The sequence below is a fragment of the Ptychodera flava genome, unplaced genomic scaffold, assembly GCF_041260155.1.
Source record: "Ptychodera flava strain L36383 unplaced genomic scaffold, AS_Pfla_20210202 Scaffold_33__1_contigs__length_2856901_pilon, whole genome shotgun sequence".
Classification (NCBI taxonomy): domain Eukaryota; kingdom Metazoa; phylum Hemichordata; class Enteropneusta; family Ptychoderidae; genus Ptychodera; species Ptychodera flava.
Genome location: NW_027248355.1, coordinates 2,422,687 through 2,670,185, shown reverse-complemented (window position 1 = coordinate 2,670,185; position 247,499 = coordinate 2,422,687). Strand labels below are relative to the sequence as shown.

The following is a 247,499-nucleotide window of genomic DNA, read 5'->3' as shown; positions in this document are numbered from 1 at the left end:
TTCAAATCTCGGTTACCTGCATAATCTAAGCACCAGAAGCAACACATGGGAGATGCTTAAACTTGGCAACTATACAATGACGTGCCCTGTTTATCATGGCTTCATGTCAAAGGCATTTGTTGTACACAAACTGATTCTAGCACTCGCTCCTATGTTGGATGTTTCTAGAACTGCTTTTTTCAATTTCGAACAACTTTAATCACAAGATTTGCGATGCAATATGACGAGGGTTAGGCGAAGGACAATGTCGTCGGTGTGATTGCCAAAGTCTTATCGAATAAGGCAAGTCTGAGACGAGTTCTTGTATACTGATCTGATGTCAATTCTGGTTGTTCTGCTGTCAAACACTGAGTTGTACATTGACGATTGTACCACTGAACGTGATGTCTACAAGTACAAGAAATATGTTAAAACCTTGGCCCGTAAAAACTGGAATACAATACGAACATACAATGTTTCACAATCGTACTAATTAAAGTATAATCACAAAGCAAGCAACAATGATTCAGTAATCTGATTTGCAGACGAAATAACTTGATCCTCACAAGGACGAAAGATCGAACAGCTTAAATGCATAGATCATAGATAAAGTCAGTGTACTTGTCTTGCCAACTCATGGCGAAGCCATGACTGAAAGGGGTAAATTCTGAGCGGAAATACCCTACAGGCAAATTCTATTAATGATCAGTGCAACATGAAATGTATATTTACCTCCCTGGCGACCTGTAAGGCATTGGATTCAGAAAAAATTATGATACTAGAACAAAGATTGACGAGTACGAAGTGTTTCTAGCTTTCGGCTGTCCCATGACGGCAAAGCGTAGGAATACAGTACATATCTGAGTGAACCAAGTATATCATCTTTTGACACGGATCGAGTTACGAAGTACAACAACCTGTTCCTCAAAATTCTTATTCAAATTCAAGCATCAATCTCTGTGTAAAAATGTGAATCTAACACATTAAAATTCACATGGAAAACAGAACTAATTTATGAGAGGCGGCTTTGTCCGCGAGGAAAGGTTGGTGAAATTATGCTTGCCTGTGCAACGCCCTCAAAATGACTGCAGTATATACTTTGTTTTTATGTCATGTAAACGCTAACTTTCCATGGTACTTCGAATTTTGTACATTACCACGCTGGAATTTACATTTTGCTGGTACAAGTCGAAATCTTCCGTACAAAAACTACCACAAGTTTCAAGATGTCGAGAAACTTCTAAAGGCTTTAAGGATGATCCATGATTGATTGGCCGAATTTGGGCGAACTTTAAGTATTGACTCCGATTTCCCCGGTAATTACACGATATCCGTTTTCTTGGTAGATCTATCTTTACCAGACAACGGGACATGGTATTGTTGATTTATCCACAACCCAAGTGTATTAGATAGCGCTTTAGTGTTACTGGGTTTCAAAATATGGGTGGGCCCAGGATACAGCATTCCTTTTCTTGGATTTGCAGGTTTATTAATGAGATTTGTCCGTCAGTGAAGACTTTAAAGGTATACTGTCACTTGTTCCAATTTTGCCACAGTTACCAAAGAAACAGAAAATCTAACCAATCGCAGATTTTAAGCGGGTGGCCGCTTTTCAAGACAGCGCTCTCACATGGGCATTTTGAATACGAAGGAACGCCCCTTTAACCATATAGGCCTATGGGCATATTTAGATTACAGGTGACTGTATACCTTCAAACTATTCCCTTGGAATCTGATTCTGAGATCATTCTGTTCTTGGTATCAATAGACAGAATTTCTACTGTGAATCTTGTAGGTTGAGTATCGTACTTATCATTTGGGTAATTTTCATTTAATTTCCAAGTAGCTTCAAGATCATTCAGCTGTTTCAGATCTGTTGTTTTGTCGTATATGTTCTTTGCTGACCGCATGTCTTTTGTTATACTTCCATAAGTCATTTTTATTTTACAGTGAGAATGTGAAAATTTAGAAAATGAAGCATGGTGACCCACATTTTTTTCTTTAATATTTGATTATTCGCACATGCCAGATTTCAAAAATCCCTGATAACTTTCAAGTCTCCTGGTCTTCCATATGCTGCTTTCTGGCCTGAGCTTGTGAACAAGCTCTAAGTATATTTCATTGTGATGAGCGTCACATGACCGAACTCTTCTTCAGCTCAGTACTTCATATCATACAGTCATAGCTATCCTTGTCAATGCCGGTATGCAGTAACAGTGACACCACCCGTAGGCAGTAGCAGGGCAAGAGGTGTATTACCTTTGATAATTTTGACAATAATTTTGTTCAGTTTATACAGGTGCTTTCTTGTTCTACTTCCTTCAGCGTGTTGAACTGTAAAGTATTCAGCTTCCCCGACACAGCCTGTGCATACGTATCCCGCTTTTGTATCTTTGACTTTCAGTCTGGATTCTAATTCAATTATCACCCAATATTTCTATATGCAGGCCTTTGTCGACAAAGTGAATATTGTGTGTTTAGTCAGCATGCTGTATGGAGAAAGCAAGAAACTGTATTTGACGTACTGCACAAAAATATTGAAAAAATATCAAATTACAGCTTCTGCCCAATACTAGGCCTACTTGTTTGTATTTTTACGAAAATTCATACATTCTTAGAATTTGTAGAGAAAAAAAGTAATGAAATGTGACAAAATGGTTGTAAATTTTGTTTAATTATTACTTACATTAAAACAATTGAATGATATTAAAATGTCATTAAATTTCATTGAATTACCTATGAAACCTTGAATTCGTAAAAGAAGGAAGCAAAAACTTTTCAGTTCCCCTGTAGGCAGAGCAAAACTTCCAAGTCCCCCTGTACTATCCCAAAAAAATTTCCAATCCCCCTGAATTCCTCCAGCCCCCCTACTATTTATTTCTGAACGCAGCCTTACTGTAGGTACATTCCGTCTAAGATTTCAGCTTTGAGCCACCGCTTTCTATCACTGTAGGTATGTTATAAAGGCGCACGGTCAACAAGTCAAGTTGTTTGACACAGCAAGTATTATTTTTGTCACGGACCTGCGTCAGTGTGTTTCGGCTCACGACTCTAACAATATAGCACACAGCAAAGAGGTAAAATTCCGTCATGGCACATACGAATTCGGTTGTCACATAAATATGTATTGATATCATAGCTAGATACAACAAAATTACCATAAAAAGTGTACATTACCTCGCAGTCTGTTCAAATTTGCATGAAATAATCACATATGATATGTGACTGTCCGAGCTCGTTTGAACGACCAGCTTGCTCGCACGACGCGACCTGACTCAGCCATATTGCTTGTTTACATTCAGAACGAGGCTCTGTCGCCTTTTTGAGTGATGCAAATTTGGGTACCCATTCTTTCTGGCTGTAAAGAGGATATCTGTGGAATATACAATTCCATATATGAGGATATTGAAGCGTTGTTTTACCAGAGGTTGTAGAGTGACTAAACGGTCATATATGAGTACATGTAAGTATACATTGAAACGAACAGTTTCGTATGTGTAATCGTAGACATTTCTCCGGTTTCAACAGTGACTGTAGGTTATTTTAAAATCACCATTTTCTGTCAAGACATCTTAAATTTATCAACGCAATCGATTTAGCGTCATTTCAATCCTCAAATACAAGTAAATTATAGTCCTCTGCTACTTAATGATTAAGAATTTACTTACGTTTACACTTCAAGCGAGTGTTATTTGTTGTAAGCTAATCGACATGGAGAGTACATTTTCTGTCACTTCCAGTATTGCATGCTTTCTTTATGGCCGTCACGTTAACAGGTATAGACGTGTGTAAAGGGCAACATTAGTATATAGTCAAGGTTATCTTAACCAGTAACAAGTTACAAATTCATGTTAAAAGAAATATCAGGCAGAGAAGACTCGAGAAAAAAACGAGGGTCTATGGTTAAGCGGACAATGAAAAATTATCCTTATCTGCATACAGCAGTCCTTTTGTTCACTGTCTTTCGTTCACAGCCCCGGGCATTCTGCAGCTGGATGCGCTGTGCTCACGGACTGAAAGGGGACCGAAATATAATAGAGCATGCAGTGCAAAGCGTCATACGAAACGGCTGGCTCGAAATGACTGCGATTACAGTCTGTGCTTGGGGAAAGGGCCGGACCGCTCTTTTTAAGTAAGAATAGCAGAGATAGCGGTAGAGATGCAGCAGGAGTTAGACTACAAACCATTGTAATCGTTCTTTGATATGCGTTAGTCAAGGTTAAGGTCGCCTCGCAATCTATGTGTATTCATTACTTGCGGCCAAAAGCGAGGACAAGAATATCAGTGCACACAGGTCACTATAGGCATGATAGGAGTAGGTTACTTACAGTAGGGATCTGATGGGAAATCAATAGGGAAATGAAACGAAATTGGGAAATGGAAGCCATTAAGAAAAGAAATAGGATTCACACTCCACACGTGTTTATCTCTAGTCTCTATGCTTCGTTGCGTAAATATATACGGTAGTATGCGCCTCGAGAGTAAAAGACTTAACATTTTGCTCAAAATTTGCTCATCAAGGAATGCCAACCGTTCTCCTTCAAAATCAAGAATAAAATCAGGGGGCACCGTGCAAATTTTGGTACTAGAGAAACAAATTACCCAAGATACCAGTATTTGAAATTCAAAATGGCCGCGATCCTTGTGGTGACTATATGAAAAAGAAATTCAAAGAAACTGAGACTGTGAAAGTGTTTTTTATTCAGAGGGCTTCAAAATGAGTCCAAACAAGTAGTAGATCAGAAAATATTTGGAAAAGTTTGAGGGTCAAATTATCCGTCCCCCAGTATTCATATTTGCTGACGACATCGATTTGGTAAACAGGTGGTTGTAGTTATAATGGATTTGCCATGGCTCTAAGTTATTGATACTGAAGGCATACAAGTTCAAAAGGGAATTCATCTTCAGGCCAGTCGAGTCACCGAACACAAATCATATAGTCTACCTGGACGTTGAGTTTGTTCCATCGCCCTGTTTCTATTTAAATTGAGTATGCTGAACTTGTGCGTTTGAAGTGAATTAGTCTAACGCAGGTTTTTCAAGATTGACACCAGCATTGTGTGTAAATACTATCAGTCGGTTTTTATACTCAGTTTCTCTGACTATTAAAATATATGTGTCCGTATATTCTTGTTTAAATATTTTATTTTAATTTTGTTTCATTGCCATCACTTATTACAGGTACAAATTTATCGAAGTTTATCTATTCACCATGTCTCTCTACCAGTACCTGATGATTTCAGTATCTATAAACATGCATTCAAACTAGACCCCGAGCAACTTTCCGAGATATTGCAAAAGTTGCCATCTTATTTTACAATAGACCTTTTTCCGGTCGTCCCACAGTGCTGTGGCTAGTATCAAATACCGTATACACACCAAAAAACAACAAAAACCTGCTGATATTATGTTGTACAATTGATTGTTTTTACAAAAACTACCCAAATTTGCAATGCCTAAAATACCTCGTGTATTTTGTATTCATCGGCTACGAAAATATGGATCATGATGTAAACTGCAACATTGTACATAATGTACACTTTGTATTCCCTAGCGCGCACTGCATCATAGAACCGGTAAACGAACTATTATATTATATCATGCTACCGTGCGCCATTCTGATTGGACGAGAGCTCATTCCACCGATGCTAAAATACTGTTTTAGCACAGAAAGCAGTGGTAAAATGGCCCCCTAAACCAGCATTTTCGAAAATTTTCCACTCGCTGCATTTGAACGTACCCATCTAAACCATAGACCCTAGCAAAAAACCGAAACAGTCCGCTTTGTTTCAAAGAAAGAATACCGAATTTTGATACACAGATAAAGTGTGGGTCTGTAACTCACCTCATGGTGAAATAAGTTGGGATCGATGATAAAATACATCTCTGAAGCAGCACATTGAGTGTGATGTAGACGAATTATTGCATTGAGGCGACAGCGCACCGTGCACTTTTCTTGATATTGCGGGAATCGAGACGTGATATATCCTACCGCTCTTTAAAATGAAGCTAGTATTCCGGTTCACACACTAATAAATTGACACTTCCTCACAGCATGGAGGTTATAGGAGCTCCTACTACCTCCATGCTCACAGTAACGGTATGTCAGATATTCTTTACCAAAGTTTGGGCTGCAACAAACCAGGGTGTCGTAACTATGTAGACCAAGAAGTTCAAAATTAAAGCTGCAAGCAGCATTGGCGGGGCCCAAGCGGATAACATGGTTTAAACTTTTTGCACTGATGATATTATGTGCAAAATTTGAGCTAGGAAAAGAAGGATTTTGAACATCATCTCATAGTTACTGTATGTTTCACTGGCAATTGCATATTGTACGCAAAATCCAAGATGGCGGCCAAACCACGTGACTGATCGAAATGCCTTTTGCAAACTTGAAAGAGATTACACTTAAGATGATATTTGTTAACTTTCAGTTCAATCGGTGTGTTGGTTCTGGAGGAGAAGATTTTTAAAGATTAAATTGCAATTTTTGCAAAATCCAAGATGGCCGCCAAACCACGTGACCAATCAAAATGTTTTTCCCAAACGTGAAAGAGATCATACTTAAGATGATAAGAGTAAAATTTCAGTTCAATCCGTGCAGTGGTTCTGGAGAAGAAGATTTTTAAAGATTATATTGCGATTTTTGCATAATCCAAGATGGCGGCCAAATCACGTGACCGATCACAATGGCGTTTACAAACTTGAGAGAGATCACGCTAAGGATGACATGAGTAAAAAATCACCTCAATCTGTGTGTTAGTTCTGAAGAAGAAGATTTTTGAAGATTAAATTGGTATTTTTCGAAAATCCAATATGGCGGCCAAATCACGTGACCAATCCAAATGTTTTTGTAAACTTGAAAGAGATCACTCTAAGGATGACATGAGTAAAATTTCAGCGCAATTGGTGAGTTACTTCTGGAGGAGAAGATTTCTGAAGTTTAAATTGGTATTTTTCGAAAATCCAATATGGCTGCCAAATCACGTAACTGATCCAAATGTATTTTGTAAACTTGAAAGAAATCACTCTAAGGATGACATGAGCAAAATTTCAGCTCAATCGGTGTTTTGGTTCTGGAGAAGAAGATTTTTAAAGATTAAATGGGTATTTTTCGAAAAATCCAATATGGCGGCCAAATCACGTGACCGATCCAAATGTTTTTTGCAAACTTGAAAGAGATCACTCTAAGGATGACATGAGTAAAATTTCAGCTCAATCGGTGTTTTGGTTCTGGAGAAGAAGATTTTTGAAGATTAAATTGCGATTTTTGCAAAATCCAAGATGGCGGCCAAACCACGCGACCGATCCAAATGTCTTTCGCAAACTTGAAAGAGATCACACTAAGGATGACATGAGTAAAATTTCAGCTCAATGGGTGTTTTGGTTCTTGAGAAGAAGATTTTTGAAGATTAAATTGCGACTTTTGCAAAATCTAAGATAGCGGCCAAACCACGCGACCGATCAAAATGTGTTTCGCAAACTTGAAAGAGATCACCCTAAGGCTGACATGAGTAAAATTTCAGCTCAATGGGTGTTTTGGTTCTTGAGAAGAAGATTTTTGAAGATTAAATTGCGATTTTTGCAAAATCTAAGATAGCGGCCAAACCACGCGACCGATCAAAATGTGTTTCGCAAACTTAAAAGAGATCACCCTAAGGATGACATGAGTAAAATTTCAGCTCAATGGGTGTTTTGGTTCTGGATAAGAGGATTTTTAAAGACTAAATGGGTATTTTTCAAAAAATCCAATATGGCGGCTAAATCACGTGACCAATCCAAATGTCTTTTGCAAACTTGAAAGAGATCACTCTAAGGATGACATGAGTAAAATTTCAGCTCAATCGGTGTTTTGGTTCTGGAGAAGAGATTAAATTGCGATTTTAGCAAAATCCAAGATGGCGGCCAAACCACGCGACCGATCAAAATGTCTTTCGCAAAAGACTCGATGTGCGGCGTTAGATGTTTGTTGTCTGCTCGCAAAGTGATTCTTTTTCACCCTGGAGTGCGGCGACAAAACGTTATGGGACGCCACACTGTTTGATTGACAATCTTGTGAGATGAAAGTTGCAATTTGTGAACCACTCACAGACCTTGTTGTTGATGAACTTCCCCCCACGTGGTATAAAATTGAGACAAAATTCGGAAAGGGCCAATCATGGCGCAAGTTTTAGAGAAGACAATCAACCCGAGGGATATGGGAGGGCTTTATTTTTAAAATATCATCCAATGATAGTTTGTAAGTTTGGACTTCTTTTATAGACATCCTGAAGGAAAGTCATTCATTGATGCCAAGTCACAACTTTGAACAAAGCGAGAGCCCGGGGATGTTTGAGTACGATCACCCGGCCTCGACAATATTTACCCCAGAGACCGGCGTTGGCGTTGATAGATCATACCATGTAAAGTTTTCTTACTACTATCTCGCATTACTTTTTAGCGGATATTTTGTAAATCACACATTTCCAATCGCGTAAATAATAAGCTTATGCTCCATGCACTGAAAATAAACCAAGGGACGGACTACGTCGCATAAGAACATTTTCACGTCCTTTCGTGTGATGATCGACCTTCACCACTCCATCCCCGTGTCAGCCCCGGCCGTACTGGATGTGTTTAATCACTGCAATTTGACAGCAATACTTGAAAAGAAATACACTACATCCTACTCATTGTAAAACTTTATCTTTCTGACATTATTATCCAAACATCCTTTCACAAACTCCTCACTTTGCGCGATATGAACAAGTTTTCCCAGGCCAGGAGATATGGCGCGCCTTTTATCGGCTTGAAAAATACATAGGAGTTCGTTGACCTTATTGTACGTCTGGGCGACGGACTGGGCGACGCGCGCGAAATCGAAATATCGTTTAAAACTTGGAAGTTTTGAATAGTTCATGTTGTTTAAAGGTTATAATTTTTAAAATTTCATGGCTCCTATGATATTCCTATCTATTGATCTAAATCTACGCCTCTTCTACGAGCGTATACCGTTTCGGTCACAGGTTCATGTTTGTCTGCACAGGCGAAACATCGTCGGGGGGTGCACTCCGCGGCTTGTCCGGAGTGTTCGTTTGATGCCGCTTATTCACATTAAATCAAACCCATTCACAATTTTAAAGACGGTAGGAGTAAACAAGGTATGGCTGGAGTAAAGTAACATGTTTTGGGGCATTATACGCGTAAAAATACTTGAAATTAGCGTTTTTCGTTTATGCTGAATTTGTTCCGATAGACATAGGGGTAAGCGACGGGGGTCACGTATAGCGGTCGGGCGCACTTACAAAATAAAAAGTCGGTCGCGAGCCCCCCACCGGAGACGGGATATTATAATTATTAATCGCAAACACGGAGATAATTTAAGCAAACAAATTAAACCAGGTGAATGTCAGAATAATCCTCAAGAAACATACCAAAATGTACCTCATTAAATGCGATTGTGTTTGTTTATATTTGCCTTTATTATAATTTCTCGCGCGGGGGCACCGTCAATTGTTAGGGTAAGCGAGGGTACACGGGATTTTGCGAGAGATTTTGAAAAATCGCTTTTTTTATCAAAATAATGAATTTTTTTCAACATATTTCTGTACCACCGTGTTCCTGAATGAGAAGAGAATCTGTGGCTCCAAACAGGTTCTCTTTACGATATGTGCTTGGAGTACGGGGTGAAAAAAAGATCCGGGCGTAAATAGGTCAACCTGAATTCTTTTTACTATATAGTGGTAATAATAGCAATAACCCCCTTCGCAGTCGGGTATACACTCGATTTTGGTACAATTCGCTCCATATAGCACTCGCCTATCGGCTCGTGCTATATGTCGCGCATTGTACCAAAATCTCGTGTAGGCCTATACCCTCCTGCGGCGGGGGTTATTGCTTATTTCATAACAGAATATTTCGTTTCAGATAACGATCACTGTCACTCAGCTTCCTTCTTCTGTCTCCCCTTCTGAACAATTGGCCCGTCCCTCAAATTTAATACAACATTAGAACTCAGATTTCAGTGAGCTACGACTGACACAGGACTTTACCCTACGAAAATGAAAATAATCAACAAACCCACCCAGATTAAATTGGTCGGTCCCTTACACCCTCTATTTCACGACCCTGGGGTCGCTCAGACTGCAGAGCTTATGAAGAAACGTATCCAATTTTCCCATGCAATGAATCCTTTTCTATGGCGTTTTTTCGATATAAATTATACAGATCAGCTTCTGTTACGCATTCAAGTCTGTCATCATTTTCAAAATGACTTTTATTTTCATTTTGATTTCAAGTTTCGAATCAAATTCGTTTTCGTTGGGATTATGATTTTCGTTTTCATTCTTTGACCCTTAACCTTTAGATTGTAACATGATATCTTCGGACCAATGACAAGTGGTTTGTATCCGCGTACATATAAATGATCGAGAATAGCTGAGCTCGGGACTGGGATGGCTGTGTACTATCCCGATGCAGAGACACATGAACGTGATGAAGAGCTGTTTGTCGGTAAACCCGACCGGGTAGCTACGGAAACCGGCCAGGATATCATTCACGCCACCCCCTAACTCCCCGGGTGTTCCTATCCAAATCAATGATTTGCACTCAAATCGAGGTATGTAATGGTAGCGGGTTCCCGCTCATTTCTGTGGCTTTACCGCTTAATTTGCCCACGAGCTAACACGAGTTTAATAGAGTGAGGAGGGCGCTATACGTTTCCCCAAAGCAAGGTTTGGTTGTCCAGGTTGTCTACATTGTGTACCGGGATGCTTGCTATAGCGCCCACCAGTTCCCGGGAATATAATACATGGCCGTCGCTGAGCTCAAGGCTTCCCGTTAAAAATAATTTGCGAACCTACGAGTTCTAACATCCCACGCTAGATTGTTATTACATTACTGCAGCTTGCTAGGACAGCAGTGAAGGGTTTCATCTAGTCAGAACAAGTTATCATCTCCGTAACCTTCAAAATAAACACCAAATCAACAATAAAAATTTTGAGGTCAGCGACATGCTGGCAATCACATGGGCAGATAGGCCTAAGTGATAGGGTTGAAGACTGGCATTGAATTACATTTCAACATGCAAACGAGCGACTGTGAATCACTATGTTTGAAATCGAAACGAAAATCAAAATGAACATCAAAAATGAAAATGATGGCTTCGTTGAATTGTCAGCGAGAGGTCATCGGGATACAGAAACAGAGTAGCGGCTCAAAATCCTCAAAGATAACACCTATTATTTCTTATATAAAGATGTTACATACTGCCAGGTATTGTCACTTCTCTTAAGGTAGTATGCACCTCGAAAGTGAAAGACTTACACTTTCGCTCTAACTTTCCTCAAGGAATCTTTCAATCATTCTCTTCAAAAATCAAAAATCAAAACAGGGGGTCACCATGCAAATTTTGGTACTAGAGAAACAAATTATCCAAGTTTTACCGATATTAGAAATTCAAAATGGCCGCCATCCCTGTGTTAACTCTATAGAGAAAAATAAAAATTTTCGAATTTCGAAAAACTAAGCCGGTGAAAAATTTCTTTCACCAAGAGCTTTAAAATGAACCCCCACATGAGTATATCTACGGTGGCCCCTAGACGCAACAAGAATTATCTTTTTCGGAGTGATATGAACTTTTATTTTTCAAGACAATATCTGTAATATTTATGAGATATTATTTCCCCTAAACAAACTTAAATTGTGTTGGATGCAAATGTAGTTATGAGGGACAAAACTCTATTTTTGACGGACTAAACTTTCTAATTTTGTCAATACAACTTTAATTTTAGTGAGTACAAATCTTATTACGGGAACGAAACTAACTCTGGTAGACGCAACTCTAATTTTGGTATACATGACTCTCTAACTTTTGGCGGTACAACTCTACATACTTTGCCTAATTTTATTTTCAAGTAAAGCAGTTTTAATTCTTAAAAAAAATAACTTGTATTCTTTTGTGAGTAAACTTTTATATTTTGTAGGAATTTTATGCTTTACAGTGATTAATACTTAAAGTAAATCCTTCCTTCTTTCATTTTACTTTAAATGTAAACTCAATTTTTACTTAAATATATCTTTAACATTTGTAACGGATTTTATTTCTTCAGAGCAAATTTTTAATTCTGTACGGGAAGCTATATTTTAGTGTAAACTCTTTTAAAACTTTTAACAAACACAAAATTAAATTTTAACCAAATGAGCTTAATTTCAACTTCTCAAAAGTATTTTTAATTACTAAAACACATAAAAATTGTTCAAGAGTGCCGACTCAACTAATAACTCTTTTAGAATTTTCTTCTGAGCACGAACTGTATTTCTTAAATGGATGATATAACATTTATTGTTATGTAGGTCATTTCCCCCACACTCATCATGACCTGAGTTCAATTAGTCTAGAACATTCTCAAGGTCACTGCCCTTGATGACCTCACAACCTTGAATTCAATTAGTCATGTTTGGAATGTTCTGGAAAGTTGATTAGTTGTGTAAGGGAGATAATTTTAGAACAGTAATTAGCATGTCAATAAAAGTTCTAGATTGTTCTTATATGCCTTTATAAAAGGGACGTGCACAGCTTCCAGTCAGACTTTTGGGATCGTGTCTCTTGTGTGTTACTAAACTCCAGCAGTAGTCATTCTCAAGACTTTTCAAGACCTTCACTGTCAACGCTGGATTTATACTGTGGACTTTGTACAGCTTCAAGCCTGCAAGCCAAAGGACTGTTCATTCATCCGACTGACTGTTACAACTCTGAGACTGGAGCTTTGCCGTCCCAGCTGAGATAAGTAGTCTGTACACTTTAAAGCTTGTATTCTATCCCTAACTTAGCAATTAGTTTTATTTTCGTAATAAATTTTGTTTAAACGTTAACTGCTGAGTTCACCCTTTTGTTCGTTTTCTCTGCACGTAACAAATTGGGGCTTGTCCGGGATACGAACATTTTGAGCCGTTTGACAACATTTTGCCAGCCTTTTTAAAACTACTGTATACTGTGAACTCAGCGAAATTTAATCATGGCGGAATTTAAACCAGAGGAAATGGATGACCTTGATCAGGACACATTTGATTCCCTCAGAAAAGACGACCTCATAACACTGGCCAATTTCCTTAAAGTAGAAGTCAAAAGATCTATGCGCAAGAGGGAAATACAGTACCGTATTGCCAAACATCTAGTTGATTTAGGCCAATTTGAGGAATCCACCCTGAAAGATTATGAGCCCGAGTCTACCTCTGAACTCAGAAAATTAGAATTAGAAATGCAGACAAATTTGGAGATCAAGAAACTAGAATTACAAATAGAAAAAGAAAAAATACAAATGCAGTTAGAAATGGAAGAAAGACAGAGAGAGAAAGATAGGCAGGAAAGATTAGAAATGAAACGTTTAGAGCTTGGACAGTCAGGAAAATCCTTCCCTTCACACGGTTTTGACATCACTAAGCATTTCAGGTTAGTCCCCCCTTTCCAAGAAAAGGATGTTGATAAATATTTCCTTCATTTTGAGAAAATTGCTCAGAGTCTGAATTGGCCTAAGGAGTCCTGGTCTATGCTTTTGCAGAGTGCTTTGGTGGGTAAAGCCAGAGAAATTTACATCAGTTGTCAGTAGAGCAGGCTTCAAATTATGATTCTGTGAAGGAATTAATTCTCAAGGGTTATGAGTTGGTGCCTGAAGCTTACCGTCAGAAATTTAGGGATTGTGAGAAGGTGAAAGATCAAACTTACGTTGAATTTGCTCGAACGAAAGAACAACTGTTTGATCGTTGGTGCTCTTCTGAAAAGGTCAGTCAGAATTATGACAAATTACGACAACTTGTTTTGATTGAGGAATTTAAAAGGTGCATTCGGAGTGACATCAAGACGTTTATCAATGAACAAAAGGCAGATACATTAGAGGTTGCTGCACGTTTGGCCGATGATTACTCATTGACTCACAAATCTTCATTTCTCAGCAAACCATCCCAGTCCTTTTCATACAGAAACAATGCAGGTAAATTTAACTCCTCCTTTTCATCCAAGAATTTTTCAAAGGAGAGTAGGAAATCAAATGACAACAGTTCACAAAATTCAAGTAACACTTCCACATCATCAAATCCCAAGTCTCAATCTCCTTCTGACAAACAGTTCGGTACACTTTCTTGTAATTATTGCAAGAAAGACGGCCATTTAATGTCAGATTGTTTCAAATTGAAAAGAAAACATGAAGGTAAATGTGGTCAAAGTGGATCTAAGCCCACCGGCTTTATTTCTTCATCATCTCAATTAGAGTCTTATAATGTGTGCAACATATTTTCTGAGGTTAAACTCCTCTTATCCCCAATTAATGAGGTCAAGGTCCATTCTTCTCAAGATAGCATTATGGGTGTTTTCGAACCATTTATTCATGATGGTTTTATATCACTTTCTAGTGATTTTTCTTCCGCTACCCCTGTCAAAATTCTAAGAGATACCGGGGCGTCCCAGTCTCTTTTGTTGGCAGATACCCTGCCGTTTTCTGAAAAGTCATTTTCAGGTTCTAAAGTTCTTATTAAGGGGGTAGATTGTAATGACTACATTCCTGTTCCTCTCCATAATGTCTATTTGTCTTCGGACTTTGTTTCTGGACCTGTGCTTTAGGTATTAGGCCTTTTTTTGCCTTTTGAAGGGATTCACCTTCTTCTCGGAAACGACCTTGCTGGGGACAAGGTCATTACTAATCCACTTGTGACTGATAATCCTAGTTTAGATCAGGATCCAGAGCCAATTGAACAAGAGATACCCGATTTATTTCCTTCATGTGCTATTACTCGAGCCATGTCAAAGAAAACTTCTGAGAATCAAAATACTCTCAAAATAATGTCACAGATGTTGACTTAAATGACACCTTTCTCAGTCAGGTGTTTGACACGGATCATTCCGTTATCCCTCGTGGATTTGAAACTTCCAGTAAAACTTCTGCTGACCAAAGTCAGACATTTTCTAGATCAAATCTCATTGCAGAACAACACAAAGACCCAGATATTTTGTCTTTGTTTGACAGGGTAGATGATGAAGGTAAAACTTCAGATAGCTCTGTTTCCTATTATACAAAATCTGGTATTCTCATGCGTAAATGGAGACCTCCAGATGTTTTGGTTGATGACGATTGGGCTATAAAACATCAAATTGTGGTTCCAAAGCCCTACCGTGCTGAAATATGCGCCTGGCCCATGAAACGCCCTGGGCTGGTCACTTAGGAGTCAGGAAAACTTATCATAAAATTCTCAGTCACTTTTATTGGCCTAATCTCAGGCAGGATGTAGCACATTTCTGTAAAACTTGTCACACATGTCAAATGGTAGGAAAGCCAAATCAGACCATTCCAAAGGCCCCTTTACAGCCAATTCCTGCATTTCAAGAACCATTTAGTAGGATACTAATAGACTGTGTTGGGCCCCTACCAAAAACAAGATCAGGAAATGAGTACATGCTGACAATAATGTGTACATCAACTCGGTTCCCCGAAGCCATACCACTGAGAAATATAAAGACAAAGACTATAGTGAGAGCTTTAGTCAAATTTTTCACTTTATTTGGCCTCCCTAAATGTGTCCAGTCCGATCAAGGCTCCAACTTTATGTCTGGTATTTTTCAACAAGTAATGGATCAGCTAGGCATTAAACAGTATAGGTCATCCGCCTATCATCCAGAAAGTCAGGGTGCTCTTGAGCGATTTCATCAAACTTTGAAAAACATGATTAGGACCTACTGTTTTGACACAGAGAAGCAGTGGGATGAAGGAATTCATTTTCTGCTCTTTGCTGTTAGAGAGTCAATTCAAGAGTCTCTTGGTTTTAGCCCATTTGAGCTTGTATTTGGACATACAGTCCGTGGCCCACTTAAGCTAGTTAAAGAGAAATTCCTATCAGACGATGATGATTGTCTGAATATTTTGCAATATGTGTCAGATTTTCGTACGAAGCTCTCTAAAGCATGTGAATTAGCCAGAGAAAATCTTGAGTCATCTCAGCAGTCAATGAAAACCAAATATGATAAAAACACCTCAAAACGGAAGTTTGAACCAGGTCAAAAAGTTCTTGTTCTACTTCCGATTCCTGGCAAACCACTCCATGCTCGTTACTTTGGGCCATACCTAATTGATAAGAAATTGAGTGATTTAAATTACATCATAATAACACCTGACAGGCGAAAACAAAAACAGCTATGTCACATAAATATGCTTAAGCCATATTTGGATAGGGATAATCCTACTATAACTCAGCCTGTCAGTGCAGTCAGTTCAAACCATTATGAAGATAGTGATACTGAAACTGACTTGAGTGAAAATACTCTAAACTCAAAGCTGGGCTCGGTCAAGCTTCAGAACTCAGAAATCCTGGAGAAGCTGGAGTCTACAAAGTTGGCACACCTCCAGCCAGAACAACAACAACAGGTGAAAGAACTGCTCCATGAATATAAACACCTGTTTCAAGATGTTCCAACGAGGACAAACGTCATCTATCACGACGTTGATGTTGGGGACAGTAAGCCTGTAAAACAACATCCATACAGACTGAATCCAACAAAAGTGAAATATCTCCAGGAAGAAGTCAAATACCTGCTGGACAATGACTTTATTGAACCCAGTAAAAGTAACTGGAGTTCGCCGTGCATACTTGTTCCCAAATCAGACCACAGTTATCGTATGTGCACGGACTTTAGGAAGGTCAACACTTTAACAAAGACAGACACTTTCCCAATCCCGAGGATTGATGACTGCATCGACCGAGTGGGAAAAGCCAAGTATGTGACGAAATTTGACCTACTGAAGGGATTTTGGCAAGTCCCTCTGACGGATCGTGCTCGTGAAATATCCGCCTTTGTTACACCAGACAGATTGTTCCAGTACAAGGTGATGCCATTCGGAATGAAGAACTCTCCGGCAACGTTCCAACGGATGATCAACGACGTCATATCCGGGCTAGACGGGTGTGCAGCTTACGTTGACGACGTCATCCTGTATAGTGACACCTGGGAGGAACACATCAAGCTCATGCGGAAGTTCTTTGAGAGACTGAGCAAAGCAATGTTGACTGTCAACCTTGCCAAATCTGAGTTTGGTTGGGCAAGGGTAACTTACCTCGGACATACTGTAGGACAGGGTGAGGTAAAACCTGTTGATGCCAAAATCAGTGCCATTTCAAGTTTTCCCATACCAAACTGCAAACGACAACTGATGCGCTTTCTCGGTATGGCTGGTTACTACAGAAAATTCTGTCCAAATTTCTCCACAATTACTGAGCCTTTGACTAACTTACTTAAAAAGAAAGTAAAGTTTGTTTGGTCAGAGCAATGCCAACAGGCATTTGATACACTTAAAGCCATACTGCAAAGTGCCCCAGTGTTGTCTGCACCAGATTTCACTTTGCCATTCAAATTAGCTGTAGATGCTAGTGATACGGCTGCTGGTGCTGTTTTATTGCAAGAGGATAGTCATGGTATAGATCATCCTGTTTGCTATTTTTCACGCAAATTTAACAAATCCCAGAGAAACTACTCTACAATTGAAAAAGAGTGTTTATCTTTGATATTAGCTTTACAGCATTTTGAAGTTTATGTTACTTCTTCAAATCAGCCAATAGTGGTTTATATTGATCACAACCCTCTTGTTTTTCTGCAGAAATTCAAAGGCAAAAATCAGAGATTGCTAAGATGGAGTTTAATGTTACAGGAGTTTAATCTTGACTTAGACATATCAAAGGCAGAGACAATTTAATTGCAGACTGTCTCTCTCGTATTTAGAACTTATTGTTGTTCACACTTTTAAGATTACATTTGTAAAAGAAAGATTTTTCATTGAAAAATTTTCTTTTTTGAAGAGGGGGTGTGTTATGTAGGTCATTTCCCCCACACTCATCATGACCTGAGTTCAATTAGTCTAGAACATTCTCAAGGTCACTGCCCTTGATGACCTCACAACCTTGAATTCAATTAGTCATGTTTGGAATGTTCTGGAAAGTTGATTAGTTGTGTAAGGGAGATAATTTTAGAACAGTAATTAGCATGTCAATAAAAGTTCTAGATTGTTCTTATATGCCTTTATAAAAGGGACGTGCACAGCTTCCAGTCAGACTTTTGGGATCGTGTCTCTTGTGTGTTACTAAACTCCAGCAGTAGTCATTCTCAAGACTTTTCAAGACCTTCACTGTCAACGCTGGATTTATACTGTGGACTTTGTACAGCTTCAAGCCTGCAAGCCAAAGGACTGTTCATTCATCCGACTGACTGTTACAACTCTGAGACTGGAGCTTTGCCGTCCCAGCTGAGATAAGTAGTCTGTACACTTTAAAGCTTGTATTCTATCCCTAACTTAGCAATTAGTTTTATTTTCGTAATAAATTTTGTTTAAACGTTAACTGCTGAGTTCACCCTTTTGTTCGTTTTCTCTGCACGTAACATTATGTTCTGAGCAGCAAACTTAAATTCTTTAAAGAAAAGTTTTATTTTCCTAGCGATTTAGATTTTCTCGGGGCAAATTGAAATACATTGAAAATAAGTTTTATGTTTTTAATGGAGCCTACTTATTTATTGAAGACAACCAAATAAATTCCTGTAGGGAATAGTTTCTACATTTGAGTATGATTTAAGTATGAACGCTCTGTAAAAATATGAAAACGAAAGGAAACGAAAGAACAAAGCAGTCACAATTACTTTTCTTGAGGGCGCAATTTAGTTTCACGGAGCAATATTAATTGTGTGAGGGCGCAATATTTCTTATTGCACTGCAAACTCTTTCAAGCGCGACACAAAAACATTTTTGGGAGAGTAAATTATATTTTCGACAAGTGCAAAACTTTATTTTAACGGCGGCGGAACTTAGAGTATCCCACAATGCAACATCAAACTTTACCTCCGAAAGTGGCGGGCATTGATGAGCCAGTGTCTCTGAGACAACCATGCCAGACTTCATCGTTGTTACGGACTCAAAAACTGGTCAAAACATTGAGTTGCCACTCGAGCAGGATGACACCGTCCTGCTCACTACTGTCCAAGCTCAGTTTTCTGGTGCATGCGGTCTAAGGTACCAAACTGTGGTCGATGGATGTACCAAAATTCGTGGTCTCAGGTGCGTGGGTGGTGTTATTTACCCACCAAAAAGTGGATGGGTTCATGGTGTTCAAGGTCGACTTGAGGTGGTATACAGCAATACCAGTAGTAATACCAACTCCACTGCCACCGGAAAAGGAGCTGATGTCGGTGATGATGGAAAAGTTACTGCCGGTAAGTCACGTATTCTGATTTGTAAAATCTGTAAGATTTGAATTTATTCCAGATTTACTGCAGTTTCCTTCCTGCCAATTACATATTTGATCTAGCCGGCCCTGCGTACAGGTCTGCATGTTCCCGGCGTTACAGTTTACACGGTCTCCGTATACGGGCTCCACCATGCACTACAGCCCTGCAACGGTCTATGATGGAGATACATGTACAATGTAACTGTAGCTGCAAAATACAACGCTTACAGGCAAGCCTTGCCACTTCGATGCCTGGTATGCATGTTTTTTTTACACACACTAAACGTGTCCATATCATTAACAGGAAGGAACTTAAAGGTATACTGTCACCTGTTCCAATTTTTCCACAGTTACCATTTAAGCGGGTGGCCGCTTTCTAAAAACAACGCCCTCACATGGGAATTTTGAATACCAAGGAAAGCCCCTTTGACCATATATATTGGCATATTTAGATTACAGGTGACTGTATACCTTTATCTGGTCGTAAAGACATTAATTTGCACCCCAGACTGGTGATAGTAATCTGTCTCAAGGCTTACATGTCAGACATATTTCAGTGTCAGTTTTCTGTTGTTTATCCTGTACAAACAATCCAGTCATTAGGTTCCTTCCTGTTAATGACATGAAACGTTTAGTGCGTGTAAAAAAACATGCATACCAGGCCTCGAAGTGGCAAGGCTTGCCTGTAAGTGCTGCAGTAGCGCTACGGTGAGGCGGTCAGTGATTTTTGGTTTTTGCGACTTCGCTCACCAGTAGCTACAATGCCGATGGCCCTGGGGAGTATAAAATAAAGCATCCCACTAGACTAGGCATGTTGATGCGAAATGCTACATATTTACTGCATTTGGTAGTACTGATTTATTACTTCTGAAGGCTAAACACTATACTACATATAACCTTGTCGTTTATGGGGTTTACAATTTGTTCAAACACGTCGATCGCGTTCCATAAACATTGAGCGTGGGGCATCTGTGTTTCTGGGAGCTGCCATTACCAGAAGTTGGTAATGGCAGCTTCCAGAAATGTTTTTGCAGCTACATGTAACTGGGTTCTTGCAGTGAGATTCAAAATGGCGATCTCCATAGGTAAACAACTTGTCGAGAACTTTTTGTTTCAGAAAACAAGCGGTTTTAGACGTTGAGAGAAGTTAATTGCATCTTTTCTGGGGTCTGTTAGGAGGTAAAGGTAGGCAGGGAAAGGAGTTTGCTCCGATAGAGCAGAATTTCAGCCCAAAAGACCATTTTTTGTTGCGGTCCAGATCTTGACCGCAGAGACCCCAGTTATCTCCATAGACTGTTGCAGGGCTGTGATGGAGGCCGTATAACGCCGGGAACACACAGACCTGTACGCAGGGCTAGCACTGATCTTGTTCCATAGGATAAACATGGCAGCATTAAATTCACATCTGGTTATTATAGTTTCATTTTATTGTGTTAATTTTCAGTTTCAACATATGCAGAAAAGATGTTTGGTCGAGTAAAGTCATTCAGTGCATTTAAAGAAGAAAAGACTTCAGTTCATAAATTCACACCAAAAGGGAGCAGAAAGAAAGGATTGAGAAAAACAAGGAATGAAGAAGATGTTCAAATCACAATAGGTTTCATGTATTTTGATGAGAAGTTACAACAGCTGAAGCCACACTGGGGAAAACGCCTACCCATCCACTAGGACCAAACAAATGCAACTTGTGCAAGTGTTATAGACAGGACTTCAAAACTGGAAGTCATTCAATAAGAATTTAATCGATGAACAACGAAATTAAATTCTTTAGTATGAAAATGGATCTCAAGCTCTTTTCATCCCAGGATCAGAGTAGAAAGATTTTTTTCGTTATCTCGATAAAAAGATGAACTAGGCGTTGATTATAAAAGAATAAGGCTTTACCTTTGTCCCGAACGTGATTTAATATATCTATGACCCACTGTCAAACCAAGAAGACAGCTATAACTGTGAGGTAATTGATGACCACAGTTGTCCAGACATACAGACAGCAAATGCAAGATTGCACAAAAAAGAGAGGAAAAATAGAAAAGTCAACAAAGAAGAACTTCATGATGTTGGAAATGAGAACACTCCTGGGAAGCATGCATGCACAACGGCAGCACCTATGGCCACAACATCAAAAGGGATTGAAGATCAGGGGACAACTAAGAAAATGAGATTGGAGACTGATGAAGTGTATGCAACTCTATTTACTGATGAAAATGACATTGTATACATATCAGATTCTGGTGAAGATATACAGCAAGTGCCTACAAATTTCACCACTAGTATACCACTTGCAGAGATTTTGGCCAACCTTGCTGAACAGATTGATCGTAGCAAGACATCACTATTCAATATTTCCAGAAATCATCTGTTTGATGGTGTCAAGAGAGGCCTCAAACGCAAGTCATTCCATCCAAAGAATAAGATTTCTGTGAAATTCACAGATGATGATGGCTCGTCAGAAGGAGCTGTGGATGCAGGAGGCCCTATGAGGGAGCTCTTAACATTAACTATGAAGTACATCACCAATAGTGAGCTCTTGATGGTGAACTCAATCAGAAGTACATGTCATGTGTTAGTAGATGCATAGATGAAAATGAGTATTACATGGCAGGTCAGCTAATTGCCATGTCTCTAGTCCATGGAGGTCCTGCTCCTCACTGCTTTGCAGACCATTTCTATCAAGCTATTGTGCAAGGGTGTGACTCAATCAAGCCTACTATTGATGATCTCCCTCAGAATAACCCAGTGAAAGCTGACCTTACTGCGTTGCAAAATGCACCTATTGATGAAGCCAACCAAGTGCTGACTGAAAAGTTAGAAAATATCACTGAAATTGCTGGTACATGGAGAATCATGCGTACTGAAATTGACAAGGCAGCAGTTATTGGGTCAACAGTGAAATGGTACCTGTATGGCAGAAACAGAGAAGCCCTTAACCAGTTTACTGATGGATTGTCTACACTTGGTGTACTGGAGGCTATGAAGCAATACCCCACAAGCTTCAAGCCTGTCTTCTGTGAGCCTGCTCCACTGACTACTGATATGTTTTTATCTGATGTAACACGCAGTGTGGAAGGATCCAATCTGTTTAATGCTGAGAGCCTTATCTTGTCACACTGGGCAGATTTCTTACAAGACGTCCAAGATTAAGAAATCAACAACTTAACACTAGCAGAGGTATTAATGTTTGCAACAGGTTGTACAGAGCTCATTCATGGACTGAGTCCAAGAATTGCCTTCCTTCATGGCAGTGAAGGTCAATGTAAATTCCCAAAAGCCAACACTTGTGGTGGTGTGCTCCACCTTCCAGTGATACACAAACATATGATGAATTTAAACATGCAATGGCTTTTGCCATAACCAATTCCAAGGGTTTTGGATATGCATGATGAGTATGGTGTAAACAGGGTTGTATGGTAACTGCAAACTTACAAAGGATTGGTAACTCTTGAAGTAGAGAAGAATGGACATATGTGAATGTGGGATTGAGTGATCATTGTACCTATTCATATTGTAAATTTTTTCAAATAATCATGCAATATGACCATCAGAGAGTTGTCTATGGAATTCTTATTATGATTCACAAAGGACAGGTGAACAATTCAGCAAAAGTAAAGGTAGTCCTATAATAATAATTATAAACATTGATATATTAAAATGTTTTGTTGTAAACCAATTTATTCTGATCTAACAAGTCTTTTTTGCAGCAATAATCCATGGTTGTGAAAAGGACAGGTATTGCATGTACAGGTTTGTATCACACTGAGGCAGTCAGTTGGTACACACAAATATGCATTGCAAAAACTATGTGATTATTACTCCTTAAACAGTTGAAAAGTGTGCAAAGGAATATTTAACCTGTGTGCAAAACTCTTTGAAAAGATTTTTAGCCAATTAAAGGTCAATTGTTTAAGTATAAATGTTGGTTTCTAATCCATTATAAGACGGCAAAATGTAAGCCTGTTTCAGTATACTGTACTAGCAGTTGAAAAGGAGTGGTACGAATCACAGGTTATCATCAAAATTGAAATTTAAGAGTCATAAAATTATAGTGTTTTACAATCTGGTACTTTGTTTAATTTTGAATTATCATGGTGATAGCATGGATAAGCTACCATCTAAATGCCTGTTTTGTTGTGTCCAGTGGATAGAATTTACCAAGTAAGGAATTTAGTAACCAAGGTAAAGTAAATGGATCAGTCTGGGCATTGTAATTGAAGTTTTCCAGTGTGAGTAAATCAGTCAAAAACATGGATCAACAGAAGGAGTCTTTGAAATATTACTTTTGTTGAGATCATCAATATATTTCATACAAGATGACATGATGCAAGAATGAGGTTATTTGTCAAATTGAAAAAAAGTTATGGTCAATTTTTTTGGTCCTAAATGTGTTACTAAAATAGTTAAATTTTCATATTAGTGTAGTAGAAAAAATGTTCATAAGAAGTTCAGTTTGTATGTTTTAATACATGTCTTCATAATTTGACTGCTTCCAATATAAAGCATATCAATGGCTTATTTGAAAATGCTTTTTTCTACTACTTTTCCTACATAATTACTTGAAAAATCATTAGTAGTGCTACAGTGGCTATTGACTCTATTTTTTAACTTTTCAATAAGTTTACATTTGTTGCTTAGTACCATGGCCAGTTCTACATGTTTACTGATTTTGTAGAATTATTACCACCAATGTCTGACCAAAATACAAAATGGTTTATACAGTGTAGACTGAAAGATTCCGTCGCGTGCGGGCGCTCCGGCGCACTGCGACCTACGACCCTTAAAAGTGGGTCGTAGGTCGCAGTGCGCCTGAGCGCCCGCACGCGACGGAATCTTTCAGTCTATATACAGTGCTGACAATACAAATGTGTCCACACAGGGGATTATTGTCTGACCAGGTATCATGGCTGCACATACTCGCCACCGTCCACCCCCACTGAGAAAAAAAAACAGTTGTCCTGACAATACCCAGAGAACACAGTTGACACCTGTTTGTTTTCGGCTATGTGCCAGACGATGTCTAGACAATTTGGTTTGACCTTTGAAAACAACAACCTATTGTTCAGTGTGAGGGTGATAACATTGTTTTAAATTAATGTACTGTTGTTAAAGGGAAATATAACACAAAAAAGAATGGTATCATCAATATTGTCATAAAAAGTGTTATTAGATTCACTAATGGCAATGACGTTGCATACATTGATAATTGACAAATGGATCCAGTTTACTTGTCAATGTACTTTGGCAATGGGAATTGTAGCTTGTGTTTAAGAGTTTTATGTGAGTTTTAACAGTGATGTCTCACTGAAGTTGCATTGTATACTGTCATCTCTCCGCATTAAATGTTTTTGATTTCAATATTTTGTATGCCTTTTTTTAAGAACTATACAGCCTCAAAGACTTGTATGGCTGTCGTATGTGTGGACTGATGGATGTGTTGAATGATGTATGTAGTCATGATGTATGTCATACTCTAAGCAGGCACTTTCACTGCCATGTCAGTGAGAATGACAGTGAAAGCACTGCCGCAGTTTGGAGTGTGGATGTATGTGTGTAATATATGCATATAGTTATGTGAGCTTGTATGTGTGTAACAGTGTGTAGATAGGTAATAATATCTATGCATGTGTGCATTTTTATTATGGATATAAACTTTGTTACAGCTGTACTAGTAATTTGATGTTACCATACAGCTGATATTGGTTAATTGCTAGAATTGGTCACTAGGCAAATTTGTTCCTAAATTTACCCTGCTTGTTGCAAACCTGATTATGTCACCAGTGAATGTTTTATTTGCTTAGAAGGCTGATGCTTTCAATACATCTTACTGCTTGATTTGTAGTCCCCACAGACACCGTTCAAACACACAAACCTATTCAAGTATTAAACCAATATACAGCTGTATATAAACATCAACTATGGGAACTGTTACCCAGTCAGGTTATTGTTTGCAAACTGTTGACTGATAACATACTTGTTGTGAGTATCAGCACATAAATTAGGCATCATACATAACCTCATTCAACCAGGTATAGCACAGTTAACAGACCAAGTGTGTTATAATTTTCATGACCTCTATATGACCTTTCATCCTTGTACTTTTGTTGGCATTGGGTTGTCAAAATTCAACATTTTAGTACAAGAAACATGCAAAATATTGCTAGAAATGGAGTCGCTATGGTTATTCAGTACATAAATTCATTGACTGCAGCTGCAAATAAAGTTGATTTTTTTAACCAAACTGATGGATACATTATTCATATCAACAAAAGTATAAGGATATAAGGCCATGTAGGGGTCATGAAAATAGCCTTAATGTGAGGCACCCTGCTGTGGCAATGTCACAGAGATTAAGACAATCATGAATAAAGACTTCTTTGCAAGTACCAAACACATAACACTTCATCTACACATATATACATTATGGTACATATACACACACAATAACATGATAATATCATCCAGGATGGCATCAACAGGGGGGTTGTCCCGTTTAAAAGATGAGGGGATTCCACTCAGTTTTCATGTTCTGTCAACCATTGACAAAATGCTGAGGTGCCAAAATGTCAAGAGGTGAATCCCCTGATACCCCTCTCTAGATGAAAAAATTGAAATACATAAATACATACATACATATACACACATACATATACATACATATACATACACATACACATTAATACATACAAACACATACACATATAAATACATATATACATACACACATATACACACACATATACACACATGCAACATACAAATACATGTACATAAATACATATACATACACACACATACATTCATACACACATATACATACATACATAAATACATACATATACATGTACACATATACACACACATACATACCACCAAAACACATATACACATACACATGTACATACATACATGCACACTCATATACACACACATACATATACACACACATATACACGCACAGACACTTGCAAAAAACCCTCACTTTATACAGCCAATAACTTACTGGCACATAAAGAACTGTATGAGTGGTCATTTGTAGTGTTTCAGACTAACAAATATATTTATTTCATTTCAGTATGTCAATATTTCACAGAGGTGGTACATGCTATGTTGCCAATGTACACACAAGGATAAAAGATTGTATATTTGCTAAATGTCTGTCCAGAGATGGGATTTTGGTATTGGACTTGGATTAACCATACCATTCCAATATGGCTAGTGGCTCACATAAAAGAGAGTGAAAAGATATCGTACACATTGTGAATTGAAATTTCTGAATTCATAAAATGTTGAATACTGATTTATTCTTCTGCCACCTGTATTAACCCTTCATATAGTTGTAGTGCATCTCTCCAGTTGTGTGGTTTGCTTATAGCACATGTTTGCAAAACATACTGGAAATATTGTTGATAGTCATTATCACTGTCTCTATCAATGAGCTCATGATATACATAATTCACTTCATCCTGTGCAACTGGCTGGATTAAGTTGTCTACACCTCCATGCAGTTCTGGGAGATAATACAGTGAGTCTGGTCTGCCTGGAACTGTATCGTGTCTTGACTGCCTGATGTAATGAGTGTTCCAATGTTCACGTGCACGAACATGATCAAGGTCGTTCTGTAGTAAACACGCAAAACAAAACCACAGGCATTCCTTCTGCAAAACACTAGTCGAATCAAAAATGCCTTGTGCTTCAATATCCTTGAAGAAATTAATCCACCACGTAGAGCGATTTTTTCTCAGGAAAGACCACCAAGCTTCAATTCTCTGATTCCGCTGAGATGCTACATATCTATGTGCATCACTGTCATTCCTGAAAAATGCCTGTATTGCAGCAATAGTGCCATTCTCTGTACCAAGATCAGAGTTTAGCTCAATGGGACATCCATCAAATCTGTTCACTGCTTCAAGATAATATGATGCAATGTTATCTGGGAGATTATTTGACTTTGTTACATAAAGCCACAATATCTTCCTACTGTATCCATCGATGGCTCCATGTATGGGGAATCCAAACGGTTTCAGTTTATCATAACCGTCAACATGCCATGCAAAATTTGGTCCAGGATTCAAGTATAACCTCTGCTTGAGTCGATGTGCTCTTCTCAAAGAACTACCCTCCGGGTCCAATTCTTTCAATAATTGTTGAAAAACAATTCTTGGTACACTCATACCTTCCATTTTGAGACTGTGCCATACTGTCCGATATCCGCCTATGCACCCGGGCCCATCCAGCATTTCCTTAATTTTGTCTCTAACCGTATCGATGTCGTACTCTATGCGTCTTCTTTTCAAACCATACAAGTTAATACGACGATTCAGTGTTCGTTTACTCATATGAATATTATGGTACTTCCTTAAGAAAAGCAGGATTTCGTCATACATGAATCCTCTAAAGAAAAAAGATCGTATCAAACCCTCTTCGTCGTCACAATACACCGCCCCGTCATCAGTATCCATATCAGAATCTGAAGAATTTATAGAATGGTGGGATGATGAAAGCTGCTGATGAGATGGTGACCCCATTATTGTCCCTCGCACATATAGCCCATGAATCATAAACTGGGGGTCCGCAAAAGGGGTCCCGATCGTCTCGTCACGGGACGGGTTTTCCGCTTTACATGCCAGGTAATACGATCCCTCCACTCGGTGAACTGGAACCTGCTCAGTGCAGCACACATCTTATCTGTTTGTTTGAGTTTGTGTACTCCTACAACGTTCTCTTATATGGGAATTGTGGGATAACTTCACTTCCGCCGCGAAGAAAAAAGTATTTTGCTGTCTCGAAATATATTTTGTCATCTCAAAAGAAAGTTTGCACGTTGAAAACTGAAACTGCGCCCTCCCAAAAAGAGTTGGTCAGTACAAGAGAAAAGGCGCCCTCACAGGAGTTGTGCGACTCTAGAAAATTAAAATTCACTTGTGTAAAAAGAAAAAAATTCACTTAGGAAAATATATTGTTCCTTTCAGAAAATTAAACAATCCCTTGAGAAAGTAAAACATTTCTTTTTTGAAAACAAAAGACTTCCAAATATATATTTGTCTCGAAACCAACAGATTTCTTCAGAATATTAAAAAATTTATTTCAGAAAGTGAAAGATGCGTGCTAAATATTGAAATTTTAGTCTTGAAAAAATACAGTTGGCTTTTGAAAATTAACTTTTTTTCTTTAAAATGAATATTTTCAAGGTATTAGGAATGTGCTCTGATTAAATCACACAATCATTAATATAGCTATGAAAAGTTTACTCTTCAAAAAACAAAATAAAATCTCGACATGTGTTAAATGTTCAGCCTTCAGAAATAATTTTTTTTGAGTATTTACAACTTACTAATGTAAAATGAAGAATTACTTTCAATATTAAATATTAGTCGTTGTAAAGCTTAAGTTCTTACAAAATACTAAAAGTTTACTCTCAGAAGAAAAGAAGTTGATTGTTTTTTGAAGAATTAAAACCGGCAAAGAATATTAAAGTTGTACCCGCAAAAATTAAAAAGTCGTGTATACCAAAATTAGAGTTGCGTCTACAAATATCAGTTTTGTTCTCGTAACAAGAAGTTGTGTCCACTAAAATTAAATTTGTACTGTCAAATATAGAAAGTTTCGTCCGTGAAAAAAAAAGTTTTGCCCCTAATAATTACAGTTGCATCCAACAAAATTTTAAGTTTGTTTTGGGGAAATAAATTTCATAATTACTTAAAATAATTTCTAGAAAATTAAGAGTTTATATCACTCAGAAAGAAAATTCTATGTGGCGTCTAGGGGCCACCGTATATATCAGAAGATAATTGTAAAAGTTTGAGAGTCTGAATGTCTGTCCCCGAGGTGCGTTCTACCTTAAGTCATGTGCGTGTGTTGGTAAAGACACATCCTGTATACAATCTGTCCAGTGATTATTTACATACAACTATCATCTCATCATTTGTGTCCCTCCTTGGTGATGGCGTGTAGAGGCCAAGGTTCATATCCATGGCTAACACTATTAACACCAGAATTTATTTGTTTTTTTTCTCTATAATTGACCGTTATGCAGAATCGACTTAAAAGTGCATAAACTCTGTAACATCATGAGTTTTGGAAAAAAGTAAATCGAAAATAAAAATTATGATCTGAACAAAAGTCAAAATTAAATACAAATCAATTTAGTTTTAGAAAGTCAAAATTGAAATTAACAGCAATATCTCAATTAAATTAAAACAGATGACTTTTCAAACAAAATAAATTAAAAAAAAATATAAATCAGAATACAAATCAAAAAGAAAATATGAAAGAGCATTATTACATTTTAAAAAAATAAAATGAATTTAGCTTTGAAAACGAAAATAAAATAGGGAAAGGAATCTGAAGTCAAAATCGCCATTAGAATTAAACTTAGTTATAAAATGACAAATAAGTTATAGTGGAAATGCATTTTAATATTAAAATGGATATGAAAGCTAAAAAAACCCACCTTTTTTCAACTTGAGTAATTACTTACAAAAATGTTGTGATAAGCCTCCTTAGGCAAGGATACAACTCTTACATTGGCCGGTAAAATGTCCCTCTTATTTTATTTTACCATGTTTTATGCACAATATACGTTTTAGTTTTTAATTTTTCTGTGAAAAAATCAAAAATGAATCTTGCACGCATTCAGGTATTTTCTTTTGTCGTAGCTTTCTTGATAGTAGGTGTGAATATGGTTTTGCATGGATGAGTCTATATATACCTTGAAACAAAATCACATTCACGTTGGCATAATTGTGTGTTTGTTTTCTTTTTTGACCATTTTGTTTCTTGTTGTTTTCAGTGACGCCATGTCTTTCAATATTACAATAACGGGACGTAGACAGGTTTTATTCCTGGCTCTGGCACTTTTTGCCAGCTTTGTCATGGGGTACATGCTAGCTCAACTCGAAGGGCGAGACAACCACGTCGCCATGCTGTCCCAGGGTAACATCAATGCTCGCATCTGTCTTGAGAAGTGGAGAAAGGCTGAGATCCACAAAAGGTGGGTGATATATATCTAAAGCATTTTTGTGACACTTTACGATATATGCAATGATCTTAGGTACCCAATATGAAAAGAGTATAGCCTGGACCAATCGACCTGAACACCGATTTGAGAACAAACCAAGTCCCACATCTGGAAGACTTCATACAACGCTGAGTGCGTTAACTTGAATCATGGGATTCCCGAGGTACGTCAGTCATACTTAGATGAAATTATACAGACGGCGTGCGTAATGCAGCAACAAATCAGGTAATCTCTCCTGGGGATTTTTTCCAGCTTAAATTATAGAAGCACCATAATTTTTTTTCGTGACATCTGATTTTCGAACAGACAAGAAGTTGGCTGAGCATTTAACACTTTACTGCAACACACGTAATGCATCGTGTTCTACAATTTTAAGTAAAATATAGTCATTTCAGCACGTAATAACGCGTTAATATTAATTTTTATGTAAAACGCTGTAACTAAAATGACTGTAATACGATCCTACGCCATTTTCGCGCATGTCTGAGGTGAACAAGCCGGTTAGCGCATTTGCGCATGCATGGAGTAACTGTATGACGTTCCGGGCCTATCTTCATGCAAATATTATGACCTATACATGTACACACTATGGAAGATAACCCAGGCCTATCCACAATACAAATACATGTACACACTATGGAAGATAACCCAGGCCTATCCACAATACAAATACATGTACACACTATGGAAGATAACCCCTGCCTATCCACAATACAAATACATGTACACACTATGGAAGATAACCCAGGCCTATCCACAATACAAATACATGTACACACTATGGAAGATGACCCAGGCCTATCCTCAATACAAATATATGTATAAACTATGGAAGATGACCCAGGCCTATCCTCAATACAAATATATGTATAAACTATGGAAGATGACCCAGGCCTATCCTCAATACAAATATATGTATAAACTATGGAAGATGACCCAGGCCTATCCACAATACAAATACATGTACACACTAGGGAAGATAACCCAGGCCTATCCACAATACAGATACATGTACACCTATGGAAGATAACCCAGGCCTATCCACAATACAGATACATGTACACACTATGGAAGATAACCCAGGCCTATCCACAATACAAATACATGTACACACTATGGAAGATAACCCAGGCCTATCCACAATACAAATACATGTACACACTATGGAAGATAACCCAGGCCTATCCACAATACAAATACATGTACACACTATGGAAGATAACCCAGGCCTATCCACAATACAAATACATGTACACACTATGGAAGATAACCCAGGCCTATCCACAATACAAATACATGTACACACTATGGAAGATACCCAGGCCTATCCACAATACAAGTACACTAAGAACACAGTATTGAAGATGATCTATGCCTATCTTCAATACCAATACATGTCGGTATGGAAGATGACCCAGACCTATCATCAATACAAATAGTGTGTACATGTGTTTGCATTTAGGATAGGCCAGGCAAGGTGGCCCCCTGATTTTTATTCTTGATTTCGAAAAGATATAGTCTAAAGTTCCCTTACGAAAGTTCGAGCAAAAGTGCAAGTCTTTCATTTTGAGGCGTGCCACCTTAATTGCAGCACAGTCAGGGCCCTCCTACATTCTTTATATTTCCAAACAAAGTTAAACTAACTCCATGAGCTGTCTTCCAGTATTCCATATCTCACTGTAGAGGATTGTGACGTGAGTTTCACAGAATTACATATCTAGTCAATAGTACAATTTCGCTTTTTAAAGATTACCGTCAGCTCCCTCATGAAAGGAGTGGTCGGCGCACGACATTTTAATGAATGAAGTAAATGATCATTGTTAATTTTTTCTTCTCATTGTTCCATCAGATTTGAAGAAGAAGCGAATGTTAAACAGCCATTAAAGAAAGTAACGGGGTAAGGATATGTTGACCATGAATAAATACATTGCATGCGAAACTGACAATCTACTCTCAGAAACACATTTTGCAGAAGGGTTTTACAAAGACTCCAAATCTTGAATATGGTATCAAACCGTTAGACTCTACCTAAAACTGTTGACGGCAATTAATATGATCTACATAAGATCTGATGTACGGTATGTCTTTGCTCAAAATTTACAATAAATATTTACAGAACTAAAGAAAGGATTTAAATTCACACTGAAAATATAGTTGCATGGGAACCTGTGGTGAAAGAAATAATCTGGCAACAAAACTAATACCCTTGATTGATATGAAGTGATGTAATCCTGGCTTATGTTCTGCTTCCATATTTAGGAAATTAAAAAGGCAAAACAATGGAACCTCAGGACAATCCTAGGCTAACTGCAGCGTAAAATTAAATGTACAAAAATTCTTTAAGCATAATATTAAGCGCTGACGTTCGCATGGAAATGACATGTTGTATTTATTCCACCAGAAAATTATTGTGACATTTTTATTGATAAACAATGCGTATAACCTCTCTCTCTCTCTCTCTCTCTCTCTCTCTCTCTCTCTCTCTCTCTCTCTCTCTCTCTTATGGATGAAGACCAAGGAAAATATTACTAGACTGCGGTGCCAACGTAGCTTCAACAGTCAATCTTTTCAGGGAAACATACCCGGATGCAAAAGATTATATCATTCACTCATTTGAGATTGATGCAGGACTGAGACCATATTTTGCATATTATAAGGACAAAGGTCACACACTCCACTGCCCTGTCGGTGTTGCTGACAAGGACGGTAAGGCTTCTTTCGTTGATTGGTTAATTGCAACACATTGTAATCTACGGAACGTTAAGACAGAGCTGCTTGGCATGCAGTTTTCTAAGAACAAAGCACCATTAAACGACATAATTGTCTTTTATAATAATAATAATAATAATAATATTGGGTCCACAAGTACATGCGATCAAGGCGCTTTACAATTATTACAGGGGCGTAGGAAGCAATTCACGCTTGGGGGGGGGGGCAAAGGTAACCTATATTCTGGTGATGAATGAATTACGATCTAAAATTTGCATATATGAATAAATTAAAATATTAAATCATACACGAATAAATTAAAATAATTAAAACAGGCCAAAATCAATCTTAATAGTAAAAAATGTAATTAAAGCACTACTACTTTCACATACGGCAATGTCTCAATATTTGTGTTTTTATGTATTAGGCCGTGTAAAGAAAATTCTTTGTTTGCCGTCCTTGGATTTTTGAAAAACCTACCAGCCAGCGAGCAAAAAAAAATACAAAACAAACACACAACATAGATCAATCGCATAAACTTTAACTTTGTATAAGTACAACAAGCATACTTAGAGTTAGGTGACTGTGAGTCTGAACAAAAATTCCATAATAAACAATGGCAATAAACACTATACCAGTACATAGGCCCTAGTGTACCACATGTACAGTGTGATAGTAATCAACTGGTTGTGTTACGCAGATCTATAGTTTGTCTCTGACGGAGGTTTATGCACTAGGTAGTCATAGACAAGAGTAAAACTATTAAAAATAACAAGTTCTCAATTATGAATAAAAAGCATATTTGCGACAAATGTAAAAGATGCAAATTACGTATTACGACGATGTTTACGAAGTTTTGAAGAAAACGAAATATATTTGAATCAACACCTAATGAAGGAACATAAGAACTTCACCGTTTACGCAATGGCTTCAATTTTGCAACGTGTCTAAGTGACATTTGTATATTAATTATGACATGTACATTTAAGATCGAGATCTGATTTGATGTTTACGATTGGACGTATATTTCCATCTTTAATTCATATCTATCATATGATCAAAACCAAGCCTTAAACATAACGTTTAAAATCCCATTCTAAAATAATACGGGAAAGGGAATACAAAGGACAAGAGAGAAAAATACAACAGACAGGGCAGGAGGACAGACAATTGGAGAAGCGTATCTTGGGCGATGGCAGCTGTCAAGCTTGTCTACCGAGAAATAAAGTCTATGTAGTACCAACGAACTCTGAACATCTCGTGTAGTCAATCGAAGATTACCAGCACCTCTCAGCAAGCTAAGACGAGTCCATGAGTAAAAGCAGGCCAAGATGAGGTAATGAGATGATAGGAGAAAAACGAGTAGTAACAGCTGTTTTGACAAATGTACACTATGTATTTCAACATGTTGGGCTAAGCTTATAACAAAAAGGTGTTCTTGCAAAACCTGAAAATTCCAAATATAAAACTGCAAAATTTACTGAGTATAACAAAGTATGTATAGTTGTCACTCAGAAAACAAATGTTAAACATCTTGGTAAAAGGTGAAACTACTATCTCTTCCATACAATTACAATTTTTACAGTAAGAAGAGTGGGTAGCTGAACAAATCATAACAGCCTCGAGTACAAATCCTCCTTTTTAAGTGTCAAATAAATACTAGTCCTGATCACTGTTTCTGTTGAGTTAAATGCTCCATTAGCTGTAACTTTAAAGGCTATTTATTCTGAATTTTGTGTATCAACTATTTTTTAGCCGAATTCCAATAGCGCTGATCGCGATGTCAGGTTTGTTACTAAATATAGCTGCACGCGCGACTTCAGACACCGCTGCCTGAAATTCGGACAAATCTTTTCATGCGCGGTCGTTGTTGCAGCTCAGTTGTAGTCTGAGCCGGAGACCAAAAAGATTTTACGCACTTCCGCCGATTTGAAAACTTTGAGGGAGATATCAACTTGTGAAACGGTCGATTGATCTTCACTTACGGTACACTGCAGTCCACTACAACAGGAGGTGCACATGTACACTTTACGTACAGCGGTTGATGTACCCCTTTAAGATAGGTAATCTGATTTGTATGGAAACGATCGTACGACATTTGCGTTTTTGCGACATTAAAGTAAATTACTGCGACATCGCGAACAAAGGAGAGCACATCCCGCCGTATTTTCGATCATACGATCTGTGTTTGTTTTTCAGATTTCGTCCAAAAACCTACCCGCACGCGGACGGCAAACAAAGAATTTATTTTACGGCGCCTTAACTCCAGTTGTTTAACTCCCTACATCAGCAATAGTTGGGACAGCTAGCCGTAGTCAATGTGTATTTGTAAAAGTTGGGGGGGGGGGGGGGGGCAAAAGTATACCTTTGCCCCCCCCCCAACTTCAGCATTGGGGGGGCGGCCGCCCCCCCCCCCCCCCCCCGGTTCCTACGCCTATGATTATTATTACCCCTGGTCACTGGACCTAATATGATACCACTCAACTCCCTGGGGAGCAAACAACAGCTCACATGTGCAGCCAATAAGCGCAGCAGAGCTAAACGCACACATTACAACCACTGTCCTACCAGGTACCCATCACTCCTGGGTGGGGAGAAACAATGAGGAATAAAGTGCCTTGCTCAAGGATACAACACCACAGCCATGCCGGAGCTCGAACTCGCCATCCTTTGAACGTGAGTCCACTGCTCTAGCCACTGGCCCATGATTCCTCCTCTTTGTCAAAGCTTTCATTCTTTCTCTTTATTTGTCAGATTAATACGCAGATGTTCTTGGCCTGATTTCTGTACACATGTCTAATGGGATTAAATTTCACAAATGTGCAAGCTAAACAATGAAATCAATGGTTACTTAGCATTTTCACCGGTGTTAATTATGCTATCTACGTCCCAGCGAAATCAACCAAATTTAAAGTCTAGAGACGAAATAATGCGTTGACATTAGTCCCCACTGACGAAGTTCGAGGAGGTACTTTGAATATAACTCTGCGTGCATTAAAGTCGTGTCGATTTCGATCATTTCTTATCGAAACATGCAATCCAAAAAGCATTCTGTTAATAACGATTTGCCGAAATAATGCTATGAAATTTATAATAGGTATTCATAGTGAGCTATAATAAACGATGTTGACTTGCGTTTATTCATACTATGTTTACACGATTGAAGATTTACTGAAGATCCTGCAGGAAATGCTTATAGGTCACCGCCTACGTCACTGTAGTGACGTGCTGCAGGGATCCTCGACCAGCAGTTTTACGCCAGCAAAATGGCGGTCTCCGTGTAGTCATGTCTGGCAAACCTAGAAAAAAGGCGATATTTCGGTGAATTTTGAGCGGACTTCTGGTTTGGTGAGTCCCTAATAACCAAGCTGTCGATGAGTGTTGGCAAATTGTAATTTGGATGGAAAATTTTTCGAAATATCGTCGAACAAACTTGCGCAAAGGGTGCTTGCGGCGGAACATGGACGCTAGTCTATTCAATATCCCACAGCTGTGGTGGCGGGGTTAAAATCGTAAAAGTCAAAACCAGCCCGTAAAAGACAGGAATCCCGTCTGAAAACACCACAGCTGTAGACCCACAGCTAAGGGCGCTAGTATGGACTAAGGCGAAGCCGACGAGGGGCTGTGAGAGAGCCTATAATCTTAGCGTGCTTTTGGCCTCGAATCAAAACTTCGATACTTGTCATTGAACTTCACCCTTTTATGACAAAAACTATTTAGTGAACTGGTACGTCACAGCTATGTGTAACACATGGATGTCGAACCACATTTTCAAAAGCATCATTCCTGTATTAATCTTGAAGGTCAATTGGCGATTTAAAGCGCAGTGGTCGTCGCGCTGCGCGTGCGCGATTTTTTTGTTGATAAACATGAATTTTTGTAAACATAGTCTTCTGAACTTCAATCTGAGTAAGATGGGAGCGGTCCCACACTTTGTTAACGCCTATGTAAGACTCAACATCATGCAATAGTAAAATATTAAGATTGGAAACGAACTTCTATGGTGTATTTCTATTTATAAACTAATGTAAGGCTACGAACATTGAGACACTACACTCGGCACACTATGTCGCTGAGTTTAGTGCATGCAGTCACGGTGAACAAATGGGTATGATCGCGCGCGGTCACGCTGGTTGTACACAATGCTCTGTATAGTACAGTAAAAATACATCACTAAAATGATCAACATTGTATATATATGTAGACTAGCAACAAGCACAACGTCTAACACAAAAAATACACTCAAGAGCGTGATCGGCAAGCCAGAGCAGGGCACGGGAGATGTTGTTGCTTCGATAAGGGAGACGGTCACCGCGTTGACGTACACGGGGGAATCCTGTCCCACAACCTACTGGCCCCACGACGACTTGGCCCACGACCCACTGTTGATCACCATTTCTTGCTGCTTCTAGTAATACGTGGCAAGAAATAGTCAAATGACAAGAAACAATAGACAAAACGAGCGAGAGATCCTGTGCATGGTCATGGCAGAGATCCAACGGCTAGCTAGTGTAGCAGGTGTTGGCCTACCGGTGCTACGGAAACTTCGTTGTTGTACCTCCTGATTGCCGGGTAGGTCTGAATCCCCTTTCAAATGAGATAACCCCCACATAGCAAGAAGAACTATGAAAGGTCATTCGCTTGACTTGATACCTGTGCTCGAAATCTCATTTGCATCCCCCAACGGGGTAAACTTCGTAATGGAGTTGGATTCTCCACAGCCGAGTGTAGCGCGCTGTATACCCGGTTCTCTTGACACGGACGTTCATGTAGACCACGGAACATATGCTTTTTGCTGCCGCGGGCATTGCTCTGACAGCTGTAGATTTCTGTAACTTGCGTTTTTGTCAATTGTACTCCTGTTGGGCCTCTTGAAATGAAAGCTCTCGTTCTTGCTAGCGATGTCGTAGACTACAGCCCGGTCATTGATAGTCTGTTTGCATATACATGTACACGCGTACAGGTAAGTGTTTAGCTCTATGGCTCTAGCGATAACAATACATCCGAGCCCCATTCAACTGATTCAAGAAAATCATGATCAAATGTGATCTCAATCCAGCGTGTAATTACTAGATTTGGTAAGTTGGTATGCTTGTGACAGATCAGCCGCCATTTTAACAAGCGGCAATATCGCAAACATTATTATCAACCCGTAACGTATAGTGCGGCATTCTTGGATATGTTGACAACAGGGGGGGGGGGGGGGGGGGGGGGACCCCTCAGGAGCATGCGCAGCGCGACGACCACTGCGCTTTAAGTATAGTTAAATTTTATAATGTAGCGCTATTCTGAGTGCAGAGACTTATTTACTTTGTTACAAGGATACAGATATGATATACTGAGGTGTTGGCACTAGGATTATTACCAATTCTCGAAATCATGAAGACCTGTATTTCAATCGCAACTAGATTTCGGCAATCCAAGAGCATATAGAAAAATAAAATAGTTTCAATTTCGTCTTTTAGTACTTGTTACTTACACATATGACAATTTTTAAGGCTTACTAAATCAGTGAAATTTCATTCGAAGTGAAAACAAAACATATATTGTATTAATTTTAAAGATTTTTGCCAAGTAGGACCAAAGAGAGGATTGGTCAGATTTAAACCTTCTATCTAGGATACAATATTGTAGAGAAATTGACATCTTACACATCATATCAAAAACTGAGTAAATAAAGTATTACAATATAAAGGAAGTGTATCCACACCTATCATACAAATACGAAGTTTACGAGGCAAGAACATTTGGTATGAAGGGCGCACCCTTTTCTGAAATTGACAATAACCCCTAGCATCTTCAGAATCACATTAGCTCATCTCGTGATAGAAAACTAAAGTAAATCTAACAACACGTTTTCTTTTGGTAAAAGATTACCTCTTCGTGCCTTTAAATGAATTTACTGTTTATTTCATGGCAGGTAATATGACTGCTTTTAACGAGGGAGTGTGGTTTCCAGGGAAAGTAAACAACGGACAGGATATGCAGTGGGGAGGTGGAAGCCTATTTGTCAGTAGAAAAGAAGGCGTTGATAAACAAGATGGCGGCAAGAGGAAATTGTCTCGGCATGATGTCATCCCTACCGTTGACCTATCACAGTGGATACAACGAAATGTCAACAAAGAAGACTATGTCATCTTTAAATTGGACGTAGAGGGCGCAGAGTATGGGATCTTGAGGAAAATGTTACAAGATGGTACATTTGAATGGATTGACAAGTAAGTATTGCAGTATCAATTGGCAGTATCTTTTGCCTCGCTCTAGCCGGTCCCTTTCCCCATACTTTTCAAACATACTCTCTCTCTCTCTCTCTCTCTCTCTCTCTCTCTCTCTCTCTCTCGTTTACAGCAAACATTGCCATTTCAACGGTACTCCAGATTTCTAGCAAAATTTGCTTTCTTGGTTTTAGCTGATTAAATCACAGACAAATAGTATAGACAGACTAGAAACGCTGCATGCCTTTTGTTCCATGGTCGTCTCGGTAGACTATTGTCTTTATATATTAAAATGAGCTTCAAAGGTGTTAAACTTTTTGGAGACTTTGTTTGTGGTTGATAATTACACGAGATTATGCGAAAAATACGACGAAATGGCATCGTACTGCCAGTCGCGTAGCAACCATAGTTACTTTGTGAGCTCTCAGGCCAGAAACACTGCTTCACGCCAATCAAAACATAACACGTCAGCAGTTTCATATACATGTCCTTCCTTGACGCACGTGTAAAACACGTTATGACTGACCGTAAACCATTGAGTAAAACCAGACAGTATCGATAAAAGACTTTCAAATTTGGTTCAAGCGCACTCATTATATATTCATAAAAATATGAGAGGAATTTTTAAAACGGTAAAACTCACTTTCCTGAAGCTCAAAACACTCCCTTTTTCGCATGCACGTCAATTCCGCTCAGCACCACACGACAACAACAACACAAACTTTGCCGAACATACTTTCGCTTAACAATATGCGAAAATCCGAAAATTACCGAAGGATACATGGTCGGCACTCTTCGGAAAAGAGAGGCGAGAGCAACCTGAGGCGAGGCGAACATGGATGGGTTACGTAACCGCTTAAACAACGCCTTAAACAATACCCGTTGCGACTCTGTCTATGTTTCTCTGTGATTAAATGTAGTTATTTGATGAAACTTTGTAAGATATGTCAAATGTACATGGCATGACACTAAAAATAATGATATTTGTTGACTAATTGTGGATACTGCAACGCTTTTATGCAGTAACATTGTTTTTTAAAGCTAATAATTTTTCTTTTCAGGTTTATTTGGATTCGATAATGATGCTGTGAATGCTAATAATCTAAAACTTTGTAGATATGAGTTAGGTCCAGGATATTGGCCTGTTTAAATTATGATTAGGCAGAATTTGTAACTTTCTGTGCATTTTCCGGTTGCCTTTCCGACGAGTCAGTGCAAACATTTTGGTCGATAATACCTTGGTAATACCTTCAAGGTCAGGAATATTGTCTTAGCGGAGTCATTTTAGCTCATGCTTCACAAAAATCTTCGTCCACTGTACGTGTTTTCATTTACAACGTATAGTAAAAGGAAAATCCTACGTTTTGATACTCCTTGAAAAGCTGACTGGTTTGAACCGGTTTTGACCTGTTTTAACCAATCCCTGCACCGGACACATGGCAGTTGATTCATTTTTCCGTTACAACACGTGTTAATATATGCTACTTTGTCTTATGGACGTTCGAGATATTTATTTGAATATTGTGTTCACCAATTGCAACGTGTCAAGATATTACCAATGTAGTGTAGCATCATCAGAATCTTTCATATTCATGTGCAATATCGGTTGATCGTAATTGTGCAACTTAGATTTTTTAAAGCAAAATAGCATGGACTAAACAAACAAATGATAGCATATTTAACAGGTGTATGTTTTCAGCAAACAGCAATAGAAGAAATGTGGGTAAATTCATTATAGGCCATAAAACAATCCTTCATCTATATGACTTTTCATCTTGATATAGAAAATTCCAAAATTTGAAACTTAGATGAAGTGATAATACACAGTATAATTCAGAGAACTGGTAAGGCTTTTATCATTTAACTTGTTTGTTCCCATCAGTGAAAATACAAGGATTTCATGACGTGGTCGTCACACTGGCTTTGTTGCCGAAAATATATATTGTGTATAATTAAGTATGGAGTCAGTATTCTGACATTACTTGACCGATTTCAATCAAACTTGGCAAAAGGACGTAGTCAGGCGCACGGCAATCTATCTCGCGATACAACTCAAAATGGCAATCTGGCGGCCATATTGCTGTTCCAAGGCAATTTCTGGGACCGATTTCATTCAAACTCCGCATTAGAACATAGTACTGTGACATACATCTGCACGTTTCTTGATACAATCGAGTATGCATGCCATGATCCAATCTTTTCTTAATTTCTATCGGTCTCAAGCAGTGCCCAGACATGTGAAGACAGATCATATCTTACGCTTGTAAGTTTGGAAATGCAAGCTGAGTTATCAGTCTCGATACTTATGCTTTCAATAACTTAACAGACACAAGTTGTCGGTTGTTAGCATTACTTTACATCTTTTTTACAATATGGCAGTGTCTTAATGTTCCAGATCTCGATTTTTACTCTACCCTTATTCGAAGACATACCCTATGCACATCAAGTTGGTTTTCGATGTGATCAAATATGGCCATCTTGTCTTGCGGTCATTTTGACTTGGCATAAGGGCGTGATACCATGAAGTACAAATGCATGTCAATTGTTTCATGTGATATTATCCAATATAGCTGCCTGAAGAACACTTCGTTTTAATTTTTTAGGCTGAAGCCATAACTCAGACTTAGCACGACAAATTTCATTTAAACTTGACTCAAAGACAAGGTGCTATGGCGTATAACTATGACTATATATATGTTCTTTTATATCGCACTTTGTACTTTGTGCATTATTGTGACTTCTATTCAATGACATTGGATCAACTCACATAAATTACAAGTGGAGACTGTGTCATTTATATTGACTGGTTGTTACTACAACAACAACAACAACAACAACAACAACAACAAACAACAACAACAACAACAACACCTACTACATCTACTACTTCTTCTACTACTACTACTACTACTACTACTACTACTACTACTACTACTACTACTACTACTACTACAATTTCTTTCGATGATGTTATTATGTTCACATCTTCGTCTTCTTCAAGGTTTTATGGGGAATATCACCCGAAGCAACCAACAGGCGAAACAGAAGAAGAAAAGAAAAGAATCACTGATGCAGTAGAGAAGGAACTAACAAATATTATCACGTGGGCAGCAGAGACAAAAACTTTCGAAGACTTTGACGAAGTTAACTCACCAACAGTAAGAAGTTGACGTTCTTGCCTTTCGAAGTATTGCATCATATCAACATAGTTCTCAAATTGAAAGTATACGAACAGTTTGGCTGTACTATTATGCCAGTGTTAGGCAATACCAGCCTATATCGAAAATTATATCATACCAGTATATTGATGGCGGTAATGCTGCGATCTGATTGGTCGAGACGCGATAACAACCATGGTATATTGGCGATATACCATGGCAGGCATGCGCGCGAGCTCTCAGCTTGAGTAAAAGTCCGTTTTTGACGTTCCACGCCAGAATTTCAATATACTGTTATGATATAATAGCAATAAATCACACCCAGCGACGGTATACCACTCGATTTTGACCAGTTCACTTCATATATGCAATCGCTATCGCTCGTGCATATATGTCGTGAACTGGTCAAAATCTCGTGGTATACCATCGCTGGGTGTGCTTTATTGCTTAAATAATGAATGCAGATTTAGAGATTTATGTATGCATTACATGCATGCATTATATGCATTAATCTCAATAGATGTTGCCATTTGGTTGGATTTCATCGTATTTCATTTGTTGGCCTGCTAACCGCGCTGCATATCAACATGGCTAACCTTCTTTAGTGATTCAACCTGCGGCAGTGGTTGTGCATGCCTGTAAGGTCCTGACACATCGACTTTCAAAACATCAGTCATTATTAAATTCAAACCGCTGTGTAAACAGCGCCACCATAAGCACGTCGTTACCACAGAGCAGCTTCCGACAACGATAAACTTCAGAGCATTATTAATGAATGAATACCAGTGTTTTATATATATATATTATATATATATATATATATATATATATATATATATATATATATATATATATATATATATATATATATGGACACGGATATCTTTACAACTTTTACGAACTTTCTATTGACAGCCATGTTATGGGAATGCTACATTACTCTCACTAGTTAAGGGAAATTACAAGCAGCCATTAAAAACACACCTCTGTCAGATAGTACAAAAACGATAATAAGACCTCAGTTTCCAACTCTTGAAAAATATGAAGGTAGTGCTGCCCATTAAAGTAATACATTGAGAATTTACAGTTATTGCATTTTAATCTACAGTAGATTAAGTCCTACGCCCTGCCTTTTGTGTTTTAATAGATTCTAGCTGACACTCCAGGTTCAGAACGACAGACGCTGGACAGTTGTGGGAGAGGTGATGATATAACCACCGTATCAGTTGTCATAGAAGTCGGAATGAATGCTAAAAGAGCGCGAAACCTAATCACTACAATAGAAGCATACCCCATTGATGTGCCCTTGACCTTGTTTGTCTACGGCGACTTTGCAGAAGAACACCCGGATCTAGTTAAAGAGTGGAGTACAAAGTATGAAATTGGAATTCGATGTGACGGACCGATGTCCTCTGATCACTGGGAATTACAGTACTCAAATGCCATAAGACTGTCAATCGTCAGCGCCGAGAGGAGATTGTCTGACATTGGTCTCCAAGCTCGCTATATTCTTCCGCCCGGTGTCAACAAAGTGGTTTCTGACGTTGTTACGAAGAGGAAATTGCGACTGATACAACCCAGGACTACATTCCCGCCAAAAGGTACATTTTGATCATAAAATCTTAAGTTTGTTCGATCCAAATAACATTCTGCTTTAACATTACTGCTTGAATATGACGCCGACTGTAAAAATGTAAATTAACTTTATTACTTATTTCTTGATCGTGATTTCTTTGCGACATATCGTTACGTGTAATGATGTTTGCCTTATTAAACAATGACTCTCTAGGTATCTCAATACAACTATCAATACCTTACCCAAATCTGACTCAGAAGCGACCAATCTTCTCTTACATTATCTCAACTACTTTGTAATCCGTTTTAATCCATTCAACTATGCATGGGATGTGTCTGTTTGACGAGTAAACGTAACAATATCCGCCTCTTAAGTTTCATGCAATATTTTAATCCTCGGACAATGAATTGTTAGATACGTGAAAAAAAAAATACTATTTAAATAATGTCCAAACTTTCCGAAGCGAGGCATATGCTAGCACAGATTATCAAATTATGTCTAGTACTTGAAATGTATTGAAATCTAAGGTCAAACCATTCAAAATATCATTATATATATATATATATATATATATATATATATATATATATATATATATATATATATATATATATATATATGTAATTAATTGCCCAATATATGTGGTAGACATGTATTAGTGTGTGTGTGTGTTTCTCCGAAAGTTGTAATTTTACCGAGGCCCTTTAATCATACGACACTCACATCCAAATTTTGACGTATTTCAGATAAACACCTTACATATGGAAACTACCGCAAGTTCCGAGATGTGGAGAAAGTTCCCAAGGCTTTGAAAATGATCCACTACAGATTGGCCAAGTCTGGAGGAATTTTAAGTCTGGACTCTGATTTCCCCGATAATAATATGATATCAGTTTTCTTGCTGGACTATCTTTACCAGACATCAGGACATGAGGTCGTCAAGTTAGAATGCGCGTCGGGGACACATGTTCGGCCCTTCACTTTGCTAATATTCTGTTTGTATGGACTTATTCTCGCACTTGTAGAGTAAATGTACTAGTACTACATTTCACTGTCTTGTCTTGGTGAAAGTTGACAATTATGTTTTGTTAAAAGTTAAAGCCCCTGTAGCTGTAACTCTTGAAATTGTCGACCTGAAAAAGGCTTTCTATTTTCTCTGGTTTTCTTTAAATTCTACAGATTTAAAGGATATAGTCTTTTACCACTGGAAAATTGGACGAGTAAATTTAAATTTTAACCGTTATTTTGATTTCCCGCCATTTTTTTAAAATTGGTTATATTACAATGAAAACATAGCATATGGTGTCTAAGTGGAAACATTCAGCACTATGCATTATGATGGACTACTCTGTTGTTTCTGTGAAGATTCCAATGCATATATGCACTGCCCACTGTGTTTTTGCTTTGTCTGCATGAGGGCGCCATTTTATGTTTTGGCAAACATTTATATTTATCTTGCTCAAAATTGCACATGTTGCCCAGTGGACAGTTTATTCTACCTGTATAAACACCCCTAAATGAGTACATTCCCATGAACTTGTTTTAGTTTGGAAGTAAAATCACTAAAAAATAATGCTAAAAGATAAAGCTATCGGGCCTTTAACTTACGGAAAGTGGCCAAGCTTAAATATCTGTCATGTGTTGTTCCTGGTGCTTAAATTATGCAGGTGACTGAAATTTGATACCCCCGCAAAGCCAGTCTTGCAGATTGTGTCATATCCAGACCCGTCCATCCAATGCAAAAGGTACTCGTGTGTCCTTGACCGATTTCATTCAAACTTGGCATAAGGATAATGTGTTTGCGTCAGCCTAGGCATGTCAGTTCATTTGTACCAAACCATGACTGGTTTTGTAAATTCGCCTCATTTTGTACTTATTTTAGCTTCGTCAGAGACACGGAGCTCATCGGGTAGGCTTTTTTGGACTTTTTGTCGGAAATCGTACGCGTTCATCTTCCGAATGTGTGGAAACTTTTTATGTAGGTTCCGAGGGATGATGTTAGTGAAATTTGTTCAATTTGTGGCTAACAGTAATATTCTTTTTTTCCCCAAAAAAAGAATATCCTTCCCAGAATCCCGCTTGTCAGTTTGCTTCGAAATTTTCTTAACAATTACTTAAGGTTATTAGTGTCAGTCAGATTTGTTACATCTGTGACGAAATATGCAATTGTGTATTTCGATACAGGTTATTTCAATTTTTTGGCGAAATCCTCCTGGTGACTTTGAAATATGGCAATACATGGTTAATGAGGATGAAATTGGTGCGATTTTTAATTTTTTTATTGTAGATACAATCCTCTGCAATCCTCTAATTTTGTAGCTCAAAAGCAAATGACAGAATTTTATTAATACGTAGTTCAAAATATCACTGACTCTGCCGCAAATTTAAGGGATGGACCGTTTGATATTCTGGGGTTCGGGAGATTCATGAGGTAGCATTATTTTTGTACCTGATCCTTGTACGTAATATTTTTCCCACTATCCCACCTTTTTTTGCCAAGACATTCCTGGCTGCATGTTTTTTATTGATATTTGCTGGGATTTTTGCCCGAAAATCTTCCAAAACCCCGATATCACATGATCCACCCCTAAAGGGCAAAGTCGTTCTTGTTGTAACTTTTTTTAGTCCCCCCGGACGAAGTCCAGGGGAACTTATGGTTTGGGTTCTGTCCGTCCGTCCGTCGGTCCGTCCGTCCGTCCATGCAGATATCTCGGACATGTCTGAGCAATTCCTTTCAAACTAGGTACAAGGACGATGCACTCTGGCATACATATGCAAGTCAATTGTTTTGGAGTGTGGCACCAATAATTAGCGCTTATTTGCATAAATAGTGATTTTTGAAAACGAGCTCTGTTTCTTAAGAGACTGCACCAAGTTTGATGAAATTTTGTACACATGTTGGTCTCACACAGCTCTAACAGCACATACGGACATTTGTCAGTATTGTGTTTGTGATCTTCAAATTTGCTAATTTGCATAAATTATGGATTTTCGTAATTCAACTAATATTTCGATAAATGCTGACTCAAATTTAATGAAACTTCTTACAGATGTATACGTACAAGAGCTGAAGCTTTGTGCAAAGGCATCTGGCAGGATCATGTCAATTAACAGCTAATTTGCATATTGATGAATTTTTGTAATTAGGGTGCTATGTCAAGAAATACCCACTCAAATTTGATGAAATATGGTACAGATGCTGATATACCAGAGCTATAACGGTATGCACAGACAACTTGCAGGATCATGTCATTTAATTGCTAATTTGCATATTTTTATGAAGGAAATATGTCTAGTAATACGACTGCAAATTTGAAGAAACTTGGTTTAGATGTTGATCTCAAAGTGTTGTATTAGCGAACAAAGACATTCAGCAGTATCTTGTCAATTAATTGCTAATTTATGAATTTAATGAACTTTCCTAATTAGTGTGCTATGTCCAGAAATATTGCACCAAATTTCATGAAACTCGGTACAGATGTTGCTCTCAAAGTGTGGTAGTAGCATGCAAAGACATTAATCATATCATGTCAATTAATTGCGTATTTGCAAATTTAATGAATAGTCATAATTAGGTTGATACGTCAAGTAATACTTCAGATTTGTTGAAACTTGGTATAGATGTTGAGCTCATCTTGCTTTAACTGTGTATAAGGACGTTTATCAGTATCATGTTAATTAATTTCTTATTTGCATATTGAATGACTTTTCCTTACTATGTAAGTGTGATACGTCCAGAATTCCAGTATCAAATTATATGAAACATGGTACAGATATTGATCTTCCAGTAGTGTAAAACTGAAAACTGACATCCTGTTGGTAAATTATTGGTTGACTTATTTAATGACCTTTGTGATTAGGGTAGCAGCCCAGATTGACTGAATAGAGAAACAGTGTTTGTAATGAGAGATCTATATTCTGAATGACTGCACTAAATCTGATGACACTTGCTGCAGATGTTGATTATACAAAGATTTACCAGTCAAGAAAGACGTTTCAATTTTAGCAGTATCAATAGCTAATTATAGGAAGTCTCTTCTGTAGTGAACATGAGGACATTTTTTGTTCACATCTGGCGTTCTGACTTTTTTATGTCGAGAGCCATTACTCAGACAAGCCTGGACCAGTTTCTTGCATATAATTTGAATTTTGACATTTGAAAAGCCAGGGCATGACATACCGAATTCTGTCAAACTTGGTAAAAGGACATAACCCTATGCCACTACTTGTTTACAATCCAATCCAGTAAGGGCATCAGTCTCAGACAGGGCTTTAGTACCCGCATTCCTTGTTTCATGTGCATCACATCGGCTTCCATTTTTAGTCACTTCCAGTGACAAATTCCCAATTACAATGGGGGGGACTATGTCATTGTCAATGACTTGTTTCGAAAATTTTGCTTGATTATAAAAGTAATTTGTGTTGTATTACTTCCTGAAACGTGTTGAAATACTGGTAACTTTGAACAACCTTAACTGCTCTTGCAGCTAAACAATATTAAACATTATGCTAAAAACTCACCGATCTGCTCCATCTATGAAGTTCGAAAATCGAAGCGTACACCATGCATGGCTAAACATACATTGTTACATACAGTTTGGACCTTTGCGAGGTTTTCTGATTGAATCTTAAGCAGCGGTGCCTTTCATATACGTAAGGATAGCAGCTATCCCTAACAGTGTAGAATATTTTTTTTAATTTTCGTAGGATAGTAAAAAGAAAAATCCATTTTGTGTACATTTCATAAACGAAATCATTCGTTGTACATTCAGCAACGGGTTGATTTTAGACACTTTTGCAGTTATGTGTTACCGTCATCTTGTAAACAGTGACATAATGCAAGTATTCCATGCTTTCTTGATATGAAAATCAGCAAAAAGACAACTTTATCCCTTTAAGAGAGTAAGTCAATAAGTCTTTGTCAATGCACTTCTTTTATAAGTCAGGGTTAAATATGTCTTGACATTCATCACAAGTTGTATGATCTGAGGCAGTGTATGGAATATTTATATAGAAGCGATCGTTCGTTTGGTTGTGTTTTAAGCATTTGTATAAATATTAATAAACATTTATAAAATCTTATATTAATAACATTTTATATCAACCTGCTTACGTAACCAAATTTACACCACTCTACACTATGTATGCAAACACAACTATCTGATAAAACACTTCATCGCTTTATCACATAGAATTATCACTTGAAGAGGAATTCAGTATGTATAAGGAGGCTTAAATACTCATGAACGGTAATGAAATTACATGAGAGTCGTTAAAGACGTTAAAATTCAGAAGTTAATTTTTTTCTAATAAAGACTCACTTTCTCAACGTTTTTACTTCAGTATTCGATGTTGGCATTTTTATGTAAATTTAAGCTTTGGTGGCACAATAAAGGATACACGAGTTCAATTGATCATAATGTCTTCCTGTACTAGTTTTGTCTCCCTGCCTTTGAAAATATTCAAGACTGACAGTACTCCTAGCTCCCTTATTCATGCTTGCAGGCGAACGTCGTACTGATGCCTCTCAGGCCTTTTAAGTTTGAATGCTCCTCGAAAACAGATACTCTGACACTCAAGATTTTACAATATTGTTTTGGTCTACCACCTGGATTTAACTCATTTTGATGGAGTGAATAAACTTTTCACTAACTTAGTTTTGTGAATTTCATAAATTTTATTTCCCCAAGACAGATAACACAGGAATTTCGGCCATTTTGAATTTCAAATACAGCAAAGATTTGGTTGTTTTTTTCTCCGGTACCAAAATTTGTACGATGACCCCTGGTTTTTTATTCTAGATCTTGAAAGAGAATGGTTGGAAATTTTGATTGAGGAAAGTGCTAGCAAATTTCAAGCTGTCAAGCAAGATATACTTTACTTTACCTGCCTTTGAACAGACAAATGTTCCATGAACGTAGCTCTACTTCCACTTAGAAATGTTCGTGATTATAACACGCGTGCAGCCTTAGCATTGGACTTGCGTCTTTGGAAGTTTCGTACTGCAAGTTGGCAGAGAACGTTACCGGACATTATAAAACGTAGCCCTAATCTCAATCTTTTAAAAGCCATTTGAAAACTGTTATTGACGCTTAAGTGTAATTGTAAACGTCACAGTTGTAATATTTATAGATCATACAAATTTGTACAATTTACTTTTATATTATTTCTCTTATTGTTTAGAGGACCGCTTTGACGATTAAAGCCTTATCGGGTCATTTGACCCGACTTGTGATTGTAATAAGCAATCCTTCATTGTAAATAAATAAATAAACAAAAATAAATAATAAATAAGTAGGCCAAAATGAATAAATAAATAAATAAAACTCCCTCCTTTCAGATCGTATCATTTAACGTTATTTCTATATGTACTCAATTACGTTTTATATCGTCATCCTGTGGCTATACCACTTCTTGAATATTGATGAAAGGGAGTCGATAGTTGCACTACTACACAAACCTGTTTAACAGCAGCTCGTACTACTTGTTCAGAGGTTATGCCTTCTCTCAATGGTGCAATATACCCCTGGATACGGTTGCAGACGGATGCCCTCTATGGGTTATGTGAAAATCCACGTAGATGACAAGTTGTGACTAAGTCATCGAAATGGAGTACCTTTAACCATAATGGTCATCAACTCGTCACCGAATCGTGTTACTGCCAAGTTGGTAGAGAACAATAGTAGTTCCAAAAATCTTGAGTTGTTGCCAATAATTATGATCAACCAATAAGATACAGCCTTCCGAGAAGCTAAACGTTGCCAGTTTTTCTCCTATGCTATATTTTCGCAATGAAGGGTAAAACAACTATTGAATTTCAAAATTTAATACGAGCGTGAAAACTGTATTGACTCCATACATGAGCGTCAAAATGATTCTTCACAAGTGGTAGACCAAAACAGTATTGTAAAAGTTTAGGATTAATTCTGTCTCCGATGCGCATTCTAATTCGTGACCAACTCTTGATAACTTGCAAGTGACATGTTATAACGTATTGTCTTGGCTACAGACCGAGTAACGAAATGATACCTTATCCCACTTAAAGGCGAGATTATTGCAACAACAAAACAAGCCGATTGCAATGAGAGTTTAGACCTCCAAACCACTTATTTATTTATTTATTTATTTATTTATTTATTTATTTATTTATTTATTTATTTATTTATTTATTTATTTATCTATTTCAAGGGAGACCAACAGGAACAAGTCCCATCTACAGGCTCCACAAAATGTAAATTAAAAAATGCATAAAGTACAATAAAACGAAAACGATAAGCAACACGCGGACAACAAAATGTACAAAACCATTAAAAACATATACACTGTTGAGACTGGCATTCTGACAAGGCGTCTGAAACTTCGATAAGATGAACTGATACCAATGGCAGGATGGGAAATGTACAATTCATTTAAAGTAGCCAAACATCTTTGAAGAGCTGAGTATTTAAAAACATTGAGTTTACTGGCTACAAACAGTTCTTGTAGTTCTGTGGGGAACATTAAAATTAATACGACAAATAATTTGGGGACAATCATACATGTTATTGATACATTTGTATAAAAATAAAGTATCTAAAATTGCCTCCGATGATAAAGAGGGGAAAGGCTAAAACTCTGGCACAATTCTTCATAATTATTACGGTTGTAAGAATGTTTTGTTTTGAAACAGGAATTAGATAAATTTCAATTGCATTTTTCTCTATTTTGTCCTGTTGTTGTTTTTGCCAAGGTGACCACACTACTGATGCATATTCTAAAATACTTCTTATATAAGTTATGTACAGTGAATTGAGGGAGTTGATGTTGGAAAAAGTATTACAACTCCGCTTTATAAGACTAAGCATGCGAAACTCGTTACTAATAATAAACGACACACGCGCAGAAAAACTCAAATCGCAAGAAAAGATTACCTCAGATCATTAATTTTATCAACTCTTCCTAGGTGGGTATTATTTAATGAGTAGTGAAAGGTAATAGAGTTTTTCTTTCTAGTAAACGAGATGATTGAACATTTTGTGTTATTTAAAGTTTTTTTCCACGTGAAACACCACTCATTTAGTCGTGTAATATCCTCTTGTAACACATGCAGTCATCTCTTGAATTAATTATTTTGTACATTTTGACATCATCAGTATACATAGAGCACAAAGAATGTCTACACACAGAATCCATCTCATTCATAGAAATCACAAAGAGCAAGGGACCTAGTAGTGACCCCTGGGGAACACCAGAAGTTACCGGGCTCCATGACGACGAACATCCATCCACAAGAACCCGTTGAAATCTATTGGTTAACTAAGAGTTAAACCACTTCAAAACTGTGCCACTCACACCGTAAAGTTTCAATTTATAAATCAGAAGCTTATATCCGACTTTATCAAAAGATTTGCTAAAATCCGTATAAAAAGCATCAACCTGGCCCCTAGTATTGTTGCGCTCGTAGTTAGGGGAATTACGAGTTGAGAGGTACCAGTCTGGATCGTAATGCTTTCAGTAACTGAAGCACAACGATGTAGATTGTAACACAACCTCGTACTTTATTGCAAGATGGCGACCGTGTCGTTCACTGTCAACGGTCTGATCCCAAGTCTTAGTCTAAACTCTCTACAAAGTTAAATACATCTTCAAACTTACATAATTACAAAAGTTATCACGTGGTAATTTTCCCGCCAGTCTTTGATTGTTTCTTAAGATTAAATAAGATCACACCATGGAATATCCCATTCTCGATTGTTCTCATTGAAATCTTAACCAATAATTATCACACTATCTCTTATCTGCTTCTCGTACGATCTGAGTCAATAACCTTTACACGCCTTGGCCACGTGAGGGACGCTTCAAGATATAATCTCTACAGGGAGGGGCGTTACAGTATTTAAAGGTGGAGGAATCGATTCAAGGGATCGAGTTTGTTCTAGTCTGTAAGAGGATTATGAAGGTGCCATAGCCTTTTCTTTTCCATTGAAATTGGAATCTAGTAAGTAAATTTCCTGGCAAGACAATCTGACGCCTGAACCATGCCTTTAATACCCTGGCAATAAAATAGGAATGGCAAACAAGGTTAGTTTGTGTTGATCTGTTTTTCATGAACCCATGGTGGGAGTCACACAGGCCTTGCTTAAAGGAAGGGGACCCGATCCTAGGGATTGAGTGTGTTCTAGTCGGTATAAGGATTATGAAGGTGTCATACCCTTTTGCTTTCCATTGAAATTGTAATCTAGTAAGTAAATTTCCTGGCAAGACAATCAGACGCTTGAACCATGCCTTTAACATGACCATAAAGTTTTAGATTCATAATCTTTTCGAACAATTTACTTATTAGTGGAAGGCGAAAAAAGGGTCTATAATTTGTAACTGAAAATCCAGGGCTAATGTGCAGCATCGAAGAAGCTGTTATCCAATTGGGTAGCTGAATTTTACCAATATAATTAAAAAAACACAAATAGACTCCCTAAGTCGCTGTGAATAGTGACAATGGACCAATCAGAGATCACCTAATTAGCATGCTGCACATCAGCAGAAAATTCACGATGAGTAGCCTGGTATCTTTTGAATTTTCTGTAAACCGCGTCTTTTTCTTTTAAGATGAAAATAACGTCAGCATCGAATCAAAGTGGAAATTAACGTTTGCAGGTGTTCAGCTTTGGAGCGAAATCATCAATGATGGAAAGCAACAAATCGTAAAAAGAGGTCAACTGGCTCGTCAAGTGTGGAGCAGTTATCTAACATTGACCATGACAATGAGGAAATAAGCCTTTCATATGAATGAAATCGGCCTTGTGATAATTTTTGTATACCACACGGCCGGGTGTGAATAGTTTCTTTGCAGGAGAGTCGATGGAAAGTTCACAAAGGATGGCTTGCGTACAGAAGATACAATTGGATCTACACATGTGGCTTTAATGTTTGTGTTGTTACAGAAAATCAAATCTACTATATGATTGTTACAAATATTTTCAGTATTTACTCGGAAAAGGCCATGTTCATGAATAAAAAACGTTAGTAAACAGTTCCGACTTTGACGAATTCAAAGACCATCTTTCTAGATCAGGTCGTCTCAGCGATGGAAATTCACTCTTGATAGCGATAAGAACTCCACTCCATCTCGTTTCGTGAACAGAGGCGCTTCACGGACTTTTCGCTGCACAGTATAGCGGTCATTCAAAACTTCACTTATGTGAACGACGCCAGATTGTACACACTGTAGGCCTCGGCCGATAATCGACAACCTAAATTGATCGTTTGTGTTCATGCATTTTTGAATTGAGCAGTAACATTTTTTAGCGCATTTTCCTGTATTCCCTTAGTTTAGAGGTCGAATGTTCGCTATTTTAATCATACATTTACATCACAAGATTTGACGAGGCGACATGGGGGTGGGGGTTTGGATTGGAGTTTCGAGTTCGCTGCAGGGCCCAAGTTGTTAGGGACCAAACTGATAATAGGATAGTGTTTGTATGAAACCAGTCCCTCTCTACTCTCTCAACCAAAAAGGTGAAAGGTCATTACGGTACCGTTCTATTATTATTCGAGTGCTAAAGCTGCCCTGAATAAATACTTCTGTAAAGGTGTGAACATGCAGAAAATTTCTATTGTTTTTTGTCAGTTTAAAATGGACCATGATTTACTCGATCGGCGCGGCGATCAGCCGTTCGCGTATCATGTGACGCCGCGACACCGATGCGAGGCTGTTTGGGCATGTCATGGGCACTTTAACCAGCATAACATTTCGTACAGCGACTACGGGGTTCGACTTATTGATCGATCTATTATTTGACAGCAGCATGGCGTGGGTATAATAATGGACGTTAAGTCCATGGTAGAACCCTTGTTACGCTTCTTCAAGTCATTTGCCAAATTTACGGTACAGTTTTTTTTACTTCTAATCTGGTCGTGTGAATATCATTTCACAAAGTGTATGCTTAGTTGTTATGGAGCGATTTTGAGCTTTGATGAAAAATGTTAGCAAAGAAAAAAATCGGTGAAACAAAATTGCACGTTCGACATGCAGATGAGCACACATCGTGATACTTTGCTTTGCAAAGCATTCATGGAAACAAAGAAAACCAATTTTACTATAGTAGGTTCTTAGAAACAGTTTTACATCACCCGGTAAAGGGTCACGCGTAAGCTTGGTATTTCCATGGCATTTTTAGCCTATGAGGAGACTTGAAACTGAATATTGTGTAAGTAGGTCATGTATAAGCGTCAATGCAAATAAGCAAGTTGAGTTTGGCTGAAGCGAAATCGGAAACCTGCAGTGAAACGTCGTTTTTGCATTATTTCGGTGTGGTTAAAAACTATTCTCAAGTCATATTCCGCGTTAAGGACGCCAAGAATTCGGTTTTAATGCGTTATGTTTTGATGTGAAATGCGACTCTGGTACAGGGCACGTGCCTTCCAAGTGATACAGATTTTGGCAAACATTCATCAGTTTATCTCATGGCTTATATCTGCTTGTACCCTAGGATTTTATCGATATATGGTCCTGTATAACTCGAAGCAATTGATTTTGGCAACAATTATTTAAACATTTTAGGACACCATATCCATTTGGACGTATTCATTAATAATGCGAATGGCCCACACCCACATGTTGAATAGTGCCACGGCTTTGGGCCGTGGGGTAGAGGCAAAATAGTACTTTATTATTACACAGACAACGTCTTTTTGTCTATTTTGTCTATTTGATTATTATCACCAGTTCGAAGTTGAACAAAGCATCTCATTGTCGCTAAAAAGCAACAACTTTCTTCAGAATTTAGCTTTATACAGTTGTCTAAGACCAGGTACTTAAGTAAAGGAAATCATTTCCTGAACTGCATAAAACCATAGTGCCGTTTCTATTCCAATAATTTGTTACGCTGTACCGTGAAGTGTGCACTGATATGAACTTGGTCACAGGTTGGCCCCACTTTCACTGCTTTTGGGGGAAAACGCATTCGATAATGCATCACCCGATTATCTGTATAAATATTCGTCAACCAAAACACAGTTACCTATGACCAAACTATCATTGAAAGTCAGCAGTGAAGTTAGGAATAGTCGTTGACTGTATACGATACTAGTGACCTCTTATGCATATTGTAAACTGTTGTGAGCTCACACATGTTTAACCGAGTCACACTTGACGGAGAGAATAGCTTATAGATGTACCACGAAAAACCATGGTTGGCGAGAATGTCAAATTGGCACACATTAACCACTCCGAATTTGAAAATGATCAATGCAACTTCTTGGCTTTCCGGTTTTGTGGTGGAGACAACAATTTAAGCGAGATACGACTTACGAAGTGACCGTATTTCAATACATTTTACTGTTTTGATTGTAAAAGCTAAGACAACAGTTTAACATTGACTTTCTCTTGTGAAGTGGAGTAAACAGGGTTTTGTTGTAGCTTGATATAAGATGTTTTAAATAGTAAGTTTATGAATTATTCATAGACTTTGTCGTTACACAGATTCGACAAAAAATAAATATAGTGAGGAGAAAAATGTTTTCAGATAATGTCATTGTTTACAGCAGTTTGATGTCTCGTTTGCGTAAAAATTCGTTGAAACCAATATTTTAGACACTTTTCCTTAATAACGCTTGTCTCAGCAAATTTGTTTATTTTACTGGTTTCTACACATGTTCAGTAGACAATCTATGCAATGTTGGGATCATTTGAAAACACACACAAAATACTCCACGTTATTGCCAAACGTTTGGAATGTGACTATCACATATATGTGCCAATGTAGACATTTAGATAATGAAGATTTATAGATCTGTGCTTGGCAAAAATGATACTAAAAAACCACTATACATTACGTTCGTGATTTGCTTTGATCAAGCAATAGTGCAGAAAGCGATTATAAATCCATAACCGAAAAATGGTTTTAATTAGATTCACTCCAAAGAATGCATTGTCACGGTATACAATAAGCAATCTATTGAATATTCACGAGCAGCTATTGTAATTGTGGTGGAATTAGAATCCAGCAATTTTAGGTTTCATTCATAAACTCCCACAATATGTGTTTTGCTCTTACGTGCTCAGAGAATTAAATACATATATCTTTGATTACTTTCATTAAACCGACGTCTTCTATTTTATACTTTCCTCTCATTATACAATATAATAGATTATTTGAGATGTTTTTTTTCCAAATTTATCAAAAGTAATATCATTTTAACGTGGTTATTCGGAAAATAAGGGATGCTTATTGTGGTGAATCAGAAAGTGTATTGTAAAAGAAAATGGGGTGGCACTTTTGGCCTATGGAGGGTTTTCCTCTTGTCTTGAAAACTAAACAATGCTATTGGACTAGATATGTGCTCATACTGCTTCTAGTGTTTTGTGAGGCATACCTAGATGAACGTAAGTGAATTTTAACTCTGATATATGAACAGGATGCAAATGTAAGCAATACATTAACATGTTTATTTAAAAAGATGACAACATAATGATTTCCTTGCCAAAGTTAAATTATTTTGACGCAAAGCCAATAATCGTTCTTCAGCTAACTAAATAAATGTATAGACCTGGCTGGTAAGAATGTCATTTACTCAGGTTAAAACGTGCATTAAAACCATATGTCGTTCCAAGTGCATTGCCAAGGTCGGCGATCGATGGTTCCAGGTCACAGCTACCCAACATCAATATTCATTATTGTAGTTATCTGACCCTGAACAGGTTACACAACATGAAATAAATAACAAGGTTGCCATTCCAGTTTTATTTGTTCTTATCAAGAAAATTGTTGTTGCTTTCTGTATGTCATGACGAGGCCTATTGTTAGCCGATGACGTACTCATTAACAGAGTTTGAATTACGAGAAAGTCATCGATCGTACATGAATTTTTTCTTCCATATTTCAAATAATCTGTTTGTTGTTGGATCATATTAACTTTTAATTTTATTGATTATCGTTCCAAGACGCAATTGATTAAGTTTTATCAACAACTCATTTGGTTCATCAACAGACTCTGCATGGATGACAGGCCTTCCGAATCAAGAAAAACACTGTTAATCACACATTCTTATTTCTACTTGCAAGGAAAAAGTAATTATCGTAATAATATATATCAATACCAATCCATACAAAACTTTGAAGTAAAGCTCAAAGCCATTATGGAATCATTGTCAATTTTCCATCTCAAAAGCAGCGACGCATTAAGTTTTTCAACCTATTAAGGCAGCATCATTTCTTTCTGCCAAATATTGAGAATTATTTGTCATTATTTCTCACATATAAGTTTGCATGGTTTTAGCAGCTGTGCCAAGTGCACACAGCACCAGGACGGTAAAAAATAATCAATGATTAAGAAACGGTCGAAAGAAACTAATGAACAGTCCAGAAAGTCGCAGTGTCACTAGAAAATCAGATTTACCCATCAGGTGTTTGAAATTTCCAGTGAGAACAAAAGACTTCATAGTGTTAATGACCATACACTCCACATATCGATCTTACGATAGCCTTTTGAAATTACCGGTATATTGTTTTCTGTGTAAAAGATCATTTTCTTTGTAACATTAATGAACGCTAGAATGGGATAATGAGATTGTGAATGGGCATGTACATTCCGATCTTTACTTTATGACAATGGACGAAGATTACTTTTAACGGGACGTGTCAAATGGAGTTCGTGAAACATCAAATGGAGATGCAAATTCCGACATTGTATTGAAGACAATGGACACATAAAGATTCCTGTTATTCTGTCAAATGGAATTAACAAAAAAGCTGGTAGTAAAAAATAAGTAATTGTTCATGAAATGCATAAATGTGCCCCTAATGTGCTTGCTAGTCCACTCGTTGAGGTGCACTCTTCACAAACTTTAGTCGGGCGTCAATCCCTAGTTTTTCTTGTTCCGTTCTGCCGCCTTAGAAACGAGAAAGAAGTAAACGATGGTGAGTATTTTTCAATCCCTTGAACATTGGAAAGAGCCATGCTGTACTCAAATAATTGAAGAGACAGTTTTTAACGTCAACCTCAGATTCAACCTGTATTCTTTTATACGTTCGTTTTTCTCTTTCACGGCATCGTAAGGTGTCAGTGGATTATATCATTCGGCTCCTGGGAGCTGTTGACCATATTGTCATGAAATACTGGACACAAAATCGCCCTTGGAGCCCGTTGGTGCGGATGGGTCCCTACTTTGAATTTGCAGGTGGTTGAGAAAATAGGCAATATCCCTGATTTTCAGATGGGGCGTTCCCGTGTATGTCAGTCACCAAATTAGGGGCGGGGTTTTAGTCACATGTCCATGGTAACCATAGGCAACCCATCCTCCGGCTGGGACACTCTGGAGGTAGCCGTCCTGCAGTGAGCAGTGCATGTCTGTGCTCTCCTGATCTAACCTCTTGGCTACCTCTATTTCCTTCTATTTTGCGTTAAATCATACTTCTTGCTACTCTTAGTAAGCCTCCGTGAGGCTGAGGTGCCAGATTTACAGGTATACCAAGTTAGTTTTCTCAGGTTCTCTTTTTGTTGTTGGTTTCGCCTGAGTCAAGGCGTGCGTTCAGTCGCCTCTCTAGACCCAGTTTTATACGTGCGTGTTCTGTCCACGCACAAGTCGAACACCTCAGTGCCGGACGTCATTCAGAAGCCCGTTCACGTTACCACACTACAGATTTCTGAGAGTATTGTCCTCACGTATTCTGGTAATTAAGAGGATTTCGTTACAACTGGTGGCAGCTTTTGCGGGATATAAAATTGGGTCATTGGCGTTGATTTCTGCTCGTGTTCGTGTTCGAAAAATCGATAATACATTGTATATCGTGTTGGTATCAAGTTTGCAACTTTTTATGATCAAACAATAGTTCTATTGTTGTACTTTTCAGAGCTGTGTTCGCAGGTGTTCTTAATAGTCTTTTACTGAGATGGAAAGTTTTGTGGACAGTGAGATTTCATTTCCTCGCGGTCAGCCCGCAGGTAAAATGGAATTACTGGCATCAAATGCGAATCAAACTCAGTTGACTAATATTCGTTCCGAACGAAAGACTGAGGGAGACAAAGATTTGTCGCCTCTTATGTCACCTGATGGAGTAGTCATCAAGCCTCGTGTACAGCACACAGAGCAGGCTATTCCATTCTCCCTTGGGGGTGATATGCATAGTGTTGACAGTGGTTTCAACACGGCGTCTACTAATCGCAGCGGCAATTTCACGTCTACGGTTCAGAAAAGTGTTTCTCCGTGCGGTCAGGGTGAAGCAGGAGACGTGGGTGCTACTCCCGCTAAATCTAGCCTCGCTAGCCCTTATTACCGTCTTGGCGTGAGAGACGCAAGGAGAGAATATTTGCCTATCGGTAGAGGGAGAAGTTTATTGCGTAGCAACGAGAGTTGCCAGACAAGGGGAGCGGACATGACTCCTATTGTTGCTACACGCGACAGTCCAGACATGTGCTCTCCTGGGCAAAGCTTTCCTACGGCTGGCAAAGACAGTGCCAAGGTAGATAACTTTACTGGCGAATCAGACTTTGCCAATTATCGGGTTCACTTTGATATTTGTGCGAAAGTCAATCATTGGAATTCAGAACAACGGTACAACATGTTGTTGACTAAACTGAGGGGCCGTGCTTTACAATTTGCAGCTCATTGTGGGCAAGACATAGATACCTATGACGGTTTATGTAAGTTGCTTCTAAAACGGTTCTCACTTAGTGGGTTTGCAGATGATATGATTTCCGTCTGCAGGTCAAAACTATTGTGCGAAAGAAAGATCAGTCATTACAAGATTTGGCCCAGGAAATTAGAGAAATGATGATCAAAGCATATCCGAGTGCTACTGGTGAATGTCTGGATCGCCTCTGTATTGATAGCTTGATGATGGCTGTGAAAGATGTAGCTATTCAACATAAAATAAGTGAAGCGGGTAGAAAAAAAGATGCTACCCTAGAAAGTGTTGTTCATGAAGCGCAATGCGAGGAAAGTTTCCAGAAATTTTGTCAAGGTAAAGGAAAGTCTGCTAACATTCGGGCCACAAGTGTCGGTGATGATGTTGAACGTAAAGTGCAAGCGAAAGTTACTGATGACGTGTTATTACAAATACTCGATCGTTTGGAACGGTTAGAAGCTGCACAGTCAGCAAAATCGGGAAACCGAAAGAAACTTGTATGCTGGATTTGTGGAGTTGAAGGACATCGAAAAGTTCAATGTCCTCAATACAAAGCCAGTCAGTCTGATGTGAAAGGGCAGTCGTCAAACTCCAAAGGGTTGGGAGAGCCGGCCGGCTTCCAACCCGAATAAAACAGTCACACAGTAAAACTGTAGAAAGGGCCGGAATAGATCGAGCTAGTAAGAAACCGACGAACAGTTCTAATTCTGTCATAAAACCTCATATCACTGTACCTGCTGAAAGTAAAAGTAAGAAAGTCGGTAAAAGCCGACAGCCCAAGCAATACAGTGCTACACCTCTTTTCCCGAAAACTAATACCGTAACAAAGAACTCTTCTTCTCAAACAGAAATTGTCACCGCTGATACTACGCATTTTTCGTCTGAACCTGGAGACAGTTCTCCAGTCAAAGGTCACGAACCTGTAGTCGCACTGGGTCATTCACATCTTGGTAATAATGAACAGTCTATAAGCATGTTACTGGTTGATGTCACTTTTCAGGGAGTAACACAAAAGTGTCTTGTCGACACTGGTTCAACACACAGCGTAATATCTAAAGATTTTTTCGAACTTATTCCAAAGAATGAACGCCCTCAGGTGACAGATTCTGGTACATGTTTAATACAGGTGGACGGGTCCAGGGTATCTCTATGGGGTGAAGCTTTAATCAAAGCAGAAATAGGGGGCAGGCAAGGTGTCGTACCCATCTTAATAGCCGAATCTTTGAATGGATCTGCGGGCATTCTGGGTATGAATCTTTTAAGGGAATTTGATTGTTGTTTAGACCTCCAAAACGGTACAGTAATGGTAGGAAACAAACTTGTGGAAACTGTTCACGAAGATGTAAAACCTTTCTGTTGTCGGTTGCAAGCAAACTGGGCTGAATCTGTTCCGGCCGGGCATGAAGCCATTATCATGTCTCGTATGAGTAGAACCCCTCGCGTCGCTGAATTTGGTTACAACTTGTATGGGGGTCGACAGTTTTGTAAAAGTGAAAAATCAGGTGGTACGTTAGGTTATGATATCGAGAATAACTTCTCGGAAATAACAGCTTTGGTGACACCAGTGCAGTTGAATAAAGTAGGACTAATGGGGGCAGGGTCCCTCAGTCAAGTGGGAAGTAAATTACACGCCGTGCGGGTTATAAATCTCAGTAACCAAGACATCGAGGTTAAAAAAGGACAGTGTTTGGGTTTGTTAAGAATGGACAAAACTGTTAATTTTGATATCGAGTCCTCCCCTGCTTTGGGTAAACATAGTGAGCACACAATACCTCCGTCAGTCAATAAAATAACTGCTGGCCAAAGTGGCATAATGCCTGACTATCAAAGGGATCTATATGAATGCAGTGTCCAACACTTAACTTCAGATAAACAAAGGCAGTCAGTATTTGATTTGTTGGTTAAGAATGCTGATGTCTTCAGCAAAGACCCGACAGATTTGGGGAAGACACATGTAGTGGAACATCATATCCCGACGACAACTGAGAAACCCATAAAATCACTTCCATATCGTGCTCCATTTTGGAAGAAAGCAGAGATTGATAAGCAGATACAAACATTTGTTGACAAGGGGCTGTTGGTAGAAAGTGATTCCCCATGGAGCAGCCCATGTCTACTTGTAGCTAAGAAAGATTCCTCATTTCGTCTGGTTTGTGATTTCCGTCGTCTGAATGCAGTAACCCTTGTAAACGCTTATCCTTTGCCCCGTATACAAGACAATTTGGAAAGTCTGGGTGGAGCACGCTTTTTCAGTTGCCTTGACCTTTGTAGCGGCTTTTATCAGGTTGCTCTGGATGAGGCAAGCAGAAAGAAATGGCAATCATGACGCCATCTGGTAGACTTCTGAAATGGACAGTTATGCCCATGGGTATCGGCACATTTCAAAAATTAATGGAGAAGGTATTTTACGATTTGTAATGGGAAATTTGTTTATTGTATCTGGATGACTTGATTGCTTTTGCTAGTTCATTTGAGGAAGAGCTAAACCGACTGCAGTTGGTGTTTGATAAACTGAAGGGAGCTGGGTTGTAATTGAAAGCAAAGAAATGTGTGCTTTTTGCCGAGCAGGTCGAGTTTTTGGGCCACAGATTTTCAAAAGAGGGCGTTTCCATTGACCCCAAGAAAATTGCATCTATTTGCAACTGGCCGGTGCCAACCACCGTATCAGAGGTGCGCAGTTTTTACGGATTGGCATCTTACTACAGACGGTTCATAAAAGACTTTGCTTCTATAGCAAAACCACTCAATGAGCTGACCAAGAAAAATGCTCATTTTATCTGGTCATCTGAATGCCAAGACGCTTTTGATCGACTCAAGCAAATATTAACAACCTCGCCAGTATTGGCCTTCCCGTCTGCAGAAGGAGATTTCATCCTAGATACGGATGCTAGCAAAGTCGGTATAGGTGCTGTACTGAGTCAAATGCATGAGGGGGTAGAACGACCCATCTGTTATGCGAGCAAGGTCCTAGGTAAAACCGAAAGAAATTATTGCGTAACACGAAAAGAACTGTTAGCGGATGTGGAATACGTGAAATATTTTAGACACTACTTGCTCGGTAGAGAGTTTACAATTCGGACAGATCATGCCTCGTTGGTCTGGTTATTGCGGTTTAAGAACCCTGAGGGGCAATTAGCCCGCTGGATAGAACTTTTAGGTCAGTACAAATTTAAGATAGAACATAGGCCTGGTAAGAAGCATCTGAATGCAGATGCTCTGAGTCGTGTACCAGTCGAGTACTGTAAGCAATGTGGTAGAGAGCATCACAAAGACACACACATTAACGCAAGGGTAACTAATCGGTCAGAGTTTGAGTCATGCGAAACAGCACAGCAAGACTCTTCTACTGCCAAGATTGCTGAGAACAGCAAAAAGTCTTCCAAGGTGGAGAAAAATCCCAATCACTCGATTGATGGGTGGCCTAGGATGGAGGGACGCCTCCATCCACATAGGTGTGATGTACATAAGGTAACCACGAAGTCCCCTGTTGCTCAGCCCGAGCAACAGGAGGCGGAACTTAGCTTAGATAGCGAAAGAAACATTGAGCATGAGGTATTGTGGTCAATGGCTGAGTTAAGGGAGCAACAATTGGAAGACTCAAATATAGGTTTGATAATGAGGATGGTGGAGAGTGGTGAAACTCGACCAGCGTGGGAGGACATTTCCCATAGATCACCAGCCCTCAAAACCTATTGGTCCCAATACTCCCAACTCAGGGTACATAATGGAATACTATATAAGCTTTGGGAAGCAGCTGACGGAAGAATGGTAAGGTGGCAGATCATCTTGCCAAAGGCCTTCATACCCCTTGTGTTAGAGACATTTCATGATAGCAAGTTTGGAGGCCATGCAGGTATTGGCCGAACCCTCGCGAAAATCAGGCTCAAGTACTTTTGGTTTGGGATGTCTGTGGACGTGCGGAGTCATATTCGAAAATGTGATGTATGTGCTAAAAATAAACTAATCACAGGGAAAAGGAGGGCGCCACTAAAGACCTACGTTGTCGGAGCACCCCTTGAACGTATAGCAATTGATGTAGTGGGACCCTTTCCCGAGAGTAGCAGGGGTAATAAAAAGATTTTGGTACTTGGTGATTACTTCACCAAGTGGATGGAAGCTTACCCCATTCCCAATGAGGAGGCTCCTACGGTTGCAAAGGTGTTGCTTGGCAACTTTCTCAGTCGGTTTGGTATGCCTCTCGAATGTCACAGTGACCTTGGCCGGAACTTCGTTTCCAATGTATTCAAAGAAGTGTGTGATTTGCTTGGGGTTAACAAGACATTTACCACGCCACGCCACCTGCAGAGTGACGGGCAGGTGGAGCGTTTTAACCACACAGTTGTACGCTATATTAGAGCTTATATGGACCCCTTGCAACACCAAACTGACTGGGACGAGAACATCAGTTTAGCCACCTTTGCATACCGCAGTAGTGTACACCCATCTACAGGAGAAACTCCTAACATGATGATGTTAGGGAGAGAGTTGCACTACCCATTGGATATGGCATTGGTACCTGTAGACATACCTGAAGGGGAGGTTAGCTCTGAGTATGTGGCCAATTTAAGGGATAAATTAGAACAAGCACATGCACATGCAAGAGAGCAATTGAAAGTCACTGCTCGCCAACAGAAACGTCTGTACGATCGTTTTGCGACTACTTATAACTATAAGGTGGGAGAATTCGTTTGGTTAAAAGATGAGAGGAGGAGGAAAGGCTATGCTCCCAAATTACAGTTGGCCTATTAGGGGCCGTATCTGGTCATCGGTAAAGTGTCTGACCTTGTGTACGGATACAACTCAGCCCAAGAAGGAAAGCTAAGATAGTACATCAAGAAAAATTGAAACGGTATTAGGGGAAAGCTCTGGATCCTTGGTTGGACAGAGTGAAATCTATACCCGTGGACGAGCGTATACAGGTTGGCAAACCTAAAAATGCTGCTCATGCTAAAGCAGGAGAAGATAGTGAAAGTCAGGTTTTCAAACCTTTGATTGAGGATAAATTTGATGATGTCTTGGATTACGTAAATGATCAGTCAATTGACGGCAACCTTGGGTCAGATATTCCGACTGATACTGGTAAATTAGAAGGGAACGACCTGAAAAATGACCATAATGAAAATAAGAGTACAAATGATATAGATAAAGGAAAAAGTTTTAATAATCTGCAAGGTGATAAGGAAGTTGGTCAAAAATGTGATAATGAAATGCCCATGGAAAATCCTCATAACCTTAATGATTACAAGTCTGAGGAGCTAAACAGTAGCAATAGGTACCCAAGAAGAAACAGAAAAGCAGTGGATCACTATGGTTTTAGTAGACTGTCAAGGGCCGTAAAACAAGCATGGAGAGGGTTGACAAACGAGAGCTCCATTGGTGGTGTGCAAGTTATATAGCCACACATGTATATTCAGTATAGTTCACAGTTTCACACAGTCACGTGATTCCAAAAGTAGTGGTATGGGATCACCGTGACTAGTTGATGAGAGATCATCGTTTATCATTTTTCTTCCCGACAATCGACAAATATTGATTGACAGTGAATTATACCCTTAATGAAAATTAACGAAAACAAACATAAAAAAAATGAAAAAAAATTTAAAAAAGAAAAAAAAATAATGGGGACAGATTACATTAGAAAATTAATTGTTTTGAGCTGTGGGTTTGCAGTGGGCTAAGGTTTTAGTGATTGTTGTCGGGTTGTATACGGCATAGGGAAAGGCTATGTCAAGCGGACCCAGACGCAAGTCAAAAGTGTTGCCGGATAACGCCCATGCAGCAAATGCTTAATTTACTTTCTCCTTGAATGCTTAGGGTAGCAAGTAATCATTGATTAAAAGACATGCAAAGACCAATGATAACTCTTATTTCAGTTCAAGGGGGTACTCCTTGTGTTTGCATTTCCATTGTGATATGGCTGTTTTTTATTGAATGACAATGTCGACTGACTGGACTACGAGCTCTCTACCTACAGAAGTATGTGGTATCCACAGTTATGTTCTGTAACGTTATTGACAAGACATATTCTTCAGATTTAATTTTTGACACGACAGGAGGGTTAAATACTCTTGATAGCCTTGCGGTTGGATCAGTAAGGGAAAATGACAAGATCTTCTTTAACAACCATTGTGCATGAGGACATGCACAGGTCTAGGCGGGGGGAGTTGTCATGAAATACTGGACACAAAATCGCCCTTGGAGCCCGTTGGTGCGGATGGGTCCCTACTTTGAATTTGCAGGTGGTTGAGAAAATAGGCAATATCCCTGATTTTCAGATGGGGCGTTCCCGTGTATGTCAGTCACCAAATTAGGGGCGGGGTTTTAGTCACATGTCCATGGTAACCATAGGCAACCCATCCCCCGGCTGGGACACTCTGGAGGTAGCCGTCCTGCAGTGAGCAGTGCATGTCTGTGCTGTCCTGATCTAACCTCTTGGCTACCTCTATTTCCTTCTATTTTGCGTTAAATCATACTTCTTGCTACTCTTAGTAAGCCTCCGTGAGGCTAAGGTGCCAGATTTACAGGTATACCAAGTTAGTTTTCTCAGGTTCTCTTTGTTGTTGGTTTCGCCTGAGTCAAGGCGTGCGTTCAGTCGCCTCTCTAGACCCAGTTTTATACGTGCGTGTTCTGTCCACGCACAAGTCGAACATCTCAGTGCCGGACGTCATTCAGAAGCCCGTTCACGTTACCACACTACAGATTTCTGAGAGAATTGTCCTCACGTATTTTATCAGGTGTTGACTTTCATGGTATTTCTGGTAATTCAGAGGATTTCGTTACAATATATTAGAGAGTTTCTTATTTTCTTATTGCAGGGCTTCTTCAATGATTTTGTGGTGAGGATGACCGGTACAGGCCCTGGTTTATGATTTCCATGTTTGTCTGTTTTGCTACTTAAAGCTGGTTGGCGTGACATCAACTTTTGTCGGTTTACGGTTTCCTTCATAAAGGAAATAAGACGGAGCTTCTTGAAACTCCATACTTTACAAAAAGATCTGAAGTCGATCTTTAGTTGCAAGGGATATTGAACATGCAAAAAACAGCTTTTTTGCTTTGCGACCCTTGACAATTTTTGGATTGGTTTAGGAACGGCTAGGAGTGGGGCGGGGTCTACCTTCTTTCTTTTCAGAATGCCACACCCTTTTCAATAGGTCGTCAGCTAAATTGTTAATGTTATTGAAAGAATGGCAATATTGCACGTTTTCGGCAATTTTTACGTTAATAGCAATGGTTATTAACGTGATGTTTGTCTGTGGTTCTACATTGAAAGTTGTGTGAAGTTAATCCATTTGTATAGAGATAAATCTAATTATAAAACCCAGCCCTTTATCGCCTGCCAAAGATCTACTGACTATTGATAATATTCTCGTTTTATTATTTTGTAGGCTGATAAACTGCCTAAACCATACCTTAAATGTAAGTACACACCACTGACGTCAATATCGTGTCATTTATGATTATCCATACTTCACACTCAGACATTCCTAACTCCCAGATGGATTTACTTTGCAAGAGTATCAGACTGCAACTTGTTAAGCAAAGAAATTAGCTGCGAATCGTTTTCCACCTTTTTGTCACTCTTTCTAAAATATAATCGATCTCTAGCTACTACTGTAACAACGTTCTTTGATAGTTCGCTTAGTCTTCTCTGAATGCTAAACGAGACAGGAAAACCCCTGATGCCCTCACACTGGGCACGGAATCCAATATATATCTGAGCTGAGAATTCCACTCATGGCCCATAAACAAATAAACAGCCATTGTGAAATTTTGAAACAAAGTTTATTAAGACCAGTTAGGTAAGAATATTTGACCACTGAGATTTGAATCAAATAAATGTATCTTCATCCGGTTATCTGGAAACGATGTAAAACATAAAATGTAAAGAAGTTTGCAGTAATGTTCATTGTAACTGAAAAGGCGTAGCTCTACTTGAAAGATGTGCAGCGAGAGAGAGAGAGAGAGAGAGAGAGAGAGAGAGAGAGAGAGAGAGAGAGAGAGAGAGAGAGAGAGAGAGAGAGAGAGAGACAGACAGACAGACAGACAGACAGACAGACAGAGAAAGAGAGAGATATCTAAACAGCTACGTTATTGATTTGTCAAACATGTTTTATTTCAGATATCAAGTCAACGTTCGATTCATACGACAAGGATGGGAACGGAAAAATCACGTTTACGGAAATGGAAACTATTATGAAGGAATGGAGACCAAGTTTGACAGAAGACGAAATTAAGGCAATGATTGCCAACCAGGATGCCGATGGTGAGTTTTTGATAACGAACGTTGTCGGATTACTTTGGAAAGGTTCTCCCTCGTCTTTCATACATACACTTTGTTATAGAGTAGAGAGACTGTAATTGGTATTTGTCATTAACTGCAACTTCAAGGTGGCGTCGAATGCAACACATCGTGTTTGCGCAAAATCGCTTTTTTGCAAACATTCGTTCAGTTTTAATTATTTCTTAATCAAAGATTAAAATACAGGTTTAGTTCATATATCATCATCACAAGCAGTCGAAAGTTGGCTGAGAAAGAAGTGTAAACTTACGCAAAGGCATACGTATCACCCGATGGCTTCTTATTTCTTCCTCTTTCAATATTTCAATAAAATTGACTTTCACGCTGGCTCGATCAAATTTTGTGAAATTCTCACAATACATTTTTACAACCCCTGTCATTTAGTATGAGAACAGGTAAATGCAAATTTCTACATATAATTTCTATTTACTTTAAATTTTGGAGAGTAGGAATATTAAGTTTGACTTAATTTTGATCATTGATACTAAAATTGGGGTTTTCTATCCCGTGTGTGTACCCCTTTTAATTTTCTAGTAAACTATTGCCACAGTACTAAACTTAAGATTCTTTGGATTTTAAAAATTAGTATGAGGGGGTTTTCATGTCATCTCCGATTGGAAATGTTGCCTTATAAAGATGTAGGCTGCATATAGATACATTTTCATTTTCTGTTCCGCTGTGAAAAACAGCTTCTTATCACGTCTAAATATCACGTCCGTTCGTCGAACAGTCTGAGACTACAATGAATGTCGACAACTAAAGTATCTTGTCAAATCGGAAATCTGGCATATCAACATGGTTTTAGGGAGTTGGAAAAAATTATTCTTTTGTTTTATTGGCATAGGCAGTGGGACCATCGAATTCCCGGAATATCTCACCAGAGCAGCGCTATTCTTTAGTGGCAGTAAAACCGAAGGGTACCTCGCAGCTTTCAATGTATTCGACAAAGACGGAAACGGTTTCATCACCGCCTCCGAGTTGCGTGAAGTGTTGGCTGGTTTCGATCTGAAGATGACGGACGAAGAAGTCGAAGAAATGATCAAAAAGTATGATATCGATAAAGACGGACAAGTTAAATTCGACGGTATGGTACTTTTCTCTGTTAACAATTAAATTATGTGTTTAATTTGACGGTACTTTTCCCAGGGATTAATTAAATATAAAATTACATTTACGTTTGTTTTTAGTTTATATCGGATGGTAACCATTCAACAGACATAATTTAGTTCAGAAAAATGCAACTTAAAGACGAACATTTATAATCAAGGGCACTCAATCTGAATGCATGTACACTGTTTACCGAAGTGGACAGTTTACAGGATGTGTTGTTTGAAAACTCTTGAGTAGCAGTTACGTTGACTTTTGTTAAAAATTACAAGCCAAACATTCAGAGAAATCTGTCCCTTTCAAAAAAACGGTAATTTTCTTGTAGTGGCTTTATTACCTATGTTAGTAGTACACATTCATATACAGAGGATAATTGGTATATGATGTCAAGTCAGATATAGGAAGCACCACAGTCAATTAATTCCCCTCTTTGGAGAGCCTTTTTTCTTCGTACAAATTTCTCCCAACAACACCCTTTTCAGAGAGTAGTCTGATGTAAACATCTTTGAATGTTCACTGCGTACATATATTTGTTCCACATCCACATTGAACATGTCCTGGTTCATTCCAATCAAATTTCACCAGCCTGGGAAGGCTACATAATTTTCTGCCACACCAATTGCATCTTTTCTTCACGCGTTGAAACACTGCAAAATTAATATTTCTTGTTTACTCCCCAGAATTCGCCAAGATGATGTCGAACATAAAGCCGTAGAATTGTGATGAGTTACTGAGTGTCCTGTGATGATGAAGAGCACATGCTTGATACTTTTATACATGGGAGGTTTCTGAATTGAATAAGTATGTTGATGTTTGATCGGGAAGTACAATTATTATGTTTCATTTTGATATATCTCTATTCAGCACAAAAATTCACTCATGCCAACAACAATTTTTTTCAAAATTTGGAGAATTTCGTCACATCATTGAACTGCTAAATATTGGAATGTTCGAAGTTGACTAAGATGCTGCATCTTCTAAACATATGAATAAATCTTCTGTTATCAACAAAGTAAATGGTTTGTTTTGTTTTTATTTAATCTAGATTTAAGACTCTTGGCTTGTATTCCTTCAAAACGGTGATATTTAAAATATGGGAGTTAAGGTGAAGTACTACGAATTACGTCAAAATTAGGTTGTGGTGTCATTTTCTTGAAACATTGCACAGTCAAATATTCTTGGAAGTTGTGCAAGTGCAAAAATGAAATAAAAAATGGGAGTCACCACGCTCGTTTCCATGGAAACGGACGTTAAAATGGCGTCGTTGAAATAAGTAAAAATGATATAATTCACATAAACTAAAGAAAGCAATCATAATACGCTTAGCAAATGAATTAATTTTAATCAATACCAAGAATTAAGATCCATATCTATCGAATGTATAGTTTTCATGATGTTTGTAAAGAAATTTTAACATAAGTATCGATTACAAACTGACGACATCGAAATTATATCACTACATAATTTTCGAACTTACTTCCTTTCGCTTTGAATGGTGTCATTTTGACCAAACTTGGCGAATAAAATCCTAACATAATACCATTTAGTTTACACCTTTAATAAAAGGGTGTCACCAAGCTACTTTTTACAATATCTCCAGGTGAATGGGTAATATGCGCCATGTAAATGGGAGAGAAATGTTAATTTTGCGCTCATATGAATAAAAACCAGCTTCCTAGGGGATCAAAATATGACAAGGTTAAAGGTCACATGTATTTCTAAGAGACTGGGTCAAAAAATTAGGTAAAAGTGCAATTTCAACATTGACAGGTGATGTTAAATACATGCGCAACAAAATAACCCATTTGCGGCAGGCCTGAGTTAAATCTACGCAGAAACGTTCTAAAGCGTGTGCGCGTCCGAATTAGTCGCCCTTTACCTTAAACGCACTTTATGCTAAATTTTAATTAAATGACACTGAATAAAATCAGCTGATTGTAAGAAACAAGAGCAATACTAAATGAACACTCCTCATAGAACACGCCTTAGTATTTAGTAACTTGCAGCGGTAAATTTGGCTTTTATTGTTTTTTTTTATTGCTCATTTTCAGAAGTATATATTCTTATAAATCTACAGCGCTGAAAAACAAGATAGTTGGAAGTCACACTTATATGAAATAATGACGTTCTAGAATGTAATTCACACCACAAATGTTTCAGATTAAGTCACATACTAAGTTCTTGAATGATCTACTTTGGTTTAACTAGTCTGAAAATTAATCATCCATTACTTTATAAGTATCATATTTTCGCTAAAACATTTTTGATCACTTGGCGGGCTTGCATACTATTGTCATCACTTGACTGAAACTGACCTGGAACTGTTTTTCACCTTGACAAATCCGGTTTAAAAATGGTTGGATAACGCAATTTGTCGTGAAAGTTGTAGAAAATTCCACGTTTAAAAAATTATGCAGGAAAATTGATAAACCACACAGCAGTGATATCGATGCCAGCATATTCATTAGCTGATGAAGTGTCTTTTGTCTCGTCATTAGTATATCGTGAAATGTTGACCGACTGATTTAATCCTTTGATGAGGTCACCACGCCGATTAGTCCACCAGTCACTATTCATAAACCCCAATCACAGAGTGGTCAAGTGATCAAGGTAGCTGTCCCAGTCCATTGACCTAGCCGACTTCATACTATATTTATTAGCGGTAGTAATTAAGAAACGGATTATCTATCTATCTATCTATCTATCTATCTATCTATCTATCTATCCATCTATCTACAGTGTTCGCGGTGACTTTTTTCTCCTCGCGTACGGCATACGCATTAGTCTGCTAAAATTGCGTAATGGCTGGATTTGAGTGCGTAATTTCACTTCCGCACTCGATTGATGAAAAAACTGACTGCAAAATACAATGTGCCGTTGAATAAACCTACACTACATATTCGGATTGTACGATGTAACATTATTTTAATGAAAACAGTTTAACGAACAACTTGAACAATGTTGAAACGTAACAGTGAAGGTTATACATGCGACCGTCAAAACACATTGGGCAACCCAAAAGTTAGAGTTATGGCAGCTTATCTAGACGGTGTCTGGACGTTTCGGCACCAAGTCGTTTCGGCCCAAGACGTTTCGGCCTTTGAATTTCAGGCCCCAAGTCCGACGTTTCGGCACCGCAACCCAAGACGTTTCGGCACCGCTGAAGGCTACCTGTGGGAACTAGTGCTGGAGCGTAATGTTACAAATCAAAGTACTAAAAAGTATAGTGTCAACTAACATTCACGTACATGCTTAATCTTTGTGAGAACATGGGAAGAGACCGTAAGAAAAAACTTCATATCATTTTCAAATCTGTGACACAAGTTTATCGATATCAATAGCCGCCTACACGGCAAAAGTTTGAAAGCGGTGACGAAACAGCACGGCAAAATTCACACAAAATGCACATAAAGGACTGGTCAGAACGCAAAGGTCACGCTTACAAATATGACGGATCAGTCAATTACTGAATAGTTTGAAAAAAAAAATCGAAAAACAGATGCCGAAACGTCTTGGGTTGCAGTGCCGAAGTGACTTTGGCCGGAAATTGAGAGGCCGAAACGACTTGGGCCGAAACAACTTGGTGCCTGAACGACCAGTTACCATCCAGACACTTCTGCAGTGTTCAAAATTTATCGGGATTCCGACGAGCTCTACCGATGAATCATTTTTTTCACGGACTCGTAGAGCAAAGTTGAAAGAAAACAGATTTGTCTGCTTCGACGCCATGCTGCATGTGTGCTTGATCAAAATTTGGGAATAGCGAGACGCGATGATCGTGCACGGTCGGCATTTATATAATTTGTCGCAACATTTCTGTCAATCACTCACTTTCAGAAACTATCGCTCGCCTGAAAATTAGCAACGTAATTCATAGGCACAGCTGACATGATAACATGCCTAACGTGATAACGTGTGGACTACGATGCCGATTTTTCAGACAACGCCCAGAGAATCCGAAACTTTCCACACAACATGAGTGATTGACAGAAATGTGTTGCCACAAATTTCGTCTGGATGTCGCCTAAGCTCAGTCGTGGGGAGTGCTTTCGGTGTTATCCTTTGCGTATAGAAAACGCATAACGATGAAAAAATGCGTAGAGAGTCAATTTCAATGCGTAAATACGCACGATTTTTGCGTAAACGCGAACTCTGTATCTATCTATCTATCTATCTATCTATCTATCTATCTACCTGTCAAAAACAAAGACATTTCTTATTAAAGCTGCGTTCAGAAAACACAGTCAGGGGGTGGCGGAATTCAGGGGTTCGAAAATTGTGGGGGTAGTAGATGGGGGAGGGGGTAGAGGGGGCTTGCAAGGTTTACTCAACCGCCGTTGTCGATAAGTGGGGTTTGATGTACATGCCTTTAAATTTTGTTCAAACTTTCTGTGAGGAAACTTAAAACCTCTCCCTTTTGAAATCAAGAACAATAAAAATCAGGTGTCATCAGGCAAATTTGTACCAGAAAAACAAACACAACCCATCTTTTACCAATATATGGAATTCAAAATGGCCGCCATCTCTTTGTAAATAGCTCTATGGGGGAAAAGTAAAAGTCTGGAATTTACAAACATACGCCAGGACTGAAGAGCCCTTGATTGACATATTGCAGAATCAAAAATCATCTTTGTTAATGATTTTAACATTTTTTCATGTCCAAACAGTATTGCTTATGCTTCTTATTCTTCGCTTGATATCATTGTTTTATTTGGGGAAAAAAAGTAGTGAAACAAGCATAAAAAAACAAAATCTAAAAACCAGTTACGTGGGAAAAATTGCACTGTATAGTCACACCAATGAATGAAATGACCAATAAATGTATACATTTTAAATGTATCTTTGGCTAAAAAGTGCAAACAATGGACATCAGAGAGTCGAGCAATAAAACGAACCTAAAAAGAAATCACAATCTCTCTATTTGAAGGAATGGAATTGTCTGAACTGCGCTCAAAGGTAGTATGGGACCCACACGACTAATGTAAACACTGTATCCAAGGTACGTTCATGATTAATGAAGGTTAAAAGACATGCTTGTCATTTGCCATTGTGTACATCACAAAGTTTAAATGTTGCAGCCACGTTGACGTACCATTTACATTGTTTGCGAACAAAGAAGTCTCATAACCACAGTTCCAACGAGCACCTTCCTGAAAGAAGAATCCGAGGCTCTTTCGAATTGCAATTTTTCAGAGGCCCACTGCAATCTCTACACACAGATTGTATTGGCGTGGATAATTCTAACCTAGCCAGAGAGAGTCACCGGGTCATTTACTGGGCGGGTACGGCCATCGTTCAAACTCCCTAGCTAGGTTATGATTGTCCTCGCCTCGCTCCAATCTCTGCGCGGAGATTGGGCCCGACTGCTTTCTATCGATATTGTCCGTGTAGCAGGCTGATATCAGCTTAAGCTACTTGTATGAACAGATCTGCAGATTATAAAATGGTGACCATAGAGGACATGTTGTCGGATAAAGAACAAACAAAAGCTGTCTTACGTTCGGCGTACGAGTTGATGTCTTCGGAGAAATATCAGAACTTGTACCTTACAACTGGTGATCCAACCAAGCCTGACTACTTTGCAAATACCAGCAGGATTACTATGAGTGCGTACGCAGAGGCACTGAAACGTTTTAGGGTCTAGGAAAGAGACATACCTTATAAATTTAATTTTTTGGGGGCTTGCTTACAAAAAATACCAAAACGATCCCGAGGTAATGACAACATTTGTATTTCGAAAATTTATATTCGTTATGCAAATATTCGTTATGCAAATATGGGATGAAAATCTTACTTGTCCGTCTCCATGAAATTTATTTTAATAAGTATTTACATAGAGAGTGCCACCAGTACTCATTCTGTTCTCATGTACAAAACAGAAATGCAAGCACTGCGGTCAATTTCATCACAGAAATCATCGTTTTCATCAACGTTGTCACCATGATCATGATCATCATCATCATCAGCAGCAGCAGCAGCCTCATAGTCATTGTATTTGCAATTGTTATCACTATCATCCGGGGCCAGTGTTAACGTCATTAACAATGCCACTTCTACCATCAATATCAACTAGAAGACTGGCAGATAAAAATAGTTAAATTGTTTAACTCCGATAGTTGGTACAACATCTGCCGAAGACAGCGAGGAGGAACATGTCTCGTTTCTATGGTGGCCTAGACACATGTGTTAATGAGGGCGATACTAAACTCTCTAAGATTTATTCCTGATATTACGAGAATTTTGTCAAAATACAACCTTCTGTGTTTTTTGATGAATTTTGTGCAACAGGGTATTTTCCTCCAAAAGCAATATGGAAAACTATTGTAAAGGAAGCTATTAATGAAAAAGAGTATACTGTTTGGAGACAAAGGCTTGAAGGAAGAGAAGAATTATCTCTTTTTTCTCAACTACACAACAATTTCAAACCTCTTTATTTATATACTGTATTACGTAACCGCCCGCATCACGAGTTTACTATTTATAGAATTGTAGCAGCTCTTGCATTACCAGCAGACCTTCTATGTACGAAATGTCAGTGTGCTATAGAAAATTATTTAACCCACTTGCTCACTTCCTGTATCGACACTACTGAATTGAGAGATGCTTTTTGGACAACAGTATTTGATAAGGTTAATGTACATTTTGCTGTTACTTTATTTAACGATATTGGGTTTGTTTCTTGTATTTTACAAGATAACAACCAGCCTAACAACCTAAATATTCCAAGAACTTGCCTTTGATTTTATAAGTGCGTGCTTGGATGCTTGATAAGCGTCCGATGTGGTAAATCAAATACATCGCAAAGGATAACTTATCAATATCTTTTTGATGTAAACGAGCTTTAGATGTTTGAACATTTTAGCTTATGTTCAGCTGAAATAATGATCTCAAATGTAATGAGTTTATTTGTGTGTTGTAACTCTTCTCTTTCTTGAGGAGGAATAAAGAAACAACAACAACAACAACAACAACAACAACAACAACAACTCACTCACTGACACACACACACACACACTCTCTCTCTCTCTCTCTCTCTCTCTCTCTCTCTCTCTCTCTCTCTCTCTCTCTCAGATTTGGACATATACTTATGCTGTGTTTATTTTACAATAACTATGCATACACGCTAAAGCCCAAAGTTCACAGCCATCTTCTTAGTGAAGGAAATCGCCCTAATTATTGCTATAGAAATACAGTCTTGCGCTATTTGAGAGCGATGCTATTTTCACAACAATCGTCAACGAATTACAAATACAAGGTAATTTACATATGAATGCCATAAATACATAACAAATACATACAAATTACTCATAGAAACAGGTGTCTATCAAACTAAAAAAGAAAAGCAGATGAGGTTTCACTTACAAATTATATTGACGTTACTTCACCATTCAATCATCCCAAATTAGTTTCAATCGTGTTATAAGTAGTTTTGTGTCAGTGAAAAGTATGTGTTCAGGAGAAGGGAAACAGTATTGATCAATCTCAGATAACATATTGTCAGAATGTCGAGGCAAATATTCCTCATCTAAATCTACATTTTAAAATCTGGTGGCATTAACTGACGAGTCTTGTTTTGACTTTTGGTGACGCCGTTAATTAACGTCCCTGGCCTATGATCATGTTACGTGTACAAACCAATCAACAATTTATTTTTGTATCTAAATCCTTTACGATCACTCACATCTGTCATCAGTTTGTGTACATCATGCTCTGCGTTATTTTCTGTATGTGTGTCAGAACGGGATAACACCGACTTTTGGACAGCGTACGTTACAGTAACGGTCATGAAAGCGGCGGTCCTCAATCCATGGTTTTTGCATCAGTGTTTGTTGACATAGACAAATTATCCTATCTTCTATATTGAAATTTGTGCCTTGTTAATCAGTTAGTGTAGAGATAAAGCTGATATCATGCCCGCTCCTTTAAGGTAGTATGCGTCTCGAAAGTGAAAGACCTCAACCATTTGTCGTTCCATGTGCATTGCCTTGGTCGGCGTTCCGACGGTTCCAGGTTACAGCTACCCAACATCAATATTCATTTTTGTAGTTATCTGACCCTGTACTTACTCGACATGAAATAAATAACATGGTTGTCATTCCAGTTTTTATTTTAGAAAGGGATAATGGGTTTGTGAATGGGCATGCACATTCCGTTCTTTACTTTATGACAATGGACGCAGATTACTTTTAACGTGTCAAATGGAATTCACGAAACATCAAATTGATATGCAAATTCCGACATTTTATTAAATTGAATAGACACATTAGGATTTCTGTTATTCTGTCAAATGAAATTAACAATAAAGCAGGTCGTAAAATAAGTAATTATTCATACAGTGCATAAATATGCCCCTAATTTGCTTGTGCACTCTTTACAAACTTCAGTCGGACGTCCTTCCCTAACTTCTCATTACCGGTTTTTCCGCCTTTGCGGACTTGATTATTTGTTGTTTTGAAACGACGAAGAAGCAAACGATGGTGAGTACTTTTCCATGCCTTAATCATTTACGCATTGGAAAATGCTATACTTTATTCAAATTATTAGGGGGACAGCGGTGTATCTCATACAATAATGGACCATCGAGAGTATACGCAATTCAACCTGCGGCGGTCCTTAACCCTTGTGTTCTCGTATGAGAACTTGATGGCATTGGCATCATGATGTTAGTCCATGGTTCTGCTTTGAAAGTTGTGTGAAGGTAATCCATTTGTGTTGAGATAAAGAGAATGAAAACCCGCCCCTTTACCGCCCGCCCAAAGATCTCATGATCGTTGACAATATTCGCTTCTTAATTTTTTTGTAGGCTGATAAACTAGCCGACGAAGACGTTGAACGTAAGTAGGCCTACTCACCATTACAGTCAATGTCGTGTCACTTAAGGTTATCGATAACTTCACTCTCAGAAATCACCGTATTCACATGCATTAAGGCTGAATCAAGGATGGCGGTAGCCACCTGGGATACCGACACAATCGTTTGCCTCGAACTTTTGCTCGACAAATATTTGCGGAATGTGAATGGCTTCCGTACTTACTTTTAAATCTCCAAAAAGTCGTCCTTTTCCTAACGCTCAAAAGGGTTTACTTTGCAAGTGTATCAGGCTGCAATTTATTTTTCAGCAAAAGACATAGCTGCGAATCTCTTTCCACCTTGTTGTCACTCCTAACATATGACGATCGATCTCTAACTACTACTGTAACAACGTTCTTTGATATTGTTATGCTGAGTGTTCTTTGAGAATAAGGGAAATTCCTAACGCCCTCACACTGGGCACGGAATCCAATATATAATTAAGCTGAACATGTCACTCATGACTCATAAACAAATTAACAGCCATTGTGAAATACTGAACAAATTTTATGACCAGACAAGTAAGAATATTTGACCTCTGACATTTGAATCAAATACATTTCCGTCATCCGTTCATCTGGAAATGACTTACAAACATAAAATATAAAGAAGTTGATGGTATTCAATTGTCCATTTTAATTGAAAAGGGATAGCTATACTTGAGAGATGTAAATGTGGAGAGAGAGAGAGAGAGAGAGAGAGAGAGAGAGAGAGAGAGAGAGAGAGAGAGAGAGAGATGTCTATATAGCTACGTTATTGATTTGTCAAAACATGTTTTATGTCAGGTATCAAGAAATCGTTCGCCCACTACGACAAGGATGGGGATGGGAAAATCACGGTTACAGAAATGTGGGCTGTACTGAAGGATATGGGACCAGATTTGACAGAAGACGATATAAAGGCAATGATTGGCGATATGGATGCCGATGGTGAGTTTTTGACAACGAACGTTGTCGGATCACTTTGGCAAATGTTCTCCAACGTCTTTTATACATACACATTGTTTAGAGAAACTGTAATTGATAATCGCCATTAACTGTAACTTTAAGGTGGCGTCGAACGCAACACAGCGTATTTTGCACGAAATCACTTTTTTGCAAAGATTCGTTAAGTGTTAATAAATTTGTTAATCCAAGATTAAAATATAAGTTAAGTTCATATATTATCATGACAAGCAGTTGCAAGCTGACTGAGAAAGAAGTGTAAACATAAGTTAAGGTATATCACCCAATCACCTGGCTTCTTATTTCTTCCTTTTTCAACATCTCAATAAAATTGGATTCCACGGTGGCTAGATAAAATTTTGAAAATCCCAAAATACATTTTTACAACCGCTGTCATATAAGATGCGACATTAGACTAAGTTCAAGTCGTTGAATTTCTATAAAATAAAATCATCTGTACAAGTTTTTCTCTTGTGTCTCTCCTATTTCATACAAACCTAATTGGACTTTGGCAGCCCAGGCCAGTGTTTCCTAGCGACTGAACGCGTTACCTTTGAGTCTGCGCAGTAGTGGGTTAGTTTCTGCCAGTTTCACCGCGATTCCGGGAGAAACTCCCATGTATAGCGTTCACCCCACATATGTATTAGCATATGTCTCTGCCTATTTGACTGATTCCTATCACCCCAATCACGCGTTTCAAATAAAAACAAAACACAAATCATCGCATTCACCCTACTCAAACATTTACAAATCACAGAGTTGAACCAAGTCTTGATGAGAGTGGGTGATGCGAAACAAAAATACCTTAATTCTATATATAGTATAGTTTCAAATGATACATTGAATTTCAAGATATTGACTGAATTCTGATTATTTATACCAAAATTGAGGTTTTCCATCCCGTGTATGTACCCTTTCATTTTTCAAGTAAACTATTGCCACCCCACGAAATTCTCTGGTTTTTGAAAACTTTAGTAATAGGTGGCTTTCATGACATCTTCGATAAGCCGGAAATGCTGCCTTATAAAGATGAGGGTTGCACATAGATACATTTTCATTTTCCTCTTCCGCTGTGAAAAACAGCTTCCTATTCTACTCAAAATCACGTCCATTCGTCAAACAGTCTGAGACTACAATGAATATTGACAATTAAAGTATCTCGTCAATTTGGAAATCTGGCATTTCAATATGATTTTATGGAGTTTAAAAAGAATTATTCTTGTGTTTCATTGGCACAGGCAGCGGGACCGTCGAATTCCCGGAGTTTCTCACCAGAGCTGCGCTTAGCTTTAGTGGCTGCAAAGACGAAGCCTACCGCAAAGTCTTCAACGTATTCGACAAAGACGGCAACGGTTTCATCACCGCCTCCGAGATGAGCCAAGCAATGGCTGAACTTGGTTTTAAGATGACGGACGAAGAAGTCCAAGAAATGATTAACAGGTCTGATATCGATAAAGACGGACAAGTAACATTGGAAGGTATGTGCTGCTTTGTTAACTCTGTTGACAATTAAACTATGTGTTTAATACGACAGTGCTTTCCTTAGGGATGAATTTAATATAAAATGATATTATCGAGGTTTTCTAAGAGATTAGCAAGCTCACTGTCTTTAGTTAATATAAGATGATAATCATGAAACAGACATAATTTGTTCAGAAAGACACAACTAAAAGATAAACATTTATAATCGAGAGCTCTCAGTGTGAATGCATGTATACTGTTTAGCAAAGAGTACAGTTTGCAGGATGCGTTGTTTGAAAACTCTTGCGTAGCAGTTGTGCTGCCCTTTCGTCAAAACGTACTAGCCAAACATTCAGAGAACCCTATCCCCTTGAAAAAAGGGTAATTTTCTTGGAGTGGCGTCGCCACCTACGTGAGTAATATATATCCGCAAACAGAGAATGATTGGTATATGATGTCACGTGATATATAGCGCTACAATCAGAGAGTTCACCTCTTTAGAGAAGCATTTTCCCATGTTAGAAATCTCTCCCAACAACACCCTTTATACAAAATAGTCTGGTGTAAACATCTTTGAATGTTCACGCTCGTACATATTTGTGTAACATCTACTTTGAACATGTCCTGGTTCATTCCAATATTTCCCGAGCCTGGGAGGCCTTAATTATCTTCTGCCATGCCCATTGAATATTTATTTCAAGCGTTGAAACACAGTACAATATTTCTTGTTTACTCTCCAGAATTCGCCAAGATGATGTCGAACATAAAGATGTAGAATTGAGATGAGCATCTCAGTGCCCTATGATGATGAAAAAGACATACTTCATACTTTTATACATGGAAGGTACCAGAATAATTATGCTGATCGGGAAGAAAAATAATGTTTCATTTTGATACCTCTATTCGGCACGAATATACACTTATGCAAGTTACAATTTTTCCGCCTTAGATTGTAGAGAATTTCATCACATCAGGTAACTGCGAAGTTCCGAATTTTCAAAGTTGACTAAGATATTGCATCTTCTAAACATATGAATAAATCTTCTGTTACCGACAAAGTAAATGTTTTGCTGTTTTTCTTAATCTAGCGTAGCGTTACTACTCTTGACTGGCGAGCGGCGAATCCACAAAAAGAGCCTTATTTTAGGAGTTTAATGTACCCACCTTACATACGGCCACATCATACATCATTTGAAAGCTTATTATCTCTACTTTAAGAAAATTGACGATGTGGAGCTGCCAAGTAGGGCCATAACCTCCTAATTTGCATAATTAACAAGGGTACCCAATTTGCATAAATGCGATATAATATTTGAAATTTATTGTTAACTTCTCTAACGATACGTTTAAACTATCGAGTGATATATCATATGAAAGGTCTTTCCATGTAAAATACAAAATGGATATTCAAAGAGATATTGAAATTAATTATACTGAAATATTTTCATGTTTATATGGAAAACAATATTTTCCGGTATTGAATAACAATATTTTAAAATTTGAACACATACAGCAACAACACACAGCCACACCATACGTCATTTGAAAGCTTATTATCTCTACTTCACGAAAATTGACAATTTGGAGCTACGAAATCGGGCCATAACCCCCTAATTTGCATAATAAACACGCATACCCAATTTGCATAAATGCGATATAGTATTATAAATTTATAGTTAACTTTTCTAAACATACGTTTAAACTATTGAGTGATATATCAAATGAAAGGTAGTTACATGTAGAATACAAAATGAATATTCAAAGAGATATTGAAATGGATTTCACTGAAATATTTTCATATTTATATGGAAAAAATATTTTCCCCTTTAGAATAACAATATTTTGAAAATGTTAACACATAGAGTCCTATCATACAGCCACATCATAAGTCATTGAAAGCTTATTATCTCTACTTAAAGAAAATTGACAATGTGGAGCTATTAAGGAAGGCCATACCCCTTTATGTCCATAAATTACACTGGTAAGCAATGTGCAGAAATGAGATATGAAATTAGAAAATTCATTGTTAACTATTCTAAACACACTTTTACACTATCGAGTGATATATGGTCTGTGGTGATGGTAATTGCATGTAAAACACAAAATTTATATCAAAAGTGATATTTGAATTAATTTACGGAAATATTTTCATATTTCTGTCGAAATAAATATTTCCTCTTTTTAATAATGGTATTTAAAAAAATTAATTTAAGTATCAATGCAACAAAAAGATCCACACGAAAGACACTAAGTTGTTGAAATGTAGCTTTGTAGCTGAAACAATGTGTCAGAGTAAGCTACAGTCAAAGTAATGGCATGATTTATGATCCAAATCATTCATGTCATTTCCAGTAAATCTAGTAATTGTAGGAATTCATCATCCTCTTCTTCACCAGCATTGTCATGAGTAAAAGGGTTGCCACAGTTATCGCTGCCTTGGCAGGAACAAAGGTCTGTGCAGGGAAGATTAATTCGACAGCAGACACAATTGGTGACATGTAATAAGAGAAAGCAGCTCCGCAAATCGTTCATATCTTAGTTGTTTGAATTTTGTGTACGGTACATGTGTATATTGTAAGTGTATATTATGTTATGTTTGGCCGTTTTATGTATAGTGTTGATTTGCCATGGCGAGACGCAACCCTAATCTACGTGTTTCTGCCCTATGGGATAGCATGACTAATGTGACACTGCGATATCCTTTGATGCTACCTTTCGAGAGTACTGAGTTGTCTTCATCAGTCCTTCATTTTCTTTTGGTGAAACATGTGCACTGATTGAATGATTGTAGGTGTTACCAATCGAGTTGTTCCACTGAAAGTTCAGTTTGTTCAAGTACGGAAGCTAGGATGTCTACTGTTCGTTCAGGCTGTATTTGTGTAAGCTCATTTGAATCGGAGATCGGACTGTTGTAGGTTTTGTGAAGTTTGGCATCATCGTAACGCTTATATTACCGTTTCTTATGTATGTGATTAGGCTACGCTCACAAATAACGGTGAGAGGCAGAGGAATTCGGGTTGGAATCGAAAATTTTGGGAGATTGTAGAGGGGTACTTGGAGATTTTGATCAGCATATAGGGGACCTGAAAATGTTTTGGTTCCCTTTTACTATTTACGATTCCAAGGAAATTTGAAATTAATTTAATGAAAATTTAATAACATTTAAATGTCATCCGATTGTCCAAAGTTAGTAATAATTTAACAAGATTTAGAATCGTTTGATCGCATTTCATTACTTTTATCTCGAAAATATCTTGTATTCTCTATTGCCTTGTTGTTGCATGATTGTTCTAATGTATCGTAATGTTTCGCGTTTAACAAGGCCCTTGAATGTTGCCGTTTGGTTTCGTGAACCGCAATGTATCTGTTGGTTTTGTGTGTGTTTTGCAGTCGAGAATGTCCTCTTTGTTCCACCGATGACCTTTATAGATAATGAGGTCTAACGATATGATTTCTTGAGAAGAGCTTTCGAAAATTTGAAAGTATGATGCATTTTTTTCATGTTTGATATGAATTCATTAAGCTCGTGTTGAGTTCCAATGAGAATCATACATCGTTTCTGAATCTCAGTCAGAGCGATATTTGTTCAGTGTGTTGCTGAATTATTCTCATTTTGTCTTGTGAAATGTAATGTCGGGAATTTCTGGTGAAACTGGAGATCTCGTACCGCACCCAAATACATGACGGTAAAATTCACTGTTGACCTTAAAGTGTTGTTTTTCAAGATTATTTTCAGCATAGCTATCATGTATTTTGTTGTTGGTTGTTTGATTATGCAATCATTTGATGATCTTTCCTGATTTAATGCTCTGTCGACTGATTCCATTGGTTCATTGTGCGTTGTATTAGTGTAAATTGAAACAATGTCTAGTGTTACCAATGTCGCATTGGCCGGAACTTTTATTGTCTCAATTTTCCGTGTAAAATCAGTCGTATCTTTGATGTATGTTGTTTATTTCTTCACGATTTATTTGAGAAAATAGTCAATGAATTTTGATCTGTGAAAGGTTGGACTGCATCATCAACTTATAATTGGGCGGCCGACGAACTTTCCTCGTGGGCGTCATTTTGTTCACTTGTATTTTTAGCATAAGGTACCAACTTGTAAGTGGTGCTAGTGTTTTACTCTCGACTAGAATAATCGCCATGGCTAATTAACACTTTATATAAAACAGCCAAACATAATATACACTTACAATATACACAATATCATACACAAAATGCAAACAACGAAGATATGAACGGTGTGTTGAGTTGCTTTTCCTTCATTATATGACAATAAATACGATAAATGAAATATGGTGCCTTCCGTCTACATATTCCACAGAACTGAACTGAAAATACAGATGTAACACAGATGTAGTAACCAATGATGTCTCCATCAAACAAGATTTCTAGAGAAATTGAAACAAAAATGACATCAATAATACAAAAGGGTCATTCAACACACAGCTATTTATAACAAGATTGGAACTAATTTGGGATAATTGGATGGTGAAGTAATGTCGGTTTAATTTGCAAATTTAAGCTCATCTGCTTTTCTTTTTACTTGTAATGTTTTTAAGAGTAACTTGTTATATTTCAACACTCAACTATTGAGCACAAAACACGCTTTAGAAAATTTGCAAAATATGAAGACCCAATTATCCCAAATTAGTTCCAATTGGTTTTATGTATTCTTGTTGTTCAGCTATATGGGAATTAGACAGGAAAATGTTCCAGTTTTCGTATCCTTAATAAACAAAAAATCAATTGCAAAACAAATTCAGATATTTATCCCCAAAACTTTAGCATTATTCGTTATTAGTACACAATATTTTGAATATTATAAACTAGTCAAAACGTTTACGATTTAATTGAAAATATTCAAAAAATATTTTGAATACACGTTTGGAGTTCATGATTCTATTCTACATGCAAATACCTATCATTTGATATATCACTTGATAGTTGAAAAGTAAGTTTAGAGTACTTTACAATTGATTTTTGTAATTTTATATTGTATTCATGAAAATTAGGTACACGTTTGCATTATGTAAATTAAATCATTACAGCCCTATTTGTCAGCTGCATATCGTCTTTTTTCATGAAGCAAAGATAATAGGCTTTCAAATAACGTTTGATGTGGTTGTGTGATGCGGTTCTATGTGTTAAAATTATTATAATATCGTTATTAAAAAGGGGAAAGTATATTGTTCTACATTAGTACGAAAAAATTTTAGTAAAATCATTTTAATATCTCTTTGAATATCCATTTTGTATTCTCCGTGCAAATACCTTTCATTTGATATATCACTCGATAGTTTAAAGTATGTTTATAGTAGTTAATAAATTTCTAATTTTATATTGCATTTATGCAAATAGGGTGCAATAGGTACCCATGTAAATTATGCAAATTAAGGGCCACGTCCGTACCTGACAGCTCCACATTGTCAATTTTCTTGAAGTAGAGATAGTAAGCTTTTAAATAACGTATGATGATGATGTAAGATTTGGCTTTTTGTATTAATTTTTTTTAAATATTGTTATTGAAAAGGGGAAAATATCTTTTCAATATAAATATGACATATTTCAGTAAAATGAATTTAAATATATTTTTGGATGTCTTTTTAGTATTCTACATGCAAATACCTTTCATTTGATATATCACTCGATAGTTTAAAAGTATTTTTCGAGTAGTGAATAATAAATATCTAATATTAATCGCATTTATGCAAATTGGGTACCCGTGGGACTTATGCAAATTAGGGGTTACGGCCGTACTTGACAACTAAATGTTGTCTATTTTCTTAAAGTAGAGATAGTAAGCTTTCAAATGATGTATAATGTGGCTGTATGATGTGGCTGAATGTGTTCAAATATTTAAGATATTGTTATTCAAAAGGGTTCAATATTTTTTTCAGTATTAATATGAAAATATTTCAGTAAAACCATTTTAAATATCTTTTTGGATATCAATTTTGTATTCTACATGCAAATACCTTTCATTTGATATATCACTCAATAGTTTAAAAGTATGTTTAGAGTAGTTAACAATGAATTTCCTAATTTTATATCACATTTATGCAAATTGGGTACCCATGTGAATTATGCAAATTAGGGGGTTATGGCCCTACTTGGCAGCTCCACATCGTCAATTTTCTTAAAGTAGAGATAATAAGCTTTCAAATGATGTATGATGTGGCCGTATGTAAGGTGGGTACATTAAGTGTGAAAAATGGGTGTGTCTGCCGCTCGCCTATAACTGGTATTCCTTCGAAACAGTGACATTTCAAAATATGGACGTAAACGCACTTTATGCTAAATTTGAATTAAATAGTACCGAATTGATTTTGGAAAACACGATCAAAACTAAATGGACACTCCTCATAGAACACGCTTTAGTTTTCAGTCACTTGCTGCGATAAATTTAGTTTTTCATTGCTGTTTTTATTGCTTTTTTCAGAGGTTTATATTCTTATAAATCTACAGCACTGAAAAACACGAAGTCACTCTTCTATGAAATAATGACGTCTCAGAGTTAGAATTTGTATCACAAATGCTTCAGATTAAGCCACAAACCAAATTCTTGAATGATCTTCTGTAGTTTTACTTGTCTGTAAGTAATTTTTACTGTCGTCTATTAGTTGTTAAGTATCCATTAGGGGACGTTTCCATCTAAAAAACAATGCGTATTTAATGCTCATTCACCCATTGAAATAGGGGTTTCAAGGGTATGGAGCTCCTAATTAAAGTTATTTGCCATCTCGTAAGCTGTTTGCAATATGTGATTAGAGATAGCGATTAAGTGGGTGTACAGGGAAGACATCTCTGCCTTACACACTTCACTCATACAGATACTCGTTCGCTTGAGGCTTCTTTGAACTTTGTAACCTAATTTTCACAGAATAGGACCTATAAATATACTACAAGCCATATGTTAGTTCAAATTAATAAAAGTAGGAACAAATTCCGATGTCCTGAAATGATAATACTGTTGTCAAGGTTTACACGAGACTGAGTTTGTGCCGCTTCACTGTACAATACCTTGGCATAAAGTAGTACCGGCCAAGCTGTTGGTATCTGAAGTTGTTGACTAAGCGTTATGTAATGTCTGATTATATCTGATATAACTACTTTAGATTGCACATTATCAGTGCAGAAAGAGCCAAAAAAAGTGCACTGTTTTTTAGATGCAAGCATCCCGTCATGTTAAGTATCATATTTTCGCACAAACATTTTTGATGACTTCGCAGGCTGCATACTATTGGACATCACTTGACTGAAACTGACCTGGAACTACTTTCACCTTGACAAATCGGATTTAAAAATGATTGGATATCACAATTTTTCGTGAAAGATGTGGAGAATTCCACGTTTACAAAATTATGCAGGAAAATTGATAAACCGCACAACAGTGATATCGATGCCAGCATAGTCATTCGCTGATGACGTGTCTTTCGTGACGTCATTAGTATATCATGAGATGTTGACCGACTGATTTAATCCTTTGATGAAGTCACCACGCCGATTAGCTCACCATTCACTATTTATAGACCCCAATTACAGAGTGGTCAAGTGATCAAGGTCGCAGTCCCAGTCCATTAAACTAGCCTAGTTCGTACTATATTTATTAGCTGTAATAATTTAATAGAACCTCGGATTTTGCAATAGATGTGGCTCCGCTAAAAAACGGTCGTATACGATCACGTCAAACAGAGAAAAATTTCAAGGGATTATATATAAATATTACTAATCATTAATAAATACTGTGCATCTTCAGACAGAAAAAAATTTCTAATCTTAACTTCTTGAGCGGGCCTTATGTGGTAATCGGTAAACATGTGCAAAGTTCAATCCAGTGTTGTAAAATATTTAATCATGGAGGTTACCTCCACAGTTTAAGGTATAATAGTTACTTATTATTATAAACGAATTAATGTATTGCTCGCTATGCCCCGTACCGTAATTGAACTTTTATGCGGCCAGGTCAGTTGTTTATGAAAATATAGGTGGAGTTTATATCATAGAACACATGCTACAGAACAGAACGTTGGAGCGTAGCACAAACTACACTTTGAAAACTACCCACTCCACATAACGCCTGTGTGCTGTACTGCCCTGGTACACGCCAAACAGTATAGCAAGATATTTTGCGGTACATAAAAACGTGTAGCGAGATGTTGCGATATGAAAACTTGTAGCGCGATTTTTGCGCACGGTAATCAAAATGCAGCCAAGTCCCTTCCGCCCCTAAACACGGGAGTTTCGTTTACCGTGCGCGTGTTTTAATTATCAACGGCCCCTAAATGTTGCAGCCGTGTTCACGTGGCATATACATATTGTTTGCAATTAAAGTCTCATAGGCAAAGTTCCAACAAGAATCCGAGGGTCTTTCAAATTGCAATTTTCCCGGGTCCTACTACAATCACCACACAGAGATATGTAGTGGCGTGGATAATTCTAATCTTGCTAGAGCGTCCCTTACGTCATCGCCTACTGTGCGGGTACAGCCATCGTTCAGACTTCCTAGCTAGGTTATTATTGTCCACGCCTCGCTTTGATCTCTGCACGGAGATTAGGTCCGACTGCAGGCTATCGTAATTGTCGGTATAGCAGGCTTATATCTGCTTAAGCTACTTGTATGAACAGATCTGCAGATTATAAAATGGTGACCATAGAGGACATATTGTCGGATAAAGAACAAACAAAAGCTGTCTTACGTTCGGCGTATGAGTTGATGTCCTCGGAGAAATATCAGAACTTGTACTTTACAACTGGTGATCCAACCAAGCCTGACTGCTTTGCAAATACCAGCAGGATTACTATGAGCGCATACAGAGAGGCACTGCAACGTTTTGGGGTCCAGGAAAAAGACATCCCTTATCAATCTATTTTTTTTGGGCTTGCCTACAAGAAATACCCAAATGATCCCGAGGTAAGGAGGACATATGTCTTTCGAAAATGAATATTGGTTATTGAAATATTAGCTAAAATTTTACTCTTCCGTCTCTGCGAAATTGACTTTAATCATTATTTACATAGAGAGTGCCACCGGTACTTATGCTGTTCTCATGTACAAAACATGAATGCAAACACTGTTGTGATTTTCATATCATCATCATCATCATCATCATCATCATCATCATCATCAATATCATCATAATCGTCGTTGTTGTCGTCGTTATCATCATCATCATCATCATCATCATCATCATCATCATCGTCGTCGTCGTCGTCGTCCTCGTCGTTGTCTTTGCAATGGTTACTGGTATCACTAACATTTGTGGCCACTGTATACTTTACAAACGCTACCACTACTACCACCACCACCACCACCACCACAATCATCATAATCTGTAGACTGGCAGATAAAAAATAGTTCAATTATGTAACTTCGATTTCAGCTGGTAAATCACCTGCCGAAGACAGCAAGGCGGAACATGTCACGTTTCTATGGCAGCCTAGACAAGTGTGTTATTGAGGGCGATACTATACCAGAAGTCAAAATTGTTGCCATGAAAACAGGACAACTTGTGCGGTTCACTGATCTGATTCGCCGCAAAAACGCACCATTATGCATCTTATCTTCCTCGGCTAGCTGACCCACGTTAAGAGTAAGTTAGATCATCATCGCAATTATCATGATCCCCCCTCTCTCTCTCTCTCTCTCTCTCTCTCTCTCTCTCTCTCAGATATATACTGATGGTGCGTTTATTTTACATTAGCTATACATACAGGCTAAACCTTACAGCTCACATCCATCTTCTTAGTGAAGGAATCTCCTAATAATTAACATATCACTATAAAAATACAGTCTTGCATCTTTGGAGAACAATGCTATTTTCACAATAATCGTCAAAGAATTACAAACGTCAAGATCATTTTTATAACACGTCTTGAAAGAGTGTTTCAAGCTTTATAATGTAAGATTTGTATGATGGGCATATTCTATAAGTAGTCTTGAACGTGTTCGGGAGATACGAAACAGTATTGACCAATCTCAGATGAGATACGGTCATAATGATGAGACCAATATTCCTCTTCTGAATCTTCATTTTAAAATCTGGTTATATTGACTGACGACTCTTGTTTTGACCAATAGTGACGCCATTAAAATTAACGTCCCGGGCTTATAATCATGTTACGTACGCGTGTACAAACCAATCAACGGTTTTTTTTGTATCTAGATCCTTAACGATCACTCCAACCTGTTTATCAATTTGTATACATCTAGACTCTACGGTATTTTCTGCATGTATGTCAATACGGGATAACAACAACTATTGCACAGCGAACGTTACAGTACGAAACGATCATTAAAGCGGCGGTCCTCAATCCACAGTTTTTGCATCAGTGTTTGTTAACATAGACTAATTATGTGGTGTCAGTCCTTTATTTTCTGTTGAAATTTGTGCCCTGTTAATTAGTTTGTTTAGAGATAAAGCTGACGATCCAAAACAGGCGATATTTCGGTCTTATAGGTTGTTGTTGAAGGCGGCGGTCTGGGGAAACTTTTCACCGATTACAAAGACAAGGCTGACTTCGTAATCGTTTACATACGAGAGGCTCATCCGTCCGACGGCATGAAAGTTGGAATGAGATTCAGCAGTCAACCGGATCCAAAGACACTGGAGGAGAGAATTCAACGAGCAAGGTAAGGCTGTGTTCACGATAAAGAGTTAGGGGAGGGGGCTGGAGAAATTCAAGGGGGTTGCAAAATATTGGGATAAGTAGCGAGGGGGGATTGAAAGTTTTGCTGTGGCTATAGGGGGACCTGAAAATTGTTTGGTTTCATTTTTACGATTTTATAATACAAGGTTTCATGGGTAATCCAATCAAATTTAATAACATTAAAATGTCATCCAATTGTTTTAATGTTAGTGATAACAAGATCCAGAACCATTTTGTTGCAATTTATTACTTTTATCTCGAAAAAAATCTTAAAATGTATGAATGTTCGTAAAAACTTAAACAAGTAGGCCTGTTATTTGGGCAGAAGCTGCAACTGTTGATAGTTGTTTTTAATATGTCTGTGCAGTACATCCGATACAGTTTCTTGCTGTCTGCGTAGAGCATGCTCAAATACACAATATTCAGTTTGTTGACAAAAGTCTGCATATATGAATATAAGGTGATGATAGGTCAAACCCGGAATTCGAATGAACCACGGTAAAAACAAACCCACGTGTGTAAACGCGCATAGGCGAACGTGTATTTCCACACGCGCTAGTACACATGTGGGTTTGTTTGTACCGCAATCACGTGATCTCTTAGGCGTACTGAGTCTGTAAAACGCATCATGTCCTTTTTATTCCGGAGTAGAACCAATGAATTACAGTCCGGAGTGAAAGTATTTGTCAATGATACAAATGCGGAATACGTATTCACAGGCTGTGTTCGCAAGCTGAACACTGGACAGTTCAACACGATGTAGGAAAACTGAACAAAATTATTGTGAAAATTATCAAAGTTTGTACAGCTACTGTCCTGCTACTGCCTACGCGCAGTGTTACTGCTACGTTGACCTATTGGCTTAGTAAAGACCTGTTTTATAAAAAGAAACAAACAATATTTAATATTCATTTACATCATGCAGAGACTTGGTTGAGCTGAATCCAAATCTGATGACAGCTGATCACAACGATTTCAGCAAAGTTCGTGTATTGGTTGACGACATGGATGATAGCTTCGACAATGCATTTATGGCACACCCTGACAAAGTCTTTATCATTGAAGATGGCCGACTGGTGTATTCTGGGAGGAATTTAATGAGTCAAGTGATGTCTCCATTACATCTGATGACGGACGAAATCAGAGAATGGCTGGAGAAGAGACAGACATAGAAACCTGACCTGACGTTGATCAATGTGATAATGAATTGTTAACTGTTGACTGGTCAGAACACACGCTATTCAAAAGCTGGTCGATTAAGAATAGTCGATTATAAAACAGGGGGGAAAAGCCAACATCCATTTTGCTCAGTTTACTCGCATAAATACAGGTTATTCGACAGTCAGCATTTTTCAACACAAAGTGTACCAATTTTGCGACATTTCAATACATTTATAAAGAAGTCAATAATTCTTAACATTTTTTTCAAAATCAGAACAACGCTATAATCGCTCACGAGACAAAAATGATACTTGTTAAACTGTGGGACAGATATGTGACGACTGACTGGTCAATATTAATAGCTCGGCAGTCTGATAGATTATTCTGACAACTGTTTCAACGGTATCATTTGTGATCACTCTTCTGTGATTTCAATAAAGATTGGTTTTGTACCTTTCGAAATTCATGAACAGCATTCAGCGATATTGAGAGAGAGAGAGAGAGAGAGAGAGAGAGAGGAGAGAGAGAGAGAGAGAGAGAGGAGAGAGAGAGAGAGAGAGAGAGAGAGAGAGAGAGAGAGAGAGAGAGAGAGAATCACACTGACAAACAAAGATAAACAGAAAGACTGACAAAAAAAAGAAATCTGAGGCTTTGATTGACTTATTTGTCTATCATTTATAGCCGGAAATCATGGAGACATAACTTTTGTCACTATCTATTTTCTCAAATGAAATGTTCTGTTACCAAATGTATCTATGAAACTTTTTTGAATATACGGTTTACACATCTTAATGCTCCTTGACTATAGAGTTGTTGCAGCGAGGGAAAAATTTAAGTAAAAGTGTTTTATCGGGTTTATTTCTGTAGTTAGTGCGAAGGTGTAACATACATACATACATACATACATACATACATACAGACAGACAGACAGACAGACAGACAGACAGACAGACAGACATACATACATACATACATACATACATACATACATACATACATACTGAAAGAAAGAAAGAAAGAAAGAAAGAAAGAAAGAAGAAAGAAAGAGACATTTAACCTGCTGTGTAAATCCAAAGAAGTGTGTATTTTGCAGCAGTGCTAATCGATGCCTTGATAAACAGACCTTATCTCTTTTTGTAATGTTGTTTGTTTCTGTTTCGGTCTTTGTCCATTTCTGGGTTATCAGTTTTCAATGGCATCTACACATGAGGTCATAACAAGTTGACGGAGATAGCGAACGAGGTGTCAGCTCGGTTAAAATTCATTTCTATGGCAGGTGTTCTACACACATATAGATCGGCATACATGGCGGGCAAGAAGGCACAGATTCCCTGACTGAGTTGGGAATCTTGCCTCTTGCTATTTATAATCAAAATTTTCAATACAATAGAGGGTATCACACCTCAACCGAACTCAAGATTCTCTTGTAAAAGTTTCACTGAAATAAGGAGCATTCACTCAGCCCCTCTAGCTCCGTGAAATTTTTCAAAAAGACAGACTTTAACTTCCTGGCGATTTTTAAAATTTCACGAAGTTACGGGATCGCATACCCAGGGAATAGCTTTTGCCTTCTATCCTTTTGTGCCTTGTCCTACGTTTTCACCAGGCTAGGGACCAACACTTCCTGCCAATTTCATGACTTAAAATCAGCTGTAAAATCTGGGCAGCCTACCTCTTCACACCATTTTTCCTAAAATTTTACTATGTGCTTACTTCAGGAGGATCTGGCATCTCCCGCCAAATCCTGATCCCTGTCCCCTGAATTGTTAAAAGAGGTAATTGAGGGGATACGAAACCTCGAGAAATTTCTAATAAAATTTCAATTTTTAATCAGCTGGGGATCAGTTGACCCTGCTAAATTCCTAATCACAAAGCCTAGGGAATCTGTGTCTACTATGATTAATGCCATTTTAAAAATGTTTGCCAAGGTAAGGGGTCGCAACGGTCTGGCAAAGGTACTTATTACCGCCAAGCTAGAGGTTCTTTCACCGCCCCTGGGCTGATTGTAAGATCTGAGGGTACAGTGTATCAGCACCAACCTTAACTCATCAGCACACAGCCATCGTTGAACGGTTCATATAGCAGACACAGTGCATAGTTGGTGGGTGTTTGGTCTCGTTCCCAGCGACAATGGATTCTTGGTTGCAGGACAAGGACTTGGTGCGTCATGTCCTCAAGACTTTCCGCGAAATCATGTTCTCTGAGGAAAACTTGAAGAAATCAGAGCAAAGGCTTGACCCGAAGAAGGCTGACCTAGTTTTCCAGATGTACAACTTATGGTGGGAGTGTGGCAAACGAGCATTAGAGGAAAACGGTGTTGATCCTGGTGTCCTGCCGGAGAATATTTTCCTACCGACTGTCGTTGTCGATAAATGGGGTTTTGATCCTGATGTACGTAAGATGTTTTTTTTTCGGCATAAGGTAGTACATGCCTCGAAAATGAAACACTTACTTTTGTCCAAACTTTCCTTAAGGAAACATAACCAATTGAAAGCCAAAGTCAATTTTTGCCGCCTTTATAAAATGTAACTCAGACAATTTTTTCATATTTTTCCAAGATTTTGTCCAAAAACTGTAGCCAATAAAGAGTAGTGGTCATTTGGCCCAAAATTGTCAAAAAAATTACAAAAAAAATAATAAAAAATTGGTAAACTTTTGCACAAAAATTTTGGCGGGAAAATTTAAGGGCGTTTCCTTTCGAAATAAGGAACACAAATAAGGGGTCACCCATACAACCCAAGTTTTACCCGACATAAGGAATTAAAATGGCTGTCATCTGTGTTGACTCTATGGGGAAAAATAAAATTCTCGAACTTCAAAAACATAAGCCACTGAACAATTTATTTTCTCAATAACCTTCAAAATGAGTCCCCAGCGAGTGGTAGGCCACAGAAACATAGTAAACGTTTGAGCGTCACAATGTCTGTACTGAGGAAACAGTCTACCTTAAATGTAATCTTAGTTTGCCACGGGCAACAAAACTACACGCAACACAATTGTAACTAACTTGGAGTAATTGGATATCGTAGTAATGTTGGTCTAATCATCAAATTTAAGCTCCATATACTTTTTTTCGAAATTCCCTTATTTTTATGGGTAATTTGTAATATTGCAACTTTCAGCTACAGGGCACCAAACACGTTCGATAAATTCGACCAATTCAAAGATCCTATTCATCAAATGCAAATTAGTCCAAAACGTGATACGTACGCCCGTATATTTTTTTCTTACCAGCATGTTTTTACCAATATACACCCGTCGGTTACTCGTTACACTGATTTTAATATTACGCCAGTAAGTATCATCAACCTCTGGTGGCATTGCTTGTTTCTACGGAAGTATTAAGTTATACGTTATAACCCCTCATGATTCTACGCCCTAATTACCTAGTTTACTTACCTGTAAACCCAGTTTACTTCTATTTATGCCGCGCTTTCCATAGGTTATCGCGTGACACGTAAGATAATTGATAATACAAGTACTTCTCTTTGCCCAGTTGATGCATAGTCTTTGACGTGCACAAGTTGTAAACACTGATATTCATGTACCTTGCCCCGCCTTCTTGAGACAGGGTCATAACATATTTAGGTCACTCAATGATTTTGACACCACGACTAACCTCTTGATATGTACGAGGGTCTCCATATGTATCGTATAGGTGTGTTCACATTTGCTTTGGCTGATGAAGGTCGAAAGCACCTCGGGAACAGATATTGCGACTCTCAAACTTATACAATTCTTTTCTGATCTACCACTTATGGGAGTTAATTTTTAATGCGCTTGGTATACAGGTATAAGAAACATTTTTACCGGCTTAATTTTTCAAAACTCGAAAATTTTATTTTTCCCCACATAGTTACCACAGGGATGGCGGCCATTTCGAATGTCAAATACAGGGAAATCTTGGGTAATTTGTTTCTCTAGCACCAATATGTCTACGGGTGACCCCTAATTTTTATTCTAGCTTTTAAAAGAGAGTGGATGAAATACGCCGTGAGGAAATTTGAGCAAAGTTTAAGTCTTTTGACTTTCGAGGCGCATAAATCAAAATGGCCACTCTATCAAAGACCAGGCAAAGGTTCAAACTTTACAAGGGGATGTACGTTTGTACCCTTAAATCTCCATTTGCCGTATCTTGTTGAAACGCAATCAAAATCTTCGGAGAGATTTTGTTGTCATTTTGTTGAGCCACCTTGTCTTTGAAAATACAAGAATTTTAATCCTTTGTGATAGATTTGGGCAATAAAATTCTGGCACTTACGTGTATATTTGCTACGGCCATAATTAAAAACCAGCTCGAAAATTATTTCGTTCTTGAAATTTAAGTTGCCTGTGCCTTGAAGGCTGTCATTTCATCGCCTATATGTGAGAAACGTTCTATGGTTACACCTTGTAATCGCTCTTTCACAAGTTACTTTTGATTTTAAACCATCTCACACAAAAATTAAAAAAACAAAACAAAACAAAAAACGATACAGCTAATGGGGTTTAATAATACGTCAATGATATCAGGCTTGTTACTACAAATCTTATCAATATTCTTTCCCGTTCGGTTGGTCATTTCAGTTTATGGAATATTTTGATTACTTGAGAACGAAAGGGCGACCTCTAGAGGATTGGCTGTCCGTGGGAAGCAAGCGACCTGATGTCGAGTTGGTTTCCATAGAGACAAAGGAACGCGTACTGTTGTCACGGTTACATCTTGATGATAAAAAGTTGTTGGTGATATTTTCAACCTCGCTTAGCTGACCCGGGGGTCGGGTGAGTATGGCACTACAAAATAAATTGTGAAATCGGTTATGGCGCTAGTCAAGTTAAAAGACGAGATAGCTTTAATATCTCTCTCTCTCTCTCTCTCTCTCTCTCTCTCTCTCTCTCTCTCTCTCTCTCTCTCTATATATATATATATATATATACACACAAATTACTTTAAGCAAAAAGTATTATATATATATATATATATATATATATATATATATATATATTTATATGTATTTATATGTATGTATGTATGTGTGTCTGTGTGTGTGTGGAAATATCCATGGTTATATCTACTTATGGAACGTTAGCAGTTAAATATTAATGATGAAGGAAATTGTACATCACTTTGCAAGGATAGGTGACAAAGCACCTTAACAGTATCCGATTTTGATGGCCGTATTCCACCATTACTTGTAGGTCATAGTCGACTGTGGCGCCCTGCACAGACTACAAACTGACTATGGCAACCTGGCTGAGTTTCTTTTCATCTACATCCGAGAGGCTCACGAGAAAGAAGTATTCGATATCGGCAGCGTCTTGAGCTGCCTTGCTCAGCACAATGATATTGATGAACGGATACAAGCTGCAAGGTAAGTGGACGCATTTGACTTGTCTGTGCTGGAGATAACAGAAATTAACATTACCACCCCAGCTATTTTGTTGTGTAGGGATTTTCTCTTAGAGTAAGGCAATTGGTTGGAGGAGATCAGAGTGTCAATAAGTATGCATAATGACAGCTAATGAAGCTTCACTGCAAAAGATGTATGTGTCAGGCTGTGTGGAATATGACCAGGTATGAGAACGCCGTCTGGAAACGAAGTCGTCTAATGCAATAGAACACGATTTGAACTAATTTGGGATAATTGGATCTTCATATTTTTCATATTTCTCAAAAGTGTTAGGTGCCACATAGCTGAATGTTGTAATATTACAAATTACTTATAAAACAAGTGTGTAACAAAGAAAAACAGATGAGCTTACATTTGCAGGTTAAAACGATCTTACTTTATCATCCAATTATCCCAAATTAGTTCCAATCGTGTTTTAAATTACTACATTATCACTATACCGATAATAAATACACTGGCCACAAAGCATAACGCTTCTTGCATCATCCGCTCGCATGGGTCCTATACTTCCCACTCACTACGTATGTAGATCAGTCATTTAAAGATATACTGTCATCACCTGTTCCAATTTTGCCACAGTTACCATGGAAAGAGAAAATGTAACCAATCACAGATTTTAAGCGGGCGGCGGCTTTTCAAAATCAGCGCCCTCAAATGGGCATTTGTAATACCGAGGAACGCCTCTTCGACCATATATGGGCATAGCTAGATTACGGGTGACTGTATATGCACGATGTAAATAGACTCTCATTAATTTTCCTCGTGGCAGGATGCTGATCGAATTCGATTCCGAAAATCAGACTTTCACAACCGATATCACGGACCACAAACGAGTGCGCATGCTCGTCGACGACATGAAGAACACCTTCATCACTGCCTATCCAGGATACCCTGTGAGGGCGTTCATCTGCGAGAAAACTGATATCAGGTTTATTGGTTCGACTATGTTAGACCAGATGACGAACCCAATGAAGATAGTCACCGATGAAGTACGAGAGTGGTTTGAAGGGAACGGGTATGGTGCACGGCTGAAGGAGCACTAGATATTCTAAAGAACAGTTACACGATGAACACATGGCAGTGAGAGCAGCTCAATTTGTCCGATATCTTGCATATGCGCACTTTTACAGGGTTTAATGACGATGACATTTTAAATTGTGAAAAGATGGCGTCTGACAGAAACCCCAGAAGTACACACATGCAATCTTGTTCTGACAAATTTAGATTATAATTAAAATAGATTATACATAAACACAACTTTTCAACAAAATCCTTTTCGTTTCATATTTGCCATGCAGCTTTGAATATTTGATTTGTTATATCAATTTTAAAATAGAATATGCAATAATATCTATGTCTATCTCTTAACTATAACCTTAGAAGGGAAGAGGTGGACACGTGATATGTATGAGAAACATATTTCACTGAAATAAGCAAGGTGATAGGAAGATATCCTGCTGTGAACATGCTTGATCGTAATCACCGGTCTGTCAATTTGAAACATTGTGAACTATGACTTACATTACGACATAAAGCTGAATCCTGGCAAATTTCGGAAGTAAAATCCTCCTCAGCAAAAAAGTTAGGTTCGCCAATTTTTTTCAAGTTAATACAAAGGAATGGCTCGTACTTTCGCATTTGAGTGAACAGCTCACTAGCTTTATTTGGATGATTCAAGAGTAGATGAAACTGACGGACGTTGAAATGAATACGGTTTTTCTATAGGACTGGAATAATAGAACAAAATATCAGGCAATGGACGAATATGTTATAACTTCTTGCCGTTCATGCGGTTAGTTAATAAAGCTACTTTATGGATGTATTCAGCGTGTTTGGTTTTGAGAATGCTAAAATGTTGGGTGTACGTCACTGTTTTGAAAAACGGAAAGGGTAGTTTTTGTGAAGAAATATCCTAACATTTGAATCCGTTGGCGTAATGACTTTTCTTCAAGGCTAGCACTTGTTCGGATCTTGACTTCCGATCAAGTGCTACGTCCGTGTGCAAAAGTATTTTATTTATGCAAATGACCTTTGAGTGTATCGTATGATGTACATTTACCTGATTAAGTTTACACGCCAATGTAGAAGATAAGGTCCTAGCAATGGACATATAAATCTCAGTAAATGATGGGTTCGTGGTACAAACAACACGCCCTTGAACGAACCACATGATGACAGGTTCGAGGTATGTGTCACTATTAACCAATCACAACACAAACAAACAAACCAAGATTTCTCGAGAAATAATTTCCGACAGCTAGCGACTACTAACTATCCGCGCACACGAACAGCAAAGAATCTGCAAAGGAAAGGTCGCCAAATCTACATATTAATTTATTCAGACTGATCGAAGTCTTGGAATGTTATATAAAAATATCTATTATAAGCAACATCATTACACTATTATACAACCTTCACCAACGTCCTCAAATATATAAAATTTAATACCAATCTGTAACTGATTAGTCATGTCAGGCGCCTGTTATAAATTTTTATCTTTGTATAAATCTGGGCCAGAAAGGTTGTATTTGCAACGAGGAAAATTAACATGTTACCATGGAAATGACAGCAAATTGATAATATACTTAGATTGGGGTATCTTCTACATTACTCTACATATTTTATCGGTCAGTTCTCGATCACAAATGGATATCAACGTGACTCTTCCGTTTGAAGAAAAAAATATTGCAGTATTTCCCACTACCGTCAGCAGGTAGCGTGGCCGAGCGGTCTAAGGCGCTGGTTTTAGGCACCAGTCATTTCGATGGCGTGGGTTCGAATCCCACCGCTGCCAAGGATATTTTTTATCAAACATTTTCATAGTCTTTCAAATTTTTAATATTACTTTAACTATCATAAGTCTTGTAAGGCTGGAAAAGGCAGTTTCTGGTCACAGCGTGCGTCATTAAGAACCTGTGCGTGATGTCTTTTTATTTTATTGGGGGGGGGGGAGGAGTTACATTGTTTCCTAATACTTATAAGTAGAGCTATACTTGATATTCATGTTTGCATGTCCAAAAATGCTAAAAAGAAAACGGAAGTATTATCAGCCAGTGATAAAAGGAATAACTGTTGCATCAATAGTGCCAAACCAGCATTGATGGAAATAAAAAATGAAAGGAAAAACAGAAGGGAAAAAAGAAAAAAGAAAGAAAAGAAAACTGCCTGGCTGCATCACTTTTGCTGAATGTCAAGGACCAGAAACAATTTTGGGGCCTACGGTTTCCCTTTTTAAAACTTCTAAAATTAATGAATTTAAACCACTAAAAGGCTTTCACATTTCAACCAGTTCTTTGGCAGGTCCTTTCTACTTTGTACTGTCCTAAAGCCAGGGACGAAAAGTGTTATACTCGGAATTCTCAGCCACAAACAGGTTTCTTTATCAAATTGGTAATTTTACTTTGAGATGAAGCTGATAAATGACCTGCCCCTTTAACCCTTTCACCCCCAGTTCCCTGTGTACAGGTCCAACTTTACCATAGAAAACAATAGATTTGGGACAAACCATGGTGGTGAAAGGGTTAAACAAAACAAATTGGGAGACATTGGAAGTATGCAGACAATGACATTTAATACAATAAAACTCAAACTTTATACATTACTATATGAATATTGTAAATATACTGTGTCAATCCAAATATAAGATTTGATTGAAACTATGAAAATAATAGGATAACACAGAAACAAAAAAGCCCCATCTTTCCTCAGATTTACTGACCATAAATAATGTATTTTATTCTGTGATTCTTTACTTAATATATTTCAGTGTTTAAAATGACTCAAGCTTTCTGAATTGCCAATGGAAACTTAAATTTGGATTGACATAGTCACCTGTAAATTTTAATGAACATAACATACAGTAAAACTATCAATGGGGACACCTGATTCCTTGCAACAAAATTATGTAAATGTTCCATTGCCGGAAGTCCATTAAAAGCAACTTTGTCACAAACGAAATCAACAACCTACTTAAGGTGACACAGTTGCTTTAATCTTTTCACCTTTAGACTTTGGAATGTCCCCATTGTTTTCTCTATGTTGGGTGAATCTATATACAAGGAAATGGGGGTAGGAAGGCTAAGGTAAATGTTGAAGACAGGACACATAGCTGTCTTTATGACAGATGGCGATCCTGTCTTGATAACAAGTTATTGAATTGACATGACATTTTCATATGAAAATACTGACATTTTTCTAGTACAGTATCAGAAGATGGAAAACATGAAACAAAATATTGCCAGAGTAAAACGTATCTGAATTGAACTACGAAAATAAAGAAAACTGCAAAAAATACTTAAAAATTCTTTCAAGCACATCCGATTACTACTTTGTAGTTGGTACGTATGGTGTTTACATCTACTGACTTGAATATTGATTAGTAAGGTGAAAATATACAAATTACACAACCACATAAACTCTACATGCAAAAATAACCCATTAATCAAGCATCTACCCGTTAATAGGAACACACACACAAGCATACTATCATATGCACATACATTCATCCATACACATCCATCCATACATACATACTACACACATAACACACTCATTGCTCTGCACAGAAAGCAGCCAACACTCTAGCTGCCACAATACGACAATCTCACATACACGCTGGCTCCAACAATAAATGCAATCACTCAGGGAAATACAACCTGTTTTGAGAACATTATTGCCGTTGCTTCACTCAGATGTTGGTATCCAAGTCTTATTTTACCAAAAGGTTTACTTCACCAGTTGGAAAGATGCTTGTTTAAATTCAATCCAATGGGCGTTAGCCCAATTACAGGATAAGGTACCCATAACCCACTACCAAATGGAGCAATGTGCACCTTGCTCAAGGACACAACACTGTGCTGGAGTCTCAAACTCACCATCCTCTGACAGTGAGTTCATTACTCTGGACCTACTGGGTCTCGAACTCGCCATCCTCCGACATTGAGTCCGGTACCCTAACACCACTGCCCCATGGTGCCACAACCTTTAACATGATTTTGTTAAAATTTCAATCATTCATTATCACTTTTCCTTGAGTCACTTATCATTCACCTCTTTTTAATCAATAACATATAAAATATCTGTCTCCTTTAATCATCATCATCATCATCATCATCACCATCATCATCATCATCACCACCATAATCATCATCATCATCACCATCACATCATCATCACTATAATCATCATCTTCATTGATGTCACCATCATCGAATTATTACCTTATACAACCCTTTTCAGAATTAGAGCGCGAAGCCACTGCAGTGAACTGCAATAAAACTGCTCACACTAATTAGTTTCAGCTGTAGCCAGCTGGCAAAGTCGACAACATTGTATGTCCCATGCAGACAGTTTGTCTGGGGAAGTTGAAATAAAAAAGATTTGTACATGGACCAGTGCATGGTAATGTTACATTGTATCTTAATCTTGAACACAGGGTGCCAATCGTAAACTCTCATTTACAACTCGAGCCTCAGACAGAGCTAGTTTTGCCTTTGTACAAGCAGACTTTTTGGTCTTTATCAAGTAGCCTTGTTCAACACCAAAGTGGCCATGGCTACAGCTGAAACTAATTAGTGTAAGCAGTTTTATTGCAGTTCACTGCAGTGGCTTTGCGCTCTATTACTGCAAATGGTTGTATTTTGTAACAAATGTATTTTGTAACAAAAAGTACAATGCTTGCATACCACAAGCATTAGTAAGTCTCTACATGACACCTATTTAACAAATGTGACTCAAATGACTTGGTATTGTTATCTCATCCATAACAGTGATTAACATTGATCTGGTTTTTATGTCACTTTGATATCATATTCATGAATTCACATTAATATCACATCAATTAACATTGATCTCACATTTATGAGCTTTTCATTTCATAGGGAATAAACAAAACCTAAATTATTACAATTGATTATACAGTATTACTGAAACAACTCCAGCTGGCTTCACTCTTAAATTCAGCAAAGTAGATTCAAACCTGTGAATTTCCACTATTGAAATAAAAACTGTTTTACATACTGTGACAGTCAAAGGACTAACAGTAAATGGAACACAACTTTCAAATAGTCCATTTTCAATCAACGTTCCAAAAGTTTTGGGTGTCCAAAATAACCCTTCAATTTGCGACTCCTTCAACAAGTAAAGTTCTGTAAAATTTTCCTCATATATATGTTCTAGTGTATTTTTCATAAAGATACTGAAAACTTTTTAAAAAGTGCAGTATCTGAGCTACATGTGAACTAAAGATTGGTAAGAAGTCAAAACCATTAATTTGCATACATCAATAGAATTCATCAATACGGTTTGCATAAATTAATATTATTATGCTAATATGTACTTGATGCCTTATACATGTAAATGCTGGTGAATTTTGCACACTTTGTGTCATTGAAAAGAGACTGAATAGTCCTATTTGTTTCAAATGACATGAGAAAATAGTTGATATCAATCTATCTGTACATCTTGAAATATAGTAACATTGGTGTTCATAATTTGAGATTTCTCTCAGAACCATTTCAAATACCAGTAAGCTACGTATCTACTAAATCTAAAATCATTAAATTGTATATATGTATAAATAACTCGCACATGGAATAAACTTCTACTTAAATACATCAATGGTGGAAAAGTTTCTAAATCTTAATTTTCCCATTAAGCTTATCGTCACTCAAGTAAATCTTACTGTTTTCAATAATGTAATTAATACTATTTACAGACATACAAGAACTATACACTGAAAGATCTGTCACTTGAGGGCGCTGTCTACACTCCCCTCTCTTAGAGGCATAGAGAATGCCCTCGAGCAACTGATCTTTCAGTCTAACAAGAACCACAGCTTTGAAAACAAACACTAGAAACAAAACAAATATCTTCTCCTCTGACATTACAAATCAAATATATATAAACTTCTTAATCTAACTGCAACTCATTAAGTACAATTTTTGGCATTTACAAAGATTTCTTGGAAATTCTCAGATTTTCAAAAAAGTGCTTGATGAATTTCCATGAAAATGAAAAAAACATTTTGTCAAATTTAACTTTATCCACACATCTGAAACACATAATCAATTGAAAGTCTCTAAATATGTACTGGGAAGTTTGTCCTGCATATATCTCTTGTTGTTTGAAGACATTAACAAGCAATCAGTGAATTTATGACTGCCATTTCAAGAAATACAGGTTGCCTAGAGTGTCCCCACATAAGAAGTTATTATCAGCAAGCTGAGGAGACTTGGCTATACCAGTAACGGGTGACTGACAGAAGAACTGACCAATCTGTGGAGAGATAAAACAAATGATACATGTAATCCGCAATAGAGCTGTCATGGGAGAATTGCTGTTCTTCGTTCAATATATATTTAGAATGTATGCTAAAATGATAATCATAAAAATCTCATGAATTTCCTTTTGTCTATTTTGAGTCTTGATTTTGAATCGTTATTAAACTTACACATTCTATCTGCAAACATGCCTCTGCGGCAGACACAATGAAAGGAAGAAGACTTTGAGTTCAGAACTGATATCTTACACTCTAAAAAGGCTTTACATTGAGATTTTTAGGAATTTCATTCCCCTTGGTATTTGCTTGCTTGTATTATGCCTTTGTATAAGAATTATTTTTAAGACAAGTCATTGTCAATGACAGAGTCCCCAACTGATTAATAAACTTGGAGACCATTACTGAAAATGATGGTCACACACAGACATGACCAAATCTATAAGTCCCACCAGACTTTCTCTATGGGGACTAAAAAGTACAGCTGTATATCAAGTAACTGCAATTTGCAGTCTTATTTGTAGAATGCAATGGCAAAACTGAATGATACTGGACCCAAGCTAGACAGCCATACAATTTTACATTATCTTAGGGAGTATGTGTATACTTCTTGAACATGACAGGTACCATACAATTTTACATTATCTTAGGGAGTATGTGTATACTTCTTGAACATGACAGGTACCCTCGGACAAGTAATTATTACTACTCAGCAGATGTGGTCGGATGTTCTTGATGTGTGCAAAAACCATTGCAGTGCCAGAATGATGTGAAACCAAGTCAAATAATCAAATGAATAAATACTAACAAAGTTACTAGGTTCTAGATAAAGAATCATGATATTTATAAAGTAAGACTGGACCATCTTGACCAACAACTGTAACACATGGTGGTACAAGGCGATTTTGGAAAAATAAGCATCATTATGAAAGATACATTTTACACTCTGCACTTATACGCCAGGGATGAAAGTTGTCAGAATATTAAATGGATTACATCATTCCACTCTTCCACCCCTACTTTTACCATAATTTAGTATAGCCCATTTTTAACTCTGCTATACTTGGCTAAAATACATGGACGGTGGAGGGTAAGGGGTGTTAAAGGTTATTCAGGCTTACCTGTGTGAAATCACTGCTTCTCCAAACTTTCAGAGTCCTGTCATGTGACGCTGTCAGGATAACCCCATTGGCTACTTTGATATCTGTGATGTGGTCACCATGGATCTGAAAAAGGAAAGTGCCCATTATGAAAATTATGAAAAAAAAAGACGATATGTTGACAATTTTAGTATTCCAATCATGTATAAAAAAACAGCAGTGTTCACATTTGTTATTATTTTATTCCAGGTCTATTTACCTTGTGATTCTAGTAAATTGTTTGTGACCAATGAAACCTTCACATTCTGTCTGTTTTTCAATGTAACAGTTGAATCTCACACAGGCACTTGACATAGAAAGTCTATTTGATGTAAATGTGTGACTAAAATACGGTACAGAGCCATACAGAAAAAAAGTGGATAGACATACTGCTTAAAAGTTTGGATGACATATTCTAATCCAAAACACTGCCCAATAATCCAAGTTCTTTTCTTTGTACTGAAGATAGTACAGTTTCCATGAAAAAGAATGAGCAAAATGTATTTAAGGTGTGCATACTACCTATAATATGAATACGATACAATGATTCTGTGTTTTTTATTTAAGACAATATGGTTCAACCAGACACAAATGCAATGCAATGCTGTCAATAAAATACATGTCTCTGAGATAAACTATTAGAGATACACACTTCTATTAAAATCAATAATATGTAGTATATTTTAATGCAATAGAAGTAAAAATATCACAGTCTGATAATATATAAATTAAATTTGATTGACAAGATAATAATACATAGAACATACCTTCTTGTGATAACATATTTTATTTTGTTCAACATGATATACACTGATGCATCCATTGGAGTCACCAATGATAATAGCTGTACCATATTCAGCCTGACAGATGTCTCGCAGCTCACCATTGGTCAGTGAGAGGTACTCAATGCTGTGCAACCAGCTTGGTTTCTCAGTGTCTGCAGTCTTGTCCATCCTGACGCTGAAATTACCCGCTTTCTGTAAACATAGAGCATGAAAATCATATTGACAAGAAACTCTGGAAATTTTGTCACGCTGTCATTGAACAACTTGTATTGGGGTGAGAGGTTCAATTCAAGAAAATCTGAACTTTTGTATTTTGGAATATGTAGACACATTCTGATGGTTAGGCATCCTTTTAATTAGGTCAAAACGGCCTGTGACAAAACTTCAAAATAGAGAAAATAGTCACTCAGAGTCAGATGTACAAATATTTGAAATTAAAGATGGCTACCATTGCCGTTTATTAATTCAACAGAGAAAAATAAATTGGTTTTAACTAGCTCTCTTATTTTCCATATTAGATCATGCATGAGGGTTGTTGTATTGGTATACAGTGTTTTACCCAGGGATTTCTGATTACATAGACACTATTTTGCATAACAATATCATTAATTGTAATGTTGAATAATTTACTACAATTAAAGAGTAATAGCCACTGTGCTTCAATTACTGTGGGGAGAACATGTGGTGTAGACAAACAATGAATACCATTGTTAGAAAATTCATACCTCGGATTAATTTCATCATAAGTGAAAGAAGAAATTTCTTTACCTGGAATAATTCCATGGTACCATTGGTTCCCGTGGCAACTAAAGTTGAGAAGTTTGATACATACTTCACCTTGACAACCCAGTCTGGCAAATTGCTGAAATACGAAAAAGATTGTAAAGTTAATTTCAAAATTTCAAAATCTCTCAATGAAAATCTATAGCATGTCTTTTTGTGAAAACACAGAAAGAATTTAATAATTTGCACTAAGTAGTATCTTGGTTTGGAATAATGTTTCACAAAGATGGCATTTTTAAATATTGATAGGTGGTTAAGGTGATGGGGCAGTTCTCTAAGTGTACGTGCTCCTTCACAACAATGAACAGGATGATCAGAATAAAGTAATGAAAGTTGGTGTAGACACAGTGATGAATTTTTTCATAAGCTGTTCTACAATCAATAGCCAAAGGTTAAATCTGGAATTCACAGCACCAAAGTACAAACAAGCCCAGGTACACTAAGTAAACATGGGTTTGTTTGCACCACCATCATGTGATCATTTTAGCGTACTGAGTCTGAAGAACACATCACATACTTTTTATTCCAGAGTAGAACCATGGATGTAATTGCAAATCTGAAGATGCCTGGGCCCACAATGAATGATGTTACTCATCAATATGATCCTAAGGGGTCCAGTTGCTTTACAAAGGTATGCAAAGGCTCCCTAAGAAAACCCGATTGTTTCATTAGGCAAACTCTACCCTGTGTTTTTGAGGGTTCCATTTTAATTTTTCAAAATTATACGAATAGTGACAGTATATATAAAGCGGTTGTATACACAGCAGACAGTAGATTAATAAGACTCATTACCTCTTATAGTCACGTATGTGTTTCCCATTGACAGTGCTGTAGGTAGATACAATTGGACTCCATCTAGCAATGGCTAGTTCATTTCTGTAGGAATTCACTGCAATACTCAGTATAGGATCTTGCACAGCAATTTTGCTGACTTCCCTGTTAAAAAGAGCAGAAGACAATCAATAAATGTTGTGCATTTACTGTGCGAGAAAATCACTTAAAGTTTGTCTGTAGAAATAGTGCACCATGATTTGCATCAAAGCATCTGTTTTGTGCTGTTTTGTGTCAATGTTTACAACTATTGTCTTACAAATTCTGACCTAGTGTTATTGGATTATGGATTGGTATGATTGCGATTATTTTTCAAAGAAACAATGAAGAATTCAAGAGAAAAAAGGTGATAAAGTTTACTTCATAATGGTAAAGTAGTAAAATAATTATTGACACCAAAACAGCATGGAATAAAAGCTATGTAAATGATCAACAATATCTTTATCAATGGTGATGTTATGTTTGCAGTAGTTGCTCAAATAGATCACATCAGATTTTTACCAGTCAGCCATATTGTTTACATTATGTATTCGAACACATTATGAGACCACTTCACACCAATCAGAAGTATAGTGTCAGCATTCACGTGCTTTAAAGGTTGTGAGAACATGGTAAAAAACCGTAAGAAAAGAGATTCATTCATTTTCAATAGCAATAGCCGCCGACACTGTCAAAGTTTGAAAAGCGGCGCCTAAATGGCACTGTAAAAGTCATACTGGTCAGAACGCAAAGGTCACGCTTATGAATATGACTGGTCTGTCAGTTACTTATAAGTTTGAAGGGAAAAAATAATCGTAAACGGGGGTGTCGTAATGTCTTTGGGCCAAAAGAAGCTGAAACTTCGGCCGAAAGAGGCTGAATGTTGCTTGAATGTTGCAGATGTGAAGGGTGTCTGTTGCGGTATTCAAGTGTTCCCGCTGCACTAGGGCCGCCAGTGGAACGTACCATTTATGTATACGGGACAGCCTCTTCAAAGATGTTTAAGGTAGAACGCGCCTCGGGGACAGATATTCGGACTCTCAAACTTTTTCAATTCTTTTCTGATCTACCACTTATGCGGGTTCGTTTTAAAGCTCTTGGTGTAAGAAAACTTTTTACCAGCTTAGTTTTTTGAAAATCGAAAATTTTATTTTTTCTCCATAGTGTTAACATAGGGATGGCGGCCACTTGGAATTTCAAATATCAGTAGATCTCGAGTAATTTGTTTCTCTTGTTCCAAAATTTGCACAGTGACCCCCGATTATTATTCTTGATTTTGAAAGAGAATGGTTGAAACATTCTTTGAGGAAAGTTTGAGCAAAAGTTAAAGTCTTTCGCTGTCGAGGTGCATACTACCTTAAGGTATTAAGACATTAAAATAAAATTTATCAAGGCATACAATTTCATTATCAATGATAGTTATCTTCAGGAATATACCTTATCATTCTTTGTTTCATCTTCTTTTAATGAGCTTTTACAAACTGGCTTTACTTACCTGATGTGACACACTGCCTGTCCCGCATTATCCGACTTCTCAATCTGCCATGTTGTTACAGCGCCCTCATCTCCACCAGTGACAAATTTGGATGGTGTCAGGAAATTCACACTGTTGATAGACTTATCTGAAATCTAAAATTTGAAAAAAATGTATCATGCAGCTTGAATCTGTTCACCCATATTATCATGAACATAGGCCACTCTAACCATTGAAAACACAAGGTTGTAGCCAAATTTCATTTCACTGGAAGCTAATTGGCGGCCATCTTGGAAAATGGCTGCCATATTGGATTTTTGCACGGTGAACATTTTTTTCTTAAACAGTAACCTAAAAGGAAGCTACATGCCAATTTTCATGATAGTATCATCATTTTAAATATTTCTTCACTTATCTTCTCCACTATTGTTTTTGTAATGGGTAAAAATGAATAAAAATAAACTGCTCCATTTGTTCATCTAACATGTCAATTTGACATATCACAGACAGAAACACCAAACATCTACAAATTCATAAACCTGTGATCTAAAGTTAGATACAACTTACAGACCACACTTGACATCACACTGCAATTTAACCGTTACTGTTCAATCTGAAGTTGCTTAGATAACATCTGATAGTTTCTATGCATGAAGAAATTTCTCACATATACCTGAATAAAACTGACAATGACTTAGATTAATCTAGAAAGGAAAATATCAAGTCTGTGAGAATAAAATTATCTAACATGTTAAACAGAGACAGTAATAAAACTCTTACTTTCTGTGAAATCATTTTAACTGGAACATCTGTGGTTCCAGTTTCTGTCTTTGAAAACTGCCAGATTACTAGTTGACCATCTCTGAAATAAAAAAATAACCACTCATGCTCTAATAATTTTTGCACAACACTACATTTTTATGTACACTGCATTTCACTGCACTGTATTAACATAGTGGGTCAAAAAAAGAGAACACTTTTCTAAATTGTAGCACACTGTATGAAATTTCAAATCATTACGAGTCAATACTCCCCAGATTACTTCAAACATTACCGCATACAGCTGACCTACAGTGTACTTGAGGAAAAACATGCCTCCGGGATAGCGTTTCAGTAAATCTATTCATTACTTTAATGGTTTGCTGACTATATTGGCTCATTTTGTAGCTTATGGAGAAAATAAAATTTTCATTCTTTTGTTTTTTGTGAATTGAAAATGTATTTTTTTCCAATTGAGTTAAGACCGGGATAGTAGACAATTTTGAACTTCAAATATTAGTACTAAAGTTAAGGTTATTTGTTTCTCTGGTATTAAATTTTGCATTGAGACTTTTGATTTTTGTTGTCAATTTAAATTTTATTCTTGATTTAATCGAGAAAGAAACTGATTTTAATTTTTGGTGGGGGAAGTTTGAGCTAAAGCTAAAAACTTTCAGTTTTGAGGTGTGTAATAACTGCAACAAAAGACATTGAACGACAAAGTAACATTTATTCACATAATGCACTATCTCTTACCTGCTGGTAGATGCAACCATTTTGCCATCTGGAGAATATGCCATACTTGTTACTTCAGCATTGTGACTTGCAAATATACTGGATGTCTTCAACTACCATATAAACATGGCATAAATGTAAGAAAAATTGCATTCAATATTCAGAATGCTTCAAAAATTCAAAAACTGGTTGGTGAGATGTTGCAAGCCAAACAAACTGAACTTTGTGAAAACTAGAAATGAACTAAATGAATTAATATAACATCTGGAATTTCAGTCTCAAGTGATAGTTTTGCCAGTAGAATAGATGGCAAGTCTTTGACTTACGTTTGGTGACCAGAGTTTGATGCTTTTATCCATTGATGTGGTGATGATTTGGTTACCATCTGTTGTCATGGCAACACCCAGCACCCTGTCAGAATGACCTGTTAAAGATGTTATTTCATTACCCTGTGAAAACAGAAATAATAAGTAAATTGAGATACATCTGAAATTTACACCGTTTACATGTATACCTGATTTCAATTTCATCAGAGCTGAATTTTCTCTCAAAATCACATGGCTTTCTTGCGATTTCTCCCTATGACCTTATGGTTCACAAAATTATGTCCTTGTTGTGGTTATGAAAAATCAATTTATTCAAGAATATAACTGAAACGTTGACTCACAACTAATGGTTTCCATATCTTCACTGTTCCATCATCACTTGCTGTTGCCACGACAACATCATCCAGATTGACATTCTTTCTTCCTTTGTCTTCATCTGTTTTCTGTTCTTCCTCTTCAACAACAGCAGCCCAGCTATCATCTTCTGCATTGTCTGTCACTGTGTACAGATGTCATAATGACAAATTTGTCAGTTTGTCAAAATTGTGTTGAATGTCTGTGATATGTGTATTTGGCAGGCAATTTGAAAGGCCTATATCAGGCGTCAGATTGTCTTGCCAGGAAATATACTTATTAGATTACAATTTTCAATGGAAAGCGAAAGGCTATGACACCTCCATAATTCTCAGACTGACTACAGCAAACTTGATCCCTGGGATCTAGTCACCGGCCTTTAATTGCCCTCCACAGTGTTTCGTAAGGTAATGTGTCTTTATTGAGATAAAATACATCACAAAATGTTTTATTGTCTTGAGAATTTGACCCTGTGGTCATTCTTTAATGTCAAATACACTTCAAAGACAGTTTTTCAAATTCGTTTTTACACCACCTTTCAAGTCAGTGCGTGTATTGACTCACTCTGAAAACTTGTTGAGCAAATGATGTTTTCGACTTCTTTTTTGCAAAAAAAGTCAAAATTTGATATTTTTCCCCAAAGGGTTAACATAGGAATACCTAGCAGTTGAATTTTAAATGTCAGTAAATTTTAGCTTATGTGTTTCTCTGACACCAATATTTGCTCAGTGGCACCTAATTTGTATTGTAATTGAGACGAACTCAGTAGAAGAGGGCCAGTAAAGTCTTGCACACTATGTGTTTACATGGTGTAGAGTAGAACCAGCAAGACTCTGACTCAGCTTTGTCCTAACTGTAGGAAACAAGTAACCAACACCAGAGGCAACAAACAGTTATTTAACTTAGTGTTCATGAAGAGAGCGAATCACAACAGCAATGCTTACCTTTGTTTTCTTGTGTTGTGACAAATATATCACAGCCGTTGACTCTGTCTTTGTGTCCGGACAGTGTGGTGATCTCAGCTCCTTTGTGAGACCACACTTTAGCTGTACCGTCATAACAGGCCGATACTATACAACCATGCTGTACAGAATGAAATAAAACGCTACATAATGTACCACTCATCACTAAATTCTTTATTTTCTGTCATCAGGCAGCCAGGAGCCGAAGTACACAACAAGGTATATCCGTGGCTCCTGGGTTATATAGATACAATGATGATTGAAGTGCCTTCATCAGGTGCACAGTGCCATCAGTCATATTTGCGTATCCCGGTCGAACACAAGTCTCATATAAGTTTCTTGCAATCTAGACTCAAGGTACTTTTCTCATGTACAGGTCTCAGACTAACCATTCTCAAATTGTGGGTCTCAATGCATGTCAAAATTCACTAATAACATTTGTATACCAGGCCTTCACAAATCTACAGTCTGTTATGTTAAAAATTCCCAAGCTCCTTTGAAACTTTCCATAACCAAACGAAATTTGGTACGTTCCAATATCTTGAATAGCGTGGATGAAACTACATATTAAGAAATGGGGGTGCAAGAACTGAGGTGAAACCTTACCTTAAAGGCTACTGAGTTGATAGCACTGGTGTGTCCAACTAGTTTTAGTTTTTCCTTTCCACTGACCATGTCCCACACTTTCAAGGTGAAGTCATTAGAGGCAGTCACCTATCAGATAATCACAAAGACCAAATCATCAATGTCACAAAATCTTGCCTCCTGCCTGTCAGTAAATCAACATCTAACACCGGGACAATCATTACTGGTAGTTTATGTCAATATGTTTTATTCAACATCATCAAAGCACACTTGCTGAACAGTAAAGTTATTATAATAGCTGTCACCCATAGAGTTTACACAATACTGAAGTTGACTGACTTTTTACAGTAAGATGATCTGAAAATTGTGGGTTACAGCTTTGCATTGATATGTTGTATATTTTAATAATAATTAACATGTAGAATTATGTAAAACATCAGCAAGTATTCATAAAACATCCTTTCATTTCACATTTGACATTCATCAACTTACACTGACAATTCAACAAATGATCATCATGGTTTTTTACATTTCAATTTCCACACTTTCCATTCATTGAATGACATTGAAAGACATCCACATCACTATATGGAAAGACATTACACAACACTATCACTCCGCCTCACCTCCTACACAGACCACATAGTCATTGAATGGCATTGGATAACATTAACTTACCACCACATCTCCTATATCAGACCATGCACAGTCATTGATCCAATCTTGATGACATGCATGGAGTGTCCTGGCTGGTGCAATCTCAGACTGGCCTTCTAGATCACTGTACGACACGTTCCATACCATCATCATCTGATACACCAAATGATACAAATCAATGACAACACTGAAATGATGACAGCAAATCTTGTATTGCTCAACATTTTTCATTTCAGGGAAAGGGCAATTTATTTTAAATTTTAGAAAGTACTCAAGGCCATTTTCTTTTATACTGTATTAGTGTTTCAAATTATAATTATTTTTCTTCACTTTGAAATCATACACACAAGCGAAAGGAATAAATGACACAACTTTCCTCTTTGTGAAAAATCCAACAACTTACACTCAAAATTTGATGCCATTCTAAGTGTATATACAGCACTAGCCTAAATAGGCAAAGGCTTAATTATCAGAAAAAATTGAGGAATCTGTATTTTTCACAACTTTGAATTAAACTGAAAGCAAAATACTGAGAAATGAAAAATAGCGTCAATGACACTGTAGCTCCCATCCTGGACTATTTAGTGTTTGTTCTCTGGTCAGATATTTGAACATGTGTGAAAGGGATAAAGTGCATGAAGTGAAAATACTTAAATGTAATGTACTGGAGACAGTGAAATATGTTTAATGTATTTATTCAGAATATAACATGGAAAAAATACAGAATTAGAAATATCGTATACTGTGATACAACCATTAACTAAACAAGTCATTGACAATGACAGTCCCCACTTGTAATAGGAGTATTAGTCTTGATGGGGCAGGGAAATGTGGTCATTAAGAAGTATCACTGGAGTGTATATGTTGAGATCTATGGGCAAATAGGTCTATGTCGTTGTTCCCAATTTGAAACACATGAGGCATGTTAAGTTATGGTTCTAAATCGGGAAAAAAAGATCAGACCTCTAGCAGTATTGGCACGCCAAGAAATACATATGCGCATAATAAATGAGGTACAAGATGTGACATATTAAGGTCTAATATCGTATCAAAATTGAAGGGTATAGAACTTGTGATTACTGAGATATGCATATATATGTATAATCAAGGTCAAAGGTCATTGAGGTTACATGACATTTTGAAAAAAAAATTATATTGCTAATTAATCCCTATATGCCAAAAAATCAGACCTCTAGCTCTATTCACTTGCCCAGAATTAGATGTGTGCAAAATTAATGAGGTAAAGCATGTGTTGTCATAAGGTCTCCCATCCTACTAAATACAAAGGACATAGCACTTGTAGTTACTTATTTATTGACATAAACATATATTTTAGGTAAAAGGTCATCAAGGTCACATGACATTTGGTCAAAAAATTTCTCTTCTATAGTTATCCCTATATACCAAAAATCAGACATCCAGCTCTATTGGCTTGCTCAGAATGAGATATGTGCATAATTAATGAGCTACAATATGTGGCATCATAAGGTGTCCAATCATACCAGATATGAAGGGTGTAGCACTTGTGGTTACTGAGTTATGGACAAATATGTATATTTGAGGTCAAAGGTCACCGAGGTCACATTACATTTGTCAAAAAAAATTCTCTCCTATAGTTATCCCTATATATCAAACATAGGGCCAAAGTCCCTGAAGCTACTATAGACATGGATACAAAATTAAGTATTTCCTTACTGTATGAAATTATCTCACTAAGGTCATCCTAGGGACATGTAAACCAAATATTAAAGCTGTCTGACCAGCGGTTTTGAAAGAACAAGCAACTCAACAGTTGACAGAGCTCTGTTGAGTTATGTAGAGAATAACCTTTTGTGACACATGTATTGATGAAGAAGGTGGATATCTTTGATTAACATTGTGAGTTCTGTGAGACTGTACATACTCAGAGAAAGCACACTGAAGAGACAAAGGTTTGAAACTTAAGAAGTTCAAGGTCATCAAAAGCATTATAAGGAATCATGTTACACTTTCATTGCACTGTTTACACAGATTGCATAATTGCTATAAATAGCACATGAGGAATCTTTATACAGCCCAGCTTTACCATAAAAACCCTATCACTTTGACCACTCTTTTAATTGACCACTCTATTTTTTTCCTCAAAAAGTAATTTTATTTTATCCTTACCAAGTCAACCATAAATGGAAATTAGAACTTTCTCTATCTCTATCTCTATCTCTATTGACTATTTTGAGCAATTTCTTTTAGATAACATACAGGGCACAATAAATGACGGTTCAGAATATGTCAAAGTTGGGATTCAGGAAAGTTGCCTTTACATGTTTTAATCCTCCAAGATGGTAAGCATTTCACTATGAACTGTCAAAAAAAGTTGAACTTTCTGATAATTCTACACTAAAATTATTTTGGCTTTGATGATTTCCTAATTAATTCAATTATTTAAAATCATATTAATTATTTTTTTCTGGGTGAATTGATAGGGTTTACACAGTACAAGAATTACATACAATGTAAGTCAAATTTTGACCAAAAATGACAAAAAAATTCCTTAAAAATACAGATTTGCATATTTCATCACAATTTGAACAAGTCTAAGTTGGGTTACCCCTAGGGACCTGTATACCAAATAACAAAGCTGTCTGACCAGCGGTTATGAAGAAGATTTTTTACCAAAAACACTTTTTTTGGCATTAATTTGCCTATTTTCAACAATATCAAAAAATTAAAAAAAATAGTTTCTCAAAATCGTATTTTTCATCTACACAACAAATATCAAATCAGTAAGTACTGCGGTTCTCAAGATATTTGAGTGGACGGACGCCTCACAAACGGACATACATACATACATACATACATACATACATACATACATACATACATACAGACTGACGACGGACGCCGGACGGATACCCATCCCAATAGCTTCTATAGACTATAGTCTATAGTAGCTAAAAATCAGACCTCTGGCTCTATTGGCTTGCTCAAAATTAGATATGCACATAATTAATGAGGTACAATATGTGGCATCATAAGGTGTCCCATCATACTATACATGAAGGGTGTAGCACTTGTGGTTACTGAGTTATGGACAAATATGTATATTTGAGGTCAAAGGTCACCGAAGTCATGTCACATTTTGTCAAAAAAATTGTATTGCTAGGTTATCCCTATATACCAAATATATTATCAAAACAAACCACCAATTGTATGAAACATGGGCCTAAATACAGACAGACTGACATTCACAGACTGGCACAGAGTGATGACATTGACCCCAAGTGTGCCTTGGCCCATGGAGAGTGATAAAGATATAACAAAAAGCTGAATGTAATGATAAAATAGTTAAGTATAGGCCTACAGACACTGAGGGTGAACATGTTACAGCAATTTGATTAGTTTCTTTTCATTTTCTACTTCTGTGATAATTTTTAAGACAATCAAACTGCAAGGCAGTTTTTAATATTTAATTGACATAATTTAATTTAATATTTAATATTTAATTATTTTATATAATTTAATTGACATACATGTTATCTTTTACAAGCACACAGCAAACTGTTCTTGATTTTTCATTTACAATATTTGACATAGACTGAAATACATAACATGCAACCAATATTTACATTTTGCCCATGCACCAGATACATGGAGAGATTTCAACATGCAATCATTAACACAGAAACCCTATAGGGAAAAGTAAACATTGTTTTCTTCCAGAACAGCTGGTATATCCACATCTGGAGCAACTTACAAACTTAACCAATACACAAGGATGATGACACAAGAGATAAAGTTAAACTGTGGTGAACTTGACTATTCCTTTCAAATCCTTACCTAACTTGATTGACATCTTAAACTAAAATACACTGCATGTTTAATGGCACACAAAAATACATCAGGGGTGTACCATTTGATAAAAGGGGGTTGTCTGGAAGATTGATGAGGAACATCTTTTTTATCCGATACACTGTACATTCTTTTTTTCCCACTATCCCACCTTTTCTTTTTGACAAACCTTCTGTGGCTGATTTTTTTATTGACATTTGTTTGGATTTTTTTCAAAATCTGCCAGGACCCCCCCCCCCTCCATCACTCTTTAACATTGAAAAAACTTTGAATATATTTGTTGGAAACCAAACCTGCTAAAATCACCTCAGCTATGTTTTCTCATTATTTTTTACCGCATTTCAACACCAAATACAGTTTACCATTTCAAATGCTTACTGAATCACAACATTATCTTAAACATAGGGCCAATGTCCCTGAAGCTACTATAGACATGGATACAAAATTAAGTATTTCCTGACTGTATGAAATCATCTCACTAAGGTCATCCTAGGGACCTGTTAACCAAATATTAAAGCTGTCTGACCAGCAGTTTGGAAAAAACAAGCGACCCAATAGTCGACAGAGCTCTGCTGTGTTATGTAGAGAGCAACTTTTTGTGACATATGTATTGATGAAGATGGTTGAGATCTTGATAGCTCATTTCAGGATGGCGTGACCTAAAATGGCAACATTAGCTGCAAATATACAAAATTGATGATTTCATCATAATTATGTATAAAAATGTTACAAAATATCAAAGCTATCACATGAGTAACTTTTGAGAAACAAATATTTTGACCAAAAATGGCAAAAATTGACCCAAAAATACAAAAATTGAAGATTTCATCAAATTTCACTATATCACACTAGGAGAACCCCCAGGAACCTGTATACCAAATATCAAAGGCATCAGACAAGTAGTTTTTGAGAAACACATTTTTTGACCAAAAATGTCAAAAATTGCACCAAAAATACAAAATTGCAGATTTCATCATATATTCTATATATCATATTAAGTTTATCTGTAGGAACCTGTATACCAAATATCAAAACTGTCAGACGAGCGGTTTTGATGAAATAAATTTTTGACCAAAAATGACAAAAAATTCCTTAAAAATACAGATTTGCATATTTCATCACAATTTGAACAAATCCAAATTGGGTTATCCCTAGGGACCTGTATACCAAATATCAAAGCTGTCAGACGAGCGGTTTTGATGAAATAAATTTTTGACCAAAAATGACAAAAAATTTCCTTAAAAATATAGATTTGCATATTTCATCACAATTTGAACAAATCCAATTTGGGTTATCCCTAGGGACCTGTATACCAAATATCAAAGCTGTCTGACCAGCGGTTCATGAAGAAGAAGATTTTTTACCAAAACGCCTTTTTTGGCACTAATTTGTATATTTCAACAATATCAAAAAATCAAAAAAAGCACAATTATTTCAGGTCAGCCCAAAGTACTTACATGCTAATTTTTATGTAATCTGCTCAGTGGTTATTGAGATTTTCAATTTTGACTGTTTTTACATTTTTTCACTTAATTTGCATATTTTTTGCAATGACAACTTCATTTGAACAAAATCTCATCTACAGCCCATCATCCATGTACACACCAAATATCAAGATGAAATGTGCAGCGGTTTTGGAGTTTTTGATGTTGACGGACAGACATACAGACATACAGACATACAGACATACAGACATACAGACGTACAGACATACAGACATACAGACATACATACATACAGACATTTCCCTAGCCTATAAGAATAGCTTCCATTGCCATATATACATATGGCTATGGGAGCTAAAAAAGGTGGAATGGATGGCAAGAATTATTCCATGTATCTGTAACCATGGATACTTACAGCATCCCTGGTTGCTGTCACCAGTTTGGTGCCATCAGCATTAAACGAACAGCAACTAACAGAGCCACTGTTCCTACCAACCAATGAAACTGCTGGTGTTAAACTGTTGGATAAAAAAATACAGAAAATGCAAACAATATATTTTCAATATTCTCCCTTATACTTTCACAAGCCTCATGCACAGTGAAGTCCAAATTGAAACACTTTCAAATCAAGGTAGGTAAGACTTAAGATCACAGGGCCTTTGTTTACCCTTTGCACCCTGACCCCCTGGTACTCTATGATGTCATCGGACTTTTATGTCCGAGCCGGGTTCAAAGGGTTAAGCTACAGTGCAATTCAACACCATCTTAGGGGTACATTTGTCTTTATTCATTACGCTGGGCACCCTCTGACAGGTGCTAATTAATACCATAGAAGAGCTGCACCCAGTGTGCTTGAAAAGGTTTGCTGATACACATTGCACTTCTTTGCAGAAAAAAATAACAAATATCACATGATCATCACATGGTGTCAACATGGTTGACATGATGAAATCACATGATCATCACATGACTACTCACAGGGTGCTGTCCTCTTTGTCTGAAGCATCAAATAATGGCAAAGGCATCCTCCACAAATACACTATTGTATCTTCTGAGGTGGCGGCGATGAGCCTTGTGTTGTTGTTGTAGCTGACACTCATTACTGGCTTTCTGTAGCCAACCAGCGTGTGTCGGAGGTCGCCATTCTCTGCTGACAGAACCTGAAATTAAATATTTACAAACAAGTGCTGTGAACCACTTCTTGATTTCTTACATTGCCTAAAATTTGATGTTCACAAAATCTCTATATGTGCATATTACTTCTTAAGGTTAATATACAATTGTTGAGACGACTGTAATATGGGTATCTTGTAAGTGTTCTGTTTTTTTTGATACATGTAGGTGTTGTGTTTTTACTTGCCAATTGTGTGTGTTTTTAATCTCTGTGATTACTGAGTGTTTTTATTCATGTTTAATCTCTCTTTACAATCTCTCTTTACAAGGTTATGTAGACCTGTGTGTGTGTGTGCATTTTCTTCTGTCTATTGCATTGAGGAAGAATACATCTCAGGAAAGATACTACTGGTATCTGAGAACAAATTACCTATTTCCAATACTCTTTTGTCTTGTTAGTGCTCATTTTGAGACTTCTGGGGTGAAAAAATGTTTTAACCACATGACCTTAGTTTTGTGAAAATCAGGAATTTCATTTTCTCCCACATTGATAACACAGGGATGGCCTGGTGATTTCCCCCTCACCTTTTATTCTTGATTTTGATAGAGAAAGGTTGAAAGTTTCTGTGATGAAAGTTTGAGCAAAAGTTTAATTCTTTCAGTTTTGAGCCACATAATACCTCAATGTAGAATAAAGCAATATGGAGATTAAAGAAGTCAGAACAGTATAAATAATAATTGCAAGGAGGAAACTGACAGAATTTTGATTTTAGAAAAAGTAAAGCAAGTAAAAGTTAAAATACCTTTAATTACAGATAGAAGAAAAATGTATACCTTTAAAGTATTGTCTTCTGATCCAGTTATTATTTTGGATTCTTCCTTGTTATCAGATGAACACCAGAGGGCGCACCTCACTCTCATGGAATGATGTTTGACTGCCCATTTCTCTACTCCACTCATTACATTGAACATTCTGGTCCACTCATCCTGGTAACCGATGACGACGTGAGAACCGTCCGGGCTGATAGCCACACAGTTTGCACTGGTGAAGTCATCACTGCCAATACACTGTATTGACCGACCAAGATGTCCTGACCAGATCTAAGAAAGACAAATGTTGATGGTAAGACTGCCAGCACTGACACTCAGCTACTATGATGATTATCCCTTATTTAACTTTTGAACTCGGAACCAGGTGACCTATAAAATGGAGTGGGGATTTGCTCTCAGATAGCATCATAGTTTCTATGAATAAGTTTCTTTCACAATCGTGACCCTTCAGTCTTAATGACTGATGACAAGGCTTCTTGTTTATTTAAATCTTTATGTCATTGATTATGCTGATTGTGTAGTTAATTACCATAATATCATTTGTTACAAGCACATCACATGATTTACCAAAAATTGATCTGATTGGCCAAAATGAGTCATGTGGTTGACTGGGTGATTTGTATTACTGCAGCTGACTGATATTGTTGAATCATTACTGTACAAAGATTTAGGCTACTTGATTTAACTCTCAAATAGCTGCAACTCATGCCCATTAATTTGACCTTTGACACAGTAATAATTACATCTTAAAGGGAGGGGGGGTTGTAAGAACTATACCTGTGTGACTTTCTTGTTTACAAACAATGTATATCATGCTATGATATCTAGATGTCTCACGTCAACATAGTCACAACATTTAAATTTTATGATGTACCGGTACATCTTGACAAACATGACCTTGAGAACATTTCCCACGAGCCCAGCCCTTTCAATATTAAAACTTTGACCTTGTGACACAACTGACATTAAAATACCTTGACTTTATGGTCATCACTGACTGTAATCAGTTGGTCTCCAGTTGGTGAAAATGTCAGTCTGTTTATTGGTAAGGAATGTCCACTGATACTGCCAACCTAAAAAAAATATTAAGTGTCGGTCAAAAAAATTATAATGTACAAATGAGCTAGAAAGGATAGGTCTTTGACAATACTAAATAATAAATCTATGCACCGTTTGACCAGAGATCGACAATATGGTTTGTGTGATTGGCTGGAACAAAAAGATGATTTTATGTTAATTCGCACGAAGTGAACAGATCTCTGATTGGCTGAGAATAATACAACACCCGCAGCTTACGCATCATGAATTACCAATAACTCCAATAAAATTGGCCAAAGACTACAAGTATAGCATGAGATGACACTGCATCACATAACACTCTGAACTACTGATAAACATGTACACAAGTGAGCAGCCCACTTTGAGACATACTATAACCCTTTTCAGAATTAGAGCGCGAAGCCACTGCAGTGAACTGCAATAAAACTGCTTACACTAATTAGTTTCAGCTGTAGCCATGGCCACTTTGGTGTTGAACAAGGCTACTTGATAAAGACCAAAAAGTCTGCTTGTACAAAGGCAAAACTAGCTCTGTCTGAGGCTCAAGTTGTAAATGAGAGTTTTCGATTGGCACCCTGTGTTCAAGATTAAGATACAATGTAACATTACCATGCACTGGTCCATGTACAAATCTTTTTTATTTCAACTTCCCCAGACAAACTGTCTGCATGGGACATACAATGTTGTCGACTTTGCCAGCTGGCTACAGCTGAAACTAATTAGTGTGAGCAGTTTTATTGCAGTTCACTGCAGTGGCTTCGCGCTCTAATTCTGAAAAGGGTTGTATACATTTCATGATAGATAGGGTGTAAAATAGATGCCACCTTTGTGTGTGTTGATACAAAGCAACTCTGATTAGTTCTAACAACTGTTCCCAGTTGAATTAAATGCCAGCTTGTCTCTTGCAACATCTCTTGTCTCTGGCCAATTTTATTGTTGGTGTTCTTTATCAGTCAATCATACAGCTTTGGCTGCAAACATTGTAAAAGCGCAGCAGATTTTACTTCAGAGTACATCTGATTGGTTGAGAGCTACTTTACCTGTGAACCAGTCTGAGCAGACCATAGTTTAACATCACCGTCCAGTGACGCCGAGGCAATATGTCGTCCACTGGGTGAGTAGGCTACGTCTCTCACAGCTGTCTTATGGCCTCGTAGTACCTGTAAGATTACACACCAAATGTTTTACCCTTTTGCTCATCCTGTGTGGAATCTCTTTGCTTTCAAAGCTGTATTAAAGTGTGTGAAAGGAACAGTGTTGTTGTTGATAACTGCATTTCTGTATTTACCAAATTCAAATAGATGAAAGGTTTTTCTATCGTGATTTGACTTTGCAAATAATTGGGACGCTGGGCTGCCCTGATTAAGACTGCCTAACTTTGTTGAATTTGAGTAACAATTCATTAGATAGTTTGTTCAGGTACAGGTTTTTGTCCACAGCAAAATTTGCACAGTCACCTGTGATTTTTTGTCCTTTATTTTGGAAAAAAACCATTGTTTAAAATTCCTGGAAGAAAATTTGAGCAAAAGCTTAAATCTTTTCTGTTTCCTGGTGTGAACTGCCTTAATCAAAGCGTGAATATAACAAGAACAGTTAAGCATACATTCCAAATAAAAAACAAAAATTTGGAAATAAAATATCATATCAGCAGATAGTACTTACTGCCAATCTTTTCTTGTTGTAAGTGTCCCAGATTTTCATCGTTGAGTCCCAACTACCAGTCACTATCTTCTGGCCATCTGGGTGGAAGGAGACACAGTTGACTGGTCTCTTGTCGCCACGGATATCGGTGATTAGATTGCCATCATTAGCATTCCATATCTTCACAACGCAATCCCATGATGCCGAGACGATTGTCGTACCCTGTGAGTTGGCAGAACAGGAGTTGACCCGCCGAGTGTGACCTTTCATGACAGCAATTCTGTGGAGGAAACAAATCAAACAAACATATTAGGTCTCCACAATCATGGCTCCTAATACTGTCAGGACAAATATGATTTTTTAAGATCAACTCTTACCACATTCTGGTATTATTTAAGCTAAAAAGATTTATTTATACTACTCTAACTTTGATTTTAGAAACAAATACACTTGTTATATAATTTAAATTGCAGACCGCTTTCAAAAAAGTTTTAACCTTACACAGATTTTGGCATTTTGTAGCTGTGAAGTAGAATTATTGGCGTCCCCTAGACTCTTTCATTGGCTTATGTAATGATTCATATTGTACTGGTGCCCTGAACAATGTAGATTTATGAAAGCAAGGCTACAAACTGGCCTACTGATATGCTAGCTTCGCTTTGCTTGACTGTGCTGTCGAGGGCGCAAATATAAAAGGCTCATTATGTAGGACGGTGAAGACTGTTAGTAGATAGAAAGTATGGTGTCCCCACATATTGGATACAGTATATTCAATTTCTGACCTAGGTATCTGCCAAATGCAACTTACCAGTGGATTCTAAAGAGTGTCAAAAAACTCAGTACTAACAGAATGGGAATGTTTTTTTATGACAGTATGAGAAAGATTACTTCAAAACTGACCTGTGTCCATCTTTAACACTCCACAAACTCAGAGTACCATCCCATGATGCACTGCACAGATTATTTTTGCCAGCAAAGCAGCAGTCTGAAATTGACCCTGAATGACCTGTGAATGACATCACTTCCTGTGGGAAAGACAGAAATGTCAGTGATTACCAGAACTAGAAACATTCAAACAAAAGGATAAGCACATTTAAGTTTACTTATACAATACACCTGAGCTGATACGATGCTGCAAATATTCCACAGTTTATACAATATGCAACTTTACGAGTGCAAAAATATTTATGGACACATTCCAAGACAGATTTTTTATTCAATTTATACATAAGCTTCTTGTAAAAAATGTGGTATTAGCCATTGATAATTTCAATTTAAACCATAAAATGTACTGAGTCCATTTTTTGAAGAAGTGCAAGTGTCAGTTAATATTTTCTCACCTTGCCAGTAATGAGGTCATACAATTTCAATACACAGTCCTGAGTTCCAACTGCAAAGACAGTGTTATCAGCAGACACTGAGACACATGTGACAGTCTGTATGCAACAAAAGATACAATCAATTAATTCTTTTTTCTATGGTTGTACTATACTTTTAGACACTATGATGGGATTTTTAAATTACAGAAGACGTTCAACAATGTTCAATATCAAAAACGACTGTGACACATTTATTGACATATTGATATTCTTCCTTGCATGTGGTTTTTTATTCAGTGGCAACAAAAGCTCTCTCATAGCTAAGTTTGGGACAGTTGCTCATAAAAGCTGACGCATGAGAAATGCATTTTACACGTTTTAGTGCCGACCACATACCTCATCCCTCAAAACAAAACTCCTTACTACAAAAGAGCTCTAGGGTTTGGAACAATCATACAGTATTTTGATCACGAAGGAAACAAGAATACAGAATACGGAATACTCACATCTGATTGGCCACTGAGTGTCATCACGCATGGATCCTCTTCTTCGTGCTTATTGGACCACACCACCATCTTCTGATTGACAGCTGTAGACCCGTCAATCACGTCAGCGGCCATCTTGGCTGGTATGGTGTCCGACGGCTCATTCATGGCCTGCTGTAACGTCAGGGCTGGGTAATGGGACAGGATGTGCAAATTTCTGGACACAAAGGATCTGAAAGCCTGAAACAATAAAAAACAACAAAATAACTGCTACTGAATATTCTTACTACAGCAGTAACAAGGTAAAACTTACCATATAATTTTTTGATGACAACTACCTTGAAGTGACCTGAGTAAAACTTTATTTGAGAGATAATTGCATGATAAATAGTGTACATGACAAAAAAGTATTTTATTTAATTATTATCATATAATGGTGATTCCTTACAATTGGCCACAGACCCCAACCTACAAACAGAAATAGAGCGCTGGAAAAATAGCAATATTTGTTTATTAGTGTATGTTGATTTAGTACTGTAGGCCACAGACCCCTATGTGCATAAAATTCAATTTAAATTTCAAAAGGTTTAATACAGTTACTTGAGAGTTCATTCACTTTCAAACTGACAATCTGTGTCATAATGTTTAGAATTAAAAGTTTACCTTTGTATTGGCTTTGGAGAGGAATTTCTCTTGTTCTCTCTGCACCATCTTTGATACATTGTTGCCCTGACCAATGAAATCCTCCATCAGCAGCCCGGCCATTCCCAACATGCACTTCGATTTGATGAAATGCAAATTGCACAGTATAGTTTCCAGCTGCCCATAGGCTCCAGCACACGCTAGATGGTACGGCAGTTCACTGAATGGCCGTGGCTTTTTACCGGACCATGATGCATTTCTCCTTGGATCAGCTTCTGTTTGGAAATAACCTGTAATACATAAAAGGTAACCATTGTGAAATGTTTATCATAACTTAGAGGGCAGTTTTTTTCCATTTTCCCATCTAACTCAGAACTTTGAGAAACAGGAATGTTTGACAGGATGCTACAGAGACTGAAAGAAAGTACTGGTAAATGGACTGGGTAAGATAAGAGGGGATATGTGGGAGATGATTGAGAAAGACAGGAAGACAGAGTGAGGGGAGAGGGGAAGGAATGAAGAGGAGGAGAGAGAGAGAGAGAGAGAGAGAGAGAGAGAGAGAGAGAGAGAGAGAGAGAGAGAAATTGAAATAGGTTCATCAATGGAGGAAAACTGTGAACATAAAAAATACAATTCATTTGAGGGTTTAATGAGTAAATCTTACCTGCAATGAGTCTGTGCAGATTGGTTTCATAATCAATACCTGCTGTCTTCATGTATCTCTGTCTGATAGACTTCTCAATCTCACTGTGAGCCAGACTTAACCTGCCAGAACTGCCACAGGGCAAAATGTGTTATCAGTCACTGGTCATTACATGGATGCAAATCTCTGCATCAAAAACTTTCAATGTAAGTTTGGATGAGACAGAAAAGACATGGTAGATGCGCCTTGAAAGTGAAAGACTTTTCCTCAAACTTTCTTCAATGAAACTTTTAACCATTCTTTTACCAAAATCAGGAATAAAAGCCTGGGGTCATTGTGCAAAGTTTGGTACCAGAGAAAACAAATTACCTAACATTTACCGATATTTGATATTCAAAATACCCACCATCCCCTGCGTTAACTCTATGGGGAAAAATAAAACTTGATTTTCAAAAAACTAAGATGGTTAAAATTTTTCTCACTGCGAGAGGTTTAAAATAATCAGCCCCGCAGTGGCAGAACAGACTGATATTAACAACGAATTTAGAGTCTGAATATCTGTCTCCAAGGGGCATTCGATCTCAACATTGACAACATACGATGTACATAATGAACAGGAGAGGCTAGACTTTGGTAATGTTGAATTAATTATGATATATACAGTGTACACACTCCCCACCATTGAAGGGATCAAAATTGTCAGAGTTGAAATAACAAAGTACCATACCTATCATGTATGCACGTGTGTGTGAGCATGCGTGTGTTACGTGCATGCGTGCATGATTCAGTAATATATCAAATGAGAACTTTAAGTCAAGTTTCACTATTTAAAAGGTACAGGGTATATAGTTATCAGCATTTATACTGTGTAAGTTTTGCTGTAACTCAGAGATGACTGCCAGGGGAATTTGGGAAATTTGAGGGTGTTCTTCAAACAATAATGCACCCTCCATGGTAATGTAGAAATGCAGAGTTGATAGATTAAATTTTTACCTGTGCTCTCCGAGTGGTCTTAGAAAACTCTGCAGCCCTCTCATTAGCCTTGCAAAGTTTGCATGAGGCAGATATTGATCTGTGGATAGCTGTACATTCAGGATGTCTTCATATTGGTACCTACCATCACCCATCACTTCAGACAGACTCAGCATTACGTGTAATTCATCTTCTAATAAACCTGCGCAAGATAAAAAAGATTTGTCATATAGAACATTTTCTCTTGCTCTCTAATTACTCAGTTTCTTTTTATTTCATCTTTCATCAACCGATCTTGGATAATTTGTTTCTCTAGTACCATAATTTGCACGGTGACCCCGGATTATTATTCATGGTTATGAAAGGGAATGGTTAAGCATCCCTCGAGGAAAGTTTGCACAAAAATAACAGTCTTTTACTTTCGAGGTGCATACTATCTTCATGTGTTTCATTCAAGATGGTGGTGTACTTACACAAATGTAACACAGACATTCTCTGTTTTATTATGAACCTTTTTATTTTTTTTTTTTGCAGTAACAAAATGCCTGGCAAACTAGCTTGCTACTACTTATTACTAAGGACAGTACGTGTGAAAAGTTTCCTGATGACATTTAGATCACATCATGTTCATCTAATAAAATGTTATAAATTTTTCTTAAAGTTTTCACAACAAGGTTAGAAATTATGTTTTAATCAGGGGGGTGAACAGTCTGTTGATATTTTCAGTGAAAATCATTAAAATACCACATGAAAAAGAGTTTTGAAGCTGTACTTATGCAGATTAAATTGCTGAAGACAAACTATATTATGTACTGGGTAAAAGCTTTTGCTGCAGAGTGATAAAAACACATATTTACATGCAACTTTTCATCAACACAAATTTTCTATTTCGTTCTTTCATCTTGAGTGAGCAATGAATGGTAACATACCATCTCTGACACAGACCAGCAGAGACAATGCCGTTGCCACCAGTCTCTTCCCATGATCCTCTTCCAGTCTCATCATGACTTCCTGTAGCAATGATGTCACTGTCTGTGCCATGGATTTGATTCTCTGAGAAACCTGCAAAATTCAACAATTCTTTGAAAGTCAAGTAATCTTCCAGGTCATTGTCAAGATCAGATACAATACTACTCTGTCCTGCATGATGTCATTGGACCATACCACTGCATAAAAGGGGTGAAAACTTACACAATGTGAAATAATTCAGAATTCTTCTTTACGATTAATTCTTTACACTTTGACAACTTTTGCCATCACTCCTGTGGAAGACTGCACAAACCAGGCCTTCATAAATTTCCTTAAGAAATATCATGGTCTGTCTTATGAAAAATTAAGAAACAACCCCTGTTGCAGGTGTTTTAACACTAAATTTAGCTGCAAGACAAGGCATAAATTGCATGCACAAGTCATTATGTGAATGCCATTTGCAACAAATTTCACTCATAAATATTTGATGATAAGTCATAAAAGTATCAAACATACTGAAGAACAGTACTACTTTTGTGCAAATATTTCAACCTGTCAAGAATAAGGACTTACTTTTTCAAATACACCAAAGACTCGGAGTTCTTCACAAGCTAAGTTCAAGTAGAGTGGTATGCCGGCCTCTCTCTTGGATAGTAACAGTTTCATCTGTCAAAAGAACAAATTCAAATGGTTGTTAACAAATTCCAATAGTTAGTGACAAATGGTTGTAACAAATTCCAACGGATAGTAAAAACGAATTTATCTCCGTAAGATTTGATAACTTGTATTGGAAAGCCAGTTTCAGTTCCTTTGAGCCGTACACTCCTATTTCCTGTGAATGGAATCTCTAAACAAATTCAAAACAATGGGATCATACAAAGCAAAGCAGTAAAAAGGTTTGGCACAATGCTGCTGTATAAGATGGCAAAAGCTAAGCTTTAAAGAAACAAATCATCTGAAATCATGGGCAAATTCCAGTAAAAATATTGAATACACTTTCATACCTGGTTATTGAATGGGGATTCATCCAATGTTTTCCGATGTGCAGCCAGCGACTTCCGGACCATGTCAGCCTTATCCCACATATCCAGTCCACCAACAGCTACTCCCAAAACATTCCGTCTTAGCAAGGCCTTATGGCATGGTCCATCCTCAACACAACTCATAATTATTTTCACTCCCTGTCAAATAAATTACAATACATACATGGTACAATACTGTAACAATACATTGCACAATAACTTTAACTCTTAATTGGCCAAAACTGTTTTGTGTGCAACACATTTGACAATATAGAGCTACATAACATGCAACTAGGTGATTGGCTCATTCAGAAATATGTCACTCAGATGATTGGTATATATACAGATTTTCTGTGAAGCAAAGTGATTGGTTAATTAAGGAAAAAAAGTCAGATGATTGGCTAATTCAAATTCTTAAATTTTTTACCTCAGGCAGTAATGGTGGCAGCCAGTCCATGTTCCTTGCTTGGTGAACATCTTCCAGCAGATCTAACCCATCTATGCAAAGAACTATGGGTAAATTCCCAGCATACATTACTGCTTCCTTTAGAATGTCCGAAAACTGTGTGGTTAGATTCCTAAAGAAAATGGATATCATGATATTAGAATTCACACTTGCAAGGACAAAGGTCTCAAACAAATATTTTGCTTGTGAGAAAATGATCATGGGTTTACCAGAAAAGAATGTGATAAGTTTTAATATTTATTCAAATGGATGGCAAAATGTAACTAATTCATGGCCTGGAAAGGCAGTTGAAAACTGAAGTTGCTTCCCTTAACAAGATAAATTTTGGAAGGGAAAAGAGCCAGCAAATATTGGTGAACAGTTGGTCAATTTGTCAAAAACGCACAATGAATCAAGTTACCATAAAATTTCTGATTAAAGCCATGGCATTATTTCCCATACCTCACTACAGTCTCACTAAAGTCTCATTGTCCCAGCTAGCTGGCTATTGTTATGCAAAATGTGGTCTTGGCATGTTGACACTGACTCACAAACATGCTACTTTTCCTCAACTTACTGGCTGAAATTGACTTCATATGGTTAACTTTGGAATTGGCTAATAAAAACAAATATCGGTCATACATAAATATAATGTCCTCCTGTTATAAGTAAGTTGGACTATGCCATCACATGGTTGTAATGTAGGAATTAGAAACGTTGTACGGAAGAAACGTGAATGAATGACGTGTTTGATGGGGATAGAAGGGAGGTACGCCAGTGCTTAATTGACAACCAATTTCAATTTATTATTCGATAACACACAACACCAATAATATTGACAAAATATGACACACAAAAATCAAAAATAAGAACAATGGATAAAACTAATGCAAACAGAGAAAATAAAGTCCCGATAGAGTTCATATGTGCAGGCTGATTGTCTGTGCTGTCAGTTATCACAAAGATTTTGTGTCAATGTTGATATGATTCATGAAGTTCAGCCCAGCTTAATTATGTGATGAAATCCAACTCATTTAGCAAAACCATCGCATGCTTTTGCAATTTATCAGTATGTCTCTATCCATTTTCATTCTCAGCCTTGTGATGGATCAAAAAATCTCCATCACTTGAGTTTGACAAAAAATGAAGTATGGACTACACCCACACAATGCTGGTACATATAAATTGAAATACACAGACACTGATAACATAATGCATGCAACACTGAATTACATCATTCAGCTTGAAGTACAATGTGCCTTTGGGGACACATATTCCGACTCTAAAACGTGTCCAATACTTTTTGATCTACTGCTTGTTGGGGCTAATTTTAAAGCTCTTGGACTAAGAAAAACTTTCACTGTCTTAATTTCTTCGAAAATCGCCAATTTCATTTTTACCAATAGAGTGAACACAGAAAATGGTGCCATTTAGAATTTCAAATATAGGTAAATTTTACTGAATAGGGTATTTGTTTCTCTGGTACAAGACTTTGCACAGTGACCCCTGGTTTTTATCTTGCTTGGTAAATAGTTGAAAGCTTCAGCAAGGAAAGTGTAAGCAAAAGTTTAAATCTTGTTTCTTGCAAAATATACAATCATAAACTGATAAAAATCAGCCCCTTTAACCCTTTCACCCCCAGTTCCCTGTATACAGGTCCAACTTTACCATAGAAAACAATGGATTTGGGACAAACCATGGTGGTGAAAGGGTTAAACCTGGAAAAATCAAAGTTTCAATACTTTTTTATGACATCAAATTGGTATTTGTTTTAATTAGTAAATATTCTGTATCTTCCCTTTGCTGTGTAAATTATACATTTGCATGGCAAGAGAAGGTGAATCACCTTATAATCTAGTCTGAAGTACAATTTGTCCATATTCACAACATGCATGTACATTTACATGTATTATTTGTAATCTTAGCAGTGTCTCTTTGTCCCCTGATTTGACTGATACTCATTAAGAAAACACAGTCTGGTACAATTAGTTGTTATGTTATCACTGTACAAACACTTTGATGTAGTGGTTGTTGTAATCAGCTACAACCACCCTGCAAGGTACATCATCTGTCAGTGCTATACCAGCAGGGTGGTTCAGCCCATCCCTATCATTATCAATACGACAAACAAACTTACCACTACTCTCAAACTTCAGTACACTATGAGGGTATTCAGCAGTAACATAGACATATTTATCATTTTCTATTGCTATTCCTATGGGACGTCTCATCTTACCATCCCTACTGTGACAATCAAAGGAATACAAATACTGGTCATCTGCATTAAATACCTGGATAAGCTGGTTATGGTGGTCTGCTACAAATACCATTCCAGTAGTTGTTATCACTACACCCCAAGGACAATTGAATTGCCTTTGACCTTTACCTTCTGAACCAAATGATCTAAGGTATTTGCCTTGTTGTGTATAAACCCTGACACAATGCACATCCCTATCTGTCACATAGACATTGCCATCTACAGGACTAATCCCAATACCACGTGGATTTTTCAACTCATTTTGTCCAAAGCATCTGATGACATGTCCATTCTCATCACTGACAACTACTTGCCTATTGTTGTTATTTAAACTATAATGTGTATTATCACTTGATATGACAATATCAAGTGGTTTGAAAGGATATTCAAATTGTTTGAATTCCAAAAATTTCTTAAATGTTCCCTTTCTGTTTGTTATCTGCAACCTATTATTATTCATATCTGCAGTGACAATGTCTCTGTCTTTGTTTATGGCCACACTCCTGGGATAGATGTACTGTCGCTCAGCACTTCCTTTACTGCCAATGGTCTTCAGCAATCCTTTGATGACAGGTATGATGACAGGACAGCCTGGTATTGGTTGATCTCCTATTGCCATGGAAACATGATATTTTCCATCCAATTTTCCAGCCACTGTAACTTTGTGTGTACCATCTCTGTTATCAGCTACATTGATGTCTTCCCATGATGCATCAGGTTTTCTTACCTTGGCTTTCACTTGTTGTTTTGGGATGACTTGTTTTCCAGTGGAATCTCTGGTTGTGATCAGTAGGTCTTCAGAGTCACCTTTCAGGAGTTGTTTTGGAATGTTTTCAACTGTACACTTTGACAGACACACATCAGATTTCAGGATCCCCAGAATTCCATGCCTACTGTACTGATCATGTGGTGTGAATGTTAAGTCTTCGTGTTCAGTGTTGGCCACAGTTTCCATGGTTATCAGTTGCTTTATACGAGTGCCCACATCACCCTTTGTGGACAGAAGTTGAGCAGCATTTCCATGATGCATCAGTGTCTTTACGTAACTGCATGCACTCTTAATGTTACCATGTTTTAATTCCATCTCATCAATATCAACAGCTGCTCTTTTAATTTTCATTTTGTAATTGTTTTTCAGTTCATCTATCAGTCTCTGCTCTTCTCTCTTTATTTTCTTGATGATTTCTTCTGCTTTCATTCTCACCTTCCTTTCTTCTCTGCTGCACTGCTCTGTAAGATCAGTGTGTATCTGCTTGGCCAGGGTTTTGTTCTTTTCAGCTTCCTGTTCTTTCACTTTCAGTTTGTCAACCATGGCTTTCAATTCTGTAAGATACTCATCTGCTGCATCTTTCAAGTCTCTGTGTACATGTTCTGGTATGCGGTGTTCGACTATGGTGCAATTTGAACATACAGGTACCTGACAGGTTTCACAGTAGAATTCAATTTCATTCTTTCTATGGAGACGGCAATATTCCACTGCTTGTAGTGTTACCAGACTGGTTGACTTTGCTGTTTCATATTCTCCAATGGTCATCAGTTGATGTGTCTGCGTAAATGGTAGATTTTGATGTACCTTAACACAGTTGTTACAAAGATACTGTCTGCAGTCCATACACCTGTGAGTGGCTGTGTTCTCTTTGCAACCTGCACACCTGATCTCAGTTCCCTGCATAGACTCCAGTCGTTGCTTGAATATCTCAATCAGACTGCTCATAAAGAAGTTGCCTTTTATCGCTGGCACTCCTCCAACAGGAAGCTGACATTGCTGTCGACATTCTGGACAGTTCAGAGATCCAGTCTTCTCAACCAGTGTGACTAAACACTGCTCACAGAATGTATGCAGACATGGTAGAATTTTAGGAGACTTGAACTGCTCCAGACAGATGGTACAACACAGAAATCTTCACTTATTTCTTCTAAAGCTTTACGTTCAGGAGCGGCAGCCATTGTGCAGAGGTGTGTCAGTGAACCAACTGAAACAGGCACAGAGCTGATAGCAGATTGGGCACCTCAGCATGATATTGCAGACGCAGTAAATGTTGTCATGTGACTTATGAATTGTTGATGCTCTGAAGCTATGCAAATTCTACATTATCAATATTCACTAAGTTATGGAGCTCTGGATGACCTACTTCTTGATCATCAGGCGATCCATTATATTGAATGTCATGTGACTAAGTCTGAGGTAACATTGAAGAGAATGCTGTTGAAGATATGTGTATGTATAGTTTTCCTGGGGCCTTTATTACATTACAGCTCTTGTATACAATCCTATAGTAGGGTGAATTTTATACAGAACCCTAGCAGTGGTATGGCGTATACAAGATTGGCAACCGAGGGATGTAATGGCTACCCAGGGATTTAAGAACTTGCCTTGTTTACAGAAGCATTTATGACATCTCATAGACTTGCAATTACAGAGGTATAGAGGTGATTGAAAGAAATTTCTACAAATTTTTAAAATGAGTAGCTGTCAGTGAATTTATGTGAAATTTTGTGAGTCAGATACAACACTGACAGAGACAAGTAATTTCTCATAATGAAAATCTCTGAAAAAAAACCCTTCATATCGGTATGTGGTGCTTTATTTTTTATTCCATTAATTTCCCTGTACTTCAATGCTGTCTCCATCATGGCAATCTGCTTTGATTCAAATTTGTTTCACCCAATTAGTATTTTCTCATATTTAAACTCTAAAACCACCCACTACTTCTCTGTGTTTAACTTATCATTTGATAATGTCCATGTACCGGTACTTCAATGCTGTCTACTATAGCAATCAGCAATGTCATTGTCACCAATAGCTTTAACAGTTGATTTTGTTTTACCAATCAAGAAATAGTGGAAAAGTTGCATGAAAATGACATTTAGTACATGTAGCTGTACTTTATACTAAATTGTCGATTGGGACTGCACATGACAGAGTTTGTGGATCCCAGCCAGCCAATATAATTACCACAATGGTGCTGTCTTACATAAATCAATTTGAACTGACAGACTTTGAAATTCAAAACAATGTATTCCTGCCCATTTCTTTCAATGCAGATACTGGTATGTACATAAAACAAATTCCAAAGGTTAGGGTCACTTGGATGACAGTTTTGTCCAAACTAATAAATCACCAAGGTTATTTGCTAGTAACTATAATTTATCATTCAAAAGTCGCCACCATTTTTACAAGAATGAGCAATATATCTACTACAGTAACTATTTACCAGTAGTAAACCAAATTCTTCCTTGTCTTTCTGAAGTGAAGTAATTTCTGTTCGCAGACTGCAGTGTTTTTGCTAATTTTGGGGAATAATGGTAAATGATTTGGGAACCCTGGTGACATTTCTGCCTTCACCTATTCTGATATTGCATCGTATACAAACGGGAACCCCAGTAACATTTACCGGGGTACCGGCCTTAACAAAACCACAGGACTGGTAAACTTTTGGAAAATACTCATATCCATCCCTGACACCATGTTAAATTGGACATACTGGCATAAAATGAAATGTTTCTTAGTGTATATCATGAAGGCCATGGTCTGGTATAATTGCTGCAAAGCATTGACTAATAGAGTGGAAGCATTGCTTAAGTTTAAGAGTCCTTGACTTATTGATTAATCTAATATCTACTGATGAAATTTAACAAATGGACACCAATAATCAAGCAGTCAGACTGTTGATCAATCTGTCTGTCAAGTGATTAATTAAATTTGTCTGACTGATGAAAGAATTTTACTCGGTTGCTAAAAACATATTTTTTCTTGAATCTGACCAACAGGTGTAGCAGGAGACTCTATCCATAAATATGACTGATACACCAGGTACACTAATATTCATATTTGTAGTGATTGAGTGCCATGACTCATGAAATGGTAGGATAATATTTGTGGAAACTGAACAGAAAATAAATGAAGCATCCTGAGACTGGCCCTCATTGCGTTGATTTCTTCCAAGGGTAAAATTCCTCTCATCGGTTGTCTAATTTAAATTTCAAAGTTTTGAAAAAACGCTTTGAAGTTGTTTGTGAGGAATAGCAGCTATCAACAAGTCATCAAGTCATGTATTTCAAATGGCTTATCCACACAGAGACATATACAAACATACATATACTGGTGTGCGTGTGTGTGTGTGTGTGTGTGTGTGTGTGTGTGTGTGTGTATATGGTCAAATCCTTTCCTACTTCTTCCCAACTTTTTTTCTCCAAAATGTTATCTTATGGTTAATAATGGAAATTTATACCTATAAGAACCAACATCCTTAATACGTCTATAATCTCCTTCGCTACCATAAGTACTGGTTTTTGACTAAGCTGTTTTATTGTTGTAATTGTAGAAACTAGAAATTTGGATACCGTGCATGACTGAGGTAGAAGGGAGGTATTAACCCTTTTACCACCGTGGTTTGGCCCAGTCCCATTGTAATCAATGGTGGTAGTGGACCTGATGTTTACAGGGAATTTGGGTTGAAAAGGTTAAAGAAGGATGTTCTTTGACAACTTATTGAAATAATTACTATATTAACAATATTGACAAAACCTGATAAACAAAAATGAAATATGTGGACAAAGAATATAAATAGTGAAAATAGAGACAGTAAGGTTGCATTTGAGTTCACAAGTGAAGACACAGTATAAGCTGATTGTTCATCCAGTAAGTCACCAATGAGCTGTTGTTAAGGTGGAGCTGCATGTTGCCAACAGTTTTTTTCAGAGCAATATTTCTCATCAAAGATGACAAGGAAACCCCCTCGTACTACATATTTTCAACCAGAAAAACAAGTGAATGAAAGTAATAAGGTCTGAACTTTAGGTACTGGAGGCCAACTTTAGCAACATGCATAGCAGAAAGGCAGCTAGCCCCTCTTAGTTTGACCATCTAGACGGTCTTCCTTCCCTCTACTGTCTATGGTTTGAGCTGGTCTGTTAATATGTAACAGTTCATAAACAATGACAGGAAATGACTCAAGTCAGTGGAGTTTGCCTGTTTCAAGTCACTGGCATCCCACCACTCCTGCACATTTGCAGGATTTCCCTTTTTTTTACCTCATTTGCACATTTTTGACACTGACGTGTTCATTTGAACAAATTCACATCTCAACCAATGCATCTACCTGTACATCAAATACTGAGATGGTAGCTTTGGCGGTATGGGAGCCTTTGCGTGTGACGGACATACATCCGCACATACATACCCACAAATATACAGACATACAGACACCACCGACTCATCATATAAGCTCTTTTTGGTATTATATTCATACCAAATATGAGCTAAAGATTGTAAGCAGAGACTCTAAAGTTTAGTATGGTAGCAGTAGTTGACTCGAAAGATGAAGTGGGTGTATATGTGGGTAAAAAACCTCAATTTTGGTATTAATGATAAAAATTAATCTAAGTCTAAAAACTTGACACTATTATCTGAAATGTAATATTTCACTTAAAAGAAGCGTATATGTAGAAAAAAAACGACTATTTTATTTTGCATGATCTATCCTCATTCAAAAATGGCAAGGGTTAAAAAAAACTGACATTCAAAAAAAGTAATTAAAATCATGATTAGTAAAATTCAAATGCCTCTTATTTATTGGGAGGAAAAAGAAGCCAGGAAATTGGGTGATTTGTATTCATTTGCATAAATTAACACTTCTTTATCACGAAACTTATGACTGCTTGACAAGCTAAAAGGTGAACCCCACCAACATTTTGATCTTGGGTTAACATACCGGTGTATGAATATTTGCAATAACATGATTTTTGAGCAAATATGTGTGTTGGGTGCAGCACCCCCCTTAAGTACACTCAATGCCAAAGTACTGTTGATATGATCCATAATGTTCAACCTTGCTTGAATGCAATGATCATTGGTGAACTTCAACTTTATGACTTTATGATGTTGGGTTTACATAAAATCAAATCCCTAACACTAGCAAAACCTTTGCATAATTTTGCCATTCATCAGTTTGTCTCAATCAATTTTCACTCTCAGTGTTGTAATTGGTCACAGACCTTTTAAACAGTGATGGATATTTTACCAATCAGTTTGCCTTCACTTGAAACAGGAACTTCCTCCATAAAAGCTGGATTATTATAAATCTATGCAAATGTCAAAAAGCCACACTACTGATCAGACGTGCCGTGTTTGATCCCAGAATCCCATAATTTTGAAATGTTTCAGGTGTTCACTGTAATTGAATCTTGATGTCTGTGAATATATAGCGACTAAACTTGAGTTAAAATAAACTGAAACAATGTTCCGTATTTTGTCAGAGAAAGCATATGTTTCCAAATGTGTTCCTGTACGACCATTTGTCCTCTCTTTTCATATGTTACGAAAATGCCCATCATGATTACTAAAATTGGTTAAAAAGATATAGTACTCTATATCTTCCCTTTGCTGTTGTAAATTATAGATGTGCATGGCAAGAAAAGCTGAATCACCTTATATTTCACAGAAAGAACATTTTTTCTTTATTCTGCAACACGCATGTGCATTTATTTACATGTGTTATTTCTATTAATCTTATCAGTGGCTCTTTGTCCTGCAATCTGACTGGTACCAATCAACAAAACACAATCTGACAGAACTTATTGTGATGTTATCACTGTACAAACACTTTGATGCAGTGGTTGCCCCAGTCTGCTACAACCACCCTGCAAGGTACATCATCTGTCAGTGCTATACCAGTGGGGTGGTTCAGCTTATCCCCATCACTATCAATACGACAAACAAACTTACCACTACTCTCAAACTTCAGTACACTACTAGGGATCTCAGTAGTAACATAGACATATTTCTCATTTTCAATTGCTATTCCCCTGGGATATCTCATCTGACCATCCCCACTCTGACAATCAAAGGAATACAAATACTGGTCATGTGCATTGAAAACCTGCCCTTACGAAAATTAAAGCCTTGCGGCGAACAGTTCTGGTAAAGTCTTCATAATTGCCTGGTAAGCTTACGTATAGCTTGAGATTTTCGCATGTTGATGGATTTTGCGGCGCACATATTGTGGTATGCTTACCACGACACTCATGCATGTCCTGGTATGTTTGCCACAAAATTTAGGCTTTGCAGAATGTTTTTGTGGTATACTTGCCACAAACAGGATTTACGGTATACATGCCGCTATTGAACCTGACCCAATGGGTAGCCCCACCCCCAGTAGCATACCCCTACCCTTCACACTTTGCCACGACCACTCACACTGTAGCTACTCATTCTTGTGCTCATGTAAGTTTTCAGAATGTAGCCACAGGTACAAACACTCACACACATTCACAAACAAAAGAAAATCTTACCAGGTTTTTCATTGAATTCCTACCTTACATTTTTGCAGATGGAAATGCTAACAAATGACTCAAAACAAAAGAAATCACAAGTTCATCAACAGTTCTTTCACAGGATATCTCCCTTAATCCATGGCATCTTCATAACAAAGTGTTGGCATATCCAACGATATAGTGGGAACAGTTACTTTTGATCCAGTTGATTGTTCAGTGTCTTGGTTTACTTTCCGTAGACTACAGAAAGGGCTAAACAAAAAAAAAGAAAAAAAAGAAACATTAATGCAATCACATATACTAGCACAGTACAGTAGACAAAATGCCAAGAGAACAATCTGCCAATTAGTATGTAATTGCAACTGCCTTGACATACCTTTCACAATGAGTCTTGCAAATATCATGAAATGGAATCCAGGTCACTAAATTGTAAAGATATTTCAAACGGTACTTACACTTATATATTTGCCTTGGCAAGCTTGGTTACTCTTTTGGACCAATGTGGGTTTATGAGATTGGTGATGTAAAGTTGTCATCAGCATTGCTTTTTCTCAGCATCCGTTGCCACAAAGACATGTCGTCACTTCCAGCTACAAATAAGAAAATGCAATGGAATAAAAAGGAATGTAAAGGAAAAAGTCCCAGCGATTATGTTTGGTGATTTTGACTACATGTGACATGAAAACTAGTTTACTACTATATCTGTGAATCTAAATTACTTTTAGATGGGGGGGGGGGACAACGCTACCAGTGATCCACAGCTACAGAAAGATAACTGAAAATATTGTATGCATGTTTTGTGTTGTAAGATTTCATGTAGAACTTCAATGAAATATTGTAAATCAATCATTGATTTGGATTTCGCCTTACAATATGCCAGCAAAATATTTACGGGTAACGTTGAACAAATGTCAAAATACATTAATGAAGATTTCAAAAGAAACTTAAGTGTCAAAGACAGAGACGTCCAGCATCGTCCAGCATGATCTTATATTAAAAATAGACGTATACCAAATTTCATGACATGAAACACGTGTACAAACGATACTAGGTCAGAGTTTAAGAACTTAATTCTTACCTAACTATTCCTAAATGTATTGTTTTTTCATTGTTTTATATCGTACATCGAGGGAAATTTGTATACACATATAAGCAAAAGTTTCCCCCTGGGTACAGTCCCCGAGGGACTGTGCCTTCGCCAAAGTGTCGAAGTATGTATTCCCCAGACATAGACACTATCAATACATCGGTATGAACAGATAAAGGCCACTCCTTTCACACTGTTCACTCAACGTTCAACCTCGGGAGTTTTTCAGACAATTGGACAGTGTTACTCGAGAATTGCACAGAACAAAAACAGATAAAATTCGTCGTTACGTTGCAGAGAAGGATACTCAAAAATTTACTTACCGAAATTCAAACGATCGCCTTGATCCTCAGCTCGGCCAGCTCAGGGTGTTATCATGGTTATAAGAATGGTGACTATTGTTCACAAGCCGATCTCCACACGCCGATCGTGACGACGATGACATGAAAATTAACGCGTCTTGAACATTGCCTATAGGTTGTACATTCATAGCTAGGGTATACGAAGCTGTCAAGGTGATGTCCAACGGCAAATTTCAGTGAAATTTTGTCAAAAGTCGAGTGAAAAAACAGCGACAATGCATTCAGCAATTCAAAAGGGTCGTAACTGCCTTTCTGATATCAGATTTGCCGCTGAGATTTGACCTGTGACACGCCAATCTGACCAATCACAACGAAGTCTTCACATGATCTATGATGTCATCAGGCGTGATACTATTACTTCGGATACAATGTCCTTGCAATCGCGATCGCTGTACACGTACGTAACATAGCATGAATCGTAGTGGAAGTTTTGTTAGAAGTAATTCATTCAAAAGTAATTCACTGAAAACTTACAGCTTTCGATGGACAATATCCAAGCAAAAGGGTATTGACAGCACCAGTGGCTATGACCCGACACTAAGCCCCACACTATGTAGGCCCTATTACATAGCAGTTAGCACAGCAGTGCCAGTGGCGCCTCGATCGCGGGGCTAACCGTGCAAACCCTTCATAGGCACTATACTAGCACTATTTTATAGTGTGCCTTCCCTGAGATACGGGAATTCAATTTCGATAAAAACTGTGTTCTATACGACAGGCGTGAGATACAAAAAATCCAACATACCAGTTCAACAATTTCTTAGATTTTTGTTCGGGCGCGTTTCTCTGGAGACACGTACGTACGTGTCCACGGCAGGTTGAGTGAGATGTCAATCATTTGTACAGTGGATGGCAATACGACTAATAATTCCCTTGTCTTTCTAAGTCGGCGATATAGTAACTTATACCATACCTACCTCCATGCTTATACTGATCATATGATGGCTTCGGAAAATAATTGTCGAAAGACACGTACATAGAATGAGTGTTTTCTCCGACCGCGGTGACTGATATGCTCTGTCCGCTTATTATTACCCAAACTGCGGCAAAGTTCTTTTCCTTCATGGATTACGGCCGATTTTCGAGAGATTTTCGTTGCTGCCATGAAATTGATGAATTTAACATTGAATTATCGTGCAGATCATTGGCTCAAAAAGTTTCCCGATGGACAGGGAAAAATGGTTTCATGGGATTTTTTGTGGCTGCCTACAGTGTAGGCCTAAGTATGAAACAACATTGTTATCAACAGAATAGCCCTGCATACGATGCTGTGTGTTCCGCTACAGCTAATCGCCCCGCTCACCACACTCATTGTGGTGAGCGGGGCGATTAGCTGTAGCGGAACACACAGCATCGTACGCAGGGCTATCAACAGAATAGCCGTCTTATTATATCAACTTCGTCACTTTTCTCGCCTCGATCACACCATAGGGCCTATAGCTGCTAAATCGCTCAAATTAAGCTATTTTGGCAATCCAGCGATCCCGCACCTTTACATATGTGCTATTGTTGATGTAATCTGGATTCGTAAAATCTTGTCACTGTGTATAGAAGTATCATTTGGAGAGTCAGGTACTTTTGTATGTGAATTTCCTAATTTCTTGGAAACTGACTAAGATTTGTCCTACAATATGTATTCACGTTTTATTAACATCCCCATTTTGAAAAATCAACAAATATACTATTTTGCTATTAAATTTAGATTGCAAACATGTATATTCTTTATTCATGCATATTGTCATGTAGGTCATTTACCCCACACTCATCATGACCTGAGTTCAATTAGTCTAGAACATTCTCAAGGTCACTGCCCTTAATGACCTCACAACCTTGAATTCAATTAGTCATGTTTGGAATGTTCTGGAAAGTTGATTAGTTGTGTAAGAGAGATAATTTAGAACAGTAATTAGCATGTCAATAAAAGTTCTAGATTGTTCTTATATGCCTTTATAAAAGGGACGTGCTCAGCTTCCAGTCAGACTTTTGGGATCGTGTCTCTTGTGTGTTACTAAACTCCAGCAGTAGTCATTCTCAAGACTTTTCAAGACCTTCACTGTCAACGCTGGATTTATACTGTGGACTTTGTGCAGCTTCAAGCCTGCAAGCCAAAGGACTGTTCATTCATCCGACTGACTGTTACAACTCTGAGACTGGAGCTTTGCCGTCCCAGCTGAGATAAGTAGTCTGTACACTTTTAAAGCTTGTACTCTGTCCCTGACTTAGCAATTAGTTTTGTTTTCGTAATAAATTTTGTTTAAACGTAAACTGCTGAGTTCACCCTTTTGTTCGTTTTCTCTGCACGTAACAAATTGGGGGCTTGTCCGGGATACGAATATTTTGAGCCGTTTGACAACATTTTGCCTACCTTTTCAAAACTACTGTATACTGTGAACTCAGCAAAATTCAATCATGGCGGAATTCAAGCCAGACGAATTTATGGATGACCTTGATCAGGACACATTTAATTCCCTCAGAAAAGACAACCTCATAGCACTGGCCAATTTCCTTAAAGTAGATGTCAAAAGATCTATGCGCAAGCGAGAAATGCAGTTCAAGATTGCAAAACATTTAGTTAATTCTGGCCATTTTGAGGAGTCTGCCTTAAAAGATTATGAGCCTGAGTCTTCCTTCGAACTCAAAAATTGGAATTAGAAATACAGGCAGATTTCGAGCTAAAAAAATTGGCATTAGAAAAAGAAAAAGAATTACAAATGAAAGAAAAGAATTACAAATGGAAAAGGAGAGACAGGCATTAGAAAAAGAAAAAATACAAATGCAGTTAGAAATGGAAGAAAGACAGAAAGAGAGGGAATTGGAAATGAAAGAAAAAGAATTGCAAATGGAAGAAAGACAAAGGAGAAAGAAAGAGAGGAAAAAGAAAAGGCAAGAGAATTAGCAGAACACCGACTGCAGTTAGAAATAAAACGTTTAGAGCTTGGACAGTCAGGAAAATTCTTCCCTTCAGACAAGTTTGACATCACTAAGCATTTCAGGTTAGTTCCCCCTTTCCAAGAAAAGGATGTCGATAAATATTTCCTTCATTTTGAGAAAATTGCTCAGAGTCTGAACTGGCCTAAGGAGTCCTGGTCTATGCTTTTGCAGAGTGCTTTGGTGGGTAAAGCCAGAGAAATTTACATTCAGTTGTCAGTAGAGCAGGCTTCAAATTATGATTCTGTAAAGGAATTAATTCTCAAGGGCTATGAATTGGTGCCTGAAGCTTACCGTCAGAAATTTAGGGATTGTGAGAGGGTGAAGGATCAAACTTATGTTGAATTTGCTCGAACAAAAGAACAACTGTTTGATCGTTGGTGTTCTTCGGAAAAGGTCAGTCAGAATTATGACAAATTACGACAACTTGTTTTGATTGAGGAATTTAAAAGGTGCATTCGGAGTGACATCAAGACATTTATCAATGAACAAAAGGCAGATACATTAGAGGTTGCTGCACGTTTGGCCGATGATTATTCATTGACCCACAAATCTTCATTTCTCAGCAAACCATCCCAGTCCTTTTCATACAGAAACAATGCAGGTAAATTTAACTCGTCCTTTTCATCCAAGAATTTTTCAAAGGAGAGTAGGAAATCAAATGACAACAGTTTACAAAATTCAAGTAACACTTCCACATCATCAGATCCCAAGTCTCAATCTCCTTCTGACAAACAGTTCGGTACACTTTCTTGTAATTATTGTAAGAAAGACGGCCATTTAATGTCAGATTGTTTCAAATTGAAAAGAAAACGTGAAGGTCAAAGTGGTCAAAGTGGATCTAAGCCCACCGGCTTTATTTCTTCATCAACTCAATTAGAGTCTAATAATGTGTGCAACACATTTTCTGAGGTTAAACCCCTCTCATCCCCAATTAATGAGGTCAAGGTCAATTCTTCTCAAGATAGCATTATGGGTATTTTCGAACCATTTATTCATGATGGTTTTATATCACTTTCTAGTGATTTTTCTTCCGCTACCCCTGTCAAAAGTTTAAGAGATACCGGGGCTTCCCAGTCTCTTTTGTTGGCAGATACCCTGCCGTTTTCTGAAAAGTCATTTCAGGTTCTAAAGTTGTTATTAAGGGGGTAGATTGCAATGACTTTATTCCTGTTCCTCTCCATAATGTCTATTTGTCTTCGGACTTTGTTTCTGGACCTGTGGCTTTAGGTATTAGGCCTTTTTTGCCTTTTGAAGAGGATTCACCTTCTTCTTGGAAACGACCTTGCTGGGGACAAGGTCATTACTAATCCACTTGTGACTGATAATCCTAGTTTAGATCAGGATCCAGAGCCAATTGAACAAGAGATACCCGATTTATTTCCTTCATGTGCCATTACTCGAGCCATGTCAAAGAAAACTTCCGAGAATCAAAATACTCTCAAAATAATGTCACAGATGTTGACTTAAATGACACCTTTCTCAGTCAGGTGTTTGACACGGATCATTCCGTTATCCCTCGTGGATTTGAAACTTCCAGTAAAACTTCTGCTGACCAAAGTCAGACATTTTCTAGATCAAATCTCATTGCAGAACAACACAAAGACCCAGATATTTTGTCTTTGTTTGACAGGGTAGATGATGAAGATAAAACTTCAGATAGCTCTGTTTCCTATTATACAAAATCTGGTATTCTCATGCGTAAATGGAGACCTCCAGATGTTTTGGTTGATGACGATTGGGCTATAAAACATCAATTGTGGTTCCAAAGCCCTACCGTGCTGAAATATTGCGCCTGGCCCATGAAACTCCCTGGGCTGGTCACTTAGGAGTCAGGAAAACTTATCATAAAATTCTCAGTCACTTTTATTGGCCTAATCTCAGGCAGGATGTAGCACATTTCTGTAAAACTTGTCACACATGTCAAATGGTAGGAAAGCCAAATCAGACCATTCCAAAGGCCCTTTACAGCCAATTCCTGCATTTCAAGAACCATTTAGTAGGATACTAATAGACTGTGTTGGGCCCCTACCAAAAACAAGATCAGGAAATGAGTACATGTTGACAATAATGTGTACATCAACTCGGTTCCCAGAAGCCATACCACTGAGAAATATAAAGACAAAGACTATAGTGAGAGCTTTAGTCAAATTTTTCACTTTATTTGGCCTCCCTAAATGTGTCCAGTCCGATCAAGGCTCCAACTTTATGTCTGGTATTTTTCAACAAGTAATGGATCAGCTAGGCATTAAACAGTACAGGTCATCCGCCTATCATCCAGAAAGTCAGGGTGCTCTTGAGCGATTTCATCAAACTTTGAAAAACATGATTAGGACCTACTGTTTTGACACAGAGAAGCAGTGGGATGAAGGAATTCATTTCCTGCTCTTTGCTGTTAGAGAGTCAATTCAAGAGTCTCTTGGTTTTAGCCCATTTGAGCTTGTATTTGGACATACAGTCCGTGGCCCACTTAAGCTCGTTAAAGAGAAATTCCTATCAGACGATGATGATTGTCTGAATATTTTGCAATATGTGTCAGATTTTTGTACGAAACTCTCTAAAGCATGTGAATTAGCCAGAGAAAATCTTGAGTCATCTCAGCAGTCAATGAAAACCAAATATGATAAAAGCACCTCAAAACGGAAGTTTGAACCAGGTCAAAAGGTTCTTGTTCTACTTCCAATTCCTGGCAAACCACTCCATGCTCGTTACTTTGGGCCATATCTAATTGATAAGAAATTGAGTGATTTAAATTACATCATAATAACACCTGACAGGCGAAAACAAAAACAGCTATGTCACATAAATATGCTTAAGCCATATTTGGATAGGGATAATCCTACTATAACTCAGCCTGTCAGTGCAGTCAGTTCAAACCATTATGAAGATAGTGATACTGAAACTGACTTGAGTGAAAATACTCTAAACTCAAAGCTGGGCTCGGTCAAGCTTCAGAACTCAGAAATCCTGGAGAAGCTGGAGTCTACAAAGTTGGCAACACCTCCAGCCAGAACAACAACAACAGGTGAAAGAACTGCTCCATGAATATAAACACCTGTTTCAAGATGTTCCAACGAGGACAAACGTCATCTATCACGACGTTGATGTTGGGGACAGTAAGCCTGTAAAACAACATCCATACAGACTGAATCCAACAAAAGCGAAATATCTCCAGGAAGAAGTCAAATACCTGCTGGACAATGACTTTATTGAACCCAGTAAAAGTAACTGGAGTTCGCCGTGCATACTTGTTCCCAAATCAGATCACAGTTATCGTATGTGCACGGACTTTAGGAAGGTCAACACTTTAACAAAGACAGACACTTTCCCTATCCCGAGGATTGATGACTGCATCGACCGAGTGGGAAAAGCCAAGTATGTGACGAAATTGACCTACTGAAGGGATTTTGGCAAGTCCCTTTGACGGATCGTGCTCGTGAAATATCCGCCTTTGTTACACCAGACGGATTGTTCCAGTACAAGGTGATGCCATTCGGAATGAAGAACTCTCCGGCAACGTTCCAACGGATGATCAACGACGTCATATCCGGGCTAGACGGATGTGCAGCTTACGTTGACGACGTCGTCCTGTATAGTGACACCTGGGAGGAACACATCAAGCTCATGCGGAAGTCTTCGAGAGACTGAGCAAAGCAATGTTGACTGTCAACCTTGCCAAATCTGAGTTTGGTTGGGGTAGGGTAACTTACCTCGGACATACTGTAGGACAGGGTGAGGTAAAAACCTGTTGATGCCAAAATCAGTGCCATTTCAAGTTTTCCCATACCAAACTGCAAACGACAACTGATGCGCTTTCTCGGTATGGCTGGTTACTACAGAAAATTCTGTCCAAATTTTTCCACAATTACTGAGCCTTTGACTAACTTACTTAAAAAGAAAGTAAAGTTTGTTTGGTCAGAGCAATGCCAACAGGCATTTGATACACTTAAAGCCATACTGCAAAGTACCCCAGTGTTGTCTGCACCAGATTTCACTTTGCCATTCAAATTAGCTGTGGATGCTAGTGATACGGCTGCTGTGCCGTTTTATTGCAAGAGGATAGTCATGGGGTAGATCATCCTGTTTGCTATTTTTCACGCAAATTTAACAAATCCCAGAGAAACTACTCTACAATTGAAAAAGAGTGTTTATCTTTGATATTAGCTTTACAGCATTTTGAAGTTTATGTTACTTCTTCAAATCAGCCAATAGTGGTTATATTGATCACAACCCTCTTGTTTTTCTGCAGAAATTTAAAGGCAAAAATCAGAGATTGCTAAGATGGGTTTAATGTTACAGGAGTTTAATCTTGATATTAGACATATCAAAGGCAGAGACAATTTAATTGCAGACTGTCTCTCTCGTATTTAGAGTTTATTGTTGTTCACTTTCAAGAAATTTTACTTTAGAGTAAAAAAATTTTGAGTACTTACATCTTTTTCAAGATTACATTTGTAAAAGAAAGATTTTTCTTTGAAAAATTTTCTTTTTTTGAAGAGGGGGTGTGTCATGTAGGTCATTTACCCCACACTCATCATGACCTGAGTTCAATTAGTCTAGAACATTCTCAAGGTCACTGCCCTTAATGACCTCACAACCTTGAATTCAATTAGTCATGTTTGGAATGTTCTGGAAAGTTGATTAGTTGTGTAAGAGAGATAATTTTAGAACAGTAATTAGCATGTCAATAAAAGTTCTAGATTGTTCTTATATGCCTTTATAAAAGGGACGTGCTCAGCTTCCAGTCAGACTTTTGGGATCGTGTCTCTTGTGTGTTACTAAACTCCAGCAGTAGTCATTCTCAAGACTTTTCAAGACCTTCACTGTCAACGCTGGATTTATACTGTGGACTTTGTGCAGCTTCAAGCCTGCAAGCCAAAGGACTGTTCATTCATCCGACTGACTGTTACAACTCTGAGACTGGAGCTTTGCCGTCCCAGCTGAGATAAGTAGTCTGTACACTTTAAAGCTTGTACTCTGTCCCTGACTTAGCAATTAGTTTTGTTTTCGTAATAAATTTTGTTTAAACGTAAACTGCTGAGTTCACCCTTTTGTTCGTTTTCTCTGCACGTAACAATATGATATACGGTACATCTACAGAAGCCAGCTGGGCACACACGTCATTTGGCTGCCCTGTAACCGTGCAGCCTTGAATTCTTACACATGATTCTGTAAAGTCTGTGCTGTGTGACCATTGTATTTACGTAAGCCTTCAATGGCAAACATACCACAAAGCAATCTGCAACTTTGTTTACTTCAGTCTTGTGGTAGACATACCAAGAGAAAGATTGCTAATCACCACAAGTGCACCACTAGTGGTGACTATCGGCGCAGGAGGATAGAGTGTTGTGGCACACAAAAGTATGCGTGGTATGTTTACCCAGAGCTTGCAGCATGTTTACCACAAAAATCTGTTTCGTACGGGTGGATACGATGGTTATAGTGGTCTGCTACAAATACCATTCCTGGACCAGTACTTGAAATGACTACACCCCAGGGACGATTGAATTGCCCTTGACCTATACCTTCTGACCCAAATGACTTAAGATATTTGCCATGTTGTGTATAAATCCTGACACAATTCTCTCCCTCATCTGTCACATAGACATTGCCATCTACAGGACTAATCCCAATACCCCATGGATCTTTCAACTCATTTTGTCCAAAGCATCTGATGACATGTCCATTCTCATCACTGACAACTACTTGCTTATTGTTGTCCTCTAAACTATAATAGGTATTATCCCTTGATATAGCTATATCACATGGTATGAAAGGCTTTTCAAACTGTTTGAATTTCAAGATTTTCTTGAATTTTCCCTCTCTGGTGCTTACATGTATCTGCAACCTATTATTGCTTGTATCTGCAGTGACAGTGTCTCTGTCCTTGTTTATGGCCACACTCAAGGGATTACTGTATTGTCCCTCAGCACTTCCTTGGCACCCAATGGTCTTCACCAATCCTTTGATGACAGGTATGATGACAGGACAGCCTGGTATTGGTTGATCTCCTATTGCCATGGAAACATGATATTTTCCATCCAATTGTCCAGCCACTGTAACTCTGTGTGTACCATCTCTGTTATCAGATACATTGATGTCTTCCCATGATGCATTAGGTTTTCTTACCTTGGCTTTCACTTGTTGTTTTGGGATGACTTGTTTTCCAGTGGAATCTCTGGTTGTGATCAGTAGGTCTGCAGATTCACCTCTCCATAGTTGTTTTGGAATGTTTTCAACTGTACACTTTGACATACACACATCAGATTTCAGTATTCCAAATATCCCACGCTCAGAGAATTCATCATGTGGTGCGAATATGAAGTCATCATGTTCAAGATTTGCGGTAGTTTCCATGGTAATCAGTTGCTTTATACGAGTGCCAACATCATCCTTTGTTGACAGAAGTTCAGCAGCATTCCCATGATGCATCAGTGTCTCTATATAACTGCATGCACTCTTAATGTTACCATGTTTTAATTCCATCTCATCAATATCAACAGCTGCCTTTTTAATTTTTATTTTGTAATTGTCTTTCAGTTCATCTATCAGTCTCTGCTCTTCTCTCTTTATTTTCTTGATGATTTCTTCTGCTTTCATTCTCACCTTCCTTTCTTCTCTGCTGCACTGCTCGGTAAGATCACTTTGTACCTGCTTGGCTAGGGTTTTGTTTTTTTCAGCTTCCTGTTCTTTCACTTTCAGTTTGTCAACCATGGTTTTCAGTTCAGAGAGATACTCATCTGCTGCATCTTTCAAGTTTCTGTGTACATGTTCTGGGATGCGGTGATCGACTATGGTGCAGTTTGAACATACAGGTACCTGACAGGTTTCACAATAGAATTCAATTTCATTCTTTCTATGGAGACGGCAATATTCCACTGCTTGTAGTGTTACTGGATTGGTTGACTTTGCTGTTTCATATTCTCCAATGGTCATGAGTTGATGTGTCTGTGTGATTGGCAGATTTCTATGAGCCTTGACACAGCTGTTACAAATATAATGTCTGCATTCTATACACATATGAGTGGCTGTGTTCTCTTTGCAACCTGCACACCTGATCTCAGTTCCCTGCATAGACTCCAGTCGTTGCTTGAATATCTCAATCAGATTGCTCATAAAGAAGTTGCCTTTTATTGCTGGCACTCCTCCAACAGGAAGCTGATATTGCTGTCGACAGTCTGGACAGTTTAGAGATCCAGTATTCTCAACCAGTTTGACTAAACACTGCTCACAGAATGTATGCAGACATGGTAGAATTTTAGGAGACTTGAACTGCTCCAGACAGATGGTACAACACAGGAAATCTTCACTGATTTCTTCTAAAGCTTTACGTTCAGGAGCAGCAGCCATTGTGCACAGGTGTGTCAGCGAACCAACATGAGGCAGATACAGAGCTGATAGCAGATCAGGCACCTCAGCATGATATTGCAGACACGGTAAATGTTGTCATGTGTCTTATGATTGGTTAAAGTTCTGAAACTATGCAAATTCTATATTAAAAATATTCACTTACTTATAGAGCCCTTGATGACCTACTTTCTGATCAGATGATCCATTCTATTGAATACTGTCATGTGACTGAGGACAAAGGTCATTTTGTTAAGAATATTGTCAATACTGTCAAGGACCTGATAGTGTATGGATTTCCTAGGGCTCTTAAATGATAGCATTACAGCTGTTGTATAGAACCCTAAGCTGAATTTTTATACAGAACCTTACAAGCAGTATGCTGTAAACAAGATTGACTCTCCAGCGATTTTAGAATTTCAAAGTGCCTTGCGCTTTGATACTATTTCTATTCATTAGGTTGCATTAACTTGCATGGTACCTGAAACCCGAGTCCTTGCCTGACCAACTCAGGTGACAAACAGAAGACTTTTAATCCCCCAAGGTGTGAATTTTCCATTGTTATGTTTATCTAATCCAGCTGGTGCCATTGTAGTGCCATTGTAGGAAAGGCAGGTCTGTGAAATTGATCCTCTAGGGAAGTTGGGTATTCCTAAGTTAATGGAGCTTTCCCGCAATGTGAATCTTGCTAAAAATGTTATCATGATAGATTCTATGGGTAAACATGACTGTTATGTCTGGTGGCTATACAGGTAGGCATCTTTGTAGTGACTGAGCAACAATACGCCATGACTCATAAGAAACAATACAACATGCCACATGCTAATTCTGTGTCCGATTTGCTAGAATACGTCATGACGAGAAAAATAGATAAGTCTAGTGCCCACTGAATCGACAAAAGTGACCTCAGAGGGTGTTTTTGAAAAGCTACAACATGAGCGTGTGGTGTGTTATAAAACACCTATAACCTGGTCTTTATTCGGGCTATAGTCCCCATTTATTACCCCTCCTGGCCGTGTGTTACCAGAAACATATCGCTATACCCCTCTGCCTACGGCCTCAGGGAATAGCGATGTGTTTCTGGTAACACATGACCCATTGGGGTAATAAACGAGCCATATAGCTCTCATGATCAGGTGTTTACTAAAGATAATATTTTGTGGAAATTGTAATGGACAGAACAGGAAGCATCCTTAGACAGGCTATCCTTCCGGTTGATTTTCACTGATGGTAAAATTCCTCTTAGCGATTTGTCTCATTTCAATTTCAAAATTTCGAAAAAAAGTTTTTATAGTAGTTACTGCAGAAAAGGAGCTTGATTTTCTTTAAAAATCATACTAAACTAATGCAGGATGCAAGTAGGTATAGGCAAGTCATGTGTTCCATTATAGCTTATTCACACAGGCACGCACACACACTTATATGGCAGTTTCATTTATTCAGTGTCATGATTCAGAAGACATGAAAGGTGGTCCAAAGTACTTGTTGTTGTTTCTGAGAGATAAATGCATGCAAATCATCTACTTCAATGAATAGCGTCTGCTAATAATGAAGAACTTTGTAACTATGATGTGCATATCATATCATTGAAATTTATAAAAATAAAAAAGATTCAAGTCAAAAAATTTTAGTTCGCTTACTTGAAATCATTTGGTATCTCCACTGATAAATTGAATCTGCGTTGCAGTTCATGGCATAACCTTCTAAACATAGCCACAACGTTGGTAGAACCAGGCACGGCACCTATGAAGTGCGCCATCACATGGTGTGAGTCGGAAAACTTCTCTGCACATTGCCTGGCCAAAGCAGCCTGAAAATAAAAGTGAATAAATTTTATGAATAGCCTTTGGAGGATTTGTGACTCATGGCTTCAAAGCAGAAATACCAACAGCAAGAAGCCTGTTACAAGGTGTTCTACATGCTGGGGACACTTACAGTCATCATATCTCTGTGAAAATGCCGTACTTGAAAATTCTGTACTTAGCAAGAGGCAACAGAAAAACTTCACAATTACAGCCACAATGTATAATATTGAAAATATGTTTTTATCAATATTCAGTAATAACAGCTGTAGGCACACTTTTCACTTTTCATATTTGAGTTTTAGCCTGTGTATATATGTAGTCATTTGAGGTGACTTTCGGAGTGAGATTTTAACCAAAATGTCGGTCACAGCGCTACCTCATTGACACTGACTAGTTACCGCAAACGAGAACAAAGAAAATCAACAGCTGACAAAAGAGGTGTTACCGCGAAGCTACCGCACCAGCAGTTACCGCAACTGCGCGGCAAAAGCTACAAGTTATGTGATTCTGGTATTGTACATGTTCAGTCAAGGTGTTTTAGGCCAACTACATGAGTCCAAGAAGTGTAAATATGGTACAAGCCAAAAGTTCATGAATGTGAGTTCAAACACAAATAACTATGCATCAATTTTCATTTCAGTTCCCCAACTCTGTTTGTGAGACAGACACATTGTATGTACTTTTATAAATGATTAGCTTGGGTATCACCACACATTTCAAAGTAACTGACTAGTGGATTAGTTACAGTAAACCAGCACGGGGCAACTCTGTCTTGATCCAATCGCTGAACAGTCGATCTCAGTACAGTGTAGCTGTATTTAGTAACAGTTACAGCTGAAAGGTATTAGTAATAATAATAAAGAACATTTATAATGCGCTTTATATTAAATCGCAGCTCTGGGTGCAGGACAAAAAAAAACTATTCTCTAAAAAGTAGGTTGGCATAGCTTAACACTTTCAGGGCTGTAATTTCCCACCAAAATTTTAGTGCAACATTTTACCAAATTTTAAGAATTTTTCTGTATTTGTTTTGATAATTTTGGACCAAATGGAAATCACATTTCCTTGGCTACATTTCTCTATCAAAATTTTGGCAAAAATTTGAAAAAATTTGACTGAGGTATATTCTGTATAAAGGCAACAAAAATTGACTTTGGTTGGTGCTCAAAGGGTTAACAGGCAGACAATTCCGAGTTTCAGTCCTGAGTGGAAAAAGATCTTTCACCAAAGGATTTTGAGGCAACACATGGTACTCTAAAAACTTTCGCTGATGCTAAAACTCTCAGACACACAGAGTTGTGGCACTGGTTTGAAACCCACTGTAGGGGGTTTTAACGACCGGTGGCTTTTCAGGAGAAATACCACTTTAAATACATGAAAGCAAAATTGTACATTTGGCATACATTAGCTGACTCATTCTCTCATGCACAATCACTGTATACCCCGCTTGCACTGTTGCTTGGCGAAAACATGGTCACACCTCTGGAGCGACTGAGGCAAAAACTAGCAGCACACCACGGCAACTGTTCATTTGGAAACAAATCAGTCGTGAAATGTCTTTACAAAACTTATACAGTCACAAGCGGATTATGTCATGATGATGCAGATATACAGGACTTTGTCTCCTGATGAAATCCGCAGTGAGTGCGTCAGGTGTCCGTGGATTAAATTTAATTCCTACTTTTTCATTTTTTCATATGACCTATACTTGATTGCATGATTAAAAACTCATTGTAATTACCTTCAAATATATTTTTTATCAGTGAAATTTCCTCTTATATTATACACCTACAGGCAAACTTCAACCAAGCTATAACAATCTCCACACAGATGACGATGATGTGGGCCTACATGTGTAAACTTGCTGAGGGTGTCAACTGGGACTGGGGTCGACGTAACAAGCCAATTTGCGTCAGCCCATATTTTGTATCGGCCCTGAACCCGCTTCTTACCAGAACCAAACTATGTCAGCCCAAGGCCAGCGCAGCTTGTCCACATTGGTTATTTTACGTCGGCCCAGGCCCAGCACCGGTGCTTCACCGACAAAAAATTGGCCGGTCTGAACAGCATAACTGTTCTTCTTATCAGTTTATCGATACACTAAAATGCATTTGGTTGTAAACTGGTATTATGCTCGTTTGGGGGTTGGTTTTACATGTCACCGAGGTCTTTGTTTTCTGCCTCAACTGCTCCGGTGAGATACAAAAGAAAAGCACTTGTACAATCTAATAAACATTAAATGTGTGTTCCTAAACACACTTTATCGGTAGTGAGTAAATGTAAGTAAATTACAGTCATCATATCTCTGTGAAAATGCCGTACTTGAAAATTCTGTACTTAGCAAGAGGCAACAGAAAAACTTCACAATTACAGCCACAATGTATAATATTGAAAATATGTTTTTATCAATATTCAGTAATAACAGCTGTAGGCACACTTTTCACTTTTCATATTTGAGTTTTAGCCTGTGTATATATGTAGTCATTTGAGGTGACTTTCGGAGTGAGATTTTAACCAAAATGTCGGTCACAGCGCTACCTCATTGACACTGACTAGTTACCGCAAACGAGAACAAAGAAAATCAACAGCTGACAAAAGAGGTGTTACCGCGAAGCTACCGCACCAGCAGTTACCGCAACTGCGCGGCAAAAGCTACAAGTTATGTGATTCTGGTATTGTACATGTTCAGTCAAGGTGTTTTAGGCCAACTACATGAGTCCAAGAAGTGTAAATATGGTACAAGCCAAAAGTTCATGAATGTGAGTTCAAACACAAATAACTATGCATTAATTTTCATTTTAGTTCCCCAACTCTGTTTGTGAGACAGACACATTGTATGTACACTTATAAATGATTAGCTTGGGTATCACCACACATTTCAAAGTAACCGACTAGTGGATTAGTTACAGTAAACCAGCACGGGGCAATTCTGTCTTGATCCAATCGCTGAACAGTCGATCTCAGTACAGTGTACCGGTAGCTGTATTTAGTAACAGTTACAGCTGAAAGGTATTAGTAATAATAATAATAAAGAATATTTATAATGCGCTTAATATTAAATCGCAGCTCTAGGTGCAGGACAAAAAAAGACTATTCTCTAAAAAGTACATTCCCTTGGCATAGGTTAACACTTTCAGGGGTGTAATTTTTCCCACCAAAATTTTAGTGCAACATTTTACCAAATTTTCAGAATTTTTCTGTATTTGTTTTGATAATTTTGGACCAAATGGAAATCACATTTCCTTGGCTACATTTCTTTATCAAAATTTTGGCAAAAATCTGAAAAAATTTGACTGAGATATATTCTGTATAAAGGCAACAAAAATTGACTTTGGTTGGTGCTCAAAGGGTTAACAGGCAGACTGCTCCGAGTTTTCAGTCCTGAGTGGGAAAAAGATCTTTCACCAAAGGATTTTGAGGCAACACATGGTACTCTAAAAACTTTCGCTGATGCTAAAACTCTCAGACACACAGAGTTGTGGCACTGGTTTGAAACCCACTGTAGGGGGTTTTAACGACCGGTGGCTTTTCAAGAGAAATACCACTTTAAATACATGAAAGCAAAATTGTACATTTGGCATACATTAACTGGCTCATTCTCTCATGCACAATCACTGTATACCCCGCTTGCACTGTTGCTTGGCGAAAACATGGTCACACCTCTGGAGCGACTGAGGCAAAAACTAGCAGCACACCATGGCAACTGTTCATTAGGAAACAAATCAGTCGTGAAATGTCTTTACAAAACTTACACAGTCACAAGCGGATTATGTCATGATGATGCAGATATACAGGACTTTGTCTCCTGATGAAATCCGCGGTGAGTGCGTCAGCTGTCCGTGGATTAAATTTAATTCCTACTTTTTCATTTTTTCATATGACCTATACTTGATTGCCTGATTAAAACTCATTGTAATTACCTTCAAATATATTTTTTATCAGTGAAATTTCCTCTTATATTATACACCTACAGGCAAACTTCAACCATGCTATAACAATCTCCACACAGATGACAATGATGTGGGCCTACATGTGTAAACTTGCTGAGGGTGTCAACTGGGACTGGGGTCGACGTAACAAGCCAATTTGCGTCAGCCCATATTTTGTATCGGCCCTGAACCCGCTTCTTACCAGAACCAAACTATGTCAGCCCAAGGCCAGCGCAGCTTGTCCACATTGGTTATTTTACGTCGGCCCAGGCCCAGCACCGGTGCTTCACCGACAAAAAATTGGCCGGTCTGAACAGCATAACTGTTGTTCTTATCAGTTTATTGATACACTAAAATGCATTTGGTTGTAAACTGGTATCATGCTCGTTTGGGGGTTGGTTTTACATGTCACCAAGGTCTTTGTTTTCTGCCTCAACTGCTCCGCTGAGATACAAAAGAAAAGCACTTGTACAATCTTATAAACATTAAATGCGTGTTCCTAAACACACTTTAACGGTAGGGAGTAAACGTTATCAATAAATTTGACAAAAAGCGCACCATATTGTTAAATATTGAAAATTTACTTCAGTGTTTTTATCACATGACATACACCTGGGGGGTCACTTGAATTCCATTACTTGCCAATACAGTACATACACATGTATGTGTCACTGGGGGAGGGGGGTCACTATGTGGTCTAAATTATGGTGGTATACATTTAGTGCGACCAAGGTATAAAATGGGTTATGAAACATACATGTATGTTCTTGCACTAAATTTTTAGATTTTCCCCATATTTTTAAAATGTTTTAATACAAAAATTTTTTAGTTTATTCCGTTTCAGCAAATTAAATCATGACTTAGCCTGGGACATCAGATTTGCTTTGCTTGTGCCATCCTGCCAGAGGTAAGTTTTACTTTTGCCCCACAATGCTTTGTGAATTTTTCTGTGCAATAGGTTTTTACGAGGGTCAAAGGTTATATAGGTCTCATATTGAGTCTGAAGAAAACCAAGATTTTTGGTCTAAAATGCAATATGGGGTTTTATGTGTGGCTGCATACCCCTACCACTTCTCCCTACAGACACCATCCCCGAGACGTATGTACATTGTACATTACAACTAGCTGTACCTGCATGCTGCCTATATCTATTTTTTACATTCAAAACCTTGGATATTTGCTCAGTAACATGTGGTTCTAACATGCAGCATTGTTGTAATGGGCATTGTGTAATATCCGACATAATTGCTGGTAATTTTCCCTGCATGAAAGCCATCCATCCATCGTTGAGGATAATGCAAATATTGTAGTCATCCAGAATACATGTAAGTGTGTCACAATTTTGTAAATATTGATCCAATGTTGATTGAATATTTATGGTCGACAGTCTCTCGTGTATGAGCCTTTTTTAATTTTCTAACCCCATGCTCACCAGACCATAATATCTCCACACAATGATATTTAATAATTACTTTTTTCAGTACAAGGAGGCATCATGGCCCAATTGCTCGAGCAGTGGACACATGATCACAGGATAGTGAGTTTGAGCTCCGGCATGGCTATGGTGTTGTGTCCTTGAGCAAGGCACTTTATTCCTCATTGCTTCTCCCCACCCAGGAGTGATGGGTACCTGGTAGGACAGTGGTTGTAATGTGTGCGTTATTGGCTGCACATGTGAGCTGTTGTTTGCTCCCCTGTGAGTTGAGTGGCATCATACCACCGTAGGTCCAGTGACCAGTGGTAATAATAATTGTAAAGCACCCTGAGCTCATGAACTTGTGGATGTGTGCGCTATATAAGAACCCATTATTATTATTATTATTATTATTATTATTATTATTACAATGGATCTTTACAAGTAATGAGATTCCAGTCCTCCACAGTTCATTGTATAATGATGGTCTCCACCAAGGATGGTATGACACAGATATGAACATGACACAGGAACATGTTGACACAGGGCTTACACTACCTGATTGCCGGTTTCAGTTACAAAAAAATATGAAATTGGTACTACACGTTTAATTTGACAATCAAACTGGCAAACAAGGGCATTATAAGTACCCTCAAGATTACAACTAATAGCACTATACAGTGTATCATTGTTTGTTTTATGTACAAGAGACACCATTCATTCAGACAATCTATTAATTCCATTATGAAATGTCTTTTTAGATGGAAAGGCCCATCCAATTTTAATCGAACAAGTCATCGTTGATAACACAGTCCCCGCTGGATTATTGTGTCTGAATTAGGGTGATTGAATTACATGCTTGGTAGCTTGGTAGATTTCCCCCCACCAGACTGCGTCAGCAGGGACTAAAAACAACCTTCATAGTGTGTATTTTCATGAGCATAACACATTAAACTGGTCATCAACAACATACTGCATACCTCACACGTCTGCATGTAATTATAGTGTTACTCTACGATAAATTCCCCCAGGCCCCATTTTGATGAATTTACTAATGGTTGCTTAGACTTGCTAAAAGTTTGAGTATTTGGCTGACTGAATGGCTGACAATATTCCTACATTGTGGTTAGCCTTGAGACATGACATATAACATACAGTCTAGATTAATGATCCTGGCAATACTTTTGTTTATTATGGGTACTTTTTGAGTGACATACACCTCTTGCACTCAAGTTTTTATGACAAAACTTAGCAGTAATGTACAGTCACTTATGTCATGTGACTGTGTGATTTCTAATTAAGTGTTTTACCGTCACATACTGTACTGAAAAGTGTATCATACAACAGTACTATTAAATTATAACAATGAATTTTTTTCAGATTTCAGACACACCTGGTAGTCCTAGTAATGGTTTATATCATTGTAGCTAAACTAAGAATGAAAAGGAAAAGATGTTATAATGCATTACAAACATTAACCTACCATAAGTGCCGATTTTCCAGAGCCTGCTTTCCCATGGATAACAAGCATTCCCTGCTTGCAAGCCTGGATTGATTCCATGCATTGCTTCAAGATGGCCTTCCTGCCAACAAACGTCTCCAGGTAGTTTTCAAGGCAGGCCTCATGGAGCAAGGCTTCATGGGAAATTTCATCTTCGACCACCTCCTGCATTGAATGAGATAATAACTGAGTCAGTTTCATCTGTTACTGTTGCTGATATGTTTTTTAGTTGGAATCATCAAGCTATGCTTGCTAAGAGTGTATTGGTGAGAAATCAAGTCAATGAATGTGTTTTAACAGAACATGGTAGAGGCAGTCGAATGTTGTTGATATAGTACAGTGATTTACAGGAATCTAACCTAGTCATAGTCTAAGGTACAATATAATTATTTGACTTGTAGCATTCACATATCCATGGTTGTAGTTCTTACACTACTTGTAGTATTAGACAGTGTACCCTGCAACTTTAACCTGTTCACCCCCAATTCCCTGTAAACAGGTCCACATTCACCATTGATAACAATGGGTTCGGGCAAAACCATCTTGGTGAAAGGGTTAAAGATTTCTTAATCCTCTAAGTCAGTTTCTTAGAGTCTTCTCTGAGTCAGCTTTACATAAAAGTACCGCACTTTGAAAGTGAAAGACTAAAACTTTTGCTCAAATTTTCCTCAACCGTTCTCTTACCATTATCAAGAATCAAAATCTGGCGTCACAGTGCAAATTTTGGTACTAGAGAAAAAATAAAAAGCCAAGATTTGCGAATATTTGAAATTCAAAATGGCCGCCATCCCTGTTTTTACTCTACGGAGAAAAATACAATTTTCGATTTCAAAAAAACTAGGACAATGAAATTTTTTTTTACTCCACAAGCTTTTAAATGAGCCCCCACAAGTGGTAGACCAAAAAGCATTTAGGACAATTTGAGAGTCCGAATATCTATCCCTGAGGCGCATATAAATGAAATTTCTTTGTGCCACTCTTATGGAGATAGAGATGTGACAGTTTATCAAAGAAATGCTACAAAGTATTTAGAACTGATACAAGATGAACAAAGTGTATGACATAATGGATACAATGTAAAGTATGTAAATTGTACTGTATGTACATTGTATTCAAAATACAGATTCAATGGCACTGACAAATAATTAATAAAATCAGTACAGGTAACATATTTTCTTGCACCACAAAGAGCTACCTAATATGCCAGTGTCTTGTCAGTGTATTGTATGTTTTCACTTACAGGAAACTTGTACTGGGTAGGTATCTTAATACCGTAAGTGGACATAAACTAGCTGGTAAACGATATCAGAATACAAAAGACTGCATGTACAGCAATGGTACTGAATCTGTATAATTCTGCGTATATGCCACACACACACACAACACGTACCTCATCAGGGTATTTCTTCAGAATGGCATTCCACAGGTTATTGAGAACTCGGGTTCCAAACTGTTCCAGTCCACCAAGTACAGGTACGCCATCCACAATCTTTCCGGAAAATTCACAGGGATAGCTGCAAAGGGAAAATAAACAGGAAGTTATCTTTGTACTTCTTTGCTGTTAAATGGGGTATGCTACAGCTTGCTGCAATTTAATGTATACATGGTGTATACATTATGACATCATAGTGTCTGCTTTGTATCTCATTTGTAGATTCTTTGTAAACTTTGACGTGAACCCCCTCCTGTACACACCTATTGCAAATCCATAATGTATACTCTGCATATCATTTGTAGATATTATGGTATGTTTCCACAACTTTGCATAGAGTGTCCCTTAATTTGAACAATATTTTGCTGCAGCGTAAATCTTCTGCATTGTACAAAAAGTGACAAAAAAGGACTGTTTTTGTGAGTGCACTTATATTGAATATAATGTGTCTCTTTCAATGTCTTTTTCTAATTATTTGTCTGTGCATCGTATCTGTACTGTCAATACACTGTACGTACACTATATCCATATTAATAATAATAATCAATAAAATATACATGAATCCATATTAATTATGAATAAAATGTACATAAAGTACAGTCTGTATCCATATTAATTCTGAATAAAATGTACATAAATCCATATCAATTATGAGTACACAGTACATAAAGTACAGTCTGGATCCATAATAGTTATGAATAGAATGTACATAAATCTCTATGTAAATTTGAATACAATGTACATAAAGTACAGTCTGTATTCATATTAATTCTGAATAAAATGTACATGAATCCATATTAATTATGAATACAATTTCATAAAGTACAGCCTGTATCCATATTAATTCTGAATAAAATATACATGAATCCATATTAATTATGAATACATTTTACATAAAGTACAGCCTGTATCCATATTAATTCTGAATAAAATATACATGAATCCATATTAATTATGAATACAATTTACATAAAGTACAGCCTGTATCCATATTAATTTTGAACAAAATGTACATAAATCCATATTAATTATGAATACAATGTACATAAAGTACAGTCTGTATTCATATTAATTCTGAATAAATGTACATGAATCCATATTAATTATGAATACATGTACATAAAGTACAGTCTGTATCCATATTAATTCTGAATAAAATGTACATGAATCCATATTAATTATGAATACAATGTACATAAAGTACAGCCTGTATCCATATTAATTCTGAATAAAATGTACATGAATCCATATTAATTATGAATACAATGTACATAAAGTACAGTCTGTATTCATATTAATTCTGAATAAAATGTACATGAATCCATATTAATTATGAATACATGTACATAAAGTACAGTCTGTATTCATATTAATTCTGAATAAAATGTACATGAATCCATATTAATTATGAATACAATGTACATAAAGTACAGTCTGTATTCATATTAATTCTGAATAAAATGTACATGAATCCATATTAATTATGAATACAATGTACATAAAGTACAGCCTGTATCCATATTAATTCTGAATAAATGTACATGAATCCATATTAATTATGAATACAATGTACATAAAGTACAGTCTGTATCCATATTAATTCTGAATAAAATGTACATGAATCCATATTAATTATGAATACAATGTACATAAAGTACAGCCTGTATCCATATTAATTCTGAATAAAATATACATGAATCCATATTAATTATGAATAAAATGTACATAAAGTACAGTCTGTATCCATATTAATTCTGAATAAAATGTACATAAATCCATATCAATTATGAGTACACAGTACATAAAGTACAGTCTGGATCCATAATAGTTATGAATAGAATGTACATAAATCTCTATGTAAATTTGAATACAATGTACCTAAAGTACATTGTATCCATATCAGCAAGCAGCTAATTCAAAGTGTTTTTCAGTACACTGTATTCCATATTAATTGTAAATACATTCTACATACAATACACAGTAGCCATATTTATTGTGAATACAGTGCACACATGAAACACTGTATCCAAATTAATTGTAAATACAATTTTCATATTGTAACTTACAAGTATCAATATTAATTTTGAATATGATGTACACATGGGGCATTGTATTCATATGGTGAATATTGCATCATTTCTAAATACTATTTAGCCTTTCTGTGATAAACTCAAATCTCCATCCAACAACAACTGCAATCCAAACTTACCCATCAAATACTTCCAAACCACTCTTTCGTAATCTCTCTTTCAAGTTGTTGATCTTGTCTCTGGAAGAACTTGATTCGGTCAGCAGATCTGCTCTATGTTTTGCTGGTACTGACCTAATAAACAGAGTTATCAATAATACATTGAGATCACTACTAGTAATATAACAAACACAGACTTGTAACTAAATCACATGTTCCTAAATCTTTGACAGATTATACTATAATCATAATGGTGTATTTCTTAAACAAATAATAAATCATCTTGACTGCCTGAAAAGCAAAAACACTCCTCTATAAATTAACACAGTCAGAGAGAGAGAGAGAGAGAGAGAGAGAGAGAGAGAGAGAGAGACTGGTTCATCAGACATTCTCTCTCTTTCCTATGATCTGTCTGTCAGTCTCTGCTATGTTTAAGTTTGTGAGTATACCTGACGCATATGAACTCTCTCTCTCTCTGCATACAAAATATCAATATCTCTCTCTCTCTCTCTCTCTCTCTCTCTCTCTCTCTCTCCCCCCCCCACCCACCCTTAATGTCAACCTGGCTTCTGTTTATGTTTTTCATCATTTTACTATTCATTTCAACAATTCTATCTCATCAAACTTTCCACACATGTTAAGAAAGACATGGACAACAGGAAAATAAAACAAATGAAGCCATTTACCATGTAAACTCATCATCTCTCAGATAAAAAAATGCCTTGTCTGCAGCGTTCACAGGATCACACAGCCCGGCATGTTGCATCTCAAGTTCTGTGATGGATCGACCAGACGGATAGTCCTTCAGCCAGTCAAAGTCATCCGTGTCCGGTGCCACGTAACGTTCTGGAATCCATCCGTACCTCTCACCGAGGATGCCGATGAAGAAATCGCATCTGGCAACTTCACTCAGACAGATTTCAAGTGATCTTTTCAAAGAAACAAGCAAGATTTACACAGTTATGATCCACTTGCAGTGATATATAGCTTTTCTCTAAAAAACATAAAATCCCTGAACTCATACCAAAACACGCACTACAAAACATTTGCCGACAATAAAAGAAACTAACGCTCCCTCCAACCTTTCATTCATGCATTCATTCATCCATTTATGATATGTCTATTTCCATCAATCCATCTCTTATGTTTCATTCTTTCTTTCTTTCATTTTTCTTTTAAGTGAGTCGTTTCTTTGTCAAAGGCAAGCACCTGAAAAAAATTCAAATCTTTTATTCAGTTTTCACATATTTATTCAGCCTTAAAGGTCTGGTGAAATGCCCATGTTGCAAAATCACAGAAATACAGTTGATGGTCTGTAAAACAGTTGCATTCATTTCTTTTTTCGTTTAGCGCGCGTGATTATGAAATATGGCAAAAGAAAAATGCAATGTGGGCGTGTCCCCCGAGCCTCTCCAGTCGACTTTTTTCGGCTTTCCGAAGTTTGCCCGACGCCGTATCTCAATAACGGGAAGTAAAGTATTTCACACCTCCGTAAGCTCCCCACGGGGGGTAACTTCTAGGGTTTCCGCTTACATGGTCAGGACAGTGTCCTCCTTCACTATGGAAAGACGTTGTTCTTTTGGTGGCTGTGACAGCGGCAAGAACATGAACGGCTCAACTGTAAACTTTTTCAAGTTCCCGTCAAGTGTTGAGTGTTTGAACCATAATGTGCTTGTCTCGGCTGGTTCGTACGATCGGCCACGGTCCCTCGGCTGAGCCTGCCTCGCTACTCGCTACACAGAAGCATGGAGGTAGTAGGAGGTTGGGACCGCAATGCAAGTCAACTGCATGAACACCAACAATGAACGTTGTGACTGCCATTAAAATGCACTAGTCTACAACACGGAACGTCGGGACCGCAATGCAAATCGACAGTAGCTTAAAACGTAAATGGGACCGTGATTAAAATGCACTACAACTACAACACGGAACGTTGGCCGGGACCACGATGCAAATCAGCTGCATGAACAGCAACACTGAACGTTGAGACTACCATTAAAACGAACAACAACACGGAACGTAGAGATCGCGATACAAATCATGGAGGTAGAGTCCTCCATGATACAAATCGACAGCAACACGGAACGCGTCGTTGGGACGGCAATTAAATTGAAGAACAACGGGGAATACCGGACCACGATGCAAATCGACCACAACATGGAATGTTTAAGACCGTGATTAAAATGCACAACACAGAACATCTAGACCGCAATGTAAATCAACTATAACACCGAACCTTGTTGCCTCGATTAAATGCGTATGTCTGCTATGTATAGCAAAAGTTAAAATCGCGAGCGAGCGTTCCTATGCCCGCTGTACACTGGGCAAAATGACGTCAAATTTATCGCAAGGGCTCGATAGCGTGTGTCTTAGTTTCAATTCTCGCGAGAGCCATTTATGCATGCTGTACACTAGACTAAATGACGTCAAATCTCTCGCGAGACTTGGCTCGATTGCAAATACGTACGACGGAAAGAACGCAATAATACGGAAGTAGACACAGTTTTTGCGAATCGCCAAGAGAGAAGCGCAGATTAAACAAAAGACTAAAAAACCCACGTTTTTCCTTTATTTTACCATATTTTTTAAACAAAAATCAGTTTCGCCACTGTGGCGAATTAGGATCGATTTTTTTTCGCCACTTCGGATTTCGATTCGGATTGGCGAACGTGGCGAACTGGCAGCGCGAACACTGGAGCCTCAGCCTGTTTTGTTAGCGGATACCGGGCAGAGATAAGGCGGTGTTGGACCGCTATTCGATGTAAATGAACACACCTGTGACGTCACAGACGGCCAACCTTGACTCCCGCTGAGGGCGTGACCTGAGTGTCGCAAAATGACCCCATGAAAGCCGCGCATAGAAATATCAAAAAAATCAACACTTGCGCGTACTTTTAGGTTGCAATTCTGTTGCGAGTGTAATAGTATTGACCTCCTGGAAGATATTCAGTCACACGAACGGGACCATTTCACCAGACCTTTAACTCTACACCTCTGAAATGTACTAACCAACCTATCGTAAAAAGCTCTTTTGCATCATAAACATGAAGTCTTTCCAATCATCTGAGTGTAGAATATTGCATTGAGGGGCAGTACTAAGCTGCTAACCCCTATTCCATGCAAACAGCTGCAAAATCACAACTGATAACACTGGGTTTGGGCCAAACCATTACCGTAAAGGTGAGTGGGTTGACCAAATAGAAATGTGTACCTACTTGTTACTTCTAGCTTCTTCCTCTGTCACACCCCATCTCAGATCAACTTCGTAGACGTTGATGAAATGTTTCTTGGCTCGGGCACGGAGTTCAGGAAACACAAACCGTGTCAGCAAGTCTCTCTCACTGTGCATGTCACGGAATGTGGATGATATGAACACCTTAGCAGTCCTCCATCTGTAAGAATCATTTCATTAATTTTGTTTACAATTATTCTGTGAAAAATATCAATTATTCAAAAGAAACTGTCATCTGGTCAAAAAAAATTGGTGACAAAACACAATAAATGTGTAGGCACCATTGGGCAGTGGATAGGCTACCAGTCTCACTATAAGACGATGGTGAGTTCGAGATCCGGGAGGTCCAGAATAACAGACTCACTATCAGAGGATGGTGAGTTTGAGACTGCAGCACGGTGTTGTACCCTTGAGCAAGGCACTTTACTCATTGCTCCATTGGGTAGTGGGTTATGGGTACCTCATCCTGTATTCTGGCAATGCCTGTTGGATGATGGATCAAATAAAATATGAGTGTCCTTTGTACCTTGGAGTGGTCTTTGTCACAGACAATGGCTTCTCTGGTGAGACGTTACCTTCAGGAGATGCAGTCAGTGGGGCAACACCTTTTCCAACCGCTGCAGTCTGAAATAAAACAAGTTAATTTTTATCATAAATTGATTTGTTTACCTTCGTTTGTTCAGATCCAACAGGCCAAATGACCACTGACAAGTCTGACAATATAAGCATGATAAAAAATATCTGACACGTACCGTACACTTAAAACACACACACACACGTTGACTGTACCACATATCTTGGACTATCTGACCCAATAGTGGAAATGTTGAGAGAACTGTACTTGTACACTAGATAATTATAACATTGAACAAATCTGAATGAAAACATCGAGCATCCCTAAAAAATCTGCTATCTTGACAAAAAAATCACTTTATTGCCTTGATGTTCAAGACTTACTTCAGAAGTAATCTTTATCCTATGATAGATAGATATTACCCTGTGTAATCATGCTATCCTCTTTTTTGTATCTTATTTTTTTCACGAGAAGCCTATGTCATTTTATTTGTTTACAAAATATATTTGCGAAAAAGTTTTTCTCATATGACAAGAAGAAATAATTCTTGTGGAGCTTTGTATTGGGTGTAAGTTGAATTATCAGAGAAACTTCTTCATTTTTGATTTTTCACTTTCCCTGAGGTTTTAACTTTTTTGGTATAACACGAAGAGTTTCAGAGTCCACATAAATGACTTCACCACACATCTGATGTTGTATGTTCCTACCTGCATTGGTCTCAGTTGGTAGGCTTTATCGATGGCCTCTACGTGCGCTAACTGCCCTGTGTCACCTCTCTGTGCGATAAAACTCAGAATCTGATCACTGTAACCAGCGATGTAGACGTCATTGGGGTGGCTACTGTCGTGGCTTTCACTGAATCTGTGAAGAGAATTCGGACAATTTCTGGTTGTAATGGCACGGAGAAATTGCAAAAAGATTTCAAAATAATTTTGGTGCGGCAACTCTTTTTACCAAATGACTACCTGTGAAGACCTTGTTGAGCCTGTACTGAGAAAACTAAGCATTGTGTGCTCCTTTTAACTCAGGGCTCATTAACCCTTTGAGCGCCAAAGTCAATTTTTGTTGCCTTTATAAAATATACCAAAGTCAAATTTTAGATTTTGCCAAAATTTTGATAAAAAACTGTAGCCAATCAAATGTGATATCTATTTGATCCAAAATTATCAAAAATTACAGAAAAATTCATAAAGAATTGGTGAAATGTTGCACTGAAATTTTTGTGGGAAAAATTACAGCACTCAAAGGGTTATCTTGAGTGGCACATCTGGTGATGCCAATATTCAAATTACAAAATGATAGAGATGATTGATTGGATGATAACAATAACTCTTTCCTCTGCTTTTACTTACCCTGTCTTTGTTCCACTGAGGTCAACATTGACGAAAAGTAAGTTTGGATTGACAAGATGACGATATTTCTCCAAGAAATCTAAGACAGCTTCGCCTTCCTTATCCCCTGTCATTCTCATTCCATCAGACAGAATTATTAAGTTGTCAATCTACAAAAATAATCATGGACGATATAAATAAAGTCACTTCTGTACACTGACCCATAGTGAAGATAACAAGGCCATCATATTTTGACAATGTGTTGTGAGAAGCAATGTTCTTGAACTTGCTCATATACATGTAATGATATTGTTGACATTAGCTGTTAAAACATCTTTGTGTACTTAAGGTAGAATGTGCTTTAGGGATAGTTGTTTGGGCTTCCTACAATTATTTTCTGATCTACCACTTGAAAGCTCTGGGTGTAAGAATACTTTTCGCCTTAGTTTTTCAAATATCGAAACTTTCGTATTTCCCCACAGAGTTAACACAGGGATGGCGGCCATTTGGAATTTCAAAAATCAGAAAACATTTGGTAATTTATTCTCTAGTACCAAAATTTGCATGGTGACTCCCGATTTTTATTCCTGATTTTGAAAATGAAGAGTTTTAAGATTCATTGAGGAAAGCTTGAGCAAAAGTTTAAGCCTTTCAATTTTGAGGCGCATACAACAAAAACTATATCATTAAAGCATTCAAAATCTGTCACAGTATGCCTCACATACATTCAGAATTTCTGAAAATGATTGAATTGTTTCAAGAAAATTCTGAAATATTCCAGACTCAGCCCTTTATTGCTGGAGCTTCTACAATGGGTTAGAAAGCCGCCATCACCAGACAATGAGATTGTGTGGATGCTATCAGAGTCAAGACAGAATGAGTTCAGCTTAATAACTTTCAAAGATAAGTTATTTACCTGTGTCCTGTCTCTCAGTATATCCTTCAACATGTCGATGGGAAGAGACCCCCTGCTTGCCATCAATTCAAATTCCTGAAGTGGATAAAAAAATTGGGATTAGTTGAGAGTCAACACAAGTGCTTGGCATTGTAATGTTGAGTTCACCTGTTGTAATCAACATTTTCCATCGATTTACAACCATTCAATATTGTCATTCAGATAAATTTTGACATGAATGATGTGATAAATAGACTGAAGAGAAGTTGAGTAATAATAATTTAAAACCATGGAGGAATTTGATTACACGACCATTTTACAAGTTAAAAGTCCTCTACAGAATAGCCACCTGTCTAATGTAGTCAGTGGCCGCACATTATTGTTCAAAATTAGGTACAAAACCTGTCTTTCATGGCCCTGTCAACATGAATGATTCCAAATAACATCTGTTAAACATGAGGAAATTCCAACCCTAACCTCTATAGAAATACCACCTTCATAAAGTGGTCAGTTTTTCTTGGGCCCCTGTGTGACCACTATATACCTAGGTTTGACCGTATACAGAAGTTAACTTGTGGACAGTTTAGCCTACCCTACACAGAGTAGATTGCAATTATCTCACTTTTCCCATGAACCAGGGGATCATGCAATTATTCTTTACCCCTCAATACAGAAATAATTCACCATGCATTTCAAAAAAAAATGCCTTCTCATATTTCAAGTGAAAATGATGGATTGACAAAAAGATCATATTAAATATTAAATTGCAATTAAGAATATTGCAATTAGCCCTGAACAGATAATGTTTCACTGAATATATGAAAACATATTACAAACAAACAAAGATTTGATATCTGTACAGAAGAAGATGAATGGCAATTGCACCTCCTGTTAAATCCAAGTGACTAATTGATAATGAAAAGTCAGGTGACCATTCTTGACCAATCATCACATAGATGATTTCTAGACTAATTACAAAAATACACGACCTCATTATCACGCATATTTTTTTATTTGAAGTGTTAAGAAAACACTGCAACCACATGACAATCAGCCTTAAATAAAAGTTTCACTGAATTCCATTGTGGCAACTGAGAAGAATCATGAGCTTATACCACACCAACACTGTCAACTGAATCTTATCACCCCCATTTCTTTGTAAATAGATACCATCTTCTTAAGGTAGAACGCACCTCGGGGACAGATATTCGGACTCTCAAACTTTTACAATTCACTTCTGATATACCACATGTGGGGGTTCATTTTAAAGCGCTTGGTGAAAGAAAACTTTTTACCGGCTTAGTTTTTCGAAATTCGAAAATCTTTATTTTTCTCCATAGAGTTAACACATGGATGGCGACCATTTTGAATTTCGAATATCGGTAAATCTTGAGTAATTTGTTTCTCTAGTACCAAAATTTGCATGGTGACTCCCTATTTTTATTCTTGATTTTGAAAGAGAATGATTGAAAGATTCCTTGAGGAAAGTTAGAGCAAAAGTTTAAGTCTTTCACCTTCGGGGTGCATATTACCTTAAAGGAAATCAATGTGCTTGGACCAAACCATAGTGCAAGGGTTAATATACCCACATAGCAGGAGACCCTTGGCTTTCCTTAATTGCATCATTGATTATACACAATGAAATTAATTTTATCAAATGTGATTTAGCTTCTCAGAATTAACACACAAGGCCTACTTGGTATAATTTTGATAAACTTGATGAAAATTTATTTTCATTTTATGTAGTTTGTTGTTGACCTCAAAATGTTCCACCTTATGAAGACATGTCAATTCAGTTTGTGATATGATCAAATATGGCTGCCCGGCACCTATCGTGTATCAATATTTTACATTCTAGAGGCATAATTTCTAATACAAATCATTTAAACAGACACTCACAAATTGCTTGTGTGTCAGTTAGCCATTTTCATGACCCCTAATGCAAACTTACTCACTCACTGGCAAGGTCATCTGTTCTGAGAATGGTACCCACCTTTGCATATTCCAGAACTTTCTGCATGTTGTCCAGGATTGTCCCTTTTTCTAACTCCACCGCTTTGTGATTGTTTCCGGGACCGCACGCAATCATCTGACACTCCTCACAGGAATACTTACACATCAAACCAAGCAGGGAACCAACTTCCAAGACCTTGACACATTGGAAAATTTAGAATAAATAATTAAAGGAATACTGTCACCTGTTCCAATTTTGCCAGAGTTACCATGGAAACAAAAAAAATCTAACCAATCACAGATTTTAAGTGGGTGGCCACTTTTTATAAACAGCGCCCCCACATGGGCATTTTGAATACCAAGGAACGCCACTTTGACCATATATGGGCATATTTAAATTACAAGTGACTGTATACCTTTAAGGTAGAATGCATCTCGGGGACAGATATCAGACTCTCAAATTTCTGATCTACCACTTATTGGGGCTCATTTTGATGCCCTTGGACTGACAAAATTTTCACTGTCTTAGTTTTTTGAAAATCGATGGAATGGCAGCCATTTTGGTCTACAAACATTGGTTAATAATGTTAGGTAATTTTGCTTCTGTTATACCAAACTTTACATGGTAACCCCTGATTTTTATTCTTAATTTGTTGAGCAAATGGTTGATAGTTTCCCTGGCACCATCATTTGCATGGTGACCCCATATTTTTCTTGTTGATATTTTAAGAGAATGACTGAACATTTGTTTGAGGAAAGTTTCAAATGTTTTAGGGCTTTCATTGTTGAATGGAAAACAAGAGTGTGCAAAGTGTGGATTGTAGAAGTACAAACACAAAACAATAAGTGCACCATGTCAAGGAAATGCACCCATTTTAACACTGTCACCCCATTTTCCCAAACTGTAGGGAATAATAGGGATGTGTCAATATTCAGAGTTGAACAGATTTAGTGAGGAGACAACTTACTGTCTTAGGCTTTCCAAGTCCTTTGGCAGATGTACATGGTCTATTCATGTTACTGCCCACGTTACAGAAGAGCAGCGTTGTTCCTGAAATTGGTTTGACGTTGTAGCAAGTGGCAATTTTCACCGCAGTGTCCAAGGCCTTGCGATATTTTCCCAAAAGATGCCTGGAGTATTTCAACTCACCACTGAAACAGGGCATGCAAAGTTTGTCAATTAACTAAGTCTATCTACTCAACAATAAAACGTTGCATTCTGAATACCACAACATTCAATGGACAACGTATGCTGAAGAGGTCACCCTGTGCGGTACAAACAGATACACGTGGATAAACATATGCAAAGAATTGCACAAACTTCTATGTGACTTTATGCCAGGGTTACTCCACAAGGGAATGTTTAGCAGTTGGCTAACCCTGTATTTTTATGAAATAATCTATCGTATATGATAATAATTGTACAAAAGAATACATTTAAGAGACAAAAATGTATGCAAATTAAGCTTTGCTATGTAAATTGGCCACCCCTCTTTTTTTCTAAGCTGTATGTAGAGAACACTGCGTGGTTTAGTTGTACTGTGGTCCATTAGAATTCTAGATTTCACATGTCAGCTGGTCATATTTCATGAAGCATGTCCACAACTATGTCAGAAGACAAGAACATTGGCATTTCTCTGTACATATTATACAGCAAAGTCATGACGTCAATCATGTAGGATTAGTCTTGCCTTCTCTGTAGAGTTTTATGGTTGAGGTACTATGGGAAAATTTTTCAAAGTGTACACAGCAGCCATTATGAATATTCATTACCAAAAACTGTAACGATTGAAATAAATGAATTTCTGCCACATGGATGACTTTGTAATCATTGATAACATTTTTGTCATGTTTATCTTATTTCAGTTGACAATACATCACAACCTCAACACACATTTGTCTACTTTATGTATTGTGTATTGTCAATCTGTATTCTGTACTGTTAGGGTAGTCTATGGTTTTAATGCATCTGTATCAGCTACCCTTTACAGGCTCAACGACTTCTCTTTGCTTTGAAAGATTACAGATTTTGTGGATTTTGTGGCCTGACCACAGAAATTCCTTAAATATGCATTTGAGCTAATGATCATTATGCCATGCTAATCAGCCTTCAAGCAAGCAATCAAACTTAGAACATAAGGATTCCCTACATTCCAGTCAATTTTAAAATATTTGGAATTCTTTTAGTCAGCAAAATTTTCACAATTCGAAAGTACTTACAAGGGTCAGTATTGCATCATATTAACCCTCTGAGTGCTGTAATTTTTCCCACCAAAATTTTAGTGCAACATTTTACTAATTTTTATGAATTTTTCTGTATTTATTTTGATATTTTTGGAGCAAATGGTCATCACATTTAAAGATCCATTAGCTGTAACTTTGGTCATTTTGAAAATTTTGTTTGTTCTGTGTATCATCTGCAGTTTCTGGTTTGAATCCTTGAACCAAGGAGAAATTCCTAATATTTAGCTCATAAATATACGCTATATTAGTATAATCTGCTTGTTATTGTTTAAATTTTGTATTCAGGTCTGGACTAGAATACATTTATCAACAATAACAATGGTCATTTCACATATACAGGCCGTGTTCGCAAGCAGGACACCGGGCATTGGTCATGATGATCGGATTATAGTAAAATTCTGTAGTTGATACATTGAAACAGAGTTAGTAGTGAAAACTTAGTCAAAAGTTACAGCTAATGTCCCTTTAATTAACTACATTTTTTTTTGCAAAATTTTGGAAAACATCTGAAAAAATTTTGCTGTGGTATATTTTGTAAAGGTGACAAAAATTGACTTGGGCGCTAAAAGGGTTTAAGTTATAGAGCAGACGATTGACCTGACAGAGGTTATTTGTGTGTGAGTGGCAAAAATTTGTATCAGAGCAGACGGTACTTTAATCTGATACATTTGATTTGAATGATGTGACATTATGAAGCTTTAATCCAGTCAGTCCAGACTGCACAATATTGAACAAAATATCAAGTAATGATACACTTACGGCTGCTTTGTCTTTTTTGAATATCCTCTTCCAAATGCTGCTGCCCCTCTGCCGCGACCGCGATCCCGACCACGACCCCGTCCACGTCCCCGTCCTCGTCCTCTTCCACCTCCCCAGTCATAGCTGTTTCCACTCCCAAACGTATCAACATCATCTGGACTTGATTCTGTACCGGTACCGTAGAATGGTTTAAAATGACAATGACTTTGAATAGAAGCTGATAAGCAGAATTTACTGATATAGCACATAATTATGATTTGCATTTCATTGAAACTTATGAGGGACAATTTACCTTATAGAACAAGTCATCGTTGATGACACAGTCCCCACTTGTTAATGGGTACTTGATTACATGTCCTCAGAGAGGATAGAGTCATCTTCATTAATTAGGTCTGTGATAAAAATACTGCGATACAGATGGTGCTCAATGGCCAAGAATGAGTTCCATGGTGATGAAATCATAAAACCAATGTAGGCAACCATCCTAAAGTTCATAAAATGAGTCAACTAGGAATTAATCAACAGGATGTTGTAAAACACTTTTGCATACAATCCTAACACTTAACAGATTATCACTGTTACCATATTTCTTGATGCAGTATTTACAACACTATGAGATCAACATCTGTATCAAGGTTCATCAAATTTGACGTTGTATTAATTTGTGGCTATATCACTCTAATTAGGAAAGTTCATTACTTATGCAATTAAAAATTAATGAAAATGACACTGATAAATGTCTTTTTCAATGTTAAAGCAATGTGAGCTTAACATCTGTACAAAATTTCATGAATTTGATGCAGTATTTCTTGACATATCAGCCTACTTACGAAACTTCAATAATTGACATGTTACTGCTACATGACGTGAAACAAATTGACGAGCATATGTATGAAATAGGTCAATGTCCTTGTACCAACTTTGAATGATACTGGTGGAAATATGTCTGAGTTATGGCTCTGTACATTCGAAAATTGTAACAAAATCACAGCCATGCAGCGATATTTGATCTTACTGTTTAAAAAATCAACACGTATATGTATAACATAAGTCAAAGTCCATGTACCAACTTCGAATAAGATCAGTTGAGACTTGCCAGAGTTATGGCTCTCGACATGAAACAACCATAACAAAATTGCTACCATGTGGCCATATTGGACCATCTCGTGAAACAAATCGACATACATATGTATAAATAAGTCAATGTCCTTGTACCAACTTTGAATAAATTTGCTTGATACAAGTCTGAGTTATGGTTCCGGACATGAAAAATTCAGAAAAAAAATGGCACCACTGCGGCCATATTGGATTGTATCACAAAACAAATCAATGTGCATATGTATGACATAGGTCAATGTCCTTGTACTATGTTTCAATGAAATCCGTGAATAAAATCAGTTGAGATGTGCCCAAGTTTTGGCTAAGGACATGAAAAAATTGTAACAAAATGGCTGCCATGCAGCCATATTGGATCATATCTGAAGCAAATTGACGTACATATGTATGACATAGGTTAATATCCTTGTACCAACTTTGAATAAAATCGGTTGAGATATACCTGAGAATTATGGCTCTGTACATGAAAAAATTGTAACAAAATGGCCGCACGGCAGCCATATTGGATCGTATCACATAACAAATTGACATGCATATGTATGACATTAGTCAATCTCCTTGTACCAACTTTGAATAAATTCGCTTGATACATGTCTGAGTATTATGGCTCTGTACATGAAAACATCGTAATAAAATGGCTGCCTGGCAGCCATATTGGATCGTATCACAAAACGAATCGATGTACATATGTATGACATGGGTCAACGTCCTTGTACCAACTTTGAATAAAATGGGTTGAGATATGCCTGAGTTATGGCTCCTTACATGAAAAAATCGTAATAAATTGGCCGCCTGGCGGCCATATTGGATCGTATCACCAAAACAATCAACGTGCCTATCTATGACATTGGTCAATGTCCTTGTACCAACTTTGAATAAAATCGGTCGAAACATGTCTGAGTTACGGCTCTGTACATGAAAAAATTGTAATAATATGGCCACCTGGCGGCCATATTGGATCGTATCACAAAACAAATCGATGTACATATGTATGACATGGGTCAATGTCCTTGTACCAACTTTGAATAAAATGGTTTGAGATATGCCTGAGTTATGGCTCCTTACATGAAAAAATCGTAATAAAATGGCCGCCTGGCGGCCATATTGGATCATATCACAAAACAAATCAATGTACATATCTATGACATTGGTCAATGTCCTTGTACCAATTTTGAATAAAATCGGTTGAAACATGTCTGAGTTATGGCTCTATACATGAAAAAATCGTAATAAAATGGCTGCCTGGCGGCCATATTGGATCGTATCACAAAAAAAAATCAATGTACATATCTATGACATTGGTCGATGTCCTTGTACCAACTTTGAATAAAATCGGTCGAAACATGTCTGAGTTATGGCTCTTTACATGAAAAAATCGTAATAAAATGGCTGCCTGGCGGCCATATTGGATCGTATCACAAAACAAATCGACGTGCATCTGTATGACATATGAAGTAATCCTTGTACCAAGTTTGAATGAAATCGCTCTTTGCATCTCTGAGATATCTGCGTGAACGGACGGACGCACGGACGCACAGACGGACGCACGCACGCACGGACATGACCAAACCTATAAGTCCCCCCGGACGGTGTCCGTGGGGACTAAAAACCAATTCTTCTCAAGGTACAATGCACCTAAGGGACAGATATTCAAACTCTCAAACTTTTACAATAGGCTTTTGGCCTACCACTTATGGGGGGATATTTTGGAGCTTATGGAGTAAATAAAGTTTTCACCAGCTCAGTTTTGTGAAAATCATGAATTTTGTTTTCCCCATACAGACAACACAGGAGTGACCACCATTTTGAATTTTGGTAAGAGAATCGTTGCAAGTTTCTTTGAGGAAAATTTGAGCAAAAATTAAAGTCTTTCTTTTTCGAGGCGCAAACTACATTGCTTTCACAATGCACATTCCCAACTGAGATTTTACCTACTATAAATAATTAATTTTGGAGTTGTTACTAATATGTAGCAGCTGCAAATGCATACGTAAGTGCCTGAATTCAATTGACCAAATCAATCACAACCAATTTGAACACTGACATTTTGAAGCACAACACAGCATAATAACCGAAATTCAAAGCATCTCCTTGAATACTGAAAGGTATTTCTTTGGTGAATAAAATGCAAAGGGTACAGCTTATAAAATGGGGGTTTGAGGGCTCTTCTTGGAATGATGATACTACATAAAAGACGGTTGTAAACAGATGTTTGCATTCCTCACCTTGTTTGTCCAGAGCTTTTTCCAATCCAACCAATACTTCATATGCAGAGAAGAACCTAAAAGGAAACTGTCTGCTGTTGACAACTGATCTCTCATTGGTCAGTTTCTTCAGAACCCAGGTGTGGTGCTTGTCGCTGATGCCGGCTTGTAGCATGTTACGAATGTTTCTCAGCATAGCCATGAATGGTAGTTTGTTGTGATCTGAAATCAAGACAGTAAATTATTAAAATCAAAAAACATTATTTTGCAGAAAAAATAAATTTTTATCAAATACATATTAACATAATACACATTCTCTCTCTCTCTCTCTCTCTCTCTTCTCTCATGAACTTCAATGAAGTTAATTAATGTGGGCAATCAGTGATTTCATGCTCATGGAACTATCAACATTATTAAAACTGAGTACAATGACGTACGATTAAATCATGTGAATAAAACTTTAATTTGACTTGACTTTGACTTTTTCTTTAAATTCTACAAATTTAAAGGATATAGTCTTTTACCACTGAAAAATTGGACGAGCAAATTTAAATTTTAACTGTTGTTTTGATTTCCCGCCATTTTTAAAAATTGATAATATTACAAAGAAAACATAGCATATGGTGTCCCAGTGGAATAATTTCAGCAGTATGCATTATATTTTGGACTTCTCTGTTGTTTCTGTGAAGATTCCAATGCATATATGCACTACGTACTTTATTATTTATCTTGCTCAAAATTGCACATGTTGTCCCAGTGGACAGTTTATTCTACCTGTGTAAACACCCCTCAATGAGTACATTCCCATGAACTTGTTTTAGTTTGGAAGTAAAATCACAAAAATAATGCGAAAAAGATACAGCTATAGGGCCTTTAATGATCACTATGTAATGCTTATCAAACTTCCCACATGCAATCAAACTCAGGACATAAGTTTTCTCAACATTTAGGTCCATTTAAGAATATTTGGGATTCTTTGAGTCAGCCCTGAACTGGTATCGGAATAAATGTTAATTTTTCATAAAGTACATCCATGAGTCAGTATGGCATCATTTTAACCCTTTCACCACCGTGGTTTGGCCCGATCCCATTGTTATCAATGGTGGTAGTGGACCTGTCTACAGGGAATTGGGGGTGAACAGGTTAAAACAGAATGCACCTTGGGGACAGATATTCAAACTCTCAAACATGTCCAGTTATTTCCTAAACCTTCACTAGAGGGGGCTCATTTTGAAGCCCTTGGAGTGAGAAAGACTTTCATCGTCTCAGTTTTTTTGAAAAATTGAAAATTTCATTCTTCCCACAAGTCAACAAAAGGGATGGCAGCCATTTTGAATATTAAATATCGGTAAATGTCAGGTAATATGGTACAAAATTTGCAAGGTGACCCCGAATTGTTATTCATGATTTGGTAAGAGCAAGGCTGAATATTTCACTGGGGAAAGTTTCAGCAGAGGTTAAGTATTTCACTTTAGAGCCGCATGCTACCTTAAGTAAAAGGGCAGACAGTTGACCTGACAGACCTTGTCTGCGTGTGAGTGGCAACAATGCGTAACAGAGCAGCTGGTACCTTAATCTGAATGAATACATGTACTTTGAATGTGTGACATTGTGAAGGTTTTATCCAGCTAGTCTGTACTGTACAAACTCGGAGACTTTCAAAGTGTTGGTTTTCACAACATCGATGAATTGGGCACTGACAATGGGTACTAAATATACTTTTTACATGAATCTAGGTATTTTCGGTAAAGCTGAAAGCCAGACGCTCGTGTATCAACTTTGTGCTCAGAATGTAAGACCTTCAAAAAGTATGTCAGGTCACTGGCAATTAACATACTTGATCCAGTCTATGCTGTTTCTTTTATTTTTTTCAAAAACACTTTTGTATCAGAATATCACTATTATTATTCTTGTCACTGACTGTAAAATATTTATCTTTTTAGGCATCTCACAGGTAAGAAGAAAAGGCAGACATGCACACCAAGGTTATCACCGTGTATCAATTTCACTCATACAATATCAAGGATCATTCAACGATGTTTCTAGTTTTATGCATGGGAAAACTTATGGTGCAGATTTACTGATTAAAACAGACAATGAAAAAAAAGACGGCTCACACATGTCTTAAAATAATGCCTACGATGGCTAGAAACAAATCAAATCTTTTGTTAGCTTTATGGAGCCTGCACACAATGAGGCTAAGGTCAACGAACTCCGAGTCAATGTCATTCTCTTTTTTCCAGACGCTCTTTATCTTCATCTGTCTGGTTCAAGACTCTCACCATGCAAATACGATCATCCAGAAACCACACACTATTCAGACAAAACACAATGCAAAAGTACATGGGGAGGGCTAGCTGCAAGACTGCTGGTTGCAAGAAACCTTCATCATAGTGTTAAAGTGGGCACTTGCTGTAACTTTTGATGATTTTCTTTCAATATTTTTGTTTTATAGGTCTACTTCTCTTTCTTATTATACTCCCCAAAGCATGTTGAGATACATAGTAATATCAGCTTGTCAACTCAGCCTGTACATACGTGTAAACTGCATTATTATTGTTGAAAGGTGAATTCTGATCTAGACTAAATTCATACTGTGAACAATAACAAGGCAGTCTTTATTGAAAAGCTAAAATTGTCAGTGTTTTAACATGCTTCAAAGAGTAGAATAAGAACTTGCAGTTACCATTGAAAACAAAAAAATGGTAAACAAATTCATCAAATGTTACAGATACTGGCCCTTCAACAAGAGTGTATTATTTGCATAATTGCATTTTGAAAGGCCAATCAGTGAGCAAAGTCTGCACATCTAGCCAGTCACAATGTAACATTTTGATGAACCAATCAGTGAGCAAAGTCTGCATATCTTGCCAGTCACAATGTAACATTTTGATGAACCAATCAGTGAGCAAAGTCTGCATATCTAGCCAGTCACAATGTAGCATTTTGATATTCCAATCAGTGAGCAAAGTCTGCATATCTAGCCAGTCACAATGTAGCATTTTGATGAACCAATCAGTGAGCAAAGTCTGCATATCTAGCCGTTCACAAAGTAGCATTTTTATGAGCCAATCAGTGAGCAAGTCTGTATATCTAGCCGGTCACAAAGTAGCATTTTGATGAGCCATCAGTGAGCAAAGTCTGCATATCTAGCCAGTCACAATGTAACATTTTGATGAACCAATCAGTGAGCAAAGTCTGCATATCTAGCCAGTCACAATGTAGCATTTTGATGAACCAATCAGTGAGCAAAGTCTGCATATCTAGCCAGTCACAATGTAGCATTTTGATGAACCAATCAGTGAGCAAAGTCTACATATCTAGCCGGTCACAAAGTAGCATTTTGATGAGCCAATCAGTGAGCAAAGTCTGCATATCTAGCCAGTCACAATGTAGCATTTTGATGAACCAATCAGTGAGCAAAGTCTGCATATCTAGCCGTTCACAAAGTAGCATTTTTATGAGCCAATCAGTGAGTAAAGTCTGCATGCATATCTGGCCAGTCACAATGTAACAGTGTCTCTTATTGATACCATACACTACCAACGCCTGGCAATTCTTACCAATCAAGTCTTCCCAGGTCGAAGCTTTGTTTCCTTTCATGGAGACTTGCGTTTCCCAGGTTTCTGGTGTGGGGAGTTTCATTCTCTTTCCGGCTCTCTCTGGATTGAACTCTCCCGGTAATCCACTCTTACGAAAAGCATCGTCATCATCAGGATATCTGACATCAAAATGAATTCAAATACTGATCAATGAGTCTGTAAAACTGACGACAATGTACAGAGAGACACTATTACAAAATATCAAATGTGCTGACTGTCAAATTTTTCCAATACTTTTCTAATCTACCACTCATGGGGGCTCAGTTCAAAGTTCTTGAAGCAAGAAATATGTTCACTATCATAGTTTTTTGAAAATCAAAACTTTCATAGTCCCCCACCGAGTTTACACAGGGATGGCGGCCATTACGAATTTCAAATATTGGTAAACTTTGAATGCCTTTTTTCTCTAGTCCCAAATTCAGCACAGTGACCCCTGATTTTTTTTCTTCTTTAGTAAGAGAATTTTTGAAGATTCCTTGAGCAAATGTTTAAGTCTGTCACTTTGTACTTTGACCCTAGGTTTTAGCAAGGAGGTGTATAATTGTCACAATTTAAGAAAAATATTTTCAAATCGGCTAACAAAGAAGCGCAATTGAAAGGAAGAATTAAATCATTCTTCCTGGCTTTAAGAACCTGTACACTAATTTGTTCATTTATGTTCTCTCATGCATTACAATATTTGTTCTATTATATCAAATTTCAGTAACACATCAAGTTTTTGAGCTTTAGAGTATTTTTCTCTGACCATATTGCGTTCTTGAGGATGAAAATTTCATATTGAAGCAAGATGTACCATATCTATACAGCAGGTGCATATCCTAAATATGGAAGTTTAAAATTCAATTAAAAATGTCACAGTTGAAAGGTCACAGGTCAGCTTTACCTTTTTCCAATGAGACACATGACATTTTCCACCGGCACTGTGATGTGTAATTTTCTGATCAATTGTTTCAGTGTAAATGTCAGTCGGACCAGTTCTTCTTCGTTCTCGCTCTGTTCACTAAGATAGGACACCTAAATACCAAAAACGGTAAAAGTTAGAACAGAACATAGAGTTTTAAACTCATCCTTAACCTGTTCACCCCCAATTCCCTGTAGACAGGTCCACACTCACCATTGATACCAATACGTTTGGACAAAACCATGGCGGTGAAAGGGTTAAATCAAAGGTCACTGATCCCACTTACATGTACCACTCTAGACTTAAATTGAAAGCTTTTCTCTTGCTTTAGAGATCGGTGCCTGCAGGTCTTGTATTGTCTGGACCACTTCTAAGTAGGCTTTACCAGCAAAAAGGAATATAATGTGTAGCCGGGTTTTAGAAGAGGCTTACGGCGTCAGCGTCGGCGTCATTTGAAAACTGAAGCTAAGGGGGGTTAATTCACAAAATGAACCCTCTGTGAAACCTCAATCTCGTAGAGTGAGAATGAAGACAACAGAGTAGAGACATGGAGGTAATAGACAGACTCCATGACAGAGTTCAGCATATGGTACCCTGAACATCCGGTGATATCACTGCCATGTTTTCTCTTGAAAACAAGCATCTGGTTAAACATATGGGGTTTGAGGTGACCTGCCATGTATTGAACAAGCAAGACCAAATGAGACTGGACCTAAACTTAACAACTCTGCAATTTGACAAAAGCTGTGCCTATGTAGTATATGACTTAAATGTGCAAAGTTTTTGAGTATCAGGAAAACTCCCATTGCAATTAAAATGTTTTAAACGTTTTCACAAAAGAATGAACAAGTTCTTTCACTATTTCCATCTATCACTGATAGTAATTTTGCAAACAGTAAAAGTTTGACTATTGCTAGAATGTATGATGGGTAAGACAATACGGCAACTGGTGCAATGCATGCTGGTTAGTAAAGGTACAACACATTGTGTTATGAAAGTGTAGCTGTATGTGCAATGCATAATGGGTAATAAAATATGGCTTCTGATGCAATGCATGATGGGTAGGAAAGTATTGCCTATTGCAATGCAATACTACTTACTTTATGCAAATTTTGACCTTCTATGCAAGGACATGACCTCACCTGTCTTGATACATTTCCACCATTTTCTACTTCTTCATCAGACGACTCCTTGTCTTCTTTGCTTTTCTTTTTCTTGGCATCACCATCTTTTTTCTTCTTTTTGTCTTTGTTATATTTCGCTGCAAAACAAACAAACGACAAAGTTGCAAAAAATAATCCTAGAATTTCTGTTGCTTCAATTTCCCTATAAAAATTCTTCCATCTCGACAAATGATCCTACCATTTAAATTCCAGGTATATGCTGCAAAGTTGTATGAATGGCAAGATATGACGGTGTCCAGGATGTAACTGCTTTGTCAGATATCTTCTCTGACAGACTCAACACAAAACATAGTTTTCCTGTAAGTATCTTTTTTTTTCTGAAAAATTACATTATATCTGTACATTAACAGTCGTTTTCAAATCCATTCTATGACAATGGGTCAAACTTTCCTAATGAAAACAATAGGGTTTAACCAATGCACAGTGTTGAACACCTTCATCTCTCTCCCTGTACACACACGGTTCTTCATCGTCAAGCTAATTAGTATCATTAAGCTATGCAACAGCACTGGTCAGAGTAATATACCTAAAAGACGACTCACCCAGCTGATAGGCATCAAAACTTGGAAACTTTGCAGTCATTGCTTTCCGCAAGGCAGAAGGCAGTGCACCAAAATTGATTGATTTGTCATGAAAAGTCTGCAAGAATAAGACAAATTCAAAAGGTCATTCATATTATTAAAGACAAAATCACGAAACAAACAAATATCATGATCGTTTTTTAAATATGACAATCAAATCCTAAAGCGCTGTAATTTTCCACCAAAATTTTAGTACAATATTTTACCAATTTTTCTGTACTTTTTGATAATTTGGACCAAATGGGTATAACTTTTCATTCGCTACAGTTTTTGATCAAAATTTTAAGAAAAATCTTAAAAAAAATTAAATGGGTCTGTCTGCATCAGGGTTAGAATATGATACAACCCTGTCATGACCCCTGCAAACAATCAACCAATCAGATACCAACCCTCTGATGACCAAACAGATAATCAACCAATCAGAAACTTACAAGGTAAACTTCAGCTACATCTATCCAATCAGAAGGCAGTCTGACTGCATCATTGAAATACTTCTTGAGGAACGGTCTGCAAGGATGTCGATGAGATGCTAGGGCCAGCAGAAAGTCAGCTGTGGTACGGATATTCAACTCGCATCTTGTGTAAAGAGCGACCTGAACAAAAAAATGTCCACAATTATTGAAATTCACAGATAAAGAATGCAGTACGCTGACAATAAAGGTGACAATTTATGCAAAAACGATCTCTTCTTTGTCATAAATTCAATTCATATCAGCAGAACCAGTACAAAGTATCAGTACTGAGACCACAGCGTGGATTTTGGATAATATTTACAAGTAGGTTGTTTTTATTGCTGAAACCAAGTTTTATTTACTAATTCATTTGTCTGCTTACAAAGTGCTAGCCTAATTGTTAGTATAGAGTTGTAGTAGCAGTTTGTTTATTCAGTACAAATGGCCACCGGCCAAAATGTACAAAGGTATAGATACATTGTATTACATGTATCAGTCACTGGTACATAATAGAATAAGCAAACATACAAGTCTGTCGAAAAAGAAAATGACAAAAATACATCGTACGGAACTATGTTACAGAATTATCCAAAAATTCGTGTTTACGATTTGTCGCATAAAATATGTATCTACTAAATTTCCGGAGAGTGTCCATTTTCTCTGACGAAAGAAGTGCTTTGAACTTGAACAAGGCAGGAGGGTAGTAGTTGTAGTAAGGAATATATCAAGCTCTCAAATTGTTAGTATGATGCAATGTCTGTTATATGCAATGTTATTGCTGACAATTGAATTCAGGTCTGACTGTACTATTTGACATTTACACAAGTACCCGTACATAGGCTAGACTCTCTCTTTTCTCTCGAACAAACACAGTTTTGCATTGCAACCATTCAACAGAAAGATTCATGAACAAACATCTTTTGTTCACCATTGATTTAATGTTTCACTGACGGCACAGTCCCTAGTCAAACAATTAATCTGCATGACAATGGACTAACCGCCCATCTCCATGGGAATGAGGTGGGTAGTATTCATATTCCAGGAATAAATTGACTTAGGTTAAAAACTGACAATTGTTCAAATAAGCCAGATGTTACTCAGCAGTATGTGGGAGATTAAATCCTTTGAGTGCTTTAATGTTTCCCACCAAAATTTCAGTGCAACACTCTACCAATTTTTCTGTAATTGTTTTTATATTTTTGAACCAAATAGACATCACATTTCATTGGCTACAGTGTTTTACCAAAATGTTGGCAAAAACATGAAAAACAAGTCATCGTTGATGACACAGTCCCCACTTGTTAATGGGTCCTTTGATTACATGTCCTCAGAGAGGATAGAGTCCTCTTCATTAATTAGGTCTGTGATAAAAATACTTTTGAATAAATTCGCTTGATACATGTCTGAGTTATAGTTCAGGACATGAAAAAATCGTAATAAAATGGCCACATGGTGGCCATATTGGTTCGTATCACAAAACAAATCAATGTGCATATGTATGACATACGTCAATGTCCTTGTACCAACTTTGATTAAAATCGGTTGAGATATGCCTGAGTTATGGCTTTGTACATGAAAAATTAACAACAAAATGGCCGCACAGCAGCCATATTGGATCGTACCAGAACAAATTTACGTGCATATGTATGACATTGGTCAATCTCCTTGTACCTACTTTCAATAAAATCGCTTGATACATGTCTGAGTTATGGTTCTGGACATAAAAAAACGTAAAAAATACCGTCAATGACGCTGTACCTTCTCTAATGTGTGGCCAGGTCAGGTAATTGGTTGTTGGCATGGAGTTGTTGGTAAATAGTTGATGATGTAGGGGCATGAGGTGGGATATGGACCCAAAGAACCCAAAAGATGATTAAATACATCAATCAATCAAAAAATAGCGTCAATGACACTGTAGCTCCCATCCTGGACTATTTAGTGTATGTATATTTGAGGTCAAAGGTCACCGAGGTCACGTGACATTTTGCTAAGTTATCCCTATATACCAAAAATCAGACCTCTAGCTCTATTGGCTCGCTCAAAATTAGATATGTGCATAATTAATGAGGTACAATATGTGGCGTCATAAGCTGTCCCATCATACCATACATGAAGGGTGTAGCACTTGTGGTTACTGAGTTATGGACAAATATGTATATTTGAGGTCAAAGGTCACCGAGGTCACGTGACATTTTGTCAAAAAAATTGTATTGCTAAGTTATCCCTATATACCAAAAATCAGACCTCTAGCTCTATTGGCTCGCTCAAAATTAGATATGTGCATAATTAATAAGGTACAATATGTGGCGTCATAAGGTGTCCCATCATACCATACATGAAGGCTGTAGCACTTGTGTTACTGAGTTATGGACAAATATGTATATTTGAGGTCAAAGGTCACCAAGGTCACGTAACATTTTGTCAAAAAAATTCTACTGCTAAGTTATCCCCATATACCAAAAATCAGACCTCTAGCTCTATTGGCTCGCTCAAAATTAGATATGTGCATAATTAATGAGGTACAATATGTGGCGTCATAAGGTGTCCCATCATACCATACATGAAGGCTGTAGCACTTGTGGTTACTGAGTTATGGATAAATATGTATATTTGAGGTCAAAGGTCACCGAGGTCACGTGACATTTTGTCAAAAAAATTGTATTGCTAAGTTATCCCTATATACCAAAAATCAGACCTCTAGCTCTATTGGCTCGCTCAAAATTAGATATGTGCATAATTAATGAGGTACAATATGTGGCGTCATAAGGTGTCCCATCATACCATACATGAAGGGTGTAGCACTTGTGGCTACTGAGTTATGGACAAATATGTATATTTGAGGTCAAAGGTCACCGAGGTCACGTGACATTTTGTCAAAAAAATTGTATTGCTAAGTTATCCCTATATACCAAAAATCAGACCTCTAGCTCTATTGGCTCGCTCAAAATTAGATATGTGCATAATTAATAAGGTACAATATGTGGCGTCATAAGGTGTCCCATCATACCATACATGAAGGCTGTAGCACTTGTGGTTACTGAGTTATGGACAAATATGTATATTTGAGGTCAAAGGTCACCGAGGTCACGTGACATTTTGTCAAAAAAATTGTATTGCTAAGTTATCCCTATATACCAAAAATCAGACCTCTAGCTCTATTGGCTCGCTCAAAATTTGATATGTGCATAATTAATGAGGTACAATATGTGGCGTCATAAGCTGTCCCATCATACCATACATGAAGGGTGTAGCACTTGTGGTTACTGAGTTATGGACAAATATGTATATTTGAGGTCAAAGGTCACCAAGGTCACGTGACATTTTGTCAAAAAAATTGTATTGCTAAGTTATCCCTATATTACAAAAATCAGACCTCTAGCTCTATTGGCTCGCTCAAAATTAGATATGTGCATAATTAATAAGGTACAATATGTGGCATCATAAGGTGTCCCATCATACCATACATGAAGGCTGTAGCACTTGTGGTTACTGAGTTATGGACAAATATGTATATTTGAGGTCAAAGGTCACCAAGGTCACGTAACATTTTGTCAAAAAAATTCTACTGCTAAGTTATCCCCATATACCAAAAATCAGACCTCTAGCTCTATTGGCTCGCTCAAAATTAGATATGTGCATAATTAATGAGGTACAATATGTGGCGTCATAAGGTGTCGCATCATACCATACATGAAGGCTGTAGCACTTGTGGTTACTGAGTTATGGACAAATATGTATATTTGAGGTCAAAGGTCACCGAGGTCACGTGACATTTTGTCAAAAAATTGTATTGCTAAGTTATCCCTATATACCAAAAATCAGACCTCTAGCTCTATTGCTCGCTCAAATATTGGCTCGCTCAAAATTAGATATGTGCATAATTAATGAGGTACAATATGTGGCGTCATAAGTGTCCCATCATACCATACATGAAGGCTGTAGCACTTGTGGTTACTGAGTTATGGACAAATATGTATATTTGAGGTCAAAGGTCACCGAGGTCACGTGACATTTTGTCAAAAAAATTGTATTGCTAAGTTATCCCTATATACCAAAAATCAGACCTCTAGCTCTATTGGCTCGCTCAAAATTAGATATGTGCATAATTAATGAGGTACAATATGTGGCGTCATAAGCTGTCCCATCATACCATACATGAAGGCTGTAGCACTTGTGGTTACTGAGTTATGGACAAATATGTATATTTGAGGTCAAAGGTCACCGAGGTCACGTGACATTTTGTCAAAAAAATTGTATTGCTAAGTTATCCCTATATACCAAAAATCAGACCTCTAGCTCTATTGGCTCGCTCAAAATTAGATATGCGCATAATTAATGAGATACAATATGTGGCGTCATAAGGTGTTCCATCATACCATATATGAAGGCTGTAGCACTTGTGGTTACTGAGTTATGGACAAATATGTATATTTGAGATCAAAGGTCATCAAGGTCACATGACATTTTGTCAAAATATCCGAGATATCTGCGTGAACGGATGGACTCACGGATGGACGAACAGACGGACATGACCCAATCTATAAGCTCACTGGACTTCATCCGTGGGGACTAAAAATTGTGTCACTGCATCCTTTTTGCAATATGAATACGATGAGAAACTAAATTTTTATTTTTCGTGGCCTTATACATGGGAGTCTATGGAGATCTGCCTTATACATGGGAGTCTATGGACGTGTAAACTAAAAATATGCAAATTTCACCACGATTTGCCCAAATTTGGGAAAGGTCACTTCTATGCACTTCCATACCAAGTTTCAAATCAATCGGACTTGTGGTTTCAGAGCAGGAGATTTTTGACCAAAAATGGGAGAAAATTACAAAAAAATTCATGAAAAATAGCAAGTCCAAGATACTGACCCAAGATGTGCACAATCATTTCATGTCAGCCCAAAGTACTTACATGCTAATTTTTCATGTAATCTGCTCAGTGGTTATTGAGTTTTTCAATTTTGACTGTTTTTACATTTTTTCACTTAATTTGCATATTTTTGGCAATGACAACTTCATTTGAACAAAATCTCATCTACAGCCCATCATCCGTGTACACACCAAATATCAAGATGAAATGTACAGCGGTTTTGGAGTTTTTGATGTTGACGGACAGACATACAGACATACAGACATACAGACATACAGACATACAGACGTACAGACATACAGACATACAGACATACATACATACAGACATTTCCCTAGCCTATAAGAATAGCTTCCATTGCCATATATACATATGGCTATGGGAGCTAAAAAAATTCTAAGCTACTGTATAAACTGCCTAAAGATAGTTCAATGTGGAAAAAAGTTAAACAATTCAGAAATAAGAATTAACAGCCCAAAATAAGTAATGACGCACTTCCTTACTGACCTGAGTGCATGTGAAATACACAACCTGGCATCTGTAAATTAAATGTATACCAAGTGATCATTTCCAGTCACTTTTAACTGTTTTTAATGGATTTTCCAAAGAGTCCTGTGGAAATGATGAAAAACGCCTATCTGGTCTTGTGTTTGTATAACCTCATGGCTGATAATTGTCATAGTATTGAAAAAAAATTGAAAGTGAAGAAATTACTGTTTTTAATAGGCATATTTTCCTTGAAATACATGACCGTGTAAAGAATATATGCTAAAAGTGTTTAAGAGTAAATTTCTTTTCAAAAAATAATTTAATTTGTGACCAAAGGATTTTTATTCTTTGAGTTTACAAATTCAAACATTGCAATTTGTTCAATCATCTTGTGCAGTGCAAAATTTATAAAATGACTGAAAAACAAAAAAAGTTGGCAGAATTACAGTCTTTGTGATGTAAAATTATGGGTTGACATCACGATAACTGTTAATCTGTTTGAAGTACTAATATACTATAATTTAAAAAAGAAAAATTCATGCAGAAACGGTAAAATATATTGTCAGCAATGTAGTGTTAATTTTGACTTTACATCAAAATATGCCTTTGCTGGATACCAAATATATAGGGCGAAATATCAGCCATGTTCAGCAAAATCCACACAACAGCATTGATCCTTTTCTAATTTGATTTGCTTTGCTTATGTTATCCTTGTATGACAGTGAGTCAGTACAATATGGAACTTGAACACAACACAGTGAATAAGTATGCTGTAAATGAAATGGTGTGGCTGCATCCACATGCAGCAATAGGAGTGCCTTTGTCTCTCACCCTCATTTCCAACCTGTCCCATCCCTGAAAAAATAGTTTGGTCTTATATTTATAATGTTAATAATTTCTGTATTTGTTAAAATGTGCGCATCTCAAAAACTTTTGATCATAAACATTTTCATTGTTTTTTATAGCTGACCAATCAGTTAACCTGTTTATTTTGAATATTTGCGCATTTTTCCTCAGTATTTAACATTTTCTGAATACCTTCTTATTCAGTTTGTCATTTTCTAAAAGTTTAAATGCTCCATTGTGTGGTCAAGCTTTCCACAAGCATCAAATGTGGTACTTCATATAGGAGGGTCTGCCTCTAGAGGGCGGCCATCATGAACACTCCTGTGTTTGTTGGTTAATTCCTCCACGTAAACTTCTGATTGTACTGTAAACATTGAACATGGCCGGCCAACGTCCGATTTTCCTGTCTAAAACTTTCACTCATTTTCGTTCATATGACTCTGAAACTCCAGGAAACGATTGGGAAGAAAGGGTTATCTTGAAATATTGAGGTACTCGCCGATATTTTGCAAAATTAAATGAGAAAAAATGCAAGGAAAATGCCGACAGGCTTACACAATGACAGTTTTCAGACTCGGAGGCATATGATCATCTCTGCAGATTATGCAACAGGCCCAGATCACGTGAGGCCATGAGGGGATATCCACGCAACTCAGTACCAAACACTAGCGCTCACAGAGTGAGCACACACAAAGTGAGTACCCCTAACGTCAGCTCAGTAGTCTGTAATAGATTGTAGTCAACTAAGAAACCTTGGAGAAAGGCTTAACACTGTGGCTATGCCGCTAAGTCCCTTTTGATTTTTGTCATAGCTCAAAATCGTTCTCCCACACCTCAACCTGAGCCATGAACACCCCCACCAGTTTATGATATGACCCATCACAATGGCATGCCGTCAACGGATCTTGACAGACGGAAGTCTTGACAGACGGAAGTTCTTGACAGCAGCATATTGGTTTTCAACTCTAATACCTTCTCTGTCTATAAATAGACACGAGAAGGTAATAAAATGGCCACACAGCGGCCATATTGGATCATATTACAAAACAAATCGATGTGCATGTGTATGACATAGGTCAATGTCCTTGTACCAACTTTGAATAAAATCGGTTGAGATATGCCTGAGTTATGGCTCTGTACATGAAAAAATTCGTAACAAAATGGCCGCCTGGCGGCCATATTGGATCGTATCACAAAACAAATTGACGTGCATATGTATGACATAGGTCAATGTCCTTGTACCAAGTTTGAATAAAATCGGTTGAGATATGCCTGAGTTATGGCTCTGTACATGAAAAAATCGTAACAAAATGGCCGCACGGCGGCCATATTTGATCGTATCACCAAAAAAATTAGAGTGCATATCTATGACATTGGTCAATGTCCTTGTATCAACTTTGAATAAAATCAGTTGAAACATGCCTGAGTTATTGCTCTGAATATGAAAAAATCGTAATAAAATGGCCGCCTGGCAGCCATATTGGATCGTATCACGAAACAAATCGATGTGCATCTGTATGACATATGAAGTAATCCTTGTACCAAGTTTGAATGAAATCGCTCAAGGCATCTCTGAGATATGGGCGTGCACGGACGGACGCACGGACATGACCAAACCTATAAGTCCCCCCGGACGATGTCTGTGGGGACTAACATGAAAAAAATTGACTGGAGTTTATTTTATAGAGGCAACAAAAATTGACTGTGGCACTCAAAGAGTTCATCAATTCTCTGTCAAGAGTTTAGGGACTCTGTAGTACCGGTACATGGAGGAAATCCATTTTCTGTCAAGGGGTTATTGACTGTGTGGTAAGTTTGAAGTTAATCCATTCTCCATTACAGGGTTATGGACTCCTTAGTACCGGTATGTTGAATGTTGAACAATGCCCTGTGAAGGTTTTATGGACTCTGGGGGTTTGGGTTAATCCATTCTCTGTCCTAGGGGGTATTTGTTCACAGTTACCAGACTGGCTTTACTAGCGCATCATTTTTCAAGTTTTATTAACTTTTTGCTAATTTTTTGATAATTTTGGACCAAATGCACATCACATCTCATTTGCTGTGGTTTCTTGTCAAAATTTGGCAAAATCTGGAAAAAAATTGACTGGGCTATATTTTATCAAGGGGACAAAATTGTTGACAGCATCCAACTTCATTGTTGATGTACAAATTATTGTGTACATTAAAAGTCACTTGTTAAACACATGGTCCCTGGGGACTGTAGTCAACAATAGCACAGGATGTTGCACACACATACAGGCTATAGCTGACTGGTTGAATACTACAGCTATGCACTTCAATATAATTTTGTCCAGGAAGAAAAAGAAGCATATCTTTCTGGAACAAACCAGAAATACTGGAAAATATATTTACTTTTCTCAAAGAGGATGGAGCTATTGAGTTTGACTCTAGCTTTTGAACTGGTCTTCTGAAGATGAAATATTCCACTGCATGAATTGAAAATGGCGATTAACAGGCCAGTTATGCTAACTTTTGATAATTTTTTCACCATTTTTGCCATGAATGTCCATCATAATTCCTTGTTCTACTCCCCAAGGCATGTTGATATACACAGTATTCAGCTTGTAAACTCAGCACATAAATGTGCAGACTGCATTGTTATTGTTGAAAAGTGACTTCTGGTCCAGACTAGAATTCAAATGTACACAATAACAATGCATTTTACAAAAAAACCCGCTAGGTTGACAAGCTAAATAGTACATGTGTAGGTGTTTCAACATTCTTTGGGGAATAGAATAAGACGTTGCGATTGATACAAAACAAAAATATTGAAAATATCATCAAACGTTAGCATTAATGGCCCTTTAAACACAGTATTTTATGAGTCACAGCTTGCTTGAGCAATGACAATACAAGCAGACTGCTCTCTGCCAAGCTTCATGCATTATAAGCATTCAGGGATGTTTGAATTGAAAATTAATTGCCCCACTGTCGACAGCAGCCACCACAATAGTCCATTTATACTAATCTTAATCTTCCGTTCACTCCCTTTTCTCATTATTTTTGTCATAATTTTACTGTACAGTAGTTTCTCGGTACTAAATGTAAATGAAGCTGAAGATGAAATGTTTCCAAAGAGTTCTAAGTGATTAACACACAGATAAAAATTTTACTATACCTCACAACATGTTGATTATTTAATGGCTCTGATGAGTTCACACAAACAGTATTTTTAAGATGCTATTTTGGTCTAGTTTTTATGCGGGCTCAGTTTGAAGCTTTTTGGAGTATATTGATGTTTTCACCATCTAATTTTTTGTGAAAATAAAAATATCTCATTTTTTTTCAACAGAAATAACAAACGGATGACAGCTTTTTTGCAAATGACCTCATTTTTCTTTCATTCATATTGAAAAATAAACATAAGTCCATATTATATTATTATCTGCAAGAATTATGAAAATAAAACCAGCTGGTGTTACACGGGATACTAAAACTTGATGGCTTAGACTACAAGCTGCAACAACAGCCACCCATGCAACAATAAGTCCTAATTTCAAGCAGTAGTGTAGTCGTGTGTGTGCAGCTATATTTAGTAACAAACCTGATATCACAATCAGAGCTATTGCAAATATCGTTAAAGGTATACTGTCACCTGTTCCAATTTTGCCACAGTTACCACGGAAAGAGAAAATCTAACCAATCACAGATTTTAAGAGGATGGCCCTTTTTTAAAAACAGCGCCCTCACATGGGCAGTTTGAATGCCAAGGAATGCTCCTTTGACCATATTTGGGCATATTTAGAATACAGGTGACTGTATACCTTTAAATGAGGGTTACATTTGTAATTTGTTTCTCTGGCACAACAATTTGAATGGTGACCCCTGATTTGTATTCTTACTGGTGCAAGAGAATGGTTGAAATTGAGGCATGTTTAGAGCAAAATTTTTAATAAGTCATTCAAAAAGCAGACTCTGACTATTGAATTCTGGTCTGGACAAGAATTAATTTGTCAACTACAACACTGATTATCATATATCCATGCCCATATCGCTTCATCCTGGTGATATTTAAATTACCATAAAATAGTGGATGTGATATTTCACGTTGAAATATGCAGACTAAACGTCATAAATTTGGGAATGTTCCCGAACTACATGAACGTTTGCAATTTGATGGTAAACAATGTTAACAAACAAAATGGCTGCCACTCTCCACCTGCGAAGCCATGTCGCCAGTAAAAATTTGAAGGGCTTTGAGGAACATGGATATTTCTGGTTGCTAAATACTTATAAAAATAAAGAAATAACATGTTGAGTTTTAATATGCTTTTGCATGGTTTTTTCTTTCAAAAGTTCTTGTATTTTTTACTTAAGACAAGACCTAGCAAACGTTCTGCACTTCGCACAGCATGGTCTACCTCTGAACAGGTGGTGAACCCGTGGCATGACCGCAACGCCGTACATGAGACGCCTGTTGACATGGCAAATCTCAGTGTAAACTATCGAAATGGCAACCCCCCTCCCTGCAAAAAAGTTCCTCCTGTGTGACAATTTTTGGATCCCGGTGTCTTTCTTCTTGGGTTTCATTGAGATATGGATGACTTGCAGCGATGTAGCGCGTGATGTTGACAGATCTTTGTACTGTTTACGAATGAAGCCTGTTCACACATATATTTAGATATTTATGCGCAAGGCGTTATAAAGCAAAGCCTTAAAATTTCAGGTTACTCATACTAAAATTCTGGGCATGTGTATATGATAAATCCATTATTACATTATTGCCTTTTGCTTCTTCGTATCAGCTGTCATGTCATTTGTGCTGCGTCAGACACTCGACTTCATCTCGTGTCTGACACCGCACAGATAACACTCATGCTGAAACCAGACACAGGAACAGGCAATATTGGAAAAAAGTATTGTATTTTATGTCAGATTCTTTGTTGCTGAAAAGGCTTGAACATTGTATCTCACTTTCAACATACCCCTTCTAGACAAACAATAAGAAAATGTATCAAGTTGCTGCAACGGTCTTCCAATGAATTTGTGATGGTGCATTGGCTAATTTGCATAAGTATATAATATCAATTATAATAATTTCTATGTTAAAGCTCCATGAGCTGTATCTTTTGGCTATTCTTTCAGAACTTGTTTTGTGGTTTCCCTACACGTTCTGCATTGAATACCTGAACTATAACTTCATGCCAAGTATTTAACATATCAACACAACCTAAATGAATATAATCTCCATTTTTATTGGTCAAAATTGTATTCAGGTCCGGACTAGAATTCATTTGTGAACAATAAAAAATGATCACTACACACGTACAAGCTGTGTTGACAAAAAGAATTCTCAAAATTTCAGCATGACAAACGAATTAGAGTCAGACACAGTAGTTGATATCCAGAAGCAGAATACCGAAAAACTTGCCACAAGTTACAGCTTATGTCCCTTTAATGTTTTTTAGCTCACGTGTGTAAACACGTGGGCTATTGTCATAGCGATGTCTGTCTGTCTGTCCGTGTGTGTGTGTGTGTGTGTGTTAGTGTGTGTGTGTGTGTGTGTGTGTCTGTCTGTCTGTTTACACGATAACTCAAAAACGCCTGAACAGATTCAAGTCAGATTTGGTACACAGGTACTATGTGCTACTTGCAAGAACTGATTAGATTTTGGTTAGTGTGGCTTGCATATTAATGAAGTTATGCAATATCGTTTTTTTCCATACAATGGTTTCCCTATGGAGACGGTAATGACAGTGTAGACATATATCAAGAAGTACTGCACAAAATTTCATGAAACTTTTCACAGATGACAAGCTAAGAACATTATGATGATACTGTGAGTGTCATGTCAATTATCTTCTCATTTGCATATTTAATGAACTTTTGGTATTTGTGAGATAACTCTGAAATTCCTGCACCAAACTTGATGATACTTGCAACAAATATTGATCTGATATATATCTAATTATACTTAGAAGCATTAGTCAGTGTAAAGTTAATAAATAGCTCATTTGCATATTTTATGAAGGTTTGTAATTAGTCATATAACTCCGATATAACTTCACCAAATGTGATGAAATCTGCTGCAAATACTGATCCGACTGATATCTAACTGTAGTGTAAAGCATTTAGTAGTGTGAAATTAATTAAGGGTTCATTTGCATATTTAATGAACTTTGTACTTAGGTATATAACTCTGAAATTACAGCACCAAAGTCAGTGAAACTGGGTACAAATATTGTTTTGATAAATATCTAATTGTACTGAGAAGCATTGGGCAGTGTCAAGTTAATAAATAGATCATTTGCATATTTTATGAAGTTTTGTAATTAGTCATATAACTCCAAAATAACTGCACCAAATGTGATGAAATCTGCTGCAGATACTGATCCGACAGATATCTAACTGTGGTATAAAGCATTTAGTAGTGTGAAGTTAATTAAGGGTTCATTTGCATATTTAATGAACTTTGTAATTAGGTATATAACTCTGAAATTACAGCACCCAAGTCAGTGAAACTGGGTACAGATATTGTTTTGATAAATATCTAATTGTACTGAGAAGCATTTGGCAGTGTCAAGTTAACAAATAGGTCATTTGCATATTTTATGAAGTTTAGTAATTAGTGATATAACTCCAAAATAACTGCACCAAATGTGATGAAATCTGCTGCAGATACTGATCTGAATGATATCTAACTGTGGTTTAGACCATTTAGTTTGTGTGAAGTTAATTAAGGGTTCATTTGCATATTTAATAAACTTTGTAATTAGTGATATTACTCCAAAATTAAAGCATTAAATTTGATGAAACTTGCTACAGATGTTGATCTGATAAATATCCAATTGTACTGAGAAGCATTGAGCAGTGTCAAGTTAATAATTAGCTCATTTGCATATTCCATGAAGTCTTATAATTAGTCATATAACTCTGAAATAACTGCATCAAATGTGATGAACACTGCTGCACATACTGATACGACAGATATCTAACTGTGTTGTAAAGCATTTAGTAGTATAAAGTTATTAAGGGTTCATTTGCATTCATATTAATAAACTTTGTAATTAGGTATATAACTCTGAAATTTCGGCACTAAAATTTGGTGAACCATGCTACAGATATTGATTTGATAAATATTTAATTGTGCTATGAATCATTGAACAGTGTCAAGTTAATGTGGGGTTTATTTGCGTATTTAATGAACTTTGTAATAAGTGACATTACTCTAAAATTACAGCATTAAATTAAATAAAACGTGCTACAAATGTTGATCTGATGGATATCTAATTGTCCCATAAAGCATTGAGCAGTGTCAAGTTAATTGACAGCTCATTTGCATATTAAATAAAGTTTTGTAATTAGTGATTAAACTCTGAGAGTACTGTGCGAAGTTTAAAAAAACCTGCTACATATACCGGTAGTGATAACATATATCTCATTGTTCTGTGAAGCGTACTACTATTAATGAACCTGTTGTAAAACACGTGAGCATATTCAGTTCATATCTGGTTATTATTTTACCATAGTAAACAATATGACCACTTTGCTTTATTTGCTTTGGGAAAAGCACTGAGGTGATTGAGAAAATTCTCAAAGAAATAAATATAATCATGAAATCATTAAGAAAGCTTACAGGTGATGCACAATTTGGAGTAAGAAGTACCCGAGTATGTGAACACTCACTTTCAGAATGAATTCTGGGTCGTATGCAATGACTTGGTCAGCCAACACCATCAAACGTCGTCTTGTTGCGTCACTGCTTTCATGGAAATCTGGACTGCCCAGCAACGACGCACTCACACCATTTATGAAAGACGTCTGCAGAGAAAAAAAATTTGCAATGGCAATTAAAAACAAATTTTCCAAAACACATGCATACATACCATGAAGGACTTAATGAAGTTCATTCTTATCATCTAAAAGCGTGTAAATTAACAAGCAAAGTGTTCCCAGTATACCGTAAATGCGTATACAGTTAAGCTGTGTTATTGACATTTTTATCTCCTGGCCAACATTTTATCAGTGATTTTCCAAAAAAGTCATTATACTTTGCAATCCATGGATTTGAGTTCGTATATCAGCTCTGCCACACACTTTCATGGATATTTATGTTCGTGGTTGGTTTGGCTAAGTCAAAGGTCAAAAAAGATTTACTGTTTTCCTGTGTCACTAACAAGAGAAAAAAACATTTTTATTTTATCCCGTTTGTGTTACACCAAGTGCCTACACTGTTACCAGTAAAAAAATTAACGAGTGATATTTTCATGTCTTTCTAAACAATAGATCAGTTTACAATCAGAAATTCAAAATGTCTATCTATTGATCACATACTGTTACCGTTTTTGGATTTTTATTACAATCAGCTACGTTTTGATGTAGCTAAAAGGATGTCCAACCATTGAAAATTTAGGGCATGCCTGAATATTAGCGGCATCTTAAATCAGCGAATCAACCGACTTTCTTAAATTAGCTGAAAAAGGATGCCAGCTGAAAAAGTTGTTTTACAGAGCATGGTTGTGTGCCTGCTTCAGTTGTAGACACTGCAACCCCTACCCACTTGCTGCGGTTTAGCGCAAAACTAATTTCATGTGAATTTATTTTCACATATTTGTGGACTTACACGAAATACGTCAATATACATGTAATTCCATGTGATAAATTGATGATTTTATGGTAGTTCATTATAAATCAATTGTGAACCGTTTGTTATCGTATTTACTGTAAAATGTCTGACGAAGTTGTCATTGAGTGACAGATGGCAGACATAGTGCCCTAAGGGCAAATAAGAAACACTATTTATTTATGACTTACTCCTTTCTGTCAAAAAAACATTCCTGAATATTTACAAAAATATGGCCGAGTGACAGATAAAAAATATTTCTACTACATGAAATATCATTGGTATGGCATACCGGTACATATGTACTTGTACATGAAGGGTGCTAACAGGATTTGAAAAACACACAACCATACATGTTCATTGTAGATTCACTGGAACCATATTCACACAGCGCGTATTGTAAATGATACAGCCTACATTCTGAACATCTTAAATCACCCTGCTTTTGGTTGTTTTGGTCGCCAAAATTTCCACATATTTGATGTCACGTTGGGACAATTCCTGGTGACTCAATGTCCTGCCATATGGAATTTGGATTGTAGTAAAGAACAATGTGGCACTGGCCTTTGAAGTAAATATGGTTCAACCACAGGCTGAAAGACTGAACATATGCCTATGGTATAAGTATTAGCTAGCGCATGTTTTAATGTTTTCAGTAGATCTCTAAAATCTGGTTTAAAGGCAATTACATGCAGATATAAACCATACATCTGTTGTACAATACATGCAGTTCCACAACATGTTACTATGTATAGTAAAGTACAGTGTACCATTAACACTTTGAGTGCTGTAATTTTTCCCGCCAAAATTTTAGTGCCAGATTTTACCAATTTTTACAAATTTTTCTGTTTTTGTTTTTCTCCCGCCAAAATTTTAGTGCAAAATTTTACATATTTCTATGAATTTGTCTGTAATTTTTTGATAATTTTGGACCATATGGACATCACATTTCATTTGCTACTGTTTTTTCTCAAAATTTTGGCAAAAATCTGAGAAAAATTGGTTGGGGTTTATTTTCTAAAGAGGACAAAAATAGACCTTGGCACTCAAAGGGTTAATATGACTCCTTTGTTCCTACTGAAAGACTAATGTTTGGAACTCATACTGCTAACTCCAAGTAGAATCCATATATACATATACACCCTTATCCTGTCAAGTCACCATCAGTTAAAGCTGGTTAACCCTTGCGCGCTTTAATTTTTTCCCCCCAAATTTTCAGTGCAACATTTTATCAATTTTTATGAAATTTTCTCTATTTGACAATTTTGGATTAAATAGACACCACATTTTATTGGCTACAGTTGTGCATTAAAAGTTTGGCAAATACTGGGAAAAAATTGACTGGAGTATATTTTATTAAAGTGACAAAAATTGACTTTAGCTCTCATTAAAACCAAAGAGGCATTACATGTCCTACAAATGTATATTGTGATTCTCTCAGAATGTTTACCCTTCGACCACAATGGTTTGCTCCAAACCTATTCTTATCAATGGTGCATGTGGACCTGTTTATTAATCGCTTGGGGGTGAACAGATTAGCAATACCTTTCATCAAAAGAAGTATTACACGTGACCTTGTGCAACAGGTGGTGATTACAATGTTGTTAATATTCTATCAAAACCTGTGACACATATTGATTCATCAATGTCAATGTCGTTAAAACCTAAAAATATCACTTTTCTCATACCTGCCATTATTGTAAGTTTGTACAATGCCTAAGACAGTCATTAAAGTCTCTGGCTGTCAACCATACTTCAATATCAATCACGTGATCAAGACAAGTGACCCGTGACAGAGTCGTTACCAAGTGACGGGCAAAGCAATGTCGTTGTCTGCACATCGCAATGCACATGGTTCACGCACTTCGCCTGTCAGTTGGAAATTTGAATACACACATGAATAGATATGACAATCATTTGATAGAATTGTAAACGTTTCAGAGTCTGAATATCTGTCCCTGAGGCGTGTTCTACCTTAATAACACAGTACCCAGGAAAGCACTAACCTTTAAGACGTTGATCTTTTTCACTGGCTTTACAGATTTCTGAACTGTCACATCCAAATCCGGTGCCAGAAAATCAGGAATAGTGACTTCAGGATCACCATCCTCAAGTTTGAAATCATACTCCCGGATGCCAAAATCAGCATATACCCTGTCTGTCCTGGCTGCAGTTGGCAATGTATTGTGGGTAGCTTTCTTTGATTTTTTCACCGCTGGTTGTTTGGAGCGCAGTAGAGTTGAGGTCAGTAACGGGGAAGATGTTAACCTCGAACCAGAGGCTGAGGCTATACTTGGTGATTTTTTGGTACTCAGCGTTGAAGTCAAACCGAGTCCAAGATTTGGTGATGTTGTACTCATTTTGAAAGTAAACTTGTCCGGTCCGTGACCTTCTGTGTACCACTGGTCTTGGAGACACTATGGCTTGTTCTGCTGAGAGTAAGATTTGACGTCAATGACGAGCTCACTTCATGTTTCTTTTTTCCCTTGTCTTTGTTTTTTGCAGGTAATTTTCTCGAAGCTGAGTCAACTTTTGACGGTGACTGCACAAAACTACTGAGCGTTGATTTCCCAAGGAGCAGGGACCTGCTTTTCCCAGATAACAATGATGATGATAGCAATGCAGTAGATCCCTGAGAACTTGTGGCTGTCAGAGTGCGGGCTGAAGATGTCTTTAGCTTCAAAGAAGATGTAGTAAGTTTGCCACCAGGTGAGCCTGCATCAGTCAAGAGGCTCCTTGTCCTGGAACCCGACAGTAAAAGTTTATTTTCTGATCCGATACCAGTCAGCCGCAGTGACTGTTTATCAGTCTTCGAAGTCATCTTTGGAACTCTAACGAGTACACATTCCTGAAAAATATACAAAACAGAGGTAGAATTTTTGTGTGACTTTCTAAAAGTTTGCATTTTATTTACTCCAATTCAGACCAACACATTCAGTACAGAACTGGGGTCATGACATTCTCTCCAGCAGTCACAGTTTATATTGATCTTGGTGAGAGGGCAGTGATCAATATTATATATATATATATATATATATATATATATATATATGTAGACATTGTAGCGAACAGTCTACCAGCTTGTCTCCTTGCTTACATGTACGATCATAAGCTATGATACTGATTGACAGTAAGGCAGCTCTTCTCAGTTCTATTTCGGTAAAATATGTAAAATATTTACACACACTTTGCATATGAGGTACTGTAGTTGATTGGAGGGGGGAGGTAGAGGATCAAATCCAATGGCCATCATTACTGCATACTCACTTTTGACCAATATTTAACCCTTTGAGTGCTGTAATTTTTCCCACCAAAACTATAGTGACACATTTTACCAATTTTTATGAATTTTTCTGCAATTGTCTTTTAAATTTTGGACCAGGTGGATAGTACTTATTATAAACTCCAGTTTTTGGTCAAAATTTAGGGAAAAATCATAACAAAATGTTCTTACCTCAAAAAATTGTCTGGGTTATACTTTATACAGGCAATAAAAACTGACTTTGGCGCTCAGACTGTTAAAGTTGCAAGAACTGGCTTGGCTGTTACTGATTGTGATTTGAACGGAGATTAATCAGTCACTACAGCAAGAAGTTTTGTACTCTACAAAACTAAATTGTTGCATTCTGGGTACGACTTTTAATTAGTGGACACAAGAAATTTTGTTTGAATTGTTGGTAACCTAGGGAGTACACTACCACTCTCACTCCCATCAGAGCCCCCTCAGAAAATCCCTTTTAGTTCACAACCAAAGGTGTGTCCAATAATCTGCAGTTGTCCTGCATTAAGTTTCTGCAGAAGATTGCTGCAAACAGTAATACGTCACTTTTTGTCATAGTTTTGATCGATCACTCCACTTCCTGTGGGGGTAACTTTGGTGAGAGGCCTATGACGATAGCATACCGGTACTAGAAATTTGCACCCAATTGTAAGCAATCAGTCCACAAGCCAATATACACTAGACTCTGCAATTTCTTACACTTGTTCCAAGTCTGTGGGCATATAACTTTCAAAACATATAATAAATTGAAGGACTAAATAAACATCGGCAGACCGTCGGGCTAGTGGTAGGTTGTTGCGTAGATCATGGGGTTAACGCCTTGGCCAGCTAGCAACTCAGCTGCCGAGAGAAGCCAGGCATCTGGGGGCCAGTCCAAACACACTTCTGCTTCTGTCATGCCATGTTGCTAGATATCTGATGGTTATAATGTCTGGACGTTCCACTGCTCCGAAATTCGTTTGTCTGATTCTATAATCTGATTATCTTCTGTTTAATTAAATAGGATATTTTCCCCAAATGATTCCTAGTACATGGAGTTTCACTACAATTGCATCATACTTGTTACCAGGCAACGTGAAAAAAGTGCAATCATCTGCAAAATTCCCCCCCCCCCAACCAGTGATGATGCAATAGCCAGACACAGGAAAGTGCTATAGAGGAAATGATATGACTGATTCAAATACCAACACATACCAACGCTTATCTGCAAAATCAACAATTTGGTAGACATTGGTAAATATGGTAATTGATATGTTAAAATAACCCATTGCAAATATAAAGTGTACATTCCTCCCTGGCATCATGGAGGCCTGTCTCTACTCCCACGCTGAATATCAAAAGCAAGATCTACCTCCATGCTCTCAGGATCTCATCAGTGGACCATTTTATATGGAACGGTGTGAAAATCGAGGAAGTTCCTCTTTGCTGCCTGTCTCCTGACTTAAGTGCGGTTAGCTGCAGTACCGTGGGCTCGAGGTTTTGCCTGGGTATTTGGGTCGTTCTGGTTTTGCCGTCCGATCCAAATACCCAGGCAAAAACCTCGAGCAACGGTACTGCAGCTAGCCTATAGTGCTGTTTGATTGCTCCAGAACTGAGAGTAAAAATACCTGCCTAGTGCAACCAATGCCATGGTACCGAACTCGTCGAAATAGGTCACAAGCACAGTCGCCTGTAGTTCAATACACGGCGAAGGCCGCTGTATGAATAACAAATGTGCCTTTCTGGTACATACAGCGGCCTTCGCCGTGTATCGAGCCATGGAGCTACCAAAAGACTCAATATCGAACCACACGTGACTGTGATCACAACCCAAGACCGGCATCTTAAAAGTTGTACGCTGAACTCTGCACCACAAGTCGGCCGAGATAGAAATGGCAACCCAACAACGGACTTGTAAGCGACGTTGAACTTTGCCAGATGCACGAATGAAGCCAATCCCGTGGACAACTGTGTGTGACCAAGCGATCACTAACGAAATCGCAGATTGAACTAACAAGTGTGATTTCAAGGGGGAAGGCTAACTACGGGCTCGGACATCATCAATGCGGAAGTCAAACATTCAGCACGAAACATAACACTAGCCTTCAAGATCACAGAAATATTAGTACTGAAAGTTGTGGCATGTACTCACCTAAAATTTGTGAAGTAATGCACAATTACACGATGTCCGTAGGTTTAGGTTCTTCGTGCAAAGTAATGTCGTTAGTATTTTCTCACGCAATGCTGAGAAACTGTCCACCTCAGCAGTACAGCATTCCTGCAGCAATGTTGCATCACAAGGTGTCATAGCCTCGCTTTCGTCAAGGGCGCCGTGTCGCCTTGGTGAAAGGTTATAGGTCATTTGAACAAAGGAGCATCCGCAGGTAAAAATCGTGTCAGACCTATCTTATATCGTCAGTCTGTCAGACAGCAATTTATCTTATACGCAATGTTGCAGTCAGGACGCGCCCTTGCGACAATGTCCCTAAAACCGAACTCGTTGTCCCACATTCTAGGGCACTGCGGGTCAATTTGGGCGCACTCATGATATGAGTCGACTGTGTTCAATGGGTGTAGTCTGCAAGGTAGTTGTGTTATTATTAATAACGCCCTGTTTTAGTATCGAGCACTGTAATTTTCCACGAGGATACGATGCTATCTAGAGACAGCGTCGTTTCCATGGCATTACTCGGTGTCAACCTTGACAAAGGGGAAATGCCCATTCAACCATTTCGCCGGAGTAAATAAATATTGCAAAGGTATTGTCCAGGGTGTATTTTCATTAGAACTGCTGAGGATAATGCTCTTTTTGTCAACCTCGGGCCTTACCCTTTTAAAGGAGCGAGGCGGCAAGATTGCGGCGACGTTTATCATTCAAGATGCCTCGGCCGAGCAACACAGGGACCGTCAGAGCTCCAAAAATGTAGCTTTGAGTTCATTTCGATAAAAACTTAATGTTTACTGATATTTTCGTCATGAAAACTAAATAAACGCTCGATGACAGTGTTAATTTTTGAAATCTGACACGTTTTTACACTTACTTTTCGTCGATTTTGTTCGGAAAATTAGAGAGAAACGATGTCTCGTGCAAATTGTCCGGGTGTGTTTATCCTAATCAGTCACGTGTTAGCTCTGCTGGACTCCTTGTTACGGCTTACGCTTAGCAGTCGACTTAGGTTGCAGCTGATACGTTCATAAGCATGCTATGACTAAACGATGCTGCGTTACAAACCATGATCATGTTCGTGCGAATTTGTGGCAATCATAACATAGCAATGGGTCAAATCAATATTTTCAGATTTCTTCATTGGGCAGAGAATCGGAAAGTTATTTGCGTATTTGCTTTTTCGTATTGTTCCTGTTGTCCTTATTTCATAATTATCAACATCTTACTTCGAAACGTCACTTTTACCATGGAGGTACCTCCATGCTTTTACATCAGACGATACAGAATTTCGGTCTGAAGAAATAAGACGAGTGGAAATTTGGTCATACAACAAGCTATTTCGAAATTGAGTGCTTTCTTGGACCGCGCTTGCTTTCCGATAGTCGATACTGTGAGATTGGACAAGCCGCTTAAAGGGGCAAACTGACTAACTGTACACAACTTTCAAAGGAGAATAAAGGACTAGAATCACATAAACAATCAATGTCAACAACTACTGATGCGAGAACAAGGGATTGAAGACTGCCCCTTTTAGCCTGTGGTTTGCTAATCTGCTGATTAAACTATTGAATAGAAAGCATTTACAGCGAATAAAGTTACAGTTAAAGCCCATATAGCTGTGAATTTTATGCATTATTTTCATGATATTATTTTCAAACCATAGCTGGTTCGTGTAAATGTGCTAACTGAAGGATTTGTATAGAAGTATCACTGCTCGTTGAATTGATTTGGACCATGCCTACACGTTTAACAAGCTGAATAATAAACGGGTGCTGCACTCATTAAATGGTGCCCCAATGGAAAAGTACAAAAACAGTATTTTCTGCACATACAAATTTAATTGTTGTAATCTTTATTTCGTCTTTAATGTAAAATGGCGGGAAATCTAAAATGATGTTAAAGCGTTTGAATTTACATGCCACTTTCGACACTGATGACAGTGTTATACACTTTTTTCAGTCTTTAATGGGTCTTATTCAAAGAAAAGTCTTGGAAAAGTGAGGATATTTTAGGTCGGTTTATTAGGGGCAACATCAAAAGTTCAATATAATAAATCTAACTTAATTGCTTAAGTTTGGCCTCAGACCCCCCCCCCCACCCCCCTTCTAACTTAACTGACCTAAAATTGAAAAACATTGCGGACTCATACCCTGTACTAATTCTTTCAAACGACGTACCAATGTACCATTGAATTAAATAAAAATTGAAAACCATTATAAAGTAACAAAAATACGGGTGACTGGATCGGTTTTAGCGTACAAAAAACAGCCTTGAAATCGTAAAATTTGCCAAAAAGACGTAAAATCGTTTTTGACTGCACAGAAATTAATTTGGCCGAAAACCCCCCACCCCCAAACTTAAGCAATTAAGTTTTTTTTCAAACATCGATCTTTTGACGTCGCCCCTTACACATTCGAAATTGACCATAAGCGACAATATGTGCCAGCAATTGCTGTCCAGTGTTGACTTAATCAGCGTAGTCCGCTTAGCGGCTTACGGTTGCCACAGGCCTACGGTGGCCTTTGTTGGCGATATAGATCAGTCAAATAATATGTGTTCCACAGACAAATCTATAGTATGTAAACAGGGGACAAAAGTCAGTCCCCTAGGGTGGGAATGGGTAGGGTTCTTTGTGCAACGGTTTATTTTTTTATTTTATTAATTTTGACTGTGATATTTAAAATAAAGTCTGACTGCTTTCTTTATTACCTACAAGTCCTTCTCCAAACTGTGTATACACCGTAATTGCTCTGCAAATATTGTCAACTGGCTAATCGGCTGTGCGTATCAGCGGATTTAATTCAACACCACAGCTGTCTGCGGGCCGGCGCTACATGCAGCCAACACGAGAGAAAAGTCATGCGCGCGGCCATTGGGCTATTGCAGCTAGGGGTGAGGTATAACACCGAATAAATTCAGTAGATTTTTGATCGGAATCTAAGCTTCATCAATTTCGCAAAATCATCATAGAACATGTTTTGAGGGCTTACACCAATTTTACTCCTTTTTTACCTTGACCAAAAATTTAGAGGGGAAAGTAGAGTTGTTCGTAACTGCCCTCCCACTGCTAGCGTACACGGAAAACGTGCCCTCCAAATGAGTTTTGATGCCCACTGCCCTCAAGTATCGATGGCCTGTCCGCTCCCCACTCCCCACAACCACGGTTACTCTGGAGTTAGCGTGCCTTAACACAACTTCCCACTGCCTCCCCCTACTACTGAATTTCCCCGACGTTGTACGATAAATTCCCACTGGGCAAACAAGATCAACACAAAACCGTACCAGCAGCTAACAGTATACTGAATATACTTAGGAACATTGCTCCCCTCTACGTTAGGCGCTTAATCTCCCCTCAAGTTATATCATCAACAACGGCTTTCCCCTCCCTCTATGTATTTTCCGGTACCCACTGTCAAAAATTTTCTCCCTGCCTGCTGAAGATAATGAAATTTCGTCGCCACCCTCGGTAGATATCGATTAATCCTACCCGCCCGCTGATTTAGTTTTGAAATTTGCTCGCCCGCTGAAAAACTTCGCACGAACAGCTTTGTTGGCGGCACAGCCATTTTAACTCATACTGCACGGCACCCAGTCAAGGGCCAGGCCTGGCGAAGACATCACAGTCGAAAGCGCTCCACCAAATCCCCACCTTTTAAAAGAGTGCATGGTTCAATAACCGAGCTAAGTTTAATAGAGTTCATGAAGCACTCGCATCGTGCCCTATAAGAAAGTCATTAGCCACCCTCAATACAGTAGCCAATCACACACTTTCCGCCGAAACTTCTGACCAATCAATAGTCAGTAAATTCCCGCCTCTGTTTACTTCATTTGTAGCAAGCAATCATACAGTAGCCGCCACAGGCCCGAAAATGGCCACTATACCGCCAGCCGTTATATTTCTTCCTCCAGTGCTCTACGCTAACTGCTCACTAAGAGGCCGTAGATAATGAAAACACGCTCATGTAAAAGCAATTTCTGTGTTCAGGGGGAGGAGGTTCGGCTGTATTTCGATTAGCGTGCGCAAAAATTGCACGACATGATTTTATATCGCAACATCTCGCTACACGTTTTTATGTTTCGCAAAATACCGCACTCTATTGTTCGGCGCGGCGTGTACCAGTCAAGTGCGCTACACCAGCATTCCTGTTTAGCGCGCGAGTAAAAACAAAAGGCGATCATTTTGGATACACTGTTTCAATTCATTTCATTTTGTCGGTTGCATTATTGTCGAGTTTGCCCTGAACAAAGATTGATTTTAGAGGTATGCCCGGGATGAGCATGATTTCATAGCGACAAATTTATCGATTGTTCGTAAGCTGATACAGACTGAGGCTTGGTTGGGATTTTCGCACTTCCAAACTTTCGTTCAGAGGAGGGGAGGGTTTAGGCCAAACGCACCTAGTTGCGTTCACTCAGTGTGCGCATGTTTTAATTATCCATGGCCCCTAACATATCTATACGCTGACTTATAAAAGTGTCCAGTTACAGATCTACAGCTATTGAAAAATATTTGTGCTGGGCGATGCAAAGGGTCGCGCAGGCTGAACATTTGCGGCAGTAACAATATCCCCGAGAGGCTCGGTCTTTGGTTTGAATACAGGAAGTCGGTCATACAATACTATAAGAGAGTCGAACTGCAAAAATTCGAAGTCGTGTCCAGCAGTCAATTGGAATTTATGGAAGTTTGCCGAGAAACAGACAGGGTAAGCATACAATTTTGTATCACGTCAAAGATCGCCTGCATGGAGTGAATTGTGAGATGTGGTCGATCTAGCACGTGTTCCGTATACTCGAAGCATTCACTAAAAACAGATTTTCGACAAAGCTCGTGTAAAGAGGGGTCATACATGTTTTCAATTGCCCTTTTTCAAAAACATCTCCCGTGTGTCATATTGTATTTTAGTGTATCGCGAACTAAACTTTATAACGGAAAGTGAAAACACTTCCTACTGCTCTCTCTCTCTCTCTCTCTCTCTCTCTCTCTCTGTAATTTTCGCACCCTAAGGCCTCGTCTTGTGTGTATTTGCTTTCCATAAATGTGCTACGGGAAAATTCAACGAAGGGGAAACGCAGCTATCTGTTGGCAGGGTAACGTGCGTCGCTATGCGGGTCATCAAAAGTTCAACTCCGCCACGGATCGGGGTTGACCTTTGATGACCCGCGTAGTGACGCGATCCTGCCAACAGATAGCTGCGTTCCCACAGCTAGGTTCTACCACTCCCTAAGGTTTTCGACGATCAGTGACGCGTCGGATGCGTTCACTTTGATCACATAGGACACGTCATTGCGTGTTTTCATGGCGAATGAATGTGTTCAGAAATAGAATATGTGCGATCAACCGTTTCCTCATTCTGTCGTCTGCTTCAATAAGGCTTAGCGTCTCTGAAACCATAAACACGATTGGAACTAATTTGGGACAATGGGGTTGTTTTAACTTGCAAATGTTAGCTCATCTACTTTTCTTTTTAAATTACACACTTTTTTAATGAGTAATTTGTAAGGGCGGAAAATCGTGAAATAACTTCAAGACCTCAGGTAATTGCACAACCAGGCCACCGAATTCTAGGGAAATATTTATCGATTTGGGTTGAGGTGTTGATGTACACATCACATGATCCACAAGATGCTTATTTTCAGTTCCTCGTAGGTCCTCGTTAAGGTAGAGTGCACATCGGGAACTCTGAAACTTTTCCAGTTCTTTTCTGATCTACCACTTGTAAGGGTTAATTTTGAAGCTCTTGGTGTAAGCAAACTTTTCACGTCCTTACATGTATTGTTTCGAAAGCCGAAAGTTGTATTGCTCTCCTTACAGTTAAAACAGGGATGGCGACCATTTTTAATTTGAAATAAAGGCACATCTTGGGTAATTTGTTTTTCTAGCACCACAATTTGCTGCTTGATCCCCGAATTTTATTCTTGATTTTGAAAGAGAATGGTTGAAACATTCCTTAGGAATGTAAATTTAAACTGAACTTTTAAGTTTTTTTTCACTTTCGAGGCGCATACTACCTTAACCAGTTTCCAGGATATATTTTCTGACGTTAGCGGTCGATGTTTTGAAAATGAAGACAACGACGAATGATTTAGGGTAAGAGTGACTGTCACATCTCTGTGTCCATTATATTTTGTTTGAAATATAGTAAATGAAATGAAAAGTGACACATGCGGGACTCGAACCCACAGCCTATTTTTTGTATTGTATATAATGTACTTTGAATTTTTAGCATTTTTAAGTGTCGTTCCTTCATTTTTGATTTGAATTTGGAAAAAAGTTTCATACTTGATGAACAATAATGTATTATTACTATTACTATTATTGTTATTCTTTTTCTTATTTATTGATGTTATTGTTGTTGCTGCTACTACAGCTGCTGTCATCTCCTCGTCCGCTGGAATATAATATAAAATCGTTCCCACATGGCCGCTATTTGACAGTTTCTGAACAGCTTTTGTGCGCGAATAGCTTTGAATTCCTGCAGCATGAAAGGCATTGCTCCGGGCGTTATTCTACAGCTAATGACATTTGCTTCATTGGTCTACAGAATTGACTCTTGTCTGCAAGGTTGGTTCTTTGTGAGCGATGACATGTAAAAATGGAGCTAGCTAGCAGTTTGAGCTTCAAACGCATTACCACACGTTTGATTTTCCCATATTCAGAATAGATGTGTTTGTTCTGTTTGCAAAAAGATCAGAATAGAAAAAATGTTACATAGAGAGGACAATGCCTAGAAATTTCGAGGCTACTACTATTTTCATGAGATTCAATTTTTGATCGAACATACTTTTCACAATTCCACTTTTAAACCGAACATTCAACTATAAACACTCACAAATAAGATCGATGAAGCCACTTTTTCTGAATGACTATTTGAATGTACTTTATTTATTGCTTATCAAACTTAATATATTGATCCGAGTACATACCTATAATAAATTTATATATTTCTTTTTTGTATATTATATATATATATATATATATATATATATATATATATATATATATATATATATATAATAACACAGATTATTTCAAGTGCAAAATATTATACCTATACTTATTTCTTATCCATGTGTAAATTTCACGCATATTGCATGCAAATATATATATATTATATATATATATATATATATATATATATATATAATATTATAATATATATATATATTATATATATATATATATATATATATATATATATATATATAATGCCCAAGTTCAGAGGTTGCCATAAAGCCATTATGGTGATAACCGGAGGGGCACATTGTATAACATTGTGTGTGTGTGTATATATATATATATATATTATATATATATATATATATATATATATATATATATATATATATATATATATATATATATATATATATATATTTATATATATATATATATATATATATGTATATATATATATATATATATATATATATATATATATATATATATATATATATATATATATATGGTGATAACCGGAGGGGCACATTGTATAATATTGTATATATATATATATATATATATATATATATATATATATATATATATATATATATATATATATATATATATATATATATATATATATATATATAACAACAAAAGCAATACGTTGAAAACCCTGTTACCTGAACAGTCTTCAAAATAACTCCGTATAAGCAGCACACCTGAAAAAATACGATGCATTTTACCCTAAGAGGGGACCCTGAAATGTTTAGCAAAAATGAGATGATTTCAGTAAGATTATTCTCTCGACTGGTCGGCGAGGACAAGAAAATTTCACAGAAGCATGAATACAGTCGAGGTGAAAGGTCGTTCGTTTGCTGACGGATAGAGTCAAATACTAGAGCGTCTTATGTGACAGCGACGGATGGTAAACGAAGGCGGACAGGACGGGGAAGCAGTCGGCAATTTCATTATCGTGATCCCTGAAGCTATGGACCGGAAATCTCTATCCGTTTTTGCAAAGTGTTAGCTAAGGATATAACTGCATGCAGTAAAGCGCTATTGTAGATAAGATGAATAAAATGTTAATGTTGTTGTCATCGTTTTGGGATTCATGGCAACGCTTTACTAATGCACGATGAAACGACGAAATAAACTCATTCATAAATTAGGAAGCGAAATGTGAGTATAACAATGGTGGTAAATAACACTTAGGAAATGTACACATTCATATTTTGTGTCCAACAAGGCAAAAAGACAACCCAAACCGCCTAGCATCGTCATTTTTGAGAGAGGATTTTCTAAGAAATTTGTGATTTTTTCGGATTATTTGAAAATATGGATGGGCTAACAGGCATACGTTCAGATAAATATTAACCTCAGTTGAACAAACATAGACATATGAAAGAAAGTTCATTATTATGCTAATTTTTTTCTGAAGCTACTGGGATCTGATTGGTAGGTACGGTGGATCTGGTGTACGCAGCTGGTAAAGCTCGCGCTGCATAGTCGTTTCAAGGAGACTTCGTCACCTCCCATGGATACCTATGGCTTTTTGGCTTATGGACACTGAGGGTGGTGTAACACGCGAACATTTCTGACAGGAGAGCCGTGACTGAAACACCTCATAATCGGGTAAATATCACCAACTGCGCATTTGTCTTTCGCAAGCAAAATTTTGACGCTTTCGGTCAGTCTGTATCGATAAGCAGTATTTGAACTCCCCCGTCAATACAACTATCTCAAGGACGCGTTGCCAAGCAGGACTTGCGAAGTCTATTCAGGATTACACTTGGGTAAAATAGATTGCCTCTTTCTGAAATATACTCTTTTACCTCACAGTCGGCATAAAATATTGATTTTAAGCGGTAAAAATACAGTTATCGTTCAGGACAGTAACGCGGGTATTACGTCGCATACATTATCGACCTCATCTTAAGGACATGTTCGTAGTTTCCGAGCTGTGCATACTCACCGGCTGCGAGCCAGCCCGCATTGTTGTCTAGAATTTAGACGTAGGTTGGGCCTTAAGCTTTCCGTTCAATTCTCCACGATAAGCAAACGGCCAAACAGATATCTACATTCTAGATTTGCCCATCGGCTGATAGGCTTTCTCGGTAGTGCATTTTCGACACAGATGGATGTCGCTGATTAAAGTTCGGGAAATGATGAAATACATAGTCTTGAAGAGATCAACCTGTATCCGCTTTTTCGGCTGATACTCTACTCCTGTTGACTACTACCTCGGCGATAAGAAAATGCATTTTTCAAAGACAAGCCCACGGGTTCTGCTCGAATTTGATATTTTGCCTTTCAGTATACAGCTCGATCAATACGCCACAGCACCCGTATCTACAGCTTCCTTAGTTTCTATGTAGTCTTTTGTTCAAGACTGTCTGACAACAGACAATCGCTCGATCCGCAAATAACCGTGCCAAGAATAAATTTAGCGGGTATTTTTGCCCTCTTTATGTACTGTGGTGTTGCCTTTTTTGCTATTGAAGCCGATCACGTCCACAAGGAGAACGAACCAAGTCAGAAATGTTCACGTTCAGACACAAAGGTGTTTAGAAATTTCGACTCAAAATGGCCGTATAAACTCAAGCACAAGGAAATAGAATGTGACGTCATCATGCAGATATAAATTCCACTGCGATGTCAATGATACGTCACTCTTTGCTAGTGGTAATGACCTTGCCAGGGAACGACTTTCTGCTTTGGGGTCAAAAATACTGGAACGAATTACAGAGCATACTACGGAGGTACACTTAGCGACTTGGAGATTGTCGAAATTTATTCTTTCAGAACGGTGACTAATAGAATTACTCTCCGGCCTCATTATTGTCCGATATGTTGTTCTGATCATGATCCTCATTATCATGGTAATTGTGTAATAACATTATTATTATTGTTTTTGTTGTTGTTGTTGTTTAGTGCCTTTTTCCTATGCATGCCAATGGATGACTTTTATGTACAGACAAATCGCTCGAATAAAATTCTTCAGGAATGTTTCACATTATACATGTACGTTTGAAGCTCATACTATTACGCATGCGCACACATTGCCACATTTATTATTTGTCCTCTGACTCTGAATGAATACCGGTTGATTATGTTTATGTTGTTGTGAAGAAGTATGTCGTGTAATGTAAACGCATTTGTACAACTGTAGAGCACTCCTCGGGGACAGATATTTGGACTCTCAAACTTTTTTATTTCTTTTTTTGATCTACCACTTGTGGGGGCTCATTTCTAAGCTTTTGTGTAAGGAAACTTTTCATCGGCTTAGTTTTTCGAATTCGATAATTGAAAATTTTATTTTTTTTCTCCGTAAAGTTAACACAGGGATGGCGGCCATGTTGAATTTCAAATATCGGTAAATCTTGAGTAATTTGTTTCTCTAGAGCCAAAATTTGCACGGTGACCCCCGATTTTTACTCTTGATTTTGAAAGAGAATGGTTGAAATATTCTTTGAGGAAAGTTTTGAGCAAATGTTTAAGTCTTTCACCTTCGAGGCGCATACTACCTTAATTGTTCAATGAAATTAATGCCGCTACTCCCGCTGATAGATGAAATACGCAAACTTAAGATAGAATGCGCCTTGGAGACACATACTGTGACTCTCAACTTGTAAAATATTCTATTTGTCTACCGGCTGTGGGGCTCGCTTTGAACCTTACGGAGTAAAAAACGTTTTCACCGGCTTAGTGTGAAACTCAGGATATTAATTATCCCCTATAGAGATACCATGGGGATTCCGGCCATTTTGAATTTCAAATATCGGTAAATATTGGGTAATTTGTGTCCCTACTAGTACAAATTTTTACCGGTGACCCCCGATTTTTATTATTGATTTTGAGAGAAAATGTTTGAAGTTTGCTTGTGGAAAATTTTGGGCAAAATTTTAAGTCTTCCATTTTAGAGTTGTGAACTACATTAAATCATGGAGGATATGCATGCTAATAATGGATTCTAGTGTTTTACAGAAATATCAGAGAAAATAAATCTCATTGAAAATGTCAATTTCAGCAAGGTTGAATGCATTGATATTACTTTTTTTTTGAAATGAGAGTCCGCAATACGATCATTTGCCGTCTTCAGGCTTGTGTAAGCGGTAGATTTGTGCGTGCGGGGAGTGAACGCTATCGGCAGTAGCATTAACGACAGCTTCACTACATCGCGGTCAGGAAAAACAGTTGCAATTACTCTACTATTTTATCGCATTGACTAAATTACTGTTTATTCAAAGACTCGGACCAAGTCAAAGTTTGCTGTTAAGAGCAAATGTGAAGGTCACGGTGCATTTAAACTTTATAATTTACATTGATCATGACTTTGGGGATAGATATGTTCTCCGAGAGCAGGATACTCATCGCGGCGTTTCCCCCCAATAGAGATATGAGTCTTTCCATGCAATCATACAGGGTCGACATGTCAGGCTTCGATGATGTATGAATTGTCATTTGTTCCCAGACAAATATAACAATAGCTCCCCGTTTATTTTAAAAGCAGCCGGCGAGTATACAATAGTTTGGCAGGTGGTGTACGCATGCCCGTGAAAGAGCTCGAGACAAGAATATTAATGCACAAATCTGTATGCATATTCACAGCGATGTAGCTAGTTTCTTTACCAGCACGGCACTGTGCCAGCATGAGCCCTCGATATCCAAATAAATACAAAGATAAATGTTATAAAAGGGAGACTACGAATTTTGGATGATGTGAATGCGCTACTGCCCGGGGGTACTGCTGTAGAAAGACACAGGGGCTTGGCATTAACAATGTGGTATACGCAGGAAGAATATGGTTTTTAGGTTACTCCACACTGAAAACTCTACGCGCCTGTCAAGGTTTTAACCCCTCTCTGGCTTCATGTAGACTTTTGACCAAGGGAATTATGATAAAGATCATCTTTCCACCGCTAGCTACTTTTGGCTGTAGCATGTTTTTGACTCTGAACAGGCACCATTGTCCATTCAGTTTAATCCCCCCCCCCCCGCCCCGATTTAAATTGCAGAGTTATGCTTCGTCCTGTGGAATGTTTAGTTTAACCCTTCATAGTGCTCGAGTCTGAATACCCCTCCCCCGGCCGCAGGGGGTTGGGGTTGGGGTGGGTGTACCTCAGTAGTTTTTCGTTCACCCATTTCTTCTGTGAACTGCAGCTTGGGTGTATTCATTTGGAGGCCTGTGGAGTGAATGAAGTTTGACGTTTACTTGTCATTTCAACCATTGAGTGAACTCATGCTATAGCTGCTATTCGAAATGTAAATATCGATGGAAAGTATATAATCCCGCACATGCCCATGCCATTTTACGGATGGCGAGGTATCCAGACAGGTGTGTTTACTGTGCAAAAGCACCGACGCTGTTGACCCTGGTCAAGTTGCTGCTACAACCTTTTTTTTTAATTTGAGCATCTGTATGACCATCAATAAACACAAAAAAATCCAGTATGACCATCAATGAACACCGTGGCATCCAGTATGACCATCAATGAACACCAAAGAATCCAGGATGACCATCAACAAACATCTAGTGTGACCGCCAATGACATCCCAGCATCCGGCATGACCATCAATGAACATCTCAGCATCCAATAGGACCATCAGTGAACACCGTGGCATCCGGCATGACCATCAATAGAACCACATACCATATTGTAAATACATTAATCAACATCATTGTAACCAATATGGCAATTAATGTATGACCATTAATTAAGACCACAGCATCAAGTGTGACCATAAATTAACACCATGGATTCTGGTATGACCATCAAGGAACAGAACAGCATCGAGTATGACTTATTATTAGGCGTCCAGTGTAGTGTACAAAGTATCCTCCGGTATGTCCGTAAGTGTAGTACATTATGGTATCCAGTATGATGTTGTGGCCATAAATGATGACGTGACATTCATATGATACAGCATTTAGCTAAGGGAGTGACATATGCATGATAAAGAAACCAGAGCGGCCTTCGAGTGACATTTACGTGATATGGCAGTTAGCCTGTAGGAGTTATATGCATGTGACATGGTTTTTGGTGAATATCACAACGCAGGGATTAAAAATGTCAATCCTGACTGTCATTCTTTGAAGCACTGGCTGTGGTAAACGTCAGAAGAAAAACTTTAAAACACAGCAAAGCCTTGTTAAGTGTTCAATTTACATTGAAAGAAGATTGATCGTAAATGGCGAAAACACTCTGAAAAGGTCCACTTGCTATACCTTGATCAGATTTCAATGAGTCATGGTACAGCATCATTTCTGTATGTCAAACCGGCGTCGCCAACATTTCTGAATATCAAGCAGAAGTGTAACGAAATATGAACTGAAAATGCTCACGTGTTTCAGTATATATTGCAGTTGTCTGTATATTTAAACTTCTGCAACTTGTTTGCAATTTCGCTAAAAGTATTCTGATCAACACCATGAACAATATTCACCACAGATTAATTACAACGTCATTAAGTATATATATGTAATTATCTGAACTAAAAAATACTAAAGACACCCTTCTCAATCCCTGGTTCTCGCTATAGCGAATGTGTCATCAGCCCATTAACCGTTTATCATTCTTTTGTTTTCCATTGAATATTTTATCAAGTTCAGATAATTGAGTGGGGGCTTTTAATTATCTTGCCTTGCTCATTCCAAATTCTGGCAGCAATGTCATCCGCTTTGGCCCTGCCAACGCTGTTGCTTGTGTGCCGTACTGCTTTACACGAGGCGCTGTCGTGGTAGCTGTCACTTCCTTGCACAGAGATTACCCCCTTTTTCACATCGATCTGTACACTTTAATAAAAATTGGGTTGAAAAAGCATACCGATGTCGCATTATTTGTGGTCAGTCGTCATGGTTGCTATGACGATCTTATGCTTAACTTGATCGTTGAAGCAGCATATTGTGAGTACTTAATCGTTTATGAAAGCTGCGGCGATAGAAACTTGTGCATTGTCGGAAACTACTTGTATACAATTTACCTATCTCACACCCGGGATATGGCTAATTAGGCCTAAAATATTGCCTTATCTTCAAGAACGTCAATTTAGAAATGTACATCAGTCTCCTTTAACGTCCTTCCTTCCAAAAAACATGCGCAACGCGAGCGGAACAGATTAATGTCGGTCAGGTTCACACGTGTTGAAATGTGTAAACGAATAGTGAAACTGTGATCGTCATATCTTGTCACGTGTCAGAGTTATGGTGGCACAGTCGAACAATCCTGTACTGCCATTTACAGTCCGGTATTTCATTCTTTTAACTAATTACAAAAAAGCTCTCTCGATGTGCATCATTTTTATAAGAGACCTTGTTGGTAAAATGACCCATTACGTGCCTCGGGGACAGATATTTGGACTTTCAAAGTTTTCCAATTCCTTTCTAATCTTCCACTTGTACACATGATCGAATTTAAAACCGTTTTTACAAAGAAAAATATTCACCGTCTTAGCTTTGGAAATTCGAAAAGGTTATTTTTTCGCCATAGAGTTAACAGAGGGTTGGCCCCTATTTTGAATTTCAAATATTGGTAAATATTCGGTAATTTGTGTCTCTGCTACACCACGCTTTGCACTGTAACCCAGTTCTTGATTTGTGAGAGAATGGAGTATTTTCATTGGGGAAATTGTGAGTAACAGTGCGAGTCTTTCACTTTCAAAGCGCATACTACATGGCATGGCACATCCAAGAAATTCTGGCTCTCCACGTTTTGCCTCCATTAACCTTTTCTGACAAACATCACGGAACACGTATCCTTTCTGTTTAGTTACTCGTGGCGTTCCTTGAGGAGGCGAGAACGTCATCTCTATACCTGAGATGGTACGCGAATACACTCTGAACACCATCTGCCTGACACGTGGTGAACATTAAATTGGTCAAGGTTGACATTAGCGTGGCCGTCCCTGCCCAATAGAATGGAATCTTCTATACCTATTTTTAAAACATTTGAGGTTGTATCCCGCATGTTCATTATGTGTTCTGTATTTCATTTTCAGCAGGCAACGACTGAGGGGAGAGACAAAAAAATGACCAACAGACGAATCGTCGCTAATGCTTTCATCATACTGTCCAGCTTTTCAATCGGGTACTTCCTAGCTAACTTAGGAGTGGTACAAAAACAATACACTATGCCTACGGACGCTACAATCGACCAGAAGGCTGTGAACGTAGCCGAGCTTTACCAGAGGTAAGTAACACGCTGTATCATAAATAAGACAAAACAAGTCTTGCCTCCAATCATGTGTGCAGTTAAAAATGGTGAGGTATAGCGGTTTTATCGTCTTCTTTTTTGTTACTTCGTAAGATCAAAATAACCGAAACAAAAACGACAAAACAGGAAATGTTAAAGCGCATCTGCAAACTTCACACAGAGCAAGATAACGACTAGTTCGATGTTCAGAACTGCACAATGTGTACATCAGACGGGTATTACATGTTACGCTGCCAGCCTTTTACTGCTATTTTTAGTCATCTTTTCGAACGAACGCGATGTGTTCCTGCTCAATCAGCACGTGAGCGCATGAAAACAGACGCGCCATGAAAATATGCTCCGGCCGAATGGGTCACTTTTTAACGAAAAAATCCCTAAACATAGGTCGATTTTTATCCCAAAAAAAACCCTTAGCATGGGTCAATAACAAAGCAAATGTCCTATGCTTCCGGAAAACTGTCACGTGCAACGGAATAAAGGTGAAATTCCTAAACTTTGCAAAGCACATCCCTAACAGTTGGCCATATTTTCGGAATATACATAGGTTGATGTAATTGGCAATTGGCCAGCACATCCCCGTATGAAAATATCAGGTGTAGGCCTACCCCTCCTTGGTGCCAATAACACGATTGCTGTTTTATTGTGATCGAGATCGATCGTCTAAACCTAGACTTTTATTCATAATTTCATCATTGATGATTGTTTACTGCTTTCAAACTTTAAAGGGCCATTATTGGTAACTTTTGACCATTTTTTACCTCGGAAAATTCCATGTTGGAGGCTCACATTTGTTGCAAAATGTTGTTTTACGAAGAAACAAACATGATTAGCGATGTTATAGCCACATAAAACTGCTTATTTTTGTTCAAACGTGTTGCCCTTCCGAGCTCGTTTGTTGACGTCTGGCATGTACAAGTTCACGCTTATTGCGGGATCAAAACAACATTGCGTCGTGGATTGCCAGACATCTGGCTACGCAACGTGCTCGGACAATGGACTACGACGTAAGTACCGGGCATAAGTAATGAATATTTATTTTGAAATTGCTGTAAATGGCTCGCACAGGTGCAGAAGAATGCCTACGTTGCAATCCGCGTGTCAACAGAGTTTGTATTTCTGTCCGGACAAAAATTGAAATTTTCGTGGTAAAATCACATGTTATTTAGTTGTAGGGCACGTAATGTTTCCGAATAATATGCGATTCGTTGTTATTTGACAGGCTTTTCAACATGAGCCAGTGCTCATTTCAATCAAAACTAACGGAAAAATCGCCAGAAGATACAGCTAATGGAACTTTAAAAACATGAACATCAAATTGCACTAGTATCCGTGGAGACTGAACCGCAAATACGTCGTTGGCTGTTATTTTCGATGCGTACACTCCACGTCATGCACGTCACCAAAGCTGAATGTCAGGCGATATTTTATTTTCCAAGGGATCATTATTTCTAGAAACAACAGCAAATTCACATGTCGCTACACTATGCGCTTGGGACACCCTCAAATAACAAATGGACATCTTTGCTTACTGTGTTTTGTGCGCGATTTCCGCGCAGTCAGTAACTTTTTCAAAGCAGACAATGGCTCGAAATGTGCAATTTGCGCAATGGCGCAGACGAGAGAAAACCCTGTCAGAATCTCTTTTTTTAAATATAAAATTTCAACCACTATGAACGTAATATTATAAATGATTATCACATGAACTGGCCCGTATCTCCACCTGTGTGACGTACACCAGCACAGATAAGAAATCCATATTACCGCTGTTGTACGTCATCAACCGGAACTTTTTTCTGCAATGGTACCGTTCGTACATGCACGTTGCCACACAGACCGATTTGTCGTGATCGATGCCGTGCTCTCATGACATTTTGACAAAAAGGTGACCCGATAAATCAAGATATGGAAATATAGAAGGCATGTCCAACGACATTTCGAGTCGCTAAAGCTTCAGCTATTCCCAAGAATCGAATGAGGATACCATCGATCGTTATAATGGCTAAGCAACGTCACAGCTCAAGTGGTAAGGCTAAAAGTGGACGTCGTCGAACCTGGCGATCGCCAAGCGACGTCGTACCTGGCGATCGAGGTTGGCGATAAACCCGAAATACACACCTCAACGAAAGTTCAACTTAATAAATGAGTACCGTATTATCTTCGGGAAAGCGACATAGAAGGCACAAGCATAAAGTTATTTTACGAACAACGATAAATTTCCTTCATCACCCAAATTATTCCGTCGTTTCTCGATCGGAATCAAACCTGCAGCGTAAGTGAAAACATATAAGCTGTCGACCTACAGTGCAGCGCCGTAGAATCCGATGTATTTCGAAAGTTGACTAGGAAAACACTCACAACAGAACAGAGTTCCCGTCAAGTAACAAAATTGGGATGTACCTACGGGCGATATATGTGTCGCAGCAAACATCAAAATCCGTAAGACGAAAAATTGACGACCGAGATGGCCACCGGCGAAGACCGGTGACGGCAGTGCCCACTACAACTTACAAGCGTACACTCTGTGTGTGTCATCGATCTGAAACTTTCGGGCTCGCCTAAGGTCGTAAACTTGTGATATTTTAATATCCACAGCATCTCTAAGAATGGTAACTACTGTTTCGATCGTGTCGTTGCATTAGTTTCATAAATATAATTGTAAATATTCTGAATAAGTCAAAATACTATGGTTATCTGTCGCTAGCGCGGTGAAAGTCATGTCCGCCGATGGTAGACTTGCCCTGGCAGAGGTCCAGCGCGAGACAATGATTGACATGCGCATGTGACCGAATCCGTATGTCTGATTGGTGGAGATACCATTTCATGTATCAAAAGTTCAGCTTAATCGGATTTATGAATGAAAGTATGCCTGTAAACATTCGCACATCTCCTGGGTGACGGACCGCTTTACCCAATAAATGAAAGTAATCCGCGTAAGGAAAAACACAAAATCGCGATAAAAACCATGCAATTTGTTACAATAATTTTGATCCATCCACATCAAAGAAAAATAAGAAGACTGTTCATGTGATAAATATATAATCCCATGGAATTTTTCTCTGTTTGACGTCATCGTACGCGTATACTCGTGTTTTTCGCGGAGCCGTACAACTTCGAGCCGAAACACTCGTATACGATGACGTCAAACAGAGAAAAATACCATGGGATTATATATAGTAATGCATGCGTCGACAAGCACTGTTTGGCTTTCTGCTCAGCGTCGTGGTAATATTCAATAAGTGTAATTAATCCGTGATGTGAAACGGAAATGAGTATATGATATGAAAACCAGGTTCACTTTATTTTATGAAACCGGCAATAAATAATTTGAGGATAATAATTTTGCATCGGGGCTCTGAACCCAGAGGTAATGATTAAAAACTTGAACAAGGGTGCCATTTATGGACCACTTTACTCCGGTACCCACTCACATAGTTATACCAGCTTTAAGACCGACATCTATCGCTATTCTCCACGCATTAAACAGACTCCCCGATATACTTTCAAGTGAAATACTTTCAGTCTTATTCGGGTTGCGCATCGGTATTTTTGCAAGGCGTCGAATATAGTGGCGTTTTCGTAAAACAATGTACCAACAATTTACAACTTCTGTGAGATTATCTTAGTTTTGTTGTCAGGTAAGAGTCCTATTGCGATGTATTTTTCCATGTACATCGATGTAATCACAAGTACATCACAAGTAATTTCAATTTGCCAGCGACACATATCGCAATTCTAAGCCCTTCACAGGATTATAACCCAGATGTTGATGACCCACCAGTAAATGTTTGCGTATTGACTATAGTGGCGAATATCTGTTAACCAGCACATAAATAGTCACAGACCGTATTGCGTATTGGTAAAACGTCTTTCATTCAAAATATTTTGATTGCACTTTGAATACTGAGTGATAAGTTACTGCTACCAAAACCTAGGATGCGAGGTCAGGGCAGTATTTTTAGTTATAATTATGAAGCGATGTTCTGTCGTGCATTCTGGATAGTTCGTGCTCGCTGACACCTGTGGATTGTGGCACGGGTAGAGCTCGTGTGAATAATATACCTCTGTGTGTGTGTGTGGTGTGTGTGTGTGTCTGTGTGTGTGTGACGCTTTTTGTTAGCGCGCGACAAATATTTTGAATGATGCCGCTACAACACAGGTCCCGCTGCCGCAGTTGAACACCGTCGATCAATCACTGTGATGTCCCGAAAACAAAAGGTAGAATGTTGAAAATTTGTGTCATGCTTTGTGACTACTTAATCCTAAAGCTTAAAGGGCGGTGGTCGTCGGATCGGCGCTCAAAGGTCGCTAGGGACCCCTACGACCGATATAAACACTGTATCCAAGGTACGTTGGCGATTGATGAAAGTTAAAACATGTTTGTCTCAATGTACATTGTTAAATTTAAATGTCGCAGCTATTTTGACATGATGCATCTATATATAGTGCATGAAATACAATGTTTGTAATCAAGAAAGTTGCACATGCGCATTTCCGACCACCACCTCTCTTTAAGGTGAAAATATTTTGATTGCACTTTGAATACTGAGTAATAAGTTACTGCTACCAAAACCTTGGATGCGAGGTCAGGGCAGTATTTTTAGTTATAATTATGAAGCGATGTGAAAGACTCAGACATTTGTTCAACATTTCCTCAAATAAACTTTCGACAATTCTCTTACCAAAGCAAGAATAAAAATCAGGGGTCACGGCGGAAATTTTGGTACTAGAGAGATAAATTACGAAAAATTTGGTGATATTTAAAATTCAAAATGGCTGCCATCCATGTCTTAGCTCTACGGTGGAAAATAAAATTCTCGATTTTCGAAAAACTAAGACGGTGAATACTTTTCTTTAATCAAGAGCTTTAAAATGAGCCCACACAAGTGGTAAGTCAGAAGAGAATTGATAATTTGGAAGCCCCAAATTTCTGTCCCCGAGGCGTGTTCTACCTTAGTAAAGGGTGAACAAATGGAAGAGTTAAATTTTTAATTTAATTTTTTGTTATGCATTATAACCAGAAAGCTAAGAACATTCGTACTTTAAATTAAGTACCATCTTGTATCGATAGTTACAAGAGGGTACAACACCCTTTGGAGAAACATGCCGTTCAGAACGTTAATATTTTAATGAATACCATCTTGTCACAATAGTACCCTGCGAGACCATGGGGAGGGGTGGAATAAAATTGTGCGCTCTGCTGTCTTTTGCACTGCCGGCCAGCTGCACTACATTTGCAGGGTCTCAACCGTTCTCGAGCGCTTTTGATTGGGGCCTAAAGAAGGACACAGGAATCGTTCTATACGACTGATCTCGACTAATTGTATCTGTAGCCGAGTTAGAGGTCACGGACCAGTACCAGTATTTATTCAATTCAAAGCAATGTTGACTACACAGTGTACAATACTTTTGGCACCCGTATGCTAGACACCCTGATTGTCTAAGTATCTGGCATGTTCAAATAGGCAGAATTCATATTCCTCGTCATTGGGACGTTCGACAAAACAGACAAAATTGTGACAAAGTAGAGATACTTTTGTGAATAAACGGGGAGGAATGTAGACTTAAACCCTCTCTGGTTTTCAAACAAAAACCTGAGAGAGAGAGAGAGAGAGAGAGAGAGAGAGAGAGAGAGAGAGAGAGAGAGAGAAACGTCATGTCAATACCGAATTGAATAACTAGCCTTTTTCAATATGAGGACATCTGTGCAGACTATAATACGGTGGTTTCAATCGGGTTCGAACTCACAACGTACTGTACCCAATCACCTAATACGTACATAGGTACGTACGTACGGTACCAATGATTATTGCTGTCTTTCCATGTTTACCTCCACAACATTCTGAAGCGCACTCTCAACCTTTAAAAATAAACGAATCTCGTTCTTTAAATTTAATAATGGCATGGCTGTACATTTAAGAGTATAATTTGTCAGATTTTTAAAAAAGGTATTAACATTTGAAGGAATTTATGTTAAATTATTACTTCTATATTTTGACCTTTTAATGCAAAAGGTTATTTTTTGTTCATTTGGAGTATTCATAAGGTATTTTAATCCTTTTAGGGACCAGATGTTTGGTCAAATGACTCTCTTTCACGGATTGACATGATGAATAAAAACGCATGAATACCTAATGTTCCTTGATAGCACAACCACTAATAAGGCTTAGTTGATGTCAGTAAATTCAAAATTCAAAGAGATTTGTCAGACCTGACTGATTAATCGTTTGTTGTGTGCCATAACACGAAATGTATGTACATTTGTATCGTCTTTTCTGACATAAAAGCGATGTAGGTCAGACTCAATGTAAAGAGAGTTTGTAGACTAGCTGTATTTGAATTCATATCCGGTAGATTTAGTCCGGCAGCCAAGTCAACTTTTCTCACCCAACCTTTTTTTAACCTCTTACGTTTTTCAAACCAAATTTTGCTTGTGAACATCATCACATAGAAAAAATGTTACCGTCACTCTGTCAGCTTTGGGCACTTTGAGATAATGAGCATAAACAAAATGGCGGCCAAAATATCACAGATTTCCCAAGGAAATAAAAATAGAAATACAAATAGACTTCATATGGTGAAACTCTGCATATTTTTCTTAGTGCCACAATAGAAATAAGTTCGTAATCGTAATTAATCATATTTGAATCCTGATTTGCATAAATTAAATTTTGCTTATTTCATAGCACAGTGTTTTTTGACATAATAACTTAAAACGCACAAATACATATAGCGGAGCTAGAGCAAATTAGAGTTATTTCTCGGCGAAACATTTTATTGAATGATATAAAATATGTTACTTAGCATGAGTATTAATACCTTCATCACTTAGAGATAAAAAAGTTAGCTACCAACAATTTCCAGATGGTCGCCATTTAGCTGTCATTTTCCTGTATCCCCCCCCCCGTGCATGAATTTAAATGTAGTTGAAAGCATAGAACAACATTAAACGAACAAAATGACAATTTGTATGTTTTTCGTACTTTTGCACTTGATTTTCAGGATATGAAAGATTTGCATTGTGATTTATTTATTTTACTACAGAAAACACGCGTATTAGAGGACTTTATTCAATGTAACGTTCGCATACACACTGAAAAAGTGAACTTTTTAAGTTTGCAGATTTTTGTGCTTGAGAAACACATTACGAGGATTGATAAACAATTCAAATTCAAATATATGTGACAATTTCAAATTCATTATATATATATTCGATTTTAATAAGACAGTTAAAATTGCATTTACTTAAACATCTTAAAAAGTAAGCGGTAGATCAGAAACATATTGTATAACTCTAGAGTCCCAATATTTTTTCTTAGCCAGGATATTCTACGTTAATTATTATAACGGGGAATTATCAACATTTTTCATGACTTTTCCATATTTGCCCTGTGTGATAGGATCATCCATAATAGATGCAGTTAGTCATGCTCTTCATATTTGATTGAAAGAAAAAAGTACGTAATATAGGAATAAAAATCGAACAAGATAAAATACCTTCAGAAGAAACCAATGTAGACAACAGTGCAATGATCGATACACTTGACGTACACAAATGCATTGCGTGTTGAAGCGAGTAAATTCGTTGGTAAAGCATTAAACCGAGTATAATGACTAAATAGTTGAACCATATAGAGAATACATGTGGCAAACATGATTGGAACTGAATAGTGATAATTAAAAAGGAGTTAGTATAACAAAAGTGTAACGAAATCAAACATTTTACAGCTAAATTTTTACAAAATGATAGAATAGTGCAAAAAATGGATGTAATGTTTCATCGAACCGTTTATTTTTGTGTACATATTATGAAACGACACAAAACACATAACATCTGTGATTGATGATTTTTTAAGTCAGAGCATTAATAAAATGTCCCTGACCTTTTCGTCAGTTGTAGCTTAATTAACGCTGAATGTAGTCAGGGCGTTTTTGAAGGACCCTATAGCAAATTGATGAGAAAAACAGTCCATTTTGGTTTCCTATTACGGTATATATTATGTTCTTTTAATTGGGTAATGGTATTTGTCAGTGAGTTTTTCTCAATATTTTGGTTACCGTAGAAGCATGATGATAAAATTTCAGAAAACTCGAAGTCATCTGAGCTAAATTTTAACACTTTATGGCAAGATAGCAGTCCTACATCTTGAGGAAATAAGGTAGGAGATAGTTGTGTGAATCATGACAATTCTCTATTTTTAAATAGTTAAAATAGTTTTTTAAAAAGTATTAAAGGGGAATTAAACCGTGATCTTGTAACAGAATGGCGCCTCACTCCTCATCCATAGCTTAAGAAGACTAAATTTTATACCAGTCGAGACTGAGCGTTGGAGGCACTACTGAAGTATATCTTACCCTTTATTGCTTGTATGAGATGCTCTTTTGGAATAATCAAGGTGGCAGCCAGCTCTTTACTCTTCTTTATATTAAAGGGACAAAGTCGGCCATTTTTCAGGAAATTTTGTTTGATACGAGATGCTACTTATATTGTTTGACGTGTTGAAAGATATTGAATGAATGGGTGACCATGCATATATTGGATCCCGCTTTTAAACAATTTTGAAATTAAATTAAATTATGGCGGAAATGAATTAATGGTCATTTTCACGATGGTTTTATGTATCGTGTGACAGAATATTGAGAGAGAGAGAGAGAGAGAGAGAGAGAGAGAGAGAGAGAGAGAGAGAGAGAGAGAGAGAGAGAGAGAGAGAGGGGGGGGGGAGAGAGAGAGAGAGAGAGAGAGAGAGAGAGAGAGAGAGAGAGAGAGAGAGAGAGAGAGAGAGAGAGAGAGAGAGAGAGAGAGCATGTTACGGAGGTAACATTCCTATGAGAATTATCTGACACAAACGTTAATGCACGCACCAATCAGTCGTTAACACAAAGGCAGATTCGATATTTATGATCAATACACCAGGATCTAAATAAGAAGTCGATTTGCATTCAAAGCAGACACACCTAATTGGCGACGCGATAATAATTGTTTTTACCAGCCTTTTTTTCGAAGGTAAATCAGTTGCAATGTTTTATACGGCTTTGTTAGACCTTTGCCTTAAAGGCAGTATCATCACTGAGTGCTATAAGTAAATCATGAGTTGCACGATCACGTAGTGGCGTATTGATATTTAGGTTTGGATTATTTTCTCCCTTAGACCCTCTCTATTTTGATGATTGAAATCCCGCCTTTAATTTGTTGTTTGAGAACCCTTGCCTCTATGGGAGGATAACGAAAGACGTTCCCGCTAGCGCTCAACACCAACACAGATATAAGAGAATCTGCGTCTTGGGCGAAAGATATGCCAGTGTCATCTGTTTACCAAAAGTAAATACTATGTAGTTGAAACGAACTTCAGATATTTATGAGGTGAATACTTTGAAGCAGGTCATCGAAGCAAGCCAAACTATTTATCCCCAGGACTGAAGTCTCCCTTCTTTTATCTCCATTCCTGGCAACTTAATTGTAGCACGCATCTGAGGCACATCTGCCGTTAATTGTATTTCGAGATATCTAATCATATGCTAGTTTACTAAAAACGTACGGCCAAGAATTTGAATACGCCCGTAACAAAATTAAATCATAGTTTTACCAGAGTTAATCAGATGGCTTAAGTTCGACTTCAGGTGTGGGCCAAAGAGAGGGTCACCTGATCTCGACAGCAAAATCAATGTATTACGATTCCACAAGTCACTTTCGATCAAGTCATTTTTGGTGCCTGCGTCGATGAGTGAAAAGCGTTTATCAAGTGTTGTCTATTTTGGATTCGTTTTAAAGGGTGGGGTTTTATACAACGGGACAAGTTGCCATTGGTTGCACTTTTTTGTAGACGATATGAGAGAGAGAGACGGACAGACAGACAGACAGACACAGAGAAAGACAGTGAGAGCCAGACAGAGAAGGGTGGTAGACAGAGGTGCTCCCTTCATGTACATACATTTGAATATAAGCGACCAATTACATGGTCATATCAGTGGAGGCGTAGTATCATAGCTGTATTTAATTTTTGTTCACATGGAGTTTGCGATTTGGCATCCGACATAATTACAAGTACCAATTTTCTGTCGCATAAAGTCTATATGCAAAACTATTTGCTTCTAATTTTTCTGTTTTCTTGCTTCCCTTTACATCCGCGGCATAGCAATGGACAGACAAGAACTGCATTGTAAGAATACGTCATTGCTAGTATCAGTAGTAGTAGAAGAGGTAGTAGAAGTAGTAGTAGTGGCAGATGTGCTCGTAGTAGTAGTAGTAGAAGAAGAAGAAGAAGAAGAAGAAGAAGAAAAGCAGTACATAGTAGTGCATGCAAATCATGAGCAACTTTCAACGTTAATTTGTAACTTTTGTCACTTATACCACAGACAAATAGAGAAACAGACTAGCAACGCGGCATGCCTTTTGTTCCATGGTCGTCTCGGTAGACTATGGCCTTTTCATATTAAAATGAGCTTCAAAGGTGTTAAACGTTTTGGAGACTTTGTTTGTGGTTGATAATTGCACGAGATTATGCGAAAAATACGACGAGATGGCATCATGCTGCCAGTCGCGTAGCAACCATAGGTACTTTGTGAGCTCTCAGGGCAGAAGCACTGCTTCACGCCAATCAAAACATAACACGCCAGCAGTTTCATAAATATGCCCTTCCTTGACGAAAACCAGACATTATCGATAAAAGACTTTCAAATTTGGTTCAAACACACTCATTATATATTCATAAAATATGAGAGGATTTTTTAGAATGGTAAAACTCACTTTCCTGAAGCTCAAAACACTCCAATTCCGCTCAGCACCACACGACAACAACAACACAAACTTTGCCGAATATACTTTCTCTTAACAATTGGCAAAAATCCGAAAATTACGGAAGGATGCATGGTCGGCACTCTTCTGAAGAGAGAGGCGAGAGCTACCTGAGGCGAGGCGAACATTGGTGGGTTACGTAACCGCTTTACGCCTTGAACAATACCCGTTGCTAGTCTGTTTCTCTATTTGTCTGTGCTTATACGCGGCGAATTTTTACCGTTTTCTTGCTTTCCTTTACACCTAGGTACAGCAATGGACAGACAGAAACTATATTGTAAGCATGTTACATTACTTTTATCAGTAGTAGTAGTAGTAGTAGTAGTAGTAGTAGTAGTAGTAGAGAAACAGTATATAGGCCATTCAAATCATGAGCAATTTTTAACAGCATATTGCAAAATTTTGTCTTATCCCCGCCACGTCTATTTGTTAGTAAATCATAGAATTCGCACACTTCAAGAAGGTTATATGTTTGCTGCAATTTGCATTTGTGACATGAGCACATAACTCCCTTGTAGGAACTCTTTCCAGTACTCTGACGCCACTTCTCATAATATATAGTAATCTTTCCCCACTCATGTTTTTTCATAGTTCTCCTATATGCTATTATAAATTGATTATTCAATTGATGAACCGAAGCATGTAATCGCGTTTTAATTAAATAATTGATTAATTAATCAATAATTCTTTAGCTTGCTACCTAACTTATTAAGATTAATTCGTTCTTTCGATCATTCATTCATTCATTTATTTATTCATTCATTCATTCGCTCACTCATTTATTGACTAAACTTTACGTTTACTTAATGTAGACCAAAACCTGGACCAAGAAAGATATTGCTTGATTGCGGAGCCAACGTTGCTTCAACTGTCAACCTTTTCCGAGAAGCTTACCCGGATGCAGACGATTACATCATTCACTCGTTCGAGATCGACGCCGATTTGGCGCCATATTTTGCCTATTTCCGCGGGAAAGGCCATGTCCTTCACTGTCCCGTTGGTGTGGCTGATAAGGACGGTAGGTTAACTTACCAGATACGAAGGAATGCACAACAGTTTCTTGGAAGATGGCTGTCGGTAATAAAACAAAATTAATGTAATATTAGGGCTCAGTTAAATCATGGATGTAAAAAATAGATTTTTTACATCCATGGTTAAATGATCCTGGGGAATTAATGTGCGCTATTCACGCTTTTCAATTGGGCGCTTCCCGCCTATACCGGTAGGTTTTCAGAGAAAATTAAGAAAACTAACACAATGTTAACACTATTACAAATACAAATATAGCTGCAAAACAGCAATTAAGGGTTTCCAAGAAAAATGAGCAAATGGTCAATTAGTTATACTCGTTTACCAAAATTACACCTTCAGCTAAATAGGATAACTGAAAATGAGATACATGCACAATTAATGAGGTCAAAGAAGTCGCGGGTCATCTAACATTTAAGCTAGAAACATTTTCCAAAATTCATCCCTGTGTACAAAACATCTGATGTCTAGCTCTATTTGCTAGCCTATAATTACATATGCGGATATTTAATAGGGTACAGGATGTTAAAAGGTATCCAATGATGCAGAAGGTGTAGCACTTTATAGGTAAATACACGTAATTCTAAGGTCAAAGGTCATCGAGGTCACATGAAATTTTGTTAAAAGTTTTATCAAAAAGTTATACCTGTGTACCAGAAATCACACCTATAGCTCTATTGGCTAGCCAAGAAGTCGATATGCTCATAAATAGCGAGGTATAGGATGTTGCTTCATAAGGTCTCCCATCATACTAAATATGAAAGGTGTAGAACCTACGGTTAATGGTTGATAGGTATAAAGGTATAGTTGAGGTCAGAGGTGATCTAAGTCAGGTGACATTTAGTCAAAAGAAATTTATCCAATAGTTATCCATGTATACCCAAAATCAGACCTCTGGCCCCATTTACAAGCCCAGAATTAAATAGATGCATATTTCATAAGGTACCTTAAATCGGATCAGTTTCTACAGCAGATTTCATCAAATTTGGTGCATTTATTTCGGAGTTTTATGACTAAATACAAAACTTCATAAATATGCAAATGAGCTATTTATTAAGTTGGCACTGCCCAATGCTTCTCAGCACAATTGGATATTTATCAGATCAATTTCTTTAGCAGGTTTCATTAAATTAGGTGAGCTAATTTCAGAGTTGCATACCTAATTACAAGTTGATTCAATATGCATCACACACTAAATGCTTTACACCACAGTTAGATATCTGTCGGATCAGTATCTGCTGCAGCTTTCATCAAATTTGGTGTAGTTATTTCGGAGTTATACGACGAATTACAAAACTTTATAAAATATGATAATGAGCTACTTATTGACTTGACACTGCCCGATGCTTCTAAGTACAATTAGATATATATCAGATCAATTTTTGTTGCATGTATCATTAAATTTTGTGCAGGAATTCAGAGTCATGTCACCAAGTACAAAAGTTCATTAAATATGCAAATGAGCATGTAATTGATATGACACTCACAGTATCACTATAATGTTTTGAGATTGTCATTCATGAAATTTTGTATAGTATTTCTTAATATATGTCGATACTGTCATTACTGTCTCCATAGGGAAATCGTAATGAAAATAGAATGATATGTCATAAGTTCATTAATATGCAGTCCACACAAACCAAAATCTAATTAGTTTTGCAGTTAGCATATGGTACCTGTCTTCCTAACCTGACTTAAATCTTTTCAGGCGTTTATGAGTTATCGTGTAAACAGACAGACAGACAGACAGACAGACACACACACACACACACACACACACTCACACGGACAGACAGACAAGGCTATGACATTTGCTTACGTGTGTGAAGAAGTAAAGTAAAAAACAGAACGATTACAATAGGGTTTCGAGACAAGCGGTCTCAAAACCCCAAATACAATTTTTCCAAAGGAAACCAAACAAAGATTGAGCTTATATTAATACACTTGTGTTTTTGATCTGTGTTTTCCCTGGCTGCATGGTAGGTTTTTTCAACAATCCAAAGACCGCAAACAATTTTCTTTAAATCGCCTCAGTGATATTTCAAGTCAAGGCATGTATTTGCCTACTTTCATTCTGCTATCACAGTAATGGATGCCTTACAGTATATCGCGCCTCAGGGGCAGATATTTAGGCTCCCAAATGACCTTTTTACCACTTGTAGAGGGTCATTTTACAGCCCGTTGAGTAATAGAAAATCTCCGTCTTAGTTTTTGAAAAGCGACGCAAAGTGTTTTGCCCAACTTCAGAGTTGACACAAGGATGGCGGCCATTTTGAATTTCAAATATCAGTAAATGTCAGGACACCCCAGAGTTTATTCTTGATTAGAAAGTCAATTGATAAAACTGTCACTAAGGAAAATTGAAGCAAAACTGTAATTTCACTTTCGATGCAGCGTACTAATTATGCTGATGTGCAGCGTGTCCTTCGATTGTCACTATTCACAGCAACTTAGGGAGTCCATTTGTATTATTCAATTATAACAGCCAATTAGATAGCAGCTTCAGAGACGCTGCACACGAGCCCTACTAATTACGTGAACAGACTACTTCCTTTTTCTATTAATTAGTATAGAGTGCGATTAGAATGTATGCCACGTGATTAGGCAATGTTTGTGGACTGACTGTAACTAACAATAGAAGTGTGGGGTCAATTATTCAGAATTACAATAACAAGTTGAGTAAGGAGAGATGTACAGTCCCTCAATCCGGTGAAGGAACTGTGGGAGAAAAATGTTTATAACATGTCGTTATAAGAAATATCACAGACTAAAAAGGGGGTTGATAGAGCAAAGCCGTTGTCGAGAGCCATTTAACTGACCTCTGCGACATGATGCGATTGTATGATAGGAGTATGGATTAACCGATGCGTCATAATATCGTAATAGAGAGTGGTCACAAGGAGGCTACCGAGTATTTCTCTCGACTCGGGCTAGATGCGTTTGCAGAAAATTATAAGCTTGACAAGCAATATGAAAAGAGTTTTTTTGGGGGGTGGGTGTACGATCAGGCTATTATAATATACAATATGTGAAATCTTTGGAGGAAGAACTGTATTCTGTCATTCTTATCTAGCCCCCTAATATGGAATGGTCTAGTCCTGATCGATGCTTGCCCGTATTTTGTGCTAAGTACCAATATATCACACTTACTAATAAATTATACATGAAAACTCAAAGCAGTCGCAATGTATTAAAAATGTATTAAAATTATTTCATATTAACACTGCTGGTCATGAAAGAGTGAACTCAAAGCAATCCAATTGTATCACAATTGTACCGACTCCTGGGTATGAAAGAAATAATTCGAAGTCAAACATCAACAGAGAAACCCAAGTTTAAATCATCCCTCTGCTTCAATGTGACGTTTTAGTTAATTGCACTCTAAATAATGTCAAATTTACAGGTAGTCCCGTCGGATTGTTGTTGTGTCTGAGGGTAAGCTTGCAATCACCCCAGGGTCCAGACACAAACATAGCCATTTATTAAAATGCAAGGTTTGTATTACGTAAGAGCAATAAATTACCGACACAATATAATAGCACATCCAACCAAGAATAGACACGCATGACAAAACAGGACATAAAAGGGCTCTTTTCCTCGTATTTCCATTGCACAGCTGCGTATTGAAAGACCCTGAATACCGTATAAGCTCCACAGATGGCCATGTTTGCCATTGCTATTTAGGACTAATTGTTGTTCAGAAAAAATGTGCTATGTGCATCGTTTTCAAACACGAAATTTGGTTAATGCGGTCCACAGTCCTGAGTCTTCCTCGTTATGTACACGGCGGACGGCCCATCTGAGGCGGGAAAGGGGGCTAATATGATTTTTTCTACCTCAGAAGGTAGTAAACGATCTGTATGGGTAAAATGCACTGTTATTGTTTACATTTGAATTCAAGTCCGAATCAGAATTCACTTGTCAACAACAACAACAACAATAACAACAACGCACTTTGGACATGTACAGGCTGAGTTAACAAGCTGGATACTGTGTATCTCAACAAATTTTGGGGAGTAGAACAGTAAAACAAAAACAACAAGATTGGAACTAAATTGGGATCATCGGATTGCCACAATTTCTCAAGATTTTAAGAAATTTGTCTACTATTAAACCATTTATTCTTACAATCTTTATCATTTTATTCAAAATTTGCGATGCTGTTGAAATGTTATGAGTAAGTATCAGTGCATGATAGTATCTAATGCAATATTGTTCAAAACATATGAACAATATTCATATTTGAATGGAAATGTGTGAACTTGTCTGTAGTTTCTTCATTACTGAAACACTAGTACTAATCTCAGTTTGTCACTTTGCCTCAACCAAAATGAAGTTTTTAGATTGATTTACAGTTACGTCAGTCAGGGTCATTTAAAATGTGTCCTGACTCAATTTAGTGTTTGTGAAGTCCTAAATTCGCTTAAAAGTTAGAGACATATCAAAAGTGCCCTGACTCAAAAGTCATCAATCAGAAATATTTTAAATACTATGTCTCGTTTCTTTATAACATTTACACAAAATAAAGTTGTTTTCGTAAAAAAAAGAATCCAATGAAAGAAGTATGAAATAATCGATGTGTTTTTGTTGTTTTGTTCGATGAGAACAATATTTCAAATTTTACACTATTCTACTGATCATTTTGTAAAAATTTTGAGTTTGTTACGCTTTCCTAATAATTACTCCCATCCAATTTTCCCGAATTAGCTCAAATCTTGTTAAACAAAAATGCTGAAAAAATCTTCAAACGTCAACATCACTGGTCATTTAAGCTCCACGTTCATGGTTCATGATATCATTCTTAACATTTGGACGCCTCTCGCAGGATCACATCAAAGCCTATCCCTGAAGTAACTTTAATAGGCTTAGTGACCATTATGACACAAAATACATTTAAGACCATTATGACACAAAGAACTGCACTTGGTAAGGTTTTCAGACTCTGTATTACGTCTAGGTAATTGTGACCTTGACACTAATCTGCTGCACAATCAGGCATATTAAAATTGACATGCAGAGAAAGACAGTTATACGTAAAATGGCGATGGTATGAGCACCGTAGTGTAATCGCTAAAGCAAATAGATTCTGGCCAAAAATTGCGATACTGCGGTATGTTTTCGACTAAAAGATCCGTCGCTCGAGGGCGATCTCTATGTTTCCCTCTCCCACTGAGAAAGGCGGGGTTTAGAGAGCGCCCTCAAGCGACAGATCTTTCAGTCTGGGTATGCTTCAGTTCGTTACAAAGCTGGAATTTCAGGATCGCATTCATCTGATGCGCATAATTTCACAAACCACAACTTTTTCTTTGCCATTTTAACACCAGGTAACATGACTGCCTACAACGAAGGGACCTGGTTTCCTGGTAAGAGGAATCATGGTAAAGACATGCAATGGGGTGGCGGAAGTCTCTTCGTCAGTAACACTGAGGGAGTCGACAAAGAAGATGGCGGTTCCAGGAAGCTGTCCAAACATGACGTAATCCCGACGATTGACCTATCACAGTGGATTCAACAGAATATCAATAAGGAAGACTATGTCATCTTTAAACTGGACGTCGAAGGCGCAGAATATGGTATCCTGCGAAAGATGCTGAAAGACGGCACGATGGCATGGATCGATAAGTAATATTTCTCATATCCTTCTCATTTCTATCTTCGCTGTGTGACATGAGTAATCAATTCCCCTTCTGGTAATTTGTTAAGTTATTTGATTGATTGATTGATTGATTGAATTCAAAGAACTGATCACTTGTACGAACTGTCCGCTTGTATAGGTTTCGTTGCTGTTTTTTTAATTTTGCAGATTTTCAAATTATTTATTTATCTATTTATTTATTTATTTGTTTACTTATTTATTTATTCATTCATTCATTTATTAAATTCATTCAAAAGACGGATTAATTCGACAAACTCTTTTCTAGTATAGGTTTTGTTACTTTTTTCAGATTTTGCTAGCTGTTTTCCAAATTGTCAAAAAAATGAAGAAGAAGCAATGAATTAGGAATTAAATCCAGAAACGATTGTTTGAAATATCTTGTTATGATTGAAAGTGCTGAAAATCAAGTTTTCATATATGCAGACACATTGAAATCGTTACAGAACGTATTCCTTACACTGACACACCGATGAATGAGATGTACGATCAAATTCCTCGAATTACAATAATGTGCATCTCTCTAATTAAAGATTTTACGGTGAATATCACCCTGGTCAACCAACTGGCGAGACAGCCGCAGAAAAATCGCGTATTACAAAGGAAGTGGCTACACAAGTGTCCAATATCATCACATGGTCTGCAGAAACAAAGCAATTTAATGATTTCGACAGTGTAAACCCACCCAAGGTAGGACACGTACGATAATATAGCGTAACAAGCAGCAATGACGACTCGAAGTTTTACGGCTCCCCACCAAAAACAAAACTAACAAAAACAAGACAAAAAACACACACTCCTACACGATGACATCAAAGAGAAATATTCCGTGGGACTATATACACGTTGTTGTTGATATTTTCTTCGTTCAGCCATAGAGAAAGATAGATAGAGTGGCAACGGGTATTGTTTAAGGCGTGAAGCGGTTACGTAACCCATCCATGTTCGCCTCGCCTCAGGTTGCTCTCGCCTCTCTTTTCCGAAGAGTGCCGACCATGAATCCTTTGGTAGTTTTCGGATTTTCGCCAATTGTTAAGCGAAAGTATGTTCGGCAAAGTTTGTATTGTTGTTGTCGTGTGGTGCTGAGCAGAATTGACGTGCTGGCGAAAACGGGAGTGTTTTGAGCTTCAGGAAAATGAGTTTTACCGTTTTAAAAATTCCTTCATATTTTTATGAATATATAATGAGTGTGTTTGAACCAAATTTTAAAGTATTTTATCGATACTGTCTTGTTTTACTCAATGGTTTACGGTCAGTCGTACCCTCTTTTACACGTGCGTCAAGGAAGGACATGTTTATGAAACTGCTGCCGTGTTATGTTTTGATTGGCGTGAAGCAGTGTTTCTGGCCTGAGAGCTCACAAAGTAACTATGGTTGCTACGCGACTGGCAGTACGATGCCATCTCGTCGTATTTTTCGCATAATCTCGTGTAATCATCAACCACAAACAAAGCCTCCAAAAAGTTTAACACCTTTGGAGCTCATTTTAATATGAAAAGCCGATAGTCTACCGAGACGACCATGGAACAAAAGGCATGCAAGTGTTGCTACTCTGTCTATGTTACTCTGTGGTTCAGCGAATTAAAGATACGAGTGACGTAATGACGGTGTCACTACGAATGGATACCGTCATTATGTCACGAGTATTCCATGGTCGATACATTGATTAATTTCTGATATTTCCGGTAAACTTGTGTTGATTGGCTCCATGATGATTGCTCTCATTAGGGAAAATGCGTAACTCTAAAAGCCTCTATAATATACTGGACACTATTGGCCGGTAATGTTATACATTAATACAATAAAACAAACTTTTTAAGACAGGTCCATAAAAATGGCAAAACCATGATGTCGACGAGTGCTCAAAGTCTTGGATAATAACATGTGTTATTGTTAAGATTTGCGCATACCGCAGTGAAACAAGGCGCCGCACTCTACTTTATTCAATTCATTTACTTTATTATCCATAAAAATCATGCAGAAATTTGCCTTCAGGCTCATCATATTTAAAAAAGTACAACTGGCAAGAGAAATCTATAATAAGGGACGCTATTACACATTGAAATGGTTAAAAACACACAAAGTAGCGACATAGATACAAAAATTGAAACAGACGGAAACAACTAAGGACCAACTGGAAGTTTAAAACAATGACATCAAGTTTTAGTTTAAAAACTGCTGATGGAAGAAATGACTTTTTTGAAGAGCTTTTTCTTTGCATGAGGGACCCGATAACGTCTCCCTGACGGGAGCTTCTGGAAGTAACCATGAAGAGGGTGATCAGAATCGTTGACAATGTTGTAGGCTTTCCTTTTCACTGCTAGATGGTAAAGGTCTACAGGGGAATTTTGACGACAGTCAATAATTTTTTTATTTCTTCTTTGTTCCAGGTTCCAAGCGATACGCCCGGTGCAATGGGAAGCGTTATCAAAGGCTGTTTACCAAAGGCTGACAACAAGCGCGTTGTATCTATTGTAATTCAAGTGGGAATGAACGCAAAAAGAGCACGAAAACTGATCACTACAATAGAAGCATACCACATTGATGTGCCCTTGACCTTGTTCGTGTATGGTGACTTTGCAGAAGAACACCCGGATCTTGTTAAAGAGTGGAGTACAAAGTATGAAATTGGGATTCGATGTGACGGACCGATGTCACCTGGTCACTGGGAAATACAGTACTCAAATGCTATAAGACTTTCAATCGTCAGCGCCGAGAGGCGTTTATCTGACATTGGTCTCCAAGTTCGCTATATTCTACCCCCAGGGGTCGGTGACAAAACAGTAATCGATATTATTACGAAGAGGCAATTGAGACTCATACAACCTACGGCTGAATTTCCACCAACAGGTAATGTATAAACCTAAATTTAAGCTTTTGTAGTCGTCATCAGTCCTACAAAAATCAATCAATCAATCAATCAATTTATCAATCAAATCGATATCAAGCGCAAGTCCAACATGGATTAGTGTTAAGTGGCCCTCTACAGAGTCACAGCAGTGAGGCTGATATGTTCTGATGAACAGACGAGTCTTGAAAGCACTTATTAAAATTGTCAGAATACCGGGTAACTTGCGTATTTCTTGTTGAACATTATTCCACTATCTAGATCGCTCATTCAGTCTGCCAATGCATTATTCTACCGGTCGAACTATCTACAATAATATGCAACACCCAATTGAAATAAAAAGGTGAAAAGTCTTTGTTTCTGGTCATAACGCCTTTGCTAATACGATGCTTCAATTTTACCTGATCTGAATTCTTTCCGTTTCTTTTAAACGTTTCATTTATTTATTTGTTCCTTGTCTTTGCTCAAATATCTTAAGATTCTTCCGCCGACATGAAAACAAAACAGGCAAATTAACATGCACGGGTTGCTGTGACAGGCAGAAAGAAGATTGGATGGGTTCACTACTTAGTATCGGGCAATATAATGTATTTATGACGTGCCTCGTATATCGCATATCACGCGCTCCATAGGATCCAATTGTAACTCGTCAATGACGTCGCGGGCCTGAAAGTGAACCTGAATTATATTCAACTTGACGACTTTTGGATGTAAAAATGTTAAAATTTCATATTTTGCATGGGAAATCCTATTTTAGGAACAGTTTGCATAAAAAAATGATAAACCGCATAACAGTAGTGTAAATATATCAATGCGCCACTCGGTGATGAAAATCGATTCATTTTTAACGGATTTTCGTCTAAGACGGATATACAGTATTTTGCCATTAAATTTGCTAATAAAAATAAATATTTTGACCGAAAACTGTGTAAGAGAGGCATGTAATAAAAATACTATAGCCCAAACAAGTGACTGTGTAACCTCGAGGCAGGAGACCATTTGCCCTCCTTGCGTCGTGCAAATGGTCACCTACCCTCGGGCATACAGTCCCACATTCGGGCTGTAACATATAATAAATTATGAGACGATTATAAATTTATATAGCGCCCGGTATGCATCAAAATGTTCGCCGGCGTTTTACACAGGATCACATGCGTTAAGCTTTCTCAGAAAAGCAGTTCTCTGAGTCTTGATTTGAAAACTTAAGTACTTGATGCAGAACGAATATGACCATGCCACAACGCAGAATGTTGAAATGAACGATCGCCATAGAACTTGTGTCGTATCCGGGGAATTTTGAGAAAAAACATCTCCTGAACGGAGAGATCTGGAAGGGTTACTACGTTCGATGAGTGTAGTCAGGTATTCAGGCGCAGAACCCGATCTACATTTTCTATCTTGCGCACGTCTGTTCACGGTGATGCGTTGTCAAATGCAATTCTTTTAATCACTCGCGGTAAGATGCTGACGCAGCAGGCCTAGTTTGGCGCGCGCGCGGGGATGGGAAACAAACATGTTGTGCACAGCTTTTCTTATTGGCTTCACAGAGCAACAGAACGGTCAGATGCTTTGACAGTCCTAGTTTACTGTAGTAACACTTACACAAAAATGTGCGTTCATATCCGTTAATTTTTGTCCTCGTAGGTCGCAATCCTAGCACTGAGCGGACGTTGATGGCTGCCCTCTATCGTATGAAGCTTGTTACAAGCAGCTCACCCCAAGAGAGGGTGGTTAAACACGAGACAAAGAATTATGTTTGTCTGTTTGGTTGTCTGGTTCCCTGACCCATTTCCCCGGTAGAGGGCGTGGGGAAATATAGGGTCAGGTACCGGGTAGCCATCTTGAACAGAATTTTGTTCAAGATGGCGGAGGTTAGTCACCTGACAGAACATGCTACAACAAATATGGCTACTACCATGAAAACGCCGGTCAAAATTCGACTGGATCAGAATTATGTTCGAACACTGGTATCCGAACCAAAAACATTGGCACACGAGACAGGAAACATACACTGAAAGGATTAATCCAGAAGTACGGGGAAATAGAGGTGATTGAAGGCTGGCTGTGATATCGCAGCAGTACTTGTTGCGTGTATCGAACGCGCTAGGGTCATTGAGGTCATCGCCGACTGTGGCGTGACCCCAATGACCCGAGCACGTTCGATACACGCCACAAGTACTGCTGCGATATCACAGCTAATTGAAAGCAAACTTTGTTGGAATTGTGAACGGACGATTGATTTCGATGGATAGAATGGTGTCCGAATTTCGTGAAAAATGCCAGGCATCATGTCGACATTCTAAAAGTATTAGCCAAAGAGGTGTGCTAAATCACAGTGGCTAAATCATGGAGGTAGAAAGTCTTTCTTTCTACCTCCACGGCTTTGTGGTACAAACAAGAAGTTGGTGTCAAGTGAGCCTGAAAGTGCGAAACCCAAGAAAGATGAGAAAAAGTTACAAGTGTTACTCATCCAATCACAGCTTGTTTTATTTTAACCCAATAGCGTCCATGTTTACATTAGCCGGTACCTGACCCTATATTTCCCCACGCCCTCTACCGGGGAAATGGGTCAGGGAACCAGACTATCTGTTTGGTTGGTTGGGTTTTTTTTCAAGAAAGTTATAACACTATATCGATTCAAATAGGCGAATCAGAATCCAAGGCTTCATTTCTCACCAACACCATTATATACATACTGTAGTGTAATAATCCTTTTTCCTTATCTTTCCGAACTAGGGTCTACGCTACTCACGAAGGACAATTACCACAGATTTCGAGACGTTGAAAAAGTACCCAAGGCTCTGCAAGTTATTCATGACGGTCTGTCGCTGGCTGGAGGAATCCTCAGTCTGGACTCGGATTTTCCAGATAATTATATGATTTCAGTTTTTCTCTTGGACTACATTTACGAAACATCTGGATTTTCTGTAGTGAAATTGACGGAGTGTTTGTCATCATAAAATATAAATTTTGTGCAGTTTTTGAGTGGTTTTGACACAGCTAGCCAAATAGTACATCTTGCTTGATCAACTGGGCGTCTCTACACTCTACTGGGAATGGTGACAGAGGGCGGTATTACTCTGCAAATAAGCGACATAACAATCTACCTAAGTTATCATCCAATTCCTATTATGGTCGCACCTTTTGTTGATAGAATCAGAACAACTCTTATGCAAAAAAGGGAGAGATTTTTATCATACATGGAAATTTATTTTGAAACTGGGAGTGGCTTTGAACCGAACCTGAAGACTGGAATTGGGATCATGTTTTTAATTCTAAATAATTTGGGGAACGTGAATCGATGACCTTTGCGATGTTTTACTACATTATTGGAACTTGTTTTTTTCTTAATGGATTCCGCATGTGCCTCTATCTTCTAACTCTGTCCATTGTACATTTTGATATGGTCTTTTTTCTACTTGCAAGTCCTCACTTAAAAACAAAACCATGATACGAGAATATTTGATCGTCATAATATCACAGTACTGTAGATTTCCCAGAATTCATTATGATTTGAACCCTCGGATATTCCGCAGTGAAGTCTACCATGTCTCTCACGTGTAGACAAAGTCACAGACTAGTTCTAAAAAGTTTGAAGAAATGATATCGATTTTTTCCAATAGAAATGACAAAATAAATTTGCGTGCTAAGTTTCCTGACCCCTTCAACCTGACTTCGTAATAACTTGCTGCCCAAAAGTATAGCATTTGAAGTACCTGAACAATGTGGTTGTTTAATGCTAATTTGGAAACTTTCACTGAAATATCTAATCGTACTTTTACTATACCTTATTTAACAATTATTCTACAGCTTCACATTATTGCTTATATGAAGGATTGAGAAAAATATGAAAGTAAGCTTCAGTGATTCAAATCAAAGGGAATAGCGGGTAATTTCGTGTACTGTCATTGTATATGATATTACAATCAGGCATTGTTACCGGTACCGGTGTTTTAAAATAACAAAGACGAATTTGAACCATCATAAATCCTGGAAACTTATCCCCATGTCAAAACACCTCCCAATTTCGAAAGAGGGCGCTTTTATATCATTGAAAATCTTTATGAAATATCTGAAAGTTCTTCAGGGTGATCGAGTCATTTGCTACCTCATCATAGCTTCAAACATTAGAACGCGCACTATACGACGCGAGCGTCCACTGTACGGGACCGTGTTTACTGTTAAAATTACACCGTGGTTTTGATGGAAACCTATCTTCATACAACATATTGTCTGAGCTTTTGGCATGAAAGTGGACGTGGTCAGTGATCATTGAATGATTAATTATACTATCGTTGAGTTGTACGTTTTAAATGTTTGTAGATATATTTACAAAGTATTTAAAAATACCAACAAAATAATTTGAACAGGACATATTTCTCTTCATATTGTGATTTTTTTTATTTCACATATGGGGAGTGGGTGATGTTAAGCGATGTAGCATGTAAATAGGCTCGTGACCCCATATTTTTATTTGATTCATATAATGTGCAATATCTGAACAATAATGTATGTGAAAATAAACAAAATTGTTGGATTGGAAATCTAAATAATCCTACAAAGTATTGATAAGGCGTGGTCATTACTTTTAAGTTTGCAACAGCTTTAACTGTTGTTTTGGAAGGCCTGAGAAGTGATAATTTAAATTCTTATGCACACTTTCAGCGGAAAAATAGCGAACAAAAATCAATAATATAATTAATAAAATAACGAAAATTGTTGGTAAAAAATTTAGTGGCTCGATCACCCCTTAATATGGAGATGATAAAAATAGACAGTGCACCTACGACTTCTGTCTAAAGTGAAATCAAAGTGTTGAGGTTATTTCTTAAGGAAGAATGCGCCTTGGGAACAGATGTACGGACTCTCAAACTCTTACAATTCTTCTCCGATCTACTACTTGTGGGGTTAATTTGTAGGCTGTTGGTGTAAGAAAACATCAGCGTCTTAGTTTTTCAGAAAATCGAAACTTTTATTTTTCTCCATAGAGTTTACACATGGATGTCGGCCATGTTGGATTTCAAATATCGGTAAAAAAAAATCTTGTGTAATTTGTCTCTACAGTACCAAAATTTGAACGGTGACCCCGATTTCTATTCCTGATTTCGGAAGAGAATTGTTGAAAGATTCCTTAAGGAAAGTTTGAGCAAGCCTTTCACTTTCGAGGCACATACTACCCTAAGGTATACTGTCACCTGTTCCAATTTTGCCGCAGTTACCATGGAAAGAGAAAATCTAGCCAATCACTGATTTTAAGCGGGTGGCCGCTTTTTAAAAACAGCGCCCTCACATGGGCATTCGATCACCAAAGAACGCCGCTTTGACCATATATGGGCATATTTAGATTAGAGGTGACTGTATACCTTTAAGGTATAACGCTTCTCGGGGACAGATATTCGGACTCTATTCTGTTCCGATCTTCTACTTGTGGGGTTCATTTTAAAGCTCTTGGTGTGAGAAAACTTTTTACCATCTTAATTTTTCGAAAATCGAAACTTTCATATTCTGGACGCATACTACCTTAAATGCAGAGTGTCACTTCGGCCGTTGCACGTGCCTTAAATTTTCGGTTCATGCTACGATTATTGTCCATATCCTATACACAGCTGAACTATACGCTTCAAAGCTGCAAACTACTCCTACTGTGAAAATGACGTCAATAGATGGATAGGATTTATAACAGCAGTCATTGGAAAGTTTTTTGTATGTTATCAAAAGTGAAACGAAATAACTATTCGAAAGCACCGTTGGTGGAGTTATCACGTTTTCTTTTCTCGTCTCACTTTTCTGAAATCATGATCGTGCACTGCACTAACTATGCATAAATATTGTTTACACATA

The 247,499-nt window shown here is 37.6% G+C and overlaps 8 protein-coding genes, 1 long non-coding RNA gene, 1 other non-coding gene and 1 pseudogene across 16 annotated transcripts; 8 read left to right on the top strand and 3 right to left on the bottom strand.

The window, feature by feature from the left end:
- Window positions 1-3,284: 3,284 nt before the first annotated feature.
- LOC139127559 (uncharacterized) lies at window positions 3,285-49,292 on the top strand. Of its 2 annotated transcripts, XM_070693462.1 has the most exons (9): window positions 3,285-3,442; window positions 10,325-10,576; window positions 29,993-30,193; window positions 32,070-32,117; window positions 32,733-32,926; window positions 38,850-39,147; window positions 42,146-42,302; window positions 43,450-43,903; window positions 44,625-49,292. In XM_070693462.1, the coding sequence occupies exons 3-9, from the start codon at window positions 30,000-30,002 to the stop codon at window positions 44,906-44,908; spliced, it is 1,629 nt and encodes a 542-aa protein (XP_070549563.1). In that variant the 5' UTR covers window positions 3,285-3,442; window positions 10,325-10,576; window positions 29,993-29,999; the 3' UTR covers window positions 44,909-49,292. The 2 variants fall into 2 exon arrangements, with proteins under 2 accessions (XP_070549563.1, XP_070549564.1); XM_070693463.1 differs by lacking the exon at window positions 10,325-10,576 and having other exon boundaries at window positions 44,625-46,128.
- On the top strand, window positions 21,200-22,645 carry LOC139127523 (G2/M phase-specific E3 ubiquitin-protein ligase-like; annotated as a pseudogene).
- Window positions 49,293-58,623: 9,331 nt separating the features above from the next.
- On the top strand, window positions 58,624-70,905 carry LOC139127522 (calmodulin-2-like). The gene is made up of 5 exons (XM_070693426.1): window positions 58,624-58,775; window positions 67,868-67,898; window positions 68,602-68,745; window positions 69,626-69,865; window positions 70,569-70,905. Exons 1-5 carry the CDS (start codon window positions 58,773-58,775, stop codon window positions 70,601-70,603), a joined length of 453 nt encoding a protein of 150 aa, XP_070549527.1. The 5' UTR covers window positions 58,624-58,772; the 3' UTR covers window positions 70,604-70,905.
- A 7,318-nt stretch (window positions 70,906-78,223) lies between these two features.
- On the top strand, window positions 78,224-82,230 carry LOC139127557 (calmodulin-like). The gene is made up of 5 exons (XM_070693459.1): window positions 78,224-78,365; window positions 78,692-78,722; window positions 79,524-79,667; window positions 80,921-81,160; window positions 81,884-82,230. Exons 1-5 carry the CDS (start codon window positions 78,363-78,365, stop codon window positions 81,916-81,918), a joined length of 453 nt encoding a protein of 150 aa, XP_070549560.1. The 5' UTR covers window positions 78,224-78,362; the 3' UTR covers window positions 81,919-82,230.
- A 7,305-nt stretch (window positions 82,231-89,535) lies between these two features.
- LOC139127621 (uncharacterized) lies at window positions 89,536-93,433 on the top strand. The gene is made up of 4 exons (XM_070693539.1): window positions 89,536-90,060; window positions 90,530-90,739; window positions 91,607-91,779; window positions 92,722-93,433. The coding sequence occupies exons 3-4, from the start codon at window positions 91,709-91,711 to the stop codon at window positions 92,966-92,968; spliced, it is 318 nt and encodes a 105-aa protein (XP_070549640.1). The 5' UTR covers window positions 89,536-90,060; window positions 90,530-90,739; window positions 91,607-91,708; the 3' UTR covers window positions 92,969-93,433.
- A 1,654-nt stretch (window positions 93,434-95,087) lies between these two features.
- On the top strand, window positions 95,088-99,522 carry LOC139127548 (thyroxine 5-deiodinase-like). The gene is made up of 3 exons (XM_070693455.1): window positions 95,088-95,348; window positions 98,136-98,308; window positions 99,117-99,522. The coding sequence occupies exons 1-3, from the start codon at window positions 95,088-95,090 to the stop codon at window positions 99,388-99,390; spliced, it is 708 nt and encodes a 235-aa protein (XP_070549556.1). The 3' UTR covers window positions 99,391-99,522.
- A 1,537-nt stretch (window positions 99,523-101,059) lies between these two features.
- On the top strand, window positions 101,060-101,141 carry Trnal-uag (transfer RNA leucine (anticodon UAG)). The gene has a single exon. It is a non-coding gene; the product is annotated as a tRNA-Leu (tRNA).
- Window positions 101,142-101,899: 758 nt separating this feature from the next.
- LOC139127622 (telomerase protein component 1-like) lies at window positions 101,900-206,316 on the bottom strand. Its single transcript, XM_070693540.1, has 51 exons — window positions 206,169-206,316; window positions 202,764-203,605; window positions 199,821-199,955; window positions 185,939-186,100; window positions 185,469-185,565; window positions 184,885-185,003; window positions 183,725-183,855; window positions 182,803-182,960; window positions 179,261-179,461; window positions 175,920-176,085; window positions 173,885-174,068; window positions 172,957-173,112; window positions 170,985-171,059; window positions 170,090-170,238; window positions 169,445-169,598; window positions 168,690-168,787; window positions 168,147-168,323; window positions 165,618-165,860; window positions 164,953-165,066; window positions 162,702-162,825; window positions 161,294-161,476; window positions 154,303-154,472; window positions 131,389-131,539; window positions 130,944-131,120; window positions 130,513-130,605; window positions 129,900-130,032; window positions 128,992-129,172; window positions 128,020-128,129; window positions 127,377-127,645; window positions 126,735-126,953; window positions 126,250-126,345; window positions 125,810-125,934; window positions 124,931-125,189; window positions 124,309-124,428; window positions 123,184-123,282; window positions 122,213-122,479; window positions 121,244-121,425; window positions 120,681-120,783; window positions 115,014-115,145; window positions 114,357-114,464; window positions 113,733-113,871; window positions 112,776-112,933; window positions 112,435-112,557; window positions 112,130-112,221; window positions 111,395-111,476; window positions 110,636-110,769; window positions 109,123-109,266; window positions 108,316-108,409; window positions 107,530-107,739; window positions 106,745-106,849; window positions 101,900-105,622 (listed from the first exon to the last, which is right to left on the bottom strand). Exons 2-51 carry the CDS (start codon window positions 203,115-203,117, stop codon window positions 105,500-105,502), a joined length of 7,578 nt encoding a protein of 2,525 aa, XP_070549641.1. The 5' UTR covers window positions 203,118-203,605; window positions 206,169-206,316; the 3' UTR covers window positions 101,900-105,499.
- Window positions 139,735-153,095, bottom strand: LOC139127624 (tripartite motif-containing protein 2-like). Its single transcript, XM_070693541.1, has 2 exons — window positions 150,738-153,095; window positions 139,735-140,544 (listed from the first exon to the last, which is right to left on the bottom strand). Exons 1-2 carry the CDS (start codon window positions 152,663-152,665, stop codon window positions 140,481-140,483), a joined length of 1,992 nt encoding a protein of 663 aa, XP_070549642.1. The 5' UTR covers window positions 152,666-153,095; the 3' UTR covers window positions 139,735-140,480.
- LOC139127555 (uncharacterized) lies at window positions 140,980-142,735 on the bottom strand. The gene is made up of 3 exons (XR_011551046.1): window positions 142,349-142,735; window positions 141,394-141,528; window positions 140,980-141,190 (listed from the first exon to the last, which is right to left on the bottom strand). It is a non-coding gene; the product is annotated as an uncharacterized lncRNA (long non-coding RNA).
- Window positions 206,317-210,688: 4,372 nt separating the features above from the next.
- Window positions 210,689-246,220, top strand: LOC139127588 (uncharacterized). Of its 6 annotated transcripts, none has more exons than XM_070693492.1 (9): window positions 210,689-210,886; window positions 221,125-221,315; window positions 231,470-231,493; window positions 232,376-232,405; window positions 232,941-233,146; window positions 238,482-238,779; window positions 239,344-239,500; window positions 241,201-241,660; window positions 244,395-246,220. In XM_070693492.1, exons 1-9 carry the CDS (start codon window positions 210,860-210,862, stop codon window positions 244,616-244,618), a joined length of 1,617 nt encoding a protein of 538 aa, XP_070549593.1. In that variant the 5' UTR covers window positions 210,689-210,859; the 3' UTR covers window positions 244,619-246,220. The 6 variants fall into 6 exon arrangements, with proteins under 6 accessions (XP_070549593.1, XP_070549594.1, XP_070549595.1 ...); XM_070693494.1 differs by lacking the exon at window positions 210,689-210,886 and adding an exon at window positions 214,580-214,761; XM_070693495.1 differs by lacking the exon at window positions 210,689-210,886 and adding an exon at window positions 214,587-214,761 and having other exon boundaries at window positions 221,128-221,315.
- Window positions 246,221-247,499: the final 1,279 nt, after the last annotated feature.

Bases quoted from the DNA above. Each gene is read 5' to 3' on its own strand.
- LOC139127559 (XM_070693462.1), top strand. From the start codon at position 30,000: ATGTCTTTCAATATTACAATAACGGGACGTAGACAGGTTTTATTCCTG. The intron at 32,118-32,732 runs GTAAGGATATGT...TTATGGATGAAG, and splicing joins CCATTAAAGAAAGTAACGGG to ACCAAGGAAAATATTACTAG. The intron at 32,927-38,849 runs GTAAGGCTTCTT...ATTTCATGGCAG, and splicing joins CGGTGTTGCTGACAAGGACG to GTAATATGACTGCTTTTAAC.
- LOC139127522 (XM_070693426.1), top strand. The intron at 68,746-69,625 runs GTGAGTTTTTGA...TTATTGGCATAG, and splicing joins TGCCAACCAGGATGCCGATG to GCAGTGGGACCATCGAATTC. The intron at 69,866-70,568 runs GTATGGTACTTT...TTTACTCCCCAG, and splicing joins CGGACAAGTTAAATTCGACG to AATTCGCCAAGATGATGTCG.
- LOC139127557 (XM_070693459.1), top strand. The intron at 79,668-80,920 runs GTGAGTTTTTGA...TCATTGGCACAG, and splicing joins TGGCGATATGGATGCCGATG to GCAGCGGGACCGTCGAATTC. The intron at 81,161-81,883 runs GTATGTGCTGCT...TTTACTCTCCAG, and splicing joins CGGACAAGTAACATTGGAAG to AATTCGCCAAGATGATGTCG.
- LOC139127621 (XM_070693539.1), top strand. From the start codon at position 91,709: ATGAAAGTTGGAATGAGATTCAGCAGTCAACCGGATCCAAAGACACTG. The intron at 91,780-92,721 runs GTAAGGCTGTGT...TACATCATGCAG, and splicing joins GAGAGAATTCAACGAGCAAG to AGACTTGGTTGAGCTGAATC.
- LOC139127548 (XM_070693455.1), top strand. From the start codon at position 95,088: ATGGATTCTTGGTTGCAGGACAAGGACTTGGTGCGTCATGTCCTCAAG. The intron at 95,349-98,135 runs GTACGTAAGATG...CATTACTTGTAG, and splicing joins AATGGGGTTTTGATCCTGAT to GTCATAGTCGACTGTGGCGC. The intron at 98,309-99,116 runs GTAAGTGGACGC...TCCTCGTGGCAG, and splicing joins GAACGGATACAAGCTGCAAG to GATGCTGATCGAATTCGATT.
- LOC139127624 (XM_070693541.1), bottom strand. From the start codon at position 152,665: ATGGCTGCTGCTCCTGAACGTAAAGCTTTAGAAGAAATCAGTGAAGAT. The intron at 140,545-150,737 runs GTACGAAACAGA...TCGTAAGGGCAG, and splicing joins TATAACCATCGTATCCACCC to GTTTTCAATGCACATGACCA.
- LOC139127622 (XM_070693540.1), bottom strand. From the start codon at position 203,117: ATGAGTACAACATCACCAAATCTTGGACTCGGTTTGACTTCAACGCTG. The intron at 130,606-130,943 runs GTATGAAAGTGT...TTCTTTTGACAG, and splicing joins AATCCCCATTCAATAACCAG to ATGAAACTGTTACTATCCAA. The intron at 111,477-112,129 runs GTAAGAGATAGT...TTTTTATTTCAG, and splicing joins ATGGTTGCATCTACCAGCAG to AGATGGTCAACTAGTAATCT.
- LOC139127588 (XM_070693492.1), top strand. From the start codon at position 210,860: ATGGAAGTTTGCCGAGAAACAGACAGG. The intron at 231,494-232,375 runs GTAAGAATACGT...CTTTACACCTAG, and splicing joins GGACAGACAAGAACTGCATT to GTACAGCAATGGACAGACAG. The intron at 232,406-232,940 runs GTAAGCATGTTA...TACTTAATGTAG, and splicing joins GGACAGACAGAAACTATATT to ACCAAAACCTGGACCAAGAA.